The 269,920-nt window shown below is 40.3% G+C and overlaps 4 protein-coding genes and 1 pseudogene across 8 annotated transcripts; 1 reads left to right on the top strand and 4 right to left on the bottom strand.

Annotated features, from left to right (window-relative positions):
• Positions 1-4,397: 4,397 nt before the first annotated feature.
• LOC121483115 lies at positions 4,398-4,916 on the bottom strand (annotated as a pseudogene).
• A 20,723-nt stretch (positions 4,917-25,639) lies between these two features.
• Positions 25,640-43,358, bottom strand: RGN (regucalcin). Of its 3 annotated transcripts, XM_041741435.1 has the most exons (8): positions 43,134-43,358; positions 42,323-42,491; positions 41,323-41,500; positions 38,884-39,066; positions 29,994-30,209; positions 28,344-28,475; positions 27,827-27,981; positions 25,640-26,056 (listed from the first exon to the last, which is right to left on the bottom strand). In XM_041741435.1, exons 3-8 carry the CDS (start codon positions 41,483-41,485, stop codon positions 26,006-26,008), a joined length of 900 nt encoding a protein of 299 aa, XP_041597369.1. In that variant the 5' UTR covers positions 41,486-41,500; positions 42,323-42,491; positions 43,134-43,358; the 3' UTR covers positions 25,640-26,005. The 3 variants fall into 3 exon arrangements, with proteins under 3 accessions (XP_041597369.1, XP_041597367.1, XP_041597366.1); XM_041741433.1 differs by lacking the exon at positions 42,323-42,491 and having other exon boundaries at positions 43,134-43,357; XM_041741432.1 differs by lacking the exons at positions 42,323-42,491; positions 43,134-43,358 and adding an exon at positions 41,797-41,933.
• Positions 43,359-55,629: 12,271 nt separating this feature from the next.
• JADE3 (jade family PHD finger 3) lies at positions 55,630-188,281 on the bottom strand. Of its 3 annotated transcripts, none has more exons than XM_041741430.1 (11): positions 188,246-188,281; positions 118,063-118,119; positions 117,228-117,307; positions 98,344-98,501; positions 85,651-85,841; positions 82,196-82,407; positions 76,941-77,108; positions 75,777-75,893; positions 63,241-63,711; positions 61,262-61,379; positions 55,630-59,244 (listed from the first exon to the last, which is right to left on the bottom strand). In XM_041741430.1, exons 2-11 carry the CDS (start codon positions 118,106-118,108, stop codon positions 58,334-58,336), a joined length of 2,472 nt encoding a protein of 823 aa, XP_041597364.1. In that variant the 5' UTR covers positions 118,109-118,119; positions 188,246-188,281; the 3' UTR covers positions 55,630-58,333. The 3 variants fall into 3 exon arrangements, with proteins under 3 accessions (XP_041597364.1, XP_041597363.1, XP_041597365.1); XM_041741429.1 differs by lacking the exon at positions 188,246-188,281 and adding an exon at positions 187,817-187,965; XM_041741431.1 differs by lacking the exon at positions 188,246-188,281 and adding an exon at positions 168,398-168,689.
• On the top strand, positions 106,498-106,933 carry LOC121483140 (spindle and kinetochore-associated protein 2-like). Its single transcript, XM_041741436.1, has one exon. The coding sequence runs from the start codon at positions 106,504-106,506 to the stop codon at positions 106,867-106,869; it is 366 nt and encodes a 121-aa protein (XP_041597370.1). The 5' UTR covers positions 106,498-106,503; the 3' UTR covers positions 106,870-106,933.
• Positions 188,282-211,467: 23,186 nt separating the features above from the next.
• Positions 211,468-268,239, bottom strand: RP2 (RP2 activator of ARL3 GTPase). Its single transcript, XM_041742112.1, has 5 exons — positions 267,966-268,239; positions 242,661-243,326; positions 238,020-238,134; positions 214,982-215,067; positions 211,468-213,402 (listed from the first exon to the last, which is right to left on the bottom strand). Exons 1-5 carry the CDS (start codon positions 268,065-268,067, stop codon positions 213,319-213,321), a joined length of 1,053 nt encoding a protein of 350 aa, XP_041598046.1. The 5' UTR covers positions 268,068-268,239; the 3' UTR covers positions 211,468-213,318.
• Positions 268,240-269,920: the final 1,681 nt, after the last annotated feature.

Raw genomic sequence — 269,920 nt, 5'->3', positions numbered from 1 at the left:
CCCCCGACCCTTGCTCCAAGGGTGACCACTCCTGACCTCGAACAACCTAAGTTAGTTTTATCTGCTTTGGGACTTCCATATAAGTGCAAGTATACATTTTTCTGTCCAGCTTCTTTCATTCAGCATGATGTTTGTGAGATGGATCCATGTTGTTATGTAATTGGTAGTTTGTCCATTCTTGTTGCTGTAATCTCTTCCATTGTGTGAATAAATCACACTCCATCCATTCCAGGGTTGATGGGCATTTGGGTAGTTTTCTATGTGGGGCTATTAAGAATAATTCTGTGAACATTCTTGTACCTATCTTTTTGTTGCTCGGATAGATGCCCTCATTTCTCTCAGGCATATACCTAGGATACAAGTCATGGAGTAAAACGTGATCAGCTTGGATAGATGACACCAATTTTCCAATCTCCACGATCCCCAGTGGCGAACACCACATCCCCACCATCACTCAGTGCCCTCTATCATTCTCACTGTAGCCATTCTGGGTGAGCCACTGACCTTTTAAGGACCATAGTGAGATGAAGAGGTGGAAGTTTGTTGCCTACTGTGTGCCAAGTCCTGACTGTATGCCAGGCCCTGATACATACCAGGATCCTTGTCCTCAGGAATTTCCCAGGCTGAGGGTGAGGGTGGGGGCCGGTGTGAGTGGTCAGAGCACCTATGCCCTGCCGTTTGACCCCAGGGATATTTGAACCTTGATATGCAGGGCCCTGCTCTGCTCTAGCAACATAACAGATACCAACCTCCTTCACCCTTCAATCTAAAAGAGCATCTACTATGTGCAAGGCTGAGGGAACAAGACAGTCACAGACCCTGTAACAGATACTGTCAGTTCCCTGCCCGTATCCCTGTGTCCTTACAGCTCCAGTGTGCACTGGCCAACTGCCAACTGCTAGTGTCTGGATGTCTGTGCTGGAGGGCTTCTACTCAAGCTGCTTGTTTGTTTGTTTGTATGTTGGGAGAGGGTAAGCATGCATTAAATTTGGGGGGATGGGGTGGCCAGGCTGGCTCAGTCCATGGAGCATCTGACTCTTGATCTCCAGGTAGTGAGTTTGAGCCCTACATCGAGTGCAGAGATCACTTAAAAACAAGCAAACAAATTCAAGGGGGATCAGGAGTGCAAGGTGACAGAGGCTAGTATGTAAATAGGGTAGTCACTTGATTTTGGCTCAGGTCATGATCTCAGGGTGGTGAGATTGAGCCCCATGTTGGGCTCTGTGCTCAGCAGGGAGTCTGCTTGAGAGTCTCTCTCTTTCCCTCTCCCTCTGCAACCCTCTACCCCTGCATACTCTCTCTAAAATAAATAAATAAATCTTTAAAATAATAGGTGATTAGCTTAGGCCTTGTTGAAAAAGGATTTAAAAGAAAAAGGAAAGATGAGGGCAACTGGGTGGCTCAGTCGGTTAAATGTCTGCCTTTGGCTTGGCTCATGGTCTCAGGGCCCTGAGATTGAGCCCTGCATCAGACTCCCTGTTCAGTGGGGAGCCTGCTCCTCCCTCTCCCCCTCCCCCTTGCTCATGCTTTCTCTCTTTCTCACGCTCTCCCAAATAAATAAAATCTTTAAAAAGTAAGTATATAAAAAAAGAAAGATGATTTTTTCTTGAGGAAAAAAATAAAGAAAATAAGAGATAAGCTATGCAGATGCAAAAACATTTCTGGCAAAGGGAACAACCAGTACTGTCCCTGAAGCAAGATGTGTCTGAGCTGTTCAAGGAGCAGCTTGAGGCTAAGGAGGTATCTGGGGCAAACCTATTATTGCTGAAACATGACACAGATAAGAAAATTGATGCATGAATCAAATCGTTACTGTAAAAATTAACCCCCCTAAAAAAATGAATCACTGTAAATAATTTCAGAAAAATGAAAACGGCCAAAACCAGCTTTGGGTTAAGTGTGTATGGCATTGAACAAGGAACTAAACTGGCTCATAATTCACTCCAGGGAAAACTCTTAATAGAAATTCATCAGAGAGGTATGATTCCAATTTTTAAATGTTAATGTTTGTAAGCAGAGCCAATATATCAGAGGTTCAGTTGTGTATGAGACAGAGGAGTGAATCCAGGGCCAGCCAGGATTCCGACAAGGCACCTTGGAATCAACCATTATTGGAAGAGTTCATTCCCCTCCCCTTCCTTCCTTCCTTCCTTCCTTCCTTCCTTCCTTCCTTCCTTCCTTCCTTCCTTCCTTCCTTCCTCCCACAAATATTTACTGGGTTCCTACTGTGTGACAGGGGAGAGAGACAGTAGTGAATAAAACAGGCAAAAATCTCTGCCTTCTTGGAGCTGACTTCTATAAAACACAGATAATAAATGGAAAAAACAAATACCAATTTTGTTTTTTTAAAGATTTATTTATTCATTTATGATAGGCATAGAGAGAGAGAGTCGCAGAGACACAGGAGGAGGGAGAAGCAGGCTCCATTCCGGGAGCCCAACTTGGGACTCGATCCCGGGACTCTAGGATCGTGCCCTGGGCCAAAGGCAGGCGCCAAACCGCTGAGCCACCCAGGGAATCCCCCAAATACCAATTTTGAATAATGCTTATTGCTAGATCAATAGGTAAAGTGTATAATATAGTGATAAATGTGAAGGAGAAAAATGAAGCAGGAAAGGGTAAAGCGAGTGAATGTGTGTGTGTGTGTGTGTGTGTGTGTGTGTGTGTGTGTGAATGTGTGAATGTGTGATTTTTAGCTATTGTGGCCAGGAAAAAGGCCTCACTGAGATGAGACATTTGAGAAAGACCTAAAGGAAGTGTCTGAAGAGAGAGCTTTGAAACAAGAGCCATGATTGCAAGACAATCATGGTGGTTAAAGGGCACAGATTCTTTTTTTTTTTTTTTGTATATTTTTTTTATTGGAGTTCGATTTGCCAAAATATAGCATATCACCCAGTACTCATCGTGTCAAGAGCCCCCCTCAGTGCCCATCACCCAGTCACTCCAACCCCCGCCCACCTCCCCTTCCACTACCTCTTGTTTGTTTCCCAGAGTTAGGAGTCTCTCATGTTCTGTCTCCCTCTCTGATATTTCCCACTCATTTTCTCTCCTTTCCCCTTTATTCCCTTTCACTATTTTTTATATTCCCCGGATGAATGAGACCATATAATGTTTGTCCTTCTCTGATTGACTTATTTCACTCAGGATAATACCCTCCAGTTCCATCCACGTTGAAGCAAATGGTGGGTATTCATCGTTTCTAATGGCTGAGGAATATTCCATTGTATATATAGACCACATCTTCTTTATCCATTCATCTTTCGATGGACACCAAAAGTTTGGCTTCCTTCCACAGTTTGGCTATTGTGGACATTGCTGCTATAAACATTGGGGTGCAGGTGTCCTGCCATTTCACTGCGTCTGTATCTTTGGGGTAAATCCCCAGCAGTGCAATTGCTGGGTCGTAGGGCAGATCTATTTTTAACTCTTTGAGGAACCTCCACACAGTTTTCCAGAGTGGCTGCACCAGTTCACATTCCCACCAACAGTGCAAGAGGGTTCCCCTTTCCCACATCCTCTCCAACATTTGTTGTTTTCTGTCTTGTTAAGTTTCCCCGTTCTCAGTGGTGTGAGGTGGTATCTCATTGTCGTTTTGATTTGTATTTCCCTGATGGCAAGTGATGCAGAGCATTTTCTCATGTGCTTGTTGGCCATGTCTATGTCTTCCTCTGTGAGATTTCTGTTCATGTCTTTTGCCCACTTCCTGATTGGATTGCTTGTTTCTTTGGTGTTGAGTTTAATAAGTTCTTTATAGATCTTGGATACTAGCCCTTTATCTGAAACGTCATTTGCAAATATCTTCTCCCATTCTGTAGGTTGTCTTTTAGTTTTGTTGACTGTTTCTTTTCTTTTCTTTTTTTTTTTTTCAGTGCTCAGACTTCTATTTAAGATTCTGTCTCCCTTGGGTCAAATGTCCAACCTACATGCATCTTCCGGATCACACTCCCAGTGGGGTGGGCTGTGTTCTGGTGGCTGAGCAGGGCACAGAGGAGGGGTCTGGCATCCTGCCCTCTGAGAAAGGACCTTGGTGAGGTTAGTGGCAGTGGCAGTGGCTGGGAAAGAGCTGTCATGCCCTGCATGGGGTGCATGCGAAGTTGCTTCCAACAGGACAGAGGGCCTGTCCTTTGGGGAGCAGCCCTGAGGCCCAGATCCCTAGAAGACAGTTCTCTCTTGGGGTGGGGGAGGTCATGGTGGAACACCTGCTTCATGTTGGCTGTGCGCCCCTTGCCTGGCACTGTGTGTGCTCAGCCTGTTCCTCCACAAGGAGCTGGGCCCCTAGCCCCTCAGAGGGAGGATCCCCTGAGAGGGTCCTGTGGAATCACGGGCATGGAGCTGATACACAGTGAGAGGGGGGAGCAGGAGTGGGACAGGGGCCTGGGCATGGGCATCCGGGGCGGCCTAGTCGTCCTTGTCCTTGGCACCATGCTTGAGAATGCAGGTGAACTCCACGTAGTTGAAGTTGCCTTTCTTATCAATGGGTGCCTCTCGGTACATCTCGTCCACTTCCTCGTCCATGAAGCGGTCACCCATGGTGGTGAGTAGCTCCCGAAGGTGGTCCTCATGGATAAAACCTGAGGCCTCCTCATCGAAGCAGGCAAAGGCGTTTCGGATCACATCTTTAGGGTCTGTGCCATTCAGCTTCTCCCCAAACACGGTGAGAAACATGGTGAAGTTAATGGGCCCTGGGGCCTCACTCATCATGCCCTCGAGGTATTCATTGGTGGGGTTTTTTCCCAGTGAGGCCAGCATGTCATGCAAGTCCTCCTTGTCAATGAAGCCATCTCGGTTCTGGTCAATCATGTTGAAGGCCTCCTTAAACTCCTGGATCTGGGACTGGTCAAACATCGTGAAGACATTGGAAGTGCCCTCTGTGGCTGCTTCTTGGTGGTTTTGGCCTTGGTCCACTTACTGGACATCTTGGCTTCAGGTGAGTGGGGCTTCCCTGGTGCGGAGAAGGCAGAAGGCGCTCGCTCGCTGCGTGGGGCTGGTCTTGTTGACTGTTTCTTTTGCTGTGCAGAAGCTTCTTATCTTGATGAAGTCCCAATAATTCATTTTTGCTTTTGTTTCCCTTGCCTTCATAGATATATCTTGCAAGAAGTTGCTGTGGCCAGGTTCAAAAAGGGCGTTGCCTGTGTTCTCCTCTAGGATTTTGATGGATTCTTGTCTCACATTTAGATCTTTCATCCATTTTGAGTTTATCTTTGTGTATGGTATAAGAGAATGGTCTAGTTTCATTCTTCTGCGCGTGGATGTCCAATTTTCCCAGCACCATTTATTGAAGAGACTGTCTTTTTTCCAGGGGATAGTCTTTCCTGCTTTGTCGAATATCAGTTGACCAGAGTTGAGGGCTCATTTCTGGGTTCTCTATTCTGTTCCATTGATCTATGTGTCTGTTTTTGTGCCCGTACCACACTGTCTGGATTTTCACAGCTTTGTAGTACAACTTGAAATCCGGCATTGTGATGCCCCTGGCTCTGGTTTTCTTTTTTAATATTCCCCTGGCTATTCGGGGTCTTTTCTGATTCCACACAAATCTTAAGATGATTTGTTCCCACTCTCTGAAGAAAGTCCATGGTATTTTGATAGGGATTGCATTAAATGTGTAAATTGCCCTGGGTAGCATTGACATTTTCACAATGTTAATTCTTCCAATCCATGAGCATGGACTATTTCTCCATCTCTTTGTGTCTTCCTCAATTTCTTTCAGAAGTGTTGTGTATTTTTTAGGGTATAGATCCTTTACCTCTTTGGTTAGGTTTATTCCTAGGTATTTTATGCTTTTGGGTGCAATTGTAAATGGGATTGACTCCTTAATTTCTTTCTTCAGTTTCATTGTTAGTGTATAGAAATGCCACTGTTTTCTGGACATTGATTTTGTATCCTGCCACACTGCCGAATTGCTGTATGGGTTCTAGCAGTCTTGGGGTGGAGTCTTTTGGGTTTTCTATGTACAGGATCATGTCATCTGCAAAGAGGGAGAGTTTGACTTTCTCTTTGCCAATTTGAATGCCTTTTATTTCTTTTTGTTGCCTGATTGCTGAGGCGAGGACTTCTAGTACTATGTTGAATAGCAGTGATGAGAGTGGATATCCCTGTCGTGTTCCTGATCTTAGGGAAAGGCTCCCAGTGTTTCCCCATTGAGAATGATATTTGCTGTGGGCTTTTCGTAAATGGCTTTTAAGATGCTGAGGAATGTTCCCTCTATCCCTACACTGAAAGGTTTGACCAGGAATGGATGCTGTCTTTTGTCAAATGCTTTCTCTACATTTATTGAGAGGATCATATGGTTCTTGTTTTTTCTCTTGTTGATGTGATGTATCACGTTGATTGCTTTACAAGTGTTGAACCAGCCTTGCATCCCAGGGATAAATCCCACTTGGTCATGGTGAATAATCTTCTTAATGTACTGTTGGATCTTATTGGCTAGTATCTTGTTGAGAGTTTTTGCATCTGTGTTCATCAAGGATATTGGTCTATAATTCTCCTTTTTGGTGGGGTCTTTGTCTGGTTTTGGAATTAAGGTGATGCTGGAAGGGCACAGATTCTTGAGCCAGACTGGCTGGGTTCAAATCACAGCCTCCTCCCCAGATTGTGACCTTATGTACCCATTTTGCTCTTTTTTTTTTTAATGTTTTGTTTATTTATTTGAGAGACAGGGAGGGAGCAAGAGAAGGAGTTAGCATGGGAGGGGGAGTGGCAGAGGGGGGAAGGAGAAGCAGACTCCCCACTGAGCAGGGAGCTGACCCAGGGCTTGGCTCCATCCCAAGACCCTGGAATCATCATGACCTGAGCCAAGGCAGACACTCAAATGGCTAAGCCGCCCAGGTGCCCCTCCCCATTTTACTCTTCTATCAGCAGGGGCTAATGACAGTAAGAGAGGATTAATTTGTGGGTGCTTCTAACAATGCCCAACACAGATTAGGCACTTGTAAATATTGGGTGAATGGTTGAATCCTTATTAACATCAATCTAGTGACCATGGAAGTTTTTTTTACTAAGTGCCTTAAAAAATGAAATTGTGGTAATTATGGTTTGGGGAATGTTTAGATTGTGGACTCGAAATAGAAGGTGGTTTGGGAATCCCTAGGGATCACTTATGGGAGATTTGGGGTTCTGGTATGGAAAGCAGTGGTGGCTTCTGGAGACAAGGTTTGTAAAATGACTTAGGTCAGTCATGGCCGTTAGCAGTAGCACTCAGAAGAGTGGCAGGATTCTTGGAGTCAGTCATCTCAAAAGTAGAGAGGGTCAGGGGAACTCTGCCAGGGTCAGAATGAAGATCCAGGGTTTCAGCTGAAGTTTGGAAAAAGAGCAGCCATGGATGGAGGCCATGGTGTGTCAAGTACAGGTACCCTCTGGGGGCCTAGAAATGCTGTAGTCTTCTTTTTTGTTCTCTTTCCAACTCCCTCTCCTCATTCAAGTCTTTGCTAAATATCAGCTTCTCAGAGATGACTCCCCTTATTTAAAATCTGCATCCCCCTTGCTGTTTATTCTCTACGTTTATTGTTGAGCAACCGCCCCCCACCCCACCTCTACAGCACACACAAACTGCATTGGGTGTGTTGTCCTTTTAACCGTGGTCATGCTACCAAAAATTAAACAAAAATAAATGAGGTTATTTCAAAGAGAGAGAGAGAGAGAGAGAGAGAGAAGGAGAGGAGGAGGTAGAAAGAGGAGGGAGGGGGGATGGAAGGGAGGGGAGGAGGAAGGAAATCTTCAAAAACCCTAAACCCATCAAGAGGAGGCAGAACTGATGGTTTGGGTCTGGATCACACAGGGCTCTGAATGTCACACTGAGGCTTGGTGCACACGCGAGTGTGGATTTGAACGGATTCCATCCAAATGAAAAACACTCTGCACACACTTTTCAGCCTCTGCTTCTGCCAAGATTCTAAGTCATATCGACTTCTGGGCCATCATTCTTCTTATCTGGAATCTCCTTTCTCCCTTTTCCAGAAAAATTCCACTTGCCCACAGACGTGGCCTCTCTGGGGGAAGCTTTAGGGTTAAAACAAACAAACAAACAAACAAACAAACAAAAACAACCAAACAAGTTCAGAGAGGTCAGTTTGGGATCCAAAAAAGACTTTTGATTAATAAAACTTACCATTTTTAAATTTAATTTTTTTTTAAATTTTATTTATTTATGATAGGCACACAGTGAGAGAGAGAGAAGCAGAGACACAGGCAGAGGGAGAAGCAGGCTCCATGCACCGGGAGCCCGATATGGGATTCGATCCCGGGTCTCCAGGATCGCGCCCCGGGCCAAAGGCAGGCGCCAAACCGCTGCGCCACCCAGGGATCCCTAAATTTAATTTTTAAAAAAGATTTTATTTATTTATTCGTAAGAGACACACGGAGAGAGGCAGAGACATAGGCACAGGGAGAAGCAGGCTCCCTGTGGGGAGCCTGGTGTGGGACTCGATCCCAGGCCTCTGGGATCACAACGTGAGCCAAAGGCAGACACTTAACCGACCAAGCCTCCCAGGTGCCCCAAACTCAACATTTTTAGTTTAAAGTCTATTTTGTCTGATATAAATATAGCTACACCTGCTTTTTATGGGTCACTATTTGCTTGAAATACCTTTTAGCATGTCTTCACCTTCAGTCTGTGTCCTTAAGGCTAAAATGAGTCTCTTATAGAGAGTGCATTGTTAGGTCTTGTTTGTTTTTTTAAATCAATTCAGACATTTTATGTCTTTTGATTGGAGAATTTATTTACATTTAAGGTAATTATTGATAGGTAAGGATTTATAATTACCATTCTGTTCATTGTTTTCTGGCTCTTTTGTAGGTCTGTTATGCCTTGTTTCTTATCCTACAGTCTTTTTTGGTGCTTTGATGTCTTGGTATCAGTATGCTTTGACTTCTTTATCATGTTCTTTCATGTAAGATTTTTCCCTTGTGGTTACCACGAGTATCTTAAAATTATAACAATACCCTATTATAAGCTGGTAGAAACCTAACTTCAATAGCAGTCCTAAACTTGACACTTTTTACTTTTCCCCAGCATAATTTAGGTTATCAATGTTACAGTTTATGTATTTTACATATTGTGTAATCAATAACAGATTATAATAGTTGTGATTTCTCACGTTTGTTTTTTAACCTTTTTAAAAAAAGATTTTACTTATTCATGAGAGACACAGAGAAAGGCAGAGACATAGGCAGGGGCAGGCTCCTCAGTGGGACTCAACCCCCAAACTAGGATCACACCCTGAGCTGAAGGCAGATGTTCAACCGCTAAGCCACCAGGCATCCCTGTTTTTTAACTTTTAAATTTAGGAATATATTTTTAAAATATTTTATTCATTCATGAAAGACACAGAGAAAGAAAGAGAGAGAGGTAGGCAGAAGCAGGTTCCATGCCAGGAGCCTGATGTGGGACTCGATCTCAGGTCTCCAGGATCACGCCCTCGGCCAAAGGCAAGCGCTAAAACGCTGAGCCACCCCAGGATCCCCTGCTTCCTAACTTTTAAACTAGAGTTGTAAGCTAATTACAGTACCACCATTGCCATATTACACAACCATACAGAAAACAGAATTACAAAGTGTAAACATATTTTTTAAAAAGTCAGACATGTGCACACACGCCGGAAAAATTTCCCAGACTAGGATGAAGCTCCAGAGTTTTGAATACAAGTCAGTCCTTGTGCGCTAGATGAGAGACAAAATAGCAGCCGTCTTGAGTTACTCTTCAAAAGTATTTAGGACCTGCCCCCAGGTCTCTGCGTTCCTTAGTGCCGCCGCTGCGCAGACTCCTCGCTCCACTGCGTGCGTACAACACTGTCTTTCTTCCCGGGCACCAAACCCGACACCTTAGGGGACCAGCTGAGAGCAGCTGGGCTGAGCTCACCGCCTCTTTGCGGGCCCACCCGTCTCGGCGCCATTAGGTGTTCAGGAAGAGGCGGAGCCAGTTGTGACCGATCTGTGGGCCCCTAACCGCCCTAGGGTTAATCAGCTGTTCCTCAGAGCAGCTCTGACACCTTTAGATGGTGGGCTCTCAGGCTGAAGGGGCGGCGGGCAGCCAATCAAGAGTTCTGGTTCCTGAGTCGCTGGGTGTGCTGAGGCAGAGGGTAGAAAACTGACCAGTCCGCCTGTCCAGGAGCGCAGGAGCTCGATCCGCGCAGGGGGCGGGAGTGGGGACTTGATTGATAGCCTTTTCAATCAGTGAGAACGTCCGAGCCCGGCCTCCCTTAAGTAGCACGTGTCTTTTGGCCGTCAAGGGGCGGGTCTTACTTTGACTGACACTCTTATCACCCAATAGGTGTGCCTTATTGGGCTGGGGGCGGGGCGACTGCAGAAAAGGCGGAGTCTTGTTCTTGCGTTACCTGGTTTTGCTTAAAGAGGAAACCCGAATTCCACGTGGATCCTCCTCCCTTTGTCTGGTTTTGAAAAGACTTACGATACTTTTAAAAAATTTGAAAAGCACAGCTTTAGAGCAATTTAGTTTTCTCATGCTGGATAGAATCAGCGGTCTGAAAAAGAGCAGCTCTTAGGGAAGGTGGGCTTAGGGGTGGGGACAGGAAATAGAAGTAGTTCTCAGAATCCGCTTAACAGCAATTGGCATAAAATTGGAACTTGATTTGAGGTTTTAGGGACTGAGAGACTGGCGGGGGCGGGTCTTGTCTGATAAAGGGTCTCCGTCTGGTGTGAGTAATGGGGGCTTGGGGGCAATGATGGGGGCCTGTGGGGATCAGTAACGGATGGTTAGTGGTTGAGGTCAGTCTAGGCCACCCATGTAGACGCCCACAGTAAGGGCCTGTTCTCTGGTGAGACCGAATGGAATCAAGCGGCTGATGGGGCCGGCGCTGCCCAAAACGCTGCCGTTGCCCCCTGGACATGACAATGTACCCATTATTAGAGACTGGACACAAAGTATAAGACTGTTTCTGATGCAGAACATTTGCAGTTTTTTAAAAAATATATTTTTTATTTATCTATTCATGAGAGACACGGAAAGAGAGGCAGAGACATAGGCAGAGAGAGAAGCAGGCTCCATGCAGGGAGCCCAATGGGGGACTCGATTCCAGGACCCCGGGATCATAACCTGAGCTGAAGGCAGACTCCTAACCACGGAGTCACTCAGGTGCTCCAGAACATTTGCAGTCTTGACAGTATTGAACCTTTTCTTGCAAAGGCCACCCAATAATGTGTCAGGAGTCAAGGTATTTGATAGACATCCCCTGCTCCTACCATTGGCAGATAGCTGATGAACATTGAGCAGCCTCCTTAAAAATGGACTCAGAAGAATCTCAGACTCTACCTCTGCCACGTCCTCCTGGCCCAGACACTTTAGTAAGGCACTTTGATCACTGAATGTGGCTGTCAGCAAAAAGGAATCATCTCCTAATGCATACCTCCTAGATAATGATCAGAACAAAAGGGGTGAGTCTTAGAGACCGAGTTTGAAAATCAGGGATTCTGCTCTGCCATTCCTGAGCACTAGGTAATCATCTGGGTGGCAGCTTAGCCTAAAAGAGGCCTAGGAGATTCAAATTTCTGTTTCAGTCACCTGGATTCTTTTGATGGATGAACTTGGTGCTAGATCATAAGGATAGGACCACTTTATTGAGTAGTGCTCGCTGAATTCCCCTACAATGGCCCCCAGTGGCCAAGATGGAAGACATAAAAAAAAAAAAAAACAACCCTGTAAATTTTACAAAAATGCCTTTGGTCTTTTTGCACCTGACCCTCCTGGATGAAAGATCTAGGTGCAAGTAGGAGACGATTGGATAAAACTGAAGTTACAGGCACTGGGATAGGACACACTGAATTCCTGGCTGTGAAAAGAGAGTATTTGGGGAGCACATGAGTTAGCCTCTGAGAGCTGTGAGGTGAGGAGACGATTCTTTTTTTTTTTTTTTTTTTTTTTTGAGGAGACAATTAATACTCTCTTTGTCCCCTAGATCAAACATCGAAGTCTGGAAAAATAATCACACAGTCTCTTGGAGTCAAGCAGCAGATGCAGCTGGCAATCTGACCTCCTGCCAGGTTTGTCATCACTTCCTTGGGATGACAAAAAAAAAAAAAAGAAAGAAAGAAAGAAAGAAAGACAGACTTATGTGAACATGGCCAGTCCTAAATTATTCTGCTGTGCCTGATACATCAATGTCAGCTCCTGAACCTCCCTCATACCTACACACACACACACATACACACGGGCCAGCATGGCCTTGTTTAGATCTGACTGATACAAATTCATCTGCTTCTCCTGACACCTGAGTGGCCTCGGATGATCAGTGCTCAGCAAATTGGCAACAGGCCGTTGATGCCACCACCACCCGTGGGACTTAACCAAACCAACACAATAGTGTTTTCAATCACGTTTAACAAAAAATTCTGAACTGGAATAAACCGTGCCCTTTTGGTTATGTATTTGTATATGGTGGGGCAGGGGAAGAATGGGGAACAGAATATCTTTTAGACCATTCAGTGCTCCCTCTAGTTAGTGACACCAAACACCAACAAATCAGTCTAAACACCTTTGCGTGGGTTGCAGTATAACAGCCTGGCCATAGACTACTTCCTGGCTGTCTAAGAATACAAGGCCGTGACCACTCATTACCTTGGCTATTTCTCAGGATTGTGTTGACAGCAAGCAACCTTGAGGGATGAGGTAATATCTCCCTCCAGTACACAGAGCAAGCTGGATTCTCCAAGCTCAGCGTTTTTTTGGCTGTACTGGAAACCTGCTGCGTGTGTAGCATCCACGAGGGCCCTTGTCACCTTTTCAAGATTTGGAGGACACAGAGTGCCAACACCATATGCATGCTGCCTGCTGTGCCCTGAGCAGAAAATCCTCCATCAAATCCCCACGAGTCTCATGTCTTCTGCTGTCAGCAGCCATACAACTTGTTAGCTTCCAAGAGGGTAAAAATCTCAGGCCCTGACAGTCAAGACTTGAGGGATCTTTTTTCCCCCTGTGTGTCCTGACATTCCCTATAGTTTGGCCATTGGCAGTTTTCAAAGGTCAGTGGTCAGCTAGGTGCCAGTGGTGTCAGGGATGTGGCTCGAAGGATCTGAGTCCTGAGGTGATTAGTGGCTGGAGGCCTGTGAGGCTGCTGTTGAGGATCTGTGGTTGTCAGTCACTGGGAGAAGGGATGTGGTGCCAGTGTTGATGGGGACCTGAGTTGGGGTTTGTTTTCTTAATTGGATTCTTTGAGGATTAGTGATTGGCACTTTATGTGATTACTGGGGGTTTGGGAGGACCCTGTGGGGAGTAGGACTGCCCCATGCCCCAAGGGAGAATGCGTCGGGAAGATACGGAATTGGATTTTCCTTAGGTAATAGGCATCCTTTAGATTCAGACCTATCTGCATTTGGTGGTTAGCTCCACAACTTACAAACAGGTTTGAAAAAAAAAAAAAACCTCTCCCAGTCCTTCTTCTATATAGGGAAAAATACAGCCCACTTCTTCCTATGCTTCTCCTTTACTTTTACACAAAACACTTCACTTCTGACACTTCTGGTCACTAAATGTGTAGAGAATTTTCCCCACACCAAGTAATTCTCTGTGACACCAGGTAGATGTCCTACAACCTAACTTAATTCTGACACCATCTACCTTGAGACGGTGTCAGATCCCACAGGTTAAGGGCTCAGTCCCTCAAGACCCCTTCCTCACCTTAGATGCCTACTACCTGCAAGTAGTAGGTCCCCAGGTTACCCACGGAAGTTGTGGCTACAAATTAAAGGTTTCCATGACCCCTTCCTTAGGTTCAAATAAGTTGTCAGAGCAGCTCACAGAACTCAGGGAAGCACTTGCTTGCATTTTTCAGTTTATTAAAGGACATGACAAAGGATACAGTTCAACAGTCAGACAAAGAGATACATGGGGCAAGGTCTGGGAGGGTCTCGAGCGCAGGAGTTTCTGTCTCTGTGGAGTTGGGGTGCATCATTCTCCTAGTATGTGGATGTGTTCACCCACCTGTAAGCTCCCTGAACCCCATGCTACTGGGATTTTTATGGAGGCTTCTTCATGTAGGCATGATTGATCATGAAGTCTGTTTCCAGCCCTCTTCCTTCTCTGGAGAAATGGGAGAGGGCAAGGCTGAAAATCCCAGGCTTCCAATCGTGGCTTGGTCTTTCTGATCACCAGCCCCCACCCAGGAGCTCACCTAGAGTCACCTCATTAGAACAAAAGATGGTTCTAGTGCTCTTTTTTTAAGTTTTATTTATTTATTTAAGTAATCTCTACACCCAACGTTGAGCTCGAATTCACGACCCCAAGATCAAGAGTCACATGCTCTTCTGACTGAGCCAGCTAGTTGTGTTCTTATCACTTAGGAATTTGCAAGGATTTCAGGAGCCCAGGGTCAAAGGCAAATATTAGGATAAAAGATGCTCCTGGTGCTTTTATCGCTTAGGAAATTAAAGGGTTTTCAGAGCTCTGTGCCAGGAACCAGGGGACAGAGGCCAATCTGTAGATTTTCTGTTATCTCATGCCAGCATAGTTTGCCTTTGGTCAAATTTCTTATTCCTTCTGAGGCTCAGTTTCCTTATCTATAAAATGGAGGTAATATATCATATAATATATATAGTATATAATATGTATAATATCTTAATATTATTGTGGAAAATCCTCAGCATGTCCATAGTGTAAGATCATGCACATTTAGGGGGAAGAAGGATGGCAATATACTGGGGTATGTGCCTCTGAATTCAGGACCTGGAGGATAGGGTAGGAGGAGGAACAATGTGGATAGAGAATGGCTTTTGGTGAAGCCGGTCTGTAGCAAACTGCACACTCACTCACTCTCTGGTAAATCTGATCTCCACGCGTCTTATCAGGTTCTGCGGTATGGCTCAGAGAAAAGCCAGCATGGTCATAGTCTAGATACAGATCTCTTGGTTGTTAGCCCAGGTAGGTATCTGGGAAGTTTTAAATTTTGTTAGCTTAGAAAGTAGGCTGTGTAGATTCCCTAGGGTACAGTGAACTATACAGGAGCTCTGTTTTAAGTATCCGTAACATTGTCACCCTGCAGCCTGAGCTCTTGACCTGAGCCTCACAGGCCTGTTTTTCTACAATCACTGACTCAGAAGACCATGGGTCCTTATATTCTTTTTTCCCCGTTCTTACTAAATTGGTTAGAGTGTTCAGTACAGTGATGGAGAGAAACATTGAGAGTAGAACCCTTGTGTTTTGTTTTTGTTTTTTAAGGGGAAATCTTTCAACACTTCCCATTGAGAATAATGTGTATTTGTTTTTTTGTAGAGATCCTTACCAGGTTATAGAAGTTGCCATTTCTTCCTACTTTACTAAATTAAAAAAAAAATTATAGGGCCCCCTGGGTGGCTCAGTCGGTTGCTCAGATGCTCAGGCTCAGGCTCACTGCTCAGGTCATGGTCCTGGAGTCCTGGGATTGAGCCCCCTGTCAGGCTCCCTGCTCAGTGGGGATTCTGCTTCTTCCTCTCCCTCCCTTCACTTGTGCTCTCTCTGGTCTTTCTCACTCATTATTTCTCCCTCTCAAATAAATAAAATCTTTTAAAAAATCATAAATTATAAATGGCTGCTAAAATTTGGCAGATATTTTTTCTATGTCTTTCTTAGCAGTCACGAGGTTTCTCTCTCTCTCTTTTTTAAAATTTTATTTATTTATTCATGAGAGACAGAGAGAGAGAGAGAGAGAGAGAGAGAGAGAGGCAGAGATACAGGCAGAGGGAGAAGCAGGCTCCATGCAGGGAGCCTGATGTGGGACTGGATCCCGAGTCTCTGGGATCAGGCCCTGGGCCGAAGGCGGTGCTAAACCACTGAGCCACCTGGGCTGCCCACGAGGTTTCTCTTTTAATCTGTAAATATGGTAAGTTACGTTATTCAATTTTCCAACAATAAACCAACATTGTATTCCAGGGATAAACCTGGTTTGTCATGATACCTTATCCTTTTTATATATTGCTAATATTTCATTTAGGATTTTTGCATCTATGTTCATGCATGAGACAAACCTGAAATTTTTGTTGTTGTTCATTATGCTGTTATGGGTTGAACTGTGCTTCTGCAAAAGAGATGTTGAAGTCCTAACCCCCAGGACCTCAGAATGTGACCTAATGTGGAAATAGGGTCATTGCACATGGGATTAGTTAGGATGAGGTCATCTTGCTCTAAGGTGGGTCCTTAATTCAATGTGACTTGTGTCCTTCTAAGAAGATGATCAGAGGTGCCTGGCTGGCTCACTTGGTAAAACTTACAACTCCTGATCTTGGGGGTGTGAGTCAAGCCCCACATTGAGTGAAGAGTTTACATAATAAAAAAAAATTAAGGGCGCCTGAATGACTCAGTTGGGTAAGCTGCCAACTCTTGATTTTGGCTCAGGTCATGATCTCGGGGTCCCTGGGATCGATCCCTGTGGTGGGCTCTGTGCACAGTGGGAAGCTACTTGAGGATTCTCTCTCTCTTCCTCCCCTGCCCCTGCGCTCGCTCTCTCTCTCTCTCTCTCTCTCAAATAAATAAGTCTTTAAACAAATTTTTTAAAAATAACGAAGGCAGCCATGTGAAGACAGGGAGACACAGGGAGAATGCCATGTGGTAACAGGGCAGAGGGTGGAGTTATGCAGCTGCAAGCCAGGGAACACCAAAGATAGCTGGCAACTGCCAGAAACTAGGAAGAGACAAGGGAGGAGTCACTTTTAGGCTCTAGAGGGAGTAGGGCCCTACACCTTGATTACAGACTTTTAAGTTTCAGAGCTGTGAACCTCCCCCCGCCCCCAAGTTTGTGGCACTCTGTTAACAGCAGCCCTAGGAAACAAACACACTATCTTCATAAAATGAACTGAGGATTTTACCCTTTGTTTTTCTATTCTCTGTAAGAGTTTATATAGCCTCCAATGAACTGCTTCTTGAATGTATTGCACAGCTTGAACTTTAAGCCAGGTGGGCTTACTGTTTTCCTTGTGGGAAGATATTTGTTGAATATGAAATAAACTTCTAGTCACCTGCTATGTATCCTCAGCACTGAAGACAGGCAGAGCCCCTGCCCTTCCAGAGTTCCTAGAGAGAGAAAAAATATTCCAGAGAAACATATTTGCATTTTTCATATTCCATTGATAATAGCCACTAGGTAATTTGATATATGTAGTGAAATGACTACTACAGTCAAGCCAATTAACATATCTATTTTCTCACATAGTTGTGCTTGTGTGTGTGTGTGTGTGTGTGTGTGTTAAGAACCTCTGAGACCTACTCTCAGCAAATTTCTAGTATACAGTACAGTATTTTAACTATAATCACCACACTGTACATTAGATCTCTAGAACTTGTTCATCTTACATAACTGCAAATTTGTGAACATTGACCAGCATCTTCCCATTACCCTACCTCCCCTACCTCCCCAGGCTCACCCCTGGTAACCACTGTTCAACTCTCTGTTTCTATGGATTCAATTTTTTGAGATTCTCATGACTCATTCTTCTTTCTGTCTTTGGCTTATTTTACCTACCATAATGTCCTCTAGGTTTATCCATATTGTCACAGATGACATGATCTTCTTTTTTAAGGCTGAATAATATTCCATTGTGTATATACCACATCTTTATCCATTCATCTATCAATGGACATTTGGGTTGCTTCCATATCTTGGCTATTGTAAATAATGCTACAATAAACATAGGGGTGAGGATATGTTTGAATTAGAGCTTTTGTCTTCTTTGGGTAAATACTCAGTAGTGGAATTACTGGATCATATGGTAATTTTATTTTTAATTTTCTGAGTCACCTCCATACTGTTTTCCAGGGTTGCTGCTCCAATTTGCATTCCCACTAACAGCGCATGAGACTTCCTTTCTCTCCACATCCTCACCAACACTCGCTATTTCTTGTGCTTTTCACTTTAGCTATTCTGACAGGTGTAAAGTCTTGTGGTTTTAATTTGCATTTCTCTGATGATGAATGATGTTGAGCATCTTTCCATGTACCTACATATAGGATCTCATCATCTGAAAACAGAGATAATTTTACTTCTTCCTTTCTGATTTGAGTGCCTTCTATTTCCTTTCCTTGTCTGATTGCTCTGGCTAGTGCTTCCAGTGGTATGTAGAATAGAAGTGGTGACAGCATCCTTGTCTTGTACTGGATCTTAGAGGAAGATCTCTGAGATTTCCTCCCATTAATTATAATGTTAGCTGTGGGATTTTCATAAATGTGCTTTATTGTGTTGAGGCAAGTTTCTGCTATACCTATTTGGTTGAGAGTTGTTGTTGTTGTTGTTTTAATCATAAGTGGATATGGATCTTTGTCAAATGCTTTTTCTGCATCTATTGGGAGGATCATGTGTTTTTTTATCTTTAATTCTGCTAAAGTCGTGTATCACATTGATTGGCATATTTTAATCATAAACTTGTGCCCCAGAGATAAATCCCACATGGTTGTATTATATTATCTTCTTGAACTTTGTTTTGGGATCCAGTTAAGTTTCTTGGAAATCTTTTTATTCTTTCAGGTCTTGCCTTTATGATTTGTTAGATGGGGTCCTGGAGCAGTCCCAGTGTAGGGCTAATTATTCTCTGCAAGCAGGACAAGACCTTCTTGAAGACTCTACTTACTGCCTCATGAATTATGTGATTTTTCCAGCCTGGTTGGTAGGAGGAGGTACTATTCTTCTGCCTGTACAAGTGCCAGCCACTGTTCCTTCTAATCCTTTCAGACGGTTCTCTCCTTGGCCTCAGGCATTTTCTTCACATGCATGCACTAATCTGCACTCTTCTGCATAATACACCCTGTGTGGAGGCCCCTATAGGCTAAGCCAGTCTGGCTTCCAGAGTCAAGCTGAGCAAATCAATCAACCTTCCAGACCATGGCATCAGAGAATGACCAGGACAATGTCGGGTGGCTAAGTGGCTGTAAAGGTTTCAAACAGTCCCTGTTCCACAGAAGTTTCCTGTGGAAGATTTCTTTACCCTTCATATTGGTTTCTGGGGTCATCTCATGGGATTTCACTGTTCTTCAACCTCCCCCACATGATAAACTGGGCCATAAATCCCTGGTAGTTGCTGAAAGACCAGCTGGATATGGAGCGTGGGGGGCAGTGTGCTGATTGGGATTCCAGATCCCTCCAGTTTTTGTAGTGCCCCTCCTCAAAGGCCAGCGCACTCATCCTGGAGAACCCTGATGTTGAATTGTGCCATTCTCATCAACTATTTCCTGACCTGCACAGAGATGGGGACCTTAAATACCCAGGTTCAGGTGCATATCCAGGCAACTCTGGTGGAGGAGCATGTGCTGGTATTTGGGTTTACCCCCTTTCCCCATTGGACCCTTCCTAAAAGGCCTCTGCACCCTTGATCTTGGGCCCTGGGATTGTTCTATGTCAGTCTTACTGCTATCCAACCTTCTCTACCCAAGAAATGGGACTTCCAGCTGCCTGGGTCATCATCTAAAGACCAACCATCCATAGAGGGCAGGAAGGCCCTGGGGAATCTTACTGTTCCTGGATTTCCTAAGGTCAGTTCTAAAAGGACTCTGCACCCTTTGTGGAAGACTCCAGCATCTATGTCTGCTAGGCCTTTCCACTCCTTTCTCCTCTGCATGAGTAATGGTGTCATGAAACTCCCTCTTTAATGTCAGGCCTTTAGACAGCTTTAGTGACCCCTCGTGAAAGTTGAGACCTCACCTCTGCAGTGCAAATTGGAAATTTCATCGCAGGACTAAAAGTAGAGACGTTGATTCTGAACCTGACATAAAGACTTAGCATTTGGAGGAGGAGTAGAGATTTGGTATCTGGAGGGAGAACTGGGGAACCTAGCTTCTGATGGCAGAGGTGGGGACTTATCCTCTGGAGGCAGTTTTGACCTGATTCCTGGCAGGAGAGGTCAGGACTCAGTCTCTGGAGAGGGAGGTTGGCACTCAGTATCTGAAGCAAAAAGTAGGAATTAAGTTCTGGTGCTATTAGTGTGGAGTTAGCCTTTGCAGGGGCAGTTGAGGAAGGAATTGTTGGCAGCATAGATTGGAAGTTGGTATCTTGCAGGAGGAAGACAGAATTTAGTGCCTCGCATGAGGAGTCTGGTGTTGGTGCCAGGCCTGAGGACCTTGAACTCAGTGTCTGATGGGTGCAGGTCAATGTCTAGCATTGTAAAAGGTCTGAGATTTTATTCTACTTGCAAGCTAACAAGCTATCCTGTTTCATGGATGCAAGTAGAAGTCATGAGACTCCTGGGTCAGGGATAAAGAACTTTACTTTTTTTTTTTTTTTTTTAAGATTTTATTTATTTATGAGGCGCGCACACACACACACACACACACACACACACACACACACACACACAGGCAGAGACACAGGCAGAGGGAGAAGCCGGCTCCACACAGGGAGCCCAACGTGGGACCCGATCTCAGGTCTCCAGGATCACGCCTAGAGCTGAAGGCAGCACTAAACCGCTGAGCCACCCAGGCTGCCCAGAACTTTACTTTTCATACCAAAAGTAGTAGCCAGAGTGTCAGATGTTAGAGTTGATTACTCTAAGGGAGTAATACAGATGGGCCTAGATGCATGTCTGCATGCATTGTGAGTTGTATTATAGGAGGGGAATACTGAGTGTGGAAGATTAATCGCTCCTATGATGAGCAGCAACAAGCCTGCTTTTTGTCTGTAAGGAAATCTTATTTCACTTATCAAGGGAACTTGCTACAAACAGTTCTGAGAAAAGACTTGTGTTAAAGAGAGCGGTCACAACCTTGCATTGTTGGCATGCCCAGCAAGAAATGTGTGTGAATCCTCAGGGATGATGGCAGATTGCCTTTGGTAAGTCAGATTGGCCAGATATCGCAATTCCCCGTCAAGCAGATGCCCTTTTTAGAAGTTTGATTGACTAGATGGCTATTTGTGCAATTGGCCAGAAAAGACTCAGTGCAAGGGTTTAATGTTTGTCATAGGGGAGGCTTCCACCACCAGGGAAGGGAGCTAGAGTGGGGGTCCCACAAGGCTGAGTTTCCAGGTTCAGGGGTCTTGCAGAGAGGATAGCCACTCTGGGGGCTTGGGATCACCTGCAATTCTAGGGGTTTCCTTCCTCAAAGTCCTCAGAGCACTCTACCTTGGCCCCTGGAGCACCTCAGCAATTCCATTACTCTCTGACTTACCTTGAATGAGAAATGGACTGGAAGTGACTGAGTTAGGAGGCTAGTCAGCTGTAACATGGAGGGTGGGGAGGAAGGTCTCCAGTTTTGTGCTTCTGATCATCTCATTTTTATTAGATATTTTAAAAAAAGATTTTATTTATTTATTCATGAGAGACACACAGCGAGAAGCAGAGACATAGGTGGAGGGAGAAGCAGGCTCCCCATGGGGAACCTGATTCGGGACTCAATCCTGGAACACGGGATCACATCTTAAGAAGGCAGATGCTCAACTACTGAGCCACTCAGGCATCCCTTAAAAAATAAAATCTTTAAAAAAAACTTTGATGAGTTTTCAATGGATTTTCAAGGGATAAAGAGAGGACATTGCATATTGAAAAAAAGTCAATTCATCGAAAAGACATTCAGTTTTATTTTTTATTTTTTTAAAGATTTTATTTATTTATTCGAGAGAGAGAGAAAGAGAGAGACAGAGACAGAGACAGAGACACAGGCAGAGGGAGAAACAGGCTCCATGCAGGGAGCCCAACGTGGGACTCAATCCCTGGTCTCCAGGATCACACCCTGGGCTGAAGGCAGCGCTAAACCGCTGAGCCACCCAGGCTGCCCCAAGACATTCAGTTTTAAATGCACCTAACAACAGAGTTCCAAAACTGTCAGAACTGAATAGAGAAACAGACAAATCCAAAATGATAGAAATTTCAACACTCCTTCCTCATTTATGGATAAAACTAGAAGACAGAAGCTCAGGAAAGATATAGAACTGAACACTACCACCACCCAACTGAATCTAACTGCCATTTATAAAACACTCCATTCATAATAGCAGAATGCACATTATTCTCAAATATAAATCTAACAAAACATTTACAAGACCTATATGCTGCAAAATGCTGATGAAAAAAGTCATAGAAGACCATATAGTTGAAAGATGCACCATGCTCATGGGTTGGAAGACTCAAAATAGTAAAGATGCTGATTCTCTCCAAATTGTTCTGCTGATTTTTTAAAGATTTATTTATTTATTAGAGAGAGAGAGAGAGAGAGAGAGAGAGAGAGAGAGAGAGAGAGAGAGAGAAACCCTTGACTGAGAAATGAGAATGGGAAAGGACCAAGCAGAGATCAGACAACTAGTGGACTGTAGTGAGGGTTGGAGAAGAAGCTGTCCTGGGGCTTCAGATCCACCATGCTCCCCGGAGATCCTCAATGAAAAGGCCTTTGCATGTTGGGTTTGAGCCCAGGCATTCATAAACAACTTTACGGAGTTGCTTTTCCCAGCTCCTGACCTGCATGTACATGAATTGGATCTTGATTAACATATCAAAGACTCAGAGAAGTGAGCTAATGCTAGACCTTTTCCCAGGCCCCAGACTGACCACCAGGTAATACACACGTGGAACAGTCCCAAATAACACTGCAAAGCCTGTAAAAACAACTGACATTGCAACCACACCCACAGAAGATAGGATGGAACTTTTTGACCAAACCTATCATCTGCTAAAACAAATATACCAACATTCTTCATAAGATTTATTTATTTTTTAAAGATTATTTATTTATTTATTTGAGAGAGAGAGAGAGAGAGAGAGAGAGAGAGAGAGAGGCAGAGACACAGGTAGAGGGAGAAGCAGGCTCCATGCAGGGAACCCAACGCAGGACTTGATCCCGGGTCTCCAGGATCATGCCCTGGGCTGAAGGCGGCGCTAAACCGCTGAGCCACCCGGGCTGCCCTCTTCATAGGATTTAAACAAGACCTAGAGTTCCATAATATAGTATTCAAAGCATCCTGGATACAATCTAAAATTACTCATCATACAAAGAACAATGAAATGCTCAATTCGAATGGAAAAAGACAATAACAGGTGCCAGGAGTGAGATAATGCAGCTGTTGGAATTAGTCTGACAAGCACTTTGAAACAACCATTATATAAAAATGATTGAGCAATCATGAAAATTCTCCAAACAAATGTTAAAATGGAAAGTATTGGAATAGAAATGGAAATTTTAGAACTGGAAATGGACATTTTAGAACTGAAAAATAAAATAATAACAATAAAAATAACCAGATGGACTCACTAGCAGAGAAAACAGAGAAAAAGAGCCAGTGAACTTGAAGATCAATCGATAGAACAGAGAGAAAAAAACATTGAAACAATTTAACAGAAATTCAGGAACTTGTGGGACAAGAACAAAAAGTCTGAAGTTCAAGTTTTTGGAGTCCCAGAAAGAGAAATGAGGCAGACAAAATATTTGAAGAAATAATTTCCCAAACTTCCCAAGTTATGTGATATATATACATCATAATCAAATTGCAGAAAACTAAAGACAAAGACAAAGTCTTGAAATCTCCAAGAAAAAAAATTACTCATTACCTGTAGGGAAATAATGATTTTGAAGACTAGCTTTCTCATCAGAAACCATGAAGGCCAGAAGAAAATAGCAAAAATTTAAAGTGCCAAGAGGCTGGAAGTAAAGAACTATCAACCATGAATTCCATATCCAGTGAAAATAGCCTTCAGGGATGAAGGTGAAATAAAGACACTCTCATATGAAGTAAAAATGAGAGAATTCATAGCAGCAGACCTACTCTAAAAGAACTGTTAATGGAAGTTCTTCAGACAATAAAATGGAGAGCAAAAGAAACTTAGAATATCAGAAATGAAGAAAGAACAACAGAAATGGTAAATATTTTGTTAAAGATAATAAACTATTCTTTTCCTCTTGAATTCTTCAAAACACACTTGATGGTTGAAAGCAAAACATTTAACATTAATGAGGCACCTGGCTGGCTCAGTCAGTAGAACATGGGACTCTTGACCTCAGGGTTGTTAAGTTTGAGCCCCACGTTGGGTGTAGAGATTACTTCTTAAAAAAATCTTTTTTAAAAAGATTTTATTTATTCATAAGAGACACACAGAGAGAGGCAGAGACATAGGTGGAGGGAAAAGCAGGCTCCCCATGGGGAGCCTGATTCAGGACTCAATCCTGGAACACGGGATCACGTCCTGAGCAGAAGGCAGATGCTCAACCACTGAGCCACTTAGGTGTCCCTTAAAAAATAAAATCTTTAAAAAACCTTGATGAATTTTCAATGGATTTCAATGGATTTTCAAGGGATAAAGAGAGGACATTACATATTGAAAAAAAGTGAATTCATTGAAAAGATATTCAGTTTTATTTTTATTTATTTATTTATTTTTAAAAAGATTTTATTTATTTATTCATGAGAGACCAGAGAGAGAGAGAGAGGCAGAGACACAGACAGAGGGAGAAGCAGGCTCCATGCAGGGACCCTGACGTGGGACTCAATTCCGGATCTGAAGGCGACGCTAAACCGCTGAGCCACCTGCGCTTTCCTGATAGTTTTATTTATTTATTTTTTTTTATTTTTTTATTTTTTTGTTTTTTTCCTGATAGTTTTAAATGCACCTAACAACAGAGTTCCAAAACTGTCAGAACTGAATAGAGAACAGAAAAATCCAAAATGATAGAGATTTCAACACTCCTTCCTCATTTATGTATAAAACTAGAAGACAGAAGCTCAGGGAAGATATAGAAGAACTGAACACCACCACCACCCAACTGAATCTAACTGCCATTTATACAACACTCCATTCATAATAGCAGAATGCACACTATTCTCAAATATAAATCTAACAAAACATGTACAAGACCTATATGCTGCAAAATGCTGATGAAAAAAGTCATAGAAAAAAAGAAAAAAGTCATAGAAGACCTATATAGCTGAAAGATGCACCATGCTCATGGGTTGGAAGACTCAAAATAGTAAAGATGCTAATTCTCTCCAAATTGTTCTACTGATTTTTTAAAAAGATTTATTTATTTATTTATTTGAGAGAGAGAGAGAGAGAGAGAACATGCATAAGCAGGGGGAGGGGAAAAGGAAGGGCTAGAGGGAAGCAGACTCCCCACTGAGCAGGAAGCCTGATGTGGGGCTCAATCCCAGGACTCCTGAGATCATGACCTGAGCTGAAGGCAGATGCTCAACCACTGAGCCACCCAGGTGCCCAGTTAAGCTGATTCTAAAATTTATATGGAACGCCAAAGGAACTAGAAGAACTAAGACAATTTTGAAAAAGAACAAAACTGGAGAAATAACACCATCCAATTTTAAAGCTAATTAATAGTGACAGACATAAGATCAGTGTTTTCCTGGGGATGAGGGCAGACATACAGAGGGACCAAAGCAAAGGATTACCAAGGAACACAGGTAAAGTCTTGGGGGTGGTAAATAGATTCATTACCTTGCTTGTGGTGTTGGTTTCATTAGTGAGTATATATGTAAAATTTATCAAATTGTAGACTTGAAATATGTATAGGTCAATTATAATTCAATAAAGCTATTTTTTTAAAAAGTATTCTCTAAAGTGATATATTGCTTTTACATTTATTAGGTGGCAGTTGGAGCCATGGATTTTGCCAGAGTTTCATTCTCATCCTCCAGTTATATTTTAACTTGCAAAAAGTAATATGTAGGAAAAATAATATGAAGGCAGGTTAGCACTGCAGTATATTTTATAAGATTATGACGAAAATAAAAAGGAACATAATCATAAGTCATTATAAGGCCATTATTTATTAGTTTTTTTAAGCTTTAGGTATAATAAGTATGGAATGCATAAAAGATATAGTAACCCCAGTCTCCTTCTAGCAATTTGCAAAGAGTAGAGGCTGATTGACAGTTGAACAATTCTTTATATTTCTGTAATACCTTTGTAGAAGGCCTCTTAGTGTGTTATCAAAACTACCTGTCACCCCTTATTAAAATGCTCTACCTCTTAAAAATGAAAAAAAAAAACAAACGTAATTTTGCCTGTTAATAGTACCATTTCTTTAATTTGTTTTGTAACTAGATTGAAATTTCAGCTCTAGAATTTTCTACATGTCTTCAAATTTCCCCCAGTAGGAAAGAAGACCTGCCATTCATCCTGCATAGGGATAGGGAGGAATTCCTTTGACCCCAAGGCCAGTTATCTGTTAAAAAGAAAAACGAGAGAAATTTTGCTTAAAGGTAATTCTCAAGTATTCTTCAAAAGCATTTTTTATGATTCATAATAATATATTTAGCTACCAATTATACTTGTTTTATTTCCTATCATAAAAAGGAATTACTTGATTAAGTCGAGTCCAACACAATTATTCACATTGATAATAGTCCAACTAGCAACCATCTGCAATTAACTTGGATTTAAAACTGAATTTATTTATACCATCTTCCTATTTCTTTTCAGTTTGAGAGGTCCATAATTTTTTTTAAAGATTCATTTATTTATTCATGAGAGACACAGAGAGAGGCAGAGACACAGGCAGAGGGAGAAGCAGGCTCCATGCAGGGAGCCCGATGTGGGACTCGATCCTGGGACCATGGGATCACGCTCCAAGCCAAAGGCATTCGCTCAATCACTGAGCCACCCAGGCTTCCTGGTCCATAATTTTTTTAAAAAGATGTTATTTATGTATTTGAGATATATATAGAGAGAGATAGCAAGAGCAAGGAGGAGGGGCAGAGGGAGAGGGAGAAGCAGACTCCCCGCTGAACAGGGAGCCTGACTCGGGGCTTGATCCCAGGACCCTGAGATCATGATCTGAGCCAAAGGCAGATGCTTAACTGACTAAGCACCCAGGTGTCCCTAGAGGTCCTTAATTTTTATCAGTGTTTGTTTTGTTGCAAAAAGGAAGAAGCCCAAAGATATTCTTTTGACACCAAAACAATCAACTGATCTCATAAACATGTTTCAAACACTGATTTTTCAAGCTCGTTCTATTGATTTACAGAATTTCGGCAAACACTACTGAAGCACAACAATATTTTGAAATACTGCACAAAGTGGGCTAAACACATGATCTTGTACTTACAGTCTATAAAGTCTAAATAAAATGTTTGGGATCCCTGGGTGGTGCAGCGGTTTAGCGCCTGCCTTTGGCCCAGGGCACGATCCTGGAGACCCCGGATCAAATCCCACATCGGGCTCCCGGTGCATGGAGCCTGCTTCTCTCCCTCTGCCTATGTCTCTGCCTCTCTCTCTCTCTCTCTGTGTGTGTGTGTGTGTGTGTCTCTCATGAATAAATAAATAAAATCTTAAAAAAAATAAAATGTTTTAAAAAGTCTAGCATAAAAAAAAAAGTCTAGCATGATGAGCTTAAAATTGCTAAATAGAGAAATGCCTGGGTGGCTCAGTCGGTTGGGCACCAGACTCTTGATTTTGGCTCAGGTCATGATCTGAGGGTCGTAAGATCAAACCCCTGGTTGTGCTCTACACTGGGTGTGGAGCCTACTTAAGATTTTCTCTCCCTCTCCCATTGCCCTCCTTGTCCCAACTCGAGTGTGTGTGTGTGTGTGTGTGTGTGTGTGTGCGCACACACACACACATATACCTGCTTTCTCTTGCTAAAAAAAATACTAAGTAGAATTATGTTTTGGAAGTATGGAAAAGCACTAATCAGAGCACATGGGTGGCTCAGTCAGTTGGGTGTCTGCCTTTGGCTCAGGCCATAATCTTGGGGTCCTGGGATCCAGCCCTGTGCCTGGCTCCCTGCTGAGCAGGGAGCCGGCTTCTCCCTCTCCTTCTGCCCCTCTCCCTGTTCGTGCTCTTTCTCTCTTGCTCTCTCTCTCTCTCTCTCTCTCAAATAAATAAAAATGAAATATAAATAAATAAATAATAAAAAGAAAAAGCACTAATCACTCAATTACTTAGCCAAGGATCTCCCATCTCACCCTCAAATTAAAATAAATAGCTGGATCACCTTGAAAATCCCACCAGCTTCAGGCTGCTTCAGAAGACTCTCAGGGTCCATTCCATCCCGGGCACAGGTCACATACATTTCAGAGTAGTCCTTCCCTCCAAAGCAGCATGAAGTTGTTTTATCAACAGGTAACTTCACAGTTTGGAGTCTTTTCCCTAGATCACCAAATATTTTTTTGAGAGTCCAGCTCTAGCAAATTTTCAACCTGCACTACTGTTCGGGACCCCTTGTAGAGGATTAGGGATAATCAAAAAGGATTGTGGAGGTCAGACTTCAGCCATGTATTTAACCTACCTTCCCTGACAATTTGTTTTGGGCAAAAAGACTTAACCTCCTCAGGAAAAGAAGTTATGCCTGTAAGTTTTGTGCTCTATCTTTGGCCTTTATTTCCAAGCCGTCCTACTGAGACCTCTGAATATAGCTCCATATAACTTTATTAGTAATGAAGTTTCTTTGGTTGCTAGTGTCGTGTTTTTTTCTAGACATGGCAGGGATTTTTTTCTTTTGCTGTGCCTACCTGTCTGAGGATCCAAACGAATCACTCTTCCTCCATTGTAACAGGCCACCCAGAGCTTCCCCTCAGTATCGATACACATTCCATCTGGAATTTGTTCTTCTTTCTCCAGCTTGTAAACACTTCTGCGGTTGGCTAGGGTTAAAACAAACAAATATACACACATGACAAAGCAACAGGCCACTCAATGCTGGGTATCAGACAAGGAGCTCGCAAGCTGACTGTAAATCCTGATGACTTTTGCTTATTCCGGGTCTGGCATGTGGGATGGTTCAGAAGAATTCCTAACTAAACAAAAATGTCCAGAAACACGAGTGGGCACTCCTCAACTAAGGATTTTTGCCACATGATTTGGGGGTGATTGCACTCTCTTTAGTTTGTGTACAGTCATATCCATCTAAGCTTTTGGAGAAGGAGAGCCAAAAGGGAGTTGAATTCTTTTTTTTTTTTTTTTGGAAGTAGAATTCTTAATAAAATACCAATAGTTCTTTTTGAGGTTGACCTGAACTGAAGCTCTGAGCACCCACCTCGGATACAGTTCAGTCTGCGGTTAGACCTTTGCTGTTTTGCTTATAAAAATGCTGACTTTGATTAACTCCAAGATCTAGAAGGCAACTTAATGGTACCGTACCATGTGAATGGTTCATATGCAAAAAATAGTAAGATGTGAGAGTTCTGTTTCTGCCCAGCTGAATGCTCCAAAATCATCTTATCAAAACTCAATATTGAAGAGCTTATTTCTGAGAGGAGGGGTAATCTGGAGCCAACCAGCTGGCATTAAAGGGGGGGGGGGAATCACAGGATACAAAGAACCCCCCCCCCCCATCAAGCTCCAGAAGAAATTTACACTAGAAAATCCAGGTCATCATGGTAACTGCATTGTGGTATAATGGAAAAAAAGATGTTAAAACCATATGTCAGTAAAAATGGGTACAAACAGTTATAACAAAGAGCCTTATATATTTCAAAGCAAAACATCTGTATTGAAATAACTGGCCTCTCGTTAAATCTACACGAGAGCCTTGTGATATTTTTTTTGAGTTGCTTTTATGATTGGTTTTGCTCTTGTGGTTTGGCACCTTCCACAAAACAGTTTCAAGAACTCCCTCCTGATTTTTCCTCAAGAATTCTTTCCTTCCCAGTTTCCAACTGTGGCTCATGCAGAACTCACTGATGGAACTGAACAATCTGCAGCTACATTTTAGACTTTTCCACTTTGGAAGATTGTTATTTGTCTCTGAGTATTGCCTACCATTAACTAAAGGACAAATGAGAAATGCCAACCCCAACCCTAACTTTCTGTTCTTTTATCTAATTCTGCTGTGTAATATTTGCTTGTAGGCATCTCCCGGTAGAACAGCATCCATTGCACAGTGAGCCTCTTTCTAGAGATGGTGGCGAGAGAGGGGATTAAGGATCTATTCATATTATGTCCGTGGTGGCCACAGTTAGTTGTGTTGAGGGCCATGGCTTGATTGGCCGCACAGTTGAGTCTGGGCAATTATGACTATGTTGGAATAGTCACATCAGACAGTTCTTTATTTGACAAGTAAGGGCCTTTTCATATAAGTTGAGGAAGAGGCAGCTTACTAGTTACACACATATGAAAAAAAATACCAGCAGTATTAAGAAGAATAATGAAAAAGTACATACAGATCTTCCCCGTCTGCAGGTCATAGTCAAAGGCATCCACGGAGTAGGACAGACTATCAATGTAATAGAAGATCTTGTGATCCAGGGACCAATCCAAACCATTGGAGATGTCCACCTGGTCAAAATACTTTTCCACATGGCCGTCAGGAAAGAGGGAGTACAGGGACCCCTGGTGCCGTTCCAGAACTGCTGGGGCCGTTTCCTCAGCCATGGTGCCTACAAAACCCCAAAAGCGCTGGGTTTAGCATCACAGCACCTTGCCCCATGCCCTACACCATCTTTTATCAAAAGGCTCCTTTCCCAGCATTAAATAAAGGAAACTAGGGGCATCTGGGTGGCTCAGTGGTTGAGCTTCTGCCTTCAGCTCAGGTTGTGATCCTGGGGTCCTGGGATTGAGTCCTGCATCCGGCCCCCCACAGGGAGCCTGCTTCTCCCTCTGCCGATGTCTCTGTCTCTCTCTTTGTGTCTCTCATGAATATGTGAATAAAATCTTAAAGAAAAAAAATCAAGGAAACTATTATATGATCCCCATCTGGGTCCTATATTAGAAAAAAAGAAATGACAACTACCTTGCTTATGATGCGAATGGGAATCACACCGACAGGTCTAGTTCCAAATAAGGAGAACATCTCTACCAACTCCACTTTCTCCCACTGAGCGCAACTCTACAATCTAGACCAAACCTATGGTAGAGCTATTTGAGAACTCTGAAAAGTCAATATCAGGCAGCTCTGGGAAGAACAACGTAATTTGCAGTGCCACCTAATGGGTGGTTAGTTCTCCATTTTATTTTCCAGATGTCCCGGCCTGAACTCAACACAGCTGAAACTTGGAAGTGAGCACCGTGGTGAAGACAGAGATCCAAGAGAAACCCTCTCAGTCTGGCTCAAGGAGCAGAAAGGAAACTCCTGAGGCTCAAAGAGTGGAAGAAATCTCTGCTTCTTTTCTTTACATTTGCTTTCTCAAATAGCTCCACTGTAGGTTTGTTCCATATAGTAGGGTTGCTCTCAGTGGGAGGAAGTCGGGTTGGGAGAGATGTTCTCCTTCTTATTGGGAACCAGACCTGTCAGTGTGATTTCCATTCGCATCATAAGCAAGGTAGTTGTCATTTTTTTTCTAATATAGGACCCAGATGGGGATCATATAATAGTTTCCTTGATTTTTTTATTTAAGATTTTATTTATTTATTTGTGAGAGACACAGAGAAAGGCAGAGACATAGGCAGAGGGGGAGGCAGGCTCCCCGTGGGGGGATGTAGGACTCCATCTCAGGACCCCAGGATCATGCCCTTAGCCAAAGGCAGATGCTCGACCACTGAGCCACCCACGTGCCCCACCCTGCTTCTTTTCTACTCCTTTCTCCAGTCTACCAGCTATTTGAAGCAAGGGTAGTTAACAGCAGAGAGTGGCCCACAACAGGAAACTGCAGGAATCAAGACTTAGGGAAGGGGACATTCCTCTCCAGCTGGTTGAAGACAGAGCTCCAAAAGGGGAGAGCCAAACACTGCTGCTTTTACATCCCTCTCCTCCTCTGTCTGGCTGCTGCGTAGCCCCAGAGACAGCATTGTTCTAGAAATGGGTACTTTCTGGCTGGAGGAATGACAAAGACAGCTCCAGGAAAATGGGAAGTACTTGGAGATAGTGAAGAGGGATATTGCTCAGGAATGCAATTCCATAAAGCTGTTTATGATCGCCCGGGCTCATCTTCTACTTGTACGTGCACGAATCTGGTTCTAATTAGCATACCAAAGACTGAAAATGCGGCTGTGGTTAGAACTCACCAGTCTCAGGCTGACCACTGAGTAGCCTAGATGTGAGCCAGATCCTAATGGCACCTCACAAACAGCAGGCTCAAGCTTTTCGGTTAAATGTTCTGAACCTATAGATCACTAACTAGGGCAAATATATCAACATTCTCCATAGGATTGAACCAAGATCCAGGGTCTCAAAATAATATTTAAAATTTCTAGGAAACTTGGCAATGCAAGGAAGGAGAAGGGAGTAGAGGACACAACGAATAGCCAAATAAACATTTTAGAACTGGGGCATCTGGGTAGCTCAGGGGTTGAGCATCTATCTGCCTTTGGCTCAGGTTGTGATCCTGGAATCCAGGGATCCAGTCCTGCATTGGGCTCCCCGCAAGGAGCCTGCTTCTCTCTTTGTCTATGTATCTGCCTCTCTCTCTATGTCTCTCATGAATAAATAAATAAAATCTTAAAAAGATTTTTTAGAACTGAAAAAGAAAATAATAATAATAATAAAATAATCTAGAAACTGACTGGATGGATTTGCTAGCAGGATAGAGATGACAAAGGAAAGAGTTAGTGTAGCGAATGATAGGTAATTATCCAGGAGCACTTGGCTGGCTCAGTCGGTAGAGGGCACGCGAGATTCTTGATCTTGGGGTTGTGAGTTTGAGCTCCATGTTGGGCCTAGAGATTACTTAAAAAAATTAAAAATCTTAAAATATATTTAAAAAGAAATTATCTAATGTGAACGACAGAAATAATATTGAAAAAAATGAACAGAGCTTTAGAGATCTGTGGAACAAAAGAACTAACATATGTGTCATTGGATTCCTAGAGAAGAGGAGGAAAATACAGGGTGGAAACACATTTGAAGAAGTAATGGTTTAAAACTCAAGTTTGGTGAAAAGCAGAAAACTATAAGTAGGCTCCATCCCAGCGTGGAGCCCAGCATGGGAGCTTGAACTCATAATCCTGAGATCAAGACCACAGCCAAGATCAAGAGTTGAATCCTTGACTGAGCTACCCAGGTGCCCCAGAAGGGACACATTTTTCATTTGCTGAAAGAAAAAAAAGATGTCAGCCTAGAATTCTATATTCAATGAAAGTATCTTTCAAGAATGAAGGTGAAATAAAGATATTCTCATACAAAGTAAAACTGGGAGAATTCATAGCCAGCATACCTGTTCTAACAGAATTGCTAAAGCAAGTTCCTTAGAAGGGAAATGACATCAAAATGCAGCTTGAAACAACAAAATGAAGAGCAATGGAAATAGTAAATTTAATAAACAGTTCTTCTCTTTAGTGCTTTAAAATATTTCTTTTTTTGTTAAAGATTTTATTTTTTAAAAGATTTTTTATTTTAAAGTAATCTCTATATCCAACCTAGGGCTTGAACTCACAACCCCGAGATCAAGAGTTGCATGCTCCACCAACTGAACCAGCCAGGCACCCCTTTAAAATATTTTTGATGGTTAAAGCAAAAATTACATTTTCCAACAGGATTTATATGTATGTATATAAAGACAACTATAGGGACGCTTGGCTCAGGGCTTGAGCCAGGAGTTCCAGGGTCAAGTCCCAGATTGGGCTCCCTGTGGGGATCCTGCTTCTCCCTCTGCCTATGTCTCTGCCTCTCTCTGTGTCTCTCATGAATAAATAAATAAAATCTTTAAAAAAAAGACAACTATAGTATAAAGAAGTGATAATCAATTGAAGCGGTAAAATCTTGATTATAGATAGACTGCAAAAAGTTAACTGTAGGGCAGCCCGGGTGGCTCAGCGGTTTAGTGCCGCCTTCAACCCAGGGCGTGATCCTGGAGACCCGGGATCGAGTCCCACGTCCGGCTTCCTGCATGGAGCCTGCTTCTCTGTTTGCCTGTGTCTCTGCCTCTGTCTCTCTGTGCCTCTCATGAATAAAAAAATAAAATCTTAAAAAAAAGTTAACTGTATATTTTACAATCCTTTCAGAAGCCCTTAAAAAACTATACAGAGAGATACAGCAAAATACCATCATAAATAAATTAAAATTGAATTCTAAAGAAGGTTGAAGTAACCCAAAAGAAGGCAGGAAAGGGGAAACAGAGGAACAAAAAAATACAGAGGGAAAGAAGAGAAAACAAATAACAAAATGGTAGATCTACATCGAAGCATATCAATAATTAAAACACATCAATTAATACATTGTTGAGATGAATTTCTAAAAAATCCAATTATTTGCTTGCTGTAAGAAACTCACTTCTGGGACGCCTGAGTGGCTCAGTGGTTGAGCGCCTGCCTTCGGCCCAGGGCGTGATCCTGGAGTCCTGGGATTGAGTCCCACATCAGGCTCCCTGCATGGAGCCTGCTTCTCCCTCTGCCTGTGTCTTTGCCTCTCTCTCTCTGTGTGTCTCTCATGAATAAAAACAAAACAAAGCAAAACAACAACAACAAAAAACCCTAGCACTTAAAAAAAAAGAAAAAGAAACTCACTTCAGATATAATGATAGAGATTGTGTACACGTGAAAGGATGGGAAAAGCTATGCCATGCAAATATTGATTAAAATATTAGCTGGAGGGGCTGTATTAATATCAGACAAAATAATTAGAGCAAAGGGTGGCTCAGCAGTTTGGCGCCTCCCTTCAGCCCAGGGTGTGGTCTTGGAGTCCCAGGATCGAGTCCTGAATCGGGTTCCCTGCACGGAGCCTGCTTCTCCCTCTGTCTGAGTTGTGTCTCTGCCTCTCTCTCTCTCTCTCTCTTTGCGTCTCTCATGAATAAATAAATAAAATCTTAAAAAAATAATTAGAGCAAAGAAAATTACCAGGGATACATAGGGGTGCTACGTATCGTGAAAATGGTCAATTCACTAAGGAGACATAGCAACCTTAAATTTGTATGTGCTTAACAACAGAGCTTCAAAATACACAAAGCAAAAGTCAGAGCTGAAAAGAAATAGACAAATCTATAATTACAATTGGAGATGTCAGCATTCCTCTCTCAGTAATAGATACAAGTAGATAGAAAAATCAGCAAAGACATAGAACTGAACAGCATCAACCAATCTAAGTGGCATTTACAGAACACTGTACACTCAACAGCAGCAGAGTAAGAATGGGTTAAAGGAAAATAGACAAAAGTTGGGAAGCTTGAATAGCAAGCAAGACAGGGTAAATCCTCCCTCCTAGGGGACAAGGATGTTCACTCAGCAGTTTCGGGCTATAGGGTAGTTGGATTTGTTTCACTAATATTCCTCCCCACTGTCTGCCCCACAGAAAGAGATACCTGGAACGTGAATGTGAATTCCCCACTGCTCGGAAAGGGTTCTACCTTTGTGGGAAAGAACAAGCTGGAGCCCTGGCTTATACCTCACTGTCTAGGAGTGAGCACACACAGGTCAGACCTTGGGTGTAGTGACACCCTCAGGCTTCTACCTACCACCTCCTGACTATCAAATGACTCTGCCCTTTCCTGGTCCAGAAATATCTCCTAGTACCTGCTGAAAGCTATGAACTCTCTAGAAAAAAGTTTTCAGGTGCTTCAGTTTGTACACCCACAATGATGCCTACAATTTTAAGAGGTCTCCTCCAGGCACAGTTTAAAAACTGGGGACTCCAGGCTAAGGACTCAGGCTTCCGAGGATGTCTTCGTTTTGTCTCACAAAGAGCCACAGAACTGTATACTATAGCCATAAGGGAGAGAGAAAATCAATTTTGACAGCAGGTAGGGTATCCAATCCTATTTCCTTATCCTGCAGAAATCAGTGGCAGAGGGCTTCCAATCGATTCTCATCTTTAATCTTTCAACCTGACCTGGACTAGATCTGTGGTTGTGTAAAGTCCAGGGATATGAGAAGCGAGCCATGGCCAGTCATTCAGATCTCACGTACCTTCCATGCTGAAAGTGAATGGAGCCACGGCAGCATGGCTGATAACGTGAGGAGGCAGGGTGGGGAGGTGGAAACAGCAGGGTTTTGGAATCAACTTTGGCTAATTTGTTATGACGAGAAGGAAATAAGAATGTATGTGAAATGTATTATTTAACTGGAAACTATAGTTACATTTCACTGAAAGCTGAACATAAGCCATTCTACAGCCATCACAGTCAACATTGGTTCAAGAAAGAATCATCAACAAATGTAAAACCCAAGAAGAGATGTTTTGCTGAGGACTAGGATATTTGGTCGGTCTTCAGGTATCTCCCTCCGTGTGGCAGCTAGCCTCCAAGTGATCCCTGCCTCCCTATCCCCCTAAGGGATATTCACACCCTTTGCATGTAGTCTCTTCTATCATTGTGTGACCAATAGCACATGACAGAAGTGATGGTTTATCACTTCCAAAATTATAGTATGACTGTAGCCTCTGTTTTGGGTGTCCTCATTCTCTCTCTCTCTCTCTCTCTCTCTCTCTCTCTCTCTCCTCACTGGCCCTGGGAGAAGCCATGTCCAGAGCAGCCCTATGGAGAGGCCCACTTGGTAAGGAACTGAAACCTCCTGCCGACCCCTTGTGAGTGAGCTTGGACATGAATCCTCCAGGTCCCTTGAGAGACTCCAGCCCCTTCTGAGGCTACAGCCCCCGCCAACAGCTTGACTGCAACTTCATGATACAGCTTTGAACTAGAACCATCGGGCTAAACCACATCCAGATTCTTAACCTTCAGAAACTATGTGATGTAAGAAATATTTCTTATTTTAAGCTGCTAAATTTCAGGGTAGTTTGTTACACAGCAATAAATGACTAATAAACCCCACAAAATGTTTATAAATCACAATTAAAATAATAACCATGGGGGCGCCTGGGTGGCTCAGTCGGTTAAGTCTCCGACTCTTGATTTCAGCTCAGGTCATGATCTCAGGGTTGTGAGATGGAGCCCTGCGCTGGGCTCATGCTCAAGGCAGAGTCTGCTTGTCCCTCTTCCTGCCCCTCTGCCCCTCTGTTCTCTTTCTATCTGAAATAAGTAAATGAAATCTTTAAAAAAAATTAGTAATTATGCAGTAGAGAAATCTGAGAAGACCTAAACCAGGTGATCAAAACGAACATCACCCACGAGGGACATGGTATCCAGGTGGGATACCTGGACAAAGACAGAGTATCACCTCTGTAGTATTCTAGCGACAAATGTACAGCATCGATCTAATCACAAGGAAACATTAGACAAACACAAGGACAAGAGGAACATGAGGAATGTTCTATTAAAAACAGGAGGAATTGCTTCCCTCTGCCTATGTCTCTGCCTCTCTCTGTGTCTCTCAGGAATAAATAAATAAAATCTTAAAAAAGGGCACCTGGGTGGCTCAGTGGTTGAGTGTCTGCCTTTGGCTCAGGCCATGATCCCAGGGTCCTGGGATCGAGTCTCGCATTGGGCTTCTGCAGGGAGCCTGCTTCTCCCTCTGCCTGTGTTTCTGCCTCTCTCTGTGTCTCTCATGAATAAATAAGTAAAATCTTAAAAAAGGGGGGATAGTTGTGTGTATTCTTCAAACATGGCAGGGTCATAAAAAACAAGAAAGGCTATGTTCTGTCCCAGACTACAGAGGTTTAAAGAGACATGTCAACTAAATGCAATACATAATCCTAGACTGGATCCTGTGGTGGAGGGGAAAAAATACTATAAAAGACATTATTTGGTTAATAGACAAAACTAGAGTATAGATAGTATGTCAGATATAACTGTTAACAATGTTAAACTTTTTTTAAGTTGATAACTAAACTGAGGTAGTGCAAGAATGTCATTTTCTTGGGAAAATCACATGGAAGTATTTTCCAGGGTTGTGATGTATGCAACTTACTTTCAAATGATTCTGGAGGAAAGTATGTTGATATACATAGAGAGCGAGCAAATGGGACAAAATGTTGACAATAGGTGAATCTAGGTAAAGGGTGGACAGGTGTTGTTTGTACTATTTTTACTACTTTTTTCTGTCAATTTGAAACTATTTCCAATTTAAACATCATCAGCAACCACAAAACCTCTATTTTAAAACTCATTTAAACTATAATAGGACCACGTACATTTTAGTCTCTGCTAGAGACAGATATTGAAAGCTTTTCTCATGGCATTCTTAAAATTAAAAAATGATTTTTAACTTAATTTATTATTTTTGGGGCACCTGGGTGGCTCAGTCAGTTGAGCATCTGCCTTTGGCTCAGGTCATGACCCCAGGGTCCTGGGATGGAGCCCCACAACGGGGTCCTGGCTCAGTGGGGAGCGTGCTTCTCTCTCTCTCCCCTGCTAATGCTGTCTCTCTCATATAAATAAAATCTTTTAAAAAATTATCATTTTTAAGTTGATTTTTTAAAAAGATTTTATTTATTCATAGACAGAGAGAGATAGAGAGACAGAGAGAGAGGCAGAGACAGAAGCAGGCTCCATGCAGGGAGCCCGATGTGGGACTCGATCCCGGGTCTCCAGGATCACACCCCAGGCTGCAGGCAGCGCCAAACCGCTGCGCCACCAGGGCTGCCCTTAACAGTTGATTTTTAATTGGCTTTATCATATGTATGTATGTATGTATGTATGTATGTATGTACTTTTACACTTCTGTTAAGTAAACTCTACCCCCGGGACGCCAGGGTGGCTCAGCTGTTGGGCACCTGTTAGGCAGGGATCCGGGATTGAGTTCCACATTGGGGTCCCTGACAGGAGTCTGGTTCTCCCTCTGCTTATGTCTCTGCCTCTCTCTCTCTCTCTCTGGGTCTCTCATGAATAAATAATCTTTTTTTTAAATTTTTATTTATTTATGATAGTCACAGAGAGAGAGAGAGAGGCAGAGACACAGGCAGAGGGAGAAGCAGGCTCCATGCACCGGGAGCCCGACGTGGGATTCGATTCCGGGTCTCCAGGATCGCGCCCTGGGCCAAAGGCAGGCGCCAAACCGCTGTGCCACCCAGGGATCCCTAAATAAATAAATCTTAAAAAAAAAAAAACCAAAACTCTACCCCCAGTGTGGGACTCGAACTCATGATCCCAAGATCAAGAGTCATATGCTCTACCAACTGAGCCGGCCATGCGTCCCTTGGGATATATTTTTTAAGGAAAAGCTATTCAAGTAATAATAAAAGAAGAACCCAAGACCCGTTATGAATAACATTTTACCACTACCAATTCGAGACTTTCCTAAGTCCTGCTTCTCTCCCAAGCTCAGTCAATAGGTGCTAGAAATAAACCGTACCAGCAAAGTATCTTCCAGCGGGATCCACCTTTCCATCATTGAACCGATTGTTTTTCTTGTCTTTATCTACTGTGGCCAGGGCAACTGCTGACTGATTTTCCCAGTTCAAAGCACAGAACTTTGTTCCAATGGTGGCGACATAGCCTCTTCCCTGGCGAAGGGCCACAGAGCTAATGGGGGCATCTGCAGAAGCAAAAGCAGCAGTCAGGAGGCAGTAAGTGGGCCAGTGGCCCAGCAGCACACTGCGGTCATCCCGCCACCTGGCATCTCTAAGAGGATTCTAGCTCTTTTGACAATGGGAGTGCCCTCTCCCTTCTGTTGAGTGGTGAAGACATTTTTGATATTTGTTGAGCAGTATCCTGGGCAGCAGAGATAGAAAGGTGAAGGAAACCCAACTCTTCTGGAAACTTCCAGTCGAGTGGGAGAAGCAGAGAAATCACATCGGGGCAGCCACCATACATTGGAGCAGGTGCCACATAAAGTTCAAAGGGAGGGGATGTCTTTAACTGGGGTGGAATGGGGGAACGGGGAGCACCAAAGTAGCTGTCACAGAGCAAGTGATGCTTGATTCACCTGATCTCCAGGAAACTCAGAGATACAAACTGTGTTAGTTCTGGCAACTAGGTTTTGTGACATCTCTCTCTGATTCGGGACTTGTCTTTTCTAAGGGGTCCTGTTTTATGTATGTAATTGAAAGTTGTTTCTCAAATTCTTTTTTGGAAGGAAGCATGATAAAAAATAATAGAAACATAGATGTGGTGATAAAACAATCACGTGTGACTAGATTGCTATATTTTGTATTTTTTAATTTTAGGTTTTCTGGGCTTAACATTTTTCCACGTATAAGGAAACTTCTTTGTCTAGAGAGATTGATTACCATGGTGAACAGTCAGAGGAAACAAATTTATCAGTTTATTTTGAAGACATTTTCTTTTTTGTAAAAAATATTTGAGAGAGAGAGAGAGAGAGAGAGAGAGAGAGAGAGAGAGAGAATGGGAGGAGGAGCAGAGGGAGAAGGACAAGCAGACTCCCAGCTGAGCACAGAGCCCAATGCGGGGCTCGATCCCAGGACCCCTGAGATCATGATCTGAGCCAAAACCAAGAGTCGGTCCCTTAACCGACTCAGCCATTTAGGCACCCCTTGAAAACATTTTCTAAGCATCTATTCAGTAAGTGCAAAGCCCCATTCAGAAGTTGATTCCAGCCATTGAGAGGCCCAGGGAATGTGCAGCACAGTATTGGGAGGGCCACATTCTCATCATGCATCCTAACCTGTGGCCTGAGGCTTCTGGCAGCTAACTTCTGTAACTTCCTAAATTAACTGATACCATAATGCCTTTCTGTGGTTTGGGGGTGGTTGCAGATTAGGGATGGGAACATACCTCTACTGTGTGCACACTGGCAAAGAGAGACTAGGGCAACGGGTCCCTGCCTCTATGCTGGCCACTGGCCACAGTCACTTTGCCTCTAGCCACACTCATATCCCTGGGTGAGTTAAAAAGCTGTTCCCGGGGGGCAGGGGGCACCTGGGTGGCTCAGTGGTTGAGTGCCTGCCTTTGGCTCAGGTCATGATCCCGGGGTCCTGGGATTGAGTCCCACATCGGGCCCCCTGCATGGAGCCTGCTTCTCCCTCTGCCTGTGTCTCTGCCTCTCTCTCCATGTTTCTCATGAATAAATAAAATCTTTACAAAAAAATAAAGCTATTCCCTCTCATTAAAAAAAAAAAAGTTTGAGATCACCAGTTCTGGGATGAGACTGTCCCAAGGTCACAGGAATTCATTGTATCTCTTCCCATTAACAAAGAACAAGAAGCTTCCTTATCTCATATCAAACTCCTACAATGAGAAACCCCTCCTCTGGGAGTCACATGGCCATAAACAGAATCACATTCCAATGCCCTTGAAATTTGTCATGAATCTTATCTTGTACAGTGAACAGATAGTCCTGGTTGATACTTTGTAAGTCTGAAAGCCCTTCTTGGTACATTCAAAGAAGGAATATACCTGGTTTTTTTTTGGGGGGGGAGGGTTTTTGTTTGTTTGTTTCTGTTTCTGTTTTGTTTTTGTTTTGCAAATAAAGGACTTGGCCCGACCCAAGGTAGACAGCCTTTGCTGTGCCACAAACGGGCCTCCAACTTCTAAAGCTGTTATCCAAAGATGTTAAGGAAAGATCCTCCAGTGCCTGGTCAGTAACACAAAATGGGGACTGTTGCCCCTGGCCCGCGGGGGAAGAGGAAGTATTGAGCATCCAGAATTTACTCTTGGATCAAAGCGGGAGTGCGCAGGGTGTGGACAGAGGGAGTACGACCAAACAGCAGTTTTAAAGCATGTCCAGGATGCTTTAACAAGAAGTTCCCTGGGGAATGACACATCAGGTGACTGCCCCTCCCCGGGGAGAAGACGACGTGTGGGCGGATCTGAGCCCGGCCTTTATCCTTACCCACGGTCATGTGCTGCACGCTCTTGCTGAGCGAATCCCACCGGCAAACCTTTTTCGCAGGAATATCTACGAAGAGCAGAGAGTTGGCCGCCTCCTCCCACACCGGAGACTCTCCGCACCGGCAGTTCTCCCGCAAAACACACTCAATCTTAATGGAAGACATTGTCAAGGGGGTGCTCTGCGGAAGGTAACGGAGATAACACGGGATGTAACCGCATGGGGTGAATTCAGTCAAACTCCGGGCTTAAGGCCCTGGTAAGATGCCGATGCAGAACTGAGTTTTATCGGAACTGGAAAAATTTCTCTAAAATCAGAACAAAATAGGCAATGCGGCAGGAAGAGACATATATGAAAATGAAGACAGGGCTGATCGTCCATAACATGAGGCATCTTCAATCCACTTACCAGTGCTTGTTTTCAACTGTCTTTAAAAGAGAGAGAGAGGAAAAACCCCAAGCCCCCCCACATCCTTACCTTGGTGCTGATGACCCTCGGAGAGCTGGCTGCTGGCTGCTCTTGCACCCAAAGGCTGCCCTTTATGCCTGCGCCCTAGCCCCCGACTGAAGATGGGTCTGGTCAGGGGCGGGCAGCTCCCTCATTGGTGGCCCCTCCCCGCCCGCAGGTCACCAGCTCCTGCTACCCTCCCCACCCACTGATGGTGCAGACTCCCTTCTCCCACCTCTCCAAGGCCAGGGCCTGCATTTTTCTGACTTGCATTTTTAGAAGTTAGATTCACCGGTGATAATAAACTAAATTGGAGCTGACACCCGTTTCCAACTTGGTGCAGTGGAAGGGGTGGAGAAGGGGATATACGTGATCTGGGGATCTCTTGTAGGAATGGACAGTCCCTCGGCTACTTCTCGCTCCCGGGGAAGGCACTGTGCCAGTTTGGCAAGGAGTCTTGAACTTTACTGGCAGGAACATTCTATGCTGGGACTTGAGGCCAGAGTGTGACCAGCGAACAGGGAGAAGACAAAAATTATCAGAGAAGAAACATTACCTAAGACACCCCGTGGGAGAGGAAAACCAGGCAACTTTTCAGAGCCTCCTCTCTTTCCCAAACTCTTCCCAGCTGCTGACCCAAATTGTCTGCATTGTCATCCTTCCCCCTGGCATGTTTCTGCTTAGAAGTGAGTGGCCTCACCCACACATGGGCGAATTAATGACAGCTGAGGGAAAAGGAAAAAATAATCTTTGATTTCATATTTCCTTCTATACATTGCTTTTTTTAAAAAAAAAACGACTCAAATATTATTATTATTTTTTCGACTCAAATCTTAAACGCTGATGGCCAGTGTCGTAGCATTTGGAATCCTTGCTGGCTGTTAAAATTTGGCACAGGCTCCAAAGGCCTTCGTGTTATCGACCCGAGATAAGGCCCAGGATCAGACGAGGACCTTTTGCAATATTGACTTAATCGGGCGCTCCGGCGTGCAAGCTGAGGGTGGGAGGGCTGGGCCTCGCAACTGTCATTCCGCTGGGGCTTCCTGGGAGCCGGCTGCGGGGCGGCGGGGAACGGGCGCGCGCCGGCAGGTGTCCCCGCTGCACCTGAGCTGCGCGAGCGGCGAGGGGCCTCCGCACCCTCCGGCGGCGCCGCCGCAGCCTCGGGTGACCGTGAGGCCCCGTGAAACTGAAGGTCGAGTCCGCCTTGCCTCCGGCCGGGCCCAGGGGGCGCACGGGGTCCGGGTCCCCGGGGAGCAGGGGCAGTCGGCCTCTTTTCAGCCGGCCCCGGCGACTCTGTACCGGCCGTGGCTGGACCTTTGCACCCCCGGGGAGCCGGGCGGAGAGGCCAGCGCGACCCCGGCACTCACCGGGCTGGCGCCTTCCAGTGGCTCAAGGTCGGGCCGCAGAGAGAGGCCTGGGCTGGGGCAGGGCGGCTCAGCAGGTGGGTGGCAGCAGCTGGGGGTGTGGGCCGGGGAGTGCACCCCCGACGCTGTCCCTCTCCTCCGTGGCTCCTGGAAGAATCGTAGGAAGCCACCCGCGACGGGTGGGGCGGGGCAGACGCTTGGAGCCCGGGAGCCAACCCTCCGAGTCTGGCGAGTTTGGCCGGGGAGCTAAGGTTTCTCTCTTACCTAAACAAGAAAAGTTGTTAAAATACCTAACAGAGATTGGGGTCGAGGGTCCGGTTAAACACAAGCAGGTTCAAAGAGGAAAGAACAAAGCGGTTAAACAAATCCACCCTTTTCCTAGCGGGAGAAGAACGACTGTTGGCTGGAGTCCAGCTCTTGCAAAGCTTTTTTGGGGAGGGGGGGAAGGAAAGGCCTTATTTGATTGGATTTAAAAAATCAAATGGAAGAAACGACCCTAAGCAGTGCTCAGCTTCGCACTCTCCTTTGAGAGGCTACGTCACCACCCATATTTTTCTCGAAATAACTTGCAAGTTTCAAACATTTTTTAAAAATTAAGGGAGACAGGTAAACAGAACGGTGGTTCCCGCTGGCGGATGAGAGCTGAGGAGTAACTGTGAAGGGGTTAAGGGAACTTTCTGGGGGGTAATGGAAACTATGTGAGTGGAGGTTTGAGTTGCATAGAAGTAGGTACTGTCCCTATTCGTCTGGTGGGACTCTTGAGATTTGTGGATTTTATTGTATATGTTGAATCCCAGGTCAGGGCTACCTTATTATCATTATTATTTTAATTTTTAAAGTAGGCTCCATGCCCAGCGTGGGGCTTGAACTCAGTCATGACCCTGAGATCAAGAGTCACTGCCTCTGCCAACTGAGTCAGCCAGAGCCCGGTGCCATCTCATTGATCTGTCTCAATCTCTTCTCGCATTCCTGGCCATCCGCACTATCCTAAGAGCCCTTAGTGCACTCAAATCACGATCACTGTGGCATTCCAGTTCCCTTTAATTCACTGAGGAGGAAAGGCCAGAGATCAAGCTCCAAAGACACAGGGCTCTAGGCAGCCTGGAGATGTTTGGAGCAATCTCAGCTCAAAGTCTCAGGGTAGTAACAGAGTAACTGGCACTTAGAACCTCAATGATTTTGCCTTCCCCCTGGGAGATGTTTAAGACAACTATTCTCCCATGGGACACCTGGGTGGCTCGGTGGTTGAGCGTCTGCCTTCAGCTGGGGGTGTGATCCTGAGATCAAGTACCACAACAGGCTCTCTACAGGAAGCCTGGTTCTCCCACTGCTTATGTCTCTGCCTCTCTTTCTGTGTCTCTCATGAATAAATAAATAAAATCTTTATAAAAGAAGAGAAAAGACAACTACTCTCCCATATCCCCATTTACAGATGGGAAAACAGTCTACAGAGTGAGGAGGCTCCCAAAGTCTTGTGTTAAGCTGGTAGAAATCTGGCAAATAGGCCAAACCTGCAGCAGATAAATAAGACCTTGGGGCCTCTCGGGGGGGTCAGTCAGCTGAGCCTTGATTCTTGTTTCAGCTCAGGTCATGATCTCAGGGTTGTGAGATTGATCATCGTGGAGTCTGCTTCTCCGTCTCCCTCTCCCTTTGCCCCTCTCCCCCACCCCACTCTCTCTCTCAAATAATAACATAACATAATATAAAATAAGAAAAATAAGAACTTGAAGGGTACATTCTTAAGTGGGGCAGAGAATGGGACTTTGATCTCCAGAGGCTTCTCTGGAGTTCTGTTTTTGCCCTCTTCCCATCACACGGCCTCTTCCACCACCTTAATGCTGACAATGCCCCAAGCTATCTCAGCCCAGAGCTCTCCCCAAAAACGACAGGCCTGGGGTTCAGATGCTCTACTCACTCGCACCACTGAGCTGTCCAAAACCAATCACATTATTCTCCATGAGCCTGGGAATGTGACCCTGGTCCCTCCAACAGACTTTGTGAGAAGCCCAGACACCCTGCTAGACTTCTCTTGGTCCCGACCTCAAGTCCAGCTAGCCACCAGGCCATAGAAATTGTCCCTCCAATGCTCTTCCAACTACGTTGGCACTTCCTTCATTGATTCAGGCCTCCCCGCTTCTTGTGCAGATTGTTGATTGTTGTCAGCAACCTAGAGGGCTTGCCTCACCCCTTTGGATCTGCTGCCAAAATGACCCACTAGATCATGAGTCCTGAAGGGCAGGGATGATTCGCATTCATCCTCACCTCCACAGGGCCCACCGTAGTACTGACACATAGAGGCTCTTCAATTACATGCCCCCCCTTTTTTTTGTAGGGAGGAGATAACTTTATTTTGAAAAAATGTCAGTGTTACAGAAGAGTTGCAAAAATACCGTAAAGGATTCCTGAATATTCTTTACCTGGATTTCTCAAATGTTAACAGTCTACTGTTGCTTTGTCTTTCTCGTTTACATATAAATGTAAATATATTTTTATTTTTATTGATTTTTAATTTTTAAAATAATCTCTACATCCTACATATGGCTTGAACTCCCAGCACTCTACTGACCGAACCAGCCAGGCACCCATATGGCTCTATTTATTTAATGGTTTGAGAGTAAGGTGCAGACATGATGCTCTAAACCTTTTGGTATGCATGTCCTGAAAAAAGGGACATTCTTTTATATAACCACAGCATAATTATCAAGATTGGGTGATTAACACTGATACAATATTATCTAGCTGAGTTTCATTGATTGTCCCACTGATGTCTCATAACAAAAGGAAAGAAAGTATTCCGTTCTCAAATGCAACCCAGGAGAAAGCTTTGCATTTAGCTGTGCTTATTCTCCTTTAATCTGGAGTAGCTCCTTAGCCTTTGTTTCATGACATTGACAGTTTTGGAGTTTAAAACGTAGAATGTGGGCAGCCCGGGTGGCTCAGCGGTTTAGTGCCACCTTCAGCCCAGGGCCTGATCCTGGAGACCCGGGATCCTTGAGTCCCACGTCGGGCTCCCTGCATGGAGCCTGCTTCTCCCTCTGTCTGTGTCTCTGCTATCTCTCTCTCTCTGTCTCTCTCTCTCTCTCTCTCTCTCTGTCTCTCATGAATAAATAAACAAAATCTTTTAAAAAATAAATAAAACGTAGAATGTTCCTTAATTTGGGATGATTTGATTTTTCCTCATGGTTAATTCAGGTTATGCCTTTTTTGGCAATACTGCAAAAGTGATGCTGTATCCTCCATAGCATCTGGAGGCAAATGATGTTGATTTGTTAACTTTGGTCACCGTATGTGCTCATTGAATCTTTATAATAAAATATAATTTATTCATACCCAAGAGCATAGAAAGCCCCTTAAACCTGCTGGAGGTTCTTTCTTGACCTCAGTGATGGTCTAGCCATGTACTCTTTCTGCTTCTTTCATCCGAATTTGCTACTCCTTCTGCCTACAACACTTTACTCCTCCCACTAATACAACCCCTACCTCTGCACTGGGCTCGCTCCTACCTGAGAGTTAGCCTAGTGTCCTGTCCACCAGGAAGCTTTCACTGATTGCCCTGGCTCTGACCTGTGGCTCTTACAGCATCCTGTCTTTATGTTTTATTATGATATTCACCACATTGACTTAAAACTGTTGGTTTGTCTCTCCTGCTACATCAGGAACTCTCAGAGTAAGTCTTGGACCTTTTATTATGATATAAACCCCTTCATTCAAAGATCACCTCCAGGGACACCTGGGTGGCTTGGTTGGTTAAGCGTCTGCCTTTGGCTTAGGTCATGATCATGATCTCAGGGTCCTGGGATCGAGCCCCACATGGGGCTCCCTGCTCAGCAGGGGGGTCTGCTTCTTCCTCTCCCTGCTCATGTTCTCTTTCTCTCTGTCTCCCTCTCAAAAAAAAATCTTTAAAACAAAACAAAAACAACCCTCCCCCAAAGATCACCTCTAGTCCAACAAATCTGGGTTCACTGATTCCTCAAAAGAAGAGAGAACTCACAGCATGGGGGAACCGTGGGATGTCTTGGTTAGAAGGTGTTAGAACCTATTATAGGACTTGGCTTTGTGTTAGGTGATTTTGGGGTGAGTACAAGGACTGAAGGCTGTCAGGGAGTGGGGTAGTTTTATGATTGGATATCTTAATTCTTATTAAGAAGGTGAGGAGGATGGAGTGATTGATAAAGAAGCAACACCCATTCATAGAAGCTAGGAGAGGGCGATGTTTGGTCATTTTGGGGATTTTTTTTAAGATTTTATTTTATTTATTCATGAGAGACACACACACACAGAGAGGCAGAGACACAGGCAGAGGGAGAAGCAGGCTCCATGCAGGGAGCCCGACATGGGACTCGATCCCGGGACTCTGGGATCACGCCCTGGGCCGAAGGCAGATGCTCAACCACTGAGCCACCCAGGCGTCCCCATTTTGGCGATTTGGACTGATGTTTGTTAGTCTTGTTTTTGTCTTGCTCCATGATGGACACAGAGAAGTCTTGTCTGTTGTTGGAGATCTGTGAAATTGTTCATGTTCAATGAGAGAATACCAAAGCCTTGCTGTGAGTTCCAGGCCAGCTCTTGTATGTCAGGGGCTGCGTTTCTTTCTCACTCCCCTCTTTCATCCAAGATCAGATGAAGTCAGGCCACAGGACGCGAGTCTATATTCTGATCATCACAACTGCCAGGATTTTGCTGACCTGGAGTTGGCTCAGAGGAAGTTGTCCGTAGTAGGGTTAGGGCTCGTCTCTCCTCTCCATTGCAGAATGAGTTGTTGTTGAATCCCCTGAGGTGACAAGGGCTGTACAGTGGCATTTAAGACTCTGGACAGGATACATTGGCCAAATGCACCACAGGCAGTTACCAGAAACAAGATGATGATTAGTCTTTGTAATAGACCCTGGAGACAGACCAAACTCAGGCCAGGGAAATATGTCCCAAAGCCCAGCTGGTCTCTTGTAGAGAATCAGACGGCCTTTTCTTTTAGCCTGATCAGAAATTGTTCTACTTGGGGGCTCCTGACTGGCTCATTTGGTGGAGTGTGCATCTCTTGATCTTGGGGTGGTGAGTTCAAGCCCCACGTTGGGTGCAGAGACTACTTAAATAAATAAATACAAACTTAAAAAAATAAATTATTCTCCTTGACCCTTATATGAGTGCAGCAAGAAGTGTTTGCTGAAGCATAAACTCCCCCTTGGCTAGCTAACAGGAAATTGAAGGTTATGAGTTTCCTCATGACAACTCTGGCTAATGAATGTAAACTGGTTTTGGCAGCGGGCAGGGGGGTGGGGGACTTCTGAGTAGAAACCGTGTCATTTCTGGCATCTGATAAGGTCAGAGACAGGTTTTGAACCACCTTTTCACTATTTTGCAGACTCCAGCTCACAGAGTGTGCATGAAGAGTCAGCAGCTACTTTTCCCGGGAGTTATCCAGACTCACCCGTGCCTGCCTCTTCTTTTCAGGGAAAAATGTTCCACAGGAGAGCTGGTACCTTCAAAAGTTGTTTGAAAGTTTCTAAGAATTATCCCAAATATGCAGTTAAGTTCGCATGTAGCAGGTGGATGTACATCTGATGGCCACATAGGCAATGGTATCGTAATGGGGCACAGACTCTATTGGGCGTATGAGTATCATTTGGTATGAGCTAATTGTATGTCCCTTGAAATGTCCCCTCCAATAACGTGAGTGGTGGGGTTAAGCGGTTCCTGAGACAAGGGTTTCTGATGAGAACAGAGTACTGTGGCCCTGGCACAGACCCCACCTGAGTCCCCACTCCTGGTGGCTAGCTTTTGCTGACAGCACCGTGATGACCTTGGAAGAAGCATTCTGCTGATGTGAGGTCACTTGTTATGTGACCAAAGTTTGGGATGGATGAACCTTCTTTAGAGGTACATCTTTTCTAAAGATTTTACTTATTTATTCATGAGAGACACAGACAGAGAGCCAGAGACATAGGCAGAGGGAGAAGCAGGCTCCCCACAGGGATCCCAGGACCTGGGATTATGACCTGAGCTGAAGGCAGACGCTCAACCACTGAGCCAACCAGATGTCTCTTAGAGGTACATTTAAAGGAAGGATGATTAAATTTTTGTCCACGGTTAAATTCAGAGTGGCAGCTCTGGTCTGAGAAAAACTTATCAGGTTTTTTTTCTTCTTTTTTAAAGATTCTATTTATTTATTCATGAGAGACACAGAGAGAGGCAGAGACATAAACAGAGGGAGCAACAGACTCCCTGCAGGGGAGACCCAACGTGAGACTCGATCCCAGTACTCCAGGATCACGCCCTGGGCCAAAGGCAGACGCTCAACCACTGAGCCACCCAGGTGTCCCAGGTTCCTTTTTTTTAAGCAGGAGATCACTGAGGGACAAAACTCACAGGACGAAGATAAGGAAGAACCTGCAAAGGAGCCTTTTAGTCGGTTATGGGGGAGTGTCAAGTACAAGAATAGCAAGATGACTGTGGTAGGGTCGAGGGAAGGAAGAGGCTGCTGACAAATCAGAAAATGAACCTTGGGGCATAAGCTGTCTCCTTCTGTAGTCAATGGTTTCTGGAAGGTTCCTAAGAGTCGCATTTAGTGTCCCAGTGGAATGGCCATCTAGTAGTCAGGATCCAGTGATGTGTATCTTTTAAGTTGGGAAACAGGAACCGAAGTGTCAGTACCTTGGAGTTTTATTGCTGTGTCGGTTGCTAACAGCGCCCGATAAAGTCTTTTCCATTGAGGCTCAAGGGCAGTTTTGAGAGAAAACCAGACTTTCAGGTTTGAGTCATGCAGAGGCTGCTGGGTGGGTGTTTTGAAAACGCAGCTTGGACCTGTTGGTGATAAAGCTGGAGGTGTACGAGGCCCTCGTGGTAATTAGTCACTTCAGCTTCGAATAAGCTAGAATCTAGGATTGGAAGTACTTTCTTTTCCTTTTTTAAAGATTTATTTATTTATTCATGAGAGACACAGAGAGAGAGAGAGGCAGAGACACAGGCAGAGGGAGAAGCAGGCTCCATGCAGGGGTCCTGACGTGGGACTCGATCCCAGGTCTCCAGGATCACGCCCTGGGCCAAGGGCAGTGCTAAACCGCTGAGCCACCCAGGTTGCCCTGGTATTATTCTTTAAATGTCTGTTAGGATTTTCCAGTAGAGTCATTTGGGCTCAGAGTTTTCTTCATAAGAAAACTTTTAACCCTAATGTATTTAAGAATAAAAAGGTTTTCAGGTTATCTATTTTTTTCTAGAATGTGCACTGGTAGTTTGTGTCTTTGAGGGACTGTGTCCATTTCATTTTTGTTGTTGAATTTACTGGCATAAGGTTTTTTTTAAAGATTTATTTATTCATTCATGAGAGACAGGAGAGAGGTAGAGATCTGGGCAGAGGGAGAAGCAGGCTCCTTGCAGGGAGCCTGATGCAGGACTCGATCCCAGATTCCAGGATCACATCCTGAGCCAAAGGCAGACGCTCAACTGCTGAGCCACCCAGGTGTTCCATGGCATAAGTTTGTTAATAATATTCCCTTATTGGGGCTCCTAGTCAGTCTCACTAGAGATTTATCAATTTTATTTTACTTATCTTCTCAAAGATCCAGCTTTTGGTTTCAATGATTTTCTCTTTTCTGTTTCACTGATTTTAGCTTTGAACTTTAATATTTCCTTTCTTCTACTTTGGATTTCATTTCCTATTTTTAGTTTTATTAAGAAGAAAAAGGTGCAATCACTGACTTGAGACCCCTCTTTTCTAATATAGGCATTTAGTGCTATAAAATTTCTCTAAGGTACTGCTTTAGTGCCATCCCACAAATTGCATGTTTTGTTTTCTTTTAATTCGGTTCAAAATACTTTGTAATTTCCTATATCAGTTCTTTGATTCGTGTGTTATTTAGAAGTTTGTTTAGTTTCCAATGATTGCAATTTTCCACAGATGTTTCTGTTCCTGATTTCTAAATTCACTCCATTGTGATTAGAGAACTATACTTTGACCTGAATCTTTTTAAATTTACTAAGACTTGTTTAATGGCCTATCTTGGTAAATATACCATTTACATTTTTTAAAATTTTTTTTTTATTTATTTATGATAGTCACACACACACAGAGAGAGAGGGGCAGAGACACAGGCAGAGGGAGAAGCAGGCTCCATGCACCGGGAGCCCGATGTGGGATTCGATCCCGGGTCTCCAGGATCGTGCCCTGGGCCAAAGGCAGGCGCCAAACCGCTGCGCCACCCAGGGATCCTTACCATTTACATTTGAAGAAAGGATGTGTATTGTGCTCTTGCGGGATGGAGTAGTAAATGTCAATTAAATCTGGATGGTTGATAGTTTTGTTCAAATCTTCTGTTCTTTTTTAAAAGATTTTATTTATTTGTTTGAGAGAGAGTGAGCGAGGGAGAGAGAGAGAGCACGAGCGGGAGGGAGGGAGGGGCCGAGGGACAGGGACAAGCAGACTCTTTGCTGAGCAGCAAGATTTGATTCCAGGACCCTGAGATCATGACCTGAGCTGAAGGCAGATGTTTAACTGACTGAGCCACCCAGGTGCCCCTCAAATCTTCTGTGTTCTTACTTATTTTGTGTGTACTTGTTCTATTAGTTATAAACTATAATTGTTGGTTTGTGCATTTTTCCTTGCAGATCTCTCATTTTCTCCTTAATGTATTTTGAAGCTGTTAATAGGTGCATAAACACCTAGGATTTTTATATTCTCTTGAAGAATTTGCCCTTGCGTGGTGGTGATATAGCCATCCTAGCTTTCTATTGGTTAATGTTACCAGGTATCTTTTACCATTCCTTTAGTTTTAACCTATATTTAAAAGTGAGTTTCTTATAGGCAGCAGAGAGTTTCATTCTTTAATCCCCAAGCTCTGCTCAGGGGTCTGGGATCTTCAAGAACTCTCTAACTCTCCAAGCTACCCACTTCCTTCTAGGAAGTTCTGATAATCATTCCTCATGATGAGCCCCACCTGTCTTCTATCACCTCCCCACCAGGGTGACATTCAGAGATTTCCACTTCCTCACAACAGCTTTTCAGACAACAGGGATAGTCAAACCTATGGCAGCTACTCAGGCAGTGCCAGATTCAGCCACAGTGGATCAATCAGGCCCATGGAAGATTACCTCAAGGCTACCTGAGAAGTACAAAAGGCTCCCTTGGAAAAAGTATGGGGAGGCAGAGAATATAAAACTAATTTCTACAGGGGAGGATCTTATTGGTAGAAAAAACCCACTTATTTTCCATTTTCAGAAAGCATCTCTTTTTTAAAATATTATTTTTAAATTTTTTTATTTATTTGAGAGAGAGAGAGAGAGAGAGAGAGAGAGAGAGAGAGAGAGAGAGAGAGAATGAGCAGGGGGAAAGGCAGAGGGAGAAGCAGGTCCCCTGCTAAGCAGGGACCCCGACGTGGGACTCGATCCCAGGACCCCTGGATCATGACCTGAGCCGAAGGCAGACGCTTAACCAACTGAGCCACCCAGGTGCCCCCAGAAAACGTTTCAACTAGGAAAGAAAGCATAGGAGCAACCTAGAATGGTCAGCCATAGCCCAGGCGGGCCCTTTGGGAAAGAGAGATGCTCCTCTGAAAGAGTGAGGAGCACTTGCTCTATTCCTAGTGTATTTGTTTATTTCTACTGTCACAAATTAAATTTGGTGGGTTAAAGCAACACAGATTTATACTCTTATAGTTCTGTTCGTCAGAAGTCTATAATCATGGCGTAGGCAGGGCTAGGTTCTTTCTGGAGACCTTAGGAGGGGATTCCTTTCCTTTCTTAGTTTCTAGGGGCCACCTGTGTTGTCTCATGGCCTTTCTCAGCATCACCGCAACCGCTTGCTTCCACTGTCACATCCCCTACTACTGCTGATCCTGCTGCCTCCCTCTTATAATTACCCTTGTGATGATACTGGTTGGTCCCATTTGGATCATCAAGGACAATCTCTCCATCTCAGTTCCTTTACCTTTATTATATCTGCAAAGTTCCTTTTACCATGCAAAGTAACACAGCAGCAGGTTTTAGGGATGCAGCTGTGGGCATCGTTGGGGAGCCATTGTTTAGCCTACCACAGTTAGTTACAGGCTAGAACAGCCATGCGGACCAGGTCCTAGCTCTACCGTGAGACCTGTCCTGTCCAGATGTGTGAATTATCTTGGTCTCTGGACATGAACCTCTGAACCATTTGCTTCTGTGTCAGATGACTAATTCTGGTCCAGTCATCTCTGTCCAGGATGGCAGGGATCAGTGGTACAGGACTCATGGGATTAAACCCTAACTCGGGTTGCTTTCTTCAGGGAGAAGCTGAGCAGGAACTCTTAGAGAAGGGGCTTGGGGCACAGAGTCCAGCAAAGTGACCAAGAGTATGAGCTGTAGAGGTGACCTCACAGGTTTTCATCTCAATCCTGCTATTTACTAGCTGTGGAACCTTGAGTAACGGTCATAACCACCTGACCTGTTTTGAAATGCATCAAATAGAGCTAGTAGTATCACTTTCATATGGTTGTCATGAGAACTAAATAAAAGGTTGTTCATGTTCATGTAAAAGGCTTAATCAGCAGAGGGCCTGACACAGAGGAAGGGCTCAATGAATATTGCCATTCTTATTATTTGAAGGCTTGACTGGCACCCCAAAAGTTTCCTGGACTGTCCTAAGGGTATTGGTCTCGGTTGGCTTCCCTAAGGGATCTAAGTAGTTGTGTTAAAACTGTCTTTTAGCCTGGTCTTTGCCAGTGTACTTCCCAGTCCATCTTGGAGGGTGGGGGGACAGGGACATTGGCACAAAGTCTGCCCCTGAGATGTAGGTGGCCCTGTTTGGTCTTGCTCATGGTTATCCCTGTGGGAAAACATGACAGAAAAAACTGGCAAGTGGCCACAGGACTGCAGACAGCCAAGAGCATTGTGAACACCACTGGTTTTACCCTCTATGGCCACCAGTCTGCAGGGCTGGAGGAAGGAGGGGGCAGAGTTACCCAGAGATCCTGTCTTAGGGTCAAGAAGGGAGAGTTAGAGTGGAAAGAAGTCTGTCCCCAGAACTCTGGTACACGTGCCAGGCCTATCTGGAGCAGGACTAAGTACCTAACATGTTCTCCCCTAAGCAGCCAAAAGGTCTGAAATGCTAACTGTCCCTTCCGAAGTGTCTTTCTTGAAGCTGACATGATTAATTCGATGAGGTTATTCATTTTCAAAATGTCAGCAATTCTTAGCTTGAAGTTTTTTCATCATGTGAGAAAGGACAATAAAATAACAAGACCCGTTTCCCGGTGTGATCTATGGAAGCGGCTTCATTACCGCATGGCAAGACTTTGGAAGGTAAAGCAATGTGGGCTGAAAGGTGGTTCTGCAAATGGTTTCCACACTCAGGTAACTTGGCTGTACAGAGCACAGCTTAGTCAGTCCAGCGGTGCCTTTCCAGCTAATTCACCACCTGACATCCCCTCTAGCGGCAATGACACTGACAAGGTGGGCCGGGAGGCGCAGTGCGTGGACTGGAAGGGAAGGAAGCTTGGGGTGTGCAGGCCTCAGGGCTGGAATGCTCACACCCAAACCCACCCTGACAAGGTGAGAAATGCTCTGTTTATCTAGACAACTGATCTCTTTAGGGACCTACAGGTGGAAGAACTCACCAGTGGCGAACAGGGCAGGGGACACCAGTCTGGGTCTTGAGCCTTCCCCACCTCCACTCCCTTCAAGGACAACTATCCCCACAGCTTCCGGCCGTACAGTTTGTTCCAGTCCACGAGGTTACATTAACTGAGTTCACAGAAGCCTCCTTTAAACAGGGCTGAGTGTTACAGAGCCCTGCGTAGGAGAGACAGCCTCAGGGCGGGCCTTTATCAACTCCAAAGTTATTTTGTAAAAACATCAACCCACGGTTGTGGCTTTCCATAAAACCTGAAAAACAGTTGAATTAATGCTGTGAAAATCTAATAAATGCTTATCATAAATAAGATACATTTTTGGAAAATATCACATGGAAGTTGCTCAGTGGTAAGGTTTTACTCCTGTCAAGTGCTTTTTCTCAATTCTCAAGGGTCAGTAAACATGCTGAAGATTGTAAAGCCCAGGAGGGGGAAAAAAACAACAACCCAGGACTATGTGTCGTCTGGTTTATTCTCTGAATTTAAAAATTTCTTCAACACAAAGATTTCATCTTCCATTGGCAATATTGACATTGGTATAAAGCCAGCTTTTCTTGGCTACAACAAAAGGGTACACTTGTAGTTTTGGTTCTCCAACATCTTACCTAACAATGTAGTGAATCAAGAGTTAGCCACTGGGGCCCCTGAGTGGCTCAGTGGTTGAGCACCTGCCTTCGGCTCACGGCGTGATCCCGGGGTGCTGGGATAGAGTCCTGCATCGGGCTCCCCACAGGGAGTCTGCTTCTCCCTCTGCCTATGTCTCTCTGTGTCTCTCATGAATAAATAAAAAAAAAAAACTTAAAAAAGAGCCATTAATGAGAGGAAGGGTGAAAGGGAGAAAGAGAAAAGGAGGCTGAGGAGGAGGGGTGGGGAGAAGGGGGAGGAAACCACCTTAGCTATTAACTATCTTCACTACTGATTTACCCAATGACCCTTAGTAAGTACATTTCTCAACCATAATGAAAATGTTTATAATGCCCTCAGAGTCCCTCCGCCATGACACTACAAAACCCATATTACATTACTATGCTCACATCCTCCAAATAGAACGCATTCTGTAAAGAGTGTATATTTAAGTGATGCCTGATCTAATCCTTTTGGACTGTGTGACTTTAGATAGGATCCATTTCTATGGTGATTTTTAAATGATGATCCTAAGGTTTTGTCTTACTAGCCTGATGAAATCATGATTTTGGGGTAGAGTTCAAGGCCCCAGAATTCTCTTTGGTCCCTGGTAATTGACATGAATCATCAATCTGTGCCTCTAAACCTTCAATTCCTCCTCCTCCCGCTCTGTCCTTTCCCCCCACCATCTGTGTGGTTTAATGAGTAAGATTTTTAAATATAAAAGGAACAGATGTAAGATTTTCTAAAACCCATATGCCAAATTAAGAAATTACCACACTGACAGTAGTTAGCAGTTTTCATAATTTAATGAAAAAGTATTGGTAAAAAGGTGACATTTGAAAAAGGACTGAGTTTATCTTGGAAAACTGGACTATATAAGACAAAATGAAAAAAAAATTAACAAAAGGTTAAGAGGTAATACTTCAAACAACAGCAAAATGTAGCAAATACATTTTGGGGCAATTGCAATTTACAGAACTGAAGGCTCCTTCATTTACTTAGGAAAATCTTGTAAAAATATTACAACTATATTTCCCTGACTGCAATTACTTTAGTCAATACTCTCCCAATGGCATTACATATGGAATTTGGCTGAAGCACTTTTTCAATGTTTGCTTTTCTTCCCACTCACTCTGAATCGAAAGGCATGAAGGGACACAGGCTATGGCACTGGCCTTGTGCAGAAGGAGTTTTTATCACACAGCTCTATTATAATTTTATTACTGGCAAGGTGTCAAATTTACTTCCCCCTGGGGCAGAACTCAAGAGAAAAAGCACAGAAACCTAGTGTATCCCCAGGAGAAACTGTTCTCCTCATTTGGATAATCCATAGCCGTTTCCATCTGAACAAAACACAGGACACCTACCACACATGCGATGGCGTGTTCACACACATACACAGGCAATAAAAGAGACATTTTCAAGGTGTGGGCCAAAGGGGAGGCAAAATACAAAGTTTTCCAAAGAGGAAGAACAAACAAAAGCCATGGAACCCACTAACAAGGCTACAGGAACCAAAGCAGGGAAAGGAAAACTGGAGTTTCCCTTGTCGGTAGTGAGAGGAAGAGCCCCGGCCTGCCTCGCCTGACCCACGCCTACTGCAGCTGGGCTGTTTGTTCACCAGTAGGCAATGTTAAAACTCTAAAAGTGGCCTCTCTTGTCTGAAACTTCCCACTACACTTTCCCAAACTAGAAGAGAATATTAATTTAAGGCTAAGAAGAAAAGAGAGCAGAGAACTATAGTCGGCTTCACATTTTAAAAACTGTAACATTTTCCCCTTCTTTAAATGGGAAGCAGACATGTTTTATCCACCCCCCCCAAATGTAATTATTCTCTTCCTCCCAGAAATCAATCAAGGCTGATAGTTTGGGAACAGGGTATAAGCAACTTCTGAAAAATGGCTCCAGCCTTTTTGTTTGGGAAATTGCCTTGGATTCAAAGTTGGTACAAAGCTAAATTATATCCATGTGTTAAACACATGCTTTCAAATTCTGTTTGACAATAAAAATCTGTTTCAAAATTAAAGCAGGTAAGAATACTTAACCTCTGTGCATTTTACTATATTTTAATTATACCTCAATAAAAATTTTTATAAACATTAAAGCAGGTATACAAAAACTGTCAGCCAAACTTATTTAAGTCAAACTGATTTGAAAACAATAACACAAAAACCCTGACCTGGTACAAATCCCCCAGAATTGGTCTCACTTTGGGAAAGGCTCTGGGATCCTTCACAAATGCTTAAATTGCGAGAATCAGAGCATTTTCCTTAGAAGTAGTACTTTTTTTGTACCTCTGTAAACACTATCCGCAAGTTAGCCTTTTATGCTTGTTAGATGGGTGAAGTGGTTACAAGTGCGTTCCTAACAAGCAACTCTAGGAACAGGCCCTGGACACTCATAAGCATTAGGAGTATTGACTTGGTAAGGTAAGATACTGCGAAAGGAGCTCAACCTTATGCAGAGCAAAGGAAGAGGGTAGTGAGTTTCACAGTATCTGAGATGTGGTCTCTGGTCTCTCCCTGAAGTGGGGTTTCCAGATACCAATGGAGTTAGGAACTCCTTACAGACAGGAGCTCTGGGAGTCACATGCTGTAGCTTCAAAAGATAAGTAGTTTTAGTGTCTGATAATCATGGTCTCTTGCATATCTATTAACGACGTAAGGACTCTGAATATGTATGTGCATCAATGTGTTAATGTGACTGGAGAGCTGTCCCAGAGTATTTACTGAGCAAGTACTCTAGGCCTAGCTGTTCTCAACAGCCTCTGGCAAAAAAACTTTCGGACAATCTGTAATTCTTTAATGTGCTTGTGAAAAGTAGACTTAAAGGGTTTCAAAAACTGCAAGCCAATTTACTATGGAAACATTTTATTCTTTTCACTACAACTCCTCCTAACATATGCTAGAAATCCTTTTGGTGTGTGTGGCTTTCCCCAATGTATGGGGCAAAGGCAAAGATTAAGCTATTCTTGGAGGTTTCTGATCACCTTTGTGTTGAACTGTGGGAAACAGGATGTGTCTTGCTTTTACCATGACAATCTCGTCGAGAGTCATGGGAAGGATTCTCCCTGTCAGAGCTAACTCTTCTTACCCTAACTTTCTCTTTATTCCCATCACTTTCTGCCTCTGAATCACTCAGCTCCAAATCTGGGCAATACCCATCATTTTCCTGATATGAAGCTCTCCCTGCAGACCGCTTGACAAGCTGCTTGCCCCAGAGCTGCTCCTTGGGGTTAATATTCTTGGTTGGTTTCATATAACACTGGAGGTCTTCCATGGTCCTCGGCCATCTGTTGGTGGTCTCCTTAAAGGACCTGCTAAACTGTTCCACGGTAGATTTTCTAAAGGTGCCCTGACTGGCCAAGTGGGAGCTGAGTATGGACTCCTGGTCACAGAACGTCTCACTTGAGCTGTCTTTTTGGGTGACATCTCCAGACCAGTTGCCCTCCAGGCCATTGGATTTGGCAAGCTTGGAGGTAGACTGACTTTTCCCATTCCCAATGGAAGACTGTCCATGCAGGGCAGCCTGAAGGACCAGAGGCTTTCCCAGTGATTGCCCGTGATAGAACTCCGGAGATGGAGTTCTCCATGCAGGACTGGGATCCTTTGTTTCACTCCGAGGATGGCTGAGACTGGCCAGCAGACGGTTACTCTTGCTCTCTAGTGAATGTCTCGGGTACGATTTTGTTCTCATTTCTAGTGGCTCCTGAGGCACCTGCATGCTCCTTACACCGTGAACAGGGGAGCTGCTGGCAGGAGATGGGGGTCCATGATCAGGCTCTGTGGAGCTGTTTTGGCAGTCTTCTGGAGCTGATTTGGGCATTTTTAACTTTAAGGTAATTCTTGGTGGTGGGTTAAACAATGAGTTTTCTAGTGCACTTGTCAAAGGAAGTCCTGTGATCAAAAGGAAAGATTCATCTTAACAACCGATTTAAATAACAGTGTACATGTTCATTATGGCACAGTGAGTTCACACACCCGTTCTTCCAAATGTCTAACAAGCCCCTGTCTTTGATCTGCATGTACATCATGGTGGCATAGAAGCTGAAGGGAGCTGAGATAGAGGTTGGGTGGGGGGTACTACAGGTGGAAAACTCAACGATGCCACTGTATTTTTTTTTATATTAAATCCAAAAAATTTTTTATATTAAATCCCAAAATTTTTTTATTGGTGTTCAATTTGCCAACATACAGAATAACACCCAGTGCTCATCCCGTCAAGTGCCCCCCTCAGTTTGTTATGTGTCTTTCAGCCTCTTCACCTATACTCTCCCAGTCTGTATAATGGTCACAAAGACTAGTGTGCCACCTCCTATATCCCCATCTCTGCCCCCTCCATTTCTGAAAAGAATGCCAATAGCAATGGCTTAGAACAGAGTCTCCCCTTCTGTGTGTGTCTGTGTGTGTGCATGTGTGGGTACTGTATAGCACTTAGGACATGCCTTAGACATTTCAGATCCTACCCTCTAATCTCTTCTGTCCTTCCTAAAGCAAGTCAAGAACACAGCATAGGTTTTGGAGGAAGAGTATGTGAATGTGTGTTTTAACCTGATAATAGTAGGAATGGTAGTGGGTGGTTCCCATGTGTTTTATGTCCTTAACCTAAAATAATTTCCTGACAGTGAATGACTATCATGGAGGTATGGAGAAGGTTTTGTAGTGGCAAGGCCAGCAGAAAAGAATCACAACAGTCCTGCCCATGGCCTGCTATTGGGGTTGGCCTGGGGAGTACTGGCAATCAGTTACCTGGTTATATCATCCTACAATCATATTTAGAACAGATCTTCCTTTCTCTATTATTTTGAGTACTCTGAAATTTAAAAAGCACTACCAAACAATTTCTTCTTGCACAGGGACTTGACCTTTGCCCACAAGAGGACAACTAGTAGGAGCCTGGGCACCACGCATTCCCTAAGGGTACATGTTGAATACTCACAGCTCCCATCTCTACCTGGGCTGCCACCCACTGACACTACAAGCATTTATGGGGCTGGTTCCCACCAATCAGAAGCCACATCTGGGGCCAGTCTCCTCGGCAAGCAGGGGCCCTCCTCGCTATCCTTTGGTTTTCCTGGTCTTGTTTGTCATGGTGCCTTTGTGACTGAGCAGCCCTGCTCCTTCCTGCTATCCCATTCTGCTGTGACCCTTGATAATTGCAAACACCCCAGAGCCTTTGATGCCTACCTGACACCTCACTTCTGGGTGTCTCTCTTACTCTATGGCTGGCCCTTAGCTGGAGCTGGATTCTGCGCACCCTGCATAGTGACTCCTGGTTGCCCAGGCTCTGCCACCAACCTCTGTGTTAAATGAGGTACAGGGAGGTTACAAATATCACTGAATATGACTGTCATTGCAGCCAAGCTCCCCATGTTTAGGGCACTGTAATTATGCTCACCTGTCTCTCTCACCAAGTGGGCAGCACACCTTATAGGCAGGGATTTTGTCTTGCTGACTGCTCTACTTCCTAGCTCACTTCTTAGTCCACAGTAGGTCTTCAACAAATATTAGTAAAGAGACAGAACCTATATCTCCTAACTATTGACTAAGGGTTTGTTTAACCTTGGAATTAAACGTTTTCTGGAAACTAGGATTAGGTCTTATCCTACTGATTTCTAAATGAATCTGATGATTATGGAATAATTTCATGGTTTTCACTAATGGCCCTTAATATCTGTCTGACACCTAGATTATCTGCCCTACACCTGCAAGTCCCCCAACTCTACCTTGGGATTTCTTGCCTCATGAGTCAACACTGAAATGGGCCATGTTGTATCAAGGTTGGACTAGAGCAAATGAGATATTTGACAAGAATGTTACAAGATTTTTAAGTAAAACAACTGACATAAAATTAAAATTGTTAAAATAGGATATAACCAGAGTCTATATTAGGACATCTTTAATATAAAGTTACCTGCAGCCATTTCCTGGTTAGCAAGCTGGACTTGCAAACCGAAGATCTGTTCCTGTAGTTTGTTTTGTGATAATTTCAGTTTCTCTCGTCTGCTTATCATGTAACACAGATTTCGGACCTGAAAGCCCAACATACAGCAAATAGAGATTTTTGCCATGTTACAGAAACCTGACAATTGAAAATTTTTAGCTAAAATTAAGACAACTAATATTAAGTGAGGTACAGTGGTGGCTGAAGAGAGAAGACAGAACACAAAAGACAGAGCCACTGTAAAGGAATTCATGTAGCACGATCAGTCATGGGATCATGGTTCCCATATCAATCAGCAGCACAAGCAAAACACTCCTAAGCCACTCCCTGAAACCTACTCTCCCTGCAGTGTGATGCACTCAATGTTTATCTGCACAGCCAACTGAGGAAGACCGAGTGATGGTTTAACACTGTGGCCTTCCCTTTAGATCCCTGTATAAAACAATGGGGATGCTGGATCCAGTACAATTTTTTTTTTATTTTAAAGATTTTATTTATTTATTCATGAGAGTACAGAGAGAGAGAGAGAGAGAGAGAGAGAGAGAGAGAGAGAGAGAGGCAGAGACACAGGCAGAGGGAGAAGCAGGCTCCATGCAGGGAGCCTGATGTGGGACTCGATCCCGGGACTCCAGGATTGTGCCCTGGGCCAAAGGCAGGTGCTAAACCGCTGAGCCACCCAGGGATCCCCCCAGTACAATTTTCTAATGAGTACTGGACCAGCAGGATAAAGGTCTGCTGGAAAGACTGAAAGTGGCTTTTTTGTTTACATCTCTAGCTTGGCCAAATTTCAGCCACAAGGGTGCAATCCTCATGCTCCCATACTCCCCATCCCACCTAGACAAATCACCCCACCTTTCTGTGCCCCAGTTTATTGCTTTGTAAAAAGGGCTAAACAATAGTACTTTCTTCACAGGCATGTTAGGATTAAATGAGTGAATATTTATGAAATGCTTAGAACAGTGTTGCCACATAGTAAGTGCTATAGATGTGTGAGTTAAATTTTACAAAGTGAGCCAAATCTATTCCCTTCCAAATTCTGGTAGCAGAGAGAAAAACAAGCCATCTCTATAATTATACTTGATTATAAAATTCTCTAGGGTAAACACAGGGCCTAACTTATCTTTAAATAAGTGAGTTAAACGGATTTATCTGGTGTAGAGTCTCTTAACCAGAGGCGATTTTGACCTCCCAGGAGGCATTTGGTAATGTGGAACCATTTTTGGTTGTCACAGTGGGTATGTTGTATGTGTGTGTGTGGGTATTTGCTATTGGGTAGAGGCCAGGGATGCTGCTAAGCATCTAACAGTATCCCCCACAACAAAGGACAGTCCCCTACAACAAAGAACTATCCAGCCAGAATGTCAGCAGTGCCAAGTTTAAGAAACTCTAATCTAGTTCTTTCCTCAACGAAATTCATTCTTTCTTCAGCCCATAGTCTTATGTGTCAGTAAAATATAGCTGATCCAATTTAGGCTCAACGGTGAATAAAAAGTAAGCCAAATGAAAATTTCTTTCAGATTTAAGGCTCATATAGCATATAAACAAGGGCCCTCCAAGTCCCTTGAAAGTGCCTGCCAAAGTTTGCCTGGGTGGCTCAGCGGTTGGGCGTCTGCCTTCAGCTCGGGATGTGATCCCAGAGTTCCAGGGTCGAGTCCCACATCAGGTTTCCTGCATGAAGCCTGCTTTTCCCTCTGCCTGTGTCTCTGCCTCTCTCTTTCTGTGTCTCTCATGAATAAATAAATAAAATCTTTAAAAAAAAGACAGAAAGTGCCTGCCAAAAATGTAAACAGAGTCTAACGTTTGGGGCCATGGTGTAATCAGAAGATAAGCAAGGACACAGAAGCCTACAGTATAAATGAGCTGACCTTTAGAAAATGACAAACTGGAAGCAGGGCCTCCATTTTTATGCAGACCTATACCTAAACAGTAGCCAGAGCTGATCACCTTACCCTCTCTAGGTCTTGCCGTAGATGCATAAACATTCTCATGCGAGTGTGAATACTCTCTTCTTTTGGCTGCACCAGGCCATTTTCTTCATCCTGCTTTGGAGGAAATAATGGCTTGTTGAAGTTACTTTTCCGTTTCAGTTTCCAGTAGTTATAGATAAAGTCCACGGCTAGTGTTGGCAGCCCCAGCTCTGCAGCCACATCTTCAACACGGACCAGGGAATAGAACTCCTCCTCCAGCTCCCGAAGCTTCTGTGCCCGCAGGCTGGTTTTCTCATTTTTGGCCTGACTCTGCTCTGCGGCCCTGTGTAGGGGGTACTCAGCCTCCCCGAGTTTCTGCCTATTTTGGCTGTGCTTGAGGCAGTATGACTTGAACTTCACTTCATCTCCCTCATCTAGGATGGTCTTCATCTCTAGGCTGTGCTCAAAGGCACAGGTGACATGGAAGGCAGTGATGCAGCTTTTCACAGAGCACTGTAGGAAGAAAAGAGGCATTAAAGGCAGCAGGGCTGGGGCGGGGGAGGGAAACCTTATATCCCTGGGCTTAAATTGAGAGGTCACAGGAAACAAAGGAAAGCCAGGGAGAAAACTGGCCCTAAAATGACAACAGATACTTTACAAATAACCCAGAAATCTGTTTGTATAGAACACAGAAAGAGGCAAAAAAATATATATATTTCAAACTCTCCTTTAAGATTTTAGCTCAAGCATTCAGTTTTTCTGAGAAATCTTTCCTGACCTTTGTGAAGAGTCATGCTATACCTTGTGTCCCCCACATCACCTTATTATATGCTTCTATAGTGGTACTTTTCAGACTGTACTTAACAGTATAGTAAATGTCAAATCCCTGGCTAGAGCTCTTAAAGACAGAAGCTGTGTCATTCAAATTTGCATTGGCATCAACTTTTGAATAAGCAGATGCTCAAGAAATGCTTTTTTTAAAAAAAAAAACGCTTCTAAATAAACAAAAAACCCAACAAAGTCAATATTATTGCCAGAGCATCTAGTGGTTCTAAAAAGGCCACAGGATCTCCAATTATCTAGGTAACCTAACTTCTTGAAATTATTCTTATAGAGCCATGCTGTCCAACATGGTAGCCAACTAGCCACAAGTAGCAATTTAAACTTAAATCAATTAAAATTATATATAATTAAAAATTCAAGTCCTCAGTCATACTAGCCACATTTCAACAGCTTAAATCTACACAACACTTTATTTAAAAAAATTTTTTTTTATGATAGTCACAGAGAGAGAGAGAGAGAGAGAGAGAGAGGCAGAGACAGGCAGAGGGAGCAGGCTCCATGCACCGGGAACCCGATGTGGGATTCGATCCCGGGTCTCCAGGATCACACCCTGGGCCAAAGGCAGGCACTGAACCGCTGCGCCAACCAGGGATCCCCTACACAACACTTTAAATCTACTTAAATCTACACTGCAGAAAGTTCTATGGGAAATTAAGGCTACAGACAATCTGAGATTAAGCTTATAATATTCTGTTCATAGATGCAACACATTTGTTAAGTAGCACATGCTGAGGATTCATTTACAGGGCAGCAGAGTAGGAAGAACTGGGCCCAGGATTGCTGTCCTCCTGTGCTTCGACTGGTCTCAATTACCATTTGTTATGCTTGCGATGCTACAGCTTTCCTTCCAGATTTTAAATGCATGGGTGCATGTATATGTTTATACAGAGGAAGGAGAGAAAGCGATGGAGCATTTATTTCTAAAAATAGGGGGAATTCCTGTGGTGAAAGCCAAGTCTCAGCTCTTTTGGAAGCCTGCATCTGGATGGCAGACTGCTCAATTACCTATATGTTGGGTTTTTGATAACTACAAATAAGGAATGACCTTGGGTTTGAATAAAGACTAAAAAGATGCAAACCCTGACAGGTCTCCTTTATAATAGATTGAGAAATTCAACACCTAAGATAAAACTGGCAACCATCAAAGCTTCAATGGGGACAGATTCCATTTAAGCTAATTTTATAGGATAAAGAATTCCAGAGATGAAATTTAATTCTAAGATCATCTTATCCAGCACATTTATTACTATTTGTGCTTCCCTTTAGAGTACCTGATGTTCTACCTTCACTGCCCTGCCCCCTCCCAACTCCTTTCTCACTTTTCTTTTTTCTTCCAAAGATTTTATTTATTTATTTATTTATTTATTTATTTATTTATTTATTTATTTGAGAGAGCGAGCGAGCGAGCGAGCACGTGCACGCGCGCCCATATGTGCAAGCAAAAGTGGTGGTGGTGGTGAAAGCAGAGGGAGAAGCAGACTCCTCACTGACCAGGGAGCCTGGTGTGGTGCTCGATCCCAGGACTTCCTGCAACCTTGACCTGAGCCGAAGGCAGACACTTAACCGACTGAGCCACCCATGCACCCCTCCTTCCACTTTTCAAGTAAGTGGTAATCTAACCACTTAAACAGCATTCCTGAGACAGCCCACCTCACCTTTGAACAGCTCTAATGGAAAAGTTTGTTACGTTACGCCGAAATCCGTATCCTTAAAACGTCCATGATGAAAGCCAAAAATGTCCTTTTATTTGGGCACCTTCTGTTAATCACTTGGCTAAGAAATTAGCCAGTCATTTAGAGAACACATAGCAAAAGGCATTTTTAAAAAAGATTTTATTTATTTATTCATGAGAGAGGGGGGAGGGCAGAGACCCTGGGCGAAGGCAAGTGCTCAACCACTGAGCATCCCAGTCATCCCAATTTTTCTTGCAGAGGGAGAAGCAAGCTCCATGTAGGGAGCCCGACGTGGGACTCGATTCTGAGTCTCCAGGATCACGCCCTGGCCCAAAGGCGGTGCTAAACCACTGAGCCACCGGGGATGCCCAAAAGGCATTTGTTTTAAGCAAAAGATTAAAAGTGTTGGGCATAGTACTCTTTCACTGTTTAGTAGCTGATAAAAATATGGGAAGAGAAAGCAAAAGGACTGTTTCCTATTCAAGGGGATGAATGTGTGACATAAAACTACTACTGACAGGAAGCTAAAAATAGACCATCTCTCTCAGGTCAGATTTATAGCCATCTGTAGAGACATAACTATAAATTACTAAAAATAAAAGATAATACATGAATAAGTATTGGGTACTTAGATGAAAAATGGAATGCCCCTAGGAAACTCTGCCATAAAATCCATCTAGTCGCAAAAAAAGGTCATTCTATGATATTTACAGCTGAAGATCTATAGATTTTGGTGGTAAAGGAGAAATGCCAATCCAGTTTTGGTGCCAATCAAATATCTTTTTTTTTTTTTTTTAGTGATTATTTATTTATTTATTTATTTATTTATTTATTTATTTATTTATGATAGTCACAGAGAGAGAGAGAGAGAGGCAGAGACACAGGCGGAGGAAGAAGCAGGCTCCATGCACCGGGAGCCCGATGTGGGATTCGATCCCGGGTCTCCAGGATCGCGCCCTGGGCCAAAGGCAGGCGCCAAACCGCTGCGCCACCCAGGGATCCCGCCAATCAAATATCTATTTGCTTTTTCCAAAAACATATACTTGGAACATTCTATTAAACAAAGTGCCTTTATATATATCTCATTTGTTTCTACTGTAACCACTTAAAGTGACAGAGGAGGTATTATTATGCTCATTAAAATAACAGTTTTGGGATGCCTAGGTAGCTCAGTGGTTGAGCGCTTGCCTTTGGCCCAGGGTGTGATTCTGGAGTCCTACATCGGGCTCTCTGCATGGAGCCTGCTTCTCCCTCTGCCTGTGTCTCTGCCTCCCTCTCTGTGTCTCTCATGAATAAATAAAATAAAATCTTAAAAAAAACAGCTTTATTGAGATAGAGTTTATGTGCCATAAAAGTCACCAATTTTAAGTATACATTTTGATGATTTTAGTATATTTACATAGTTTGCAACGATCACCACTACATAATCCCGGTATTTCATCACCCCCCAAAAAAGTAATCTCATGCCTCCTTGTAGTCACTTCCTGTTTCTAATCCCAGCTCCAAGTAACCACTAATCTAACTTGGTGTTTCTTTAAAATATTTTAAAAAGATTTTATTTTTTTATTCATGAAAGACACACAGAGAGAGGCAGAGACATAGGCAGAGGGAGAGGCAGGCTTCCCATGGGGAGCCTGATGCAGGACTCGATCCCAGGACCCCAGGATCATGACCTGAGCCAAAGGCAGACACTCAACCACTGAGCCACCCAGGCATCCCCAACTTTGTGTTTCTGTAGATATGCTTATTCTGGACATTTCATATAGGAGGAATCATACAACATGTGGCATTTTCATCTTTTTCTTTTCACTTAGCATGTTCTTAAGGTCCATCCATGTTATAGCATGTTTCAGAATTTCATTCTTCTAAAAATGTGGCTAAACAATATTCCATTGTATGGACATACCACATTTGTTTATCCATTCATCACTTGATGGGCATTTGGGTTGTTTTCACTTTTTGGGTGTTATGAAATAATGCTGTGAGCACTGTGTAAGTTTTTGTGTGGACATATGTTTTCATTTCTTCTTGGTAAGGTGCATTAAAGGATTAACCTTGCCCAAAGAAAGGTTTGGCCCTGTGCCCCCAGCTCCTAAGATAACCTCTAAGCCTTTGGAATGTCTTGATTGAGAAGACGGTGCCTGTTTATCTGGGATCATTGGGACATGTCAGGTAGTCTATGCTACTTGATGTATGGTGGAGGCTTTGGGCCACTGGCATCAGCGCGATCTCTGGAGGAACTGGAGACTAAGGTTAGCCATGCAGGTGGTCAACTGTGTCTACATCACCAACTCCTGATAAAATCTCTGAACGCTAAGACCTGGGCGAGCTTCCCTGGTTGGCAATACTGTGTATTATGACACATCATTAGTAGAGAAATCAAATCTGTCCCTAAGACTCCACTTGGGGAGGACAACTGGAAGCTCCACGCCTGGTCTCTCTTGGACCCTGCCCCATGCACCTCTTCCCTTTGCTTTTTTTTAATCTGCATCCTTTTACTGTAATAAACCATAACCACAAGTACAATGGCTTTTCTGAGTTCTGTGAGTCCTTCTTGTGAATTACTGAACCTGAGGGTGGTCCTGGACACCTCTCAGACTGCAGGTATATACTTTGAAGTGGAATTGCTGGGTCATATGGTGATTCTACATCTAACTTTTCGAGGAACTGACAAACTGTTTTCCACAGTGGCTGCATGTTTTATATTTCCACCAGCAAAACACAGGGTTTCCAATTGCTCCACATTCTTGCCAATAATTGTTATTGTCTGCCTTACTGATGATTATCACCCTAGTGAGGATGAAGTGGTATTTCACTGTGGTTTATTTATTTTTAAAGTGGGGGAGGAGGAATAATTTTCTATGTATTCTTCAGAAATTATAGAAAATAAATGAGTTACAAGATGAGATGCCTGGGTGGCTTAATGGATGAGTATCTGCCTTCAGGTCAGGGCGTGATCCCAGGATCCAGGATTGAGTCCCGCATTAGGCTCCCCTCAGGGAGCCTGCTTCTCCCTCTGCCTGTGTCTCTGCCTCTTTCTCTGTGTGTCTCTCATGAATAAATAAATCTTAACGAAAAAGAAATGAGTTAAGAGATATTTCGTCACCCCCCAAAAAGAAAACCATGTGTCCTTCTCAAAAGGGGATGACACCTGCCTGGAACACTAAGGGCCTGGTGCATATGTACTCAGGAGTTCCCATGCTGCTGCAGGACAGTGTCCGTTTGGTTGTCTTTAATCCCAAATGATCTGTGAACAGACAACTGGGTAGTATCACAGCAATTTTCTCAAAACTCTCACTGAAACAATGTCATTAATGGTTCAAGCCAGCCTATAAAACTTACTCCAGCCATTGTATACTTAAACTCTGGCACCAACAGTGTCCACCAGCCCTCCTGACCTCTCATCCCTAAGAGTCTGCAAGTCTGAGGGCAGATGTCACTTTAGTGTTATTTAACTTTTCCCATGTTTGTTTCTTTTAAAGATTTTATTTATTTATTCATGAGAGACACACAGAGAGAGGCAGAGACATAGACAGAGGGAGAAGCAGGCTCCTTACAGGGAGCCCGATGTGGGACTTGATCCCAGAATCCAGGATCATGCCCTGAGCCGAAGGCAGACACTCAGCCACTGAGCCACCCAGGCATCCCTAACTTTTCCCATTTATATTCGGCCTCCCTTAATAGACTATAAACTCCTGAAGGCAGGGACCGGAAATGCCTTAGAACCAGAACAATTTGTACTGACGAAATTTGGAATATATGAAAAAAATACTAACTATAGTCATTGAGTAGGCATACTTGCATTTCCCCACTTGTTGAAGATTTTTACTTGTTTTTTAAAAAGTTCACTTTCCTCATAATCAAACTCATATTAGCCTAACAATAAACTCATGGCAGCGCACTGATTTATTCTGAATTCGATCCATTTGCATGTGATTTCAAACATGACCACATCCATCTACTGTCAAAAGAGACACTTATCTAGTACCAAATGTTTCATGATTCTACTCAGTTTGGCTGCATGAGTGCTTTCCATCAGTAAAGTCTGAACGACTCCTAGGAATAATAATTTGAATAATTAAAAACAAGTACAACTACTATTACAACTGAGTATTTACTAAATGTTAAGCACTGTACTAAGCTCTTTATTAAATAGGTATTATTATCATTTCCATTTAGAGATATGGAAACGAAGGCACAGATATGGTAGGTATCTTCCTTAAGATGGTGTATGAAGCAAGGAGGTGGAACCAGAATTTGAACCCCAGGAATCTGGCTCCAAAGGTCATATTCTTTTTTTTTAAAGTAAGTGTGTGTATATGTATATTTATTTATGTATTCAATCAATCAATCTTTCCACCCAACGTGGGGCTTGAACTCATGACCCTGAGATGAAGAGTTGTATGCTCTTCCAACTGAGCCAGCACCCCAAATGTCATATTCTTAACCACTGTTCTTTCTTTCTTCTCAGAGAAAACTGAAAACATGTGGATCTAGGTTGAATGGGGCTTGAACAGAAGACATATAAGGATCCTACAGGAATTCTGGAAAGCTGGCAGTTAGAGGGACTACGGCCAAGGTCTAGGCAAAATCCAGAGCTGTCTGGGGTATCTCATTTGAACCTAGTCTTTATGATCTGGTTCAGGATTATCAGAAATACTTCATGTTCAGGAGAAAGTTTCTAGCCCCCAGATATGGAAGCTGTAGACATTGGCTAGTTTAGACCCCAAACCCACCAGTGCTGGATTCTATCCTTCCCCAGTGAGTGTTCCCAAATCAAAAGAGGACAGATACATGTGTTCCCACTTCTGGGAAACAGGAAGAATAAACATGATTCACAGCTAGTTAAAAAATCCATAAAGAGTTAAAATAAAACAAAATACCCCAAATATGTTACTAATCATAAAGGCTTAAAATAAACCTCCCAAGAACAATGATGCTAATTGACCCCTACTGAATTACTGTATTTGTTTACTATATTTTTGATTCACATACAGGGAGCAAGATGTTAAATTACTAATGAGTTTGGAATTAACTTTACTTAGTGGTGGTTTAAAAGGAAGAAAAAGGTTTTGGTTTGTTTACCCACAGGAAAACTAGGTATCAACCATGGAAAACAAACACCACACCACTCTATACGTATAAGTAGAATGTAGGTGGGAAAAGATTACACACTTTTGAAGGTCACCTGAAGTTCATTCCCCCTCACTCCAGGGGGAGGGTCTTTAATACAGCCTGGCACTCACACTGCACTTCCCCAAACCATAAAATGATTTCACACCTCTCCTCAAACCCCTGGGCCTCACTCTCAGCTGATGATCCTGCTTCCTACCTCATTGAGGAAATTAAAACCATCAAAAGAGTACGTCTGCAGGTTCCCATCAGCATGCATACTTAATACTGAACCTATATTCTGCCTTTAAGGCTGTTACCAGGGAAGAACTATCATGCTCCTGCTCAAGACCACCCCTTCATCGTGCACTTTACCCCACCCTCTCTCACCTATGGAAAACCTCACCTTCAGCAGTTTTTCCTCTCCACTAGATCACTCCCTTTCATGCATTACTGCAATGCTCTCTGTGTTAACAAGTATACATACATATACTTGGTATTTCTACCATCTTAAGGAAAAGACCTCTTTACCTCACCTTTTTGAACTGTTCCTACTCCCTCTCGTTGCCCTGACCCTCAGCAAATGTAGCTTTTGCCATTGCTGCTGCCCCTAAACGGTTCCTTCCAATTACCAATAATCACACTGCTAAATTCAGGGGTCCATCTGAATGGACCTGCTGTCCATTTTCCTCCTGTCTCCCTGCTGGCTTCTTCCCAGTCTCTGCCACTTCTTACTCTACTGGACTTTTTCATTCTGGAACGCTTCCAGGACTAGTGCTTGGTACTGTTCTATCTACACTCACTCACTCGGTGATCTTACCCAGTCCAGGCTAAAGCCATCTCTAGGCCAATGTCTCCCAAATGCATGTTTGCAGTCCAGTATTTTTCCCAAACTCCAAACTCACATGGAAAACTTCCAGTTGGACATTTCCACTAGGATGTCGAATAGATATCTCAAACTTGTGTCTAAACCTGAACTCATTATCTCTTCCTCCAAATCTGTTCTCCTGCAGATTTCTCTTTAGTTTATGTCAACTTCATCTTTCCCACCATTTGGGCCCCAAACCTGAAGGTATCCCCAACTCCTATCTTTCTCCCACACTTCATATCTGATTCACAGTCAATTCTGTTGGTTCTACCTTCAACATTCATCCAGAATCTAGTCACTTTTCATTACCTCCAGGGTGACTACTCCAGTCATAGCCACCACCATCTCTCAAGGATTATTAGAATAGCCTTCTAAACTGCTTTTCCTATTTCCAATCTTCCTTCCCCAGTCTATTCTAAATATAGGAGTCAGAGCCTATTTTTGTTTTTAACCTTTTACCATGGAAATTTAAAAACCTATATAACAGCACAGAGAATAATAATGACCTCCATATACCCATCGGCCAGCTTCAACAGTAATTAGTGTATGACCAATCTTGTTTTATCTTTAACCCCTATAGTACCCTGCCCCCCAGGTTATTTTGAAGTAAATATTAGACATCATATCATTCTATAGAGTGATCCTTTAAAAACACAAGTCAAATCATATCACTTGCCTACTCAAAGCCTGCCAACTGCTCACCCTTAAACTGAGAGTAAAAACAAAAGATCTCATAAGTGCCTTCGAAGCCCTACACCAGGGGCTGGCAAACTATGGCCCACAGACCAAATGTAGCAGCTGCTTTTGTGTGGCCCAAGAGCAAAGAATGGGAGCTAAGGATGTTTTTACATTTTTAAATGATGCAAAAAATAAAAAGAAGAATCCTTTATGACACGTGAATGTGAAATTTAAATTTTACAGTCCACCATAGGTTTTACTGGAATACAGCCACGTTCATTCACTTAAGTACGGTCTACAGCTGTCTTCATGTTCAAGGTAGAGTTGAATAGTTGTATCACAGGCTGTATAACCCGTAAAGCCTAAAATATTTACTCTGTTTACAGAAAAAAAACCTTCCAATTTCTTCTGTAAACAGCCAAGTTCCCATATGATCTCTCTGATATTCTCTTCTTACCCACTCCATTCTAGCCTCATTGGCCTCCTTCCTGTCACTCAAACAGGCCAGACACACTCCTATCATTGGCTAATCCCTCAGCTGGGAATATTTTTTTGGGGGGGGCGGGGCCGCAGGGGCTGGTTTCCCTTCCCTCTCCCCTCCTCCCTCCCCCTCCACCCCTGAGAGCAAGCCGGCATCCTCTCCCCCCCCCCCCCCCCCCCCCCCCCCGTCCCTTCTGGGGAGCAGAGGCCTCCCTTGCTGGGAATATTTTTACCTGAAATATCTGCATTGTTCTCTCTCATCTTCAAGTCTTTTCTCAAATGTCATCTCTACGGCAGGTCCTACTCTGATCAGTCTATTTAAACCTGTAACGCATGCCCACTGCCCACACTCTCCCCAACTTCTTAGTGTGCTCCACTTTTTCCTTTCTATAGCACTTCCTATTTTCTCATGCACTGTTCCTTATTCTCTATTTCTCTCAACTCAAACCTAAGTTGCAAGGCGCAAGGTTCTTTGTTGGTTCACTGATAAATCTCTAGTGCCTAGAACAGCGCCTGGCACACAATTAGGCACTCAAATATTTGTTGAATAAATGTAATTCCTTATAATAAAAAATTTAAGAGTCTTAATTTGGTAAGATCTTTACAAAATGCTGACTCTAAACTCTAAGCAATAAAAATAAGAATCATTGCCCTGCAGGTGAAAAACCTACTCCAGAATGCTTAATCTGTCCATCTGTTCATCTATCCATCAGTCTAATATTTACTGTCTGTCTGCCATGTCAGGGGTGTGGGGGACCTAAGGATGAAACAGTCTGAGCTTACAATCTACTAGGGAAGGTAAATCTAAGATAAATAACTCAGACAGTGTGGAAGAATGTGGTAACATGGGGCTGTAATGCAAACTTGGGTCTGCTAAGGTCAAGGCCAGTGTTTTCTCTCATAGCAGTCATGCTGCCAATTACTAACAATTCTAAAAAAATCATCCTTTAAAACAGGAAAGATAGGGAGAAAAATGTAGGCACCACAATAATGAAAATAAGTTAACTAATGCATATAAGTTCAATGTGCTATTATAAAATGGCTAATAATGGGACACCTGGCTGGCTCAGTCAGTGGAGCATAGGACTCTTGATCTTGGGGTTCTGAGTTTGAGTCCCACGCTGCGTGTAGAGATTACTTAAAATTTTCTTAAATGACTAATAATTATAAAAACATGGAAACTATTTTATTTTTTAGTGGGGAGAATGAATATTATAACAAATTTATGACATACTTAACATGGATATATTTATTCAATAAACACTAATTGAGCACTGACAATGGGCACACACTCCCCTTTGTGCTAAGGGGAAATCCACGGAAGAATGATGCACAACTTTGGCCTCCCAAGGGCTCACATCTGAGGAGCAACCAGGATAGAACTTAGGAAAACCTAATTAGGCAATCCAGTGGGATTAGTGTTCCCTTAAATTGTTTTCCTTTATAACTGCTATAGTTAAATAGTATCAGCAGAAAAAAAAAGTTTAAAAAAAGGCAGGACAAAGTATCCAATTCTATTAGATGTAAAAAATGAATTTTAAAAATTGAAAGGGCCTTTGGGGTCCAGGTTATGTTCATTTTTTAATACTTTTTAAAAAAGATTTTATTTATTTATTCATGAGAGACAGAGAGAGAGAGAGAGAGAGACAGAGAGAGAGAGACACACACAGGCAGAGGAAGAGGGAGAGGGAGAAGCAGGCTCCATGCAGGGAGCCCGACGTGGGACTCAATCCTGGGTCCCCAGGATCACACCCAGGGCTGAAGGTGGCGCTAAACCGCTGAGCCACCCAGGCTGCCCCAGATTATGTTCTTTAAATACCATTTCTCAGTAAAAGAACCAGGTTTACTTCAAGGAGTAGCTGATCTACTTGGTCTACAGCAAGAAATCTACAAGATAAGCCAGACAGCAAGAAATCTCATGAAACACCTAGAGCCGTTGTCCCTAAGTGATGACATCGTATATGGCTCCTTTTCTATTAAGGAACTCAGCAGGCAAATCTAATTTTAACCAACCTGCAGCTCCTTTGCAGGAGGCCTGGGGAGTAGAAGGGTCAACCCTTCTGCCTTTGTCGGAGGTAAATGGCCTCTCCCAGTCTCATCCGCCATCCCCCAATTATTGCTGTTGGGTGCACCAGCTACTACTTCTACTTCATTCAGCTGAATTCTTGTATCCCAGACGTCTCAGAAAACTTTACTTGTACTCCACATATGAGAAATGTGTGTCTGTGAGAATGACTTTCAAACCTATCTACCAGAATTTATACATTTAGATGCAGCTTTCCCTACCAAAAAATGAGTTGTACTTAGTCTAGCAACAGTCACTGGTTGAATCATCTTGGAACCTGAGTCCATCCATAGTTAGTGGGTGAGATGCACAGGAAGATGGGCCTGGTTGTTTTAGGGTTATGGCTTGTTTCCACCCAGGATGGTATCATCTAGCTTCAGAACTTACCTAATTCATCAGAGATCTGACAGCAAAGGATGAAAATTAACTACCACTATGGATGAAAAGAGTACACTGAAGTGTGTAGAGGCAATGTCTAAAAAAAATGGCTCCAGAAAGGTCTGTACAGGGATCCCTGGGTGGCGCAGCGGTTTAGCGCCTGCCTTTGGCCCAGGGCGCGATCCTGGAGACCCGGGATCGAATCCCACGTCGGGCTGCCGGTGCATGGAGCCCGCTTCTCCCTCTGCCTGTGTCTCTGCCTCTCTCTCTCTCTCTCTCTCTGTGACTATCATAAATAAATAAAAAAAATTGAAAAAAAAATTAAAAAAATGGCTCCAGAAAGGTCTGTACAATGGCAGAGCCCTAGGAGTGAGTGGGAGGCCTCCCGAGTAAACTTGCAGCTAAGAGGCTGCTCTCACTGGGAAGTTGAGGCTGGCTAATTCAGTGGTAGCCCACTTCACTATTTCTCTTGGGGACTTACCTGAATACAGGCTCCTGTCTTCAGCTTGCACAGGTTGCAGACTAAGGCCCATCGACTGGGCGGGATGTGGGAGACCTTTGTGATTGGTTCCATCCTCTCAGGACAAGCAATGCTGACCTACAAATAAAACATCACCATAAAGCAGAGGCACCAAGGCATTCTAGAAGTACCTCTTGCAAACCAAAAATGATATTACACGAAGCTCAGGACATCAAAACGATGAGGTGAACCACGTCTCTTATGGTTACTATGGAACAAAGAATAAATAAAACCTATCTCTAGCCACTGCTCAGATCTTTGATCATTTCTAGTAATGTAAAATTACTGATTCATATACAGAATGAGAGGGCAGGAGTAGAGATGGGCATGGTTACCTTAATGAATCCAAGATATCCACATTTTACTTAGGAACCAAAGAAAGCCACTAAGGAAAGGAATTAAAATTAACAAAATCTAGCATCCATTCTATGTAAGAGATGGTGCCACATGCCTTGTTTTGTCATTTAATCAACCAAGGATGAAAAATAGGCAGTGACAAGCCTTTCAGTTCAGTTTACAAAGAGGCATGATATTATTAGAAAGTAGCAGCAATCTGGGTAATGAAGAGGTGCTCTTTTCTTCTTTCTTTTCTTTTCTTTCTTTCTTTCTTTCTCTTTCTTTCTCTTTCTTTCTTTTCTTTCTTCTTTCTTTCTTTCTTTCTTTCTTTCTCTCTCTCTTTTCCTTCCTTCCTTCCTTTCCTTCCTTCCTTTCTCCTTTCTTCCTTCCTTCTCTTTCTTTTCTTTTCTTTTCTTTTTCTTTCTTTCTTCTTTTTCTTTCTGAGAGACAGAGAGAGGCAGAGACATAGGCAGAGGGAGAAGCAGGCTCCATGCAGGGAGCCCGATGTGGAACTCAATCCTGGGACTCCAGGATCACGCTTTGAGCTGAAGGCAGACACTTAACTGCTGAGCCACCCAGGCATCCCTCACCACCTATAAATTAATCAGCACAGGCTTATGTGCTCACTTGCATCCGAGGAGAATGTGAGGGAGCTCCAGTGGAGGCACTATCATCTCAGAAACATGGGCAGGCATGAAGCATCTCTGTGAAGCCCGAGTCAGTCTGAATGCTGTGGGAAATAGGGGCACCCTAGTACATATGGGCTCAAAGACCTAGATGATTTCTTACCTCTGGAATCCACAGGGCACAGCTGACATGAGCCCATTTAGTCCCTGTCCTGGTAGTCTTCATGGCCCCACCTCTCTTTGGACATAACAGACACTGTGGATGAATGCCCAGGACACAGGAGCGACACAGCCAGCTGCCTTCTGGGACCTTGAGGATGCCGTAGCAGGCCTGGAGGCACGAGGAAGAGAGGGAGAATGATTAGCATCTTCTCACCAGGGCTGATGTGTACACTGGTACACAGTCACAAGAGTACCCTCTGCTTTTAGGAGAAAGAGGCAAATAAGGCCCAATAAGCTCATATCCAGGGTTTAGTAATTTTAAAACACTCAAAAAAAGGGCAACTTCCAGCACCTGTTCTAAGATCAGCATGTCTGTCTACGAGAACTGACTTTAGGACACAAGACTAGAAAGAAAAGCCTCATACAAAGGCTGGCGCAAGTGTTATGTGAGTTTGGGAATTACATCATTTCTTTTTTGCCTCTGTTTTCTGAAGCTTTTTCAATGATTATGTATTATACTTAGTCATATACTTATTGAATAACTTCTACATGTCATGCACTGTTGTAATCAAGAAAAAAGTGTTAAAAAGGAAACAATGAAACTTCCGAGGAGCAAACGAGCTAATGTTTAAAGAGCCTAACAGAGCCTGGCACATAAAAAGCACTCAGCAAATCACAGCAATTACTTGCTTGGGTTGAAGAAAAAGGGACTTGTGAATGACTCTTGAATTGAATAGAATATTAGACTAATCACAGTACTCCATAATGAATTCTGGAAGCTGCTTCAAATCCTTTATGGAATGAAGATGGACAAATAAATGAATTACCGGGGGAGGGGAGATTAGTTTGGAAAACATTCCAGATTTCCTCTTCACTACCTCCAATCTAGCCCATCTTTCCCCTCCTTACTGTTCTATTCTCACCATTAAAGACTAAACCTGGGGGCCACCTGGCTCCCCATGTGGCCTGGCATACTTTGCATCACTGACTGATTCACCATGGCAGCTTCAAAATCTGTATCTACTCCAGGAGGTTCACCCACAGCTCAGATTCAGGTTCCAAAAGTTACTATCATGTTACTCCCCATCCGGGCTCTTCTCCAAGTTATCCATATCACCACCATGCTTCCCAGCTTCCAGGTCCAAGATTCCTATATGCATATTATCTACTTCCCTTCATCTACTGCCCCAGGGTATGCTAGTAGCCCCTACAGAGTGGCCCTTAGTCTCTGATCTTCCTCTCTATCCCCACCACAACTGCTCCATCTATCTAAATCCTTATCATGTTAGGTCTGGATTGATTTATTCCTAAATTCTCTTCCATCCCCTTCACACCTTCAATCCTTCTTCCATTTGGCTGTCATCTTCTTACTAAAACAAAGATTTCATTCCATTGCCCGGCAACAAACCCTCTAGAAATTCCTTCTGTTCTCACCCCCACCCTCGTCTAAACCACAGGTTGGCAAACTACTACTTGAGGCCTGTTCTATAAGGCTAACAAGCTAAGAATGGTTTTCATATTTTTAGAGCTATGTTAAAAAAAGAGTATGTAATGGAGACTGTATGTGGCCCTCGGAGTCTAAAATATTTACTATCTGGCCCTTCAAAGAAAAAGTTTCTCTGTCTCTGATCTAAAGCCTGATGTTCCTCAACTCACTTATCAGTTCATATAGCCCCTTGTGTCTGCTCCACTTCTTGACCCTTGCCCTCTACTCAAAATGCCTTCCCTCACCAGGTATGTGGTTGGCATCATGTATTTTTCTTTATTTTAGCTGTTATGTTTCATCTCTGCAGCAAGACTCTAAGGTCACTGAGGGTAGGTCTTTTCTCATCAATTTTTTTCTTTTATCATCAATTTATCTGATATGCTTTCTATGCTGAGATCAAATAGATGGTTTGGAAGAACAGACTAATTTAGGTCAAGAACTGAAGCTGAACTCCAACCAGGATGCTCTTACAACAGTAGGGCATCATTTTCTAAGGCTCAACCTTCAAAGCTTTTCTTTCTCTGAGGTCCAGAAAGTTTGCTAGGAAATGAAAGCAAGCTTCCTCCCTAAACCAGAGCCTCTTTCAGACCAACAGACTAGTGGTTCTAGGAATACCTCTTATCTCCTGGCTGTTCCACTGGGCAGAAAACCATTTACTAAGTCCTTGTATAGACTTATTCATGGTCATAGGACCATAGAAGCTTGTATTTCTTTGCAGTAGTTCTCATTTTTTTCTAGACCACAACATGATGAAGGCTGTGGACTTTCTTGAGAGAAGTGTACACATGCACAGACATATGTCTTACATATAATATCAGGAGGTGAATAAACTCAGTGCCAAACATATATATGACAGATGCAAAAAACTATCCTCAGACACATAAGTTTAGGCATCAATTTGAGCGTTCAATACCTTGGCTAAGAACCAAAAAGTGGAACATACAAAGGAACTTGGAATGCTCCCAATTTTCACATTTTAATGTTAAAATATCCAGTCTACTGATGTAAAACCTCTCTTCTACTTGTACTGACACAAGTGTATTATAGTCACAGAGGAACAAACATTGATGTGGTGGAAGTAAGGAAGAAAAATTATGTTTAATAAATACAGATGTCAACATGTCTCTGATTCTGTTAGGGAGTAAACCAAATCCTCCAAATCATTTTAAGTCAGTTTTCAGTCAACAGAGGGAGCTCTAACCTAAGCATCTCTTTAGAATTCAAGTGAATATACTCACTTTGAAAGAATTTCTTTTATATGAAACCTTATGTGGCACCAACATCCAGCTTTAATACATACCAGCTTATATGCTGCAAGGCCTGGTCAGGTGTTACTGTCATCACTTTCTACGTGAGGAAAGCGCATCATTTATAGTCATTACTGGATATGTTTTCAAAACAAATAAAATAATCTTTGAGGATAATAATTAAGCTACATCTCATTTTTTTGTCAAGGAATCCGAAAATAATTCCTTAATATTTTGTCCCAACTGTGAAGGACAAATACAGAAAATACATACAGATGACCTTTGTACTATTTTCCCTTCAAGCCTACTACAGTTCCACATTCATTCATCTGAAAACCCTAGAGTGAGAAACATCAGGAAATTCAGAATTGCTCAGATGTTAGGAAAGTAATAAGTACATACATGATACATTACCAAAACCCAATGGGACCAGGGGCAGTATCATATTATCAAATACATTAATTTTTCTCTAGCAAACTATATGAGCATTTATACAAAATGAGATAAAGACTATAAACAGTCTCATATTGGGTGAGTTCTAGTATTGCCCCAAATCAGTTTTGGTGCAAAACTTAAGCAAAATCTGGTAGTTTTCGGAGCTTTTGAATTTCTGGAATTGTAAAGGGAGGACTGTGGGCCTATTATTATCAAATATATAAGTTCATATTTAATGATATTTCCTCTCCCACTAAAGGTGTGATGTAAATGCCAATAACTGGTAGAGTGAAGATAAATTTTTGAAGTTCACTCTTTTAAAGGAAACAAGTAAAATGAAGAAGATCCAATTGTCACAGAATAATTCTGAGTACCTTCTAATATAGAGAGATAGGTTAGATGGCCCAGGCAATTAAAATAAAGTCTTAAGCCCTGTTTTTTTTCCGCTCTCCTGTGTTACCAAATCATTGTTTTATTTATTTACTAAAATTTTTTTATTTTAAGTAATCTCTATGTCAAATGTGGAGCTCAAACTCATGACCTCGAGATCGAGAGTCACGGTTTACTGGCTGAGCCAGCCAGGCGCCCCACTGCATTATCTAATCATCTTAGTCATTTTGTAGCCAGAATGTTCTTTCTAAAATACAACTATACAACTGATAGCTTTCAGGGTTGATGGGACAAAACCAAAGTTCCTCAGTTTGTCAGCAAAGGTCCATCACCTGTGGCTCTTGTATTCCTTTCTACCCTCACTCTCCATCCTCCCCTACTCCACCCTGCTACCTTCCGCAGCTCTGAACAGCTCCAGATATACTTTGCCCATTCTCACTACTCTGCCTGAATATGTTTTCCTCTCTGCCTGAGCACACACTGCTGTTTTATGTGGCATTTAGATTCAGCTTGGATGCCACTTCTTAGAAGCTGTCACTGATCCCCATCCCTCCCATGCACGCACTTTCATAGCAGCATGGACTTTTATCTACAAAAACATCTGACATATTGTGCTAAATGGGCAGTATCCTTGTAGCCCTCATACCAGACTCTGATCACCCTGGGAGCAAAGACCATGTCTGCCTCTTCGTCACTGACTGTGTCTTCAGTATGTGGCACAGTCCTGGCACATGGGATGGTGTTGCATACCTATTTGCTAGATAAATTAATGAGGTAAATGAAACACAAAACAGGTTCAGAAAAGTGAAAAATTTCTTGGGGTAAGGGAATTAAAGGAAAGATTTAAACCAAATCTTGGAAGTCATGTGTGTAGATTGTTCATACATGGAGAGGTGGGAGAAAGCATTTTAAATTGGAGTATGGCTGAAACATGGGACAGGACAGAGTCAGGAATAGTAATCACTGCCCCCTAAGGTGAACTTATTTCGCAGGAGCATAGGGCTTATGGGGGAAGGGAAGAGCTGAAAAAAATGCAGATATCATTATCATCATCATCAATTAAAAAGGCATAGTGGAAAAAAAATAAATAAAAAGGCCTAGTGGTAGAATGGATGACAAATCATTAGCTGTAAGAACTTAGGTAAAATCACTTCATCTTTCCTGGTATTATTTGTAAAAAAAAAAAAAAAAAACAAACTGAGTGGGATGTTCTTTTACAGTCCTAAAACTCTGATCTTTAAAAGTGTAGTGGACTCAGCTTCCTTGGGAGGACTGGAGAGGGCTCTGGGTGCTAGGATAAAGGGTCTAGATTTACACCTGTAGGAAGTATAATCTCATTAAGGTTACTGACTATGAGTGTAATGTAATGTAACAGGGATTCAAAGAGAGAGTACCAGGCAGGCAACAAGGAGACACCCCAGGGGACTATAAAAGTCTTAAATAAGTCAAACTCAATGGCATGGGTATGAAGGGACACAATAAAGGTCTAGGTTTAGCTCCTGTGGTATAGTTAGTAAATCGGTCACCTTGGGGATCATAAGTACTGTTTCTAAAGGAATTACTGAAGAACAGCCAGGCCAAATCTTTATTTTCCCCCTTATTAAATGTAAATTGCTACCCAGATATGGGTGCTGGAGACCACTGCTGAGCTTCAGAAAGGCTGACCGTGGGGAGGTGGCAGTCTCCACTCTCACTAACCTGATGCACACAGATGTTACACTTATCACAGAACACCATATCATTCCCTTCTTCACTGTCTGGAGACCGGCACACATCACAGATCACATCTTCATCGTATTCTATGCCTAGTCCTTCCTCTGTCTCAATAGCATGGTTCATATTTTCATGGCAATGGCGTTCCAGGACTTCTACTGTCTTTTCCATAAGATTCTCATCAACTGGCCCATAACCTGCACAGAAATACAAACAATCAATCAACCCATCAGTCAGCTGTCATTTCCAAATCACCTACTGTGAGCCAGGTGCAGGGACGGAGGGATTCTGAAAGATAAGACCATCTCTTCCTTGACTTAAAACAACTGTATTTCAAAGAATCTTTTACTAGGAGCTATTCTAATATTTATCTATCATCACATATTAGCGTTTGACACATGAAAGGAGAAATACACTTCACCACATTCCTTGTAAGATGTATTACTGATTTTTCAGTTTTCTGTCTATATCCTAACAAGTCTCCTCCTAAATTTGTTTTTTTTTTTCTCTTATTCCCACTGAGGGCAAACTTCCACTGAGCTTTATAATTTTGAACACTTTAATTTATAGAATAAGATAATTAAGGTCACATAATTATTTGAACATAAATAATAATGCATTCTTAGCAAATCAGTCCCGATTGCACATATATCAGTTACAACATTAGGAATTTTTCATACAAAATGGTATTAAGTCACAAAAGTGAATTCTACATACTGTCATACTGTGTATATCATTCTACATACGAAATATTTTGTTTTACAAAGCTGACTTCTAAAAATATCCAATAATATTTTTCAATGGCAACTATATATAACATAAATCTATTACATTCATAAAAGTCTAACTGCAAATTTTGAAATTACCTTTTTTTGCCTGATTCCCTTTCCTTCAATACTTTTAATTTTTCTTAGTCTTCTAATCTTAATAAACCTAACTAAAAGATTCATATGGTGGGTACTGGCAACAAGTAAACATATTTATTTTTAGGGGACTAATGTTTTTGTGAGAATACATATATATTGAACAGCTTGTAAACTCAGGAATAATTCCTAAAGTGATTCAAAACAAATTCACCCAAATATTCCACTCATTTGTTATATTAAGATATACTAGAAACTCTGGAATTCCATATAAACTACCTTTTTAGTGTTGTAGATACTTATGAAAGCAAATACTACCTAAGTAGTATCTTTCATTTTCCCAGCCAAGACAAATTACACATTTCTGCATCCTGAATTGGAGGACAGTGTCTGATTATAGGAGCACTTAGATTCAAATTCCAACTTGACCCCATGTTGGTTATGTAAACTTTGACAAGTTATTTATCCTCTTTAGGGTTTAGTTTTCTTATCTATAAAATGAGGACCATAATACAGACTCACGGATTTCTTGTGACACTGAGATGAGGTAATGTTTGTACACTGCTTAGTATAGTGCACTATATATATATATATATGTATATAGTAAGCACTCAAGTTTTTAAAATTTCTTAATCTGAACCAAAATAAATGTTTAATTTAATGTTGTTTTTCAAAGTTTATTTTAAGCTCTTAGAAGTCTTACTACAATATCATTTACCAATATCATTTACTCTAAAGAGTAAAACTTGAGATAAGGCAATCCTCTTTTAAAACTCGTCCAAGCCTAAATGCAGTGTGGTGTCCTGAATGGGATCCTGGAACAGAAAAAGGTCATTAGTGGAAAAACTGGTGAAATCCTGATCAAGTCTAGAAGTTAGTTAACAGTAATGTAGCTGTGCTGATTCCTTAGCTTGGACAAATGTACCATGTTCAAGTAAGGTGTTATTAATATTGGGGGGAATTGAAACCATGTGAGGGGTATGCGGCAATTGTATAAAATGTACAACTTTGGGGCACCTGGGTGGCTCAGCGGTTGAACATCTGCTTTCAGCTCAGGTTGTGATCCTGAGGTCCTGGAATTGAATCCCGCATCAGGCCCTCCACAGGGAGCCTGCTTCTCCCTCTGCCTCTCTCTATGTCTTTCATGAATGAATAAATAGAATCTTAAAAAAATGCACAACTTTTCTCTAAATCTGTAACTATTCTAAAATAAAAATTTCATTTAAAAAATCATCTGAAAAAAAAAAATCATCCGGAGGGGATTAACTGCAAAATACCAAAGGGTCCTCTTCATAAGGTTGTGTCATGTTGAGGACAGCCCTGTAATGATCATAATGTATATGGATGTCACATGGTTCATAAACACAACTGCACACTGAGCCATCAATCCATCTGACTACGGTCTCATACTCTGATTTTCCCCCTCTGCTAGTCTTTTATTCCCTTCCCTTTGTGGTTCTCACCCTACACTGACATCTCTTCTCTCCTCTTAGAAGGCAGAGTAAGAGAAGACATAAAGCAGAAAGTTTTAAAAAGCAAGAAGTACTAGTTACTGACAGAATAACTACCACTATCCCACCAAACTGGATTTAATACAATTTTAAGTTTTCATTCATAGGTATTCAGATAGCAACCTCAAAAGAAAGAAAGAAAAAAAGTGAGGAAAGAAGAAAAGTAAAACCATTGAGCTTTGTACTAACAATGTACAAAGGTGATTCAAACAAAGATGAAATAAAACTTATGCTTCACTACAGCATATGGAGACTTAAAAAACCACCCACAGTTCCATAGGACCACTTGGACCTAAACGCTGCTGAGACTGAATACTGGTCAAAGAGCAGACCAATGTATGTAGGAATAAAGTGAGTTTCCTTCCAGCCCAGTATTTCCCAGCATTGCTGGTCTGGTACTGTAGTGCATGCATTTACTTTAAAACTATTATTAAAAAAACAAAAAACAAAAAAAAAACAAAACAAAAAAAACTATTATTATGTTTACTTCCAAGAATCTTTTGTAAACTGCTTTGGGGATGTTTTGCCCTAAGAGTGCCATTCTTCTGGCAGGAAAATTTTAAGGCTTGCATTAAGGTATGCTGGTCACATCAACATGTCAGGTGCAGTGGTGCTGCCTCATGCTAAAGTTAGAGCTTCTCTTCATCTGGCAGAGATGGCAGAGGTGTTGCTGTCCCTGGCCCTGCCCACTGATCAGAGTGCTTTTCAGGGGTTAGCCAGGAATCAGCTTCAGAATCCTCTTTAACCAGAAGTCCAAACAGCCATGACCACTCTCACAATCAGAGTTGGAAAACAATCTTATGAAACCTACATGCCATCCCTGATCCATGCTTCACTATGAATAAGGAAATAAAAGGTCAGATTTAAATGTTATTGCTCCATTTCAGTATATTTATGCATTGCAAGAAATGCCTCATTAAGGTAATATCAAAGAGAAAAAAATAAACGAAAAGGCCAGAAAAGAAAAGAAGCCACAAGATGAAAGAAAGTTATATGGTCCTGACAACTTAAAAAATAAATCACAAGTCAAGTTAAGGAACAACTTACTAGTGGGAAAACAACTCACCCATTTCTGCGAGATCTTCGTTGAGTTCCTGGAGCCAGAAGATGTCCATGTCGTCTAGGTCATAGCGACACACAGATGCTGCCAATTCCATGATGTTGATGTAGCCAGGTTCTGTGGTTTCTGAGCTGGAGCAGTGGATGTACTTCCGGGGCCTCATAAACAGAACATCCTTTACCTTCTCGGCTACAACCCTAGAAAAGTGAAAGAAAGATACTGATAAGTCAACAAATGACAGATTCCAGGCACTGACTAGGTGGGACACAGTAGAGTTGAATGCTCTCTTTATCCATTGTGGGGGAGGTCCCTGCTCTGCCAACTGAGAGGTATGGCAGATCCCTTTCTAGAAAGTAAATGGTTCTACAAATTCAGTTTTGTCATCTGCTGTGAACAGTCTGAGCTAATGTAATGTTTCACTTACCCTCATCACTCCACGGTCCCTATTGCCATTCATTCTAATAAAATATTGCAGTGTGTATTCTTGGTGCAAAAGTCACCACATTTGGTTAGAAAGGGAGACTGAGGAAGAGATGATTCCTGCACATAGGCACAGCCAGATTCAATACTAAAGAATTATTTTAGCTAAACTCATGATTTTTTTTTTTTTTTTTTTTTTGCCACGGAGGCAATACTGGATGGTAAAGAGTACAGGCTACAGTTCACACGAGCCTGTTTTTTCTGCCACTTACACAGTGATCTTGGGGAACTGCTTAATTTCTGTAAGGTTCAGTTTCCTAGCTAAAAAGTGAGGACAGCAGTCATAATCTCAAACTTGTAGGGCCGTTACGATAATTACACAAAATAAAATATATAAAGTGCTCAGTATATAGTAAAAAACAGATGTTTAATAATATTATTGTTGTTATATTTCTTATTATTTTCACTATTTAGGTAGATGAGGTAAAGCCAAGATGCCATGGACTTATACAAACTCCAGGCATATTTCTTAGTCATAAATGATAGTGACCTTAAGTCCAAGCCAGGGTAACAGGACAGGATAAAAGATTCCTGTCCTTCCATCAACTTCTCCAGCAGGCCTGAGCACCTCCATATTTCCCCTCACCCCTCCTGACACCGAGGAGCCTAAGGCAAGGAAACAAGCAAGGGAAGAAAAAGAAGTTTCTCATATCAAAATTTATTCTACAGTCAATGTTTTATTTTTATTTTATTTTTTAAAAGATTTTATTTATTCATGAGAGAGAGAGAGAGGGGCAGAGACAAAGGCAGAGGGAGAAGCAGACTCCATGCAGGGAGCCCGACATGGGACTCGATCCTGGATATTCAGGATTAAACCCTGGACTGAAGGTGGCCCTAAACCGCTGAGCCACCCAGGCTGCCTCTACAGTCAATGTTTTAGATACTGTACAAAGCACCAGAAAATATAAAGAAGAGGAAATCTGGATTCTTATTCCCTGGCAATTTTATTTTTTTATTTTTAAAGATTTTATTTATTTATTCATGACAGAGAGAGAGAGAGAGACAGACAGACAGACAGACAGACACGCAGAGATACAGGCAGAGGGAGAAGCAGGCTCTGCAGGGAGCCCGACGCGGGACTCGATCCTGGGTCTCCAGGATCACGCCCCAGGCTGAAGGCAGCACCAAACCGCTGGGCCACCGGGGCTGTCCCTCCCTGGCAATTTTAAAGAACAGAGTGGGCCATCTAAAAAAAGAGAGAGAGAGAAAGAAATAGATATATGTATCATGGATAATGAAAATTGTTTCCCTAGAAGGCTTCTGGAGCCAGTTTCTTTACTAGAGAGTCACTACATATGTAGAAGGATTCATAAACATGAATGTTTATGAATTTGAATTCATATGAATACATATAAGTATACAGAAGCATAGTCCATCTTGTAAATATACAGTAAATATTTCTTCCTAAGCATTCTTCCAAAAGGTTATGATTCTGCATAGCGTATGTTGAATAAAGTTAATAAAGTTAATAACTACAAGTACATTTTAATTTTTCTACCATTTGGAGTTTTTAAAGCCAAAGGCAACAAATATTTGAGAAAAAAAACAGAACCCTAAAATATCAATTGAAGCTAAAAATTTGGGAACTGCTGACAGAGGCCTGCTTCCAACTGAAATGAACCCAACTTAAAATGACAAGACATGCATATGAATTCTCCAGAGACAATGAGATTAAATATGCTATGCTTATCTGGTGCATGGCCTATGAGGTAATTATAGAATACTTAATTTTTTTTCAAGATTCATCTTGTTCTAAAAGGAGGAATATTTTGCCAACTATTCATATCAATTGTCTCAAATCCTCTGTGGAACAAGGTAGACTATAAATGTTCTTGAATTAAACCAATGTTTATTAAACTTCTGGAAGAAACTTCAGGATAGGCAAACACACACACACACACACACACACACACACACACACACACTTATTTATTTAAGTAATCTCTACACCCAACGTGGGGTTTGAACTCATAACCCCAAGATCAAGATTCACATGCTCCTCTGAGCCAGCCAAGTGCCCTGAAGGCAAATATATTTTAAATAAGACATAAAAGCCATCAGCCATAATGGAAGAGATTTTAAAACTTCTATTTATCACCAGTATTATATAATAAACTCTTACAAATCAATTAGAAAAAGACCGACAATCCAATTAAATAATGGGCAAGAAACTTGGATACTTCACAGATAAGGCTATACAGATGGTGAGAAAACTTTTTAAAGGTTTTCAATCTCATTAGCACAGAAATGTAAATCAAAATCAAAATTACTATTACCTACCAGAATGACTAAAGTTGGAAAGACTGACCAAAAACTGACATTAACTTAAGTGTTTATAAGGAAGTGGAGCAAACAGATCTCTCCTACCCTGCTGGTGGGAGTGCTGAATTGGTATAACCACTTTGGCAAACTACTTAGCAGTAGGTATCACAGCTGAATATCACATATCCTAGGACCTAGTAAACCCAATCTGGGGAATATACCTAACAAAACAGTATATGTATACTAAAAAATTGAAAATGTCTATATTAGCTGAAAAAGGGAAGCAATCCAAATACCTATCAAGATCAGAATGGATAAATAAAATGTGGTATATTCACACAATGGAATATGACATAGAAATGAAACTTAATGAACATGGATAAATCTCACCACCATAATGATGAACAAAACAATCTAATCTCAGTATGAAGTTCAAGACTGACAAAACTATCACCTATGGAGAGGGTGGTCAGTTTGGGTATAAACAGGAGGGCTTTTGCAGTGTTGGTAACGTTCTATTTCTCCATTTGGGTGGCAGGTAAACAAGTGTATTCAATTCATGAAAATTCGCTGAGTTATAGAGTTATGCTCTGGTTACTTTTCTGTGTGTATATTACACTTCAACGTAAAATTCATAATGATAATGATGACAATTATGTCATGTCAGTCATCTTTTCATATGTATCTTGAAATAAAGGTTTGAATCTAAGGACTGAATCTATGACAGTAAAAGTATTATAGACTTAACCAGTAATACTAAAGGCAAGGAAATGCATGAGTAAAAGGTGAAGTTAATTCAAATTTTTTTTTAATTTTTTATTTATTTATGATAGTCACAGAGAGAGAGAGAGGCAGAGACACAGGCAGAGGGAGAAGCAGGCTCCATGCACCGGGAGCCTGATGTGGGATTCGATCCCGGGTCTCCAGGATCGCGCCCTGGGCCAAAGGCAGGCGCCAAACCGCTGCGCCACCCAGGGATCCCCAAGGTGAAGTTAATTCAAATCTCACAAGGAGAAAGTTTTGTATTTATAATAATAGAGGGGAGGGTCTATGAGAATTAGTGAAAAATATTACTTTGGGATTTTAAAAAACGCAGCTTTAACATCTTCAAGGACGTATAACACTGCTATAGCTGGGGGAAATTCCAGGATTATCCTGGGGTCATTTTCTTCTCTGGCCAATATATCCTAGGTATACAGACATTCTTTAAATGGTCACCAGACCAAGTGATCAAATCAGCAAAAGCTCACAAGTCCAGAGGTATGAGCAATTTTGCTAGGATGATGTTTAGTAAGTACAGTTTTTAATTTGGATGCCTGAACGTTAATGAATGTTGTCATAACTTTCTGGGTGACTGACCTTCGGTAAAAGGACCCACAATCACATCTGCTTAGCTCCATGGGAAAAAGGCCTATCCATCTGCTCCCAGGGTAGGCCAGCTACCTCTGGCCCATGTGAAAACTGCTGTGACACTGAGGAGGCAAGGCAAGGAAGCTGTAACCACTCTAACTTGACCTGTGGCCTCCTACTGTATCTTACGCACAGTGAGTCTTCAGTATGTCTTTGGTTGATCTAAATATCTGGCAGGGAGAGACTATGTTTCATTTCCTAATGAGTAGATTGGGATCATTTGTGAACGGCACAGAAAATGCACAAATATCATATCATTATGAAATTTTTAAAGGATTGAAATAAATATCTTAAAATCGATCTAAATAGGAAGCCCCTGTAATAATGTCTTTAGGAGTAGTTTCCCCAAGTTTCCCCTTGTTAGTCTTGCCACTCTGGGATGACTGCCTTCTCTACAAAACTCCATGTCTCACCTATGAAACAAAGGACAATTATAATTTCGGTGATGGCTGGTATTTTCAAAATCTCACATGCTCTTCCACAATGTGACTATGCTACTCTCTTATCAAGTGGTGAAATATATTTCTCCTCTTGAATCAGGAAAGGCTTGTGACTGCTTCCACCAACTGAATATGGCAGAAGTGATGATATGAGAAGTGCGAGGCTGGGTCATAAAAGGGAATACAGCTTTCACCTCGTTGGCTGGAACATGTGTATATGCCTGAGGTCTATAAAAAAAGTCTGCCTGTGCTGAGATTTTTATGCTGTCAGGAAATCAAAACACATGGTGAAGTCATGTACAGTCTATGCCATCCCAGCCCAGGTGACAGACATGTTAGTGAATAAGCCTTTGGACGACTCTAGCCCCCAGCCACTGAGTTACCCCCAAATTTCAAGCCTTCCTGGATGAGGCCCTAGGTATCATACAGCAGAGACAAGCCACTCCCACTCTGCCCCATGTTAATTACTAACCCACAGAATCCATGAGTATGATAACATAGTTGCTTGAACTGCTAGGTATGGAGGCAGTAGTAAATGGGAAAACCATCAAAGGAATGCTTTGAATTTTAAGATATGTGTATGAAAGTGGTTCTTACTGATTCTCATAATTGAAAGCAAGGATGGGAGGCTTCTGCAGCATGGAATAGAACAGGAAAGGAGCTGTGGGGAGAATGGGGCAAGATGAGCAGGGGAGGTGAGGAAGACATGATGAAATGGTGCAATGCAGTGGGAAGTGGGCTTGGGCTCCCATTTATCATCAGGGCCATTCTTCCTTTGACTTACTATATGGAATCTGATTATCTTTTGAAAGTGGGTCCAAGAAGTTCTCCTTTAAGACTGAATATGGGGTATGAGGCAATGAAGAATCAAAGATGACTTAAAGAATTTTGGCCTGAAAGACTGAAAAGACAGTTACAGCAGGAAGAGTGGATTTGCCATCAGTTAAACATGGGAAACTACAGGTGGGACTAGTTTGGGCCGATCAATAGTTCAGTTTGGGGTATTTGTTTTTTTTTTTAAATTTTTATTTATTTATGATAGTTACAGAGAGAGAGAGAGGCAGACACACAGGCAGAGGGAGAAGCAGGCTCCATGCACCGGGAGCCCGATGTGGGATTCGATCCCGGGTCTCCAGGATCGCGCCCTGGGCCAAAGGCAGGCGCCAAACCGCTGCGCCACCCAGGGATCCCCAGTTTGGGGTATTTGAAGTCTGAGATGCCTACTGGACAGCCAAATGGAGGTGCTGAATTGGTAGTTATATGTTTGAGTCTGGAGGTTAGTGAACAAATAGTCCAGTTAGTTCGATGTTTACATTCCAAGGATAACTAGGGGCCTGTCTGAATATCTAGTTATTCCCTCTTTCAGTATCATTAGTGATTGATGATATACTATTAAGTGAAAAAAGCAAGTTATAGAACATTCCCACTTATTTATATATACATAAATACATGTGCGTGTGTATAAGCATATATACACTATGTGGTTAATGTTTCACATTCTGATTCCTTTTTGTTTTTACAATAAGTCAACAATTCACCTATAATGTTAAAAATATACACATACACACAGTAAATACATCAACTACTTGCCCATCATACAAATTATAACGCATACTTCCTTTCAACCAAACATGAAGCACTGTTTGGAACCTTACTGCAACAGAAACTAATTTAAATATACAAATGAAAACCTAAAACAAACAAAAATTGATCCACGCTTGTTTATTATTGACTAGTATAAGAAAAACTACCCACAGTTTACCTAAAAACATGTAATGAAGTTAACACCATCTTTATTTGTTGAACTTGCTTTCTCAAAATTCCTTGTGGTAGTCAACAGACTTACCTAAACAGCTGTGGCTTACAGTGCAAACTGGCTCTGTCATTGTCTATCCCTCCCCTCAATCACCACACACACACACACACACACACACACACACACACACACACACACACAAACTACACTATAGAGACAAGATAACTGCAGAAAGGACAATGCAGGAGAGGGGAAAATCTGGGGAAAATCCTAGCACTCCATCCCCTCCCGCCAATCTACCTCTATAACCCTCCACGCTGTCTGTCTTCCCTTGCAGACTGGATTTAGAATTTTGTGGGAAGAGAAGGGAGTAGAAATGGACCTAGTCGATAGAGGAGCCACTCATAAAAAGAACCTGAGTCCCTGAAGGACCACATGGGGCAGAGGGGACTCACATCCCAACCTACACTAGATGGGTAAGAAACAGGAAGGACCTTCACTGTGTTAAGATGCTGAGACTTTGGGGGATGTTTGTTATAGTAAATGGCCTATCTTGACTAATGCAAAGAAGGATTTGTAAAGTTATTTCCCAATATTTTCACGTATGTTTTAACATAAATAACTACAGTAGTCCCCCTTTATCTGTGGTTTCCCTTTCTGTGGTTTCGGCTACCCACAGTCAACCGTGGCCTGGAGGCAGATGGTCTTCTTATGTATCAATAGCAGCCAAGTCAATAGCAGCCACATGTTATGTCACAGTGCCCAGGTCATTCACCTTGTTTCATCACATAAGCATTTTATCATTTCATATCATCACGAGAAGGAGTACAGTAGAGTAAGATATTTTGAGAAAGAGCACATTCACATAACTTGTATTATAGTATACTGTTATAATCATTACATTTTATTAGTAATTATTGTTCATCTTTTATTGTACCTAATTTATAAATTAAACTTTATCATAGTGCGTATGTATAGGAAAAAACATAGTATACACAGGGGTTGGCACTATCCACAGTTTCAGGTATCCACTAGGGATCTTGGAACATATCCCCTGTGGAATGGGGGGTGGGAGAGTACTATACTGTAATGCATTAGATTTAGTCTTAAATTTCTCTAACGGATTTATATTTTAGAATATTTTCTCTAGAGAAATGAGATTTCTACCAGTAGAAAAGAAAGTAACTAAGCAATTAGGTTTTAATTTTGCCAAAACTAACATGGAAGAGCCAATTCAAAATAATGTATTAGAACATTTTTGACATTCTGATATTGTTTATATCCTATTGTGAACTGCTGTTTAAGAGTCTTTTTTCTTAAATTATTTATTCATGAGAGACCACAGAGAGAGGCAGAGACACAGACAGGGAGAAGCAAGCTCCTCACAGGAAGCCTGATGCAGGACTCGATTCCTGGACCCAGGATCATGCCCTAAGCCAAAGGCAGATGTTCGACCACTGAGCCACCCACTCTTCGGTGTCCCAAAGAGTCTTTATTAAAAATCTTTAGCATAGAATTAAGGAATATCATCATGCTCTTGATGTTCAGTGATTTATGATTTTTAAAATTTGGAAGGTGGGAAGAATCTTTACAACTGAATAATAACATTTCTTCTTTATATGAAAGTAATACATGATCACTGAAGATATTAGCTTTAAATTTAAAAATGATTATTGTAAGGTCTGGTTATAAAACATTTACATTTGCTTAGATTTGGCAGTTATGTCAGAAGAAAGCACTTCGGGGGCAGCCCAGGTGGCTCAGTGGTTTAGCGCCGCCTTCAGCCCAGGGCATGATCCTGGAGACCCGGGATCGAGTCCCACATCAAGCTCCCTGCACGGAGCCTGCTTCTCCCTCTGCCTGCGTCTCTGCATCTCTCTCTCTCTCTCTCTCTCTCTCTCTCTCTGTCTCTCATGAATAAATAAATAAAATCTTAAAAAAAAGAAGAAAGCACGTAAAAAAAAGGAACACAAACCGTGTTCTGTCATACAGTGTGGGGGAAAATGAACATATTTAGACAGAGTGAAGTGTAAGTAGAGAAATCAACATCTCAGTTCAAAGTAGGAAAAAATTCCTGAAAATTCACTTTGGTAGATTTGTGAAAGTGGGGATTTAAAAAAAATATAACTGGGATTTCTTGGTGATTCAAGAACTGTTTTCTTCCACAGCAGCCAGGCTTGTAAGGGACTCATGGAACCAAGGGTGGGTTGGGGTTTAGTGTCCATCACTTTCAAAAAGGAAGCTGTCAACAAATAAGCAGGGACACATGGATATCCACATGTAAAAGTATAAAGTTGGACCCTAACACCTCACACCACATACAAAAATTAACTCAAATGGATCAAAGACCCAAGTGTAAGAGATAAAACTATAAAATTCTTGGGAGAAAACAGGTGTAAAACTTCAAGATCTTGGATTAGGCAATGATTCCCTAGATATGACACCAAAAGGATAAGCAACCAAAGAAAAAAAGTAAATCGAACTTCATCAAAATTAAAAACTTTTGTGCCTCAGAGGACACCACCAAGAAAGTGAAAAGACAACTCACAGAAGGAGAGATAATATTTATAAATCATATATCTTGTAAGTGACTTGTATCCAGAACGTGTAAGAAACTTGGATCCCTGGGTGGCTCAGCGGTTTGGCGCCTGCCTTCAGCCCAGGGCATGATCCCAGAGACCCAGGATCGAGTCCCACGTTGGGTTCCCTACATGGAGCCTGCTTCTCCCTCTGCCTGTGTCTCTGCCTCTCTCTCTATCTCTCTCTGTGTCTCTCATGAATAAGTAAAATCTTAAAAAAGAAACTTTTAGAACCCAATAATAAAAAAACAAATAACCCAATTTTTAAAATGGAGGAAAGATCTGAATAATTTCTACAAAGAAAATATATACAGGGGGTATGCATGGATGCATTACATAAAAATGGAACATTCTAAAACTGCTGGTCAGGGGAGTTTGTTGCCTTGTTTACCAACAGGTCAGATTTGCAGCAGCTGAGGGTATCTATTCCAAAGTGAATGTGATGGAACATAAAGAAGTAAACTGAGATGATTCACTTTGGCTCTTTGAACAGTAGTGTTTCATAGGAAGAGAAAAAAGTCACATGAAGTCTTCCTCTCTTTGTAATAAAGCAGAAAAGTTCTTTCAAAAAGAATATGCAAATAGCTACTAAGCTCATGAAAAAAAGATACTCAACATCATTAGCCATTAGGCAAATGCAAATTAAAACTACAGTGAGAGGGATCCCTCGGTGGCGCAGCAGCGGTTTAGCGCCTGCCTTTGGCCCAGGGCGCATCCTGGAGACCCGGGATCGAATCCCACGCCTGCTTCTCCCTCTGCCTATGTCTCTGCCTCTCTCTCTCTCTCTCTCTCTGTCTCTGTGTGTGTGTGTGTGTGTGTGTGTGTGACTATCATAAATAAATAAAAAAATTAAAAAATAAAACTACAGTGAGATATACTTCAGACCTGCTAGGATGGCTATAATAAAAAGACAAACAATAACAAGTATTGGTGAAGACATGGAGAAAATGGAAGCCTCATACATTGCTGGTAGGAATGTAAAACGATGCAGATGTTCTGGAAAACAGTTTGACAGTTCCTTATATGACTCAGTAATTCTATTCCTAGGTATATACCCAAGAGAAATGAAAACATAAATCCACTCAAAAAATTGTACAAGAATGTTCACAGCAGCATTATTCATAATAGCTAAAACATGGAAACAATCCAAATATCTATCAACTGATGAGCAAATTAAGAAAATACAGTATATCCATACAATGGAATATGAGTTGGCAATAAAAAGTTAACAAAATACTGATACATACAACATGGATAAACTCTGAAAATATTATGCTGTGTAAAAGAAGTCAGGCTCAGGGGCCACACATTCTATGATTCCGTTTATGTGAAATGTACAGAATAGGCAAGTCCACAGAGAAAGAAAGTAGATTTGTGGTTGTTATAGACTGAATTGTGTTCTCCCAATATTTTTATGTTGAAGTTCTAACTCCTAGTGTGATTATATTTGAAGATGGGGCCTATAAGGAGATAACAGCGGTTAAGTGAAGTCATAGAGTGGGGACCTAATCTGATAGGGTTGGTGTCCTTGTAAGAGGAGGAAGAAACACCAGATCTCCAACCTCTCCCTCCCTCTCCCTCTGTCTCATTCTCTCTCCCCCTACATGCACACAGAGGAAAGGCCATGTGAGAACACAGTGAGAAGGTAGCTAGCTGTCTACAAGCCAGGAAGAAAGGCTTCACTGGACACCAACCCTAATGGCAACTTGATCTTAGACTTCTAGCCTTCAGACTGTGAGAAAATACATTTCAGTTGTTTGAGCCACCCAGTTTGTGGTATTTTGTTATGACAGCCTTAGCAGACTAATACAGTGATTGCCAGGAGCCAGAGCAAGGGGAAAATGAACAGTAACTGTTAACAGATGTGGGGTTTCTTTCTGGGGTAATGAAAATGTTCTGGCTTTACATAGTGGTGATAGCTGCATAAGTGTGAATACACTAAAAACCACCATGCAATTTAAAGGGGTGAATTATATGGTATGTGAATTCTATCTTGATAAAAAATTGTATCAATTATATCTCAATTTTAAAAATCTTAAAAGAAAAAGCAACCTGCACATTTATAAAAGTCCATGCTGATCATGTGACAAACTTGGAACTTGACTAAGGAACTTAGTGAAATTCCCCTACCTCCCATTTTCCTAGTTTGACTTAAAATACACTTTTAAGTCTATTAGTTGTAATGTATGTTTACTTACAATACACTCATTCAATCGCGTGGCTGAGAAAGTGAAAAAATCTTTTTTAGAATAGGAAAGGCGAGTGGTTAAAATAGAAGACACTGTTATTACAGTTATTCCCTAATCTTGTTTTTATGCCCTTCCCTTCCTATCTTCATCTTTGTTTTTATTATCTATAAAGAACCCCTGGCTTTTGGTTCTTCATTTATTTTCTTTCCTAACATCCACTCATTTTCCTCTTTGCTTCCTTTGCCCTAGTCTCCTTACATCATTAAGTGTGTATTGAAAATCTCCTGCTTGACAGTCCCTCTGCTTTTAGGACAGCTTATAGCCACATCTTGTTGTCTTTCTTTCTTTTCTCTCCTAATCACACAGTATTTGCCTTCATTGTGCCCACTATCACATTTTCTTACCTTACCTATTTTTACACTCCTCTGCTTGTGATGATTGTGTGTGTGCATATGTGTGTGTCCAATGTAAATGCTATGGCATATAAAAATCTTGACAAGAAGGACATGAAAATGTCTGACTCTTGTGTCCATTCGTGATGCTGTTCTGATTTTTAGGAGTAGGAGACAGTGTTGATATGATGGGGGTAGTGAGACTCAGGAAGTGTGTGGAGCAGGACTGGAACTTTCCTTAACAGCATTGGTCTCTCGTAGACAGCCTGAACTCAGTTTCTAGAAGTGATCTGACAAGCATTTCTGGGGCATGACTAGGACCTAAGAACCCAATGCCAGAGGCATAGAATTCAAAGATGTGATCTTTGCCCTTTAAGAATCTAACATGTACTAGAAAAAGACAGATGTACAGTGAGGTATTTCTCATAGTAAGCAGCAGGTCCCACCAGCCCCCTCATCTGGTACTATTCCTTCTATTCCTTCCTTCCTTCACTCAAACTTATACTGAGCATTTTATTTCACGCCAGCCTTTGTGCAAAGCACGGGAACACAAAGATCAGTCAGGAAAAATGGCTTCCAAACCAATCATTACTCTTGAGGAGCTGAACTTATTACTTCCTCTGGCAGAAAAGTCCTCTCCTACTTAAATTTTCTTCTCAAGTCTTTGTAAATGAAGGTTATGTGCTTACAGTCAACCTGATGTTCTAGTCATCTCCTTTCATTTAGATTTATGCATTTTACAAACTGAAAGTTTTGGCCCTTTATTTACAGATGCTATCACTATGATGTCCCTATTATAACAAAGCAACTTCTCATGGGGTTATATATTACTAGGATTATTACGAGGTTATGTAATTAATGCTCTGTTTCTCTTCAAAGACCAGTAAATGCTATTGATTGTTGAGTTAGACTTGGAAATTTTACTCTCCAAAACCTATCACAATTTCGGATTGGACCTCAAATAGTTTGACCCTGTGAGTGAGCACATATTAGATCCCTAAATACATGAGCTTGACTACAGACCCATCCTAGCCTGGTATCACCTGCCACTGATCTGTGTCAAGTGGTGAACATGGTATGTGACTTTATATTATGAATGTATAATTTAGCCCTGCAGTCTCTCCCCAACCAGCACACAGATAACTGTAAGAGCATTTGGGCCCTGAGTCAAAGGTGCAAACATGCAAATACCTGAGGGAAGGCTGTGGAACAGTGTCTGGACTGACTGGTACTTGGACTCCTTTTTCCCATTCTTCCTTCCATGTGTCCGCAAAGACGTAATAGCTGTCAGGACTAATATGGTGAGAATCTGGAAGTTTCATGGCACTGATGAGGTCCTTCCGGAACACCTGAGAAGACATTGTACACATCTTGAGAAGACCATCACTATGCAACTAACACCATTTCATGTCCTCTTTTTATTTTTTAAATTTTAAAAAAAGATTTTATTTATACAGTTTGTATGAAACAATCATTTAACTCTCAAATTAAGCAGTTTAAACACCCTCTGATAAATTCTAATTACTTATTTAGGCATCACTATATTTTTTACTTATAAATTATTTTAACATCTTCATTTTTTTCTTTCTGAGATTTTGATAGGAATTATGGTTTTTTTTGGGGGGGGGGTAGGGAGAGAGAGGAACTTAAGCAGGATCCCTGCCTAGCATGAAGCCTGACGGGTTCAATCTCACAACCCTGAGATCACCACCTACACTGAAATCAAGAGTGGGATGCTTAACCAACTGAGCCACCCAGGTGCCCCTACTTAGAAATTATTTTAGACATATGGAAGAGTTACAAAAATAGGACAGAGCTCCCATATACCCTCCATGTAGTTTCTTCTAATGTTAACATCTTACATAACCAATGACCTAAACCAGAAAATTAACATTACTAAAATACTATGAATTAATCTACAGACCCTATTAAAATGTTACTAATTTTCTGGTAATATCCTTCTGTTCCAGAATTCAATCCAGGATCCCACATTGCAATTAGTTGTCATGTGTTCTTAGTATTCTCTAGTTTGTGACAGTTTCTCAGTCTCTCTTTGTCTTTGAAGACCTTGACACTTTTGAAGAATACTGGTCATGTATTTTAGAGATTATCCCTACAATTTGGGTTTGTCTGATGTTTTCTCATGATTAAAGTTAGTCATTTTTGGCAAGAATATCATAGACATGATGCTGTGTCCTTCTCATTCCATTGTATCAGGACATATAATGCCAATGTACTATCTGTCCTATCAGTGGTGATGTTAAACTTGATTGCTTGGTTAAGGTAGTGTCTTGCTGGTTTTCTCCCCTGCGGGTTTCTGTATTTCCCTTTGTAATTAATAAATATCTTTGAGGAGATACTTTGAGATTATTTAAAAAATCCTGTTTTGCCTCAAACTGTCATGAGCTAATTTTAGCATCCACTGGTAGATATCTTGCCTGAAAGAATTATTACTGTGGTATTCTAATGGTGATTTTCTATTTCCCTCAGTCCTTCTATACTTATTAATTGGAATTCCTCTGAAAGAAACATCTGTCCCTTCTTCCCTCTTACTTGTTTTATTCAATTATTTAGTTATATCCTTATAGACTCGTGGATATATAGCTTATTCTTTGGGTTAAAATCCAGTATTATTTTTTTTTGTTGTTGCTGTTGTTGCTCAAATCGTTCCACCTTTGATCGTTGGGAGCTCTTTCGGGTTGGCTAGCGCCTGTGGTCTTTGAACACATCCCATCTGTTTTTGAATATTTCCTGAATTTCCTACATCACAACATGCCCCAGGCATGTTTATATCCTCTAACTGCTTATAAAAACTATTGATTTTATATGTTAACTTCATATCCTGCTACGTTACTGAATTCTTTTATTGCTTCAGTTAGTTTTATCATTGCTTTTCCTATGGTTTTCTAGATATATTATCATATCATCTGCATACAGTTTCATATCTTCTTTATCTAGTCTTAGGTCTCTAATTGGTTCCTCTTATTTAACTGCATTGGCAAAATACTGTACTAATATTTGGAATAGTAATGGGGATAGTGGATCTTTCTGCTTTCTTCCTAAAATCTGGGGAAATGACTCCAGTGTTCATTAAGATACTAGGTTGAGGACTATGGTATATATATAGTATCTATGTTAAATTATCTCACAGTTCCTCTTTATTCTTGAATGTTTTTGAATGCCTGGGTACTGAATTTTGTTAAAGGCTTCTTCTGCGCATATGAGAATAATTATATAATTATTTTCCTTAGATATAATATGCTGTATGATTATACTGTGTTTCTTTTTTTTATTGGAGTTCAATTTGCCAGCATATAGCATAATATACTGTATTTCTTAACACTAAAACAAACTTGCAATTCTGGAATTAATGTCATTTGGTCATGATACATTTTTAAAATATGGTATTATATTCTGTCTTCTAATATTTTATTTAGTATTTTTATATCATATTTATGAGTGATATTTATCTTAACTTTCTTTTTTTTAATAAATTGTCTTTGCCTTTTAGGTTTAGGTTATCAGAGTTATGCATGCCTCACAAAAAGAATTAGAACATTTTCCTTCTGTTACAATGCTGTAGAAAAACCTGAGAATTATTGGGACTTTCTGGTCCCTAGGAAACCGTCCGGATTTGGTGCTTTCATCGTGGGGTAGTTGCTTTATTTTCTCTACTTCTTTGGAAATTGATCACTTTAAGCATTCTACCTCTAATGGAGTCAATTTTGGTAACCTGTATTTCCATAGGAAGTTATCTATGTTATTCAGTATTTCAAATTTATTTCTGCAGAGGCTTACAAAGTGTAGGCAGTTCTACTTTGCACAGAAGTGTGAGACCACAGAAATGATAGTGCATATGGAAACTGTGAAAAGCAATCCTAATAATTAATGGGGAAAATTATGACTTCTATGATCTTTAAACATTTTGGTCAAAATACTAGAAATTCTTATTGTTGGCTCTAAGTGTATAAAAATGAAAAATATAATATTTTAGTATACTATAAACATTAGAAACATTGAGACTTAAAGTAAGTTTTATAAGAAAATTTATCAAGAGTAGGTGGAACAAACAATGCTTGCCTCCTTTTTCTTATATAATTTAAGATATAGAGCAAACCTCTGAGATGGGTTGTTTTAAACTGTCATTGGTTTAAAAAATCTATGATTTCAGTTTGTATTTTTCTCCTTTCACCCAAGAGTTAATACAAGGTTTTAAAATTTCCATAGGAAAGGACCTTTTTGTTTTTATTAGCAATTTCTGGTTTTACTGAATTGTGATCAGAGTATTGTTTATATTATGTCCATGTAATAATGGAAATTACTGTTTTATTTGTGACTTAATATTTGATACTTTGTGTACCATAGACCCTGAGTAGGTATATCCTCTATTATTTCCAATATCAAGGTTTCAAGTTAGATATATATTCATCATCTGTACCTTACTGCTTACGTTATATTTTCTACCTCCTCACTTTTTTTGTTCACTTAATCTGTATGAAAGCCTACTATGATTAGTGTGTTTCTATCTACTTCTCCTTGACTCTTCCACAGTTTTTGCTCCATAAAGGTGGTTGCTGTGTTATTCAGTGTATAATTACTCCTAAGTATTACAACTTCACAGTGAATTGTAACGTTTAGCATTAAAAAGGCTTTTTTGGGGTACCTGGGTGGCTCAGGTTGATCATCTGTCTTCAGTTCAGGTCATGATCCTGGGATCGATTCCCGTATCCGGCTCCCCACAGGGAGCCTGCTTCTCCCTCTGCCTGTGTCTCTGGGCCTCTCTCTCTTTCTCATGAAAAAATAAAATCTTTAAAAAAATTAAAAAGGCTTCTTTGTTTTGGGGGGCTTGATTTCTACTTTGTCTGAGATCAGGCTCACTCCTCCTCCTACCATTTACCTGGCATACCTTTGTCCATCTCTATTTTTAGCCTTTCTGAACAGGCGTTTTAGGTATATTCTTGTATACAATATACAGTTGTGTTTTGTTTTGTGAACCATAAAAACTTTTTCTTTAAAAAGACATACTAGGGCAGCCCTGGTGGCTCAGTGGTTTAGCGCTGCCTTCCACCCAGGGCATGATCCTGGAGACCTGGGATGAGTCCCACGTCTGGCTCCCTGCGTGGAGCCTGCTTCTCCCTCTGCCTGTGTCTCTGCCTCCCTCTCTCTCTATGTCTCTCATGCATAAATACATAAAATACTTTAAAAAATAAAATAAAGACATACTAATATGTCTCAGATATATGGTCTCAACTGTCATATTTGATAATTATATGTATTATGTTATAAATCCTTATGCATCTTTATTAGTGTATTCTTTGCTCTTTTAATTACATTTTTTTGTATTTAAGAAGGTTTATAGTTTTATTCTATTTGTCATCTTTGTACTCAGATCTTTAAAAAATGTCCTTTATTTTCTTTTTTAACCTATTATGATCTGATCTGGTTTATCAGTTTTTATTGCTCTCAGTGAATTCCTCAGGGGTGAGAAGGATAGAAATGAAATGTCTACTGTGGCAGCCAAGAGGACCCCAGTGCAAGCTTTAACCCTACCCCTAGCAAGGAAGCCCTAGCTGTGTGAAAAGTTCGAAGGCCAGAGGTAGAGGATGATGATATGAGTACAGCTACAACTTGGACTTTGGGAAACAAAGAGATTTCCCATAGTTCATTTTCTGCATCCTAAGCACAATTAGGCACTGACAATATGGGAACTAGGATCCATCTAAAGTTGGCTGTACTATTTTTGTTCTTTTTTTTTTTTCGAAGATTTTACTTATTTAACAGAGAGAGAAAGAGAGAGCACGCGCATGCACAAGTAGGGAGAAATGGCAGGCAGAGGGAGAGGGAGAAGTGGACTCCCCGTTGAGCGAGGAGCCCGATGTGGGACTCAATCCCAGGACCCCAGGATGATGACCAGAGCCCAAGGTAGATACTTGACCGACTGAGCCACCCAGGTGCGCCAAGTTTGATGTACTGCTATCCTCTGGCTGAAAATGTCCCTGTGTGACTAAGGGGCACAGAAATATGCTCCACCAGCCTGGATACATGATTTAAATGACTGTGGAAGTCTAAGCTTTATGATTCTTCATTTTTCAGCAACAGAAAAAAGTATGCCATGAGGTCTTAAGCTAACCCAGCAACGATGTCAGTGATGAAGGCCCAGGTGAAGTCTAAGCAATGAGGGAATACACTTTCACATAGAAGTATACATACACTGGTCTATACCTCATCTACTAATTTCTAGTTTGGAAATAATCAACCATCCACTGGCAAGCTGAAGATAAACACTTCCACATTTCTGGAAGATCAAAGGAAAAAATGCTATCAATCAAACATTTTAGGCTTTAATGCTAATAAAGGTTCTCTGAGGAGAAACATGTTCAAATTATATGTAACATGAAAGTAGAGGCACAAAGCGTGATCCAATAAAGCAGTTAATTCTCCACTGGTACCGTTCTGTTTAAACTGATAACATTTCAGAGCATAGGACTGAACTATCACATAATCAAATGATGCCACTTAAATGAATAAAGACTCATTCCATTTGCTACTTTGCAGGGACAACTCTGCAAATGCCTGATGCTTTCACTTAGGGAAGATTAAGAATTAATATGATCTGAGCAAAGCAGAGAAGGAAACCAACCTTAAACATGCTGGTGGCCAGGTGGCAACAAAATGATCTCCTTACCAAGAATCCTAGCCAATTAAAGTTAATTGGGCACTGTGCAGGGAGAAAGCAGTCTATGGAAAAAAAAACCTGGTGGTTTATTACATAATGCTTTGTACAAGGAGAGGAAGAGAAGATCAGTCATATCCATTTAACATGTTTTGCATAGAACTCAGTGTTCTGGATGGCTAGGGGGAGAAAACTCAGTCACCATTTTCCTGAACACTGATCCATTTCTTTTTTTTTTTTTTCATTTCTTTTTTTTAAAAGATTTTATTTATTTATTCATGAGAGACACAGAGAAAGAGAGAGGGTCAGAGACATAGGCAGAGGGAGGAGCAGGCTTCATGCAGGGAGCCCGACGCGGGACTCGATCCCAGGTCTCCAGGATCATGGCCTGGGCCAAAGGCAGGCACTAAACCGCTGAGCCACCACCCAGGGATCCCCGGGAAATCCTACTTTAGATCTGGAAAGACTATTAGAGCTAAGTATTTTCAACCTCCTAAAATATTTCATTATTTTCCATGTGATACACTTCATAAAATAAATGACTGCAAACCATGCTTAGGGCTTAATAATCTCACAACATCTCATATAGCTCAAGCCATGTCTTTTTTTTTTTCAAGTCATGTCTTTATATTTGATGTAACTGCTTATGAAAATCTGTTCTGTATAGTTTCCTAAGTAGCCTGGAAACATATTGTAGTAGGTTGAATGGTGCCCCCCCCCCAAGATATGTCTGCATCCTAATTTCTGGAATCTGTGACTCTTACTTGATTTGGAAAAGGGATCTTTGCAGATATAAATAATTTAAGGATTCTGAGATGAAGAGATCTTCCTAGAACACCTGGGTGGTCCCTAAATCCAGTGACAAGTATCCTTACAAGAGAAAGGCAGAGAGAGATTTAAGACAGAAAAGGAGTCAATGTGACCATGGAGTTAGAGATTGGAGTGACTTATTGATCCACAAATCAATAAATGCTGAAAGTTATCAGAACCTGGAAGTGGAAAAGGATGGAATCTCCCTTAAAGTCTCTGGAGGGAGCACAGCCTGGCCAATTGTGGACTTCTGGCCTCCAGAACTGTGAGAAAATAAATTCCGGTTGTTTTAAGCCACCCAGTTTGTAGTAATTTGTTACAGCAGCCCTAGGAAACTAATACACATGTTTACCAAACAGAAAAGTAACTTGAAGACTCTAGACAAAGAGATACAAAAGCAGAAGCCAGTGAAATCTGGCCCTTGTCCATGGCTTCAGAAATACCAAACCTCCAGGGAACAGACATTCTGTGAAGTCTGGGAAACCTCAGGCTTCAAGAACACCAATCAGTTCAGATCTATTTTTCTTAAGCAAATGAAGGCTAAATCTAATGACTATTATAATTTTTCTTCCACCTTTAGAGAAAAATAGCAGACTTATAGGATAAGCCTGATTTCAATTTTACCAGCTAGTCAGATTAAATAGCATCAGATCCAAGGTTTCTAGAGAAGCATTTTCACTCAAGGCAGAGTGCAAGAGTCTGCTTTATCTTGCTGTAGAAACATCCCAAGCATGAGGCAGAACATAAAATGCTGAGAAGGGATAGGAATGTAAGTTCAGTACTTAGGCAGATATCTGCAAAGTGATATGAAATATATTTACCAAAATGGTCTCATGAATCTGCTTTTGATAAGAAAAGGAATTTGTTTTTTTTTTTAAATGAATACAGGCAAACAAACTAGTTTTAGTGTACCCTGGGTAGAGAGATGTGAGTTGTATACACATACGACAGCATACACATATGCACATATTTGTATGTATTTTCATAAAGAAACAATAAAAGTATAAACCAAAAGCTTTTTAAATAATGGCTATCTCTGGGAGTGAGGGAGAAAAAGACCAAAGCTAGAACTTTCTGAATGCATTTTGTGTCATAGTTGGATGTTTGAAGCAGGCAAATATTTATACAGTCAAAAATGAAATTAAAAATCTTTAAAGAGGGGCACCTGGGTGGCTCAGTTGGTTAAGCATCTGCCTTCAGCTCAGGTCATGATCTTGGGGTTCTGGGATCAAGGCCTGCATTGGGCTACTTGCTCAGTGGGGGAGTCTGCTTCTCCCTCTTCCTGTCCCCTTGCTTGTGAGTCACTCTCTCTCTCTTGCTCACTCTCTCAAATAAATAAATGAAATCTTTTAAAAAAATCCTTAAAAAAAGAATGTGGGCTCAGGGACAGACTACCTGAATTGGTCTCCTGATTTCACCAACTAATTTGGGACAAATTATTTAAATTGTGTCTCAGGTTACTCATCCATAAAATGGAGATAATAATCACAACTCACAGGGGTTGTTATAAGAATTATATGGCTGAATTTATGTAAAGGGCTTAGAGTGGTATGAGGCTCATGGTAATTGCTAAATAAATTTTAGCTGTAGTTATTATTTTATCATCATCATCATAGTCTAGTTTACTTCTAAAAGCAGAAAGAAGTATACAGCTGAGTTCTCTTATCTATCTAGTCCATAAAAATAATCGTTGATGGGATAAAGGAGATGTGAGTTCATGGCTCAACTGAAACATGCATGGTTCTGCTCCCAAAGATAGGATTCCCAAGCAACAGGCCCATCAAAAACTCTACCCAACACTCTACAAGCCACAAGGTAACAAAGAAACTTCATAAAGTAAAACATAGGAGGAATGTCAACTATTCAACATGGAGGCGGAGGTCGATAAGCTGGAACTGATGTTTCAGAAAGCTGACTCTGATCTGGATTACATTCAATACAGGCTGGAATATGAAATCAAGACTAATCATCCTGATACAGCAAGTAAGAAAAATCCAGTTACACTCTTAAAGGAATTGTCAGCAATAAAGTCTCGATATCAAACTTTGCATGCACGCTTTAAACCAATAGCTGCAGAGCAGAAAGAAACTAAGAACCGCATTTGTGCTACTGTCAATAAGACTATGACCATGATACAAGAACTACAAAAGCAAACAGACCTGGAGCTGTCACCACTGACTAAAGAAGAAAAAACTGCAACAGAGCAATTAAAATTTTTCATGTCAGACTTATGAAGAAATTGACTTCAAAAGGGAATTCCAATGGAGAAGAGATTAATTCCAGAAAGATTTAAGAAGATGTCTTGTTAGCACTTGATTGGGGGATGGTGAAGAAGATTTGTCTGGGGTGATTGGATAATGATGCCTTTCATAAGAGAGGGACTATCACAAGGGCAGATAATATATGAATAAAGTTTAGCCAAAAGGATGGAATGGGAATAAAGGGATTTAAAAATATATATGCACACAAACTTAGTCTTATAATTTCAGGCAAGGAAGTCACATAACACTGTTTTGCATCTGTTTTTGTGTAATTGGGATAACACTGATGTCCTGGCCTATCATGAAAGGATATTTATGTACTATCAGTCAGTCAGATGTGAATTAGCATGCTTTGGAAATTAAAGGATAGAAAAAAAAAGTAAAACATAGCATTTGATGCTAAATTAAAGATTATGAATGAAGGAAGGATCTAGATGTTGACATTGACCTAGCTAATAAAGTTGAGAAGTTTTACAAGTTCTTAGTTGTGTGCCTATTTTATATGCACTAGTAGTTTCCCCAAAAGTTCCTGAAACAAAAAAGCTTTGTACTTACCAGATATCTGCTCGTTTATGGTCAAAGAAGGGATTCACAGGCTAACATACAGCCCAGAAGCTATGCCAAGTCCAACACTGCATGTACATCTTGGCCCTCAGATGCATGCAGAAACAAAGGAGGCCTCACTATGAATATACTTAGAATATCAATGTTTAACCTGCCAGAGCCACAGAATGAAAATGTCCTTCATGGACAGCTCTGGCTTTTACTGCTCTTATTAACATTTCTCAGTGGGCAGTTTCTTAAAGCAAGGCTAGTCTGAACACTTCTGTGACATTTTTTAGAGGAAAAGTCAAAACATTTACTTCCTATATGATACAAAGGGGGAAACTGGTCCATGTGAATGTAGCAGAGAAATGGGTTAGTTTTGAATCATAGTCACTTAACTATGAAACTATACATAAATGACCACATATATGTCACTCCAACAGCACAAAAAACAGCTGCAAATATGGTAACTACATTTAATTAAGAGGAATTAAGTGTGATTTTCTTAGAATTATACAATCTTAAGGTAAAAAAAAGGATGTTCAGGTTATCTAAAAGAATCAACCACTTAGGCAAAGAAAACTTAACAAAGAATACAAGTTTGTTCTTATATGATGACAAAGGCACCTGGTATTATTAAAAGACACTGTGTCCCAGGTTAATTTTCCAATGGAGCAAAGCTTATTCATTTTTTAAGTTTAAAACTTTAATGTGATGTAAATATTTTTTTCACAGAAATATTTTTCAAATAGCTTAAAATAATTCTCAGTTTTCTTACAAAGAACAAACAGGGCATTTTTGATGGCTTTGGGTTGACATCAACTGAAACATTAATTACCACAAAGCAATGTACTTCTGGGCAGCTTAGGCAGGTTTGATTACTCCCCTTCCCTACTACCCAACAGAGCTGTATGCATCCCTGGTGATGGAGGAGGGTGAGCAATTGAGTCTGAGTTGGGAGATCTGGGCAATTTTCACACAAGAGATGACATCTGAGGTTTACTTTGCAAATTTTTCTCCCATCCCTCACTATCCCTTTTTTTTTCTTTCTTTTTTTCCTCACTATCCCTTTTTTGTACAGTAAGTGTGCACTTGCAAGCTTGGTAGTTTTTATCTCCTGTAGGTCAGAAAACCAAATAATCAAGCATGTTGGAAATACAGGTAAAGTGACATAAACAGGCTCTATGTGAAGGTATTGCAGTGTTCTCTGCTGAGTTAAAATATGTGAGCTTTCACTCTGTTGCTACGAAAGTCTTGGACGTAATAAATGAAACTATGGAACTATAGATGATATGCCATCAATCCTTTAAGATAGGTTATGTTTTATAGACCAGTTGGACTAATATATGTGATAACATCCTGGCTTTTGAGAAAGAATAGAAGACTTTTTAATACATTCAAATTAGTCATCTAGTACCATGTGCTTTTCCTAGGGTAACTGACTTTATAGAAACATCTTTAAGAGTATGGGCCCTTTTAAGAATCAGATGAAGGCTACTAACATACACATACACACAAAAACACATTAAAGACATACCCTTAAAAGCCTGTATACAGGGACACCTGAGTGGCTCAGTGGTTGAGCATCTGTCTTCAGCTCAGGGCATGATCCCAGGTCTAGGGATTGAGTCCCACATCAGGCTCCCTGAGAGGAGCCTGCTTCTCCCTCTGCCTATGTCTCTGCCTCCCTCTCTCTCTGTGTCTCATGAATAAATAAATAAAATCTTCATTAAAAAAGTCTGTATAGGGCAGCCCAGGTGGCTGAGCGGGTTAGTGCCGCCTTCAGCCTAGGGCCTGATCCTGGAGACCTGGGATCGAGTCCCACGTCAGGCTCCCTGCATGGAGCCTGCTTCTCCCTCTGCCTATGTCTCTGCCATTCTCTCTCTCTCTCTCTCTGTGTGTGTGTGTGTCTCTCATGAATGAATGAATAAATAAATAAATAAATAAATAAATAAATAAATAAAATCTTGAAAAAAAAAAAAAAAGCCTGTATACAATTTGCAGAAGCTACCAGAGCCCTTGAACCATACGTGGAATTCACACACCCCTAGGAAACTCTTCTCTAGAGGATAAATCAGGGGTAGGCATGCACAGGAATCCCACTGAAGCACTAAACATCAAAGAAAATATGTATCTATTAATGCAGCCGATTAAGCCCCAGTGAAAACAATCATTTATACTGCATTTCAATGACAAACTCTCATTACAAACATAAGGCTTAAGTCAGAAAAAAGAAACTTCCATCTTTACAAGAAGAAAAAGGAAAGACAGGCAGCAAATTAACAATTTTTTCATAAACCCATTAGAGAAATGAGTTGCAGGACAAATGGCCAATATAAGGAAGGACAAACATGCCTGCAGGGAGACATAAGACAGGAACATTTGCTTACCTGGGGCAGAAGCCACAGCAGGAACATTTAACCCAGAAAATTTGACGAATTGCTGGGGGCAAAATGAGGACAACCAAGAGAGAATGAAGTTCCTGGGGGCTATAGTAATAGGGGTTCCAACCCTCTTGTAAGCTTTTCCTCTAGAGACTCAACTAGGCTCTCATAGGAAAGATGGTGGAAAACCTGGAGAAAGCTCTCCCAGTGGTGGGTGCTGTCTGGGTCACTGGTGCTTTGTGTCCTGGCTCCCTTACTGAACAAAAAGTTTCACCTACAGGGGAAGGCTATCAGGTGAGGGCACTGGTGTAATTTCACTAGTGCTGGAGAAAAGGGCAAAGCACCCAAGCTCAGCCTCTCCATGTTACACAGGGGAAAAAAGCCTTAATCTAGAGGAGGGAGAACCTTAAGGACAGAGACTGAGAATATTGGAAGATATCAGCTACAGGCAGATAGTGGAATAGGAGGCAAGGGCAGAAAAAGCTCTACCCCTCAAGTTCACTTCCCCCATCTCACCCCCACAAACAGGACCACTACACATTTCAGAGACTGAGATGTAATTGGAAGGTTAGAGAACAATGTCTTTCCCCAATACTCTACTACATGCTAAAGCCTCCAGTGATAACAGTGGCTTATACTGGGAGAGCTGCAAAGGACAGTCTCTCTCTCCAAGGACAAGCACAAAGGGAAGACTCTAATCCAAGACAGGAGACAAAAACAAGGTCACCAGAAGAATTAGAAGGAAGTCTTTGGTGTCCACAGCAGTAACACATTTTAAACACTCTGACACTGGTGGTGGCAGTATAAACTGTTGAAGCCCCTTTGGAAAACAGTCTGGCATTTCCTCAGATGGTTAACTAGAATTACTACAGACTCAGCAATTCCCCATCTAGGTGTAAACTCAAGACAACTGAAAACATATGTCCACATAAAAACTTGTAAATGAATGTTCATAGTAGCATTATTCATAATACTCCAAAGATGGAGACAACCCAAATGTCCATTAATTAATGAATGGATAAACAAAATGTGAAATATCCATACAATGGAGTATCATTCAGTCATTAAAAGAAATTAACTACTGGTACATGCCACAACATGGATGAACCCTGAAAACATTGTGCTAAGTTTAAGAAGCCAGACACAAAAGGCTGCATATTGTATGATTCCATTTATATGAACTGTCCAGAACAGGCAAATCCATAGAGACAGAAGTTAGATTAGTAGTTGCCAAGGGCTGGGAGTTGGGGAATTAGGGAATAACTGCTAATGGGTAAGGGTTCTTTCTGGGGTGATGAAAATGTTCTAAATTTAGACTGTGGTAATGGTCATACAACTCTTATGACTAGACTAAAACCTACCGAATTATACATTTTAAATAGATGAACTATAGAGTTTAAGAAATATAATTCATAAAAGGTGTATAAAATGTTTTCTTTTTTTGAAAAGGGCAATTGTTGTGGCATCACTGGACATCACTGTAGAGGCCCTGACATCCACTCCCACCCAATAATAACAAAGTACCCCTCCTCCTTAATGTGGTATCATCAGAGACTGGGTAGGAGCCTGGACTGTCACCATCAGCCATCAGTAATGCAGTACCCCTTACCTCCACCACTCTGCTATCAGTAGAGGTAACAGGGTGGGGATTTCCTCTAAAGTAGTAGGGAAACACTCCTCCCTTGTCCCAGAGAGATCACAGAACCACTTTCCTAGAAACTAACAGAAGTAAGATGGGAAGCCTAGGAATTCTGCAAATGGTGGTATGGAGTCAGCACCCTACTTCCCCCACTGGCCTAGCTACAACAGAGGCCTGCTAAAATAAATTTAAATAAGACTTACTGTCTGATAATATAATATCAAATACAACAGAAAATCACTCATCATACTAAGAACTGGGAATGAAAAGAGACAATCAATAACACCAACACTGAGAAGACACAGATATTGGAATCGTCTTTTTTTTTTTTAATATATTTTTTTAATTTTTATTTATTTATGATAGGCACACAGTGAGAGAGAGAGAGAGGCAGAGACACAGGCAGAGGGAGAAGCAGGCTCCATGCACCGGGAGCCCGACGTGGGATTCGATCCCGGGTCTCCAGGATCGCGCCCCGGGCCAAAGGCAGGCGCCAAACCGCTGCGCCACCCAGGGATCCCTGGAATCGTCTTGATAAGAAATTTAAAGCAGCCATCATAAAAATGCTTCAATAAGAAATTACAAACACCTTTGAAACAAATTGAAAGTTTCATCAGAGAATAGAGGATGTAAAAAATAACCAAATAAAACATTTGAAATGGAATACAATAACTGAAATAACTCATGGCGGGGATAGATTCAATAGAAGAATGGAATTAATAGAATAAAAAGAATCTGAACAAGAGAGATTACCCAATCTGATCAAAAGAAACATTATATACTGAAAAAAGAGAAGAGTCTGAGGAACCTGGGGGAAATAACAAAAGATCTAACATTCATGCAATTTAAGTCCCAAAAGAAGAGGAGAAAGAAGGTAGAGTTGAAAAGATAGATGAAGAAATAGTGGCTGAAAATTTCCCTAAATTGGCAGAAGATATAAACCTAGATTCAAGAACAATAGGATGAACCAAAAGGAATCCATGCCCAGGCACATCATAATCAAACTTTGGGAATAAAGACAAAGAAAAATCTTTAAAGCAAATGGAAAAGAAATGACTGATTACCTACAGGGGAGCAACTATTTGAATGAGAGCAGATTTCTCATCAGAAACTTGTGGAGACCAGAAGAAAGTAGCACATTTTCCAAGTACAGAAAGAAAAGTACTGTTAAACCAGAATTCTGTATCAGGTAAAAATATCCTTCAGGAATGAAGGTGAAACCAAGATATTCTCAAATGAAAGAAGACTAAGAGAACTGGTCACCAGCAGACTTACCCTAAAATAATGGCTAAAAGAAGTTCTTCAAACAGAAAGGAAATGAACAAAAGGAAAGTTGGGACATCAGGAATAAAGGAAGAACAAGAGTGAAAAATGTGGGTAAATATAATAAACTATCTTCTTGAATTTAAAAATGTTTATTGGTTAAAGCAAAAATTATAACATTGTCTAGTACAGTTCTCAAAGTGTGTAGAGAGAATATTTAAGAAAATTATATTATAAAGGTGGCGGGAGGGGGGGATGGATAAATGAACCTAGATGGTGGTAAGGTTTCTTTTCTTTTTTCTTCTTTTATTTTTAAGTAGGCTTCACACACAACATGGGACTTGAACACACATGACCCTGAGATTAAGAGTCACAGGCTCTACTGACTGAGCCAGCCAGGTGCCCCAGTGGTCAAGGTTTCTATATTTCACTTGAAGTGATAAAATGTAGAGACCACACTAAAAAAGTCCTCCTTCCTTAAGGTTGCTTCCCAAGAGCAATCACTAAAAATCTACACAAAGATATACACTCAAAGCACTACAGAAAAGTCAATATGGGATTCAAAAAAATGTTCAAGTAATCTACAGGAAGACAGAAAATAAAACACAGAAACAAAAAACCAGAGAGAACGAATAGAAAACAAACAGCAAAATGACAGACTTAAATGAAATCATACCAAAAGTTACATTAACTATAAGTGGCTTAAATATTTCAATTAAAAGAGACTGAAAGAGTGGATTTAAAAAATGACCCAACTAGGGGTGCCCAGGGGGCTCAGTGGGTTAAGCATCCAACTCTTGATTTCAGCTTAGGTCATGATCTCAGGGTCATGAGATTGAGCCCCGCATTGGGCTCTGTGCTGAGCAGGGAGTCTGCTTGAGATTCTTTCTCTCCCTCTCCTTTGGCCCATCCCCCAGCTTGTGCTTTCTTTCTTTCTCTCTCAAATAAACAAATAAATATTTTTAAGAAAATGGTCTAACTATGTATCATCTATAAGAAACTCACTTCAAATATAATCATATATATAAGTAAAAAGATGGAAAAATATACACTGTAAACATGAATCAAAAGAAAGCCAGGAACTATATTAATATTAGATAGTGCAGACTCCAGAGCAAACAAAATAATCAAAGACAAAAAGGGACATTAAATGATGCTAAATTCACCAACATATAGCAATCCTAAATACATATGCACCTAACAAGAGTTTCAAAATATATAAAGCAAAACTGACAGAACTGAGAGGAGAAATACACAAATCCATAATCACAGATGAAGACTTCTATAGCCCTCTCTAAACAACTGATAAAACTACTAGGCAAAATATATGTGAGGATACAAAAGAGTATTGTCAACCAGTAGGAGCCAACAACAGTACAATATACAGTCTTTGCAAGTACCCATGAAATGAAACATTTACCATGATAAATAATATCCTTAGTCATAAAACAAACCTTGACAAATGTAAAATAAGTGAAATCGTACAGATTATGTTCTTCATCAAAACTGGACTCAAACTAGAAATCAATAACAGAAAGATGGCAGGCAAGTCTCCAAATGTTTGGAAACTAAACAACTTACTTCTAAATAAGCCACGGGCAAAGAGGAAGTCTTAAGAAAAATAAAAAATACACTGAACTAGGTAAAAATGGAAACAAACATACCAAAATTAATGGGATGCAGCTAAAGAAGTGTTTAAAGGGAAATTTATAGGAGTGCCTGGGTGGCTCAGTTGGTTAAGCATCTGCCTTTGGCTCAGGTCATGATCTCGGGGTCCCAAGATCACGCTCCACATCAGTCTCCCTGCTGAGCAGGGAGTCTGCTTCTCCCTTTCCCTCTGTCCCTCCCCACTGCATGCACTCTTTCTCTCTCTCAAGCAAATAAATACTTCTAAAAAATAAAGGGAAATTTATAGAACTAAAATTCTTACATTAGAAAAGGGGGTGGGGGGAAGGAGGTAAAGTCTCAAATAGCCTAAGCATCTACCTCAAGAATCTAGAAAAAGAACAAAGTAAACCTAAAGCAAGAAGAAAGAAAATGAGAACAAAAATCAATGGAATTGAAGAGAAAATAAGAGATGATTTCACTGATTTATGAAACAATTTGAGCAATACATTAAATTAACTTGAGCAGGGAGTCTGCTCAAGTATATAATAAATGTACATGAGTGGAACTGACAGTATTAAAAATTTTTCTATTAAAAATTTTTTTTTAATGAAAGAAGCACCCAAGGAGATTCTTGGAATTGCTAAATTTGGGAAGTGATCAGATTATCTAGCATAAAGCTCTTGGCACATAAATTTCAATAAATGGTAGCTATGAGAGGTAGTTGTGATAATGTCCATGTTATAATGACAAAACAAATTATTTCAGAGATGAAATAAACCAGCAAGGCAAACATGGAATCATTCTCTTCTAATGTCAAAGCTAGTTTTTCCCTACAATATCAGGTTCTCTCTTTTATAACAGAAAGTGAAATATAAATTAATAAATTTGCTTCCAGTAGCCCAGATCCCCTATCCCCTGCAACAAAAGACTGCATTCTCACTGAACTGGAGGCATCAGGACTTAAGATCCAAAACTACCGAGTTACTTTGTGCTCTAGGACTGGCTGTCCTAAATGGAAACACAGCAAAGTTTCTTTCTCACCATTCTATGGTCAAAACCTCCTCTGGATAGATGGGGAATCTGTTCTGTTCCTGTTTATGTGCATTTTATTCCCTAAGTTTTTCTGCATGAAACAGAGACATATAAACATACTCTGATATTTTACTGTGCCCAGAAAGATCTCAAGCAAAAGATGGAAATGAAAAGTGACCTCTGAGAAAGGGAGAGAGAAATGCTCTCTCTGGCTGACACCCTAAAGCAATGCACCCTGTCCCACCTTGTGTGTGAGGGCAGGTGGAACCTGTGCCTTGCTAACAGAATATGTCAAATATGATGGGATGTCATTTCCTTAATTAGGTTATGTTATGTGGCAAATGGGATGGGATGTCATTTCACTGCTGATGTTATGCTGTACAAGATTCAGTCTTAAAAAAAAGATTCAGTCTTAGCAGGTTGGAACAAAAGATTTTCCCCTTGTTCGCTTTGACGAAGTAGGCTGCCATGTTTTGAGAGGATCTATGGAGAAGGCCATATGGCAAAAACTATGAGCAGTCTCTAGAAGAAGAGGGTAGCCTTACACCAAAAGCCAGGAAAAAAACCAAGGGTCTCAGTCCTCTAGCTGCAAGGAGATGAATTCTGCCAACATCCTGAACGAGCGTGGAAGTGAATTCTTCCCTAGCAAAACCTGCAGAACATACAGCCTTGAAAGATCTGGAACAGAGAATCTAGGGATGCTTTGCCTAAACTCCTGACACATAGAAACTGAGATAATAAATGTTTGCTGCTTTAAGCCACTAGTTTTGTGATAATTTGTAATGTAGCAATAGTTAACTAATATACTCCTTTTCCTTTGCAGCTAAGGAAGTCTACTAATAGAAGTAAAGACACACAATGTTAGTTTCTCATCATTTAATTATCACAGAGGAAAGTCTGTAGGATTTGCTAAACCATTACTAAGTCCATGTACAACCCTGGCACTTTGCTGCCCTTGGAGCAGATGATGACCAGCCTCAGGGCACCTGGGTGGCTCAGTTGGTTAACCATCTGCCTTCAGCTCAGGTCATGATCCCAGGGTCCTGGGATCAAGTCCCACACTGGGCTTCTTGCTTAGGGGGGAGTCTGCTTCTTCCTCTCCCTATCCCCCACTCTCATGCTCTCTCTCAAATAAGTAAATACTTTAAAAAAAAACAAACAAAAAACGATGACCAAGGACAGCTCTGGTGGCTCAGTGGTTTAGCGCCGCCTTCAGCCGAGGGCATGATCCTGGAGACCTGGGATTAAGTCCCATGTCGGGCTCCCTGCGTGGTGCCTGCTTTTCCCTCTGCCTGTGTCTCTGCCTCTCTCTATGTCTCTCATGAATAAATAAATAAAATCATAAAAAAAGGATGACCAACCTCACAAGGAGTGATCCATTTTCTTTGGGTTGGCAGTGCTCTGGAGTCTGTAAAGACCCATAAAAACCCATAGCTCCTATCTTCATCCTAGTCCTTCCCTTCTCCATCCATAACCTCTTCATCAATTCCTACTTGCACTGCCTTCCACTTGCCAACTTACATCTTTCCAATCAAGGCCAGATCTTTGGGTCCTTCCCAATTCCCCAAGCCTGGCTCCCTTTGACTTCTTGGCTAGGGGAAGCCTTATATTCTAAAGCCAGGCACTTAAATGTCATCACCAAAATGATATCAGTGTGATGACTACTGTTTTCCCAAAGGGAAAAGAAAATGGAATCTTTCTTAAAAACCAAAAAAAGTTCCTAAGAAAACAAGTCTATCCCTTGGCACATAGTTTAATCCTCATCTCTCTAAGATCTGGGCATTGTAGGCAGAAGGTAGCTATTTCTTTTTTTTTAATTTCTTTATTTTTAAGTCTAAAAATTGAATAATTGATCTCACCTCAGCAGGCTTCTTGTGTTCATGTGGAATTTTCGACTTGCTCCTATACATTGAGCTAGAAGTAAAGGAAGTAGAAGGACCTGCAAAAGATAATTAGACAAAAAATCCAGAGACTTAAATATTACTAAATGTCATATAACTAAATGTCATCCAAGAGAGAAAGGTATGATGGAGAAGAGCACAGTGATCTCACAGCACTGAAGAAAACAGTTAAATTGCAATCAAGGAAGATTCATAATGGAGTTTAACGCCATTTATAGATGACCTCCTAGAGTGTAAAAGGTTCAACAGTGCTAATGCTGAGGAGATCTGATTTGGTGTAATCATACTTCACAACATTTTGGAATAACATGATTCACATTCCACCTGGAAAAAAATTATCTGCAAAAGCAACTGGAAAAACTAAAAATGTGAGGCAAATAATCTGTGTATCCTTCAGCCCTCCCGCAAATGCTACAAATGATGATTCACCCAGTCAAACATTTAATACCTGAGTTATAATTGGAATTGCAGGGCCTACAATTTATGCTCTTGTACTTTCTGTCCTTTCTAGAAAAGCACTGTTAAATCATTATTAGATTTGGCTTTTGTTGTTTTGGTAAATGAAAAGTAAAGAACAAAATGCTATATGCCACAAAAAACCAATTTTTCCACTTATTTATTTCTAATGAAATTTAAATGAGTAAGAAAAATAGTACCCTAAGCTTTCCTTCCTAGAAATATTATTTTTTTTAACCATTGAAAGAAACATGAAACAGCATGTCCTCAAGTCAAAGAATAAATCCTCAAAGGGTATAGATACAGAGGTTACCAGCTGTTGGCCAGTTCTACTCACACTCGTCTGAACTGTCACTGCTGCTGAGTGTTCTATGGCGTTTCATCCTGGAGCATCCTGGGAAAGAGAACAACACTGAATAAAACAGTCAACACACACACATCCATTTCAGAGGGCAGTTATCACTGCCCAATAGATCCCAAGAAGCAACAGAAGACAAATCACACAAATCAAATGATTTCTGTCAAAAATATTCTTAAATGAAAAAAAAAATATTCTTAAATGATCTACAGTGATGGAAGAAGAGTACTATCAAATTCTCCAATACAGAGGGTAACAAAGACTGAGAATATGAGCCTTAGGAGCACACCCAAGCAGCATTGGCTCAATGGTCCAGAATAGGCTGCCCTCAGACATAGCCATATGACCATTGTCCACCCAAACAAAAGTGGGTAGCCATGTGGCCATCACCAGCCAGGGGACCACAGTAGGGGAGGAGCAGAAAAGGAAAAAGCATTTGTAAGGCAGAGCTGTCAAGGGTCAAGGTCAAAAGGCATGAGACATAGTTGGCTAAAGAAAGAACAGGTGAGGCATGTCCCACCTTTGTAAGAGTACAACCATCCTGTTTTTCTGTCTGCCCTTTTTGCTTTTTCCCTGTCCCTATCTCCCAAACAACTAGCCTAATTTAAAATTGTATCTATATATACATCACAAGGAATGTTATAAGAAAGCTCCTGTAGGAGCACTAGGGTGGCTTAGTTGGTTAAGCATCCAACTCTTGGCTTTAGCTCAGGTCATGATTTCAGGGTCATGAGATTGAGCCTGCATAGGGCTCCACACTCAGTGTGGAGTCTGCTTGGGATTCTTTTCCTCTTCCTCTTTCTTCTCCTTCTCCCTCTGCCCCTCCCTCCTGCTCTCTCTTGCTCTCTCAAATAAATCGTTTTTTAAAAGCGGGGAGGCTTGGGGGGCGCCTGGGTGGCTCAGTCGACTGAGTATCTGCCTTTGGCTCCTATCGTGATCTCCAGGTCCTGGGATGGAGCCCTGAGTCAGGCTCCCTGCTCAGTGGGGAGTCTGCTTCTCCCTCTGCTCCTGTGCTCTGTGCTCTCTTGCTTGCTCTCTCTCATAAATAAATAAAATCTTAAAAAAGAATTATCATTAGCACTTAAAAAAGCTCCTAATATTGTGAAAAATGCAAAATGGGTTTGACTGAAACTGAAATGCCCTTCCTTGCATGTGTGGCCAATGGAAGATAAAAAAGAGGCACAACTCCACACAAATTTTAGGATTATTTCTTCCAACTCTGTGAAATAAGTTGATGGTATTTTGATAGGCAGTGCAAAGTTACAAATGTAGTGATCCGAAGGGGCATCTGCACCCCAATGTTTATAGCAGCAATGTCCACCAATAGCCAAACTATGGAAAGAGCCCAGATATCCACTGATTGATGAATGGATAAAGAAGATGTGAGATAGATATCTCTCTATAGTGTATATCACACTCAGCCATCAAAAACATGAAATCTTGCTATTTGCAATGATGTGGATGGGACTAGAGGATATTATGCTTAGCAAAATAAGTTAATCAGAGAAAGACAATTATCCTATGATGTCACTCCTATGTAGAATTTAAGAAACAAGACAGAGGATCATAGGGGAAGAAAGGAAAAAAAATAAAACAAGATGAAATCAGAGAGGGAGAAAAACCATAAGGGACTCTTAATCACAGGAAATAATTACATTATATGTTAATGTAAAATACATTATATGTTAATTGAATTTAAATAAAAAAAGAAACATCCATGGGTTCAGAAGTAGGCAGGAAAGTACTAATTGTTACAGATTAACTAGTATTTAAAGTAATTAATGACTGAAAACAAAGTCATAGGTGTTTATTTTTATTTTTATTTTATTTTTTTGTCATAGGTGTTTAGAATACTTGATTCCAGACAGTCTCTGGAAAAATAGTTCCAGGGTCAAATATCTTTGAGAAATGTATTTAAATTCTGCGCTTAAACATTCACAATGAATATTAGCATATTAAAACTGCTGACAAGAGCCATATTTTACATAATTTAACTGGTGTTCCCATATTTTATTTAGAAAATAAATATTTTTACTCTTTTACTCTCTTTTAAGATTTATTTATTTATTTTAGCGGGGGAGAGAGGAGCAGAGAGAGAGAGAAAGGCACAACTTTTTTGGGAACACACCAGCACTAGAGTATAAGAAAAACAGAAGATACTGCAAGTTACAAAAAGAAGTACTGAAGAAATGAACTAGAAAAGAGTAACACAAAAGTGACATTCTTTTATGTGCCACACTATACAAAATGCTATTAGAAGCAATCATGATTCCAGAAGGCATAAAGGTCAGGGCTATTGCTACTGCCTTGGAGCCACTCACAATCTACCAAGGAGATAGAAACCCCAGTAAAAGGCCTTTGTGAGCAATTAGGAGTAACAAACAAAACTATGTTAAAAAGCTAATAGAGTTCCCCTTCTGGAATGACCATATGAAGAGGTTTACCAATTCACTCCCCAATGAAACTGGTAAAAATTACTTTAAAAAGAAACAAAAAACTATTTACTTAAGATTGATCTCTAGAAATGGCTGTAAGGACACACAGCAAATATAAGCAGCATTTATTAAAGAAAATCTACTAAAACTCAGTAAGAAAGAATTTGTAGTATTTGTACCTAGAACCACTTCCTTCACCCTCTCTCCCAGCACAGATCTCATACTAGACTGGAGCAGGCAAGAACAGAGAGCTCCCTCTCTCCCAGTTCCCACTTGTAAGGCTTTCTTCCTGGGAGGAGCAAGATGTCAGCATTTTTCATCCTGCCCCATCTACCTGTTGCTGAGGTTAAGTTCCAGACAAGAATAGCTGAGGACTGTGCCTTCCTTCTTCCAAGTGGTCCCCACTGCTGGGATAAAGGCTATACCTTGGGTGTGGAGCCACCAAAAATAATGAGGTTCCAATTCCCCTGACTCCAGCTCATCAAGTGAGGGTTCTACATTATGAGAGGCAAACCTAGGAGACCTGAAGGCTACCACTCAGAGGGAAGTATATCATTGTCCCCACCCTCTACATTAGAGCTGTGGCTCAGAGACTTGTCCAGGAGGAAAAGCAGACCATAGAATAGAGGGCTTGAAAGCTCTTCCCAATAGGAGTTGACTTCATTTGCAACCAAGCATGGAGAGGTTCAAGCCTAGGCTAGCTAGCATGTTGGAGAATCAGGGAAATAGACAGCTGGGAGGAACAATCCTGGTGTCAGAAAAAAAAATCAAATACTGATCTCAGGAACCATCCCTTCAAAGAAGCTCTAATTCAACTGGATCAATTTGTGGAGCAATTTATGTCCCAGGGTATTATTAAAAACAACAGAGCAAACAGCTAGTTCAGCTTAACAGCGTGGTGTGAGGACACCTGGGTGGCTCAGTCAGTTAAGTGTCTGCCTTCAGCTCAGGTCATGATCTTGGAGTCCTGGGATAGAGCCTGCATCGGGCTCCCTGCTCAGTGGGAGCCCTCTCACTCTGCCTGTCACCTCTCCTCCCCATCCCCTAGCCCCTCAGCTCATGCCCTCTCTCAAGCAAAAACAACAACAACAACAACAACAAACCCAATAGCATGGTGTGGTGAGGAAAAAGTCATAAAGAGCCCTGCCAAAGCCAATGTCATCCTAGCGTGACTGGGGCATACCAAAGGCTGCACCCCTAAGAAACAACATCAAGACTTACACTGCAGGGCAAAGGTGGGGAGTAAATAGGGGTGCCTGGGTGGCTCAGTCAGTTAAGTGTCTGATTCTTGATTTCAGCTCAGGTCATGATCTCAGGGTGGTAAAATTGAGCCCCATGTCAGGGCTCTGTGCTGGGCATGGAGTCTGCTTAAGATTCACTCTCCCTCTGCCCCCACCATCTTCCCCTCAAAAAAAAGGTGGGGTGTAAATAGACTTTAGTAAAATAATCCAGTCATTAAAGAAATAAACAAGCAAATAACAATAAAGTGCCCTGGGTGAGGGGGGGCCCAGTACCCAATGTTGCTACATTATATTATCTAAAATGTCCAGTTTCCAATAAAAAGTTATGAGACATGTAAAGAAACAGGAAAGTATGATCTATACACCAGAAAAAAAAACAAGCAACAGAAACTGTGAGAGCAACCAGATATCAGACTCGACAAGTAAAGATTTCAAATTAGCCACGTAAATATGTCCAACTAAGAAAAAACATGATTAAGGAAATAAAGGAAGGTAAGAGAATCAATAAAGAAGTAGAAAGTATAAAAAGAACCATCCAGTAATTCTGGCATCGAAAAGTACAATAACTGAAATGAAAAATTCACTAATGGGGCCCAACAGTTGATTTGAACTGGAAAAATAATTAGTGAACTTGAAATAGATCAATAGAGACTATGCAAGTCAAAGAACAGAAGAGACAAAAGGTGAAGAAAAATGAACAAAGCCTCAGAGAAATGAGGGACACCATTAAGTGCACTAACATATATGGGAGTACCAGAAGGAAAGGAGAGACAAAGGAACAGAAAAAATATTCAAAAAAATTACAGCTGGGGCACCTGGGTGGTTCAGCTGGTTAAGTGTCCAACTCTCGATTTCGGCTCAGGTCATGATCTCAGGGTCATGAGATCGAGCCCTGCATCAGGCTCCAAGCTCAGCGTGGAATCTGCTTGAGCTTCTCTCCAACCCTCTGCCCCTCTCCCCAACTCTCTCTTTAAAATAAATCTTAAAAAAGATTATGGCTGAAAAATCCCCAAATTACTGAAAAAAAATTAATTTGCATATTCAGGAAGCTCAACAAACTCCAAGTAATTTATATTACCACCACTACCACTACCATCTGCAAAGAGATCCACAAGAAGGTACATAATAGTACAAGTGCTGAAAGCCAGACAAGGATAAAATACTGCAAGTAGCAAGGGAAAAGTGACTCCTCACTGTTAAGGTAACTCCAATAAGGTTAATAGTTGACTTCTCATCAGAAACAGTGAAGTCAGAAGATAATGAGGTAAGTAAGATATTCAAAGTACTCTATAGTGATGGTTGCACATATCAGTGAACATTTTAAGAATCATTAAAAGTTGTACATTTTAGGGATCCCTGGGTGGCGCAGTGGTTTGGCGCCTGCCTTTGGCCCAGGGCGCGATCCTGGAGACCCGGGATCGAATCCCACGTCGGGCTCCCGGTGCATGGAGCCTGCTTCTCCCTCTGCCTGTGTTTCTGCCCACCCCCCGTGACTATCATAAATAAATAAAAATTTAAAAAATTTAAAAAAAGTTGTACATTTTAAATGGTTGAACTGTATGGTATGTAAATTATATCTCAATAAAAGCTATTCTTATAAAAAACTAACAGGATTAGTATAAGTATCAAAATCATTGATCAAAATTCTATTTGTCCTAATGTTAAAGTCAACTGAATTTTTTAAAAATTGAGATATAACTGACATTTAACACTATACGTTTCAAGTGTACAACATAATGATTCAATATGTTGTGAAAGTTGAAGACTATTTTTTATAAACTAGTTTCATTATTTTTTTTTTAGAGGGAGGGAGTGGGGGAGAGGCAGAGGGAGAGAGAAAATCTTAAGCAGGCTCCATGCCCAGTGCAGAGCCTGACATAGGGCTTGATCTCCCAACCCTGAGATATGACCTGAGCCGAAATCAAGAGTTGGATGCTTAAATGACTGAGTCACTCAGGTACCTTGAAGACTATTCCTTTATATAGAATGTTATCCTACTATCATATAAATTTATGGGGCTACATCTGGCTCCTTGGCACAAGACTTAAGACATTCAAACGCCCTTCTGAAATGCAAACAAGATCAACAGTAACAAAATATATCCCATCAAAAAGTAATGTGGGGGCACCTGAGTGGCTCAGTCAGTTAACTGTCTGCCTTCGGCTCAGGTCATAATCCCAGGGTCCTGGAATCAAGCCCCACGTCAGGCTCCTTGCCGAGCAGGGAGCCTATTTCTCCCTCTCCTCCCCACTGTGCTTTCTCTCGCTAGCTCTGTCGCTGTTTCTCTCTCTCAAATAAATAAAATCTTTAAAAAAAGTAATATGTAATTTAAAGCCACAATGAATGCAGGAATTAAAACAAAAATAAAAGTAATGTATTTTTCTAACTATTCCCTATTGGATACACTTATTCTCTATTGAGTAGCACGTCATTTGACTAATACGATTGGGATGTTCCATGTATATAAACTTTCCAGATAAGTGGTATGCCCGAACATTTAAAGTCCTATTACCAATGGGAGCTTTTCTAAAATATAGATTAGTATTTTACTGTTGCAGTAACAAGTTACCAGATACTCAGTGGCTTAAAACAACTTAAATTTATTATCTTATAGTTCAGTGGGTTAGAAGCCTGATACAGGTGTCACTGGGCTAAAATCAAGATATCAGCAAGGTTGCATTCTTTTCTGGAGGCTCAAGCAGAGAATCCATGTCCTTGCCTTTTCCATCCTCTAGAAGCCACTCATATTCCTCGGATCTCGGCCATCTTCTTCAATCTTCAAAGCCAGCAACTGCATGTCTCTGACCCTGCCTGCTTCTGTCACACCTCTTTCTCTGACCCTCTCTTTTGCCTCTCTTCCACTTTTAAGGACCCTTGTAATTACTTCAGGCTCACCCAGAAAATTCAGGATAATGTCCCTATCCTAAAGTCATCTGATTAGCAACCCTAGTTGTCCTTTGCCATGTAACCTAATATATTCATACGTTCCAGGGATTAGGGCATAGACGTTATTCTACCACAACCTAATATATTTTTGCATTATTAAAAGTAAATATATTCCACAATATGTCCAACAGATTTCTGATAAAGGTAGAAAAGTAATTTAAGAGGAAAGATAGCCTTTTCAACAAATGGTACTGGCACAATTGTAAAAAAAAAAAAAAGAACCTCAACCTAACTCTCATACCTTATACAAAAGCTAACTCAATTCAAAATAGATCATGGGGGGATCCCTGGGTGGCTCAGCGGTTTAGTGCCTGCCTGCCTTTGGCCCAGGGCGCGATCCTGGAGTCCCGGGATCGAGTCCCACGTCGGGCTCCCGGCATGGAGCCTGCTTCTCCCTCCTCCTGTGTCTCTGCCTCTCTCTCTCTCTCTCTCTCTCTCTCTCTCTCTCTCTCTCTCTCATAAATAAATAAATAAATAAGTCTTAAAAAAATAGATCATGTACTTAAATGTAAAACTATAAGACTTTCAGAAAAACTGGAGAAAATCTTCAGAATCAAGGGCTAAGTAAAGAGTTCTTTGACCTAACACCAAAAACATGATCTGTCAATGAAAAATTCACTTCCATCAAAATGAAAAAATACTAGCTCTGCAAAAGACTGTTGAGAAGATACAAAAACAAGCTACAGAACAAGAAAAATTTTTTTAATAAAACACATATCCAACAATGAACTTGTATCCAGAATATGTAAAGAATTCTCAAAAAAAAAAAAAAAACTCAACCGTAAGGAAATAAATGATTCAGTTAAAAATGGGTGCCTGGATGGCTCAGTTGTTTAAGTGTCTGCCTTCAGGTCAGGTCATGATCCTGAGGTACTGGGCTTAAGCCCTGCATCCTGGCTCCCTGATCAATGAGGAGTCTGCTTCTCCTTCTCTCTCTTATCCTTCCCCCTGCTGTGATCTCTGTCTCTCTCAAATGAATAAAAAGAATATTTATGAAGATGGCTGGAGAATATCCAAATGTCCAAAAAGACTTGAACCGACATTTCATCAAAAAGTAATACGAATGGTAAATAAACACATGAAAAAAATACTCAGGGGATGCCTGGGCGGCTCAGCGGTTAAGCATCTGCCTTCGGCTCAGGGGGTGATCCTGGAGTCCCGGAATCAAGTCCCACATCGGGCTCCCTGCATGGAGCCTGCTTCTCCCTCTGACTCTGTGTCTCTCATGAATAAATAAAATATTAAAAAAAAGAAAAAGATACTCAGCCATTAGGGAAATGCAAATTAAAATCACTATTGCTGAACTAAGAAATAGTGATACTTCAAATGGTAAAGATGTGAAGAAACTATAATCATTCATACATTGCTGGTGGGAATGTAAAATGGTACAGCTACTCTAGAAAACAATTTAGCTATTTCTTTAAATATTAAACATGCCTCTACATAGGAACCAGTAATTGCACTCGTGGGCATTTAGTCCAGAGAAATGAAAATTTATGTTCACACTAAAACCTGTACACAAATATTTATAGCAGCTTTATTCATAATAGCCCCAAACGGAAAACAACCCAGATGTCTTTCAATAGGTGAACAGTTAAACAATCTGTGGTACATCCATAGCATGGAATACTACTCAGCAATAAAAAGGAACAAAGTATTGATACATGCTATAACGTGAAAAACATATATAAGACATGTAAAAAAAACCTAGCAAAACATTATGCACAGTGGAAAAAGTCATAAACATAAGATTGCTTATTTTGTGATTCCATTTATTCAAAATGTACAGAGCAGTGGTTGCCTCGGGTTGGGAGTGGGAATGCAGATTGACTATAAATGAGCACAAAGCTTTTCTTTTTTGGGGGGTGTGTGTGACCGAAATGTTCTAAAACTGGACAGTAGTGATGGTTGCAAAACCTTATAAATATACTAAAACTCACTGAACTGTATACTTAAAATGCATGAATTTTACAGAATTACATAACTTATAGTATGTAAATTATACTTCAATAAAGCTTTAAAAACCTTTAAAAGTTATTGTAATATTTACCAATGAGAATTTTTAGGCAGAGGCAAGAAGAGTTAGCAATAGAAAAATTCTGTGTCTATTGAACATTACCCCTAGATGGATAATTCATACTGAGACTGAAGTAGCATATTCCATAAAAGAAATAGTTATATTCTCCAAAAACTCTCAGTGAAGAAAGCCAACTGAGCACAGAACCTACCCTCTCTCTCCTCACTTCCTGGAGTTTCAGGAGACCCATGACTTTTTGTGAGATAGATACTCCCCTCATCTGAAGTTCTGGTCTTGGGAACTTTGGCTAAAACAGTTATCTCCATTTTCTCCTCACTAATTAATTAATGTTCTTGTTTATATTTTTATGTATGTAGAATTTATGTTTTTATTTTAATTCCAGTTTAACATACAATGTTATATTAGTTTCAGGTGTACAATATAGTAATTTCCATTATCTATAACATTCTGTTCTTTAGAAGTTGGTTATCAAACTGTTCATGACTGAGGGAGGTACAAATTTTTAGAATCTGCAAATTTTTGTGTTTTTAAAAACTATTACAGTAACAATCACTTTTTATGAAAGATGGACACAAAGCAATCTTGCCTTATCAGTGAAGAGTCTTGGAAACAGATTAACACCAATAACATCAGTCCTGGGAATAAGAAAGTGGGTTTGTTAATGATTTTTAGAAAAGAAAACAAACAAAATTTTGGGTTTGGGCTGTTACAGTGCATTGATCTGTCTGTCCATTTCTCTGATGGCACTGCTGTTCTAATCACTGTAGGAAAATTACAAAGAACAGTAAATGTAGCACAATGATAGTAAATCTTTAGCTCTGTCTTTATTATTTCTAATCACAACAGTACTATAAATATCACCATCAACCAGCTGTTTTACAGATGAGGAAATTGGGGTTCAGAAATGTTTAATGGAAATGCTTGCAGCCACACGGCCACCAGAGGGCAGAGCTGGCAGGTATATCAGGAATGGGCACTCCAAGTTGACTCCAAGACCTGAGGCAGGCAGGGGTGGGGGGGGAGGAATGACAGCAGAAATGCTGCCCCTTCTAAGCCCAGCCTCCTAGGTGTGACCTTGGAGGCCCACAGTATTGTGGTTTTAATCTGTCAGGCCTCATCAGCTGCTGTTCCCCTACCTCCAGCACAAGGTAGGCCCAATGAGATTCCAGGAACGCATCTTATTTCATACTTGCCGGCCTTTGCATGGAGCTCGTCCCTCTGTCTATAGTTCCTTCTTTGTGTTAACAAAGGGTTACCTGACCACCCCATTTTCCTCTCACCTGGTCCTACCTACCCATTTGTTGGATCCCTTCAATGAAGCTCTCCAGATAGCGCCCTCCCACAATTATTCATTCCTTTGCTTTCTATCCAAGTCTCTGTGCATGCTTTTGTTGGTGTAAAAAGCACCTCGCTTACGCTGTAAATATTCTTTCAGCCCTGCCACTGGACCACACCCATCTTAAAAGCGTGGACTATATTACATTCATCTTTTATTCCCAAATCTTAGCACAGGGTCCTGCACAGAGTAAACATTCAAAAGAGTAACAGATGCTCTGGTGCCCTACCCAGATTCCCTTTACCTAGCAAACATGCCCATCTCCCAGCTACTGCCTGTTGTTGGCTGCTAATGGTTCCCAGAGGTTCCCCTCACTAAGCATAGGGGTCTTGTCCGGGAGATTATACTGTCCCAGTCTCCCTGGGGGCAGCTAGCAGCCAGTTCTACAACCTGCCTCACTCTAACCACAACATGGTAAGACTATAAGACTTTCCTAAGACCATATTCTTCCTTTAGCTCCTTCTTCTCTACCCTCTTATCCTCACTCCCTTATCAGTTTCTCCTGAGAATACTCCCTCAAGAAATCATATACTTTCAAATACCATCTCAGGTTCTGCTTCTAGGCACCCACACTACTCAAGACAACATGTAAATCTTCATTAAGTGGTATACTTTTAAAAGTATTTCAGAATAAAATTTTTTGTTAAGCAAAACCATAAATAAGTACAGTGCAATCTTGGAGTAACTTCATGATGCACCTCAGTGTCTTATATTTGGATATACTATTCAGCTGTTTATTTTCTAGTCCTCTATTCAATGTAGAGACTTTATAAAGGCATCCTTTCCTTCCTTACCTCCCACAATGAGAATACCTTTGTTTTGGCAGAAATGAAATGTGCACCAGCCCTCACCTTGCACCCCCCTGGGAACAGTAATTTGATGGCAGTTTTCAGATCTTATTCCTACTATAATCTCAACCAAAATGATTAACAGCATGCTGATTTATTTTAACAGTGACTGTGAGCCAGGCAAAATACAAATGTATAAAGTAAATGCCTTCCTTGGGTGAAACTCCCTTTTAAAGGAGCACTGTCTGGAAGTCAACCCAACTGGGATTATTTGGGACTGGAATCTAAGTCTGTGGTTTGGTGGCTACTTGACTTCCCATTAATATTCCCACAGAAGGGTAGGCAGGCAGGCAAGGAAAAGTGATTAACTTAAACACAGCCCTTTCCTTCTATATGCCCAGGAGACAGACTTTTGAAATGCGTGGTCAGTGCAAGAAGCTCCTTTCACTGCCCTCTGTGGGGCCATGCAGCAGTTTACAAAATAATCTAAGGCTCTGCTTTAAACACGTTCACACCCTTTGACCCAGAAATTCTACTTCCAACACTCATTTTTGAAAAATAATCCAAAACACAGAAAATAATTATGGACAAAAATGTCCATTAAAACTCTGTAATAAAAATAACTGAAACCTAGCTATCAAACAAAATAGGAATAATTAAAAAGTATTATCATATCTCATTCAATCAGGTAAAGGTGGTATAAGGGGAAAATTTTATGTTAAAATGTTAAGCGGAAAAAACAGTATAAAAACTGGTTTTATAGTGAGATTACATGAAATAAGATATGTAGAAAACAGATGAAGGCTGTAAGTAAATTTACAAACATTAGTTACATTAGTAACACTAAAGTGATGGATTTGGGGGTGATAAAAACATTCTTTCCAGGGCACCTGGGTGGCTCAGTGGTTGAGCGTCTGCCTTTGGCTCAGGTTGTGATCCTGAGGTCCTGGGATCAAGTTCCACATCAGGCTCCCCGTAGGGAGTCTGCTTCTCCCTCTGCCTATATCTATGTCTCTTATGAATAAATAAATAAAATCTTTTTAAAAACCCCATTCTTTCCAATTTTTTCCACTGTCCACATTTTTATAGTATACATACAGGGCATTTATAATTAGAAAAAAATACTTCGAGGATTTCAAGATACCTGTCCCTCATGTCACCCACAAATGATGCAGCTGACCTGAAACACTGAGGCTATAAAAATAGATGTCACTGCCATTCAACATGGACATTAACCAGAGCTGGAAAAAAATCCAGAAAAGCACAATAAAATCAATTACATTGAGAAGCCTCCATATTATAAACATAGCCCCCAAAGCACATAACTTTGTAGTTTGGTTAAAGACAAATATCTAAAGCAATGGTTCCCAACTGAAGGCAACTTTATCCTCCAAGGGACATGTGGTGACATTTAGAGACATTTTTGGTTGTCACAACTGGAAAGGGGGGTGTTACTGGTATCTGTGGGGTTAGAGTCCAGAAAAGCTGCTAACCATTCTATACAACCCACGGGATAGTCTCTTACAATGCATAGATGTATCTGGTCCGAATTGTCAATACTGCCAAGGTTGAGAAATCTTGCTCTAAAAGGATGAAGCAGAAATAGATAAGACTCAAAAAGAGTGCAGAAATGATTGACTTGAGTTTATTCACCCAATCACAGAGTAAAAGTAACAAAGGGGCACTCCCTGAAACCTAAAGGCAATTTTATCAAAAAGAAAGCAGGACTTTGAGCAATGCTTAGAGAACTTAGAGAACTCATTAGCTCAAGAAGTGCAACAGAATGAAAATGTAAACAGGTTCAAGAAGGGCTGAGATAAAATCAGGGTGGATAAATCCACGACGGTATTTGGAAGTAATCCTTAAGTAAAGAAACATCTGAAAAGTCCAGCTCCCTTAGGCTTTCAGGAAAATATACTTTAGAGCCATTAACAGAGACAGACGTTTGAGTTAGGTCACTGGTCAGACCAGAGAACACTTCTTATATCCTTAAGGGTCAATTCCCACCCATGTGGGTAAAGAATCTCCTAAACTATTCCTTAAACAGAAATCATGAATACTATGAATATGTTTCTTGAGCTGGTTAGCTTTGCTTTGTGGTAAACAATACTAGCCTCCACGTTGAGGCCATTTGAGTCTACTGCCTATGGTTTTAATTCAGAATTCACCCCTCTCTACATAATAATTCAATCCATCACTACTTCAATGCAATGTTGTGGAAACAAAACTTCCCTTTAAGCCTGTTCACCTCACATATCTTTCTTCTCTACCACATTTCAGTAGTCAGTGACTATAGCTATAAATATCTATCTAGAAACTGAGTAAACAAAAAATAAGAAAAAGAACATAGCCTATATATTTTACTGCTCCTCCTCATCCCCAACAAAATCTTTGTCTTTAAAAAAGAGATACCAGAAGTTGGAGTAGATGAACTTTTCTGTATTTTCTAAAAGAAGACTACCTTCATCTCATTCTGTATGTATTTGTCATTTTAAAAGCTTATTTTAAGAAATTAAGACACGTCATCTGTCTTATGAGTTCCCTGTGACCAGATGAGGAATCTGGAGGGTCAACTTTTTTCCAAAGCCCTCAAGACACATTAAAGAAAAAAGAAGAAAATACAAATTTACCTAGACAGGTTCCTGCCACTCAGAGTAGTAGTATTTCCATGTCAACCACGGTTATCTCTATTGCCAGGAAGCAGGCTTACCCTCTTTAAACCAACTTGTTAACTTACTTGGGCATTTCAAACCTCCTGAGTAGAAATCACTTTGCATAGGAAGGCCAGGCTGGGAAGTGAGTTTAAATCAAGGTTCAGTCAACTTTTTCTGGAAAGGACCAGCTAGAAAATATTTTTGGCTTTATGGACCATATGGTCTCTTTTCCAACTACTCAAATCTGCTATTGTAGCATGAAAGCAGTCACAGACAGTACATAAACAAATGAGCATGGCTCTGTTCCAATAAAACTTTATTATACTGAAATTTGAATTTCATATAATTTTCATGTCATGAAATATTATTCTTCATTTTTCAACCATTTAAAAATGTAAAAATCATTCCTAGCTCACAGGCCACAGAGAAACAGGTGGCAGGCTAGATTTGACTTATAGGCCATAGCTTGTCAACCTGTGGTCTAAACTACAAGAAACAAACCTACCTACCTACCTACATTCATTCATTCATTCATTCATATAAATTTTTATTATTATTTTTAAGTAGGCTCCATGACCAGCATGGAGCTCAGGCAGGGCTTGAACTCATGACCCTGAGATTAAGACCTGCGCTGATATCAAGAGCTGGATGCTCACTGAGCCACCCAGGTGCCCCAGGAGACCTTTATTTTAATGAAAGAAAGAATATTGAAAAGTGGAAGCCTACAACTGAATTATCACTCTCCTAACGTCACCTCCCTCCTTCTTAATCTCTCAGCCCACTGTTTGGCTGATACAGACCTCACTGAAAGGTTTCAGCCTGGGTGGTCTATTCTGTGATATTATCTTGACAGATTTTAATGGTCGTAGGCCTTTCTAAATTAAAATCTGTTTTATGCCTTTTAAGGGGAAAAAAGTCCCAGTTCTAGTAAGTTTTTAAAAATTAGCAGTACATGTTCTTCTTAAATTATGCACATATATTCAACAATTTCAAATACACAAATAAGTAGGCTTAATTTTAAGAATAAAAAGAGATATATGTACAAAACATGAACCCTCTTCAGATAAAATACCATTTGCAAATAAGACCTCTTAAGAATAAACTAAGTCAATAAGAATAGCTTTTACTATGAAATACGCAATTCTCCAGATAGAAACACAAACAGTTTTTAAAAATAGTTCCCAATATGCCTCATCTGCTGCTGTGAGTTGCTTCCACACTGGGATTTTTGCTCATATGTACTCCTAGTACATTTATAACATCTACTCAATTTAAAGTGATCATCATAGTTTATTAGGAGGAAAAATAACCTTTATCCCAGGTTTTAGTAACAATAAAAGGCGGGTAAGCCTTACATATAGGTCAAAAAAACTGAAACAATCCCAAACTTACTGAGCAAGTTCAAATCCACTGCACACCAACCGTTAATACTGTGCTACTAGAGGGCTGGCACTGCACTGGCCACCAGAACTGAGAAACCAACTCCTCTGGCTCCCTCAGGGCCAGGGTCACAGGACCAGGTGCACTAGACACATTGTCACGGCTTGGGTGATCACAGCCTCAAACTGGTAACCAATGATGTGTGACAAACCAATCAGAAAGGGGTTTCAGTGTTAATCCCAAAATCAATCAAATTGGTTGGGGGTGAAGTGGAGGGGGACTGAGGTTAAACCCTCACCTCCGGTTAGAGCAATGCCTAAGGCAAAGGAGCAGTCAGACATGCAAATTGACATACAAGGGAAAGAGTCAGTACTGACTTTGAGGGCAACAAAAAGTGAGGGAAAATGAAATAGCCACAAATCTTCCTCAGAAGAAATTAAAGGGACTGGGGCACAGATGCCAACACAAGTTAAGCCCCCAAGAAAATAAATCTAGCCTCTCCAGCACAGGTTCTCAATCCCCATTTCTCACTGGAATCATCTGGGGAGCTTGTAAAAACCCCAATGCCCAAACCACACCCATTACCAATTAAATCAGAATCTCTCTTTTCAAAGGACCAGCTTTTGGATTCACTGTTTCTCTCAACTGTTTTTGTTTTCAATTACATTAACTTCTCTTTTCTTTATTGTTTCCTTCCTCCAGCTTGCTCGGAGTTTCTTTTGCTCTTTTTCCCTATTTTCTTGAGGTTAAAGCTTAGATTTTTCATTTGAGATCTTTCATCTATCCCTCATATAATCATTCAGTGTCATAAATTTCCCACTGGGCACTGATTTTGCTACATCCTACAAATTTTGATGCACTGTATTTTCATTTACATTCAGGTCAATGTATTTTTTAAAATTTCCCTAGAGACTTTCTCCTTTACCTGTGGATTAATGAGAAGTGTGTTATTTAGTTTCCAAGTGTTTAGAAACTTTTTAGTAGTCTTCCTGTTTTTGATTTCTAGTTTGATTGCATTATGGTCAGTGAGTATACTCTGCATGATTTTAATTATTTTATATTTGTTGAGGTTAGTTTTTTGGATTGGGATATAATCTATTTTGGTGAATGTTAGTTACCAACTTGAAACTAACTTGAAAAGAAAGAATATTATGCTGTTGTGGAGCATTCTATGTCAAATTATATCCAGTTGACTGGTAGTGTATTTCTTCTACATCCTTGCTGATTTTCTTCTGCCTGGTGGTTCTATCAGTTATTGAAAGGGGCACTGAAGTTCCCAACTTTAATTATGGATTTGTCTATTTCTCAATTCAGTTATGTTGAGTTTTGCCTCAAGTACTTTGAATCTCTGTTATTTGGTGGATACACATTTAAGACTGCTGTGCCTTCTGGATGGATTCACACTTTGAATCATGTAGTGCTACTCTTGTCCCTGGTAATTTTCTTTGCTTTGATGTCTAATCTATCTGATATTAGTATAGCCACTCCAGCTTTCTTTTGATTGGTGTTGGCATACTATATCTTTTTGCATCCACTTATAAACTACTTGTATCATATTTAAATAGAATAGAGTGAAATGTGTCTATTCCATCTTGTTTGGAACAGCAAGTTTACTATTTTTGCAACATTACTCTAAAATTAGACATAATATCTCAGAATCTTACTTCAAACAAAAAATTAACTATTAAAAAAGGAAATATATGATACAAAGAGCATCTTATTCATGTTCCTACCATATCTGAAGAGTATTAAATTTAAAAGGAAATTAATCAACCTGAGGATGTGTGAGATTTTCACTTATTGCACTCTCCCAGAAGAAGGAAAGAAACAGATTAAGAAAATAGGTAAAACTGACAGGCATGAGGGTAACTGGGAGGCTGATTCCCGATCTGTGGGCTAGTTGGTAACAAGTAAAATCAGTTGGTAACGAGATGTAACTATTTTTCCTTAAAAGATAAATATTCAAAAAAAAAAAAAAAAGATAAATATTCCCCACACCTGGTGCTCCTGGTTTTTCTTTGGGAGTAGGAACTCTTTCTCCAGTACTTGCACTTTCTAGTTTCCCATTATGGATTTTAGTTATTTTACCACTTACTGGCATTTTCAAAAGGTTAACAGAAAAAAAAAAAAAAGGTTAACAGAGAGAATTTAAAATGTATAACTTGAGAAGGAATAAAATTCTAATTAATTAGTTCTGCCACTTGTTAGTTCTGTGAAAGAAATGATGAGTGAGAAAGCTGGAAACTACTGACTAAAATGTGGCTTTCTGAGAATTAGTTGTGTTCAGTCATTTATGCTGTTCATGCTTCAGTGCCCCAGGAAGCCAGATCTGGATACAGGTAAGTAGTCATTTGAGACAAAACTGCAAAAGGTTACCCCTGAACTGTTTTAAATGCTAACCATAAGGGATCACTAAGCAATCTAAGATAAGGACTAGAGAGCATAGATAGAAACTAATTATCTCCTCTTGGCCCTAGGAAATCAAACTTCATGTAAACTAAAAGCATTCGTATAGGAATATGAATCACAGAGGAAAGGTAACAGGTTTTTCTTTTCTATCCATTTCTCCTATCATCTCAGTGCTATTTTGATCATTCTGAGTAACAGTGTTTTTAAAAAATGGACAGATGGGATCCCTGGGTGGCGCAGCGGTCTGGCACCTGCCTTTGGCCCAGGGCGCGATCCTGGAGACCTGGGATCGAATCCCACGTCGGGCTCCCGGTGCATGGAGCCTGCTTCTCCCTCTGCCTGTGTCTCTGCCTCTCTCTCTCTCTCTCTCTCTCTGTGACTATCATAAATAAATAAAAAATTTAAAAAACGGACAGATAAAAAATTAAACTAAAAAATTTGAAATAAAACTCATTGTTGCTGTGTGTGGTGACTATCCTTTTGAAAAATACCTGTTATGTCTAGACCATGGTTGATTGTCATAGTGATGAAACTTTCCTGGACACTAAGCATCAATATTTTCTTATCTGAGAATCTGCAGTTTAATTTCATCCTTCAAGATCAAAGGCACATAAATTAACTTGGCACATTGATCTGATGAATCTATGGAAAGTTGCCAGGCAAGTCCACAGATTAACTCGTTAGTTTATAATGCTTAAAACAGCTTTGGGCAAACTGTTGAGAACTGAACAGAGGCTAAAACACTCAAAGTCATTCACCAATATATCTTTCTACACAGTTCACTGAAAAACATCTAACCTCTATTTGACCACTCAGTGAGGGAGCACACTATGTAACAAGGCAGTCCATTCCAATTTTTAGCTCTAAATGAAGAAATAACTTTCTATGAACGGAAAAAAAAATCTGTCTTTTAACTTCCTAATTTGCCTTTACCAGATTTACACTGGTTAACAGGTTCAAATCTCTCCCTACCTTTATCCCCAAACTCTCTTGACCCTACATCATTTTTCTCTATCTAATACCTAATTTCTTTCCCTTCTCTTGCAAACTCCTCAAAAAGTAATCTATGGTTTCTCTTCTCCTCCTTGTTTTTAGTCACTCAACAGGCTTCTAACATACCAGAGTCCTTGAAAAAGTCACCAGTTTGGGCATATTTCCCAACCCTCATCTCTAAGTACTTGTATGCTGCATTTGACATGCTGATCACTCTCTCCTCCTTCCCACCAATGCTCTTGAAACAACTACTTTGGTTTCCAAAGGCTTTCTCTGGGTTACCTCCCTGTGTTGCTCTCTAATATCCTTTTCTTCCTTTAACCATGTCATAAGTGATGGTGTTTCCTCAAAGTGCTCTATGCTACACACATGCTTATGGCTCTAAGAAAGGAAACAAAGGAAAGAAAGAGGGAGGGGAAGAGGAAAAAGATAAAAAAAGAACAAATCCAAAACCCTCTACCAACCATACATATCAACCTGGAAGGTGATTAACACCACGGCCTCTGGCTCTTTCTCCCTTCTAGTGGTCTCTCCACGGGCACCCTCCTTTATGCAGGCACAGAACCTAGAAAAATCTCTAAATTCTTCCCCTTCTCTCACCTTGGATCAGTCATCAAATTCTACCAAGTTAACCTCTGAAATTATCTTTTAAATCACTAGTCCCATTTTAACCTTCATTTTCCTAGTTTGGGACCTAACCATCACCTAAAACCAGGACTATGATAGCAACTTCCTAACTAACTGATCTTAGGACTTCTGGTCTTGTCCTCAAATTTATCTTCCACCCAACTGCCAGAGACTTATTTGAAACACAAATTGGGCTATGTCCCTTCATTGCTCAGACTTTAACGGCTTCCCTTTGTCCTTAGATCTTTATTAAGGTCCTCATGAGAGCCAACAAGGTCCTCCACAATTAAGCTGCACCTCATTCTGCAGCTTTATCTTTCACCACACTGCCCTGGGTTTTATGCTCTAGCAACAATGAACCTCTGTAGTTCCCAACCCCATACTGCTTCTCACCCATATGCTTTGTATAATCATACCATCCTTTCTGTCTGGAAGGTCCTCTTCTCACTTCCTCACTTAGAAATACATAAACTCATCCTTATAAGGCTTAGAAAACATGTCACCTCTTCTAGAATGCCTTCCATGTCTGACTCACTCTTAGCTTGACAATCGCAACAGCAACATGCCCTAGGAATGGCCTGGGTATAGTACCATCATTAACTTAAACTGTTCTGTACCCGGCAATATATATATATTTTAAAAATCTCCAACTAGAATATGAGTTCCCACCAGGCATGGGCTAGATTTTTTGAAAAAATTGTAATGGATATTATTCTTCCTTTATTTCTTTGAAAATCCTAAACTTCAAAGTCATTCTAAAATGGTTCTCATTGGGAGTGGGAGTAAAATTATCATTTGCTGGGCTCTAATTTGGACAACTGTTCTTACTTTGAAGTTTTAGTTTGCAGGCTAACCTTGGAGAAAGTTAATTTCCCTTCTTCTTTATTTACCCTCTCCATTGAGAGGTACTTCCTCTCAGGATTCTCAGTCTTATCGTACCAAGAGGGAAAAAGGAACAGATTTAGACAGTAAGCCAATAATACATTTGTCTCTGGCCCTGGGTCTCTCTCAGCTCTCTTGCCTGTCACTCTGAATAGAAATAACATCTTTTTCTCTCTGTTCATGGGCAATCCTTGACTTCACAGTCAGGGATCATTTCCTCCATTCACTGAATGTTTTGATCTCCATTATCTACAGAAATACAATCCCCAGACATCTCTACCTTTTTCTGGATTTAGAGTCCAACATGTCAGTAACTAGAGGCCCATGACTAACAGTCTCCACTGGCTGTTTGATCGGTTTCTGGTCCAGAGATTTACTTTTCTTGATCACAGATATGTCTTTCTAATTTTTATTTTATTATCACTTTGTTTAGAAAGGAGATAAGAGTTTGAAGTATGAAGTCAGAGTCATCTTGACTAGAAGCCCTTAGGTTTAAATTTTACAAGTACTACATAATCTTTTAGATCAGGGTTCAACAAGCTATATAGCCCTTAGGCCAAATCTAGCTCATTGCTTGTTTTTGGTATAGCCTATAAGCTAAGAATGGCATTTATATTTCTAAATGGTTGAAAAAAATCAAGGGAAGAGTAACATTTTGTAACATGTAAAGATTATGTAAAATTCTTATTTCAGTGTCCTTAAATAAAGTTTTATTGGAATACAGTTATACCATTCATTTATGCTGTTCTAGTTATCAATTGCTGTGTAACAAACAACTGCAAAACAGAATGGCATTAAGCAACCACCATTTTATCATCTCACGGAATTCTATGGGTCAGGAATTCAGATAAGGCATGGCAGGAATGGCTTTTTTCCTACTCTAAGATGTCTGGAACCTCAGCTGGGAAGACAAACAGCTGGAATCATCTGGAGGCTTCTTCACTTATCTGGCACCTTTGACAGGGATAGTTTAGCTTAGCAAACACCATCTCCAGCATGCCCACATAAGACCTCTCCAGCTGACATAGCTTTGGGATAGTCAGACTACTTACATGGCAATTTAGGGGTCCCAGCATGAATATTCTAATGAACAAGGCAGAAGCTGAATTCCCTTTTATGACTTAGCCTCAGAAGTCATATACTCCACTGTACTGGTTGATGTCATCACAAGTCGATCCGGATCTAACTGGAAGGACACATAGGCCCTGCCTCCTGATGAAAGTAGTGTCAAAAAATCTGCAGCTCTGTTTTAAACCTGCATTTATGGTCTTCACATCATTTAGTACCAAGGATCCGATCCAGAATTAACGACTCTGACTTAAAATGTGAGGCACAATCAGGTATTGGAGCATTGGAGTTTCAAAAGAAAAAATCAGCTTCACAAAAGGACTGACATCAAGGCCCTGACTTATAAACAATTTTAATACTTTCCAATTTGTTTCTTATCAGCCTTTAACTCTGAACAGTCAGAACACATGACTTTTTAAATGTTACAGAAGTAACTGAAGCCTTTAAAAAGAAGAATCTGTATTTGTGTGATAAACAGCAAAAAAAAAATGGCCCCAATTTTCTATCCTTGTCTTTATTTATGACCTTTCAAGGTGACTTTGAAGCTTCTTCCCATTCCTTGAATCTAGACTGGCTTTATGACATGCTTAGGGCAAGAGAATAAGGAGAATAAAAGTGGGCCAATTCTGAGCTTTGGGCTCAAGAGGCCTTGCTGCTTCTACTCAGCTTTAGAAATCTGCCCAGTTACCATGAAAACAAGTCTGGGCTAGCCTGCTGCAGGAGAAGATATGTAGGAGCCCAGTGCTCCTACCCACTACCACTGCTCTGGTGGATCAACCAACCTCAAATGTAGAGCTCCCTGGTGACCTGTAGTTGACACAGGCATCAAGGGAGACCACCTAAGAACAGCAGAACCACTCAGCTGAACCCAGCCCAAATAGCCAACTCCTAGAATAAACTAAGTAATTACTATTTTGAGCCACTAGCTTTTGAAGTGGTTAGATATACAGCAATAGTTAACTGATAGAATTTAGAAGGCAGTTTTTAATGATTAACTATAGAATGGAAATTTCATCACACACTTCAGACCTACTACACTGAGTCACTTCAGACACTGAATGATTCTCCAAAGCAGGAACTACTGCTGGGCTCTACTGAGAAGGGCACTCAAGCTAATGCCGCTATCACAGAGGGGTCAAACACCTGACCCCCCAAAAAAGAGGCCTGTAATAGCACCCATACAAATAACAAACATCACTCCATGCAAGTCTCTCATCTTACCTGATGCCAAATGCAGCCAAAAAGTACCTCCTCAGGCCAGAGGTAATTGGCATCTGCAATTAGCAGTTAACCAGTTAACTAGAATGTCAGAGTAACACATCCCACAACCGTAATGAGAGAACTTAACATTGCTACTAGAATGCCTATTTTTTTAAGCTATAATCCCCATCCTCTTTGAAAATAAATTTATTTATTAAAATAATTCTGTAAAATAAATCTACAGAAGAAGTTCAAGCAGGGGAGGGGCAGACGGAGAGGGAGACAAGAAGACTCTCCACTGATCAGGGAGCCTGACACTGGGTGATCCTAGGACCCTGAGATCATGACCTGAGCTGAAATCAAGAGCTGGACACCTAACCAACTGAGCCACCCAGGTGCCCCAATCTCCAACCTCTTTATTTGCCCCAGTGTTACCCTTTGGTGCACTCCCATAAAGGCAGGGCAGATACCAATTCAAAAAATTACTTACACACATGTAACCACATACACACATACACAATCAGAATTCACACATCCAATTATAAGTTGACTTCTGAGAGACCTTCTGAGGCAGCAAATGTTTGTTCCAAAAGTGCAATTTCGGGCAACCTGGGTGGCTCAGCAGTTTAGCACCACTATCAGCCCAGGGCCTGATCCTGGAGACCCAGAATCAAGTCCCACGTCAGGCTCCCTGCATGGAGCCTGCTTCTCCCTCTGCCTGTGTCTGTGCCTCTCTCTCTGTCTCTCATGAATAAATAAACTCTTAAAAAAAAGATACACCCTTATCTTTAAAAAAGTGCAATTTCTCAAAATACTTAGGACATTTTTTGCTTGGATTTGCTTTCTGTTCTTTTGCCATCCTACTCCTTTGAATAAGGTCAATGGAAGCAATTTTTTTCCTTTGAGAATGAATTTAATTTTTGGAAACAATCAAATGTCATTCAAAGTCCATTCAAGTGGATATGCAATTGAGGTGTGTAAAACCAGTTTTTATCAGTAACAAGCTGGGAAAAGAAACTGCAAGGCTGATTTATAATTCCAGTTATACAGTTATTAGCTGGCAGGTTAAAACCCTAAAAGCACAAAAATCTTCAATGACTCCCTACTGTTCACAGAGCAGATTTCAAACTCCTAGGCCTAGTATTCAAGGCACTCCTTAATGTGGCCATATTTTCCTTGCACAGTCTCTTCACTAGGGAAGCTAAGCCCCTCACTGGTCCCCATTCACATGTCCTGGTGCTTTCTTGCATCCTGCATCTGTTCATTCTCCTCTCCTGGACCGCCCTCTATGCCCATGTCATATGTCACTATATCGGATACACTGCCCACCACTGTACATAACTCAAGTAAATATTTATTGAATGAAAAAAAAATATTTATTGAATGAATCAAGGGGTGTCTTGTGGCTCAGTAAGGCATCTGCCTTCCCCTTGTCATGATCCCAGGACCCTGCTCAGTGGGGAGCCTGCTTCTCCTTCTGCTGCTCCCCCTGCTTGTGCTCTCTCTGTCAAATAAGTAAATAAAATCTTTAAAAAATGAATGAATCAATTCCTTGGGTGGCTTATGAAATGCTCTAAAGGTAATTCCAAAAAGGAGAGCTCCAAAAACATTCTAAGCAAGGGAATAAGTAGCTAACCTTCAACATGCATTTTGAGGATGAAGTCACAAAACACTGGAATAGCAATTGATTTGCATGCAGTCATGCCTACTGACTGCCTAAGAAGGACTAGTCAATTAGGTACTGAGCTAGAAATGAACTAAAGATTCCAGGTTACTCTAGTCTACCCAGACCATGGATCACTGTGACATTGTATTTAAGATTGCAGGCCTTGGAGTTCTGGATTTCTCTGGGTTTCTCTCTCAAAATATCCAAGTTAAAAACAAACACTACTTTTAGATATATACCTAGAAGTGAGATTACTGGATCATTCAGTAGTTCTATTTCCAATTTTTTTTTAATGATCTTCATACTGTTTTCCATAGTGGCTGCATCATTTTACATTCCTACCAACAGTGTGTCCAAGGATTTTAATTTCACATCTTCACTAACACTTATCTTTTAAAAATACATATAATAGTCATCCTAACAGGTGTGAGGTGATATCCCATTATGGCTTTGATTTTTCACTACCCTGATGATTAGTGATGTTGAGAACCTTTTCATATACCTGCTGGCCATATATATCCAAAAGAACTGAAGTCAGAAACTTGAAGAGGTATCTGCACACCAATGCAGCATTATGCATAAGAGTCAAAATATGGCAACAACCCAAATGTCCATCGACAGATGAATGGATACAGAAAATGTGGTATATACATACAATGGAATATTATTTAGCTTTTAAAAAGGGAATTCTACCATTTGTGATGACAAGGATGACCCTGGAGGACATTATGCTAAGTGAAATAAGCCAGTCACAGAAGGACAAATACTGCATGATTCCACTTACATGGGGGTATCTACAGTAGTCAAAGTCATAGAGAGTAGCAAGGTGGTTGCCAGAGGCTGGGAAGAAGGGGAAATGGGGAATTATTGTTCAATGAGTATAAATTTTCAGTTATGTAAGATTAATAAATTCTAGAGATCTGCTGTACAACATAGTACCTATTAATACTATATCATACCCTTAAAAATTTAAGAGGATAGATCTCATGTTACGTGTTGTAACACAACAGAGAACAAAGAAACTTTTGTGTTTTTTTAAAAATATTTTTTTAATTTATTCATTCATGAAAGACAGAGAAAGAGAGAGAAAGAGAGAGAGAGGCAGAGACACAGGCAGAGGGAGAAGCAGGCTCCATGCAGGGAGCCTGATGTGGGACTCGATCTCGGGTCTCCAGGATCATGCCTTGGGCCAAAGGCAGGCGCTAAACCGCTGAGCCACCCTGGGATCCCCACAAAGAAACTTTTGGAGGTGATGGATAGGTCTATTACCTTGATTGTGGTGATGGTTTCACAGATACATGTATATAACTAAACTTATCATCAAGTTGTATAACACTGAATATATGCAGTTTCTGTGTATCAGTTATATCTTAGTAGAATTGCTTAAAAAATCCACTAGTTTTGATAGGTGATAGATATGTCACAAATTATTATAAACAATAAAGACTCTCTAAGAATGTATGATATCCTTGCCCCTCTGATGAAGTTAAGACTAATACAATAATAAACTGGGAATGTTTTCAGAGCATTTGTGTGATGAAATCAGTTTATATTTAGTTGAACCACATGAAATTGCCATTGTTGTAGGTCAAAATGTTTTGAGTATTAGCAATTTCATATCATTCAACCTAATACTCCAGAATTTTGCTCATGAACAAAAAATAAGTAAAAAAAGAAAAGACCCCTTCCTTTGCCTTCAAGGCCCTTACACACTCTGGAGAATCTCAATTCTTATGAACTTTTGAGGATTTATAATAAACAAAGAAAAAACACACATAGCCTTGCCTATACATACATAATTTCTTAGTTCAAAACACCTAGTTTCCTTTAGGAGTTGTATTCCACTTACCAGACTCAAGGTAATTGGCCTGTGAGTCCCCAGTGGAGTATTAGGTCTCTCCAGCTACATCTCAAATTTCTAGGTCAGATCTGAGCACCCTCTTCCCGTGTTCCATTTGCACACTGCAAATAGGCCATCACACCCAGGATTCCTGAATGTTGTTTAATGCAAGGGAAGGTTGTTGATGAAAAGGCATCTAATCATTATCACACGTGGGCTGGTGGTGGTGGGGCTTGATTTTATCCTCATTTCTTCTGCTTTTCCTGCCCCAGAGTTGCAGCCAGCAACTAGCTAGCAGCCAGCTGGCTAGACTCTCTAGGTCTCTTTTTGGTCAGAGCAGGAGAAGCCTCATAAGCAGTATTCCTAACCCTGGATGTGTGGCTGAAGTGGTGAGGCAATTACCCTCCATCTTCCTGGGCAGCCGCAACAGGACCCTGCAAGGAGGCGCAGGTGCTGCGACTAACTGGCACACTCCCAGGCTACAGTCAACACCACGTGCTCAGAACAGAGGCTCAATTTTAATCCTTCTGAGACACCATTTCAGGAATCAGCCAATACACAGATATGTAATCAATGTAGTGCTTTTGTGTGCTTGTGTGGGTCTTGAGCTGGTGAAATTTCCATATTAAAATTTTTAGAATTTTCTGCACAGAAATTTTTAGAATCACCCAAGACGAGTATAAATGCAATCTTCTTTTAATGGTGAATGTTACTTCATGAGAAACACTGAATACATAATTTCAGCTCCAATGGTCAGAAGATCCTGTGCTTTCAAGTTTTACTGTTAGAAATGCAAAACAGGGACAGCAAAACTCCATCATCCCACCTCTGTTCCCTCAGTACAGGATGTTTTCCTCTTTCAAAGGTCTTTTTTTAATAAAATCTTTCATCCAGTGTATTTTAAATAAATGATTTTCTCTATTTCCCCAAGCAGATTATTGCATGGTCTAATTAAGTTGTCCCTTAGGAAACATTATCCCTGACATGCAAAGAGAGACAAAACAATAGTGGCAGATTGTGGAAATAGGTATATTTCATTTCTACCAATTGAAAAACTATAAAAATCAAAAGTGCCAAAATTACTCCTAAGCTATTCATACGTACTGATTTGAAACATCAGTAATTTGCAAGAGACTGGTAAAAAGTTCTTAGTTTCTTTACTGTTCTTCCCAGGTTCTGAATTCAGAACCCCACATTCCTACATTGACAGTTGACAAGCATTACAACCACCTAAAAACAGGTTCAGAAGGTTCTGTTGTAGACAGCATAAGTGATGCCTATTTTTGCAGGGACCTGTCTCAGAAGTAAAGCTGAGAGGGAACTGAGTCTCACATGTTCACTCTTACAGGACTCATTAAATAATTCAATAAAGATTTGATGAAAGACCTTGGGCTGGAATTTGGGAAACCTGGGTGTTAGCTCAAATTTCTAGTCCATTACCACATTATTTTTTTATTATAGTGGCTTTGTACTAAATTTTAATCTGATAGAACAAACTCTCCTCACAAAATTTCCTGATGATTCTTGGGCATTTATTCTTTTCAAAATACAAATCTGATAGTGATACTCCTTAGTGTAAAACCCTTCCACTGCTCCTTAGTGTTCACAGATTTCCTTATAGGCCCTTATAGGGCTATAATTTACTAAGTGGGGAGTACAAGTTTAGGGCCAAAGCTGACGGCTCAAGAGGAGAGTCAGTGATACCACACCGGAGAGTCCCTTTCTCTGCCCTGGCTCCTCATCAGGTTCACTCTCTCCTTTGAGTAAGTATTGAACAAATATTTAACAATGATTTGCATGGGTGCTATGTCAGGGTCCTCAAGACCACCTCCAACTTCTGTGATTCACTAGGAGGACCCACAGAACCCAGCACATAATCATACTCTTGGCTATAATTTACTACAGTCAAAGGACACAAAGCAAAATCAGCAAAGGGAAAATGCACACTAAATGGAATACAGGGAAGATCAGGCACAAGCTACCCAGAGTCCTCTCCCAGTGGAGTTACACAAGGATGCACTTAATCTCCCTAGCAACGAGTTGTGACAACACATGTGAAACGCTGTCTACTAGGGAAGCTCATTAGGGACTCAGTGCCCAGAGTTTTGATTGGAGGCTGGTTACATAGGCACCCTCTGACTGGCAAATACCCAAATTCCAGACTCCCAAGAAGGAAAGCAGGTGTTCAGCAGAAAACACATTGTTTGTATAAACAGTTTAGGCACAATGAGCTACCTTTATCAATCAGTTCTGGGAATGGTAGGAACCCTCCTGAAAATCAAGTTCCCAGATGCCCACCAAGGGACAACCTTGTAAGCAGGGCTTTCAAAGTCAGGTCTGTTATGATTCTCTTTTGCACAGATGCCAATCATTAGTTTGGGCAGGCACCAACAAATCCTGTCCAGACGTGGATGAAGGAAACAAAATCATGAGAGTTCTCTGAGCAAGATACTAAGGGAACAGGAATGGAGAAACACCTATCCTTTCTCAGTGACAAAAAGGAAGGGGCAATGAGGACTTCCTGAGAGAGGCAATTCCTGAGCCAGGTCCAGACACATGACAGATGTTGTGGCATGTCTAGATTTGAATCCCAACCAGGTGGGTGATCTTGGCTAATTAACTAGACTAAGCTCTATCTCAGGAAATGAGTTACCCTCATGGACCAGAGCTATTAATCACTTTGATTCCCTACTTAAACTTTGTATGGCTTCCAAACCTCTTGCATGCCATGTGGCCTTGTTAGAGGCGGTGCCAACCTACTTCAGCCTCCTCACCTGTGCCTCTCTGCCCCTTCACTCTTTGTGATCCAGCCATTCTGATCTCACTTCAGTACCTGGAATATGCTTCTTTCTATTCCAAGGCTCTAGACATACTATTTACCCCCCTACCCACCCAATGTTTGTCATCACCCTACTTATTTCACACATCTAATTCCTACTCATGTTAGATTTCAATCCAAACAACACCTCCTCAGGGCAGCCTTTGGTCACCTGCTCCAGAGTACATTGGAAACCCTGTCATTTGCTTTTCAGCACCAGTAACTTCTCCTCTATCACTGGGAGTACATTAAAGTCCATTAAAAAAATAAAAAAAATAAAGTCCATTTTATTTTACACTTACACACTTCAAGAAGGCAAAAATTATGCCTGTGTTATTCACAGTGATAACCTCTGAGCCTAACATGATACCTATCACATAGTAGGCACTCAGTAAATGTATGAAAGAGGAATGAATGAGGGTTCTATGGTCCATATGGTCTGGGTGAGGACAATTCTGTCCTTCCCTAACAAATATATACCTTCTGGGTCTAAGGCACATGACCCAAGCGATATCAACAGTTCTTCTGAGGGTTTCAACAGAAGTATTGGGAAAGAGGCACTGCATCTGCTGCAGACTGAGAGTGAAACTAACTCAGAGGAGAGTAAAGCTGAGAGAAGGAGATTCTGGGCTGTGATGAGGATATAGCCATTCCTAAGAGCAGCAGTCCATGGGCTATTCATTTGCCAGTAAACTTTCTGTTTATTATTGAGTTGGGATTCTGACACATATAACTAAGAATCCAAATACAAAAATAATAACTGGAATTAGACATGTAGTTGGTCCCAAAGAACAACAGAAAGACCATCAGCAAGCCTAACTTGTAATGAATGACCTGAGCTACTTGCCTAGAGAATCCTCATAGTTCCTTAAAGTAGGAACAGGTTTGGTTCTGGCGGTGCAGGGGGAAAAAAGATACTCTGGCTGATGAGTAGGGCACAGGCATCCTGACTAGTCATAATCCTAAAAACCACCTTGTTCCTCTCCACAGGGCTAAAAAAAAAACTATTTGCAGCTATGACAGCAGAATCACTTCCTCTCATTTATGAAAACTCAGAAATCAGACCTCCCAACAGATTGGAGAGAGACAAAAATCTCCCTTATTTTCAAAGGTGTGGAATAAAATTGTTACAAATACAAAGTGCGAATCTCACTCCAAACTAAATTCTAGACCAAATTAAGAAAGCACTGGCTGGATAAGCATTTGAAAAAGAAAGAAGAAATAGTAGCAGCTAGCACGGGTTCTTCAAAACCATGACACACTCAACTTACCCTAGACTCCTTTCTGTTCCAACCACTTGATTCATTTATTGAGATAAATCTTTGTAAGCACAGTATACATGGAGGTAGCTGGCAAAGGCCATTAGGATCTTCCAGTTGATAAGATGAAAAACTGAGGCTGCAGACAGGTAAACCTGAAAGGTGTCTTGTGGGAGGACACAGAGCTACACCCTTGGCCCTGTGCTGATCAAAACTCTGATCAGTAATGTAGATGAACCTACTACTTACCAACCTAGGAGGAGTAACATTCATCAGAGGAAAAAGGAGAATTAAAAAGCTAATATAATTAAAAGGATGAAATTTAACTAGAATGTATGTAGAGCTGCTGCAATTTAAAAACTCTATTTCCTGAGTGCAGGGTGATAGCAGTTCAGTTTTTGATGCCAGCAAATACCACACAGGGTGATGCAGCTACTCAAATTGGGCTGAATTCAGAAACATACCATCTACCTCAGCTGGATAACAAGTGAGCAACCAAGTTCCAGTCTGGGTATTACAGAGAAACAATGACTAACAAAAGTAAATCCAGAGATGGGAACCAAGATTACAAAAAGGTTTGGGAATCATGTCACACAAACGACAGCTGAAAGGGTGAGAATGTAAATTGGTATGGTCACTTTTAGGATAACAAAGATAGAATCCTATAAAACTCAAAACATCCATACCTTGTGACCCAGAAATCTTATTTCTAGATGCATATCATGGAGAAACTCTCACAAGCTTACATAATTACCAATACAGAATTTTTTATAAAAGCAAAATTCAGGGGGGATCCCTGGGTGGCGCAGCGGTTTGGCGCCTGCCTTTGGCCCAGGGCGCGATCCTGGAGACCCGGGATCGAATCCCACATCAGGCTCCCGGTGCATGGAGCCTGCTTCTCCCTCTGCCTGTGTCTCTGCCTCTCTCTCTCTCTCTGTGACTATCATAAATAAATAAAAAAATTAAAAAAAAAAAAATTTAAAAAGCAAAATTCAGGAATTACTTAGGCTTTTGTTAATAGGAGAGTGGCTAGACAGACTAAGGTCAATTCACACTCTGTGATACTTTACAGCCACTAAAAACAATGATATAGGTCTACTTATCAATCAGGATGGGCTACATTTGCCAAAGTATAAAAGGAACCTAAAAGCTGAGCTTAACACAATTAAAGCCTATTTATTCCTTATGCGACATGTTTAAAATGAGTTGGCAGAAAAGCTAAATGTTATTCTCAGACCCAAGCTGGACAGAGGCCCCATCTCTATTTGCCAGGGACATGAAATGTAGTAAATTTCATATTGGCTCTTAAAATTTCCATTTGGAAGTGTACCCATTACATTGTTGACATTTCATTGACCAAAGTAAATCGCATGGCCACACCTAACTTCCAAAGGGGCAAGAACTACAATCCTACCATATGCTGAAAGCACACAGCCAAAAATATTAGGTTATAGATAATGACTAATACAATATGCAGTATGGAAAGATTAATGCAAGATATATGAAAAGATCTAAGACATTTTGCTGTGTGTACAAAACACACAGACACATTCATAATTAAAACAGAGATCCAAAACAAGTCTAAACATTGTTTATACATACCTATATATGCACAAAACTGAGGAAGGAGGAGCATGACACTGGAAGAAGTGATCAAAGGGAAATAAAAGGGTTTAATTTCTTTAAGAAAAAAATATGAAAAATCTTAATTGTTGATAATTCTGGCTGGTGGAGAGTTGAGTGTTCATTATATTACTGTATGAATTTTTCCATTGTGTTAAAATCCTTGAAATAAGAAGCTGTTGAAAGCACCAGGAATTTTTTAGCCTGAGAAGATCACAGGTGTGAGAAAGGGGGATGGTGAGTAGGAAAATAGATGACTTTAACTGTTTTGGACAAAGGAGAACTGCTCTGTGTGGTAATAAAGGGGAGATCTGGGCACAATGGCGGAAGTTCCTTAGAAGCTAGATCTTGGCTTGGGAATAAAGAATGACCTATCATAGAAAGATGAGTGAGTAGCTTCAAGAATATATGGAGGAAAAATATGTATTCTTTGTGGGGAAAACTTGATCAAGAGTCAGACAACTGCCTGTCTGACAGAATATTGTGAAGAAGACTGCTACACTGGGAAGGTATCTGGATTTGGTGATCTCCAAGGTCCTTCCAATTCTCAGATTCCATCAACCTTGGACCAAAACTTCTCAGTTTAGAGCTCAAAGACTCTGGGAAGTGTAGCACAATTATCCCAAGACAAGCTTTAAAAAAATAATGCAACAATCTGAATTCAGTAAAGCCTTTAATGGTACTACCCAGGAATATTTCACAATCAGTAAGGAATAATTCATTTAATTGGGCCTGAAAATTAATATAGGCAGGGGTTTACAAAAATTATTCTGGCCTTGAATAAAGCTAGCTTTAATTCTCATGCCTGGTCAACCTTATGCACATAATTAAATCAGTATTATTTGTAGAACTGTAGCCTATTTAATCACTGCCTCTGTGGCTTATCAGTTGTTCTCCCAGTACCAAAGTCAAACTGCTCCCAGAGCTAACTAAAGAGATCGCCAGAGAAACATCCCACTGAAATGAACATTACTTGGTAAAATCAAAGAGTAAGAATAACGAGTGTGTTTTCTTTTTAACTAGTTGCTTTGGCTATTGCCAAAAGAAAAAATAAAAGTCTTAGCAGTGGAAAACAAGTATCCTTGACCTGTCCTTGTGTGAGGTGGGTCGGTATGGCATAAAAACAGTGGAGTCAGAACTCAGGCAGCTCCCTGTAGCTGCCCTGCTCCCAGGCCAAGAAGATAAGAAATTTCAGTGGTAGTAAATGAGACATGCTTACCTGAGGATTTTCTTTCAAAAAGGTACTATATCTTTTGTACCAACAAGTTTTTATCTGTACATAGTAAATATATGCCCAGAAGGTTATAAGTTGAGCAGACTTTACATGCCTGGAACCTGATGGATTTGAATAGACACATGAGAAGCCCATTGTGGTTTTTAAGGAATGTGTTTCCACCATAAAAATATTAAAAGCATGCTGCAACTTAAAAACATGTGCTTTTTGTCCATGTATTTTTGCCTATTTAGGATTTCCTACCTGCAGTGATTCTGTACCACATAACTAACAAGGGGAAATACTTGCATGAAGGTAACTATTTAGTAGTTCTTTCCTATTAAATTTCAAGATTAACAACAAACCAAACCAAACCAAAGGAAAACAGCTCAAAAGGCTCTGATATATTCCCAAGTTAATGAGGTTAGTGTGATTTGAATATTACCTTCTTTCTAGACCCATAGTCTAGGCTGTGCTGGAGCTTCTTGTGGCCTGGCCCCACAATCCCCAGAAATACCGTATGAAAGAAAAATCCCTAATATGCTGGAAAAGCAGCTGGCTAGATAGACCACCACAATGCCTTGCAGAGACTCAGGTCTGGCCCTAATCTATGAGCAAAAACTGATTACTCACCCCCCACATCCCCTGCCTGGCCTCTCCATCCGTCAAGTGCAAGCACTTACATCCTAGGATGTCACAGGGAAGTGTATTTATCCTTGGAAGACAGTCGTGATAAAATGCTAGACCGTAATGTTAGGAAGCAGTGTGGGGGAAACCAGAGACAAACAGGGGAGGAAGGAGGAGAAAGAGCTTGATGAATGAAGTCCTGGGGGCAAAGGTTACTGGAAAACAGCAGGACAGAAGTAAGAGAATGTGACAGAGAGGCAGGGCCAAGGCAAACAAGGAGGTCAATGATATGCTGCATGAGGACAAAGAACTGTGCTTCCGGGTGAGATTACCACATATGCCTTCAAAAGAGTGGCTTTGTTTTTCAGTAGGTCCTTATGTATTCTGCCCAATAATGCAGCTCCTCTGCTTACCCTTCGAAACTTGTCCACTTAACTACACCAAAAGCTGCATCTCTAGAACAATTATTTCAGAGATATATATAAATACTTTGGGGAAAAAGAAGGGAACTAATCCCAAACATCACTTAAAATATCAGTTAAGACTTCTGGTTCCAGATAAGATGGAATAAACATATCCAATTTTCTGTCTACTGAATGTGACTATAAAATTTGTACAGAATGTGGCAGCTATTAGAGAACTCTTTAAAGTATATATCAGCAGGTAGACCAGGGAAGAATACCGGAATGCCAAGTACAACTTAAACTGGTGATGACTTTTAGCACTTTTTTACCTCCAGTATTCTCTCATCTGAACCCAACACAACAAAACCTGAAAGTGAGTGAACACTGTGGTTAGAGCACATGTTCTGGCTCAGGTACTTTTTTTTTTTTTTTTGGAAACAGGAACTACTATAACTCAGAGAAACTTGGGGGAAATCCCCTGGGTTTTTCCTCTCTTTTTCCTCCCTTCTCCATGCCCAGAAAATCCCATGGTGGAGGCTACAGCAATGAAATTAACTGGCAAAGAAGACTGTAGGACTTAAAACTCTCAAGAGAAAGGAAACTTACATTCCATTTGGTGGAATTACAGCTCCAAAAGGGCAAAACCAAATCCCATTGTTTTTTCTTACTTTCTCTGCCTGCCTGTCCCTTGTGTTCCAGAGGCAGTGCATCATGAAAGTGGGTGGTTTCTGACTGGAGAACTGAAAAGGAAAGCTCTAAGGAAACAAGAAAGTACCTTGAAAATAACAGAGAGAAGAGCTCAGGAAAGCAAACCCATAAAGTTGCTTATGAACAATTCAGATCACCCCCCACCCACACATATGTGGGCTTGATCCTAATTATCATGTCAAAGACTTTGAGAACTGAGCTAACAGAGGAACACTCAGGTCCCAAATTGACCAGTGGGTGTCACACATGGGACAGATCTGAATAGCACTGCAAAGGACCTGAATACTAGCCCTGGAGCTACAGTCCACAGAAAAGTGAGCTGGAACTTGCACTCTGAACCTAACCAGGTCAATTGACTGTTAAATAGATCAACATTCTCCATTGGACTGAAATAATATCTGGAGCCTAATAACTTAATATTCAAAATGTCCAGAATAAAACCCCAAGTTACTTGCTATACAAAGAACCACAAAAAATGCCAATTCACGTGGGAAAATACAATCAACAGATGCCAACAATGAGATGACACAAATATTGAAATTATCCAACAAGTATGTTAAAGCAGCTATTATAAAAAAATGCTTAAATAAGCAATTGCCAAACTTGAACACTCTTGAAAGAAAGCTAAAATACAAAATATTGGCAAGGTAAAGAGAAGATACAAAGGATAATCAAACTGAAACTTTAGAACTGAAAAATAACCAAAATAAAAAATTCACCTGGAGAACACAATAGCAGAATGGAGGAGGCAGTGAACTTGTAATAGGTAAACAAACCAGCTAATCTAAATAACAGAAAGAAAAAAGATGGTGGGGAAGGGGAACAAAGTCTCAGGGACCTGCAGGATAACAATAAAGGATCTAACATTTGTGTAACTGGAATCCAATATAGAGGAGAAAAAGAGTGTGATGCTAAAAAATATTTGAAGAAAAAATAGCTGAGAATTGTCAAGAAACTGAGAAAGGTTGGAGTGATGGCAAATAGGCACAAAGAATTTTACTGGAGTGATGGAAATACTCCAAAACTGAATTACGGAGATAGTTACAGAACTTGGTAAATTTACTAAAAAGCATTTAATTATATATTTAAACATGTGAATTTTGGGGTATGTAAATTATACCTTAATAAAGTTGTCATTTTAAGAATATTATACAAATGAAATCACGTGGTATATAAACTTTTGAGATTGGCTTTTTAAAATTCATCATAATGCTCCTGAGATCCATGTAAATTGTTCCATGTATCAGTAGTTCATTCTTTTTATTCCATTTTATGCATGTACCACAGTGTGTTTAACCATTCACCCACTGAAAGACATTTGAGCTGTTTCCAGTTTTGGATTATTACAAATAAAGCTGCTATGAATGTTCCTGTATAGGTTTTTGTGTGAAAAGATACTCTTTAAGAGAGTGAAAAGATTCTCTCAGACTAGAATAGACTCATATCCTATATAAACAACTCCAATAATTTAATCAGAAGACAGACAACCCAACAGAAAAACGGCAGAAGTCTTGAACAGGCTCTTTACAAGAGGATATTCAAATAGAAATAAACATAAAAAGATGTTTAACTGTATTAGTTATTAGGGAAATACAAATTAAAACCACAATAAGACTTCTAAAAAAAAACCAAAACGGGGGATCCCTGGGTGGTTCAGTGGTTTAGCGTCTGCCTTCGGCTCAGGGCGTGATCCTGGAGTCCCATGATCGAGTCCTGCATCAGGCTCCCTGCATGCAGCCTGCTTCTCCCTCTGGCAGTGTCTCTGCCTCTCTCTTTCTCTGTGTCTCTCATGAATAAATAAATAAAATCTTTAAAAAAAAAACAAAATGTCCATCAACAGAAGAATAGATAAACAAATTCTGGTACACTCATACAATGAAATATTCAGCAATAAAACAGGATGGACTACTGATATATATGATATCAGGGATGGATCTCAAAAACATTATATTGAACAAAAGAAGCCAAAAATAATACAGACACCAGAATACATACTATATAATTTTATTTCCATGAAGTTCAATAACAGGCAAAACTAACCTATGGTGACAGAAATCTGAATAATGGTTGCCTTTGGTTGGAGAATACTATCTGAAAAGAAACACGATGGTATATTCTGGTGTGACAGAAATCATCTAGATCTTTACTGGGGCGTGGGTTACATGGGTATATATACAATTGTCAAAACTCAAACTGTACTCTTAAAAATCTTTTCACTTTACTGTATGTAAATTATACTCAATAAAAAAGAAATAGGAAAGTCACAATAAAATATCACTAGTGTTCATTAGGATGGCTAAAATTCAAAATCTCAACAATCTAAGCACTGGCAAAGATGTGACCAAATGGTACCTTCTGAATATTGCTGGTGAGACTATAAATTAGTCTAAATGCTTTGGAAAGCTGTTTGACAATATCTACCGGAGGCTCAACATATGCATACCTTATGACTCAGCTCTTAGTTATATCTAACAGAAATGTACACATTTGTTTCTCAAAAGATACACAAGAATGTTCAGATGAGTACTATATGTAGTGGCCCCAAATTGGAAACAACCCTGATATGTTCATCACAGTATAACAGAATTCTTTAGACTGTGAGATATGTGTGTGTGTTTGTGTGTGTGTGTATTCTTCACCTATGCAAAGTGTCAAAATAGGATTAATCTATAGTAACAGAATTAAAGATAATGATAATTTGCTAACCTCTGGGATATAAGAAAGAGGTAGTCCTTGCTAGGAAGTAGGAAATGGACTTCTGCAGTGCTGGCAATGCTCTTTTTCTTGACCTGGACACTGGTTAAATAGGTATGTTCCCTTATCAATAGAGTTGTACACTTATGCCTTGTTCACTTTTTCTTCAGGTACATTACACTTCCGCTTATGTTAGATTCCGTCCCTAGGCTATATGCATGCAAACTAAGTTTTTCTCCTTTGTTCACTACTACCACCACCACTACACCCCTTTTCCTTCTTTAGCATGTGCACTTCCCTTACTCTCTGCATTCTTGTCTGCTGAACTATCAATAATACTTGGTACTTAACTCGAATCTTCATTGCCAGTGATGGGATCACATAAAGTCAAAATCACAGTGAAAAAAGAGACCCCACAAAATAACTACAGGGAGAACACAGGCATCCTTTCTTTACACAGGCAGGACTTTATGAGTCAGCATCAAAGAACTGGACCTTGTCTATCCAAAGAGGGAGGGGATCCCTGGGTGGCGCAGCGGTTTGGCGCCTGCCTTTGGCCCAGGGCACGATCCTGGAGACCCGGGATCGAGTCCCACGTCGGGCTCCCGGTGCATGGAGCCTGCTCCTCCCTCTGCCTGTGTCTCTGTCTCTGTCTCTCTCTCTCTCTCTCTGTGACTATCATAAATAAATTTAAAAAAAATAAAAATAAATAAATAAAAACAAAGAGAGAAAACCATCCTTTAAATAGAAGGATTAGTTCATTTGCCCACATAATTCCAGGACAAAGCTATAGTCCCAGAGTGACATTCTTTATGTGCTCCTTCCGGTATAGGAAATCTTTCCAAAGGCACTTTGAGATACTCTAGCAATTATCAAAGCTGAAGAATATTATAAAGGGGGCAAAAAGGCTGTCCAGGAATTGATTCTTAACAGTGTAAAATCCGGACTCGGGGCAGCCCCGGTGGCCCAGGGGTTTAGCACCGCCTTCAGCCTGGGGTGTGATCCTGGAGACCCTGGATCGAGTCCCATGTCAGGCTCCCTGCATGGAGCCTGCTTCTCCCTCTACCTGTGTCTCTGCCCCTCTCTTTCTCTCTGTGTCTGTCGTGAATAAATAAATAAAATCTTTAAAGAGCTGATTGAATTGTACGCTTAAATGAGTGTACTTCACTGTATACAAATTGTGCCTCAATAAAGTTGCTTTTAAAAAAAATCTGAAAAAGAAAAAAAAATAAATAAAAAAATTAAAAAAATCTGGACTCAGGCATGTTAATCTTAAAAATTTCCCACAAGCTAAATTAATTTTTACATTACCTTTAATTTCACAGAATGTTATTCATTAATTTATACACACTCCAAATTTATGTACAGGATACTGTAGGCTAACATCACATTTGTTATTGCAGATATAGGGACAGATAACTGTAAGGTCTATAATTTTGAGATAACTGAGGGCTCTAGTAGATGGATAAGGAGAGGAAAACAAAGGACTCAAAAAAGGAGTAAGAATGATTAAGATGGTTAAAATAACTTTTAAAAAACTTTTAAAAATGTAATCCTTACTAATAAATACAAACATGGTTTGAGGAAGAATGAAACAAATATAAAACTTACTGACAGGCAGAAGACACCATTAAGGTGAATACAGGAATTAGAAATGTAACAAAAATCAAGTATAAATTTAATAGTTTTTTGAAGCCTATGACTGATTCTGTCCCCTTCACTACTGCCTACCCTAGTACGCTTTCCTTTATATAATGTACTCAAAGAGTCACTCATGAAGAAGTCAGACATGATTCCAAAAAATGTATCCTATGGATATTTTATTGATCTCTGAAGGACCAGCAAATGTAAATGGTTTAAATAAACCAATCAAAAGGCAGAGATTGGCATAATGGGTTAAAGAAAATGATCCATTTATATGCTATCTACCACAACTCACTTCAAATATAAGGAATTAAGTAGGTTGGAAGTAAAAAAATGGAGAAAAAAATAAGATGCAAACATTACTCAAAAGAAAGCAGGGGTGGCTATATTAGTATCAATAAAAAGAAAATTACCACAGGTGAAGAACACTGAATAATGATAGAAAGGCCAGTATACCAAGATATAGCAATCTTATATGTATATGCATCAAAAAAACACCCCCAAAATATCAGCTGCAAAATATGTGAAGCAAAAACTGATTGAACTGAAAGAAAAACCAAAAAATCTATAGTTGGAGACTTCAACGTTCTTTTCTCAACAATTGATAGAACCAATAGACAAAATCAGCAAGGATAAGGAACTCAAGAAACACAATCAACCAACAGGATTTAACTGACATTGGCAGAATACTGCGTCCAACAACAGCAGACTATTCTTTTCAAGCACCCACAGAAAATATACAAAGATAAAGTACAGCTTGGGCCACAAAATGAACTTAAACAAATTTAATAGGAGTGATATCATATGGAGTACATTCTCTGACCACAATGGAATCAAGGCAGAAATCAATAGCAAAAAGATAACAGGAAAATCTCCACACATCTGGAAACTAAGTTATATACTTCTAAATAAGCCATGGGTCAAGAGAGGAGGTCTCAAGGGAAATTTTTAAAATACATTCTGAACTGAATGAAAATGAAAATGAAAATACCACAACATACTCAAATTTGTGAGGCAGAGCTAAAGCAGTACTGAGAGGGAAATTTATAACACTAAATGCTTATGCGGACTCCTGGGTGGTTCAGCGGTTAAATGTTTGCCTTTGGCTCAGGAAGTGATCTTGGGGTCCCGGGGATCAAGTCCCACATCAGGCTCCCTGTATGGAGCCCGCTTTTCCCTCTGCCTATGTCTTTGCCTCTCTCTCGGTGTCTCTCAGGAATAAATAAATAAAATCTTTTAAAAAGAAAGAAAAAAAATAACACTAAATGCTTGTGTTAAAAAAGAAGAAAATGTCAAATCAATAATCTAAGCTCCTACCACCTCAAGAAACTAGAAAAAGGAGTATAATAATCCTTGATATAGGATACAAAAGCAGATGAAGGTTTGAGAAGAAAAGAGATGCTTGATGGCTCAGTGGTTGGGCGTCTGCCTTTGGCTCAGGGTGTGATCCCAGACTCCTGGGATTGAGTCCCACATGGGGCTCCTTGCATGGAGCCTGCTTCTCCTCCCTCTGCCTGTGTCTCTGCCTCTCTTTATGTGTTTCTCATGAATAAATAAATAAAATCTTTAAAAAAAAAAGGTTTGAGAAGAATGAACTTCTATGAGGTAGTAACATTGGATAGGTAGGTCAACCTGAAGTGGCCTGAAGTGGGCAGAGCATCTGGGCAGGAAAACAACCAAACTAATGGCCTTGTTTAGGTAAAGGTAGAAATTAAGCTCTGGGCTTCCTACAGCAGCTTACCAGCATAAAAAACCTCAAGGAGACAGAGGAATAGGGATGTACACACCACAGGGTACATATTATCAACACATACATATAATCCCATAGAGGGCCCCGCTTGAGCAGATGATTAGCACACCAGTGGGATTCTTATCTGTCAGGACATGCCTAGGAGCAGCCTATTTTACCAAGAATCTAGGTTCTTGAGGGAACAAGGCATCTCCAAGTAAAGAATGTTGTCCTAAGGGAAGACAACAGTTCACCAACATGACCTAGTGGTCCCCCCAAGGTCTGAGGGAGTAATGATTCAGAAAGTGGGTGTGAAGCATGTTACTCGGGTTTATCTAAAAGCTCAGCTTTCAAGGACTTGATTCAGAATTCCAGTCAGAGAGGGCCCTTCCACAGAAACCTAAACAAGCTGACTTGTAGTCCCTACAGCCCCAGGAGCTCCAGCTATAGCAGGAGGATGAAAGAGTCCAGAGCCTCAGCACAGACATCAATCAGTGCCCTTAACTCATCCAGTGGGTTCTGGATGAGTGGGTCACTCTTATGTACAGAGTCAGGCATGTCAGTGGTATTAGCAAAAATGGGAGCTGTGCAAACACAGAACCACCTCGATGGGCTAAAAGCACTAGCAGCCCAGCAAGGACTCTGCCCCAGAGGTCACCAAAAGTGCTAGAAGGAAAGAGAAGAGGAGGTAGATGACGTTTCAAGCTCTAGAACACCTAGTCAGGAAAACACAGCAGATAACCTCCAGGATAAACTGGTTCTATCTGAAAACTGTCCTATAAGCTGAAAAACTATAACAGAACTAGCAAAAGTCTACGGAGTGACTGTTATTTAGACTATTTTCCTGTCACCTAAAATGTAAATTTCCAAATCAAGAGAATATATTTTTACCCTAAAAACTAATGTGTATTGTACATTTAAAATTGGTTGTTTCTAGGAACACTCTATGATAGGCAACTCACTTAAGCTTAAATTTCAAAGGGTAACAGAAGTTAACTTGGGCCTAAAAACATCCTTAAGTGTATGCATAGTACAGATGTGGCTCACTTGGTCCTTGAGATGGAGGGAAGCAGTTAGGAGACACAGGCCATGGACATCTCAGTAGACTTCTGATGCCAGCTGGCAAGGCTGATCTGTAGGCAAGAGGAAAGGCCAACTACAGGGGTAGGGGTGAGGGGCAATGTCAGGGTTCCTGGTTAGAGTTGGGATTTCCTCCTCATTTAAAAGTGATCAGCCATTTCCTCTCACTAGTCTCAGAGAAACAGCCTCACAAAAGAAGTCTACAGAAAGTCAACTAGGTAATTAGACTTGTAAAAAGCCCAACTCAGAAGCAGAAAAACAAAATTTAAATGACGGCCTTTATCTCTTCTAGCCAAGAAAACCTCCCGAAGGCCCTCACAATTGCCTGTCAAGTGACTCCAAATAAAAATCTTCTTTAAATAACTAGATAGAAACAGTTCTGGCTTTTCTTCCAATCAATTTCTCCTGCTTTAAAGGGCTAATCTGATTGATTGACAGATCTTTATTTTTTTCCCTTAGCTTTACTGAGGTACAACTCACAAATTTGTATACAATGTGATGATTTTATATACATATACATTGTGAAAGGATTCCCACCAAATTAACACATCCATTATCTCACATACTTTTTTTTTCCTTTTGTGGTGAAAAACATTTAAGTTCTACTCTTAGCATCTTTAAGTATGTAATGCAGTATTGTTAACTATAGTCATCATGCTGTATATTAGATCCCCAGAGCTTATTCATCTTATAACTGAAAGTTTATACCCTTTTACCAACCTCTGCCCATTTCCCCCACTCCTCAGTCCCTGAAAACCACTATTCTACTCTGTTTCTATGAGTTCAACTTAAAAAAATTACATACATAAGTGATATACCATGCAGTAGTTGTCTTTTTCTCTCTAGTTTATTTCACATAGCACAATACCCTCCAGGTTGATCTATGTTGTCACAAATGGCAGGATTTCCTGAAGAGCTAACTTTAAAAGTACAATGTGAAATATTGTTCTAGAACTGAGAATATTTAATATATGTTAATAAACTAGTACTGTAATCAGCTAATAACTCTTCTACTTATACTTAAGACACTTATTCAAAGAGCAAAGTTTGAAGTCTAGCTAACCTTTTCACACAGCTCAGATCACCGACATTCTAACTCAACTCACTAGACATTATTCTAAAGAAGTTAGCAAACTTTTTCTGTAAAGGGCCAGAGAGTAAATATTTTTTGCTTGGTAGGCCACTCGGTCTGTGTCTTAACTATTCAACCCTGTCACTGCAGCAAAAAGAAACATAAATAATATGTGAACAAACGGACAGGGCTGTGTTCCAATTAAACTTCACTTATGGATGCTGAAATCTGAACTTCATACAATTTTCACATATCATGAAATATTCTTCTTTCAATTTTTTCCAACCATTTAAAAACAGAAAAATTTATTTTTAGCTTGTGGGCTGTATGAAAATAGGTAGCAGGCCAGATCTGGCTGGCAGGCTACATAGTGTACCAATTCCTGCTCAAACCAAGACTTGATGCCTCCCAGAAAGAATTTAAAATTTCAGGCTTTCTCTGATTTAAAAAAGTACACATTTCAAACCAACATTTCACCATAAACTTCTGTTATTAAAATTTCAGCTTGAGGAGTAGGGGCAAACTCTGTAAATGTGTAGCAACATATTATAGTGGAAAGAGAACTAGAAAACTTACAGACCTGTAATTTACTAGGTATACAAAACTATAAAACTTATTCTTTCTGGAGCTCAATTCCCCTCATTCTAGTCCCTTTGCAACAACCTTCCACATTCCATAGTTACAACTATAATTTACTAAGCTAATGTTAATTTCTGTCCGGGATATATAGCAAATATTTTCTATTTCTATTGTGTGCAGGTCCCTATGAAGCAAAGACACTTTTATTTTTATTTTTTTTTTGCAAAGACACTTTTAAAAGAAGTCTTTTATCATTGTTATTCCAGTCTATTCCAGAATCTAGAGCCAACTTATGATGCCCTGAATAGCCTGAGCAGTGAAAAAAACCTCAAACAGGATAAACCTGAAGAAATCCCTGTCTAGACATAATCCAAATCAAACTGCTAAACAAAAATACAAAGGAAAAAATATTGAAAGCAGTCAGACAGGGGCACCTGGGCGGCTCAGTGGTTGAGCATCTACCTTTGCCTCAGGTTGTGATCCTGGGGTCCTGGGATCAAGTCCCACATTGGGTTCCCTACAGGCCTGCTTCTCCCTATGCCTATGTCTCTGGCTCTCTGTGTCTCTCATGAATGAATAAATAAAATCTTAAAAAAAAAGAAAGCAATCAGACAAAAACCTTATATTACAGGAATGCTAGTTACCTTTTATAGGGGTACAATAATTTGACATTACAGTGGATTTTTTTTTAATCAGAAACCATGAAGGTCAAGGAAATGGCATGACATGTTTGAAGTGTGGGGAACAAAGAACTGCCAACATGTAATTCTATATCCAGCAAAAATATCCTTCAGAAATGAGAATTTATAGCCAGCAAACTAAAAGAATTGCTATAGGAAGTTCTTCAGACAGTTGAAAAATTATAGCAGACAGAAATTTAGAACATTAGGGACAAAGGAACAGCAATATAAATGGAAAGTATTTGGGTAAATATAACAGACTACTCTCTTGAGTTCTTTAAAACATCTTTGACTACTGACAGCAAAAATGATAGTATGTGAAGGGATTTTCAATAGGTGCAGATGTAATATAAGACAACTATAACAAAAAGGGTGGAGGGTAAAGGGTAAGGTTTCTGCATTCCTCTTGAAGTGATAAAGTATTGATACTAAGCAAACTGTGCAAAGCTAAATAATTCCTAGTGTAACCACAAAAATATGCAGAGATAAACTAAAAAATCAGAGTAGACAAATTAAAATAGAGCACTAAAAGTGTTCAAATAACCCAAAAGAAGGCAGGGGAGTGGGAAAAAGGAAATAATAACAGAGGTTAACACAAGAAGTAATTAAATGGTAGGCTAAAATCAAGCATAAATAGTTACATTAAGTGTAATGGTCTAAACATACAATTAAAAGATAAAGAATGTCAGAACAGATTTTAAAAATATGACTAAACTACACACTGTCTATAAGAAATTCACTTCAAATATAAATGATACAGGTAGGTGAAAAGCAAAAGGATGAAAAAAGATACATAATGCAAACAATGATCAAAAGAAAGAATTCAGAGGAAGGAAAATGACAAGGATAAAGTGGGATATAGAGGGAGATAACATAATGCTGAAAGGTTATTAACTCACTCAAAAGAATTAACAATCCTAAATGTGTACATACCTAACAATAGTGCTTCAAATACGTGAAGCAAAACTGTCAGACCTAAAATTAGTAAAAAAATTCACAATTATAGTTGGAGGCTTCAATACTCCTAATACACAGAACCACTAGACAGAAAAATCAGCAAGAATATATGAGAACTTAACATCATTACCAAGTGGCATTAGCTGCATAATAAGGAACACTCTACCTGACAATAGCAGCATATATATTTTTTCAACAAGACAGACCATATCCTAGGTCACAAAACAAACCTCAAACATAAAAGCATTGAAATTATAAAAGAATATGCTCCATGACCATAAAGAAATTAAACTAGAAATCAACACAAAGAGGAAAAGCTCCAAACACTGGATATTAGACAGCTACATCTAAATAATCCATGAATCAAAGAGAAACTTCCAAGAGAAATTAGAAAATGTTCTGAATTAAAGAAAAATGAAAATACAAATAACCCAATCTAGGGGCTACCGCTGAAGCAGAGTTTATAGGGAAATTAACAGCATTAAACGCACTTTTAGGGGAAAAAAAAAGGTCTCAATAAACAATCTAAACTTCCACCTTAGAGAACTGCAAAAAGAAGAGCAAAATAAATCCAAAGCAGAACAAGGAAATAATCTACATAAAGCAGAAATCAATGAAGCTGAAAAACAACAGAGAAACAAAAACAGACAAAAATCAATGATAATAAAAGTTGGTTCTTTAAAAAAAAAAAAGTTGGTTCTTTGAAAAAAATCAATAAAATTGATAAACTTCTAGCAAGACTGAGAGAGAAAAGAAGAGAGAACACTCAAAATAGCCATATCAAGAATGAGAGAGGGGATTATCACCATACACCCTACAAATACTGAAAGGATAATAAGCCAATCTGATGAATAACTCTATGCACACAGACAACTCAAATGAAATGGGACAGAGTTCTCAAAAACCATGAGCTACCAAAATTCATTAAGATGAAATAGATAACCCAAATAATGCCATATCTATTAAGGAAATTAAATGCACAGCTAAAAATCTTTTTAAAGAGAAAATCCCAGGCCCAGATGGTTTCACCAGCAAATTTCAACAAACATTTAAAGAAAAAACAACACCAATTCTGCAAGATCTCTTCCAGGAAACAGGAGAGGATGGAATCCCTCCCAACTCTTATTTTATCAAGCCCTGCTATCAAATCCAGACAAATGCAGTACAAAAAAGAAAACTATAGACCAATATCCCTCATGAATATAGAAGCAAACATCCCCAACAAGATATCAGCAAATCTAATTGTAATATATAAAACCTACAAACAAGTGGGCTTTACCCCAGGAATGCAAGGCAGATTCAATGTCTGAAAACCAATCAATGTAATCAACCACATCAAATTTAAAAAAGAAAATCCACATGATCATATCAGTTGATGATTACATAAGCATTTGTCAAACTTCATTATGCACTCATGATAGAAATTCTCAGCAAACTAGGAATACAGGGCAACTTCATCAACCAGATAAAAGAACTTCAAAAAGGAATGCCTGGGTGGCTCAGGGGTTAAGCATCTGCCTTTGGCTCCCTGTGAGGAGGGATCATGATCCCAGGGTCCCACATCAGGCATCTGCCTTTGGCTCCCTGTGAGGAGGTCATGATCCCAGGGTCCCACATCAGGCTCCTCACAGGGAGCCTGCTTCTCCTTCTGCCTATGTCTCTGCCTCTCTCTCTGTATCTCTGATGAACAAATAAAATCTTAAAAAATGAACTTCAGATGAAAGACCTGAAGGTGAAACAGGAAAAAGGTATCCTTTTTCACTACTTCTTTTTAAAAAAAAATTTTTTTTGAGTATAACTGACAGTGTTATCTCACCACTATTAAACATCATACTGGAAGTCCTGGTCTGTGCAATAAGGGATGAGTGGATGGATGGATGGATGGATGGACAGATGGATCCATGCCAAATGGCATACAGGGATGCCTGGCTGGTTCAGTGGGTAGAGCATGAGACTCTTGATTTGGGGGTTGTAAGTCTGAGCCCCCCCCCACAGTGGGTGTAGAGATTACTTAAAACCAAATGGCACTATCTCTACTCCTAAACATGATTGTTTGCTTAAAATATATCAGGGAAAAAAATAAAATAAAATATATCAGGGAATATATTCTATTTTTTTAAGTCCTATAACAACCAGTTAGCTTAACAAGGGAGCAGGATATAAGGTCAATACAAAAAATAAATCATATTTCTATGTGGTGGCAATAAACAATTAGAAACTGATTATTTAAAAAATATATTGGGATCCCTGGGTGGCGCAGCGGTTTGGCGCCTGCCTTTGGCCCAGGGCGCGATCTTGGAGACCCGAGATCAAATCCCACGTCGGGCTCCCGGTGTATGGAGCCTGCTTCTTCCTCTGCCTCTCTCTCTCTCTCTCTCTGTGACTATCATAAATAAATAAAAAATTTTAAAAAAAAGATCAAAAAAAAATCTGATTCCAGTAAAAATCCAAGCAGTTTTTGTAAGTATAGACAACTTGATTCTAAAATTTATGAAAAAGAAATAAAATAAAATTTATGAACAAAAGGTATAGAATAGCTAAAACAAATTTTAAAAAGGTTAGACAGGGACACCTGGGTGCCTCAGTGGTTGAGCGTCTGCCGTCAGCTCAGGGCATGATCCCAGTTCCAGGATTGAGTCCACATCGGGCTCCTTGTGTGGAGCCTGCTTCTCTCTCTGCCTGTGTCTCTGCCTCTCTCTCTCTCTGTGTCTCTCATGAATACATAAATAAAATCTTTAAAAATAATAAAAAGGTTAGAGAATTCACACTAACTGATTTTAAGGCTTACAGTAAAGCTACAGTAATGAAGACAGTGGTATTGGTGAAGTGATAAAAACTGACCAATGGAACAAGAGAGTTCAGATATCAACTCACATAAATATAGGCAACTGATGTTTGACAAAGGTACAAACAACTTAAAGGAGGAAGGATAGTCTTTTGGACAAATGGTGCTGAAACAATAAGATATCCACATGTAAAAAATAGACCTCCACCTAAACTTCAAATCATATACAAATATTAACTGGAAATGGGCATAAACCTAAATGTAGAACATATAACTACAAAACTTTTAGAAGAAAACACAGGAGAAAATCTTCATGACCTAGAGTTAATAAAATGGTCCTTTTAAAAAAATGATAAACTGGATTTCATCAAAATTAAAATCTTGCTTGGTGACTGACACTGTTAAGAAAATGAAAAGCCAAGCCACAGATGTAGAGAAAATATTGATAAATTATGTAACCAATAAGGGATTTTTATCCAGAATATTAAAAAAAAATACCTCTCAAAACTTAACAGTTAAAAGGGCACCTGGCTGGCTCAGTCAGAAGAGCATGTGACTCGATCTCAGGTGGAGTTCAAGGCCTACACTGGGTATAGAAATACTTAAATAAATACATATGGGATGCCTCGCTGGCCCAGTTAGTAGTGTATGTGACTCTTGATCTCAGAGTTGAGTTCAAACCCCGTGTTGAGTGTAGAGATTATGTAAAAATAAAATCTTTATTTTTAAAGATTTTCTTTCTTTCTTTCTTTGAGAGAGAGTGAGACAGAGCATGTGCACAAGCAGGGGGAGCAGCAGAGAGAGAAGGAGAAGCAGGCTCCCCACAGAGCAGGGAGCTCTATGTAGGGCTCGATCCCAGAACCCTGGGATCATGACCTCTGCTGAAGGCATTCGCTTAACTGACTGAGCCACCCAGGTGCCCCCAAAATAAAATCTTTAAAATAATAATAAACAAAAAAATCTTAATAGCAAGAAAACTGCCAAATTTAAAAATGACCAAATTTTTGAACAAATACTCCTCTGAACAAATACTTGAGCAAAGTACTTCTGATAGGTTCAATAATGATCATGAATTTGAAATCAGTCTGTTTTTTTTAAATTTTATGGGTGGGAGCAATGCTCCTTCTAGCTCTCTACATCCCAATGCAGAAACTGGCCCAATTGATTATTTTTTCAAAAACATTTTATGATGAAATATTAAAGAACTTTGTTTTAATAATCACCAGGAAAAAAAGGAGTTGAAAAATTTCCCCCTACTTATGTCCCATATTCTTACCCCACTCCACCCCCTCCTCCCTGGTGTTTTAGAATTCTGGTTCAAAGTTTCCCTGCAGAGGATTCCCTATGCTGCATGGGAAGTTGGCCCTTTGGTCTCTGTATAAATGGGCACCATACCTGGATTATTCTGAATTTGAGTTTTTATTGCAAGGTATTTGTTTTATACCTCTTTCAATAAAGTCATCAAGCCAATTCAGAATACTTATAAATACCAGGTGTTAATGAACCATGTTTTAACCTACCCTTCCTGTTTCACAGGATGTTTCAAATTTGTATGTATTTAATATTCAGTGGCCTTGTAGATAGCTAAGCTTTTATTAATGTGAAAAAGACCCACTCTTTTCCTTGACTCTGTGGGTGCTGACAGGGTAGACTGCAACCCTCCATCTGGGCTTGCTCTGTTCTCCATTTTCATCCTGGACAACTGCAAATCAATGACTGACACTGAGTACCAGTGAAGCCTGCTTGAGGCAGAGGGTGAGCAGGGTTGGTCAGGACTGAGCAGTTCCTAGTGCCTGAAACACACTGGGCTTTTGCTGAATTGTTGATTTGACTATGCTGTTCAGTAGTGTGAAAAAGAAAGTGTTAAAATAAAACCTATTAGGGAAAAAGAGGCTCTATCACAGCAAGCTACAGTATATTTTGCCAAAGCTATTAGATTTTTGAGGCAGCTGGTAGTTTATCAATTTTTATTGCTCCAATATAGTTATCTTATGGCCATTACTAGCAAAAGTGGATTATAAGGAATAGTGTTTGACAGGAAAGAAGGGCCCAGTGTGAGTCTGTTTGCTCTGGATCTCCTAAAACAAAGGTTCTTAATGTCATCCTCTTGGCTTATAAATAGAACAATAACATGATAGGAAGGAACATCAGTTTCTCATTTTGTGAGAATAGTTCCAGAAAGTCTTTCTGCAGTGTTCTGCAGAGGTATCTAGTGGTTTTGTTTTTTTGTTTTTTTTTTTTTTGAAGAGCTCTTCATGTACCAGCATGATCACAAAGGTATTTCAAGGTGTTGGTACAGCATTAAAATCAGCAATCAGTAGTGGATTTCAGGGAGTTTGTAGGGATAGGGCATGATCCTCAGGCAATGTTGTAGGATGTTTCAGGTATCAAAGTATAATTTTCAAAATTAAAAAAATGACTCCTAGAAATACAGAGTGAACACATGTGAAAGACTACTTTATTAGTGAGGGACTCAGGTTGATTCAAAGAATATTGGAGAGATCTGGTATATATAGGTACTAAAATTAAAAATGCTACAATAAGATAGATAAGGTACAGAGAAAAGTGGTTAATGTCCTATAGGACAGTTAATCTACACTCTCTGGGAATATCTACCAAACAGAATTTTTACATCTCTGCCCAACAAAAATCTTTGAGTTAACATGTTACTTCCAAAGACGCAATCCCCCAGAGAACTAAATAATCCTTGGGTGGGCCTGTTAGTCAATGTTCCAGTATGACAATGAAAGAACATTTGGCCACCTTTCTGTATTATTTTTAATTTTAAAATAATTTATATTAACAGAGGGTTAATAGTTTATTTTATACCCGAGTCTTTGTAAGGACAATTAAGGTTCTAGGGGACCAGCTTCAGAATAGTGTGGTGGTACTTATATATTTTACCTTATACAAGCATTCCAAAATAGTCATTTATTTACCTTTCAAACCAATCACAGGATCTTAGAGGTCATCTGAGATCTAGCCATCTCCTAGGGTATATATGCTTTCTTTAGCAGTCTTGATAGATGATCCTGAAGCATTTGTGTGCAGGGAGGAAAGAAACTAACATGAGTACTTATTATGTGCAAATTTATTTTCAAAGGGCCAAATTCCTTTTCTCACAATAACATGTAACCTGTATATTTAGCCACATTTATCAAAAAAAGGACTTATTCAGCATAATTGCCTTGAATTATACCTTAATTCTAAAAATTTATACACAGTATAACCTATCCTTAATGTACAATTCAAGTTCTGAAAAACGAATACAGTTGTAATTACCACCACAAACAAGATACGGAACAGTTCCTTACAAGGAGATAACACATCACACCAGTCAGAATGGCTAGTATCAAAAAGGCAAGAAATAACAAGTGTTGGCAAAGATGTGGGTGAAAAGGAACCCTTGTGCACTACTGGTAGGAATATAAATTTGTGCAGCCACTGTGGAAAACATTATGGAGGTTCCTCAAAAAATTAAAAATAGAAATACTGTAAATGATCCAGTAATTCCACACTTGGGTATTTACCCAAAGAAAACAAAAACACTACTTTGAAAACATAAATGCACCCCTACGTCTACAGCAGAATTATTTATGGCCAAGAAATGGAAGCAACTCAAGTGTTCATCCACAGATATATGGACAAAGGTGTGGTGTGTATACACAGACACACAGAGACACACACACACTCTGGAATATTTCACAGGCAAAAAAAGGATGAAACTCTGCCACATGCAACAACACGGATGGACCTAGAAGGTATAATGCTATGTGAAATAAATCAGAGAAAGACAAATATCATATGATTTCACTCATATGTGGAATTTAATAAACAAAACAAATGAGCAAACAGAAAAAAAACCAGAGACAAAAAAACCCAGACTCTTAAATACAGAGAATAAACCAGTGGTTGCCAAAGGGGAGGCGGGCGCATGTATTAGTGAAACAGATAAAAGGGATTATGAGGTAAAAGCTTCCAGTTATAAAATAAATAAGTCATGTAAATGATAAGTACAGCTTAGAGAATGTAGTCAATAATACTATAATAACATTGTATGGTGACAGATGGTGACTACATTTATCGTGGTTAGCACTGAATACATAGAATTGTTGAATTACTATGTTGTATACCTAAAATTAATATAGCATTTATGTCAATTATACTTCAGTAATTTTTTCAAAAACTTGGCAACCTTACAAAAAAGAGTAATTCCAGCATAATTGCTTTTAAAATGTCAATTAATCGGGATCCCTGGGTGGCGCAGCGGTTTGGCGCCTTCCGTTGGCCCAGGGCGTGATCCTGGAGACCCGGGATCAAATCCCACGTCGGGCTCCCGGTGCATGGAGTCTGCTTCTCCTCCCTCTGCCTGTGTCTCTGCCTCTCTCTCTCTCTGTGACTATCATAAATAAAATAAAATAAAAATTCTTAAAAAATAAAAAAATTAAAAAAAATAAAATGTCAATTAATCGACAAGTATTCATTGACTACTTACATGTTCAGTGGTCACTGGCTAGCTTTGAGGATAGCAGCAAAGTATGAAGAGATATACTCCCTTTTCTTTGACTATCATAAATAAATAAAAAATTTAAAAAAAAGAATTAAAAAAAAATAAAGAAGGAGTGACACCATGATGAAAGTGATCCACAATAATCACTTAAAGAAAACCTGTCATAGGCATGTCCTCTAGGCCGTAGGAATACAAACCATGCCCTTTCAGTTATGTATTACTGCATAGCAAATCATCCCAAAACTTTTTTTTTAAGATTTTATTTATTTATTTATTCAAGAGATAGAGAGAGAGAGAGAGAGAGAGAGAGAGAGGCAGAGACAAAGGCAGAGGGAGAAGCAGGCTCCATGCAGGGAGCCCGATGCAGGACTCGATCCCGGGACTCCAGAATAACGCACTGAGCCAAAGGCAGGCACTAAACCGTGGAGCCACCCAGGGATCCCAATCATCCCAAAACTTAGTGGCTTATAAAAACAATCATTTTATGTGCTTACAATTCTGTGGGTCAGCAATTTGGGATAGAATCAGCTAGGTAATTCTTTAATTAGTCTTTCCTGAGTCCCTCATATGGTTAGTCATCTGGCAATGTGACTGGGGCTCAATGTTCTAATATGGCCTCACTCACATGTTTGATGATTGGCTGCTGACTGACCTCTTCCCACATCATCTCTTCCTCCTCTTCCTCCAGCATACTAGCTGGGCTTCTTCACAAGGTTCCTTCAGGATTCCTAAGGAGCAAGGGGAAAGCTACAAAACTTCTTGAGACCTAGGCACCGAAGTCACAGTTACTCACACTGCATTTTATTGGCCAAAGCAAGTTACAAGGGCAGCCCAGATTCAGAGAGTAGAGAACAGACTCTTATCTTGATGGGAGGTGCTGCAAAGTCACATACATACAGAAATGAAAGGACTTTGTGGCCATTAACCAGTCTATACTACCATCCCATTTGGGAAAATGAGTGCTGAACACAGTCCTATGTGCCTTCAAAGATTAAAGGAACCATTGAGGTAAAAAAGATAAGCTTTTGAGTGGGTCCTGCGGAATGTACAGGATGAAACAAACCCAGAGGAATGTGGAGAACTTCAGGCAAAGGCAGTACACACAGAAGTGGCAGGATGACTCAGAGTATATTTAGATTCTAGTGAATGCACACTTGGACAGAATGAGTAAAGGATTTGAAAAGTAAGAGGTAAGGATGGTGGGAAAGGTTAGGACTGGATGTGGGGGACTTTAACTGCTAGGCTCTTAGGAAGATAGACACTGTCCACCATGCAGTGAGCAGTGAGGGGTCAGTGGTAGCCTCATGGTGAGAGTGGGAATGGGGTTATAAGGAAGAAGAGACCTTTACAGCCTGCATCTTTAAGGATAGTAGTCTGGAAGGAAGTTGAATTTGGGCCTGGAGTACAGAGGCATAGAGATCATGGCAAGAAAACAGCCTAGAAATTATTTCCCTAAAGAGAAGTGTCTACATGAATTCTCTTCAAGGGGTTAAAGGGCATAACTGGAGCTTTTACAGCCAGGTTTATTTACAAGTATAAAAAATGCTTTCTTTAAAAAAAAAGATTGTATGTATGTATGTATGTATGTATTTGACACAGCAAGCAAGAGAGCACAAGCAGGAGGAGCAGTACAGGGAGAGGGATAAAAAATGTTTATCCTGAACCTAAGTTGGTTATCCTGGGGAGATCTAAACTGAGGCTCAACACACACCCACTCCCCTCTCCTATATATAAGATGCAGGTTTCATATGAGACAAGTAGGATACAACTGTTTGCAATGTTTTGTCTATATTTTTTTAAATAATTTTTTAAAAATTTTTATTTATTTATGATAGTCACACACACAGAGAGAGAGAGAGAGAGAGTGGCAGAGACACAGGCAGAGGGAGAAGCAGGCTCCATGCACCGGGAGCCCAACGTGGGATTCGATCCCGGGTCTCCAGGATCGCGCCCCGAGCCAAAGGCAGGTGGTAAACTGCTGCGCCACCCAGGGATCCCTGTTTTGTCTATATTTTTTAAAAAAAATTTTAAATTCCCAGTGCTCTTTAACATTTTAAGTGGGCAAAGAATTATGGGGAAAGCTAGAATGCATGATGGAACCAGAAAAAAGCTGCTTGAAGTTTTGACTGTAATCTATACTGTGAAGCCATGCTATATCCAGGTAAATGGTATGGACACACTTTTCACTGTGGCAGCATGGCAAAACACCAGCTTTCTTCTGACAGTCCACAAAATGCATATTTATTTCCCAAACTATCACTTTTCACGGGACTTATGTAGCCATTAGAACATGCTATAAGTAATTTTTAAACACAAAATGAGAATCGCTGTTTGGCTTAATTAAATAGCAGGCAACAATTCTCTTTCAGGTATTTGTGGAGATAGGATATAGAGAATTTGAGGGTTTCCTACCACTCCGGGAAAGGCAGTCTAGTTGTAAACATTCAGATTGTGTATATATGAAATAGGTCACAGAGTAAGGAAGTATGGCATTAGGTGACAAAGTGAATAGGAAAGACATGATTGGGGCACCTGGGTGGCTCAGTCAGTTAAGCATCTGACTCTTAATCTCAGCTCAGGTCTTAATCTCAGGATTGTGAGTTCAAGGTCTGTGTTGGGCTCCACACTAGGCATGGAGCCTACTGAAAAGAAAAACAAGACATGATGTAATGAAGAAATATGGAGTAGAGAATGGTGTCCAAACAAGTGGTTTTGAGGCAAGGGGGAGTGTCTTGCTGGGCTAGAATTTGCGAGAAATGGCCCAGGCAGGATTGGCAGAGCAAAGAGGGAAGGATGTTCCAACTGTGAGGAAAGGTTCCCGGTAAATCCAAGTGTTGTTCCGGTGGTATTTGGGGAGGGGAGGCAATGAGGACAGTTTAGAGATGACATCCCAGACTATGTGCTCTAACTTCTTGTTTCACCCAATTCCCTTGAAATCCCAGGTGAAGAATTGTCCTCAGTTGATAGACTGTGGCATGTGAATACATTACAAAACAACTGAACAGACAAGAGAAGGAAGGACATTTAGGTTCCTCTTTGCACCTTCTGGTTTTCACCCACTCTCTAGTAGGTGAATGGGTAGCCCTTTTGGTGTACCTCATAGGACAGGGAAAGTTCTCCAGGGGAAAACACATCCCTTCTGCCTTGGCATTCTCTCAGACTGAGCCAGACCATACTCTATAACAGTTATGCAAGAAAGGAGCCTCTGTTACATTCTAATGACATAGTGCTCTAGGGAGAGATATGAGTAGACCTGTTGAGGTTTTACAATTCTCTCCTCAATGTGCTACTCAAAACTGGGGAGGTTTCCTGTTTCAAGATAGGATCTGAGATATCATAGGTGGTTCACATCATGGGGGCTTCAAGAAATCATGCCTCATCAGTGTCTTCAACAGTTACCTTTAAAAAAGTATAAAAATATCATTCAGTGATTATCCAAATTACTTATTTTGTGGGGACATACTAAGGTTTATACACTTGAGTCCCTATCCTGGAGACTGGTATATAGCAAGCACTAAATGAGTGTTAGCTGATCCTAAAGTAGTTTTTGCAGCTTCTCTATTAAATATAGCAATGGATTAAATTCTTAGTGAACATGATTCTTTTAATGTTGAGAGGGCAAGTAAAACCATCAAAATTGGTCATCTAGTCCAACCTTTGGATGTTACATAGGACTCCTGTACATCTATGTTCCTAAATTTTTTTGCCACTGAGGATAACTTTTAAAATTTCTCCTAGAGACAGCATGCTTTGAAGGCTTGCCTACTAAACACATCACACTTATGGATTACTTAATTTCCTATTTTAATTAAAGACAAATGTTTCTGACAAGGTTCAGTTAAGCATGAAATAATAATAATATTTGGTATGCCAAACATTGATCAGCATTTTATCCTTAATATGCCATTAATTCCACACAGCAATCCTAAAGGTTATTATTATTAACTTCGTTTTACAAAACATAAAACTAGGGCACAAAGAGGTTAAATTCACTCAAGGTTGCATAACTAAGAAGCAAAAGCAGAATTCAAACAACTTGAGCCTCTACTACTCTATCCATTCTACCATTCAAACTCTAGGTAACTAGGTTTTACCATGAATGTTAGTATAATTCTAGCAATCTCACTCTCAGGTTATTTGCCCTAGGAAACTGAAACTGTATGTGCACATAAACACTTGCATATGAATTCTTATAGCAGCTCTACTTATAATTACCAAAACTGCTAGAAACCCAAATGTGGTACATTTCTACAATGGAATACTACTCAACAATAAAAAAGGAATAAACTATTAATATGCACAACTTGGATGAATCTCAAAAGCATTACGCTGAGTGAAAAAAAGCAAGACTCAAAAGATTACATTCAGTCTGACTCCATTTATGTGACATCCTCAAAGTGATAAAACTAGTGATGGAGCACAGATCAGTCAGTGGCTGTCAAGGGTTGGGGGTGGGAAAAGTGTGACTGAAAAGGTAACAGAGTTTTTTCAGGTGATGGGACTATTTTGTACCTTGATTATGATGGTAGTTATACTGATCTATACATGTATCAAAATCCACAGGACTATGCAAAAGTCAGTTTTATTATATGATAATTAAAGAGAAAGGCCATCTTCTTTTTGGTCAGTACTAATTTATGTAAAAAGAAAACACAGTTCTACCTACCATTAACAATAGTTTTCAGCTTTAAAAATTAAAAGAGTTAACTATAATGTGAAGCAAAAAAGACATTATTAGGCCACACATCCAAACTGAATGATGAGTTATCCCATTAAACAAAAGTTAACAGAATTTGTGTGCTTAGTCCCTTAAAAATACATGATACTTGATATAGCAATTTGCATAGTAAATAAAAAATAAGTAATAAAAATTAACCCTGAGAAGGAGAATGTAATGAAATGAGGCTGTTACAAGGATGTCACGGACAACCATGGCTCTCTTTCTACACCTTTTAAATTTTTACTAGAATGCAACTCTAGTATATCTCTAGTATAACTAAAAACAGAATTAAAAACAATTTTAATCCTTCTAGATCAAAATGGAGATATTTCCCAAATGGCAATATCCTTACATCCAAAGGGTCTCATCTCCATCGCCTTTGAGAACCTCTTGGTTACTCCACTTACCAGGCCATGCTTGTATTCTACTCAACACCTAGTGCCTTACAGCACGGTGGGCACTCGAATATTTGCTGAACTAAACTGCATCTGGAAATGTGGGGAATAAAAATGACAAATACATGGTCACTAACAAAACCTATACTGTAGAAAGACTAAATCACACTCTACTTTTGAATGAGGCAAATTATTACTGAGTGCTAATAATATTCTCAATAATTATAAAGGCATATATAGAATTCTGGAAGACAGCAAGACACAGAACAACATACTGCCAGCAGTGTAGAGGCTTTTAAAGCCTAAAACAGGCAGAACCCAAACCAGAATCAATTATTCCTAGCTCCCTAGCCATAAAACCATAAAATTCAAGGAGGTGAGAAAAAGAAAAAGCTAATCTGTACTGAGTTTCTATGGGCCATGCACTGCATTAGACATTTATACAGATGAAAACTTATTTCTCAGGATACAAGTTTCAGCTGGTAAAGGATTGGTAAGCCATCCTTCTCACCTTTACAAAAAAGAAGGTACTAGACAAACTGAAAAACCAACGACTCTTCTTGGACCTATCAAAGAACTGAGTACAGGGCAAACCACCATCTGGATATCTGAAGAGACAGATGCCTGCAGGTGGGCATAGGATCCAAGCATGTAATCTGATAGGAAGATCAAACTAGAAATTCTAACAAATTAATGAAGACCAGAGTATGGGATGTCATGACAGTATGAAGCTTCTAGGCTCCACATGGAGTGGAGGAATTCCCATCCTCTTACAAGTTTTTCCTACAGGAATCCCACCAAGCTCTTACAGAAAAAATCAGGGAAAACCCCAGAGAAAGCTTCCATCCTGGTGCTGGTTGGTTGAGGAAAACAACACCCACTGTGAAATCCACCCAGACCCCTTTCCTTTACCGCCAGCACAGAACAAAAGGCTTATTAATCTGCAGGGGGAAGGGCTTAAAACCCTTGGTTTAAGGACACTGGTGGATACTCACTGCAGCTGGGGAAAAGAAAGACAGGAAAAAGGAAAAGAAGCTTCACCCCCTGGAGGAGGGGCAGGATCTTGTAAAGGACATACTCAAAACCCAGGTTCCAATGCGTGTCTAAGTCTGAGGCTTAATCAAATCATCAGAGAACTCCCTCCTCCTCCACTATCCACCACCTGGCAAACCAGCTATGTAGTTAGTAACAATGGAATCCAACTGGGAGGGCTATAATAGCTCTTGGGAAACAGCACAAAGGAAAAACCCAAAGCCAAGCAGGAGTCAAAAAGAAGGTATCACTAGAGGAATCAGAAATCTCTGGTGCCCTACCAAAAACAAACATCAAACACAAGCCAACTCCTGACTAGATTAACTCAAATCCCCACACTAAAGGCCTAGCAGAAGGACATCTGTGTTCTTCCCCAAATATATCAAATATTTAACTCAGTATCTCCTGATGTTCAGTTTCAACTTTTCAGCCATGTTCAGCTTTTTATTATGAGGCATAATGAAGGGCAAGAAAATATTCCAAGTGACAAAGCAATAATAAGATTGAGACTCAGTATGACACAGATGTTGGTACTATCAAATGAAATTTAGAATTATGATTTATATATTAAAGACTCTAATGGAAAAGGCAGACAACATGCAAGACTAGATGAATAATTTCAGCAAGAAGATAGCATAACAATCAAATGGAAATGCTAGAACTTAAAAAAAAAAAAAACTAAACCAACATGTTCAACAGTAGAATTGACACAGCCAAGGAAAGATCAGTGAGTTTAACAATTGAGTTTATTGGCCAGATCAATAATAATTAAAACAAAAAGTGACAAAAGAGTGAAAAAAAAGAACACAGCATACAAGAACTATGGGAAAATATCAAAAGGTATAACATACTTGTAGTTGGAATCCCAGGGGAATTAAAAAAAAAAAGAGAATGGAATACAAGAATTATTTTTTAAAAAGATTTTATTTATTCATGACAGAGAGAGAGGCAGAGACACAGGCAGAGGGAGAAGCAGGCTCCACGCAGGAAGCCTGATGTGGGACTCAATCCCGGGTCTCCATGATCACGCCCCAGGCCGAAGGCGGTGCTAAACCCCTGGGCCACCGGGGCTACCCAAAGAATTATTTGAAAAAATAATGACTGAGAACTCTCCAAAATTAGTGACAGGCAACAATCCACAGATACAAGAAGCTCAGAAGAAAACCAAGCAGGACAAATATGACAAAATTAAAAAGCCACATCTAGGCAAAGACGAAGAGCTCAAAGGCAGTCAGAGGAAAAAAACACATGAACTACTAAAACTCTATCTCTATCTCTATCTATATATATAGAGAAAGAAGAATAAAAGTTACAGCAGACTTAGCAGAAACCATGCAAACAAGGCAACAGTGGGGTAATATGTTGAAGAGGATAAAAACTGTCAACTCAGAATTCCATATCCCACGAAAATGTCCTTCAGAAGCGAAGGAAAAAAAAAAGACTTTCTTAAACAAAAGCAAAGAATTTACTGTCAGCAGACCTTGCACAAAAGAATTGTTAATTAAGGAAAATTTTTTCAGGCTGAAAGATTATGATTAAGGTGGAAGCTTGGATTAACATAAAGAAATGAACACTGGAAAAGGAATAAATGAAGGTTGAATATTTTATTTTCAAAATGTTTGAAGAGCCAATTTTCAAGACAGCAGCCAAGGGCCAATCTTGCAAGAAGACCTTCTAAAGATAGCAAACAGTGTCAGGACTGCTATGGTAACTCTTTTCAGTGCAATAGGGTATATATATTTTAAAAACCTACAGCTAGGGAAGCCTGGGTAGCTCAGTTGGTTAAGGGTCTGCCTTCAGCTCAGGTCAAGATCTCAGGGTCCTGGGATTAAGCCCCATGTCAGGCATCCTGCTTGGTCAGGAGTCTGCTTCTCCCTCTCCCTCTGCCCCTCCCCTGCCTGTGCTTTCTCTCCCTCAAATAAATAAATAAAATCTAAAAAAAAAAAAACCTATAGCTAACATCATACTTAATGGTGAGAGACTGGAACAAGTTAAGAATGTCCTCTCTTACGATTACAATTTTGGTAGAGAAGAAAAAAAGTAAGAGTACTCATATTAACTAATTTCAAGACTTACTATAAAGCTATAGTAATCAAGACAGTGTTTAATAGCAAAATGATGGACACACAGATCAATGCAACAGATTACAGAGCCCAGAAGTAGACCCACACAGGCACAGTCACATTTTTGACACAGGTGCAAAACCAATAATAATGAAGAAAGGACAGTCTTTTCAACAAATGGTTCTGGAACTCCTGGATATCCATATGCAGCAAAAGGAAACTTGACACACACCTCATATTCATGGCTAGTGGGAATGCAAAATGGCAGAGCCACTTTGGAAGACTGTTTGGCAATTTCTTATAAAAACTCAGCAAACCCACTCCTATGTATCTACCCAAATGAACTGAAAACTTACGTTTCAAAAAAAAAATCTGTATGCTAATGTTTACTGAAGCTTTATTTATAAACACCAAGAAACTGGAAGCAGCTAAGTTGTCCTTCAAGAGGTAAATGTACAAATTGTGGTACACCCATACAATGGAATACTATTCAGTGATAAAAAGGAAAAGGCTATTAATTCACATAACATGGATGAATCAAATAAAAGAAGCCAGACCAAAAAAGGCTAAATAGGGTATGATTCCATTCATATGACATTCTGGAAAAGGTAGGACTTCTAAAAATTCAGAAGTACACTATTCTGAAGCACTTATAGGAAACAAAACTGTATATCTGTATCTATATCTATATATCTATATTTTTTTCTTACCAGGGATAGCTCTGACCAGATCAACTTAGGTGGGAGTCCATGCAGTTCACATCATCATCACCATATACCGTATCTTTTTAAATAATTTTATTTGGGGCAGCCCGGGTGGCTCAGCAGTTTAGCGCAGCCTTCAGCCCAGGGCCTGATCCTGGGGCCCTGGGATCGAGTCCCATGTCAGGCTCCCTGCATGGAGCCTGCTTCTCCCTCTACCTGTGTCTCTGCCTCTCTCTCTGTCTCTGTGTCTCTCATGAATAAATAAATAAAATCTTTTAAAAAATAAATAAATCTATTTGATTTTTAAAATAGGGTAATGTATTCACATGGCTTAAAATTCAAAAGGTACTTTTGACTTTCAGCTTGGAGGTGGTAAAGGTGCAACTGTCTTGGGTCCTCCTGAATCTGGGCTGATCTAACACCAGCTGCCTCCACCATACTGCCTATGTTCAACTCCAACAAGTTTTATACCTAAGGTGAACTGGTGGGGAAGTCAGTGCCATGTATGGCTTGGCCCCAAAGATCACACCCTTCCCCCGTGTCTATCTTTAAAAAACACTGATGACATTGCCAAGGCAACCAGTGATTAGAAGGGTATGAGGAACAGTGAAACTGACCATTCAGCCCAGACTGAAGTGGTACCTTCTGCTTCTGCCCTGATTATCAAAGCCCTGAAGGAACCACCAAGAGACAGAAAGAAGCAGAAAAACATTAAGCACAGTGGAAATAGCACTTTTGATGATACTGTCAACATTGCCTGACAGATGCAGCACTGATGTCTAGCCAGAGAACTCTCTGGAACCATTAAAGAGATCCTGGGGACTGCCCCATCTGTGGGCTGCAATGTTGATGACCACCACCCTCATGACATCATAGATGACATCAATAGTAGTGCAGTGGAATGCCCACCTACTTAAGAACTACAAAGTAAAAAACAAGACAAAACAAAACAAAACAAAAACTGACAAAGTAAAATATTTCAATGGAGGATCACTTGACAACCAAAAAAAATTTTTTAAAGGTATATACAGAAGTTTATGCAGTAAAAAGATCTTCCAACCCTCTACCCTCACTATATATGCCCTAAAGCTATCAGTGTCTTGAACATCCTTCTAGAAATATTTTATGTCTACGTAAGCAAAATGTATATATTATACAGTACATATTACTGCCCCAGTAGCTGTCACAAATGGTAGCATACAATACACACTGTTCTGTTTCTTATTTTTCATTTTGTACACCTTAGAAATCATGTGGTATCTTTTTTTAATTTTTTAAAATATTTTATTTATTTATTCATGAGCAACACAGAAAGAGAGAGAGAGAGGCAGAGACACAGGCAAAGGGAGAAGCAGGCTCCACGCAGGGAGCCCGACGCGGGACTCGATCCTGGGTCTCCAGGATCACACCCTGGGCTGCAGGCGGCGCTAAACCAACCACTGCACCACGGGGGCTGCCCTCATGCAGTATCTTTTAATATTCTACTGTACAACCAAGCCTTGACTGATACTTAGCACATTAACCAATCTTTTGCTAGTATAAATATTCCAAATAATATGCAAATATTTGTTGAATAAATTCCTGGAAGTGTTTGCTGGGTCAAATGATATATACATTTATGATTTTGATGGCTATTTTCAAGTCACTGACTTTTAAAATGTCAGGGATTTTCTATTTTTAATTTTTATCCTAGGAGGAAAAGAAAGAAAGCTGAGATTCTATCACCAGGCAATTTTCTGGAGGAATGTGCATCTCTAAAATGAACAAAGTGAGCCTTCTCCTCAGTTTCCCACACATGCTTCCTAGGGTCCAGCTGCATTTTTATGTAATATATTTCAGGCCATAGCTGGTTGAAAATCCTATTTCAATTTATGAGAAAAGGGTTACCTCTGAAAACTTCACAAATAAAGGTCAAAGGCTGATGCCCCGAACTGCTCATCACTGACCATTCACTTCACAATACACCACTGGATTCTTCTCTGCAACCACAGGGAGACTTTAAAATCTCAACCAAATAAAATATACCTACAGAGAATCCTTTGTCTTTATCATAATGCCCATATAAGGATTTCTTCTCAGGTAAAAACTATAAATAAAGGTTATGTAGAGGCAGCCCGGGTGCCTCAGCAGTTTAGCACCGCATTCGGCCCACAGCCTGATCCTGGAGACCCGGAATCGAGTCCCACGTTGGGCTCCCTGCATGGAGCTTGCTTCTCCCTCTGCCTGTGTCTCTGCCTCTCTCTCTCTCTGTGTCTCATGAATAAATAAATAAAATCTTTTTTTTAAAAAAAGGTTATGTAGAAAAGCTGCATATGTTTCTCTCATCTTTCAGGTAGTGATGGGTTTCCAATTAACCATTCTTTGCTTGACTATAAAGCGCAGTAGAGTCTAGCACAATAAGTTTTAGGGCATAAAGCTTGAAAGGAGGTTGAGGAAATGCAGGAACTCCTTTGATAATAGCCACAAAGATCAGTGAGCAGTCAAGCCACTTGCAAGAGTACCTACATCCAGAGCCACACTATCTCCCCCTCTGGTTTCCTTCTAGAAAAACCATCACTCAGCTCCACACTCACTAGAAGTAATGGCACAATCATACTACTTAGTTTGAAGAATATACTACATTTAGTGGCACCTGGGTGGCTTAGTCAGTTAAGGGTTCGACTCTTGACTTCAGCTCAGGTCATGATCTCAGGGTTGTGAGATTGAACCCCATGTTGAACTCCACACTGGATGTGAAGCCTTCTTAAAATTCTTTCTCCCTCTGCTTCTCCTCTCCCCTTTCTTTCTCTCTCTCTTTTCTTAAATACACTACATTTAGAAATGAGTGCTTAATAAGATTTATCAAAGGAAAAGAGGTTACATTCATTAATAATTATTATGCATTACTGCAGTAATGGTCCTCAGTTAAAAAAATACCTCCTTGCATTTGTACCTTTGGATGGTTCCCTCCCACAATGACTCTGGGCTTGGCCAAGGAAGCACTCCCCAACTTTGGCTAATAGGACAATACCAAATGTGATACGAGCAGACACCTGAGAAATGCTTGTGCACTGCCACTTGCTCTTGTTTCTTTGTGCCTTTGAGACCATGTCAACAGATCCAAACCAGTCAGCTAAAGGAGAGACCACTTCGGAGTGGAGATGAGCTATCCTCACTTAGGGCCTCCTAGACCAACCAGCCTGACAGCCACCAGATATGTGAGCAAGGCCATCCTAGATCATCCAACCACCAGCTAACAACCGTCCCTGCCAAAAAAAGAAAAAAAAGCTAATAGACAAAGGCTACTTCAAAGTAAATATGTTTATGGTCTGCTACATATGGATAGGGGAAGAGAACACTGGTTTTCTCCCTGTGCAGTTGATTCTGCACATAAGAAATAGTTTCAAACAGAAAAACCTGCAGTACCTGGATGAGAATAAATAAATATATAAGTACTGAAAAAATGCCTAAGTCTTCCCAGATTCTCACAAATGTGCTGTCTGCCATCACAGATGGCACACACCAAAAAAACAAAAAACATTAAAAATTTCCATTTAGTCACTGAAGCATCCTTATCATGATATATTTAAACCGAAGTCTTATACTCAACAGTTCCATTTCTACCACTGAACAATAACTCAGGTTTCCAGGAATTAGTTTTCCTAATTTTTCCCCCCATTTGACAGGGCTCAGTGAAAGCTGAAAGAGCTCCCTTAATAATGCAGCCTAAAAAGCATCAGATATATAAGCCTAATTAAACCTTGTAGAAGCATTCTGCAGGACCAGCTTCTTCCAGCATCACAGCAACTCTTTTTAGCTGTGTTAATGGTGGGCCGTAGAAACTGTTTAAGATCTACACATTTGGGCCAGAAACACTGCCTCCATTGGATCACAAAGTGGGATACTGAAGGGGAAATGACTTTAAAACTACTTTTGTTTAGGTCTCACTAGATGCCTTTCAGGATTACACACACCGCACCACACCCACCCACCCACACATACCCCTTATGGTTTAAGGTGAAAAACACCTTCCAGCAGCCTCCCACTGCCCTTGGAATAAAACACAAGCTCCTTAATGAGATCCCATAAGGCCCTGTCAATCTCCCCCTGCCTACCTCATCTCTCTTTCCCCGGGTCCTAGCCAAACCTCTATGGATCCTTTCCACATCTCTCTTTCACCTCTGTCCTCACAACACCTGGTGTGTTCCCTCTGCCTGACAATCCCTTCTTTTACCTTGCTTATTCCTTCTCATTATTCAGGGTCCAGGGCACTTTGCTCGTCTCCCTTATAAAAGCATTCTACCTTTTATTTGCTGTGTGACCACAGGCAAGTCACCTTTGCCTTACACCTCAGAGTGACACTCTATGTTAAATACTTAGCACAGTGCTCAGTGTACAAAAAATGGTTAACAAGTCATAGCTGCTGTTATTATCCCTTACAGTGATCTCCATCATAGCTCTCAATACAATTAGCAATTACATATTTGTAGGAAAAATAGAAACACCTCCTTGGATCCCACCTTAACACTTAATACTGCTCACCTTATTTCCCCACATACTGCATTTGGAGGGAGAGAGATAAAAATGAATGTTTACAGAGCAATTATTACCTCAATTATTACGTTGGATATGTCAAATTAGGCAGATGAAGAAACTGAGGCATAGAGAAGTCAAGTACCAGCCCCGATCAAGTGGTAGATTCAAATCCAAATTGTCCTGACCGCATAGCCTGTGCTGGCTATAGGAAACCAAAGGCTTCCCTAACTCATGAATCTTGTCACCTAAGAGCAGCAAGTCTCAGAGAAAATGGATCTTCACATTCGACTCCCATGTATCTATTCTTCAGATCCTTAACCAGTTTGGTGTTCTAAGCACCTCCTGTAAACTCCCTCAACAGAAATGCTCTTCCCCATGACTGTGATGGTAGATTTCTTTCTTCCTTTACACTGGATGTTGAACTCTTAATAGGATGAAGTGAGTTATCTTTCACTTCTTATACCCCCAGCAAATAAGTGGCACTCAACAGATGTTTGCTGAATGAATTAAATGAAAATGTTGGAGAATACATTACAGGTGCAAAGCTGCGGAGTGGTGAAGTGGATTTTCCTAACAATATTGAAGTTTGGCATAGTTGGGAACAAATTTAACCACTTTTACAATTGATACTGATTTCTATATCTAGCACCAGAGATTCCATATGACTCACATAGATGTGCTTTACAGCTATAGGTAGACTTCACTCTCCCTCTGGGGCCCTGCATCACCACCAAAATTCTGCTATACCCCATGGATACACCTGAGCCACTCTTTAGGACAGGATGCCCTTGACAATGTCAATCTCTCAATGGTTACTTTCAAATGGCTCAGAAAAAGAAACAGAAAGAACAGATGATAAAGCAAGTGGGAGCAAACTATTGATAATTAGTGACCTTGGGTAAAGGGAATCCAGGAGGTTCTTTGTACTATTCTTGCAACTTTTTGCAATTATAATCAAAATAAGTTTTTAAAATCTAAAAATGGAAGAAGAATTTTCACAGAAGAGTCCAAAACACAAGGTCTGGTGTACTGGCTATGCTGGTACCATATTCTCTTGTCAGCATTTCAAAAAGCACATTCCGCGCTCAGATATCCTTGCCTATCAGCTCGTATCAAGGGACAAGGAGCTCCTTGGATAGTAGGCTCAGCTATGGCCTCTGGGTTGTGACAGAGATTATTTACTGCTTAAAGAGTATCAATCAACGCATAGGCATCTCCTATTAGTCAAAAACACCAGTACCATATTCCCACACCAGGCCCCCCACCTACTTTCCTCAGTTGACTGCCCTCTGAGTTACTTTTCCCAAGCTTAGCTGTGGGTTTAGGTAAACTCTCCCCAGGACCCTTCTTTCTGTCCCCCAGAGAAGCACAGAGGCAGTTCTGATGGCAAGAGCTTTGCTACTATTGTCTAAGGAGAGACCTACTACAGGGAGGAGGCAAAATAACCATGGGAGAGTCACAAATATTTCAGAAAATAGAAAGTCAAAAAGGTAGTTACTTGGTCTGTAATGACCATTTGCTAGCACCTTTTTATTCGCTCATCATTTTTACTCATTCACCCTAAATTCTCCCCACAAACTAGAATGCTTCAGCTTTCCCAACCAGTATAACTGAACAACAGGGAGAAACTGCTAAACCACTCAAGTGTCCCCATATAAGCCACTTCAGGAGAGTGCCAGATGGGTGTCACCCAACACCCATCCTTCACCTATAAAGTAAGTTATTCCCTGATGAGAGATTTTTTTTTTAATGTAAGCCAGCATATGATCTCTACCTTTCTCAGCTCCTGTTTCATGTAACCTCCATGAGGAAGTAGGTGCATTATGTCCTATGATAATATTCAACCTCTGTATCCCTCCCTGATCAAGGCTTATAAAAGCCCTCTGTAATGCCATGTCTTCACAAAGACCCAATGCCTCCTGCCTTTCCCTACATTCCCCCAAATACTTGCCTAGTTCTACTCAGACCTCAAAGTAATGGGCAAAAAGAAAAAATAGATTTGTATAGCTTAGGGGAAACATGGATTGTTACTGTTGATGAAACACAAGGGAGGGAAAAGAGAAGAATTATCAAAGGAGAGGATCATAACCAACCTACTAGCCTAACATCCTTGGTTCTTTATTTTTACTTTCACTAATCCATTTGTCTCAACTATGATGAAAGCCCTGCATCATCATGTGTCCTACTTACGGAAACTTCATCTACAGGCCAGAAGGTGGGTCATGGGCACCCCTAAGGTTATTTCTGAGTCCCCCCTGGCTTCCAGTTGATCACAAACACTTCAGGAAGGAGTAGAAGGCCCTTCTCCACTTTCTCCCACCCGTGACCAAGATTCACAGGATACTAAAAGCGAGAAGGCACTTACCACACTGCCAAAGCACAGCAATGTGACTCAGAAAGGTGGGAGACAGAATGTGTGGATTCTAGAACCAGACCTGTATCCCTGACTATTCCAGAACTGATTGGATGAAAAATGCAAGGAACTGTTTTAAGGCAAAGATACTGGGTTAAGAACTCTTCTTTCTAAATAAAAACAAAAAACATCAAACTGTAGAGAAGACCACAGTTAAAGAAAAGGTGGTAATGACGGTAGCTAATACTGAGAAGCGTGTCCCAAAGACCTCATGTAATCCCTTCACCCCTTGAAGCGAGGTATTATCTTTTACAATTCAAGTATTTCAGCTCAGAGCTCACTTTAAATGAAAAAGAAAACGATATGTTATGGAGGTAGAATACTCCTTGGCTAAACAAAAAAGAAAAAATATATTTTCACTTATCAAGAGAGTAATCACATGACACTATAAAAGCATGAAAACTACGATATTCAATTCAAAGGGTACAGAGGTAGGAATCCATTCCCATTGTTTACAGATGTTACGAAAATATTAAATTAAATAAAATACAATGCTTTGTTCAGACCGACTTCTTTCTCACCCTCACCCCCACCCCCAGGCTGACAAGAAGTGGCTTCAGGGAAGGTATTTAAGAGAACTACTCTGGGAAAGTGGATTCTGGGTTGCTTAAACTGAGCCAAGATGTTGTGCAACCAGTCTTTACCTAAATTATTTTCCATTACTTTGAGAGTTTAGAGAGAAGCAGACAGTTATCTTTATCAGACTGAATACCGGGAATGAGGTCGCCTTTCCCTTCAGGCCACTGAAATCACCATCAACACGGTTTTGATTTCTTATACAATCAGATGGCGTGTGTGTGTGTGTGTGTGGGGGGGAATCCCATCCTCAGCTTCACAGATAAACGGTTCTCACATCAAAAAACCTTGCGCACATCTGAGGCCATGGATTTCCTAGCAACTCAGAAAGTCAGAGAAGCGGCCAAACAAGTTTCTTGCCAAATGCCTGGGAACTACATATGTCCCAGGGCTACACAATGATACCAACTTTTAAACATGCCTTCACATACCACCATTATGGTCACTCACTCAAGATCCCGCCCCCCCCGTCACAAATAATAAACGCAGGTTGCCCTGTGCAATTTAAAGCCAGACTTCACCAAAGCAGTAGCTCTGAAAAGCGAGAAGAAAAGATTGCAAGGAGGCTCTCTCTCTCTCTCTCTCTTTTTTTTTAAATCGATCGCCCCACGGCCGAGGGAATAAAACCAACTCGTTCACTGGAGAAAAGTTAACTTTGCCGTGCCCAGCGGTGGGAAATTTTCCCCGCAAGATTCGCAAAGCCCTCCCGGTTTTCCCACCCCCCGGACCGCCAGGCGCTCGGCGGTGGCGGCGGCCCCGGACTGGCAGCGCCCGAACAATGACGGGAGGGGGAGGGAAAGTTAGCCAGCCGGCGGGGAGCTCGCGCTCCTGCTCCGGGGGTACCCGGGCTCACCGGGGGCCTCGCCACTACCTGAGCCGCCCGGCCCCCCCTCTCCAAACACTCGGTTCTTCATGCCCCCCAACATCGAAACAGCCAGGGGCGCGCCCTCGCTCCCTGGAGCATCCGGCCCGGGCGGCCCCGGAGAGCAGGTCCCCCCACCGCGGGTCTGACCCCGGGAGCCCCGAGACCAGGCAGAGCGCAGAGAGGGAGGGGGCGCCGGGAGGGGGCACCGGAGTGAACGGCCGCAACAGTTATGGCGCTCAATTCCTGCCCGAGCGAAGCTGCAGCCGAGCCCGAGCTCGGGCGTCCGCCCCCGCCCCCCGCGGCGGCCACCCCAGCACTGTCCCGGCCGACCGAAGGGCCAGCGGGCACTTTACCTCAGCCCACACACGCTCTCGGCCCGAAGACGCCAGGGATGCCGGAGCGACCGCGATGTGGGGCCGGAGCGCCCCGGAACGCTGCGAGGCTGGGCCGGGACGTTGCGCTCCGCGGCACCCGCTTCCACTCCCCGAGGCCGCCACTCCCGCTACCCACCCGGCGCGACGCCTCCAGCGCCGCTCGCGCCGCGTCCAGCTTCTGTGGCGCCTACCTTTGCGCAGCTAGGTCGCCGCTCCCTCCTTCCCGGCTCCACACTCGGGCCCGGCAATGTGCCGGGCGAGTCCAGTAGGGGTGGTAACCGCCCCCCAACCGCTCGCTTTCTTCTCTCCCCTCCCTCGCACCTGCCCCCTAATCTCCTCCCCACCCCCGCCCCCCGCCCCGCCGCCTGATCCGCCGGGGCCGCCCCCTGCGCCTCAGCTCCCGCCCTCGGCCCTCGCCCGCCCGGCCCGTCAGGCCTCAGCGTTGGGCAGGCGGTTGGGCGGCGGCGGTGGCGGTGGCGGCGGCGGCCGCGGCGGCTGAAGCGGCGCGGAGCACTATTGTATTCCTGACACTGTGCGCTCCCACGCTCCGCCTCTTCCCCTTCCTTCCAGCCCCCCCTCAACGGCCCCCCCACACCAACCGCCGGCCGCGCTCGCCCTACCCGACTGGCTCCCCGCCGTCCGCCCGCCGCGCGCTCTTCTGGCGGGCTGGGCGCCTTCGCCACCGCCGCGCGCCTCGAGGCTCCGCCCACTTGGTGCTCCCGCACCCGTGGCGTCGTGCTCCAGGTGGGTTCCTCTCTGCTCCTGCTGGGCGCGCTGCTGCCGGGAGGAGCCTCGGCCCGGATAAGTGCCCAGAGGACCACGGGGAGGTGCCTTGACCGTGGTGAAATACAAACTAAGCTTTTCATGGCCCCTTTCAACTCTAAAGTTCTGTAAGTGGTCCCTCCTGTATAAAACTCATTGTCGGCCACTATTGATTTAAGTTGTTTGCTCTTGAATTACCTATAATAATAAAGCCAGGGTGCCTATTAACAGAATAAATTTATTCAATTGCCAGCACAAATGGTCTCTGATGTCAGGCTTTTTGAGGTGTAGACTTGGTCAGGCTGCCGCCCCTCTTATTCAATCAAACATTAATCTACGCGTTGCTGTGAAGATATTTTGCTGATGGATCTAAAGCTCCTGATCAGTTGATTTAAAGTAAGGGAGATTATCCTGGATAATCTGGGTGGGCCCGATCGTTCCTTTCTGACAGCGTGCACTACAGATTTTGGATTTGCTTACCCAGCCCCACAATTGTGTAAGCCAATATCTTAATGAATGAATGAATAAATAATGTGTCTGTGTGCGGGTGTGTATAGAATGTCCTATTGGTTGGCTCCTCTGGTGGAATCCTAACTCATACAGATGTTTAAGCAACTAACCCTTTTCGGTTTACTTCTCTGGGTTTGGAAATAGACCATGTGCAATTACCATGAACTCATATTGTCCTTTTCATTTACATTTCTTGGCTAAACAAAAATGTAGGCTCTTCTGTATTTTGTCTAATTTACATAAGAAAGATGTTGTTCAGTTTCATAATAGGCAAATGTGTGAGTTCTAAAACATTCATAGTCCTTCGGATTTACCTTTTTTTATTATAGATTCATAAGATCTGTAAAAAATATTATGCAACAGATCCATGTACTCTTTACTCAGTCTCCCCCAATGCTAATATCTTACATAACCAAGATACTGCCATTGGTACAATCCACAGACCTTATTCAGATCTCACCAGTTTTACATGCCCTCATTTCAGCGTCTGCACATCTAGTACTACACAATTTTATCATCGGTAGATTGATGTAACCACCACAATCAACTGTTCCTCCACAGCAAAGATTCTTCCTTCTACCCAATGTAGTCACAGTCACCTCCTTCGGTTACTCTAACCCCTGGCAACCTCGAACATGTTCTCCATCTCTGTAATTTTATTATTTCAAGAATATCATGTAAATGGAATCATGCCTTTTGAAATTGGATTTTCTTCATTTAGCATAATTTCCTTGAGATCCACCCAAGTTCATTCCTTTTTACTGCTGAGTAGTATTATTGTTATGCTTTGGTGTTCTACAGTGTATTTATTCACCCATTGAAGGACGGTTGGGTTGCTTCCAATTTTTGCCTGTTAAAAACAAGACTGCTATGAACAGTCATATAGAAAACATCAGTTTTCTTTTTGCTGTGATAAATGCCCAAGAGTGTAAAAAAAAAATGCCCAAGAGTGCAACTGCTAGGTCGGATGGTAAGTGTAAGTTCAGTGTTACAAGAAACTGCCAGAATTTTCCAGACTGTACCAATTTACATTCCCACCAGCAATGTATGAAAGATCCAGTTTTTTCACCTCTCTGCCAGCATTTGGTATTGTCACTATAATTTTGTTAGCCATTCTAATAGGTGTATAGTGATATCTCTTTATTTTCAGTTGCATTTCCCTAACGATGTTGACATATTTTCATGTGCTTACTTGCCATCTGTATATCCTCTCTGGTGAAATGTCTGTTCATGTCTTTTATCCATTTTCTAATTGTAGTGTTTGCTTCTGTTAAATTTTGAGAATTCTTGGTATATTCTAGGTACAAGTTCTCGTCAGATACCTGGTCTGCTGTTTATTCCCCCAGTCCGTAGCTGGTCTTTTCATCTTAGGAGAGTTTGCGGACCAAAATTTTTCATTTTAACGAAGTCTCACTTCTCAAAGTCTGCATCTATGTGTTGTCCTTTTCGTGTTATGTCTAAGAAACATTTTTGCCTAGTGCCAGGTTCCACAAATTTTCTCTTACATTTCCTTCTAAAAGTGTTATGGTTGCATATTTTACATTTAAATCCATGATTCATTTTGAATTAATTCTTGTATAAAATGTGAACTTAATGAGGTCGAGATTCATATTTTTGTCTATAGATGTCTGATGGCTCAAACGCAATTTGTTAAAATGACTATCTTTCCTCCATTGAATTGCTTTTGCACCTTTGTCAAAAACAGTTGGGCATGGTTGTGTTGGACTAATTGTGTGGGGCTATTTTTTGATTTCCTGTTGTTTTCTGTTCTGTTGTTCTTTGTCTATACCTCTGTGAATCCTGGAGTCCTGATTATTATAGCTATATAGTAAGATTTAACATTGGGTAGAGTGATTCTTCCCACTTTATTCTTCAAAATTGCTTCAGCCATTCAAAGTTATTTGCCTCTCTCTATATGAATTTTGGAATGAACTTGTTTATATCTTTAGAAACTTTGCTGAGGGGTGCCTGGGTGGCTCAGTGGTTGAGCATCTGCCTTAGGCTCAGGTCATGATCCCAAGGTCCTGGGATCAAGTTCTACATCGGGCTCCCCATGGGGAGCCTGTTTCTCCCTTTGCCTGTGTGTCTGCTTCTCTCTGTGTGTCTCTCATGAATAAATAAAATATTTTTAAAAAGAGAGAGACTTTGCTGGGATTTTGTTAGGGATTGTGCTAAACTTATAGATCAATTTGGGGAAAATTGACATCCTTACTATACTGAGTCTTCCAATCCATGAAGAGGATTTGTGTGCCTCTCCACTTGTTTATTTTTTTTCTAAAGATTCCATTTATTTATTTGTTCATGAGAGACACAGAGCGAGAGAGGCAGAGACACAGGCAGAGGGAGAAGCAGGCTCCATGCAGGGAGCCCGATGTGGGACTCGATCCCAGGTCCCAGGATCACACTCTGGGCCAAAGTCAGGCACCAAACCACTGAGCCACCCAGGCTGCCCTCTCCACTTGTTTAGACCTTCTTTGATGTCTTCCATCAGCATTTTGGAATTTTCAGCATATAGATCCTGTACATGTTTTGTTAAGCATATATTGTATTTTGTTTTCTTTGGAGTGATTATAAATAGTATTATGTTTTTATTTTCAGCTTTCTCATTCATTGTTTATTAGTATATAGAAATGCAATTAATTTTTGCGGGTTGATCTTCTATCCTTTGACTTAGCTGAACCCACTTATTAGTTCTAGAAGTTTTCTGGTAGACTCTTTGGGATTTTCTACATAGACAATCAACTTGTCTGTGAGTATACCGTTTTATTTCTTCCCTTCCAATCTGTGTGCTTTTTATTTCCTTTTCTAACCTCATTGTGCAGGCTAGAACTTTCAGGCCTATGTTGAGTCAGAGTGATATGAGTGGACATACTTCCCTTGTTCTCTATCATAAGGGGGAGACATTCCATATTTCACCATAAAGAAAACTATTAGCCGCTCTTTATCAAGTTGAGAAAGTACCCCCCCTCTTCCTAGTTTGCCGAGAGTTTTTTGTTTGTTTGTTTTTAAAGATTTTATTTATTTGTTCATGAGACACGCAGAGAGAGAGGCAAAGACACAGGCAGAGGGAGAAGCAGGCTCCATGCAGGGAGCCCGATGTGGGACTTGATCCCAGAACTCCGGGATCACGACCTGGCCAAAGGCAGATGCTCAACCACTAAGCCGTCCCTGCTGAGAGTTTTTTTTTTTTTTTATCAGCAATGCATGCTGAGTTTTTTCAAATGCTGATTCTGCACCAATTGATAGATTGTATGATTTTTCTTTTCTTTTTTTTTAAGGATTTTATTTATTTATTCATGAGAGACACAGAGAGAGAGGCAGAGACACAGGCAGAGAGAGAAGCAGGCTCCATGCAGGGAGCCCCATGTGGGACTCGATCCCAGGTGTCCAGGATCAGGCCCTGGGCTGAAGGCAGGTGCTAAACCGCTGAGCCACTGGGGCTGCCCGAACTTATGATTTTTCTTCCTTAGTCTGTGGATATGGTAGATTACATTGATTGGAGATTGATTTTTGAACTGACCCCGCATCCCTGGAATAAGCCCCATTTGGCCAGTGTATAATTCTTTTAATACATTTCTGGACTCTGTATCACTAATATTTTGTTGTAGATTTTTCTATCAGAGTTCATGAGAGAAGTTTTGAGGGTTTTCCCCCCCTCACTGCCTTTGTCTGGTTATGGGATTAGGCTATACTTGCCTCAGAAGTGGAGTTGGGAAGTTGTACAGAAAAGAGTTAACACACAACCTCTTTGGGGGTAACTGGGAACTTGGATTTTAGGAGGGTTCCCACCATTCCCATAATTGATAAGTGCCTAAACTGTTTGTACATATGTGACTTATGCTGGAACTAAATTTTGAGTCTCCTGATTTCCAAGCTGTGCAGAAAAGAGTTAATACAGCAGGCCTGAATGCTATCCTTTGAAAGGCCTGCTTGCAAGGTTAGTCCTGGGTTGGCATCTGAGGAGGGTTCCCGTCATTACTGGGACTGATAAGAGTGGCTCACTGTGACTAAACTGTTTATACAAACAATATGGTTTATGTGGAACATCTGCTTTCCTTCTGGGAGTCTGGAATTTTGGTAAGTGCTAGAGACAGAGGGTGCCTATATGACCAACCCCTGATAAATGCCCTGGGAACTGAGTTTCTCATGAGCTTCCCTGATAGATGGCATTTCACATGTGTTGTCAAAATGCTTTGCTGGAGGACATTGGGTTCATCCTGTGTGACTCCACTGGGAAAGGACTCTTGGAAGCTTGTTCCTGGTTTTCTCTGGACGTTACCCCATGTGCCTTTTCCCTTTGCTAATTTTGCTCTACATCCTCTCACTGTAATAATCATAGCCACGAGTCTGACTGTATGCTGAGTTTCTAGTGCATTATCAAGCCTGAGCATGGTCTTGGAGACCCTCGACACAGAAGTGTTCCCTTCTCTTTGGTATTCTAGAAAAGACTGTAAATTTGGTGTTAGTTCTTTAAATGTTTGGTAGAATTCTCCAGTGAAACCATGTGGATCTGGAGCTTTCTTTTTTCAAGACTATTTAAATTACTAATCTAATTTCTTTAATAGTTATTGGACTATTCAGATTATAAATTCCATATTGGCTGAATTTTGGTAGTTTGTGGTTTTCAAGGAATTAGTCCATTTTATCTAAGTTGTCATTTTAAATGCCTAGGAATTCTCATAGTTTTCCTTTATTTAAAGACACAGCCATCATTTCACATATTTACTCTTTTTGTTGGTAAGAACATTTAAGTTCTACTCTCTTAACAAATTTTAATTATAAAATACAGTTATCGGGACACCTGGGTGGCTCAGCGGTTAAGAGCCTGCCTTCGGCTCAGGGCGTGATCCTGGAGTCCTGGGATCGAGTCCCACATTGGGCTTCCTGTATGGGGCCTGCTTCTCCTTCTGCCTATGTCTCTGCCTCTCTCTCTCTCTCTCTCTCTGTCTCTCATGAATAAATAAATAAAATCTTTAAAAAATATACAGTGATCGAACTCCAATAAAAAATATATACAAAAAAATAAAAATAAAAAATATACAGTTATCAACTACAGTCACTAAGGTATACATTAGATACTCAGACCTTATTCATCTTATAGCTGCATCTTCATACGTTTTTACCAACCTCTATTTCCCCCACCCCCAGCCTCTGATAACCACTATTTTACTCTCTGTTCAATGACTTTGACCTTTTTTTTTTTTTTAAGATTTTATTTACTTATTTGAGATAGATAGAGAGAGAGAGAGCATGCTAGAGAGAGCATAAGAGAGAGCATGGGGGCGGGGAGGGAGGGGCAGAGGGAGAAGCAGACTCTCCCCTGAGCAGAGAGCTGGACCTGGGGCTCGATTGCATGACCTGAGCTGAAGGCAGACGCTTAACCCACTGAACCACCCAGTCATCCTTTTAACTTTGACCTTTTATTTTTATTTTCTATTTTTAATTTGACTTTTAAATATTTTTATGTTTTATTTAAATTCAATTTGCCAACGTATAGTATAATATCCAGTGCTCATCTCATCAATTTAAAAAAAAATCTTTTAAGATCCCTCATATAAGTGATACCATATAGTATTTGTCTTTCTCAGTCTGGCTTATTTCACTTAGTATAATGCCCTCCAGGGTCATCCTTGTTGTCATAAATGACAGGATTTTCTTCTTTTGTAAGGCTGAATGATATTCTGTTGTGTATACATATATACCACATTTACTTGATACATTCATTTGCTGAAAGGGATTTAGGCTATTTCCAAACCTTGGCTATTGTGAATAATGCTGCAGTGAACATGGGAGTACAGATACCTCTTTGAGGCAATGGCTTTATTCCTGTTGAACTTATACCCAGAAGTGGGATTGCTGAATCATACAGTGGTTCTTTCTGGGGAAGGAGGGGAGGAGGAGTGTCAAAGAAATTTAATAGTTTGCAAGTTTTTTTTCTGAATAGTGACAGATTTTATAAACATTTTTGTTCATGGATTGACTATGTATTTGCTATGGACAGACATTCACATACCATCTTTCTTCCAAAGAATGTGGGTACTGGGTTGAGGACTTTATTTTCCTTTTAATGGCTACAGGGTCTGTAGCAAGATTCCCCTGTCTCATTTGTGATATTAGTGATTTATGTCTTCTTTCTTGCTATAGGTTTATCAATTTGATTGATCTTTTCAGAGAAACAGCTTTTTATATAATTTATTTTCTCTATTGTTTTCCTATCTTCAATTTAATTCATTTCTGCTCTTTAGTATGTTTCTCCTTCTGCTTATTTTGAGCTCATTTTATTTTGTTCTTTTTCTAGTGTCTTGAAGTGGGAGCTTACGTGATTGATTTGAGACTTTTCCTCTTTTCTAATGTAAGGGAGCATTTAGTGCTCTAGATTCCCATGTCAGTTCTGCTTTAGCTACATTCCGCAAATTATGGTATGTTATATTTTCATTTTCGTTCAGTTCATTGTATTTTTTACAATTTCTCTTGAAATTCTCTTTTTGACCTATAGATTAGTGAGAAATGTGTTGTTTAGTTTCCAAATGTTTGGAGATTTTACTTTGTTATTAATTTCTAGTTTGATTCCACTATGGTCAGAGAACATATTCTGTATGATTTCAGTTCTTTTATTGAAGTTTGTTTTATGACCCAGAATATGAGCTATCTTTCTTGGTGAATGTTCCATGGGTATTTGAAAAGAATGTGAATTATGCTGTTATCGGGTGGAGTGTCCTATAAATTAGATCCTGTTGCTTTATGGTTTTGAGTTGTATAGTCTTGCTGATTTTATGTTTAGTAGTTAGGGAGTATTGAAGTTTTTTACTATAATTGTGGATTTGTTGATTTCTCCTTTCACTTCTGTTTTGCTTCATGTATTTTGAAACTCTGTTTGGTGCATACACATTTTGGATTGCTGTGTCTTCTTGGTGGAGTGGCCCTTTCATCATTATGCAGTATCCCTCTTTGTTCCTGGTAATTTTGTTTGCTCTGAAGTCTACTTTATTTGATATTAATATAAGCGCTCCTTTTACAAATTTAGGTAGTATATCTTTTTCCATCCTTTTACTTTCTACCTACCTAGGTTGTTATATTTGAAGTGAGTTTCTTTTTTTAAAGATTTTATTTATTCAGAGAGAGAGAGAGAGAGAGAGAGAGAGAGGGAACAAGCGGGGGAGGGGGAGGCAGAGGGAGAGGCAGATGCCCCCTGAGCAGGAATCCGGAGGCCAGCCGATCCCACGACCTGGAGATCTAGACCTGAGCTGAAGGCAGACGCCTAACATCTGAGCCACGCAGGCGCCCTTGAAGTGATTTTCTAGTAGACAGCATACAGTTAGGTTGTGTTTTAAAACCATTCTGTGACGTGTTTTAACTCATGTATTTAGACTGTTCATTTTTAACATAATTACTGGTATTTTACGGCTAATGTCTAATGTTTATTGTTCCCTTTTTAAAAAAGATTTTATTTATTCATTCATGATACACACACAGAGAGAGGGAGGGAGGCAGAGACACAGGCAGAGGGAGAAGCAGGCTCCATGCAGGGAGCCCGACGTGGGACTCGATCCTGGGAGGACTCGATCCTGGGAGGACTCGATCCTGGGAGGACTCGATCCTGGGAGGACTCGATCCTGGGAGGACTCGATCCTGGGATTTGATCCTGGGATTCCAGGATCACACCCTGGGCGCTTAAACCGCTGAGCCACCCAGGCTGCCCTATTATTCCCTTTATTTCTCATTCTTCTGTTTTCCTTTCTTGCCTTACAGTGGGTTACTTGAATATATTTTAGAATTCCATTTTGACTTACATGGTGTTTTTAAAGTATATCACTTTATATAGTTTTATTAATGCTTTCTCTAGGTATTAAAATATGCATATGTAACTGATCACAGTCTACTGGGTGTAGAAAACTTATTTTCATTTAGTCCCCTTTACTCTCCTACTTTTTAAAAGATTTTTAAAATTTATTCATTTGAGAGAGCAAGGAAGAGAGCGAGTTAGAGCATGAGAAGGGGGGAGGGTCAGAGGGAGAGGAATAAGCAAATTCCCCGCTGAGCAGGGAGCCCAATGTAGGGCTCAATCCCAGGACCCTGGGATCACAACCTGAGCCAAAGACAGATACCCAGCCAACTGAGCCACCCAGGTGCCCCTCTCCTACTTTTATTTTTTTCCCCCTCTCCTACTTTTAAAATATAATTTTCTTTTTTAAAAAAAGATGTCATTTATTTATTCATGAGAGATACAGAGAGAGATGCAGAGACATAGGCAGAGGGAGACACAGGCTCCCCGCAGGGAGCCTGACAAGGGACTTGATCCCAGGATGCTGGGATCATGCCCTGAGCCAAATAAAATCTTTAAAAAATTTTTAATTCCAGTACAGTTAACATACAGTATCATATTAGTTTCAGGTGTACAATATACTGATTCTACACTTCCATATAATACCCAGTGCTCATCATGACAGTGCTCATGCACTCCTTAATCCCCGTCACCTATTTCACCCATTCCCCCGCCCACCTCCCCTTTTCTTACCAGCAGTTTATTGTCTGTAGTTAAGAGCCATTATTTCTTTAAATTCATTTTCAGGCCCATTCTCTCTTCTCCATTAGGGACTTTAATGATATGAATATTAGTACCTTTATTATTGTCCAACTGGCTTTTGAGACTGGGATATTTTTCCCTCAACTATTTTCTCTCTTTTATTCAGATTGGAAAAATTCTGTTGTTCTGTCCTCAAGTTCAGATTCCATCCTGTCATCCTCATGCTACTATGAGCCCATCCAGTCTGCTTTTTTAAAAAAGATTTTATGTATTCATTTGAGAGAGAGAGCAAGAGTGAGCACAGGCAGGGGGAGGGGCAGAGGAAGAAGCAGGCTGGATGCGGGGCTCAATCCCAGGACCCTGAGATCATGACCTGAGCTGACGGCAGACTCTTAACGGACTGAGGCACCTAGATGCGCCCCCCCCCCCCCGCCGTTTGCTTTTAATTCTGATTATTTTTCACTTCTATAATTTCCATTTGGTTGTTTTTTGTAACTCCTGTTTCTTTGCTGAAATTTTATTTTTTCTCTATTTGTTTCAAGAGAATATGTAATTGTTAATTGAAGCATTTTTTTAATGATGGTTGCTCTAAAGTCCTTGTAAGGTAACTCTGATACTGATTTATCTCAGTGTTGTGTCTTTTTAAGCATATTTATTTATTTATTTATTTGAGAGAGAGAAAGAGAGAGAGAGAGCACAAGCAAGGGGAGGGGCAGAGGCAGAGAATCCTCAAGCAGACTCCCCACTGAGTGTGGAGTGTGACTGGGGGCTCGATCCCAGGACCCTGATATTATCACTTGAGCTGAAACCAAGAGTTTGCCACCCAGGCGCCCCCTCAGTGTTATGTCTGTTAATTGACTTTTCCCATTCAAGTTGTGATTATACTAGTTCTGGGCATGATGAGCAATTTGCCATGGTCTCATGGACATTTTGGATGTTAGGAGACTGGATCCTACATAAATATTCTACGCTATCAGGCAGTTACTCTAGGTTTAGCGCACGGATCATGGCCTACTTTTGTGAACCATGGTTGCAATGACAGTTTAATTTTTCGAACCCTTGCAAGGGCTATTCTGGTCTGCTTTGTTTGTGTGCTACTTAAAGCCACCTTCAAAACTTAGGTGGTATTCCACACTGTGGTTCTGTTCTCAGACTTTTAGGCATGTTGATTTTTACCTTTGGGTCCATCAGGTGTGTTTCATAACTTCCCAGATTTAAATAATCCTTTCTCTAGCTCCCTCCTCTCTAAGATCCTTCCTCCACTTTATAATTGGAAGTCTCAGGGGCGCCAGCTGCCACTGGCAGACAAGGGTGAAAGTCCAGATTCCTCACTCTGTCTCCACTGACACGGCAACACCCGGTAGGGGAAGCATCACTCTGGATCCTCTGCTGATGCCAGGTGGGAGGGAAGCAGCAGATGTCCACACTCCCCCACAATCTCTCGTCGGACACCACTAGCGGGAGAGGAAAGTGCCTTCCCAGCCACCTGCCACTTGGTGGGGGTCAGGAGATCACCAGATGGGGGATTGGGAGATGCCAGGCCTGCAGGGGCTGAAAGTGCTCACCCTGGTTACCTGCTGCTGCTGGGGGGGAGGCATGGTAGTATGGATTCTTTGCTGGGTACCCGCTGATGCTGCTGGCAGGGGCAGAGCATGCCTCCCCCCAGGGCTGCCTGGTGTGATTGGGGCCCCAGCTCACTCTGGATGGGTGCCAGGGGCGGGGGGAGGAGAGTGCTTCCCTAGGCTGCCTGGTGCTGCTGACACTCCCACTGCCTTGGCTGGTGTTCCCAGAGGGAGAGGACAGCATTCCCCCTAGCCGCCTGAGGCTACTGGATGGGCCGCTATAGTTAGAGTCTGAGCCTACTCAGTCTCTACTCAGTCTCTTCGGACACCTTTGGCTGGATTAGAGTGGGCGTTGTCAAAGGTTTCTCTTGTACTAGACTAGCTTCCTCCCTTTTCCTGGTCCTTTGGCCAGAAAGAAAAAGATTTTCTTTGGTTTTGTTGGTCTTCGTTTGTTAGTTTTTTGTCTGCTCTGGAGATTCTAGGTTATTCATGAGAGACACAGAGAGAGGCAGAGACACAGGCAGAGAGAGAAGCAGGCTCCCTGTGGGGACCCCAATCCAGGACTTGATCCCGGGACCCTGGGATTATGACCTGAGCTGAAGGCAGATGCTCAACCACTGAGCCACCTAGGTGTCCCCCACTCTTTTTATTTATTTATTTATTTATTTATTTATTTTTTCACTCTTTTTTTTTAAAGTCATCTCTATACTCAATGTGGGGTTCGAACTCACCACCCAGAATCAAGAGTGGCATGCTCTACTGACTAAGGCAGCTGGGTGCCCCTGGTTTGCACTCGAAAGCCAAAGCCATATTTCTTTTTTTTTTTTTAATTTGTCAAATGGAACTGATGATGGACTTCGGTGGAGTGAGACTTTCAGAAGGGATAGGGGGCTGCATATCTGTCTCTGTTGAGTCCACCCATTGATGAAACTGGTTGTCAGATCCTTATACTGCTTCTGTATGTGCACAGCAGACACTATGGTGGTATAACTTGCCAGAAATAGGCTCAGAAGAGCAAAGTGAAAGGGCCAACAAAATAGAAGTAATTGATCACTCTTGGCAAGCCGTCTCTTCCTTTTCTCTTCCTTCTGTCCTCTCTCCAATCTCTCTTACCCATCACACCAAACTGTACACGATAAAAATCAATAATGGGCCCCATTTTCCTTAGGTAAGTAAAATAGCTACTGTCATATAAATTCATCTGCCTGTACATGTAACATATGTGTCCATAGACAAATGGTCTGGAAGGATACAGGCCAAATTGATCCCTGTGGTTACCCACAAGCAGCGGGGATCAAAATGATTTTAGATTTATTTTCATTTTTTAGGGAAAACAAAGTGATATTGTCTAATTAACAGTTAATAATAAAACAAAACAACATGTGCATCTGCCAACCTGCGGATCAGACCTGAGAAAGTCTGATATGGAGAACTGAGGAATGCTCCCTTTTTTCCTGAGTCAAAAACGATTTCAAACCTGTGAAATCTGGTGGCATCTAACATTTGTTCAGAACGTCACCATTATGACTCATAGAAACATCTGCAGATGAAATTTGGGAAAATGCTGAATTTTTCAAACAAAAAAGCAATTGTAAATACCTGGCAAATTTATCTGCATTCATGTTTGAAATGATAACTTGTAAAAATGGTCTTTATGTGCACGTAAGTAAATACAAAGGAAACTACAGTGAGAGTGTATATGGCCAGTGTGACAAGTTCATGGGCACTGGTAACCTCACTTGATTCTTTGCTATTTATTGATATCCAAAATAATGCTGTCAAATTGAGACTATATTCATGGAAGGAGGCAGAAAATCAGTATTTGTAGAGCATTTGCTGTGTTCCAAGCATTTGATATTTTCTCATCTAATCCTCCTCCAAACCCTCAAGATAGTAATCATTATTTCCATTTTACAGGTAAGCAAACTGAGGCTCAGAAAGAAAATAGTTTGCCCCACATCATTATTACGCTTCAAGACAAAATGCTTTCACATGTAGGTTTGAGTATCTAAAGCATCCACCATTTTTAATGGTTATTTATTTAGGTCTTATTATTTTCAAAAATATTTATTTTTTAGAGGGGGGAGGGGCAGAGGGAGAGAGAATCCTGAAGCAGACTCCCCACTGATCAGGGAACCCAACACAGGGGTGGGACTCCATCCCAGGACCCCCAGATCATGACCTGAGAGGAAATCAAGAATCAGACACTTAACCAAGTGAGCCACCCAGGTGCTCTTGTTTATTTAGGTCTTAAAAAAATGTATCCTTAAGTCAGTCTTAGTAAGTAATATTTTTCTACAAGTGTAATGGCAGCCACCATTTTTATCCTAAGGGAGAGTGCAGATAGCCAGCTAACCTAGCCCAATACTCATTAAACATTTGTGGCATGAGGAAATGATGTACAAATGAAGAAATATACACCTACTCCTTGAAATACTTCCTCCTTTTTTAGGTGTTGAACTTCAATTGAGCTGGAGAACTAATTTTCCTATCGATAAACTGAAAACAATTTAGTGGAATCAGGCAACAGCAGATACCCAAAGGATGTGTTGTAATCAATGAAGCTTCCTTTTACCAGATGGTTAATGACCTTCATAGACCAAATATGTATTAATGCCAATGCCACAGATTGATGATATTGACTCTCTCTCTTCTTGGAAGCCTGTCTGGGCTTGTGATTTATTTTCACAAAGAATAAAGTGTTCACTGATGGAAACTGAAAACAAAATGAAACACCGACCATCACTGTAATAGTCAGTTTTATGTGTCAACATGGCTAGGCCGCAGTCCTCAGTTTTTTAATCAAATACTAATCTGGGCAGCCCTGGTGGCTCAGCGGTTTAGCACCGCCTTCAGCCTGGGGCGTGATCCTGGACACCAGGGATTGAGTCCCTTGTCAGGTTCCCTGCATGGAGCCTGCTTCTCCCTCTGCCTGTGTCCCTGCGCCTCTGCCTCTCTCTCTCTCTCTCTCCCTCTCTCCCTCTCTCTCTCTCTCTCTCTCTGTGTGTGTGTGTCTCGTGAATAAATAAAGAAATAAAATCTTTAAAAAATATTAATCTAAGTTAGGGGTATTTTGTAAATGTGATTCACGTCTAAAAATCAGTTGACTTTAGGTAAGGAAGATTATCCTGGAGAATCTGGGTGGGCTTGACTCTATCAGTTGAAGGCCTTAAGAGCAGAATTGAAGCTTCTCTGAAGAAGTAATTCCATCTGTGGATAGCTGCATCAACTTGTGCCTGAGTTCCATCCTGCCCTTCTTGATGCCCTGCCCTACAGACTTAGCATTTTGGACTTCACCTAGTCAGCCCCCATAATCATCTAAGACAATTCATTGCAGTAAAATTCTTAATATGTGGCGCCAGGGTAGCTCGGTTGGGCATCGGACTCTTGGTTTGGGCTCAGGTCACGATCTTGGGGTCCTGGAATTGGGCCCTGCGTCAGGCTCCCTGCTCAGTGGGGAGTCTGCAAGCAGTCTTCCTCTCCCTCTGTCCTTTCCTCTGCTTGCACACTCGCTCTCTCTTTCTCTCAAATAAATAAATAAATCTTTTAAAAATTCTTATTGTATGTATCCTAATAATTCTGTTTCTCTGGTGTAATTCTGGATGATACAATTATTGTTTTCACTTTTATGTCTAAACCCAGAATCTATATGCACTTTAGAAAAATATTAATTTTTCCCTGAACTTTGTATTCTCTCTTGGGATTGGATTTCCTAAGTCAGAAATTTCAAAAGGGATTAAGGAAGTTTCTGATTCCAGAGAATACTCAACTTTAGAGACTAAACATCATTTTCCATATTGAAAGTAAACCGCACCATGTGTGGCTTAGGAGTAGTTCCTCTTGGGAATCATCATCTAAATGAATTCTGAGTCTGTATTCAGCTTTCTGAACATAGAAGCACCATGACCTTATGGGACAGAAGCCCATGAAAACTCTTCCAGCCTTTCTATGCTCCATCCAAGTCCATCCATAAATCCTCCATGTCTGATGGGATATGTGAACCAGTTGTTTGGTTTTTTTTATTTTTTATTTCAGATTTTATTTATTTATTTGAGAGAGCACAAGCAGGGAGGAGGGACCGGGGGAGAAGGAGAACAGACCCCTCACTGAGCAGAGCAGAGAGGCTGATGCGGGGCTCCATCCGAGGACCCTGGGATCATGACCTGAGCGGAAGGCAGATGCTTAACCGACTGAGCCACCCAGGCACCCTGCCAGTTGTTTTATTTTTTTTAAAGATTTTATTGGGATGCCTGGGTGGCTCAGCGGTTGAGCGCCTGCCTTCGGCCCGGGGCGTGATCCTGGAGTCCCCGGACCGAGTCCCACATCGGGCTTCCTGCGTGAGAGACACACACACACACAGAGGGAGAGAGAGAGAGGCAGAGACACAGGCAGAGGGAGAAGCAGGCTCCATCCATGCAGGGAGCCCGATATGGGACTCGATCTGGTGACTCCAGGATCATGCCCCGGGTTGAAGGCAGGTGCTTAACCACTGAGCCACCCAGGCGTCCTCAGTTGTTTGTTTTAATCACAACAGCAAATAATTTTGTTCCAAAAGTTCTTCAGAAATTTCTTGGCAATTCACTTTCTGGGAGAACGTATCCAAATTATTTTATCCCATTCTTTACCCCTCTGAAGAAACCTTTGGGTTGCTTTTGGATATGTTCTTAAACTTTGCTCCTCCCATCTGTTCCTGGTGTATGCTAACTGAACAGATGGTGAGTTTCATGTGGCAAATACTGGTAGTTGCTTACTCAATACCCATTCTTTTCACCTTCACTGCCAGAACCTCCATTTTTCAAGGAGATGATGGACCCAGGAAGAACAGTCACCTCCGCAGCCTCCCTAGAAGGTAGGATGGCTATGTGATCAAGCTTTGGCAAATGAGACATAAGTCGACGGAGTAAGGCTTCTGGGAGTTACTGTTTTCCTGACGAAAAGGGAAGACTTCGCTGGCCTTTTGCCATTCACCTCTACATTCTTTCTACCTAGAGTACAGTCACAATACTTAGAGGTGTTGATGAAGAGAACCATCTTAGCAGTGTAAAGAAAAAGCCACAAGTTTAGGATGGCAGAGCAGGGTGAGCCTGGAGTCTTATAGACATCCTGGAGTTCCTGGGCTGACGAGCTGCCTACCACAAGACTATGTTCCATGAGACCCAGCATGTTCTTCTTCTTCTTTTTTGGTACCCTAACAGTTCTCTCCATCCTCCTACCGCCATCCTACAGTGTTCAGCTCATAGATTCAGTACTCACATGTATTCAGAAGAAGTTCCTGACTGATTGGCATCTGTAAGAGTACTAGAGCCACCTCAAACATGCTCATATTTGTATTCATCCAAAGAGTACTTCTTTGGCTGAAGCAGTATTTGGCTGCCTGAGACCAACAAGGGGCAGGAACAGAAGTCTTGGTGACTGTCCACAGTGAGTTTTGGGTCATTTTGGAAAAATATGAAATGAGAAAAGTAATACTCTAAAGTTTTGTATGATTAAGGAGAAGAACTAACATTGAGGCTAGTCCTTTCACTTAATTTCACTGACTACTCAAAATAATGGCAAAGCAGTCATAATCCTCATTTTACAGATGAGAAAACTAAAAACATGAACATAGCTTGTGGGGATCTACACGGGAAATATGTAGTAGAATGTAGATCAAACCCAGGTCAGGGGCACCTGGGTGGCTCAGTGGTTGAGCATCTGCCTTGGGCACAGGTTGTGATCCTGGGGTCCTAGGATCGAGTCCCACATCAGGCTCCCGGCAAGGAGCCTGCTTCTTCCTCTGCCTATGTCTCTGCTTGCTGTGTCTCTCATGAATAAACAAAATACATCTTTAAAAAAACCAAGCCTAGGTCTGATGATTCTCAAATCTACACTGCTGTTCCTTGCAACTCTGACATGACTAGTTCAAATGGTCAGGGGTCAGTGGCTTACCAGAGCATATAGAACTCGGGCCAGTCCCAAAGGAAGGAGAGAATTTGAAGCTTTGGGATAAGGGAGTGGGAAAGGGGGGAGAATGATCAAGGGATTCCAGGCAGGGAGAAGAATATAAGCAAAGATCAGTTTCCATTGATCATGTCCTATTTGACAGGAGATCAAATGACTAAAGTGGAGGATTGAGTTCTTAAACAGGTATCTGTTGCCTTATCTCAATATCCTATGGTAATCATTGTGGGACATACCAAGGTTAATTTTATGAAACTACCTGGAATGTAAGTTGCTGCTCAGTTTTTGATGTTTTTGTTCTTTAAGAAAGTGGTCCAGACTTAAAAACAAAGGTATACATTATTTGGATTACTCAAAAAGCTGACAATCTAGTTTGGGAGAAAATGAAATGATTTAAGAGTTCCAAGACAGAAAGTGTCACAAGACAATACAAAATTAATGATAACAAAATCACCCTCAAAGCCTACGCTCTTAACTTCTAAGCTCTTTTGCCCTGCTGTGTATGGGATGCATGGCAAAAAGTAAGCAGAGATCTTCAGTAGGTGCCCCAACAAGGAGGCTGATGTAGTGACCATGGGGCCAACAGCACACATTAGGTTGATGAGGACGGGGGTGAAAAGGAGAGGATGGAGAAAAGAAGTATTTCAACAACAAGGCTGGTTAAGAACAGATCTGTTGTATTACGGTTGCTAAGATCAAATGACATTTTATATGTAAAGTGCTTAACATAGAGACTGACACATAATAAGTAGCTGCTTTATTTAATAGTACTTAAAAACCCAAATCCAACCACATGTAAAAGATTTCTGCCCCTTCAAATAAGGTGGGAGGTACCTCTTCCCATGTAATTGAGGCAGGGTCGGTGGAGGAAGAAAGAATGCAACATTTTCCCATAAAAATGCACTCATTTAAAGCTCAAGAGGGTGGCTTTCATGCTGTGTCACTTTTCACTACAATTTTAAAAAGTCACCCATAGAAATGAGTTTTATAAGGGTGAGGAAGGGCACTGTAACACTCTGAGCATCTATTTGCTATGTGTCCCATGGTTTACATTTTTCCTTATTGATATAACCCCTGAACAACATAGTGATGAGGGATGCTGACCCCCCCATCCATTATAATTTTTGACTCCCCAAAAACTTAACTACTAATAGCTTTACTATTGATAGGAAGCCTTACTGATAACACAGTCGATCGACACATATTTTATATGTTCTATGTGTTACATACTATATTCTTACAATAAAGTAGGCTAGAGAAAAAAATTAAGAGAAAATACATTTACAGTACTAGACTATATTTATAAAAAATCTGCAGAGAAGTGGACCTGCACAATTCAAACCCACATTGTTCAAGGGTCAACTGTACTTAATGCTGATATAACAATAATCAGGACAGCACCTATATGTAGTGCTGTCAGATTTAGTATGTAGAATACCATAGAGGCCTCAAATGCCGCCCTACTGCAATAGCCTTCGATCATTTAGTTTGCTTTACAAGTACATGTTAACACCAAAAGATTTATAATACAATACACTTGAGCAAAGATGTATCATTTCAAGCTGAGCCCTGGTTCAAGTTAGAGACCTCTGACTTTTCAAACCTGAGCATCACATTTATGCATATCTTTCTCTTTTCTGTGTTAGATTACCTTTAGAACAGTAATAGGAAGGGAGTGATCATATACCACCTGAATCCTGGTCTATACCGACTTAATGCAAAGAAATACCTTCTGCATAAGAAATTAAAATTAAGTCTCATATGAAGACACTGATAGATTTCTACTGAGGAAACAGAAAGAAAAACCACTTAAAGTAAATGAAGGGGAGAGTGTGAATTTAGGGTTTTACTTTGCTTTCAAATTTTACACTTATGATTAAGCCTTTGTTCCAGGAAACAATTAATCATTATCACCACCATACTCCCCCCTGAATTTGGAGCAACACTGTTCGGTGGAACACTTCCCTGGACAATCTTGCAGATGGTTTGTTGATCATGGCCAAGCTCATCCCTGAACACTAGAAGTGGGAAGATGTCAAGACATAAAGAGGGAGGGTAACAAATCTGAGAAGAGACTAAGTGACTAACTTTCCCCATAAATCCAAAGCAAGCAGCTAACAGCTTTTTTATTTTAACTCAGCCCCGGCATCAACAAATCACCACACTGGCTTTATGCAACATGTTTCCTAATTGAATAAAACAAACTTGAATACAAAAACATGTCAGAAGAAAATTTCAGTCAGAAATTGTTGTGCTCTTATCTGTTTCCAGTGAATACCACTGATGCTCTTAAAGCTCCCAAGGAGTCTGAGTGGGCAGAGACCATGGTTATTCTTTCAACACAGAACAGTGGGGGAAAAGTAAATACTGTAGAATGTATTTTATTCCAAAGCGAATCAAGAAGAGTAGAACGAATGAAGCACTGGATTGTGACATTTGATTATAAAAATTTATTAAATATCGATATGATTGGACCCTAAACTGCTCTCTAGGAATACAAAGATTTCTAAGCCGCGATCCTAGCGCTCAAGGAACTAATGGTCGAGGACACGGCTTCTCAAACTTTACTGTGTGTATGAATCCGCCCAAACACCTTGTTAAAATGTAGAAGCTTATTCAACAGATCTGGAGTGGGGCTTGAGATTCTAATGAGCTCTAGGTAATGCTGATGTGGCTGGTCCACAGATCACACTTTTAATAGCAAGGAAAGAATGAATAAAGAAATAGTATAAGGTGTTATCAGCCCTTGGACATCTATACAGAGTACCATGCGAGCAGCCAAGGAGAAAATGCACCTGAGAGTTAGAAACGGCTTCATACAGCAGAAGATGGGTGAGCTGAGTCTTGTTCTCCAGTAATCCTAGGGGAAAGTCAAGGGGCTTATGCTGTAGTTCAGTGAGGAAACACTCTGACCCTCGATTTTCTCATCTGCAAGATGGGGGACTGAAAAAAATGTCCAGCCCCTTCAAAGTACTAAAACCACATGATTCGGGATCCCTGGGTGGCGCAGCGGTTTGGCGCCTGCCTTTGGCCCAGGGCGCGATCCTGGAGACCTGGGATTGAATCCCACGTCAGGCTCCCGGTGCATGGAGCCTGCTTCTCCCTCTGCCTAGGTCTCTGCCTCTCTCTCTCTCTCTCTCTCTGTATGACTCTCATAAATAAATAATAAAAAAATTTAAAAAATAAAATAAAAAAAATAAAACCACATGATTCTACTGAGATAAACTTTATTTTTTAAAAGATTTTATTTATTTATTCATGAGAGATACAGAGAGAGACAGAGGGAGAAGCAGGCTCCTCGTGGGGAGCCCAATGTGGGACTCGATCCCAGGACCCTGGGATCACGCCCTGAGTGAAAGGCAGATGCTCAACTGCTGAGCCCCCACGTGTCCTGAGATAAACTTTAAAATCGCCTAATATATGATGTTTGGAAGCTCAGGTGAAATAGGACAAAGGGTCTGAGTGACTACTTATTTATTTTACTAGGCAGCTTTATTAACCTTTTAAACTTTATTTCCAGGCTTCTTCAGCTCAATCAGCTGCAAAAAGAATGAATTGAGTATAAGCAAAAACTGAAAAGAGTGGCGGTGTGTTCAAGGGGCTTGGGCTTAAAAATACTAGAGATCTCGATTTTATCAGATCCATGAACAAAATTTTAAAAAGCCAAGCCAATTTATATTATAAATAATATAAAATAGCATAGTCATATAATCATAATATAAAATAGCAGCTCCCAGTAACTTCTTTCCTATCTTCAGAAGTTGACTCAATTTGGTTTGCTTGGTTCTTGGAAGCCTCCTTGACATTCTCCACAAGATCTGGAAATTGATTATCATCATTCTCTTCAGGAGCAAGTGGTGCTTTTCTGTGCACAGAGTACTTGGGTAGAGCTTCAGCCAGTCTTCTTAAACCAGTCAGACTGTTGGCATCACGCTGGTTTAAGATGCTGGGCAGCATTTCTGTCAGCTGCTTTGTCTCAGCATGGCCCATAATGGTGAAAGTGTTTGCTGCTGGCGATGGCTGAATTTTAGGACTTGTATACATACTCATTTCTTCAGTACAATAGTGTTTACTCCTAACTTCTTTAAGGAGAGCTGAAGTTGTTTATTTTAACCATCTGCTTCAGCTGTTCTAATGAACCATCTTCTTTGGGCGAGCAATTGATTCTCCACCAATGCACACTTGTGCCTACAGTTGGGTGAGTTGCTCCTGGTTCATGCTAATTTCTTTGATTTTGTGGGTGTGGAACTGGGGACTAAGGATGGCACTCAGGGGGTCTCTGGCAGAGGCCAGTTGGGGTTATGTGCACACATGCAGGGACACTTATAAAAGATTTTATTAATGAGCCTAACAAACTGACCTACATTTGACAAATGGAAGTATATCAATCATCAGAAAACAGCACTAAAGTCTTAATAGCCTCGTATACTTGTTTTCTCCATTCAGTTGCCTGTTTGTAGATGGGTGTATGGCTACCCAGCTGAACTCCTCAAAAAGAACACCATACTCACTTTAAGAATACTTAGCATTCATAAAATATATTTTATTTTCAAGGTATACTTTATAAACATCATTTAGGTAGTTGTCATATATGCTAGTTACTTTTCATTAGTACAACTGCGAGTAGACCAGATTAAACTGAAATGGGGGAAGGCAGGCCCCACTGGGAGGATCAGAGCCCAGGTGACAATGCCAGGGCTCTTGCTGACCTGTGCTCCTGTTCTCTAATTATCTATTTATAGATGAGAACCCACCCTCACCAGGAAAGCCCCTAAACATTAAAAAAGGAAGAGACTGCTTTTTGGAACATCTTGCAGGAGTTTGCCATTAAAAGCCAAAATGTCAAAAGAGAAAGATGTAGTTTAAAGGCTTCCTGCTTTCCCTCTGATGTAGGACTGATTGCTGATTCCCTCCAACACTATCTACCAAAAAAGAAAACCAAGTCAACAGTGTATTACTCCATTTTCACACGCACGCACACACACACACACACACACACACACACACACAAAAGGGGGGTGGTTTCATTACTAAAATTCAAATTTTTAGTGTTAGGCTTTTAAAGGATAAAATACTTTCTAGAATGGACTTTGAAGGAGTAATTATGCCCTAATTACAATATCATTTCTCTATATAGAGAACAAAATTAAATATGTCCTTTTTAAATGAGAAAAATAAAATTTAAACTCAGCACAGCAAGAATTACCCAATAAATAAGAAGTAATTTTTCTATTGTCTTGTACATTTCTATTTCCCCCCATGCTATAAATGTACAAAAAGCTTCATACATAGAAAAAAATAATAAAGAATGTCATTTAAAAACTAACCAATTTGTAGTTTCAGTATTTCAGATTTTATTTAAAAAACTAACCAATCTACATTTTTAGTACTTCTGATTTATGGGCTAGGAGAGGGAGAGGTTGGGTACAGATGGCTGGTAAATTTGGTAGTAATTTAAAAATAAGGTCCATTTGTATAAACCTGAAAGAAATTATATCATGGTTCATTATTTTCTTAAACATGAAAGAGAGAAATGCATAATCTTAGTAAGTATTCAACCATAATAAAATGTATCTTTTAACAAAGGAAGCATTATTCCTTAGATTAAAACAAGTTTTCTATTTCCTTTGCATTTCTCTAGAGTGCTTTGTGTACACATGTGCGCGTGCACACACATGGCACACAGTTCTAACATAAGACAGAGATTAGACCATTCTATTATACTTCTATCATTAAGAAATTTGTGCCATGATGAGCACTGGGTGTTATATGCAACTGATAAATTATTGAACACTACATCTGAAACTATAGTATGTACTATATGTTGGCCAACTGAATTTAAGTTAAGAAAAATTTGTGCCATGATCAAATCTTGGCACATGTATGAGAAGATGTATGTTATACAGTGGACCTCAAAAATTAGTGTTAAGCCATTTTCATTTAATTTTTTTAAAGTAAACTCTATCCCCCAATGTGGGGCCTAAACTCACGACCCTGAGATCAGTAGTCACATGCTCTACCAACTGAGCCAGCCAGGCACCCCAGCCATTTTCATTTTAACAACATTTATTACAAATCACGTTTTATAAACACTAGATATAAATTACATACAAAAGCTAGACAGAAATATACAGAAGCAAAAAGCAGTACTAATAACACAGGGGAAATAAGCTAATATAATGTTTAAACATGTATAACAATAAAATTACTAATATTTCATTGCTAATAAATGTTCATGAATTCAAAAGCTATTAAAAAATGAAATGCAGTATAATTACTATCAAAGTTTGGAACTACAGAAACAACCATAGTACTACTTATTTTTAAAAATCTTTTTAAACATTCAGAAGCCAAATGACTGTCCCTAAAGACAAATTAAGCTTGGGTAAAAGCTCTTAGCCAACTGACGAATGTGAAATTTTAGGCTTTGGTTAATAGATACTAAATTTAGTGTGTATTTAAAAATTAACATCTCCCTTATATGTTATATTCCTGAGTTTTTTGCTTAAGTACCATAGATAAAATAAAGAACTCAGTTTACAGCTTTGTGTAACATTGTATTATATTTTTGAAAAACAAAAAATATGAATAATGGGGTTTAATAATGTAATCACAATCAGAAGGAATATGTTTAATTTAGCTTAACCATGGAAAAAATTAATGCCCTCTGACTACTAATTGCAAAGCTTATTTGTAAATTATGATCAAAATTATGTTAAACCTGTCACCAGTTTTTATTTGCATCTCATGAAATCATTTTGATTTAGAGGAGGTTGATTATGTAATATAGAATGCTCTTAGAAAAGACTGAAATGATACAATGCTAATGGTTTGCACAAGGCCAGACACAGGGTAGGTAGTCAATTTTACTCATTAATTTAAAATGAAAAGTATTTGAATGTATTATTTCTGAACATCAACACAATGTAGTAGTTATAAATTAATTTGAAAATATCCAAAAGCAGTTTACACACGAAAATATCCTTTTAGTAACAACCATAAGAGGGATTTTTATAAGTGGCTATTTTCAGTCTTGGTTTTACCAAAATAGATTTAAATTTAAGGTTTCTTTTAAAAATAGACCTCTGAAAGCTAATTTCCTATTAGCTGTTATTACATGATGTACATGGCAGGTCCAGACCTTCTCTCCAGATTGCCCTATCCACATCTTCTGAAATGATTACTTTAGGTTACAACAAACTCCTCACAAATGGCTTTCCTCTGGTGACTGAATCAGTGTATTTGGGTACTGGGTTCAAGGATGTGGATTTTTAAACAAGTAACTCTCCCCTGCCTTCTGGTAAATTATTATAGTCAAGTTGATTTGGGAAATAATGCTTTAAAGCAGCCAAAAGCAATTTCATCATACTTGAACATTATTACTTGATTAATGGTATATCTAATGAAAATCAAATTTATCTAGATTTTTTTTTACAAAAAATCTGCATAGCTTATCATCATGCCTAAGCACTTCATACCTAAATGTCACAAGGTTTTAATTCTCCTGCTAACTCCTAAGAGCTGGTGATTTCACCTTTCTGAAACCTGCCAGTGCTCATCAGGCTTCTATGCTTTTAGATTTTAGTATTTTCTTACCAGGAAGCAGAAGTGTCATTTTAGCAGTTGTATTAAAAAACTACATGGTGTGGAATTTATTCAAATAATCATACTACTCACAAAGTAGTCTTTAAACAGCTATGCCAACATCAGTTAGTAGAGTTAATTGCAAAATGGTTATCAAATTCCTATTAATTAAAAAAATCAATTTACACAGTCTTATATCAATTCCGTGTACAAAATCTCATTTGCCACATTATGCAACTAGGAAGCAATTATTTAACTGGCTATGTATACATGAAAAAAATGTACAGAGGTTCATTCTAATTGATCAACTACTAACAGATCTCTCTAAATTAAAAAAGAAAAGAAGCAATGGAATGCATTCTCAATATATGGAGCACTGAGAAAAGTTTAAATTCTTAGAGATTTGAAAGAATATTTAATGAGGATTAAAATCATGAACTGCTAGCCACTTCTATGTTCTAATAATGGTATCATAAGCAAGGAAAGAAAACCACAGCCTTATTGAAGCAGGTTAAACAGTTTTAAAGCTGATTAAAAGTACTAAATTTAAAATGAACTTTTTTTTTTTTTTAAGTAGGCTCCATGCCCAACACGGGTCTTGAACTCATGACCCTAAGATCAAAACGCATGCTCTACCAACTGAGCCAGCCAGGTGCCCCAAAACAAACTATTTTTGAACCTGAAGTAAATGATGCAGTATTCAACAGTTTACTAAGAAATAAACATTAACAGTTTTATCATTAGTAAAAACCATTGTTAATACACAAATTAAAAAGGGCTTAATACCAAGTCCTTGGTTCCACATTGCACTTCATATTCCCATCTGTATGTCAGCAAAGTTGTAGAAGCTGTCTACATCTCCAGATGCTGTCTCCTTGCTTTCTGATACAAACATCTATTTTAAATATAAAAGAAGCAAAAAATAAATACCAGTAATCCCCAAATTCCAAAGCGCATGTTGTCTACAGAACAGTCACAAGCTTGCTATCAAAAGAAATTCAAGTACACCATTTATATAATACTTAATCAGTATTCTGTAGAATCCATACAATATAGTTTCAGTAGCTATAATGTAAATTGAGCTCTTTTAAAACCACTTAAGGTCTTTGCTTTCATAATACTTTAGTTGTACTTCATCACACTTGGAATTTTACTGTTTTTTTTTAAATATACAAGAGTCAATATTATGAAATCTACTGAATAGAGAGGTTTATTTAAAGAACTCTTAGTTTCTTCTACTTCCTAATAACCTCAATAGGCAAAACTTGATATTGTCATTTTTAAAGTTGCTAAAGATATATTACTAATTTTAAATGAACTATTTGCTAAACATCAGTAAGGCAGTACTCAGTAGAACCCTTCAAAAATCATTTTTACAAATGTCATCTAAGAATTAGACGAGACCCAGGCTCTACTCTAGCTTTATCATAAACTAGCTGTATGATGCTAACAATTCATTCAATAAACCTCTCTGGGCTAACTTTCCACATCTGTAAAATGAGAACACTGGATTAGATAATCTTTGACTCATTCAGATCTAAAATCTCCAAATCATATAACCATCTTCTCTCTGCTTCCTTTTCTATTCAATCTAGTTATATTTAGTACTCCCCTTAGTACTGTTGAAATGATAAAATGACACAAAAGACAAAGTACTTTATGCAAATTTAAGAAACCATAAGCCAAGTCAGACAAAACCAAAAATTTCATCTCAGATATTTATCAAAAAATTATTATATATATATATATATATGTGTGTGTGTATATATATATATATATATATATATACACACTCATTTAGTACTCATGTTTGGTTTCTAAGTTATATAAAGCTATTTAAGTCTGAAATTCTTAGATACACCAATCTCATCAGCATTATCTAGAAACTACCTACATGTAATATGTAATGATTTCTAGATACAGCTCAATTTTTTTTTAATAGGCTCTATGCCCAGCACACAGCCCAATGTGGTGCTCGAACTGACCACTGTGAGATCAAGACCTGTGCTGAAATCAAGAGTCAGATGCTCAACCAACTGAGCCACCCAGGAGTCCTCAAATTCAATGTCCGATGAAGCATTACTGAAGCAAATAAAAATGAACAGTGGGCAATAGGATCATCTGTCTAAAGTATACAATCTTATATAACATTTTTCAACATATTACTAGTTTTCAAAAATGGAAGAACTTGGACATTTAATGAGATTTTTTACTTTAGAAACATGTATTATTGAAGGTTTTTCAATTAGTAGATTCTTATTTTGTAAAGTTTTAAGGAATTAAAATTTTAATTTGGCAAGGAAAAAACAAAGCTTAGCCCCCCAATTATTTATCATAGATTCTAAAAAATCATGATCTGCTGGGGTTTTTATTATTCCAAGGAACAACAAGAATAAAAGTACTATTTGATTGTAAGGAAAAGGAAATGACATGAAAGGTCTGATGAAAGAGAAATAATCAATAAAATCTTGTACCTTGGTCCCATTGAATATCTCACTGACAATAAGTTGGCATCCTTCTACAGCTCCATCTCCGTTAAACTCCAAGGCAATAACAGGACCTATAAGCAAACCCAAGAAATGTTGTCTGACCATGAATCCAAATCATCCATCTATCTATCTATCTATCTATCTATCTATCTATCTATCTATCTATCTATCTATCTAAAGCATGGGAGAGGGGCAGAGGGAGAGGGAAAATATTAAGCAGGCTTCACAGCCAGTGCAGAGCATGATGTGGGGCTCGATTTCACAACCCGGAGATCATGACCTGAGCTGAAATCAAGAGTCAGATGTTTAATAGACTGAGCCACCCAGATGCCACCAAATCTATTTTAAAATTTATCTTTTTATTCTTTGCATTCTAAAGAATCTCCAGCCTCTTCCTTGGGAGGTAAGAGAAAAAGAAGAAGAAAGTAGACAGATGGGACACATCACTTCAGCTACTTCTTCCAACTGTAATCATAAAACAAATTAACACAGTCTCATCATAGGATGGGTAGCTTCAGTGTTATTACAGAACTACAGTCACATTTTTAAGTGTTGTAAATAGTCTGATTTTTCTGGTTTCCATTCTTCTATAAAAACCATAAAAAGTCCATTCATTTAGCAGTACAAAAAATAGTTGATAAGATGACAAATAAGATCAAAAGCAATTCAAGTTACCACAAGTAGGTTTTGCCAGGCAGCCAGTCTTGTTTCCAATTCTCCTACTTATCAGCCAAGTTCTGGGCCACCAATAATGAAACTAAGCCAAGTAGGAATTGAAGCCAGGCATCAGAAGTAATGACCATCTGAAAGTAGTTTTCTTGAGTGTGCCTTAAAACTACATTCTAGAACCAAAGGCTAAGTTTTTATTCTCTGAAGAGAATATTTGTGCCTCCTCTCCCATGCATTAATTTGAATACTTTTAAACCACCTGTACTTTAATTTCTGGTGTAAAGATTTATGATTAAGTTTGGCTTGAGTTTAAGTACAGCATTGGCACTACTGGTGTCAAATTGTTGGCAAATGTGGCCATAAGCTAGCCAAGCAAAATATGTCCTTCAATTCAATTAATGTTTATTCAGTTATCAGTATATTCCTTAGTATTTGGGTTTTTTTTTATAGATTTGGTTTTTAACTTCTAAAGTAATGGGTATATCCTAATCTCTAGAAAATTATAAATTTTTTGAAAAAAGACATAAACCGATTAAACAAATATGGAGCAACAGAGACTAAGAAGTACTAAGCAATGAAATACTAAGGTGAATGCAGGCATGTGCCATAGGACAAGATGCAAGAACAAGGGAGATCACACTATACTGGACACCAAAAGAAATGAGGGCTTGTGATTTAATACAAACAACAAATACAGAAAAGGCCTGATATATAACCGTAAACTGTACAATTAGATGTGGAGAACAAAGTATGAGTTTTTCAGCATCACAGTGTATAGATCAAGAAAGGTGCTATATAAAGAAAAGAAGATAACTGGGTACATTTTCTTAGCAAAATACAGATTTTCTGTCTAGGGCAAGAAATAGATCAGATTAACCTGGAATATCTTGTTGAGCTAAAAAGCAATGAGGCTATCAAAGGCCAATACAGTAGTACCAAAAGGACACAGAAGCTAGATTGAAGGTGCTCCCAATGGCCAAAGATGAGACATTGATACCAGAAGGAATAATGACTGCAATTTATTAAAACATATTGAATATATAAAAAGTCATGAGCTCAATATGATATTTAGAAGAGAGAAACAAAATTCACTGGACACCCCTGTAGGTTGCTAGTGCACCAATTCATTACTCTGAAAATTGATGCTTAATTCTTTCCCCTTTATTCTGCTTTTTTCTGTTTTTTAAAAAGATTTTATTTATTTATTTATTCATGAGACACACACATACACACACACACACACACACAGAGAAAGAGAGGCAGAGACACAGGCAGAGGGAGAAGCAGGCTCCATGCAGGGAGCCTGATGTGGGACTCGATCCCAGGACTCCAGGATCATGCCCAATGTCAGGTGCTAAACTGCTGAGCCACCCAGGGATCCCCTATTCTGCTTTTCTGATATGAAGCATATTTCAAGTTAACCAAACAGCTTTGGTATACACGGAGAAGTTCTGTTAACATCCATTAATATATGCAGGGGTAGCGACATGCTTAGAAAACAATCATTTTGCAACTCCTGATAAAATAATTGGATCCAGGCAATAATCATCAATGGTTTTAAAAGCATCCCAGAGCAGGTTGACAGGAAACTACTATGAAAAGCTAAGGCTGCCATCACCTGAACCTATTGATCAATCAACTAAAAGTTCAACAATCAAGTATTATGTGACTTCTCATTTAATACTACAGAAAATAGTACCACTTGTGAAATATTCTTGCCAAAAAAGTAACCAAATTTCAGTTTAAGAAGGCTTTCTTTGCTCTAACTTCTGATCTATAAGAACTCTAGAGAAACAGGGATCCCCGGGTGGCGCAGCGGTTTGGCGCCTGCCTTTGGCCCAGGGCGCGATCCTGGAGACCTGGGATCGAATCCCACATCGGGCTCCGGGTGCATGGAGCCTGCTTCTCCCTTTGCCTATGTCTCTGCCTCTCTCTTTCTCTCTCTGTGACTATCATAAATAAATAAAAATTAAAAAAAAATACAAAAAAAAAAAAAAAAAGAACTCTAGAGAAACAAATGAAACAAACCCAATCATACAACAGGACAATGGACCAGGTTTTTTGTTTTTTTGCTATTTTACAAGAGAAAGGCTTGCAACAAAAAGGTGGGGTGGGGGGAGAGGAGGAGACACCTGTTTTTGGTTAAGAGAAATATAAGATAACAAAACAATCACATACAGTGAGTGGACCAATTTTTGATCTGGATCAAATTAACTTTGAAAATACAGAAAGAATGTTTTTAGATTTGGGGAAAATTTGAGTATGGACTGGGTATTAGATGATATTAAGGAATTGTTAATCATGATCGATGCGATATTGTGGTTACTTAAGAAAACACCCGTTTTTAATTTGGTTTTAAGATACACACTGAAATATTTAGGGATGAAATAACAGCACATATCAAAATTCGATTAAAATATTTCAGTAAAAAGGAGATTATAGATTACTTTTGAAGTATGGCAAAAAGTTGATAAAACTGGGGGATAAATACACATAGGAACAGTGTACTCTACTTTTTCTTTTTCTTTCTTTCTTTTTTTTTTTTTTACTTTTTCTTTAAGATCTTATTTATTTATTCATGAGGGACAGACAGAGACAGAGACAGAGAGAGAGAGGCAGAGACACAGGCAGAGGGAGAAGCAGGCTCCATGCACAGACCCCAACGTGGGACTTGAGCCCGGGGCTCCAGGATCGCGCCCTGGGCTGAAGGCGGTGCTAAACCGCTGAGCCACCCAGGCTGCCCAGTGTACTCTACTTTTAAGTAGACATAATACATTTGGAAATTTGCAAAAAAGAGTTTTTTAAAAGCATTTTAAACAGATATTGAATTAAAAAGAAAAAGTTAATAATTAAAAGTAGGGTTTCCAGTTTTTCAGAGCGGAAAGTTTGAATTAAGACAGAACAGAGCATGCTTTTATTCAGGTCACCACAAAGAAATAGAGTAGATACATTTTTAATTTTTTAATTTTTTTTATTCTTTAAAAAATTTTATTTATTTGCTCATGAGAGACACAGAGAGAGTGGCAGAGACAAAGGCAGAGGGAGAAGCAGGGAGTCCAATGTGGGACTCAATTCCCAGACCAGGATCACACCCTGAGCCAAAGGCAGACACTCAACTGCTAAGCCACCCAGGTGTCCCAGAGTAGATACATTTTTAAAAGTGAAACATTTATTACTGAAAGTTCCTGTATTCTATAAAGAGAACATAATCTAGAATTCAGGAACACAATTTTGCTGAAATTACCCGGGCATGTAACTTGGCTGACAATTATCTTTTTATATATTTTTTAAAGTAAGCCCTGCACTCAATGTGGAACTTGAACTCAGGACCCTGAGCTGAAGAGTCACATGTTGTACTGACTGAGCCAGCCAGACACCCCAGCTTGGTTAATATAATTTAAATAGAATATGATGAACTTCTACTAAGTGACCTAATAATTTACCAACAAAGACACACCAACAAAAAAGGTGGACAGGTGCATAAGTTTTGACTAATATGTGTGGATAATCCTAAATTTAAAAAAAAGCCCTACAATGCTGACAATGTACTTTTTAAGCAGTCCTACTTGTCTGATGATGCTGACAATTACTGTGATTATTTCAAGCTGAACTATGAGGTCAATAAAGATCACTGGTTACCTTTTTAAAAAGTATTTTAATGTGAACACCTTATCAAATAGTTTGCAGTAACTTTGGGGCACATGCATCCCAATGTTTATAGCAGCAAAGTCCACAATAGCCAAAATATAGAAAGAATTCAGATGTCCATCAACAGATGAATGGATATATATACACACAAAATGGAATATTACTCAGCCATCAAAACAAGTGAAATATTGCCATTTGCAACAATGTGGATAGAACTAGGGGGGTATTATGCTAAATGAAATAACTCAGAGAAAGACAAATGCCATATGATTTCACTCATATGTGGAATTTAAGAAACAAAACAGATGAATATAGGAGAAGGAAAGGAAAAATAAGATAAAAACAGAAAGGGAGGCAAACCATAAGAGACTTTTTAACTACAGGGAACAAACAGGGTTGCTGGAAGTGGGAGATGAGGGGGTGAGGTAACTGGGTGATGGGCATTAAGGAGGGCATGTGATGTAATGAGCACTGGGGGTTATATGCAATAGGTGAGTTACTAAACTCTACCCCTGAAACTAATAATACACTATATGTTAACTAAATTGAATTTAAATTTAAAAAAATTTAAATATTTGAGCTGTCATGAAAAACTGAGATTTTAAAGTAAAAAAAAAAGTTCCTGGATGTCCTAACACCCTCTTCTATGTTATCTAACATGACCTTGGAATAAGTCACTATCATTTCTCAATTAGATTACAGCTATAGCCTCCCAGGTGGTCTCTCTGCTTCCCCCTTACTCAGAGTTACATTTTAAAGTGACCATGACATTATTCTGCTCTAAAACCTCCAGTAAAATATAATCTTTATCTTATTTGTAATTGTTCTAAAAATAACTAAGTTTTTCAGATTTTTATTTTCATTGAAGTATAGTTGACGTACAGTATTTTACTAGTTTCAGGTCTACAAAATAGTGATTCAACAATTATATACATTATAAAATGCTCACCAAAATAAGTGTGTTACCATCTGTCACCTTACAAAGTAATTACAATATTATTGAATATATTCCCTATGCTGTACTGCTTTTCATCTCTGTGACTTACTTACTTTATAAGTGGAAGTTTGTACCTCTTTATCCCATTAAAAATAACTTTTTTAAAAAGTTTTTTTTTCTGCGAGAGAGATGCATGACCAGGGGAAGGGATAGGGAGAAAGAGAGAGCATCTCCTGCTGAGCACAGAGCCTGACACGGGGTTCAACCTCACAACCCAAAGACCATGACCTGAGCCAAAATCAAGAGTAGGACGCTCAACTGACTGAGCCACTCATGCCTCCACAATAGTTTAAAGCATTAACAAAGCTATAACAAATTAACAAGGTATTTAAGTGTTTACAGCATATGTAATAATAAAATATATAACAACTATACAGGAATGGGAGGGAAGACTTGAGAATATAATGTTAAGTCCTTATATACAACAGGTAAAGTGTTATTCTTAGTGTATTTGAATTATTTAAACATGCATAGTGCAAAGCCTAAGGTGACCATTAAGTAGGTTTTAGAAAAAGTAGCAAAAATAATAGAGGAGATTAAATGGAATCATAAAACAATGTCTAATTAAACAGAAGAGGTAACAAGAAACAAAAGACAAATGGAAAAAAAGCAGCTAGCAAGATGGTAGATGCTTGCCAAGGCCTATCACAGTCAAATTTACAGAACACACAAACAAAATACCAAAAGCAAACAAAGACTAGAAAGAACTAGAGAACAACACCAGAAACACCAACTCTACAGGTAACATACTGGCATGAAATTCATATCTTTCAATAATCAATCTGAATGTAAATAGACTAGATGCTCCAATCAAAAGACATAGAGTGTCAGAAGGGATAAAAATAATCAAGATCCATCTATATGCTGCCTAGAAGAGATTCATTTTAGACCTGAAGATACCTGCAGATGGAAAGTGAAGAGATGGAGAACCATCTATCACGCTAATGGACGTCAAAACAAAGGTGAAATAGCCATACTTTTATTGGACAAACTAGATCTTTTTTTAAAAAAAATTTTTATTTCATTCATTCATTCATTCATTCATTCATTCATTCGAGACACACAGAGAGAAAGAGAGGCAGAGACATAGGCAGAGGGAGAAGCAGGCTCCATGCAGGAAGTCCGATGTGGGACTCGATTCCAGGACCCCGGGATCATGCCCCAAGCCAAAGGGAGACAGTCAACCGCTAAGCCACTCAGGTGTCCCAAAACTAGATCTTAAAACAAAGACTGTAACAAGTGATGAAGAAAGGCATTATACCATAATTAAGGGGTCTATCCATCAAGAAGATCTAACAATTGTAAATATACTCCCAACTTGAGAGAACCCAAATATATAAATTGACTAATAATAAACACAAAGAAACTCATTGATAATACAATAATAGTAGGGGACTTTAATACCGCACTTACAGCAATGGACAGATCTAAGCAGGAAATCAACAAGGAAACAATGGCTTTGAATGACAAACTAGACCAGATGGACTTAACAGATACATTCAGAACATTTCATCCTAAAGCAGCAGAATACACATTCTTTTCGAGTGCACATGGGACATTCTCCAGAAGAGACCACATGCTGGGTCACAAAAAAGCCCTCAACAAGTACAAAAAGGGGCACTTGGATGGCTCAGTTGGTTAAGCATCTGACTTGATTTCAGCTTAGGGCATGATCTCAGGGTCATGAGATTGAGCTCTGCATCAGACTCTGCATTGAGTGTGGAGCCTGCGTAAGATTCTCTCCCCCTCTGCCCACCCCCAACTCATGCACTCGCTCTCTCTCTCTCTCGCTCGCTCTCTCTCAAAAAAAAGAAAGTACAAAAAGATCAAGATCATACCATGCATCTTCTCAGAACACAATGCTATGAAACTTAAAGTCAACTACAAAAAAAATCTGGAAAAGACCTCAAATATCAAATACATGGAGGTTACAGAACATCCTACTAAAGAATGAATTGGTTAACTGGAAAATTAAAGAATAAATTTAAAAATACATGGAAACAAATGAAAATACAATAGACCAAAACCTTTGGGAGGCAGCAAAGGGGGGCCTAGGAGAGAAGTATATTGTAATACAGGCCTACCTCAAGAAACAAGAAAAGTCTCAAATACACAACTTAACCTTACACCTAAAGGAGCTAGAAAAAGAACAGCAAATAAGGCCTAAAGCTGGCATTAGAAGGAAAATAATGAAGATTAGAGCAGAAATAAAGGATATAGAAACAAAAAAACCCCAATAGAATGGATTCATGAAACTAACAGCTGGTTCTTCAAAAGAATTAATAAAATTGATAAATCCCTAGCCAGACTTATTGAAAAGAAAAGAGAAAGGACCCAAGTAGATAAAATCATGAATAAAAGAGGAGAGATCACAAGCAATACTGCAGATTACAATTATAAGAGAATACTATGAAAGATTATATGCCAACAAACTGGGCAACCTGAAAGAAATGGACAAATTCTTAGAAACTTATAAGCTACCAAAACTGAAACAGGAAGACAGAAAATTTGGACAGACCCATAACCAGCAAAGAAATTGAATCAGGAATCAAAAATCTCCCAATAACCAAAAGTCCTGGGCCAGATGGCTTCCCAGGGGAACTCTGCCAGACATTTAAAGAAGAGCTAATACCTATTCTTCTCAAACTGTTCCAAAAAATAGAAATGAAAGGAAAACTTCCAAATTTATACTATGAAGCCAGATCACCTTGATTCCAAAGCCAGACAAAGACTCCACTAAAAAGGAGAATTACAGGCCAATATCCCTGATGAACACGGATGGCAAAATTCTCAATAAAATACTAGCAAATTGAATTCAAGAGTACATAAAAAGAATTATTCATCATGATCAAGTGGGATTTATTCCAGAGTGGTTCAACTACAGGGTGGTTCAACATCCACAAACCAATCAACATGATATACCACATTAATAAAAGAAAAGAACCATATGATCCTGTCAATAGATGCAGAAAATGCATTTGGCAAAACACAGCATCCTTTCTTGATAAAATCCCTCAACAAAGTAGGGATAGAAGGAACATACTTTAGCATCATAAAGGCCATTATACGAAAGACCCACAGTTAACATCATCCTTAATGGGGAAAAACTGAGAGTCTTTCCCCTACAGACAGGAACTAGACAAGGATATCCACTCTCACCAATACTTCTTAACAAAGTACTAGAAGTCTTAGCCCCAGCAATTAGACAACAAAAAGAAAGAAAAGGCATCCAAAATAGCAAGGAAGTAAAACTTTCACTATTTGCAGATAACATGGTACTCTATGTAAAAAAAAAAACCCAAAAGACTCCACCAAAAAACTGCTAGAACTAAGACATGAATTCAGAGAAGTTGCAGGATATAAAATCAATGTGCAGAAATCTGTTGCATTTCTATACACCAATAATGAAGCAGCAGAAAAATAAATCAAGGAATTGATCCCATTTGCAATTGTCCCCAAAACAGTATGATACATAGGAATAAACCTGAGTAAATATGAAAGATCTGTACTCTGAAAACTACAGAACACTTCTGAAAGAAATTGAAGAGGACACAAAGAAATGGAAAAGCATTCCACGCTCATAGATTGGAAGAACAAACATTGTTAAAATGTCTGTACTACTGAAAGCAATCTACACATTTAATGCAATCCCTATCAAAATACCACCAGCATTTTTCACAGAGGTAGAACAAACAATCTTAAAATTTGTATGGAACCACAAAAGACGAATAGCCAAAGCATTTCTGAAAAAGAAAAAAACTGGAGGCATCACGATTCTGGATTTCAAGCTATATTACAAAGCTGTAGTCTTCAAGACAGTATGCTACTGGCACAAAAGCAGACACACAGATCAGTGGAGCAGAACAGAGAATCCAGAAATGGGCCCACAACTGTATGGTCAACTAATCTTCGACAAAGCAGGAAGGAATATCCAGTGGCAAAAAGATAGTCTCTTTAACAAATGTTGTTGGGAAAACTGGACAGCAACATGCAGAAGAATGAAACTGGACCACTTTCTTACACCACACACAAAAATAAATTCAAAATGCATGAAAGACCTAAATGTAAGACAGGAAACCATCAAAATCCTAGAGAAGAACACAGGTAGAAACCACTTTGACCTCAGCTGTAGCAATTTCTTACTTGACATGTCACCAGAGGCAAAGGACACAAAAGCAGAAATGAACTATTGGGACTTCATCAAGATAAAAAGCTTCTGCACAGTGAAGGAAACAATGAACAAAACTAAAAGGCAGCCTATGGAATGGGAAAAGATATTTCAGATATCTTCTCTTGACATATCTGATAAAGGGTTAGTATCCAAAGTCTATAAAGAACTTATGAAACTCAATACCCCCCAAAAATAGTCCAGTTAAGAAATGGGCAGAAGACATGAAAAGACACTTTTCTGAAGAAGATATCCAGATGGCTAAAAGACACATGAAAAGGTGCTCAACATCACTGATCATCAGGAAAATACAAATGAAAACCACAATGAGATACCACCTCACACCTGTCAGAGTGGCTAAAGCTAACAACACAAGAAACAAGCGTTGGTGAGGATGTGGAGAAAGGGGAACCCTCTTGCATTGCTGGGAATGCAAACTGGTGCAGCCACCCTGGTGAAGAGTATAGAGGTTCCTCAAAATGCTAAAAATAGAACTACTCTATGATCTGGCAATTGCACTACTAGGTTATTTACCCAAAGGATAAAAAAATACAGATTCAAAGGGATATATAAACTCTGATGTTTATAGCAGCATTATCAACAATAGCCAAACTATGGAGAGAACCCAAATGTCCAACGACTGATGAAAGGATAAAGAAGATGTGGTATATGAATACAATGGAATATTACTCAGCTATCAGAAAATGAAATCTTGCCATTTGCAATGATGTGGATGGAGCTAGAGTGTATAACACTAAGTGAAATAAGTCAATCAGAGAAAGACAAGTACCATACGATTGCATTCATATATGGAATTTAAAAAGAAAACAGATGAACATAAGGGATGAGGGAGAAAAGGAGAGAGGGAAACAAACCATAAAAGACTCCTAACAATAGAGAACAAACTGAGGGTTAATGGAGGGGAAATGGGTGGGGGATGGACTAGAAGGGTAATGGGTATTAAAGGAGGCACTTGTTATGATGAGCACTGGGTGTTGTATATAAGTGAAGAATCACTGATTTCTACCCCAGAAACCAATATTACATGGTATGTTAACCACAATTTAAATAAAAGAAAAGATGGCAGATGTTGATCCCAACTATATCCATCTCTTTTAATGTGAATGGTCTAAACACAGCTGTTAAAAAACAGATTGTTAGACTGAATTGAAAAGGAAGAATCAAGTATATCCTGTCTATAAAAACTTGCTTTAAAATGTGTGTGTAGTAAAAAAAAATAATAATAAAAAAATAAAATGTGTGTGTATGAGAGAAAGAGGGGAGGGTTAGAGGGAGATGGAGCGAATTTTTTTTTTAAGATTTTATTTATTTATTCATGAGAGATACAGAGAGAGAGGCAGAGACACAGGCAGAGGGAGAAGCAGGCTCCATGCAGGGAGCCTGATGTGGGACTTGATTCCAGGATTCCAAGGATTACGCTGTGGGCGGAAGGCAGATGCTAAACCGCTGAGCCACCCAGGATTCTCCAGACGGAGCAAATCTTAAGCAGGCTCTACACCCAGCATGGAGCCTGATGTACTGTCTATTCTCCCAACCCTGAGATCACGACTTGAACTAAAATCAAGAGTTGGAGGGTTAACCGATTAAGCCACCCAGGCACCCCAAAAAACTCACTTTAGATATAGACTTCAATCAATTAAGAGAAAAGGGATAAAGATATATATGAGACACTAAAGAACCAAATGAAAGCTAGAGTAGCTGTATTTCAGACAAAGTAGATTTCAGAACAAGAAAGATTATCAGAGACAAAGAGGGACATTACATAATGATAAAGGATTCTCCAAAAAGACATAACAATCCTAAATGTGTATGCATCTAACAACAGAGTTTGACAATTCACAAGACAAAATCTAACAGGATCTGACAAGAGAAATAGACAAATCCAGTTAATGTTGGAAACTTCAACACTCCTCTTTCATTAATTCACAGAAGTAGACAGAAAATCAGTAAAGAAATAGATGAACTGAACAGCACTATGAACCAAATTGACTTAGTGGACATTTATAGAATATTCCACCAAACAACAAAAAACCATTATACATTCTTCTCTCATGCAGACAGAATATTCACCAAGAGAGGCTATATGTAATTAAAGAAAATAGAAATCATACAATGTGCGCTTTTGGACCATAACAGCTTTAATTCAGAAATAATAGAAATACATCTGGACAATGTACAAGTGTTTGGAAATTAAACAATATATGTCTAAATCAATGAATCAAGTAAAAAGTCTCAAGGGAAACTAAAAAATATTCTGAACTATATCAGGGGTCAACACACTTTTCCCGTAAAGGGCTAGATAGGAAATATTTTAGGCTTTGTGGGCCATACAGTATGTACCACAACTAATCAACTTTGCTGTTACAGCACAAACAGAAAAGCACGATAGATAAAAGAATGATACAATAAAACTTAACTTATAAAACACACAGTATGCCATAGTTTACCAAAGCCTGAATTAAACAAAAATACATGTCAAAATTTGCAGGATGCAGTTAAAGAAGTGCCTAAAGGAACATTTTTTTTAAAGGAACATTTTTAACATTGAATACATATGCAGTTGATTCTCATTATTCACAGATTCCTTATTTGCAAATTTGCCAACTTGATAAAATTTATCTGTAATCCCAAAATGAATACTTGCAGTCTTCTCATGGTCATTCAGAGAGAAACACAGAGCAGCAAAAATTTAAGTTGCCTGACACACAGATTGCTGAAGCTGAACAAAGTGATCCTCTCTGCCTTCTTGTTTCAAGCCCTCATACTGTAAGCAGCATCCTTTTCACAGTTTTAGTGCCATGTTTTCCACATTTTGTGGGTTTTGTTGGTGGTTTTGCTATTTAAAATGGCCCCCAAACATAGTACAAAAGTGCTGTCTAATGTTCCTAATTTTAGAAAGGCTGATTTAGGCCAGAGTTAAGTGCTGTTTGCTGTGAGTTCAATGTTAATGAATCAAAAATATATACTGAATAAAATGTCTTTAAACAGAAACAAACAGGTGTGCCTGGGTAGCTTAGTAGGTTAAGCATCCGACTCTTGGTTTCAGCAGATCATGATTTCATAATTTCAGGTCATGATTTCATAATTTCCAAACACTTGACCTTCTTAAGGTCAAGACCTGAGTTGAGTTGGGCTCCTCACTCTGTGTGGAGTCTGCTTGAGATTCTTTACCCTTCTTTTCCCCTCCCTCTGTTCCTCTTTCCCCACCCTCCCACCCCCATACACACATGCTCTCTCTCTCTCTCTCTTAAATAAATAAATAGATAGAATATTTTTTAAAAAGAAAAAATAAACAGAAATAAACATACAAAAGATTATATATGGATTGACTCACAAAAATTTTATGACCAGAGACTTGTAGGAACTTAACCCCATTATTTCTCTTAGGAGCAGGAGCTCAGTACTCATTAATTCAGTCTTCACAGTGACATTACAGAACATAACTACTGTGAAAAGCAACTCTATTAGAAAAGAAGAAATATCTAAAATCAGTAACCTAATCTTAAAAAATTAGAGAAATTAGAGAAACAAAAAGAAATTAGAGAAACAAAAGCGAATCAAATGTAAAACAAGGAAGGAATAATAATTAGTTGAGCAGAAAATAATAACATTGAAAAGAGAGAAACAGAAAATGAAACAAAGAGCTGCTTCTTTGATATTATCAATAAAACAATAAACCTTTATTCAAGCTAATAGGAGAGGACTCAAATTACCAATAGCAGGAATATTAGTGGGACATTACTTACTACTGATCCCAAAAATGTTAATAGGAATAGAGAAATATTATAAACAACTCTACGTCCATAAATTTGGTATCTTAGATGAAATGACAGTTTCCTAAAAGACAAGTACTATCAAAATTTATTCAAAACGAAAAAGCCCTATAAGTAAATAATTTAATAAGTAAATTAAACTTACAGCCAAAAATCTTTCTCTCCAAATCTCCAAGCCTAGATGGTTTCATTGGTGAAGTCTACCACACATTTAAAAAAGAAGTGATATCAATACTCTAAAATTTATTCAAGATCTTAGAAGAGGAAAAGATATATCCCATCTCATTTTATGAGGCCAGCATTATCCTAGTATCAAAGCCAAACAAAGATATTACAAGAAAACTATAGACCAATGTCCCTCATGAACAAAGATGCAAAAATCTTCAAGAAAATATTAGCAAGTTGAATTTGGCAATATATTAAAGAGATAATATACCAGGATCAAGGGAGTTCATCTCAGGAATATAAGGCTGGTTCAACAGTTAAAATTAACAAGTCATTCACCAGATTAAATTATTAAATAATAAAAAAATTATCTCAGTAAATTCAGAAAAAAACATTCAACAAAATTCAACATCCATGAAAAATGAAAACTCAACAAACTAGGGATAGAATGAAACTCCCTTAGCCTAATAAAAGGTATATATAAGAATCCTATAACCAAAATAATTTTTTATGGTGAGATGCAACACCTGCACTCTGAAATCAGTAACAAGGCAAGAATGTCCTCTCCTCACTATTCTGTACATCATCATAGTGAAAGTTCTATCCAGCATAATAACTCAAAAAAAAGAAGGAAATATAAAAGTCATGTTAAAATGTACAGAGGAGGGGATCCCTGGGTGGCTGAGTGGTTTAGCGCCTGCCTTTGGCCCAGGGCGCGGATCGAGTCCTGGGAGTCCCAGGATCGAGTCCCACATCGGGCTCCTGGCATGGAGCCTGCTTCTCCCTCCTCCTGTGTCTCTGTCTCTGTCTCTCTCTCTCTCTCTCTGTCTATCATAAATAAATAAATAAATATTTTAAAAAAATGACAGAGGAACCAACCTAAAAGAACTATCAATGGCTAAAACCGGAACAGTTTGATAGTACTGGATTATAACTCAAAGAACAAAATGCATATTCATGAGTCTCTACTGATAGAAATAAATGACTGAGTAAGAGTAAATGGGGGAGGAGGGACAAATATTTCTTACAGAAGAATTCCAAATAATGTGAGTTGATACTCCCCCTCTCCAGGAGGTAGGTATAGCTTAATTCTCCTTGCCTTGAGTGTAAGCTGGTCTTAGTGACACAACTTCCAAAGAACAAAGTATGAAAAGGAAAAAGCAGGAACTTTACAGTGTTTGGGAAACCTGGCAGACACCACCTGAACCAAGTCACCAAGGTCAATGCCCCAAAGATAAGTCATGTTGATATCCTGTACCCCTGGATGTGATGTGATGTGATGTGATGTGATGTGATATGATGTGATGAGAAGGGCATTTCACCTCTTCTCCCAAAACCTCAATCTAACCAGAGAAAACATTAGACAAACCAAAACTGAGGTACATTCTACAAAACAACTTAGTAGTACTGTGAAAATATTTCAGGGTCATGAAAAACAGGAAAGACTAAGGGACTCTCACGGATTAGAGGAGATTAAAGAGACATGACAACTAGATGCAACGTGGGATTTTGGATTGAATTCTGGAACAGAAAAAGGATATAACTAGAAAAACTGGTGAAATTTGGATAATGACTATAGCTTAATAGTTTTTTTTACCAGTGTAAATTTCTTTGTTTTGATAAATGTACCATGGTTATACTAACATTAGGGGATGCTGGATAAAGGGTATATGGAAGCTTTCTGTCCTACCTTTGCGACTCTTCTGTAAAACTAAAATTATTCCAATATAAAAAGTTTATTTAAAAAAAAAACAACTGAGGGGCACCTGGCTGGCTCAGTCAATAGAGGATGTAACTCTTGATCATGGGGTCAGGGTTCAAGCCCCATGTTGGGCCTAGAGCTTACTTAAAAAAAAAAAACATGGGGTGTCTAGGCAACTCAGTCAGTTAAGCATCTTGGTTTCCGCTCAGGTAATGATCCCATGGGCTATGAGATCAAACCCCACGTTGGGCTCTGTGCTTAGCAGAGGATCTGCTTGAGAGTCTCTCTCTCTCTGAAATGAATATATAAATCTTTTTAAAAATACAGCTGAATGGGAGAACATATTTGTAAATCTTATATCTGGTAAGGGGTTAATATTTGAAATATATAAAGAATTCGTATAACTCAATAGGGAAAAAAACACCTAGGAAAAAAAAGCACCAAACAATCTATTAAAAAATGGGCAGAGGGGGTGCCTGGATAGCTCACTTGGTTAAGTGTCCAACTCTTGATCTTGGCTCAGGTCTTGATCTTATGGTTATGAGTTTGAGTCCCATGTTAGGCTCCACATCATGGAGCCCACTTAAAAAAACAGGCAGATGATATGAATAGACATTTTTCCAAAGAAGACATACAGGTACATGAAAGGTGCTCAACATCATTCATCATCAGGGAAATGAAAATCAAAACCATGATGAGATTGATCATCTCACACTTGTTAGAATAGCTACTATTGAAGAGATTAAAAAAAAACAAATGTTGGCGAGGATGTGGAAAAAAGGGAGACCTTGTACATTCTTAGCAGGAATGTAAATTGGTGCATCCACTATGAAAAACAGTATGGAAGCTCCTCAAAAAATTAAAAATAGAATTACAAATATGATCCAGCAATTCCACTTCTGGGTATTTATCTTAAGAAGATGAAAACACTAACCAGAAAAGATACATGTACTCTCATGACACTGCAGCATTATTTACAATAGGCAAAATATGGAAACAGCCATTGATATTCATGAATAGATAATGAAAATGTGGCATATTTACACACACAGACACACACACATGCACACACACAATGGAATAATATTCAACCATAAAAGGGAACTTTCCCATTTGCAACAACATGGATGGACCTTGAAGGCATAATGCTTGGTGAATTAAGTAGGAGAAAGACAAATTCTATATGATCTCATTTATATGTGGAATATGAAAAAGAAAAAAAACCCCTAAGCTTATACGTACAGAGAACAGAGTGGTAGTTGCCAGGAAGGTATAAAGTGAGGGGTGGGCAAAATGGGTGAAGGGGGTCAAAAGGCACAAATTTCCACTTATAAAATACATGTCATAAGGATATAACGCATAGCATAGTGACTATAGTTAATAATATTGTATCACATATTTGAAAGTTGCTAAGAGAGTAGACTGTAAAAGTCCTTATCATAAGAAAAAGAATTTTGTAACTACATATGGTGACAGATGTTAACTAGATTTATTGTGGTGATAATTTCACAATATACACAAATATTGAATCATTATGTTGTACATCTGAAATTAATAGGTTACATGTGACCTGTATTTCAAAAAATATCTAGTAGCTTCTCATCTCAGTCTAGAAGCCAAAGTATACAATGCCTACAAGGCCCTCTATCATTGGACTCTTTCACTATCTCAGACTTCATCTATGTTTACTGAATAAATGAAAGAATGACCCTCTAAAACAAAGGCATCCAAGTCTGACTAATCATCAGAACGATCTGGGGAACTTTTTATTTTTTTTATTTTTTTTTAAAGAATTTTATTTATTTATTCATGAGAGATACACACAGAGAGGCAGAGACACAGGCAGAGGCAGAGGGAGAAGCAGGCTCCATGCAGGGAGCCTGACGTGGGACTCGATCCCGGCTCTCCAGGATCACACCCCGGGCTTCAGGCGGCGCTACACTGCTGCGCCACCGGGGCTGCCCTGGGGAACTTTTTAAAATGCAGATCCCAAGGGTATATCTCAGAAATTTTTTAATCAGTCTTTCTGGGGTGGGAGATGGAAATTTATATTTTTCAAAGTACCCTAGATGGTTCTGAGGATTAGTTAAGTTTAGAAGATTCTCAAGATGGAAAACACAGTGAATTCTCTCATTAAGCAGACAAAAAGCTTTATTAATTGAAAGTAAATAACTATAACAGCTTTAACTGAAGAGGAAAATTTAGAGATTCTGAGGTACAAAGTACTTGAAATAAAAGTGAATTTTCAAAAGAAAAAGTCCACCCTTGGCTCAAAACAGTGGTTTAAAACTGGGAGCAGGGATGCCTGGGTGGCTCAGCGGTTGAGAGTCTGCCTTTGGCTCAGGGCATGATCCCGTGGTCCCGGGATTGAGTCCCACATCGGGCTCCCTGCATGGAGCCTGCTTCTCCCTCTGCCTATGTCTCTGCCTCTCTCTCTGTATCTCTTATGAATAAATAAATAAAATCTTAAAAAAAAACAAATAAAATAAAACTGGGAGCAATTTTGCCCCCCCCCCAGGGGGCATTTGGCAATACCTGAAACATTTTTGGTTATCATAACTAGGAGTGTGGTGTTTGCCACTGGCATCTGGGTGGTAGAAGCTAGGGATGCTGCTAAACATCCTAAAAAAGCATGGGACAGCCCCACCCCACATGATCATCTGTCCTAAAATGTCCATAGTGCTGAGGTTGAGAAACTCTCCTTAGAATGTCTGATGGCCACTTTTAGATAAGGACCCAATTGACCCAAGTCCTGCTAGAATATTTCCACTGACAGCCTGCTCATCATTCCATATCAGTCAATGCAATATTGGGCAGCTAAAAACTTTTCCCCTGTTTTTTATTTTGAAAAATCCCTAAAGTTAAGAAAAGTTGACAGAAAAACATAAATATCCATTTGCCCTTTACCTACGCCCATCAAATGTTAACATTTGGCCCCATTTGCTTTATCCCACACTATACTTGCTTTTTTTGTTTCACTGAGCCATTTGAAAGTAGCAAGACGACATGACACGTCAGCATGAGTCTCCTACATAACCACAATGCCATTATCATACCTAAGGATATTAACAGTAATTTCATGACTTCATCTTCACAAACTTCCCAAGTTTTCCCCAAAAACGTCTTACAGCTTTATAGTTCACCACATCCCAATCAGATGAAGGTTCATTCATTGTACTTAATTGTTATGTTTCTTTTAATCCATAATAGTCCCTCATCATTTTTGTTTGTTTTCCAGGACATTTATTGCCCTGGCCAGTTGTTTTGTGAAATGTCTTCTTTTTTGAATTTGAATCATCATGTTCTCATAGTGTCATTTAAAATGTCTCTAGATTTTCTTTCTTTCTGATAAACTAGAAGTCTTAGCTTGATTAGATTCAAATTAAGTATTTTGAGGAAGAACTCTTCATAGATGATGATATGTATTTCTTACTGAAAAACACAATGTCACACTGTCCTGCCTTCAGTGATCCTAAGTTTGATTGGAGTGATCACCAAGTCTCTGATGTAAAGGTTTTTTTAAAGATTCTATTTACTTATTTGAGAGAAAGAGAGGAAGAGAGAGCAGAGTGGGAGGAAGGGAGGGAGAGAGGGAAGGGCAGAGGGAGAAGCAGGATCCCTGCAGGGAGCCTGATGCAAGTGAGACTCGATCCTAGGACCCCAGGATCATGCCCTGAGCCATAGGCAGGTGGTCAACCACTGAGCCACCCAGGTGTCCCACAAATATCCTATTTCTTTTTTTTAAGATTTTATTTATTTATTCTTGAGAGAGAGAGAGAGAGAGAGAGAGAGAGAGAGAGAGAGAGAGGGAGGCAGAGACAGGCAGAGGGAGAAGCAGGCTCCATGCAGGGAGCCCGGCATGGGACTCGATCCTGGGTCTCCAGGATCACGCCCTGGGCTGAAGGCAGCGCCAAACCGCTGAGCTACCCAGGCTGCCCCAAATATCCTATTTCTTAGTAACTTTTACCCCAATAGTTTTAGCATCCACTGATAATCTTTACTGAATTAATTATTACCTTGGGGATTAGAAGATGGTGATTTTCAAAGTCTAATCATTCCTTCTACATTTATTAGCTCACAGTATTCTGTAAAGAGCAGAAGATCTTTCCTTTATTTCTTCCTCCTCCTTTTTTTTATCACTATGGATGCATGGATTTCTGTTGTTAAATCAATTCTCTTCATTATTCTTTGTTATACCTAAATTATCCCAAACTTGGCCAGTGGAAACAGATTTAAGCTTGTTCTTGTGACCTTTTGGCATGACCTCATTAGTCGTTGAGTACTTCCTATGGATATCTCTGGTTTTATAAATTTTTTTAAAAATTTTAAATTTATTTATTCATGAGAAACACACACAGAGAGAGGGGGGCAGAGACACAGGCAGAGGGAGAAGCAGGCTCCATGCAGGGAGCCCGATGTGGGACTCATCCCGGGTCTCCAGGATCACGCCCTGGGCTGCAGGCGGCACTAAACCGCTGAGCCACCCGGGCTGCCCTATCTCTGGTTTTAAAAGTTAATTATATGATGTTTATTTGCTGAAATTCCTGTAACATTGGCCCATTTATTTTAATTCTACTTTTTTTAGTTCTACTTTTACCTCTTCCATGTGGAATGCTGTGTTAAACACAGATATTATATTTGGGGTTGGAGCATTTCTATGAAACTACTCCACTAACATTACATGAGCACATAAATCATTAACTTAGACCTACTCATATACTCACTTCATCCCTAACCTCACACATTAGGATGTCCATTACACTTAATATTTGATTCAATTTCTGAAACCTCTTGAGAGTTTATTTTTTTAAATTTTATTTATTCATGAGAGACACACAAAGAGAGAGAGAGAGAGAGAGAGAGAGAGAGGCACAGACACAGGCAGAGGGAGAAGCAGGCTCCATTCCATGCAGGGAGCCCGATGTGGGACCGGACCCCGGGTCTCCAGGACCACACCCGGGACTGAAGGTGGCGCTAAGCCACTGAGCCACCCGGGCTGCCCTTCTTGAGAGTTTAAAGGCTTGTTTTCAAGGTTCCATCAGAATCCTCCCATTTCAAAACAGTTGTATCAAACAAGCCAGGACACTTGAAAAACTATAAAACACTGATGAAAGAAATTGAAGATGAAACCAACAAATGGAAAGATATGCCATGCTCATGGACTGGAAAAACCAATATTGTTAAAATATCCATATTACTCAAAGCAATCTACAGATTTAATGCAATCCCTCTATCAAAATACTAACATTTTTCACAGAAGAAGAACAAATAACCTTAAAATTTGTATGAAACCACAAAAGACACTGAATAGCCAAAGCAATCTTGAAAAAGAACATAACTGGAGATATCTCAATCTCAGATTTCAAGATATACTACAAAGCTGTAGGTAATCAAAATAGTGTGGTACTGGCACAAAAATAGATCAATAGAATAGAATCCAGAAATAAATCCACACATATATAGTCAACCAATCAATGCAAAGGAAGCAAGAACATACAATGGGGAAAAGAGTCTCTTCAACAAATGTTGCTGAGAAAACTGGACATTGAAAGAATGGAACTGGACCACTTTCCTACACCATACACAAAAATAAATTCAAAATGGATGAAAGACCTATATGTGAGACCTGAAACCGTAAAACTAATAGAAGACATAGGCTGTAATTTCCTTGACACTGGCCTCAGAAACTTTTTCTAGTCATGTCTCCTCAGACAAGAAAAATAAAAGCAATAAAGTTAAAAGGTAACCTACTGAATGGGAGAAGATACTTGAAAATGAATATCTGAGAGGGGGTTAATATCCAAAATATATAAAGCTCTTATGCAACTCAACAGCAAAAAAACAAATAATCCAATTAAAAATGGGCAGAGGACCTAAACAGAAATTTTCCCAAAGACATACAGCTGGCCAACAGACATGTGAAAAGATGCTCAACATCACTAATCTTCAGGGAAATGCAAATTAAAACCACAATGAGATATCACTTTATACCTGTCAGAATGGCTAAAATAGAAAACACAAGAAATAAAGTGCTGGTTAGCCAAATTATGGAAGCAAGCCATGTCCATCCATAGATGAATGGATAAAGAAGGTGTGGTGTGTGTGTGTGTGTGTGTGTGTGTGTGTGTATACACACACAATATACAATATATCCATATACACAATGGAATATTACTCAGCCATAAAAAAGAATGAAATCTTACCATTTGCAACATGGATAAAACTAGAAGGTATAGTACTAAGTGAAATAGGCCAGCCAGAAAGAAACAACTGCCATATGATTTTATTCATATGTAGCATTTAAGAAACAAAGAAAAAAAAGACAAAAAGCCAGACTCTTAAATACAGAAAACTGGTGGTTGCTAGAGAGGAGGTGTGTGGGGATGGAGGTCAAATAGATAAATGAGATTGAGAGTACACTTATCTTGGTGAGCACTGAGAAATGTATAGAATTGTTGGATCATTACATTGTATATCTGAAACTAATGTAATATTGTATGTTAATTATACCTCAATTAAAAAAGTACCAAGTCATAATTTCCAGTATATATTCTAGAGTAGATTTATGCACTGGGTTAGAGCAAGTCCCTCATACTGTTACAGTAACCACAAAGGTATATGAAATACTATATTAATGGCTGAGTCATAGCCAGCATTAGTTATTAAAATGATCCCAACAATCTTCCAATATTTTTTTAAGATTTATGTATATATTTTAGAGAGAGAGCAAGAGAGCGCGCACGTAGTGGGGCAAGGAGAGAGAAAGAATTTCAAGCAGACTCCCTGCTAAGCACAGAGCTAGACACGGGGCTCAATCTTACCACCTTGAGACTGTGAGCTGAAATTAAGAGTCTGACACTTAACTGACTGAGTCACCCAGGCGACCCTCCTCCAACATTTTCATATAGGTTTTGCAGTTATTACAACTTATACATAAAAAGCATATAAACGTAGATGTGCCATCTTTTTAGGGTATACTCAATCTGCACTGCATATTATTCTACATATTTGCTCAGGCAAATAAAGAGAAGCCTGATGAGCCTTGAGCAAACAATGTCCCTGTTCTGATGGATAAACAGAACTCTGTCCCCTAGAATCAGTATACCTTCAAATACACATAGGCAGGGATGCCTGGGTGGCCGTGGTTGAGCATCTGCTTTTGGCTCAGGGCGTGATCCCGGGTCCAGGGATCAAGTCCCGCATTGGGCTCCCTGCAGGGAGCCTGCTTCTCCCTCTGCCTATGTCTCTACCTCTCTTTCTGTGTCTCTCATGAATAAATAAAATAAAAAAAAATACATATAGGCAGACATAATATCCCTTCCAGAGGGCACATGAATTCCAGTTCCTCTGTTTGCAGATGTATTTCCAGTATTTGAAATTTGTTGGTGGTATTTGTCCATTGGGTAAAACAATTCTACTTATGGATGAGAAGTTAGTCAATCATATTAAATACATAAAAGAGTATACAATTTTATTTGTATTTCTTATTTTCTTTCCACTATGGTCAAAGCCCACTGAAAGCAGAAAGAATCCTTATAAAGTGCTTTGTAACTCTGGACAGGGGGAACGAAACAGTCACTCATTGTAGTACAATAATCAACAATAAAATAATTAAAATAACAACATATAATAATAATAAAATGTGACTTTCAAGTACTAAGATGACAAAATAGGAAAAAATCTAATGCCTGATTTCTAGTTAGTTATATAGGGATTTTTGAATGATGTGAAATTTTGACATTTTTGAATAGTCATAGGAAAAAAAACATAAAACAAACAAGAAAGAGAAGGCAATGTAACAGAAATGCCAATGGCAAGAGCAGATCTAATCACATGTCAAGAAGATAAGCACACAAGTACACCAATCGTTCAGAACATACCTTTGTTCAGAAGAGGAAGGAAGTCAGGTGCTTTTTCCCCAAAAACCCTTTGAGCATCCTCAGCTTTCATTGACACTTCCTTTGTCTGAACTAAGAAAAAGCCTTTACCAACCATCTGTGGAAAATAAAATTTCATTTAGATTTTAAAAATGAACTTCTGAGATTAAAACAATATATTTCTATTCTAGTATTTTTCTGTATAAAATATGACACAGCATGGTGATTTTTGTTTGAATCATCACTGTAATTCAAGGCGTTTGCTCTAACAAGTTTTCACATATACAAGATTTTTCCAGAAGGGTAGTTCTGGTTAAGAATTAGTGTGCAGTGCCTCATTTGTTTGGTGATACTTGTAAATGTCCAATAAGGAGAGAATGGTTAAGTAAGTAAACCAGGGTACATTCATCACATGATGAAATAGCATTGATCATTAAATATAACAAATCATAAAATGAAGAAAAGCTTATGTAATAATTTTGAAAAGCATGATACAAATGTATGTAGTATAGCACAATAGTGACAGACCACATTTACGGAGCCCTACTGTGTGCCAGGCAGTTTTATGCACTTTACATGTATAACACGTTTAACCCTCTCGTGAGGTAGGTACTACTATTACCCTCATTTTACAGGTGAGAAAATGAAGGCACAGAATGGTAGAGAAACTTACTCAAGGTCACACAATTATCAAGTAACAGAATTGTGATTTAAACCCAGTTAATCTCATTATAGACAAAATAAATGAAAAATTATTCCTAAAAAGACTATTCAAGATATAGTATGTTATAGATGATTTCTTTTGTTACGGATGATTTTTAAACTTATTTCTACTCTTCCTTATTTCTACAATTCTGTACAATAATAAGTACACATTAACTTTTAAAATAACAATGAAAGTAGTTTTTAAAAATGCCAAGTATTCACTTAATTTTTTTAGCAAAGCGTATTGGATTTTTCAGTATAAAAGTAACATATAGGGCACCTGGGTGGCTCAGTGGTTGAGCGCCTGCCTTTGGCTCAGGTTGTGGGATCAAGTCCCGCATCAGGCTCCCTGTGGGGAGCCTGCTTCTCCCTCTGCCTATGTCTCTGCCTCTCTCTGTGTGTCTCTCATGAATAAATAAAATCTTTTAAAACAAAGTAAAAAAATTAAATAAATAAAAGTAACATATATGTTCAACACAAAACACTTAAAAAATGAAAAAATAGAAACAAATATACCCAATGCCATTAGGGTATACTTCCATTTACCCTCCCAGTTTTATTTTTCCCCCATTACAGAAATAACACATGTTCATTGTAAAATCCATATAACTACAAAAAAGAAAAGAAAATCCTGCTCTTAATCCAATTCCTAAGAATAACCATAACTGTTAACATTTTAGTATATATAACTTTCCAGACTTAGATCTCTTAAAAAAATTCAGATACTTATATAATATTCTACAAATTTTCACTTACTTGACTGTGAATATTTCTCAGCTATTTCACTATAAAATCAGTTTTAATGGCTGATAGTATTTTCATCCTATGGCTATATTATCCCATACCATTCCATCAACTTGGATTCAAACTCAAATCCTTTTTCAGAGCCCTCAATGCTGCCTCAGAAAAAAGAAACATACATAAAAAAATAGCAGAAAATTGCATGAACATCATTGCCAGGTGATGACTGCAAAGTTACTTAAAATATCAGAAATAATCCTACATCTGTTCCTAATTTTCTAGATGGTTCAATACCTCTCATTTTATAGTCAGACATGTAAACTGACAAAAGATGATTAATTCAAAATACTGTTACCCAAAAACAAATAATAAATTACAAAACTTGATCTATTTTGATATCTCACTGTAGATATCTGGAGACTCATTTTTCATGAAAATTCTTCTACTTTGAAAGACCTGAAATAGCAGTAACTATCCAACTTTAATTATGCAATACACTACTTTCAAACAATTCAAACTACTTTTACTCTCTCTAATTTATCCTGTGGATGTCTGTGATGTAGCTAAGAGGAAGCAAGAAATCTGATTTAAAGTAAGGCCCAGTAACTTATCTTGATTCCCTTTGGAATGTGCTTTCTGGTTTATCCAGATTTTCTGGACTTCCTATCTCAAAAGACTATTATAATACAGTTAATTTATAAAAACAATGTGAAACAAAATTCTGTGATACTCCTAGGGTTTAACAAAGCCAAAGTTAGCAATCACAGTTCTAGTCAAAGCTGTCTTAAGGTATTTGGGTTATGGTATGAGACTGAAGTTTTGTGTGGTTCTTTCTTTTTCATCTCAGAATGAAGTAGCTTCTACACATATTTTCCTGGAAACTTGAGCTTCATTTTTTGGAAAAAATATGTAATCTCTCCCTTAATATGTAAGCCAGTGATCTTTTAGCATGTTTTGATACCCTCTTCACATGTAGTTGGCATTTTCTTCTTTTGGTTCTCTTGTCATTCCTTAATTCTATGCTTTCAAAGTTAGGTAGGGTAACTCCAACCAAGGGTTCCAGGGTTTTTCCTTGTAGGCTGAAGGGTATCTGCCTTGACTCCCTACACTTTCAGTCACATTCCTGTTTCACCAGGAATTCTCAGCTTTCCTTTACCACTGAGGTAGCAGATTAGCATCATGCTTAAGGACTGAGACTATGGTCTATAAAGCCAGACTGCCTGGATTGAAGTCATGGCTCTGCTGTTTACAAGCTGAATGACCTTTCGCAAGTTACTTACCTTCTCTGTGGCTCATTTTCTGTATCTGTAAAAAGGGGGAATAAATGGCACCTATTTCACAGGTTATTCTAAATTAAGTGAGTTACTTCATTTAAATACCTTTAAATGGCAAACACTATATAAATGTTAGATATTATTATTGCTGTTGTTGCATTTTTGTTTTAAATTATCTTGTAATCCAGAAGGACATCTAAAGAACATCATTCTTCCTGGTCATATTGCTTTCAAGTGCACACAATGCTGCCATTTCACACATCAGCTACCAAAAGCTAAAAGGTTAAGAACATCTGATGACTCATGAAGGAAGACTGTTTTTATGTTATTTTCTTTAAATATGCTATTTTATTCTTTATGTCTACTGCTCATTACCTACCAAAAAGGAGCTTAACCTGAATAATTACATTGTCTGAGAACTGTATGTAGATTTTTTTAAGTCACCATACAGTATAATGAAAATGCTGACTTCTCAGATCTTGGATTAACATGAGATTAGATAGCTCAAAGGCCAGAAGTACTGTTTCTTTATCTTCCCAGATTCATAGCATGTTTTTAGGAGATTTGGCATGAACAACAACAAAAAAATCACAGTCTTAAAATTATACTTTGGCTTCTGTTGTTTTGAAAACTAGATTTCAGATATATTTTGTAGATTTCAGACATGGGTTTTCTATATTTTTTTTTTTTTTAAATTTTTTTTTTTTAATTTTTTATTTATTTATGATAGTCACAGAGAGAGAGAGAGAGGCAGAGACACAGGCGGAGGGAGAAGCAGGCTCCATGCACCGGGAGCCTGATGTGGGATTCGATCCTGGGTCTCCAGGATCGCGCCCTGGGCCAAAGGCAGGCGCCAAACCGCTGCGCCACCCAGGGATCCCCTGGGTTTTCTATATTGAAGGATGTACAGCTACAGAGAGAAGGTCATTTAGTTTTCCCCCCCCTATAATCTTCAACAGAACTGTTACAATTTTGAAAAAATCCATTAGAAAAAGGAGACTTGATGAATTCCCCATTCACTTCTTCATTTTTGGAACTTTGATTTTTAAATTTGAGGACTCCTTCTGAGGAACATCTGACTAACGGGGTAATCAATACATGCCACTGCTACCTCCCCACTGGAGCACCCACCAACACTAGGAACTGCTGCTTCTGCAGCCCCTAATCTCTACGTCCCCAGGTTATTTTTCAAGTGAAAGCTGCTACCAATAGAAGAACTCTTTTCCCAAACTCACTGAGTCCCTGCTCCTGAGCCCACAACCTTTGCTATCCCATCTCCCATCTCCTTCTTACACACCAACCTCCCCTTTGCATAGCAAGAGGGCAAAGAAAAAATAATATCAAGGTGGTTCTCATAGTCACCCCAGTGGCCAAAAGTTGTTCTCCTAAATGTCTTTCTTACTCCCCCCTCCAACCAATTAAAATCCAAATAAATATTCCCAACTAAATAAGATTGTGCTTTAGTATGCAGTACTACCTTTGTAAACTTCCATGGAAATCATTTATTATAAAGAATGGAAATTATCTGAGGGCAGAGAATTTTGCTATGTGTCTCCATCTCCAGCATATACTCTAGTTGATCAGTTTTAAGTTGCCATCAATTGTAAGATGCATTTTGGATAAGCAAAAATGTGGAGAACAAATGTACATTCTATAATCAATGAAATAGGGTAATAGAAATAACTCTTCACATAGTAAATGTTTAATAAATGCTTACTGAATTGAATGATATTTTTTAAAGTTTCTTTGAAAAGTCTTTTGAGGCCCAAGCAATCAGCTTATAGATAAATCTGCAGGGGGCAGAGGACTATAACTTAAGGATTGCCTGCATTTCTAATAGCCAGTTTGAAAAGAATGGAAGTTCTCCAGGAAGTGGTGTGTTTCTACCTAGGTATGTGTCTATTTTTCCTCTCTCTCTCCTTACCTCATCAATTAGTTTTCTGGCATTTGCGATAGTATAATCACCAGCAAATAATACCACTAAGCATGATTCATCACTGCTCTTCTGTCTCTGACCCCGAGATACTGGAACGATACTTCTATTGGCTTCTGTGGAAACGCGGACAGCTTTGAGCTCTTCAGTGGTAGGTAGGGGAACATGGTCTTGAACTACAGTATCTTCTGGAAGAAGACTCCAGTTGAGTTCTCCTGACACAGGTGTAAAGTCATGAATGTTGCTCCAAGTATTATTGAAGATACTTAACGCCGCATCTTTGAACTGGAATGCTAATTCAGGGTAGTACCATTGGAAACAGCCAAACTTGATGTTTGTGGAAGACTCAATGATGGGTTGAGTGGCACAGCACAAAAAGACTTCCAGCTTTCTACAGTCCCTCACACGAAACTGTTGGCAGGCTAACGTGCACTTGCAATCTCTGCAATTCCGGAAAAACACACTGCCTTTCACAGGTCCCAGGAAAATTACACAGTTAGTACAGTCGTCGATAGTGATGGTAGCAGAGTGATCAAAAATGTAGATGTTACAGTTCTCACAGTCCTGAATGAGAAACTGTTGTCCTGCCACTTGGCCAGGTAGGCGACCCACTGTTTCATCCTTCAGTCCACTGAACATATAGTCTTTTGGATCAACCTGCAAAGACAAAATATGGGTCTTGAGTATTACTAACATTATTCAACAAATATTAGTCAAGTGTCTACTGGGTGCCAGGCACAACTCCTGGTGCTAAAATAAGTTCCTACTTTCACCGACTTTGCAACATATTAAGAAAATGAACAGCACAAATTATTTTTTCCAATAATTAAAAGGCATGAGGGGAACAAAGGGAGAGGAGACTGTTATAAAGAGACTCAGGACATACCAACCAAACAATGAATATTGTTTGGATCCTGTTTCAACATATCAACTATAGAAACTTTTTTGAAATGACTGAGGAAATTCTCACACACACAGCATTTTGGATGATATTTTTTTTTTTTTTTTGTGTTTAATTTACCAACATACAGAAAAACACCCAGTGCTCATCCCGTCGAGTGACCACCTCAGTGCCCGTCACCCATTCCCCTCCAACACCCGCCCTCCTCCCCTTCCACCACCCCTAGTTCGTTTCCCCGAGTTAGGAGTCTTTATGTTCTGTCTCCCTTCCTGATATTTCCCAACATTTCTTTTCCCTTCCTTTATATTCCCTTTCACTATTATTCATATTCCCCAAATGAATGAGAACATACACTGTTTGTCCTTCTCCGATTGACTTATTTCACTCAGCATAATACCCTCCAGTTCCATCCACGTTGAAGCAAATGGTGGGTATTTGTCGTTTCTAATTGCTGAGTAATATTCCATTGTATACATAAACCACATCTTCTTTATCCATTCATCTTTCGATGGACACCGAGGCTCCTTCCACAGTTTGGCTATTGTGGCCATTGCTGCTAGAAACATCGGGGTGCAGGTGTCCCGACGTTTCATTGCATCTGAATCTTTGGGGTAAATCCCCAACAGTGCAATTGCTGGGTCGTAGGGCAGGTCTATTTTTAACTCTTTGAGGAACCTCCACACAGTTTTCCAGAGTGGCTGCACCAGTTCACATTCCCACCAACAGTGTAAGAGGGTTCCCTTTTCTCCGCATCCTCTCCAACATTTGTTGTTTCCTGCCTTGTTAATTTTCCCCATTCTCACTGGTGTGAGGTGGTATCTCATTGTGGTTTTGATTTGTATTTCCCTGATGGCAAGTGATGCAGAGCATTTTCTCATGTGCATGTTGGCCATGTCCATGTCTTCCTCTGTGAGAGTTCTCTTCATGTCTTTTGCCCATTTCATGATTGGATTGTTTGTTTCTTTGGTGTTGAGTTTAATAAGTTCTTTATAGATTTTGGAAACTAGCCCTTTATCTGATATGTCATTTGCAAATATCTTCTCCCATTCTGTAGGTTGTCTTTTAGTTTTGTTGACTGTATCCTTTGCTGTGCAAAAGCTTCTTATCTTGATGAAGTCCCAATAGTTCATTTTTGCTTTTGTTTCTTTTGCCTTTGTGGATGTATCTTGCAAGAAGTTACTGTGGCCAAGTTCAAAAAGGGTGTTGCCTGTGTTCTCCTCTAGGATTTTGATGGAATCTTGTCTCACATTTAGATCTCTCATCCATTTTGAGTTTATCTTTGTGTATGGTGAAAGAGAGTGGTCCAATTTCATTCTTCTGCATGTGGATGTCCAATTTTCCCAGCACCATTTATTGAAGAGACTGTCTTTCTTCCAATGGATAGTCTTTCCTCCTTTATCGAATATTAGATGGCCGTACATTTCAGGGTCCACTTCTGGGTTCTCTATTCTGTTCCATTGATCTATGTGTCTGTTTTTGTGCCAGTACCACACTGTCTTGATGACCACAGCTTTGTAGTACAACCTGAAATCTGGCATTGTGATGCCCCCAGCTAAGGTTTTCTTTTTTAAAATTCCCCTGGCTATTCGGGGTCTTTTCTGATTCCACACAAATCTTAAAATAATTTGTTCTAACTCTCTGAAGAAAGTCCATGGTATTTTGATAGGGATTGCATTAAACGTATAAATTGCCCTGGGTAACATTGACATTTTTACAATATTAATTCTGCCAATCCATGAGCATGGAATATTTTTCCATCTCTTTGTGTCTTCCTCAATTTCTTTCAGAAGTGTTCTATAGTTTTTAGGGTATAGATCTTTTACCTCTTTGGTTAGGTTTATTCCTAGGTATCTTATGCTTTTGGGTGCAATTGTAAATGGGATTGACTCCTTAATTTCTCTTTCTTCAGTCTCATTGTTAGTGTATAGAAATGCCATTGATTTCTGGGCATTGATTTTGTATCCTGCCACGCTACCAAATTGCTGTATGAGTTCTAGCAATCTGGGAGTGGAGGCTTTTGGGTTTTCTATGTAGAGTATCATGTCATCGGCGAAGAGGGAGAGTTTGACTTCTTCTTTGCCAATTTGAATGCCTTTAATGTCTTTTTGTTGTCTGATTGCTGAGGCGAGGACTTCCAGAACTATGTTGAACAGCAGTGGTGAGAGTGGACATCCCTGTCTTGTTCCTGATCTTAGGGGAAAGGCTCCCAGTGCTTCCCCATTGAGAATGATATTTGCTGTGGGCTTTTCGTAGATGGCTTTTAAGATGTCGAGGAAAGTTCCCTCTATCCCAACACTCTGAAGGGTTTTGATCAGGAATGGATGCTGTATTTTGTCAAATGCTTTCTCTGCATCTAATGAGAGTATCATATGGTTCTTGGTTTTTCTCTTGCTGATATGATGAATCACATTGATGGTTTTACGAGTGTTGAACCAGCCTTGTGTCCCAGGGATAAATCCTACTTGGTCATGGTGAATAATTTTCTTAATGTGTTGTTGGATCCTATTGGCTAATATCTTGTTGAGAATTTTTGCATCCATGTTCATCAGGGATATTGGTCTGTAATTCTCCTTTTTGGTGGGGTCTTTGTCTGGTTTCGGAATTAAGGTGATGCTGGCCTCATAAAACGAATTTGGAAGTACTCCATCTCTTTCTATCTTTCCAAACAGCTTTAGTAGAATAGGTATGATTTCTTCTTTAAACGTTTGATAGAATTCCCCTGGGAAGCCATCTGGCCCTGGACTCTTGTGTCTTGGGAGGTTTTTGATGACTGCTTCAATTTCCTCCCTGGTTATTGGCCTGTTCAGGTTTTCTATTGCTTCCTGCTCCAGTTTTGGTAGTTTGTGGCTTTCCAGGAATGCGTCCATTTCTTCTAGATTTCCTAATTTATTGGCGTACAGCTGTTCATAATATGTTTTTAAAATCGTTTGTATTTCCTTGGTGTTGGTAGTGATGTCCCCTTTCTCATTCATGATTTTATTAATTTGAGTCTTCTCTCTCTTCTTTTTAATAAGGTTGGCTAATGGTTTATCTATCTTATTAATTCTTTCAAAGAACCAACTCCTGGTTCTGTTGATCTGTTCCACAGTTCTTTTGGTCTCGATATCATTGAGTTCTGCTCGAATTTTAATTAACTCTCTTCTTCTGCTGGGGGTGGGGTCTATTTGTTGCTTTTTCTCTAGTTCCTTTATGTGTAAGGTGAGCTTTTGTATTTGAGATCTTTCCTGTTTTTGAATGTATGCTTGTATTGCGATGTATTTCCCCCTCAGGACTGCTTTTGCTGCATCCCAAAGATTTTGAACGGTTGTATCTTCATTTTCATTAGTTTCCATGAATCTTTTTAATTCTTCCTTAATTTCCTGGTTGACCTTTTCATCTTTTAGCAGGATGGTCCTCAACCTCCACGTGTTTGTGGTCCTTCCATATTTCTTGTTGTGATTAAGTTCTAATTTCAAGGCATTATGGTCTGAGAATATACAGGGGACTATCCCGATCTTTTGGTATCGGTTCAGACCCGATTTGTGACCCAGTATGTGGTCTATTCTGGAGAAAGTTCCATGTGCACTTGAGAAGAATGTGTATTCAGTTGAGTTTGGATGTAAAGTTCTGTAGATATCTGTGAAATCCATCTGGTCCAGTGTATCATTTAAAGCTCTCGTTTCTTTGGAGATATTATGCTTAGAAGACCTATCCAGGGTAGAAAGAGCTAGATTGAAGTCACCAAGTATAAGTGTATTATTATCAAGGTATTTCTTGAGTTTGGTTATTAATTGGTTTAAATATTTGGCAGCTCCCACATTCGGGGCATATATATTGAGGAGTGTTAAGTCCTCTTGTTGGATAGATCCTTTGAGTATGAGATAGTGTCCCTCTTCATCTCTCACTATAGTCTTCGGGGTAAATTTTAATTTATCTGATATAAGGATGGCAACCCCTGCTTTCTTTTGAGGACCATTTGAATGGTAAATGGTTCTCCAACCTTTTATTTTCAGGTTGTAAGTGTCCTTCTGTCTAAAATGAGTCTCTTGTAGACAGCAAATAGATGGGTCCTGCTTTTTTATCCAGTCTGAAACCCTGCGCCTTTTGATGGGGTCATTAAGCCCGTTCACATTCAGAGTTACTATTGATAGATATGAGTTTAGTGTCATCATATCTATTCAGTCCTTGTTTTTGTGGATTGTTCCACTGAACTTCTTCTTAAAGGGGAATTTTAAGAGTCCCCCTTAAAATTTCTTGCAGAGCTGGTTTGGAGGTTACATATTCTTTCAGTTCCTGCCTGTCTTGGAAGCTCTTTATCTCTCCTTCCATTTTGAATGAAAGCCTTGCGGGGTAAAGTATTCTTGGTTGCATGTTCTTTTCATTTAGGACCCTGAATATATCCTGCCAGCCCTTTCTGGCCTGCCAGGTCTCTGTGGAGAGGTCTGCTGTTACCCTAATATTCCTCCCCATAAAAGTCAGGGACTTTTTTTCTCTTGCTGCTTTAAGGATCTTCTCCTTATCTTTGGAATTTGCAAGCTTCACTATTAAATGTCGAGGTGTTGAACGGTTTTTATTGATTTTAGGGGGGGATCTCTCTATTTCCTGGATCTGAATGCCTGTTTCCCTTCCCAGATTCGGAAAGTTTTCAGCTAGGATTTGTTCAATTACATATTCTGGCCCTCTGTCCCTTTCCGCGCCCTCGGGAACCCCAATTAAACGTAGGTTTTTCTTCCTCAGGCTATCATTTATTTCCCTTAATCTATCCTCATGGTCTTTTAATTGCCTGTCTCTTTTTTCCTCAGTTTCCCTCTTTGCCATCAACTTGTCTTCTATGTCACTCACTCGTTCTTCCACCTCGTCAAGCCTCGTCGTTAGGACTTCTAGCTTGGATTGCATCTCATTTAATTGATTTTTAATTTCTGCCTGATTAGATCTAAATTCTGCAGTCATGAAGTCTCTTGAGTCCTTTATGGTTTTTTCTAGAGCCACCAGTAGCTGTAAAATAGTGCTTCTGAATTGGCTTTCTGACATTGAATTGTAATCCATATTTTGTAACTCTGTGGGAGAGTGGGCTGTTTCTGATTCTTTTTTTTGAGGGGTTTTCCTTCTAGTCATTTTGCTCAGTGCAGAGTGGCCAAAAACAAGTTGTATTGGGAAAAGGAGAAAAAGAGAGAGAAGGAAAGAAAAGAGAAAAAGAAAAAAGAGAAAGAAGAAAAAAATAGGGGAAAAAGAGAAGAAAAAGAAAGAAAAAGAAAGAAAGGAGAAAAAAGAAAAAAGGGGGGGTGGGGGAAGCAATCAGAAATCAAGAAGAAAGAGAGAAAAAAAAGCGCAAAACAAAACAAAACAAAAAAAAAAAACAAAAACAAAAAAACAAAAAACAAAAAAAAACCACGGGGGAGTATCTTCCGATTCTGTGTAGTTTAAGTCCCTTGACTTCCCTTGGAACTGGTCCGTCTCGCTGGTCTTCTGGGGGAGGGGCCTGCTGTGCTGATTCTCAGGTGTTGGCACTTGGGGGAGCTGCTCTGCCCCTGCCTGGTGCAGGGCTCGGTGGGGGTTGTTCACCCCGTGAGGCCCCGGGAGGAAGCCACAGTGGCGGGGGCAGCTCTGGGACCCTGGATCCAGCCCCCGCAGTAGCTCCGGGGCTCTCCGTCTGCAGGGCCTGGGGGCTCCGGGGCGGGGCCGCTGATCTGCTCAGTTCCAGGCAGGAGCGTCCTTGCTGTCCTGGGCCCTCCCGGCCTCTGCCTGTCCCGGGGGAGGCCGGATCCTGGGCTGTGTCCCGGCGCCCTGTGCTCCGGGGCCTGCGCTGTTGGATTCGCGCTCCCGGCGGTGCAGCCCCCTCCGCGGAGCCGCCGCCCGAGCCTCTCCGAGCTGTTCCCGGAGCCGCGCAGCCCCCTCCACGCGGAGCTTCTTCCTCTGCGCGAGCCGCCGCCGCTGAGCTGTTCCGGGAGCCGCGCAGCCCCCTCCGCGGAGCTTCTTCCTCTGCCCGAGCCGCCGCCGCCGAGCTGTTCCCGGAGCCCCGCAGCCCCCTCCGCGGAGCCGCCGCCCGAGCCCCTCCGAGCTGCTCCGGGTCCCGCCGAGCGCTGCAGCCCTTAGGGAGCTCGGCGCACTCTCCGGGGCGCGGTTCCTCTGTTACTGTCCCAGGGAGCCCGAGGGCATCCCCGCCCTCCTGGGGATCCTGCTCCAATTCCCGGGGAGCCCCTTTCCGCGGGGAAGGTCGGTGCAGCTCCTGCTCCTCCGGGACGGGGCTCTCCTGTCCTGGGGACACTCGCCCCGGCCTCAGCCCGGCTCCTCGCGGGGCCCCTCCCCCTTGGAGGCCTTTTGTGTCTTTATTTCTTTTTCCCCGTCTTCCTACCTTGATAGAAGCGCGAACTCTTCTCACTGTAGCGTTCCAGCTGGTCTCTCTTTAAATCTCAGGCCGAATTCGTAGGTTTTCAGGATGATTGGATGGTTTTCTAGGTAATTTGCTGAGGACAGGTGACCTGGAGACCCTACTCCTCCGCCATCTTGCCCCTCCCCCCATTTTGGATGATATTGAAGAATATTTCAGCTCTGACCCTTTTTCTTTTTCTGATGCTTCACTTTTTTGTTTTTATTTTTTTATTCAAGTATAATTAAAAGAGTGTTATTAGTTTCAGGTGTACAATACAGTGATTCAACAATTCCATGCATCACCCGGTGCTCATCACAAGTGCACTCTTCAATCCCCATCACCTATTTCACCCCTCTCAACCACTTCCCCTCTGGTAACCTCCAGTTTATTCTCTATATTTAAGAGTCTGGTCTTTTGTCTGTCTTTTTTGTTTGTTCATTTGTGTTGTTTCTTAAATTCCATGAGTGAAGATTTAAAACAACTGCTTCTTAAAAAACTTCTGAAATTGGAAATACACTCACATTGAAATATATTTCTCTATTTTTCAATAAACTGACACATAGGTCTTAGTTTCTAAACTCTGGCTGATTTCTGTAATATGCTACAGAAAATGGAAGAACCTGAAGGTACAAAAATCACTATATGGCATAACTTCCATCTGCAAGTTAGATTCAAATATTTATTGAGTCTTTCCTACAATGGAAATTCTTGAAACGCCACCATTCCTATCTTTTGATATTCTAAACTAAAGCACACACAACCTTTTATTCAGTATGCCTGGAATTTGTCACAGTATATATTTAAAAATTCTACTGACCTCTAAGAGTCACAAAAGGCCATTTTGATTTTTCTAAATTACTTTTGAGTCCACTTGCACTGTTTTACCCCTTTGCAAATATTAAATTTCATGCAAAACTATCGATGTAACCAGAAACAGACTCCCATACAGTAGGTAAAATTCTGATGATTCACAAAGGATAATTTAATCATCTCAATCATTACCAAGCTAAAAGTGACTTATTCAGTATTGCACAGTAAGTGTTGTTCTTATCTACTTTTACATAATGTACTAGAAGGAGTACTGATCTGTAGCACGAGGCAATAAAAGAGGCACTTTGTTTCCCAATCTTAATTTTGTCATCTATGAGCAACATGATCTTGGAAAAGGCACTTTAACTTTCCAGCTCATCAGTCATTCAACCAAAATCTGAACACTCAATATGAGCCAGGTATTCTTTTAGGCACTAACATGAGTATGACCAGCTCTTCCTATAAAAAAGTAAACACTAACCTAAACAGATGATTTAAAAACAACTTGGTTGTGCAATGCAAGATGCCTAGAATATTCTGGAAACACAGATGAGGGACATCTGGGATAGGGGAGGTAGGGGTGTAAGACTTCATTAACAAAGTGAGAATGAACAAGTTGGAGTTCATCACATAAAACAGGCAGGAGTATAGGCTCTTCCCTTCCTACATCAGGCCAAAGTGAAAGAATTAACAAAATAAAATTTTTCAGAGAATGTGAAGAAAACTGAAAGTGGTTTGGTGGTTACCAGTGATACTGGTATGGGAGCAGATGAAGCTAGAGAGATAGGCTGGGGCCATACTATAAAGCTTAGAAGTTATCCATGGGCAATAGAGTACCACAGGAGGATTTTACTTTATTTTTTAAAGATTTTACTTATTTATTTATGAGAGACACACAGAGAGAGGCAGAGGGAGAAGCAGGCTCCCTGCAGGAGCCTGATGTGGGACTTTTTTAAAAAAAATATTTTATTTATTTATTCATGAGACAGAGACAGAGACAGAGACAGAGACAGAGAGAGAGAGAGAGAGAGAGAGAGGCAGAGACACAGGCAGAGGGAGAAGCAGGCTCCATGCAGGGAGCCCGACGTGGGACTCGATCCCCAGTCTCCAGGATCACACCCTGGGCTGAAGGCAGCGCTAAACCGCTGAGCCACCTGGGCTGCCCCTGATGTGGGACTTTATCCCAGAATATCAGGATCATGCCCTGAGCCAAAGGCAGATGCTCAACCACTGAGCCACCCAGGTGTCCCACCACAGGAGGATTTTAAATAAGAAAAATTTACATTTCAGGAAGATTACTCTGATAAGAATAAGGAGGTACAGCATGGATCTGAGACTTGCACTTATCCAGAAAGGCCTGGAAGTAGAGCAATGGTTAGGAGGGAAGAAGATGGGATAAATTTGAGAAATACTGAAGAAGTAGAATCAGTCAATTTGGTAATTCAATGGCTGTAGGAAGGAAGGCAGAAGGATGGATCCAAAATGATTTCTAGTTCTCTGGTCTGTGTTTTTCGACTTTATTTTAGATCATAACCCACATTAGTAGATTCTTCAGCACAGCCCAGCACACTTACTTTTATTTGTGCATGTACACATACCAAAGCAATGAAAGCTTCACAAATAATGCTTACTTGAATTTTGTGTTAAGCTCCCTAATATTTTCTATTATCCCACCAATGGGTTTGAAAAAATACTGCTCTAGTCTATGTCACTGGATGTTAGTAGTGCCATACACCAGAAAAAGTGAAAAATACAGGAGGCAACACAGGTTTAATGTAGAAAGAAGTGTCCAAGTAATTCTATTTCTAGGATTTTACAGGTGATGCGTGTATATAAAGTACAGGTATGCCTGAGTGGCTCAGTCAGCTGGGTGTTCGACTCTCAGTTGTGGCTCAGGTCGAGATCTCATGGGTTGTGAGACTGAGCCCTGCAGCAGGCTCCGTGCTCAGTGCTGAGTCTGCTTGAAGATTCTCTCCCTCTGCCCACCCCCTCAAATAAATAGATCTCTAAAAAAAAAAAAAAGTACAGTATTCCAGTTTGGTCTCTACCAAGAAACTGAACTTGCATAGTTGCTGGTTCCCTATTGCCCAAAGTCAACCCCACAGGGACCAAGTAAGGAAAACATCAAGAAAAGGGGAAACTAAGAGAAGTCCCTGTGGTGGAGTGTGGGGGGATAAAATAGAAAAGTAAGCCTCATAACAGGCAGATTAAAATCTAAGCAGTATCTTCTCATGCTGCTTCTCTCAACTACTGATCGGTCAAGTGACCAAAAAAAATTAAGTCAACAAGAATATCTAAGATCTGAACCACACAATGAGAATAAGCTTGAGTTCTGCATCCAACAAGAAGAGTGTATTCATGATTTTCTTAAGGATGCATTCAAACTTTTTTTTAAAAAATCATGTACTAGATCAGAAAGCCTAAACAAATTTTAAATAAGAGATAACTTACAGACTGTGATATGGGACTAACATGTAATTAAAAGTTAATAACAAAAGATAATTTTAAGAATTCTTGCCAACTTGAAAATTTTAAAAAACATACTGCTAAATAACCTATGGGTCAAATTAGAAATCATAACCAAATCTAAAATACTTAGAATTAAATGTTAAGGCACCACATTTGGGATGGAGCAAAGCTCTGAAGGAAATGTATAACCTTAAGCAGCTATAATAAAAACACTCAAAAATTAATTAGTTAAATGTCCATCTTAAGAAATTAGACAATAAATAAGCTTAGAGAAAGTAGGAGAAAAAAGATAAATAGTAGAAATTAACAACTTACGTGTTAAATATATAATAGAAAACATCAGCAAAGCCAAAAATATGGGGTTGGGGGGGGGCGACAAAAAATAAGCAAACTTCTGGCAAGAATGATCAAGGAAAGAAGAATGAAACACAAACAGTATGAATGAAAGGGGGAATGAATATCACCATAAACAAACGTTAAGAAGAGAATAGTATCAACGTCTATATGCCAACAAGTTTTAAGAGATTGTGGTCTATGAAGTAAACAAATCGCTTAAAAAATAACTTATCACAACTGACTCCAGAGCAATTTAAAAGCTTAAATAAAATGCTACTGCTACTAAAGAAACAGAAGCAGTGGGCTAAGTGTTCCCCCAAAGAAAGACACCAGGCCCAGATGGTTTTATAATCAGATTCCAATTTTATTTATCCCAGGTTTATGCAGACCCTTAAAGACAACAGAAAAAGAAGGAACAGTCCTAACTCATGCTATTAGCCTGCTCAGCAAGACCCTAGTAAGAAAAACAAAGACACAACAAAAAAGAAAAGTTTAGGTTCATTTCATTCACGTCTATAGATGGGGAAAAAAAACCCTGCAAATTAAATCAATCCTATAAAAGGAGAAAGCACCACAACCAAGTTGGATTTATCCCAAGTCAAGTAAAAATGGTTCAGTATTAGAAAAATCTTTCATAGGGGAAAGGAGAGAAAATGGGTGGGAAATATCAGAGAGGGTGAGAGAACATGAGAGACTCCTAACTCTGGGAAATGAACAAGGAGTAGTGGAAAGGGAGGCGGGTGGAGGGATGGGGTGACTGGGTGACGGGCACTGAGGGGGGCACTTGACAGGATGAGCACTGGGTGTTATACTATATGTTGGTAAATCGAACTCCAATAAAATAATCTTTCATGTAAGTCACTATTATGTGATAACAACTTATATTTCATTCCTAATTCCTATTGATCTCTTATGAAAACCTTATTCCTCAATAGATCTGAAGCACTTGCTGTGACTTGTCTATATCCTCTGATTCTCCTTTGCTCAGACAACCTTCTCTGCTTGTCTACCTGTCAAACTTTCCTCAACCAGAAGCCTGCTCTCCCTTTCTGGAGTATCTATATTGTATTAAATACCAGTCCATGTTCCTTCCTGTACAGTGATCTTTGGGCTAGAATCCTGTAACCAATCTATTAAAAACTGAAACACCTCCTCCAATACTACTTCTTTACCCTTCATTTTTCTCCAAAGCACTTGGCTTCCTTTTTAATGCACTACATATGAATTATATTTATTGTTTTTTTTTCTACCAGTCCTCCACTAGTACATAAGCTCCATGAAGGAAAGGATTATCTGTTTTGCTCACCCTTCTTTTCCCCTGCACCTAGAATAGTGCAAGGCAGTCCCCAGATGTTCTCTTTAATAAATAAACATGACAGATAACTAAGTTTGGTAATCACACACTTCTCCATTCCATCCTCAAAAAAGAGAGACCCTGATAATGATCAAGAACAAAATGATATTCTTGGGGACATTTAGTCAGGTCACTGTTCAAGTTAGCCAGTTTCTGAGTGGGAAGATAATTATACACAAAGGAGGCAGAGGCACATCAGTCCTGGGTTTCTCCTTTTTACATCCTCTACTCTCCCATACCTGCGGTTAGAAGGAAGCTGGGGCTGCCTTGCACTTGAAAGAGCCAGTGAAAGGGGATGGGGATGTGGTCATAGAGCAGGCTAATGGGATCTGGATCTAATTCAGGCCTTAAAGTGGAGAAAAAAGAACATGAAGAGCGGTTTCAGTCAGTTCTGCTTTAGGCCATAAAGAGGGTAAAAACATTCTCTGGTCTTCTTCAGCCTGTCACCTTGGCACCAATCCACCTCCTACAGTGGGGGTGAGAAGATCAGGAACACCAGGAATAGGTGTAGGGAAAAGAAGCCCAGGAGTTAGCCTGTCTCTACCGAGGCCTCAAATGCAATGGACAAGCAGAATCTTCAAGCTTCAGTTCATGGTTTATCTCGCTGTACCAGAAACTCCTTAAAACTTTGACGTAAAACTTTATGTGTACTTTCCCGGGGAATTAACTTGGTGTTCGAAATTCTGGCCAAATTATCTTTGCCTGAGATATGGATAACAAGTTCAAACATTTGCAAGCACATTTATCTGAGAATTAAGGAGGGGGCAAACCAGTGTTTGGATAAAAATAAAAAAATAAAACCGTTGGGGCGCCTGGGTGGCTCAGTTGGTTAAGCATCTGTCTTTGGCTCAGGTCATGATCTTGGGGTCCTGGGATCAGCCGGTGTCGGGCTCCCTGCTCAGCTAGCAGTCTGCTTCTCCCTCTCCCTCTGCCCCTTCCACCCACCCACCCCAGCTCATGTGCTCTCTCTCTCTCTCTTTCTCAAATACATAAATAAAATCTTTATTTTTTTTTCATAAATAAAATCTTTAAAAAAAAAAGACAGTTAATACCTGTTACTTAAAGGAATTTAGCGAATTTGTTTTTGCATGGAAATGATACATAAGATGTATAGTATTTGAAAATTTTCAACTATATGAATTATAATATAATCAGTACTGTATCAGTAGTTGTTGCAAATGCAGAAGTATCTACTCTTAACTCTGAAATTACTGAGCTGCTATCTTAGTCTGCACAGGAAGTATTATGTACTTAATACTCATATCCTCTCAAAATTCTTATGTTGAAGTCCTAACCCCGAAGTGATGGTACTTGGAGTTAGGCCTTTTAGGTTTAGAAGTCAAAAGGGCAGCACCTCATGATGGGCTTAGCACTCTTAGAAGAAAAGACAGAAGGAAGAAAGAAAAAGAAGAGTTCCCCCTCTCTACCTCCCTCCACAAACTAGAGGAAAGGCCATGAGTACACAAGAAGGTAAGTGAATATGAGCCAGGAAGTAGCCCTCACCAGTGAGAAGTGTGGAACGTTACAATTCCGCCCAAATCCCTGCAGTTAAGAGACGTGACCGAACTCTAGCATGGCTTCTAGCAGCACAAAACCATGTCTCTGGAAGGACCCTACCCTCCTGCCCCCATTAAAATTCCTGCCTGGAAAATTTTCCTGCTGGGACAATTTACCATTTGTTCTAGCCAATACCTGATAATAGGCCCCTGACCTCCCTTTCTTAGGGCATTTACTAAAAAGGGCTGGTGGTTGTGAATATGTAAGTCTTAAATCTCATAAATATCTTTCTCAAAGACCTGAGAGCCATTCCTTTGAAATATAATTATCAGGAAGGATAGGGCCTCTGTCTACCAGTCTCTGTGGGAGGACAGAATCCTAACTTTGATAAGTGTGAGAGAACAAACACAGCGGACCTAATCACATTTACACTGACCAACTTTGTAATTTTCACTTTTCTGATTCTACGGAGGTCCTGCTCTCCCTGCTCCCTCATTTTCCTGATAAAATTGCTGAAATCACCTCCACACAAATTGGAACAAAGCTCAGCTCTGTCCCCTACTGTCAGTAGTTACAGAATAAAACCTGTTTTCAATGCTTTAACCTACTGTCCAGCAGTATTTATCTTTGGCATCAGACACTCGGATCTGCTAGTACTTTGATGTTGGATTTCTCAGTCTCTAGAACCATCTAATAAATAAATGTCAGCTGTTTAAGCTACATAGTCCATGCTATTTTGTTATGGAGGACTGGTTGCCATAATAAAATAACAGACCAGGTGGCTTAAACAACAGAAATTTATGTCTCACAATCTGGAGGCTGGAAAGTCCAAGATTGAGGCACCATTGCAGTTGGTTTCCGGTGAGAACTCTCTCTCTGGCTGGCAGACAACAGCTGCCCTCTCACATCCTCACATGGCCTTCCTGGGTGAGTGCAGGGCAAGCTCTCTGATGTCTGTCTGTCTCTCTGTCTCTTTTTAAAGATTTTGTTTATTCGTGAAAGACACAAAGAGTGAGGCAGAGCCTGATGCAGGACTCGATCCCAGGACCCTGGGATCACGCCCTGAGCCAAAGGCAGATGCTCAACCACTGAGACACCCAGGTGCCCCTCTCTGATGTCTCTTCTTATAAGGATGCTAATCCTATCAGATCAGGGCCCTACCCTTATGATCCCATTTAACCTTAATTACTTCCTTTGAGGCCCATCTCCAAACACAGCCTACACAGTTAGGGCTTCCACATGAATTTTGGAGGGATATAAATATTCAGTCCATAACAACTGCCAATGCTGAGGAGTTAAATGTAATTTACTATTCTTCTAAGTATTTTATCTGGATACCTCAGTTCTTCTGCTTATGGAGAGAAATTAATGCTATAGCTAAAGATCCTCTAAAGAGTTCTATGCTATAAAATTATTTGGACTGTCAATATGGTCTACAAAGGAGAAATTTAAGATGTATGTTGCTGTACTTTCTCAACAAATCCTGAAAGTTCTTCAAAACAAAAAGTAATAATAAATAACCTGAAGCTCAGTACCATAATCATTTTGCAAAAGTTACTAGTTCTCAAAGTGCCCCAAATCACAAACATGAAAAGGTCATATTTCAAGCTACTTTTCCCACAGGAGCCACTTACGAAGTGAGCTTAGTTTAGGCTGCATTTCTTACTACGAAATCAAAGAAACACTTTCAAAATCAAAGAGACATCTCAACAACTGGAATTCACCTGATATAGCTACTAAACTAAGTTAAACATTATTGTCTTAACAGAAAACAAAAGTGAACACCTAATATTTTCACTGAACAGCAATGCAAATTTTTCCATTAAAACTAATCTCTACAGTTTAACTTCTAAAATGATAACCTGAGATGAAATAATGGAATTTGTTAATTTTAATGGAAAGCCGGTCTGCACAGAGGTCCAAAATAAAGCTGAGGAGTATAAGCAGCACCATATAGGTACGAGGCACCATTCTCAGTGCTTTATAATCATTTACTCAATACTGATAAAAACCCAGGGGCACCTGGGTGGCTTAGTTGGTTGAGCATCTGACTCTCAGAGTTCAACTCAGGTCATGATCTCAGGGTCCTGAGATCCAACCCTGTGTTGGGCTCCACCAGCCCTCTCCCTTCCCTTTGGCCCCGCCATCCCTGCATGTCTACGCTCCCAAAGAAATAATATCTTTTTAAAAATATTCATAAAGACCCCTATGAGAGTTGTGTACTATTGTCCCTTTTACAGATGAGAAAATTTAGGTACCCAGAGGCTAAATAACTTGCCCAAAGTCACACACAGTAAATGCTTGAGCTGAGTTTCAAACCCAGGCAGTCTGACTCCTTTTTTTTAAAATTAATTATTTATTTATGATAGTCCCAGAGAGAGAGAGAGAGAGGCAGAGACACAGGCAGAGGGAGAAACAGGCTCCATGCAACGGGAGCCCGATGTGGGATTTGATCCCGGGTCTCCAGGATCGCGCCCTGGGCTAAAGGCAGGCGCTAAACCGCTGCGCCACCCAGGGATCCCTGACTCCTAAGTATTTTCTTGATTGCTTCTTCATGTTTAACCATATTCAAGCAGAAAACAATGTTTACTAGGTACATAAATCAATAAAACAGAATAGGGATTCAAAAATAGACTAACATATACACTGACAAAGGTGCAAAGGCAACTCAATAAACAAAGAAGTCTTTTCAACAAATAGTGTTGGAACAATTGGAAATCTATATGTAAAAAAATTAAAAGAACCTCTCACATTTTGCACCATTAATTCATTCAAATAATTAATTCAAAATGGATTACAGAACTTAACTGTAAAATCAAAAACTCTACAAACTTTAGAATAACATAGATGAGAAAATGTTTGTATTCTTAGTTAGGCAAAGATTTTCTAGATATGAAACCAAAAACCCAATCCATAAAAGAAAAAATTGAAAACTAGACTTTTATCAAAATAGAAAATTTTTGTTCTTCAAAAGACACTGTTAAGAGAATTCAAATAATTAATTGGGAAAAAAATCGCAAAACACATATATGACAAGAGACTTGTGTCCAGGATATAAAAAAAGTCTCAAAACTCAATTAAGAAAACAATCCAGTAAAAAATGGGCAAGAGATTTTAATAAACACTTCACCAAAGAAAATATATGGGTGGCAACTAAGTATATGGAAAAATGCTCAACATCATTAGTCATCAGGGAAATACAAGTTAAACCACAATGAAATACTACTACATGCCTATTAGAATGGCTAAAGTTAAAAAAAAAAAAAAAAAAACACCTGACCATACCAAGTACTGGTGGCATAGCAACTGGATCTCATACATTGCTGGTAAGAATGCAAACTGGCATAGCCACTTTGAAAAATAGTTTAGCAGTTTCTTAAAAAGTTTAATATACAATTTCCACATGAGTCAGTAATCCTACTCCTAGGTATTCACCCAAACAAAATGAAAAATTATGCTCACTCAAAAACCTGTATGCAAATATTTATGGTAGCTTTCTTCATAATTAAAAAATTATTTGGCTTTCAAAACTGAAAACAAGCCAAATGTTCCTCAACTGGTGAATGGATAAACATGGTACACCCATATAGTGGAATACTACTCAACAATAAAAACGAACTCCTGATACATGCAACAACATGGGTGAATTTTAAAGGTATAATGCTAAATGAAAGAAGGCAGACTCAAAAGGTTACATATTACATGATTTCATGTAATATGACATTCTCAAAAAGACAAAACTATAGGGAAAGGGGCACCCGGCTGGTTCGGTTGGTAGAGCATGGAACCCTTGATAATAGGGTCATGAGTTTGAGCCCCATGTGCCAGTGCAGAGATTACTTAAAAAAAGAAAACTTTGTGTGTGGGGGGTGCATGGGTGCCTCAGTCAGTTAAGTATCTGCCTTCAGCTCAGGTCATGATCCTGGAATCCCAGGATAGATCCCTGCATTGGGCTCCCCACTCAGCAGAGTCTGCTTCTGCCTCTCACTCTCTCAATAAAATCTTCATAAATAAATAAATAAATAAATAAATAAATAAATAAATAAATCCAAAAAACCCCCAAAACTATAGGGATAAAAACTGATCAGAGGCTGGAGTGGAGTCGACTACAAAGGAGCATGATGAAATTTGGGGGGTGGGGAGATAAAACTGTTCTATATCTCAATTGTGGTGATCAGTTACTCGACTGTTCATTTGCCAAAACTCAGAAGTATATATACTTTAAAAGGGTAAATTTCTGGGATGCCTAGGTGGCTCAGTGGTTAAACATCTGCCTTTGGCTCAGGGCATGATCTTGGGGTCCTGGGATCAAGTCCTGCATCAGACTCTCTACGGAGAGCCTGTTTCTCTCTCTGCCCATGTCTCTGCCTCTCTGTGTCTCTCATGAATAAATAAAAATCTTAAAAAATAAAAGGGTAGATTGGGATGCCTGGGTGGCTCAGTGGTTGAGTGTTTGCAGTTCAGAACATGATGCTGGGGTCCCAGGATTGAGTTCTGCATTGGGCTCCCTGCGGGGAGCCTATGTCTGCCTATGTCTCTGTCTGTCTCTCTCTCTAATGGATGGATAAAATGTAAATGCCTATGCCTATGTCTCTGTCTCTCTCTGTCTCTAATGGATGGATAAAATGTAAATTATCCATGTAAATTACACTTCAATTAAAATAAAATTACTTAAAATTTCAACTTTGTTAAATCAGTTTCAGGACTATGCAGCTATTTTAGCTGAAAGATTATTTCATAAATAAAATGGCAGTGCCATGTAATTATAGAAATAATAATAAATACCAGTACCTTGATCTTATGTACACTGAGAACAAAAGAAGGTGAAGACCTGTATTTATATTAGTTCACCATGTTGCTAAATATATAACTATGAAATAGAATTATGAAATTTTAGGATTGAAAAGGATTTTCCATGTCATCTAATCTTAATCTAATTTTACATTCCCTTTGTTGACCCAGATCTGCCTGAATGCTGCTAGCAACGCTTCCCCCACCCCACCCTGAGAATTAGACAACTGGAGTGGATCTTAGGAAATTGAGAGCTGGAAAAGCTTGGAAAAGTATACCTCATTGCCTTTACCAATGAGGTATACTGGTGTGTAGAATATAAATTAAAACCTCAGTCCCATATACTTCTCACTCTGTGCTTTTCCCCTTTACCAAAACTTTATGTACGTGAAGAAATTTGAATCCTTAACAGTTGGCAGTGCAGACACTTTTAAAAAGTTCAGCAGAGGGCAGTCCCAGTGGCTCAGCGGTTTAGCGCCACCTTCAGCCCAGGGTGTGACCCTGGAGGCCCCGGATGGAGTTCCATGTCTGGCTCCCTGAGAGGAGCCTGCTTCTCCCTCTGCCTGTGTCTCTGCCTCTCTTTCTGTCTCTCATGAATAAATAAATAAAATCTTTAAAAAAAAACAGTGATTCAACAGTTTCATATATTACCCAGAGCTCATCAAGGTAAGTGTACTCTTGATCCCCTTCACCTATTTTACCCATCCCCTCTGCCCACCTCCCCTCTGGTAACTGTCTTTTCGTTCTTTACAGTTATAAGTCTGTTTTTTGGTTTGTTTTTTTTCCCTTTGTTCATTTGTTTTGTTTCTTAAATTCCACATATGAGTGAAAGCATATGGTATTTGTCTTTCTTTGACTGGCTCCTTTCACTTAGCATTATACTCCCTATCTTCCATTCATGTTGTTGCAAATGGAAAGATTTCATTCTTTCTTTTTTTTCTTTTTTTGATTTTTTATTTCACTCTTTCTGTGGCTAATATTCCATTATATATATACACCACATCTTCTTTATCCTTCATCTATTGATGGGACACTCAGGCTGCTTCCAGCTCTGGCTATTGTAAATGATGCTGCAACAAACACAGGGGTGCATATATCCCTTCAAATTAGTGTTTTTGTATTCTTTGGGCAGTAGGGTACTTACTCATACTTACTTACACTTACTTATACTTACTGGATAGTAAGGTAGTTATATTTTTTATTTTTTGAAGGAGTTCCATTCTGTATTCCACACCAGGCTGCATTCCCACCAATAGCAACAAGCCAAGAGGACGCCCTTTTCTCCACATCCTGGCCAACACTGTTGCTTCTTGAGTTTTTTATTTTAGCCATTCTGACAGGTGTGAGGTGCTATCTCATTGTTTAAAAAATTTATTTATTTTAGAGTGAGAAAGAGAGACAGCAAGTGACCAGAGGGAGAAGCCGAGGAAGAGGGAAAGAGTCTCAAGCAGGCTCCCTGCTGAGCACGGAGCCCAACATGGGGCTCTGTCTCATTACCATGAGATCATGACCTGAGCCGAAATGGAGAGTTAGAGGCTTAATCAACTGAGCCACCCAGGGGCCCTTCACTGTGGTTTTATTTTTTTAAAAAGATTTCATTTATTTATTCATGAGAGACACACAGAAAGAGGCAGAGACACAGGCAGAGGGAGAAGCAAGCTCCTCACAGGGAGCCTGATGTGGGACTCGATTCCAGGATCCAGGGATCAGGAGCTGAACGCAGATGCTTAAACACTGAGACGCCCAGGCGCCCCTCATTGTGGTTTTATATTGCATTCCCTGATGATTAGAGATAAAGCTGCTTTTAAAATGAATAAAACAAAAAGCTAGTTATCTCCTTCAAAAAACGGTAACAACTTTACATAAGAGATTTAAAACATGCAAATTCTTTGACACACCTCCCATGAAAAGTCCCCTCCCCTCGAACATGGGTGCACATATGCGACTACCTCAACCAGCAGAATGTGGCAGAAGTGATGCTACATCACTTCAGAGGCTAGTTAGAAAAAGCCACGAAGTTTCCCTCAGTCTCTTAGGACTTGCCCTTGGAACCCAGCCATCATACTGTGCAGAAGCCTGGGCTACATAAAGAGGCCCCTAGCCCTCACCCTAGCCAAAAGCCAGGATTAACTTACTAGCTAGCTCTGTTATTAAAGCCATATTGAAAGCGGATCCTCTAGCCCTCAGTCAAGCTGCTGCATCTGATGCCAGACAGCCAACCTTGCTAAGTCCTACACAAATCACTGAGTTGTAAACAATATAAGTACTTGCTATTATTCTAAGCCACTGAGTTTGAGAGTGGTTTGGTATGCAGCAATCAATACCTAGAATAATAGGTGGCCATCCAATCTCTGTCTGAATCTTTTGACTAATGAGATGGGTTCCTCACAAAGCCACTTCTTCCACTGATGAACAACCCCAGGAATTTATGATCTGCTTTATAATAAGACCGGTTCTATGCTCCCCAATCTGTGGTCTGAGTGCTATCTTCAGAAGTGACCATTATTGGGCAGCCTGCGTGGCTCAGTGGTTTAGCACCACCTTCAGCCCAGGGCGTGATCCTGGAGACCCAGGATGGAGTCCCACGTCAGGCTCCCTGCATGGAGCCTGCTTCTCCCTCTGCCTGTGTCTCTGCCTCTCTCTTTCTCTGTCTCATGAATAAATAAATAAATATTTTTTTAAAAAAAGAAGTGACCATTATTGTCTAACCTCTTTTGTCAAGACAGGGCTTTGCCTTGTTAAATAGTAGAGAAATCTTTAGCACTGTTCCATTTTACAGCCAAGGAACCTGAAATGCACAAATTGACTGCTTTATCCAAGGTCATGAAACAGATAGCAAATAAAATGCAATTACTTGAATTTCTGGCATAAGGCTTTTGTTTAGTTTTATTTCTATCAAATATGAGACAATTGTAATGGACACAAGATGTGTTGCCCATACTCAAATTCACAATTTTCATACCTATGCCATCACTGTTCAGAGAACTAATCCTCATTTCTAGGAGGAGTATTGGTATGAATAACTAGAAAATGAAAATTACTTTTCTGTACTCTCATCTTTTCCTTGTTTGTACTTAAATATTTCCTGTCTTAATTCAATAAAAGCAGTCAGCTCTTTAAGGGCAGGGATAATTTTTATAATTTTGAGTCTTCCTTGGTGTCTGAGTACTTATATATTGAATAGGTTGCCTAGCTATGAGAGGCAGCATACAGGCAAAAAAGGATAAAAGCATTTCTGTCCAAATGATTTAAAAACAGATGGAACTAGAGGGTACTATGCTAAGTGAAATAAGTCAGAGAAAGACAAATACCATATGATTTCACTCATATGTGGAATTTTACTGATGAACCAAGGGGAAGGGAAGGAAAAATAAAATAAGGTAATAACAGAGAGAGGCAAACCCTAAGAGTCTCTTGACAATAGGGAACAAATAGAGGGTGGGGAGGGGAGGTGGATGGAGGATCGTGTAACTAGGTGATAGGCATTAAGGAGGGCACATGATGGAATGAGCACTGGGTGTCATATGCAACTGATTAATCACTAAATTCTAACCCTGAAACTAATACACTATATGTTAATTAACTTGAATTTAAATTAAAAAAAATTCGGGACGGCTGGGTTGCTCAGTGGTTGATAGTCTGCCTTTGGCTCAGGGCATGATCCCGGGGTCCTGGGATCGAGTCCTACATCAGGCTCCCTGCAGGCTCCCTATGCCTGTGTCTCTGCCTCTCTCTCTGTCTCTCATGAATAAATAAATAAAAGTTTTAAAAAGTTTTAAAAATTAAAAAAAATCTTACAACCCCAAAATATTTCTCATGCCAATGTAGTAATTGTACAGTAAGCTTTTCATTTTTTCAAAGTTAGCAGCAATAGAAAATAAGCTTCATACACTGTTGATTACAGTGTATCAGTTGCCATGACAACACTTAGTCTCCAAACATTCTAATTGAGACAATTTCTCCTAGCTTCAGTCCCCTAAGACTGACCCAATTACACAACTCAAAACGCAAAACCCAGAAGGTGCCTCTGAACAAAGATACTCTGATTACACAACCTAAGGAAAAATTTAAACACCACTTTTCCAAGTTGCAAGGAAACTTTTCAGGCAATGCATTATGTTTTTACATCTAAAGTTGAATGGTAGTTGTCTGATGTAACTTTAAAACATATCTCACTTCTATTCTCTGGGTGTATTTGCATTCTGTTCCTTTTAAGGTACAACTAAAATCTTCTAGGAGCAAGCAAGACCATGCTAAACTCAGTAGAATTACCACTGGGCTAATATAGAACATTTGCACACTAGCCTAAATTGGCCTCATAAGAGATAAAGAACTAGAAAAAATATTTAAAATCATATAAAATTTAGCCACTATAAATGAGACACCTAGAGTGAACTCCTAATGATTTCAAAACAAAAAAGAAAAAATCACAAAAAGAAAAAGCAATGTTGGGAAATGTGGTACCTCCACTGTCTCAAAATGTAAGCTAGTAATTCTCTTTCTCTAATAGTCCAGCAGATTTTTAAACTGGGTTGTTTTCAGAATATAATGTCCATTTATTAAGAAAAATTCTGATTAGGTGAGCTAATCAATATTTTAACTTTGATTACGCACATATGCAGAAGTATGAGCTCATTTTGCATATCCAGTAATGTCTTACACCTCTACATCTACAGTACCCTACTAGTGTTCTCCCAAAATGTTCCTTGTAAGCTCAAAACAGTGTCTACAATTGAAAGTTTACTATACGAAAAAAAGAAAAAGAAAGAAAGTTTACGGCTCATATGGGGGGAAAGTTTGGATGTTGGTGTCCACTGTTCTATTTTTCGATATATTTACTTAGCCAAAAAGAAAAAGAAAAAAATCACAGTATACATTCATGTATCTAAAAGGAAAAAGGGGCACCTGGGTGCCTCAGTCCACTGAGCAACTGGTTCTTGATTTCCACTCAGGTCATGATCTCAGGGTCTTGGGATTAAGACCTGCACCTGGCTCTGTGCTCAGCCTGGAGTCTGCTTGTTCCTCTCCCTCTGCTTCTCCCCTCCCACTGTGAACACACGTGCGAGATCTCTCTCTCTCTCTCTAATAAATAAATAAAATCTTAATAAAAGGAGAAAGATTGACATATGCAATTCTGACTAACCTGAACATTGTTAATAAAAGCTAACCACAAAATCATTTTTTACAAAGTAATGAGTCAAAGGGCAACTGAGACTACACTAAATTTTAAAAAAATAATAAAAGCACTTTAGTTTTAGCCTAAGATTTCAAAATAAAAAGCTAAAATAAAAATCAAATACACAAGCTTCTCTATGGCAGCCAGTTCAAGATTAAAGAGCATTGTTAGAAATACTAAGGCTGAGGAAATGACTCTTAAAAACTGTCCACTAAATAACTTTGATAAGTGCAAACTTCTTGTACACCAGAAAGCACAGTATTTTTCATTCCTACACAATAAAATGATGCTATCAAATATATATATAAGAGGACAATAAATATACCATGCAACCCAAGAAGGATCTGAAAAACAAGGAAGAAAGATGCAGCTCAGAATTCTGCAAAAAGCTTCGCATTAAAAAAAAAAAAAAAAAAAAAAAAAAAAGCTTCGCATTGCTTACACTTGGAGAACTTAGTTTATATGAATAACATTCCTGTGACTGAAAGTCATGCAGGGAGGTCTATGAAATCGTAACATGAATACAAACTTTACTCCAAAGTATTCATGGGTGAAGATATGTTGCATTAAGCAAGGACGTAACTGTTCTTAACGTTTATTTAAAAATCTTTTTGGGGATCCCTGGGTGGCTCAGCGGTTTAGCATCTATCTGACTTTGGCCCAGGGCATGAAGTCCCGTGGCGGGCTCCCAGCATGGAGCCTGCTTCTTCCCCTGCCCGTGTCTCTGCCTCTCTCTTTATCATGAATAAACAAATAAAATCTTTAAAAAAGTCTTTTCGTTTAGAAAAGAAAAATACTTGACAAGTGTATCAAAGTATTTTACTAAGCACAAATGCAGAACTATGTAGAAAGAGGAAACATGATGAAATTTATGACTAACTGTGTTTTGTGCAACACCAGTGGACGTCCCAAAGCTTTCTCTTTTCTGGCTATATACAAAAGTAAAATAAAGGGCGTTTTCATTCATTGAAAACAATAGTCACATATTGCCTAGTTTATGCTGGTTATTGTCACCATACAGTCTTGACATACGTCCCAACACTGATTCAATTTTCATTATTCCTTCTGTACAACTGGAAGAGGAGGAAAAGCAAAGCCGTACGTTCGACAGTCCACTTCGGAACTGCGAGAATTCAGGAGTGGAATATACCATCAGGCACCAAAGAGATTCAACGGCTAGGGCAGACAAAAGAGAGAACAGCCACAGACGAACATGAGCCGCGAAAAAGCTGAGAATCGGTCCCACGTGTAACTCGAGGAGTGGACCAAACCCCTCTTGGGCGCTGCCGGTGAAATGAGCAGATTTGAGACTGGGGCATTCACGGCTCTCCTTCCTCCCCTAGAGTCCACCCTCGGACTGCAGGGAAAGCCCCCGGGGCTCTGACCCTAAGCTCTAAGGCCCCTTCCAGCGCTTCACAGTTCCCCTTGGCGCCCTCTCCAGCGCTGTATCTCATCGCACCCCAAAAAGTCATTCCCCCCGACTTCGACTACTCGCGCTGAGAAAGGAGAGAGCGCGCGAGCGCTGCAGCTGCCGGGTCGGCCCGGGCCGCAAGGGACCCTCGTCGAGCGGCTCTCGAGAGGGCTGAGCCCGGCGGCCACCGGACTTGCGTTACCTTCTCGCGCTGGTCCCAGCTGTACTGCTTCGGCCGCTCCCCCTCGCCCTCGGGCTGCGACTCCTTCTCAGCCTTCCGCCTGTTGGAAAAGAAGCACCCCATGGTCCCTGCTTGCGGACCGCCACCCCTCGCCGGCCCGCTCTTTCAGGCACCTCTTGGGGAGTGTGGCGTGAACCCCAGGCGCCCGGGCCCCGCAGCTCTCCGGACCCCGCCCCGCGAAATCGCCCGGCAGTCCCCAGCCCGGGTCAGCCCGCCAGGCCCAACACCCCTTCTCTTTTTCCTCTCAGTCGCCCAGACGACCCATCTCAGCCAATGACCACTCAGCGCCCAGTGAGCCAATCAAAGCCCCGCGAGCAGCCCTGCGCGACCTATGAAGGGAGGTCGACGTAGGCACACAACCAATCCCCTGCCCGCTCCGGCGCCAGCCCCCAGGGGCGGGCCCTCGGGCTCCGGCGCACGCACCGCTGGCCCCGCCCCCGGCCCCGCCCCGCGCCGCCGGGGACTCTCTGGGGCTCCCCAGCCCTTGAGAGTCAGGCTTCTGCAGCCTTGTCTTTTTGCCCTTGGTTCTCAGTTTCTAAGTTCTAAGCGCGCGAAGGATCCCTAATTGAACATTAAGCTTCAGTTTTATGATGCAAGTGGTGAGGGAACAGTAGTTGCGGCTGACACAGGAAGAGGCCCTGAAATTCGTGATTTGCCCTTCCTGCCCCGTCCCCATCAACCCCAACATCTTCTGGCTAGTGACGCTCCCTCCGAAACTTCCCCCAGCCACACTCCCTTTTGCCTTCTCTTCTGGGCTTTCTTAATTCTTGTACGTCTCACTCTAAAATTGCACGAGTACTTAGTAAAATAATTGTGTATTCTCTCCCTATTAGAAATGTGAATTTCTTGAGGCCAGAAGGCCTCTCTTTAAGAGCACGTAACCTTTCCACAAAAAAAAAAAAAAAAAAAAAAATAGCACGTACCTTTGAATTCCCTAGGTCTGGCTCAGCTCCGTGCTAGGTGCTCGATAAAACGTTTGTTAAATGCATTCATGAATGAATGCATGCTAGTAAAGGAAGTGTTTATAACCTTTTCTATATTCCTTATCAAACAAAGTGACTAGAGTGTGTATATGGTGAGGGGGCGGGGGGAGTTACATAGCAAAGGGGTTCTTGCGCAATTTATAGCTTAGTGGAGGATTGCCAGATGAACAGTCAACTCTGAGCAAGTGGTATAGACTTTGTCTGAAGGGTTTTTTTTTTATTGGAGTTCGATTTGCCAACATATAGTGAAGGTATTAAATATATATATATATATATATATATATATATATATATATATACTCTATGAAAATTTGTTACACTTGGGCCAAGTTTACTACAATACACATGTATTGCTTATGTGACAATAAAAAAAAGACCACCTGGGTGGCTCAGTTGGTAAAGCCTGGGACTCTTGATTTTGGCTCAGGTCATGATCTCATGGTGGTGAGAAGGAGGCCCACCCCCACCCCGGGTGGGGCTCTGCTGGGGTGGAGCCTGCTTAAGATTCTCTCTCTCCTTCTCCCTCTGTCCCACCCCCTCCCAAAGGCAAGTTGTTGCTTAAATTCTCTGTACAGTATTTTGACATCTTAGTAGGACACCAAATGTGAATCAGGTCAAGTTTAAATTTGGTTATCTTTTTACTTTCCCACGCTTATTCACATCTAGCATATGTCCTAAATGAGTCTCTGACTTAACTTGAGCATTAAGAATGTTCTCTTTTTCACTTCCTGTCTTTTGTTGCCCAATCAGGAAGAAAAGTACATGTGTTCAAGTATTAGAAATTACTGAAAATTTAAGTTCCAGATCTTAGGCAATAGGGTCTTTACCCTATACATACATACATACTTTTTCTTCTTCCAGCTGAGATGAAAGGTCTATGGGAGGATGTTTTGGATAAGACCCTTAGATATTTTATAGTCATAGAATGTTAAC

Source organism: Vulpes lagopus, chromosome X (assembly GCF_018345385.1).
Source record: "Vulpes lagopus strain Blue_001 chromosome X, ASM1834538v1, whole genome shotgun sequence".
Taxonomy (NCBI): Eukaryota; Metazoa; Chordata; class Mammalia; order Carnivora; family Canidae; genus Vulpes; species Vulpes lagopus.
This window is presented reverse-complemented; position numbering and strand designations above follow the sequence as displayed.

Excerpts from the sequence above, each read along its gene's own strand:
- RGN (XM_041741435.1), bottom strand. The coding sequence starts at position 41,485 with ATGTCTTCCATTAAGATTGAGTGTGTTTTGCGGGAGAACTGCCGGTGC. Across the intron at positions 39,067-41,322 it reads CGTGCAGCACATGACCGTGG|ATGCCCCCATTAGCTCTGTG; the intron begins GTAAGGATAAAG and ends TTGCTTCTGCAG. Across the intron at positions 26,057-27,826 it reads AAGCTGGTGGGATTTTCAAG|ATAACTGGCCTTGGGGTCAA; the intron begins GTGATCCAGCTA and ends TCTTTTTAACAG.
- LOC121483140 (XM_041741436.1), top strand. The coding sequence starts at position 106,504 with ATGGAGGCGGAGGTCGATAAGCTGGAACTGATGTTTCAGAAAGCTGAC.
- JADE3 (XM_041741430.1), bottom strand. The coding sequence starts at position 118,108 with ATGAAACGCCATAGAACACTCAGCAGCAGTGACAGTTCAGACGAGT. Across the intron at positions 82,408-85,650 it reads CGAAGATCTCGCAGAAATGG|GTTATGGGCCAGTTGATGAG; the intron begins GTGAGTTGTTTT and ends ATTTCTGTGCAG. Across the intron at positions 77,109-82,195 it reads GTAACATCTGTGTGCATCAG|GCCTGCTACGGCATCCTCAA; the intron begins GTTAGTGAGAGT and ends TCGTGCCTCCAG.
- RP2 (XM_041742112.1), bottom strand. The coding sequence starts at position 268,067 with ATGGGGTGCTTCTTTTCCAACAGGCGGAAGGCTGAGAAGGAGTCGCAG. Across the intron at positions 238,135-242,660 it reads CCAGAAAACTAATTGATGAG|ATGGTTGGTAAAGGCTTTTT; the intron begins GTAAGGAGAGAG and ends TATTTTCCACAG. Across the intron at positions 213,403-214,981 it reads AGATATTCAATGGGACCAAG|ATGTTTGTATCAGAAAGCAA; the intron begins GTACAAGATTTT and ends TATTTAAAATAG.